Source organism: Phacochoerus africanus, chromosome 14 (assembly GCF_016906955.1).
Source record: "Phacochoerus africanus isolate WHEZ1 chromosome 14, ROS_Pafr_v1, whole genome shotgun sequence".
NCBI lineage: Eukaryota > Metazoa > Chordata > Mammalia > Artiodactyla > Suidae > Phacochoerus > Phacochoerus africanus.
In genome coordinates, this window is record NC_062557.1 from 59,235,568 (window position 1) to 59,461,677 (window position 226,110).

Below are 226,110 nucleotides of genomic sequence, written 5' to 3' on the forward strand. Positions count from 1 at the left end.
ACAGGCGGTGAGGGGGGGGCTGAGCAGGATGCAGTGGACGTTGGCTTGGCTCTCAGAGCCCTCGAGGCGACGGGAGTTTTGGGAGCACAGACCTTGGAGGGAGGCTTGGTGCCTTCGGCGGGCGCTTCCTCCTGGTTCTCACTTGTCCTCGGAGGGTTGCCTGCTGCTCAGAGAGCTTGACGCCGTCCCTGTCGTGGGCGTGGCACCTCTGCACGCCTGGACCCAGCCCACTTCGTGCCCCTGGTCCTCACCGCAAGCCCTTGCACCTGCCTGCGGCTCCTCCCGAGGGTCGAGGACACCTTCTTTGGGGGAGGGGTCAGGATGGAGATTGTCAGGAATCCAGGCGGGGGAGGTGGTCCTGCCTGAATCAAGGAAACCAGGGCGGAGGGGATCCTCCTGGAAAAGCCCCCCCCCCCCCCCGGCCAGGTCTCAGCTCGTGGAAGAGGCAGAGCCGCACAGGGGAAGGGTCCGGTGGCTCCGGGCCCAGCAGTAAAGGGTATTTTGTGGTTTTCCCTGCTTGTTTGCGTCTACAGGTGCTGGAGAAAGCAGCAGAGGCCGCCAGAGCCTGCTGACAGCTCGGCCCTGCGCTGGCAGGGCCCCAGCTCAGGCTCGCTTGGTTGTGCATCTGGGCAAGGCCGCGGCCTTTGGGGGCCCGCCGAGCGCACCCCCTGAGATCCCTGAAGGCGCCCCCTGCCTCCGAGGGCGCAGTTGTCTGGGTCTCAGCTCCAGGCCCCCTCGGCCGGCGGCCGGCGCAGAGCTGCTGGCGCTGGTGAGCGTGAGACAAGCTCGGAGGGCTGTCGAGCAGCCCCGGCCGTGTTGGGCTCAGTACGTCGCTGGGGGCAGCGGGCGGCCTGCAGCTCCTTGCTCTTCTGTTCATTGTGGGGCCAGGCCTGGGTCACAGGCTCTCCGCAGGACGCACTGCCCTCCCCGGCCAACCCCGGGGCACCTGCTTACAGATGTCGTGTTCCTTTAGGGTGACCTGACTCTTAACAAAAGCTTTGTGTCAATCTCCTATTTGTGACTGTTCCATCCTCCTACCAACCCCCGTTTGCCTCATCTCACAGGCGGAGGAAGCAGACTTGGAAAGTAATTTCCCAAGAGAAAGAACTGGGGTTTGGACAGCCAGCGCCCCGGCCAGGAGCCCTGCTCACCCCGCGACCTTGCAACCCCTCCTTTCTGCCTGGCTCAGGCCAGGGGGCGGGAAGGGCGCTTGTGGGGCACTCAGTGCCCAGGTGGCTCCCGCTGGGCCCGCCTGCTGAGCGGCAGGCAGCACGTCTGAGAAGCAGGTGAGGTTGGCAGTGTTTCCCCCCCGGGGGGGGCGGGGCGCTCCCAAGGGAAGGGCTTCGGGGACCCAGCAGTAAAGGGTATTTTGCGGTGTTCTCTGCTTGTTTGCGTCCACAGGTGCTGGTGAGAGCGCAGCAGGGACGCGCCAGGCCTGGGCGGGAGGGCCCTCAACCCCAGCCTTGCCATTTGCCAAGGGGCCCCCACCATCCCTGACGTCTCAGGACCAGCTCTTTCGCCCACGGCGGCAGATGCGGACCCTCCTCGGGGGTGGGAGTCGCGCCTTCCCCTCGGTGGCCCTCTGGTCCTGTGTCTGCAGGGGTGTCGGCCAGTATCTGGGCTCCCCCCCCCCCACCCCCCGCAGGGCTCGGGCCAGAGGCTGCGCAGGGTTCAGGCCTTTCCCAGCACCCCGGGCAGCAGGTGCCTTCCTGCCTGGCACACGGGACGGCTGCAGCTGAGCTGCCAGTGTGGCCCTGACGGCCAGGCCTCTGCTCCAGCCGCGGGGTCTCTGGGAATAGCCACGGGACAGGAGTGGGCGCGCAGGTGGGCCTGGTGCCAGTGCCTCCCCCTGGGGCCAGGTGTGGCGGGAGGACGCAACCGCGGTGGTCCAGTGGTGTGACGGGCCTACCGGCCCGCTTGGCAGCGCCTGGGAGCGAAGCTTTGTGGGGGCCGAGAGTTCTGACCTTTAACCTCGTGCTCGGCAATGCTGATTGCGTTTTCACCGTGAGCTCACTGTTTGCTGATTTGTACCGAGGTGTCTTAGGTACGGGAAAATCGAAAAGGTACCTCCTCGGCTAAGAGAGGTGTCTGCAGTAAACACGACAGATGCAGGGAGTTAAGGTGGGGGACGTGCTCAGGGTGGGAGAAAATAAGGGTCTCCCCCCCTCCCCCCTGTCTCCACTGAGCCCCCTGTGAGCAGGGAATAAATGCGCCCCCGGCGAGCAGGCCGAGGGCTGAGCCTCCGGGCCCAGCGTGGGGGGCAGGTCCCAGGCAGGCGGCCAGAGGGAGGCTGAGGGCCGTCCCCCGTCCCAGGCCGGCTCCTTGTCACATCTGGTTTTTGAACCCTCCTTTGCCCTGAGAATGAGCCAAGATAACATCCGTGGGTTGATCCTGGGCACAGATCCACGTTTAACTCGCCGGCGGGCCAGCCTGTGACAAAAGCACGTCAGCCCAGAGAGGGTATGAAACCTGGGGCCCCTCGGGCAGCTGCTGCCTGTCTGCCGTGTGGTCACGAGAACCTTCTCTGTCCTCGGCAGCACCCTGCCCTGGAGGACAGGACGCCCAAGGCCCCAGGTGTTGCCCACGTTTTGTGCCCAGGACCAGATGTCCCCGGCCCGTGGGCCGCTCCTCGGCTGCGCTGTGGTGCCGAGAAAAGCAGCTTGAGGCGGCGCCGCCAGGGCTCCAACCAACCAATGCACCGACCTTGCACTTTGAGCTTCGGGTCATTGTCATGTGTCACGAAACGTCCTTGTTTTCCTCTCCGTCCGGGGGCCACAGCCCGGACCGGCCTGCGGGTGTCCTCTGTGTACCTGGCGCGCAGGTGACCGGAGGAGCCACGTGGTGGCGGGGACTCGGGCCGCGGGACCCTCACCCCTTCCCTTCCATGCTGCCAGTTAGCACAGATTGCGGCGGCGTCACCCCTGGTGACTGTTCTGCTCTTCACGTTGCATCAGCCTGTCCGTGAGTACAGAGAAAGCAGAGGCGGCACAGTCCTTTGGTCAGGGGCATTTGGGGAGCCCTTGTTTCTCTGCGTCTCGGGCCAATAAGGGACATCTTGGTCTGGCTGTGTGGCCTTGGGCGGATCCCTCACCTGCCAGGGGCCTCAGCACCTTCTGATGGGCTTTTTGTGGGAACATCCCTGTCGCACAGTGACCGGCCGGGCAAGTGTTTGACAAGTGGGCAGCTCGAGTTACTGAGAACGTGAGACGCTCTGCTCTCGAGGGCTGGGCGCCCGCTGCCGGAAGCCACCACCCGCAGGGTTCAGCGGCCGGGCGGTCACCTGTCCCCGGGCCCCGCCCGTGCCCCCAGGCCTGCGTGGGCCTGTGGACTTTGCAAAACCAGGTCCCAGGGCCTTGCTGCGGGGTTGATCCTTCATGAGCACCTCGTTCTGTTTTGTAGATGAGTTTGAAGCAGGAACTGGGAATTTTAACCTTGTGCGTGAGAACTGAAGTGAATGGCTTCCTCTTAGGCCGTGCGGCTCTGGACCCCCTCGCCGTGTTGAGTCAACAGCAGGCCCCGCCCCAGAGCCCCTCTGGCCCCAGGATGAGCCAGGCCCCTGCACTGCACCCCCAGAGGCCAGCATCGAGGTAGGGGCACGGGGAGTGGATGGGAAGGCAGTGCCCTCCCAGGGGCCATGGGCAGGGCCCCCCGAGGGCCTGTGGAGAACCCCAGCAGGAGCACAAAGGGCCCCCTACGCACCCACCTGACCCTGCTTCCGGGCGTAGGGGGAGGGGAGTCTGGTGTCCTGTCCTCCTGGGGCTGCTGAGACAAGCCTTTCCTGGGAGGAGCCCCAAAGCAGACAGGGTCCCCCGGGGAGTAGCTGCGCGGCTTCCCTGTGGCCTCTGCCCCCAGGGTCACGTGCTCTGGTGTTGAGGACGGCCCTGGAGGGGCCTTCCTGGGCACCGCCGGGGTATAGACGGAAACCCTGGGTTGCTCTGGGTCATCGGAGACCCGGTCTGGGGAGGGCGTCTCTGTGAGGTGTCCCCAAGGCCAGAGGCTAGCGGGTCAGTAACAAGGAACTGAAGTGTTTGACCTCAAATTTGGCCTTTTCTCCTTGTTCATCATCCGGGCACCTGCCAACCGTGGGTGACAGTGGTGGTGACGTGATGATGGGGGTAGTGGAGCTGGTGGTGACAGTGACGGTGACTGGTGGTGGTGACGGTGGTGGCGGTGGTCTCCCGACTCCGGGCAGACGTCTGTCACGCGCCCTCCTGTGCCGTCACACTTCCCAGAACCTCCCCTGGGTGAGCCCGCGTAAGCCTGGCGGCCGCCTGCGCCCACACCACAGCATCTTGCTGCGTCCCCTGGGCGGTCAGGTCTGTGTCCGGATCCTCCACCCCAAGCCCAGGCCCTGCCGCGGCACCGCAGATGCAGGGGACGGCGCTGCTCGTGCCCAGAGAGCGTGCACGCGTGAGCGCGCCCACCCCGTGGCGGACGCAGCCCCCCGACCGCCCCGGTGACGGCGCGTCACGTGGACGCAGGTGCCCTCGCACCGTCGGAAGGATGGCGTTGGAAGCAGAGGGCGCGCCGGATGAAAGGGCACCTTGGAGAGAAGACGGTGAACGGGGGGAGGGAGGGCACCCCTGACCTGCATCCAGTGGGCCGCGCTAAACCCACCACGACCTGAGATGAACGGGACGCAGGTGACGGGTAAGGGTCCCTGCTGCTAGAAACCGTGCATGAATTTGTTTTTACTGTTGAGCAGATGACGCCAAAGGGTGTCTTGACACAGTAGACACGTGCTGTTTCTCGTGATCCTGTGGCCCGGGTGGTGGCTGTGGTCGGCTCAGCGTGGCTGGCGCTTGGTGGCCCAGGGCGGCCTCACCTGTGTTATGGGTTTGCCTGATGGTGTGCCGTCGGCCGGCCGTCTGGCCCAGCCCCTTCAGGTGCTGGGGCCCGGGTGTGAGTGGACCAGCCGCAGGCTTGCACGGCTCAGCCCCGCGGGGAGTCCACCCCACCTTTTGGAATACGAAGCCTGCACTCCGTTGTGCAGCCATGTTTTGCAGCCTCCACCAAACTGAAGGGGCTCTGGCCCATTCTGTCTCCGGGGAGAGCCGGGAGCAAAGTCAGAAATTGGGCACGGGTGCAGGATGGGTGTCATTGCGCTGCTGGGACCCCTGCTGCTCTGGGGGTTGGGTCCTGCGGCAACCCCTCCTGGTGGCAGAGAGGAGACCCCAGCCTCCTTGCTCTTGCTGGGTCGTGTGCATGACCCCGTTGGCAAGGCGGGCAGAGCCTCGAGCCTGTGCCTAGCCATCGCTTTGGTGTGGAGGGGAGAAGGCCCAGGAGAGAGTCCACGCAGGTGCACAGGCTGTGCCGAGGGCCCGGGGCCTAGAAGGGCAATCAGGACATTGGATGTGAGGAGGCCTGGGGAGGGGCATGCGGATGGCCTGGGCGGTGGGCTCACAGTGCTGCACTTTGTGCCAGTGGCCACCAGAGGGGGCACCGAGCAAACGAGGTGGACAGATGACCCGTCCTGGTCAACCTCTGGCCAGGCCCCCGGGGGTTTGCACCACTCTGGCCACGTTGGAGGACGTGATGGGCCCAGCAGGCCGACCTCAGTGCTGCCCAGTGCGCCGCAGCCCCACTGCTGCGCTCCGTCCAGCCTGGCCCTCGGATGGTCCCGCAGAAGCCGGCGTCAGAGGGAGCGAGGGGTCCTCCTGTAGGCTCTCCTTCCCCGGCTCCCCGGGCGCCCTGCCTGGACCCATGCTCGCCCTCTGGACCATTTTTAGGAATCAGTTCCGTGGCGTTAAGGACGTTTCCGTCATTCTCCCGCCACTGCTACCCTCTGTCTCCAGAGCTGGTGAATGTCGTGTGTTCTCCACACAGGCAGACGCAGGATGGGTCACATGGAACAGTAGGGTGCCTGTGGGTCCCTTAGGTCCAGCCGCCAGCTCTGGCCGCAGCCCCCCCACTGCGTCCCCTCCCCACCGGTCCTTCGTGGAGCCAAGGGCTCTGCCTCCCCCAGACGGGAATCAGTCACCCTGCACATGGCCTGGACTCCGGGCTGGACACCCAGGCCCTGCCCCTGCACTGGTCCCGTCCCCTGGCCCGGCCTGGGAGCCGAGGTGCCGGCTGCCCCACTGGGCACACAGCTCCTCCCCACGCCTGCGGCACCGACGGGACCGGAGCCGCGCTTCCCCGGGGAAGCTCCTCCTCCTTTTCCTATGTGTTCGTTGCAGAAACCTTCACAAACTCAGATACGCCAGGAGAGAAGCACCTCCTGTAAGCCAGAGACTAGGTCGGCGCCCAGACCGTTTCCCTGCAAACAAAACCTCTTGCAAAGTACAATTCGAGAAAGGGCTGTTTTAAACCCTGCCTTTGTCGCGTGGCGACATGAGAACATCTGCCCTTGTGACGGGGCCGCAGCCTTGGGTGGAATGACGCCGCCCCGTCCCGTCGGCTGCCCTGGTCACGATGCCCGGTGAGGCTGCGGCTCCCGGGGGCTCGCTCACTTCCCTGATTCCTCGGTAAACGGCTCTGCTGAAGCCGTCGCCCGCAGGCGCCGTGTGCCCCTCCAGCCCAGTCCAAGCCCGGGGCTCCCCAGTTTGATTCTCTTTCCCCTTCCGTGGCTCTCAGGCTGCCCTGTCTACACCTGGCTCTGACCCAGCAGACGCTCTCACAGCCACCGGACGCTTAGCCTAGATGTGCCACGGACCCCTCGACAGCCCCATTTTCCTTCTTTGGGGCAGAGAGAGTGCCGTGCGATGTGACCACGGTGGAGATACATCATCACACGTCACCCAAACCCGCAGAAGGTACAACCGCCATGTTCACGTCCATGAACCCACCCTGGACTCTGGGTGCGATGTCGTGGCCTCGTGGGCGACTCGGTTGTAACACGTGCACCATCACATTGGGGAGGCATGCGTAGCGGGGGCAGGGGGTGCCCAGGAAATCCGTCTACCTTCCCCCCAGTTCTGCTGTGCCTCAAACAGCTCGAAAACAGTCTTAATTTGGGGAGGTCATCGGAGGCTCGGCAGGAAAAGGATCTGGCCTTGTCACTGCTGTGGCTCGGGTTCGACCCCTGGCCGGAGAATGTCCATGTGCTGGGGGTGTGGCCAGAAAAATCTTCATTTTAAACAGTGAAATGCGTCAGGCATACAAACATGTATAAAAAGCCTTAAACATCAGAGTTCCCATCGTGGTGCAGTGGTTCACGAATCCGACTAGGAACCATGAGGTTGTGGGTTCGATCCCTGGCCTTGCTCAGTGGGTTAAGGACCCGGCGTTGCCGTGAGCTGTGGTGTAGGTGGCAGATGTGGCTTGGAACCGGAGTTGCTGTGGCTGTGGTGGAGGCCAGCAGCTACAGCTCCGATTCGATCCCTCGCCTGGGAACCTCCATGTGCCTCCACGTGTCGCGCCTTCTCCCGGCCCCGAGGTTACCGCTGTGTCGTCGGGCTCTGTCTGTCATTCTCCACATGCGTCGTTCAGAGGGTCCGGCCTTGCGTACTTAGAGCTGGAGCTGGTCCCTGTGGGTGGGATTTTAAAACGATTTAACCGAACGGCGTTCGCGGCTGTGACCATGTTTGAGTGTGTGGCTAAACTCCTGCATGTTGTTATGCAGCCGCCACACCCTCGCCTCCAGAAGGTATCCGTCTCCCCAGACTGAGCCCCCGACCCATTAAACGCGCCCTCCTCACCCCCGCCCCCCCCCCCCCCCCCGCGCCCCAGCCTGCTCTCTGTGGCCTCGACGACGCCCGCGGTGCACATGCGCCGGGTTCTGTGGTGTTTGTCTCTCCACGGCTGGCTCAGCCCCAGGCTCATCCACGCTGGAGCACGTGGCAGGTGCTCCCCCCTTTTAAGGCTGGTTGACGGCCCTTGTCGTTGGGGCTGCAGATGGCTTTGATCAGGCCCTGCTCGTCTGGCTGCTCCGTGGCGGGAGCAGCTGCTGGCCCCTCGCCCGCAGCCCCGGGGATGAAAACAGCACGGGCTCCAGCCCTGCCAGGGGCCCAGGGCCTGAAATGCCCGCTCCCCAGGGGCTCTGCCTGCCCTTCCTCTGGGCCTTCAGCCCGTGGAGACCTCGGGAGAGAGCAGAATCGCTCTAGAAGGTGTCGCGCACTCTTGTAAATCAATGAAATCCAGAGCCCGGGGCGGGGGGCACTGTGTTTACCCTCCCCTCCCCCCACCCCCTCCGCTCCTCGAGCATCAGCGGGAGAGACGGGTGCCTGCACGAAGGGCCGTGTCCCCACGCCAGGGTGCTGAGCCGCCCCCGTCACCCGAGCTGATGGAGCTGGACAAAGGGGAGCAGCAGCTGGGCAGACGGAGGCCTCCGAGGACCCTGGCCTGGGACTGTCTCGCTGACCCAGGGCAGCTGTTGGCTGGGTGAGGGGACCCCGCGGAGAGTGCTGTGCATGGTTGGGGAGCAGAGGGGAGCCGGAAAATCTCTTCCTTTTCTGGGAGCTGTGCGGTAGCCAAGAGCCGCGGGGCCCCGGGTGCCCACAGAGGTGGCAGGGCAGCCGGGCAAATAGGTGGGCTCTGCCCGGGTCCATCTTCTCCCTCCGGGCCCAGGGCAGGGGAGGGCACAGGGCCTCCGGGGACGTGGGTGGGGTGGGGGAGGGGGAGTGCCAGCCACCCCCTTCCCGGGGCCACAGGCAGAACTGAGCTGGCAGGAGAGCCTGCCCAGCATCCAAGGGCTACATCCGCCCAGCCTGGGCTCTGGGCACCGGAAATGGACGGGAAGTGATGGGAGCCGCTCGGAATGTTCGAGGGACAGGAAATAGGATTTGGGGAGTTGCGGTTGGAGGCAGGAACTGAAAACAAATTAAAAAGCCATCTCATATTCATCTCTCTCTTGGTCTAAATGCTTGTTCAGAATTAAAAACACAAAACTCTAAGGGGAGAGGAATGAGCGAGGGTCCAGTTGCTGGGGGAGCAGGAAGGGCTTCCCCCAAGTCAGGCTGGGGGCGAGGAGGGTCCCAGAGCCCTTCCTGGGGCTGCAGAGGGACAGAGCAGCTTAGGGAGGGAGACTTGGAATTTTGCTCTTGGTTAATTGCAGGGAAAAGTGCCTCTGATCACAGACCCAGGAGAGAAGCGGGCCCCGGACCGCGGAGGCAGAGGAGAGCTCACACAGCAACAGGGCAGAGGGAGGAACCGTACCCCCTGAAGCCTGAACCCCAAGGAAACTGAATGCGATGGAAAGTTCCAGTCCTTACAGTAAAAGAGAGAGGCCGTGCGCAGGGCGTCGAAGGCTCACCCTCGCCCTGTCCTTCGTAAGACTCCCACGTCGAGCCGCTGGATAGAGAGAGACGCCGGAGGCAACGGGGTGTGCACACTCATGCAGACAACGTAAGGGGGCTCCGGCCACAGTCACATCAGATAAGGGGGCCTCGAAGGGTGAGATAGGAGGTGAAGGAATAAACAATTATAGCGGGGCCCCATCCATCACGGGCCTGTGTGACCAACGCGGAATGTGACTGAACGCATGGAACGGACGGCTGCGTAAAAATGCCTCACGGTGCGGGGTTTGGCTACTGGTCCCCCAGAATCGGGCCAAGTGGACAGAGAGCAATGAGAGCCGGGAATAAGCCTTTGGCTGAGTAGCTGGAGTCTCGTGAGCAGGAGGCATGCATCTCATTTATGTACCTGCCCCCAGAACAGCTGCAAAAAATGATCTGACCACAAGGAAAGCCCGAACTGAGACAGAAACGCAGAGGAAAAGGCCTCGTTTTAACCATAAGCTGATGAAATTGGCCGTAAACAGTGGAGGTGTGATGAATATAACGTGAGCTGCTTTGAATTAGGAAACACACTTTGAGAAAACACAGGCCATCGAGAGGGACATTAAATTGGGACTTAGCGGGAAGCGGTGACAGTGAGAATGCTGCCTTCTCGAACCTCCAGGACCTGGCAAGACCACGTTCAGTGGAAGATGAAGACTTGGGAGTTCCCGTCGTGGCTCAGGGTTAACGAATCCGACTGGGAACCATGAGGTTACAGGTTCGATCCCTGGCCTTGCTCAGTGGGTTAAGGATCCAGCATTGCCGTGAGCTGTGGTGTAGGTTGCAGATGCGGCTTGGATCCCGCATTACTGTGGCTGTGGTGCAGGCCGGCAGCTACAGGTCCGATTCGACCCCTAGCCTGGGAACCTCCATATGCCGTGGGAGCGGCCCAAGAAATAGCAAAAAGACAAAAAAAAAAAAAGACTTAAAGGCCTTGAGTAGAATAGGGAAACACAGGAGTGTCCTGGTGGCTCAGCCGGTTAAGGATCCAGCGTTGTCACTGATGTGGCTCAGGTCGCTGCTGTGGTGTGGGTTCGATCCCTGGCCTGTGGGCATAGCCAAAAAGAGAGAAAAAAAAAAGGAAAATGCAAAAGGATCTACTGTCTCAAGTTAAGGACGAAAAGAGAGTAGGAAGAATTGATGAAGCTAAGACTGGAAATGAATCCGTCAGATACCCACACTCCCGCTTCTCCCGGAGGTTAGGAGGGTCCTGGCTTTTGCAGACATCAGCAGAGAAAGCTGAGCTCACCGACTTGCAGTTTCCTTGTAAAGGAAAAGGGAGACCCGGAAACCTGCAGGATTAGGATGCGGCAAGGAGTCAGAGCCAGGAGATGAAAGCACTTCGAGGAATCTAACACTGAGGCCGAAGGTCCGAAACCGAGGACACACTTGAGGCCAAGGGGGTGGAGGAGTCCGTGCCAGCTGGGCCCTGCTCTCTCACTTGCCGGCTGTGTGACCTTGGGCCAATTACTCAGCCTCTCTGTGCCTCCGTTTCCTCATCTCTAAGGTGGACGTCACAGTTCCTAACTCGTGGGCAGTTGCGAAGATTACATGACCTCATACGGGGAATGAGCACGCGCAACTGGCATCTCGATGGGCTCCGAGTAAGTGATAAAATAACACAAAGCTTCCAAGAACATCCGAGAATTTGATGGCCCTTGTGGGGCCGGGGGGGGACCCTCCTCCCTCGGACTGAGACGAGGAGCTCCCGTTGGCTCTAGAAAAGCTCGTGCGCAGTGGAAGATGCCTTCAATCTGGTCCCAGGACAAGTGTCCGCTGGAGGAAATGCCACGACTCCGTGGCTACAGCGGCAGGAACTCTGAAAAGGATGGGAGGAAAACACAAGGCAGAAGAGGCCAGGGAGGTGTGAGGCTCTCCCCCGACCCACCGGAACAGCCCAGAACAGGCGGGAACTTGGGGTGCCCACCGCCCGCTGCCCCCGAGAACCGCCTTGTGGAGAAAACATAGGGCAACACGTGCAAAATCAAAGATTCAAACATTTCTGGGAGCCTCGTACAGAGAAATAGGAGCAGAGTTCCCGCTGTGGCTCAGGGGTTAATGAACCTGACTAGGTTCCATGAGGATGCGGGTTCGATCCCTGGCCTCGCTCAGTGGGTGAAGGATCCTCGTTGCTGTGGCTGTGGTGTAGGCAGGCAGCTGTAGCTCCGATTGGACCCCTAGCCTGGGAACCTCCATAGGCCACGGGCTAAGAAGCAAAAAAAAAAAGCAAAGAAACAGGAGCACAGGTAAGTTTAAGGAGGCTTCCCGCGCTTGGGTCCAAAGCCGGAAGCAAGGCGGCTTCCCCTCTCCAGGCAGCGCTCTGGTTAACACTGATGATGCTGAGCAGCCCGGATGGGGCCGAGGGGAGCCTGCTGTGCCCCTGCCTGGGCCAGTGCCCACCACCAAGGCAGCGGGAGGTGAAGGACCTGCGTTTGAGGAGACACTGTTTTAATGACAACAGCCCCCATGTGTCGTGTCTGTTTAGCTTCAAGGGATATTAGCCAGACATGCGGAAAAGCACGGAACGGGTGTTGGGACTTTTCAGGACGCTGCCCGGGAGAGGCCGGCCGGGTGAGTGTGGAGGAAGATGCCCCTGTCCGCGCCCCTGGGCAGGAGTGCAGAGCTGCAGCTGTGCAATCATCCTGCAGAGATAAGACAGACTTCTCTAGCGTCGATGCCAGGCTTGGTGTGTGATGCGTGCGCTCTGTGTTTGTCGGGAATTGGGTGCAGCTTCCCGCACTCGGGGTGGGGCAGGCCTGGAGGGCCCGGGCCTGTGCCGGCCTGGCTGCCTCCCTCCGGCGGGCGGGGGCTGGGCTGGGTCCAGGCCCAGCTCACCATGACTTGCACTTCGCAGCCGGCCGGCCACCCTGCCCCTGCCCCTGCCCCCTCCAGCCCGGGGCTGCCCTTGGTCTTGAGCCAGCCCTGGCTTCCCAGGTGCCTCCGGGCAGCCTGCTGGGGTGGGGGTTGGGGGGCGCTGGCAGCAGGGCACCCTGAGGGGGTTTCCTTCTGGCTCCCACTGACTTCCTGGCTGCAGACCCGCAGCTTCTCCGATCCAAGTCCCTGCAGACCCGAGACTCAGGGCGGGTAGAGGGGAGGTGACCCTGGCGTCTCCCTGCGTTTTCCCAGATGTGAAGCCAGTTCCGTTCACTCTGCTGCTCTGAGAGAGGGTCTCTCTGAAAACCCAGGTCCTCCCATGGATCACCGCTGGGCACTTTGCTTTTTCTTTGTCGTTCCGCCTTTTCTAGGGCCGCTCCCGTGGCGCATGGAGATTCCCCAGCCAGGGCTCCAGTTGGGGCCGCAGCCACCGGCCTCCACCCCAGCTCCCGGCAACGCCGGACCCTCCACCCACCGGGCGAGGCCAGGGACCGACCGAGCCCGCAACCTCACGGCTCCCACTCGGATTCGCTGACCTCTGCGCCCCGACGGGAACGCTGCTGGGTCGTGGTCATTCTTTCTGTTGTCTCCCAGTCGGGGGGGTTCCCTTTCACACTCATGCTGGTGGAATTTGCAGCAGAAACGTTTTTACCTCTGACGTCGTCCAGCTCCCCACTTTTTTGGTCGTATCTGAGAAGTCGTTGGCGAAGGACACGAAGATGTACGCCTGCGTTTGGCGTAAGGTTTATAGCTTCGGCTCTTCCATTTAGGTCAGTGATCCGCTCTGAGTCAGTTTGTGCCCATGGTGTGAGGTAAACGTCCAAAGGCATCCTTGTGTGTGGATGTTGGCACACCGGCACCATCATTGGAAAGACTATTTTTTTTTTTTTCGTTTTTTGCACTTGATTTTCTTTACGTAAAAAAAATGTTTATTATAGTTGATTTACAGTGTTCCGTCAGTTTCTGCCGTACAGCAAAGTGACCTAGTCACTCATATATATAGACACACATACACGTATATGTTTTTCCTGTATCATCTTCTATCATGTTCTATCCCAAGTGATTGGGTGGAGCTCCCTGTGCTGCACAGCAGGACCTCACTGCTCATCCTCTCTAAATGTCATGGTTTGCATCTACGACTCCCAACTCCCCGTCCATCCCTCTCCCTCCCCCTTGGCAGCCACTCCCGCACGCCAGGTCTGAGTCTGTTTCTGTTTTGTAGACAGGTTCATCTGTGCCGTATTTTAGATTCCACATGTAAGTGCTATCATATGGTATTTGTCCTTCTCTTTCTGACTGACTTCACTTAGTATGAGACTCTCCAGTTGCATCCACGTTGCTGCCAATGGCATCATTTCATTCTTTTTTTACAGCTGAGTAGTATCCCATTGTGTGTATGTGCCGCGTCTTCCTTGTTTTGTTTTTTGTCTTTTTGCCATTTCTTGGGCCGCTCCCGCGGCATATGGAGGTTCCCAGGCTAGGGGTCCAGTCGGAGCTGTAGCCACTGGTCTACGCCAGAGCCACAGCAATGCGGGATCCGAGCCGCGTCTGCAATGTACACCACAGCTCCCGGCAACACTGGATCGTTTAACCCGCTGAGTGAGGCCGGGGATTGAACCTGCAACCTCATGGCTCCCAGTCAGATGCATTAACCACTGCGCCACCACGGGAACTCCTGCCACATCTTCCTGATCCTTTCATCTGTTGATGGACATTTAGGGTGTTTCCATAGACTGTTCTTTGCTCATTGAATTGTCTTGGCATCCTTGTCAAGCGTCAATTGGCCATATATGCGAGGGTTTATTTCTGGGCTCTCCGCTCTATTCCATTGGCCCATATGTCTATTTTATGCCAGCATCACAATCTCAATGACTGCAGCTTTGTTAGAGTTTTGAGATGAGTCTTCCAGCTTTGTTCTTCTTTCTTCAAGATAGTGCTGGCTAGTCTGGGTCCCTTGCATGTACATACGAATTTAAGATCGGCTTTCCTCTTCCTGCAAAGCCAGCTGGGATTTTAACAGGCATTGCCCTGAATCTGTACATTGACTTGGGGGTATCGTGCCCTTAACAATACTATGTCTTCCAGTCCGTGGGCGCTGGGTCACTTCCCTGTGGCTCAGGCTCTGGGCTTCACAGCCCAGAAAGCTGCCCGTGTCTGCGGGACGGGAGCAGGACCCGCTTTCAGGAGCAGGGAAGAGCCCAGAGACAAACCAGAGCAGGGGGCACCTGACTCCAGGGGCAGCAGCTGAATGGCTGGCTCTGCCCAGGTGGCCAGTCTGAGCGGTGGCCCCAGGACGACTGGGAAAGGTATGGATTTACAACGACAGGCATAAGTGCAGAGTCAGCAGTGCCAAAGCCTCTCTCTCTGTTTGCAGAGGCTGGGGAGGCCAGGGAGTCAGGAGGTAGCGGGGTGGGGTGGGGGTGCAAGGCCGGCCGCTAGTCGGCAGAAGTCCGGCCCCTGGGACTCTGAGGGGATCCTTGTCCTGGCCCTCTGTCCACAAATCCTCCTCCAAAGAAAGCCCAAGGCTCTGAGTATTAGACTCCGCACCTGGCCTGTGCTTGGACAGAGTTCAGTGTGGCTGAGTTTGGGGTGTTCCTGAATGTTCCGGCTTGCAGGAGGCACCATGAGGGGGTTTGTGTCCATTGCGGGGTTTCAAGTTGCTGGCGGGCACCCCAGCCTCTTGCGGCAGACTCTGATTCCAGGGGGCTTTCTGCCTCACCGAACGTTTGCCTCGGACCCTAGATGTGCAGCCTTGGCGCCGCCAGGCAGCAAAGCCCCTTCTGTTGGCTCTTCTCCTGCCGGTGGCTCCGGGCCGCCCGGCCTGCCCACTCAGCTCAGGGGCAAGGCCTGAGCCGACCCTCTAGTCCGGGGGTGCCCCCAAGCCACCCCGCGGGTCCAAGTCTAACGGAGGAGACAGAGCCGCCCAGCAAACTCACTGCCAGCACTTCCTGTCTGCTCTGACAGGGGAAGTCTCTTTCCCTGCCCGACAGCTAGTGGCTAACTTCAGGCCTCCTGGAAATTTAGACAAAGAAACTTTTGAGCCTATTTACTTGGTCATTCAAACCTTTATAAAAAGAGCAGTTGGTGTTCCCATCATGGCTCAGTGGTTAACGAATCCAACTAGGAACCATGAGGTTGCAGGTTCGATCCCTGGCCTCACACAGTGGGTTAAGGATCCAGCGTTGCTGTGAGCTGTGGTGTAGGCCGGTGGCTGCAGCTCTGATTCACCCCTAGCATGGGAACCTCCATATGCCATGGGTGTGGCCCTAGAAAAGACACAAAGACAAAAAAATAAAAAGAGCAGTTCCCCCCTGTGGCACGGTGGGTTAATGATCCTGTGTTGTCTCTGGCAGTGCAGCCTCCATCACTGGCCTGGCACAGTGGGTTAAAGTTCTGGCATTGCCACAGCTGTGGCATAGGCCAGCAGCTGCAGCTTCGATTTGATCCCTGGCCCAAGACTTTCCATATGCTGCAGGTGTAGACAAAAAGAAAAAAATTATATATATACATATATGTATTTACACATCATGGGCATGAATATAGACATTATATGAGATGAAGGAGGAAGTGGGATGGACGAGGGTGCCTCGGAGGCAGGGAGCACCGCGGAGGAGCCTCACGGAAGGGGGGTGGACCCTGGGACCAGGAGCCAGGGCCCCGGGGCCCTCTCTCCGCTTCTTTCCGCTGCCTCGTTTACACATGAAGAACAGGCCCGAGGACACGCAGCTGGTAGCGGTCAGCAGTCAGATGAGTTTATTTCCGCTGGATTGAAGAGGAGCTGAGCTTCAGACCTGGGCATGTGGAGGCCAGGGCGGTCCTGGAACCAGCAAGCGGATGGGCGGCCACCTCTCCAGGGAGCCGCTGTCAGGATGAGTCAGCGCCAGGGCCTTGCCCTCGACTCGATCAGGGGCTGGGGGTCCGGGCGGCCTCAGGGGCCGTGCTCACCTTGCCTGGGCTTCAGCAGAGCATTCTCCGGAGATAGCCAGGTGCCAGCCCCGGAGAAGGGGGAGGATTCCAGGTTGGCGTAGGGGGGCTGTCCCCCAACCTGGACCTCGCCGTCTCAGGGGTGTGCCCCCTGGCCCCCACCATCCAGCCCGGGCGCCCAGTCCAGACCCTGCCAACGTGCCCTTCTGCTGTTCTGAACGCCGCCCCTTCTGCAGGTCTCATTTGGGATCTTGTAACTTCTCGCCCGCCTCACTGGGAGCTGTCGCCTTCAGCCTGGACTTCAGTGAGACCGAGCCCTCTGCTGAGCGCGTCTCAGATGCAGGCCTCTGCGCTCAGCCCCTCGGGCTCTGCCACCTGCACAGCCTGGCCCAGCCCCGGGGCCTCAGCCACCCCCACCCCTCCTGCCGGCATCCGTCGTGTGGGGACACACGACTTTGTTCCCTGCCTCTGTGCCTTTGCTTTTGCTGTTCCATGCCCCTGCTGTTCCTTGCCCAAACACTGCCCACTCAGCTCAGACGCCCTTTCCCTCCCATGGGCCCCTCCTCTGAATCCCTGAAGCATCCTGTGCATATTCCGGTCACTCCAGCTTTTCTATTGTGGGGGGGAAACGTTTTGTTGATGCCATCATTCATTTATTGAGCACCTACTACGAGCCAGACACCGTTCTGGGTGCTGAGAATACGACAGTGAACACATCGGTTTCTGGCGGGAGGGTGACAGGTGGCGAACAACATAAGTAGACAAATGGCATGTCAGAGGGCAGTACAGGCTCTGGAGGAAAAGGAGCAGGAGGAAGAGGACGGAGAGTGATGGTGAGATTGGGGGGCAGAGCCACGTGGGTGGCTCCACGGGGCAGGGCATTCCAGGTGGGGGAGGAGGAGGGCAGGATCGCTTCCTGTAGGGAAGCAAGGGCCCTGAACCTGGCCGGTGGGCGAGGGTAGCAGGACGTGCCCAGTGGGAGGAGGCCCAGAGGCTGTGGCAGCAGGGAGGTGTGAGAAGTGGCCAGATGTGTTTTTCACACCCGCCTCCATCCCCGTGGAGCAGACGCCCCGCAAACACGGGTACTTAGCAGAGTCCTGCCCCAGCAGCTCTGGCTTCCCGGGCGCTTCCCCGCAGCTGGTCCTGATTCGTGGCCCCCATCGCTGCTGTTAGGGGGGGGGCGGGCAAACAGCCCCCAGCTTTGGAGACCTCGCCTTGATGGGGCCTCTGCCGGAGCCACGTGCACACTCAGCGTGACCAGCGCCTGACCCGTCCTTATGTAACCAGGGAGACTGGGGAGGAGGCAGCTGGCAGTTGCTCTTGGGGAATCTGGAGCCAGCCCACCGTCAGGCCGAATCAATCAGCACCCCCACGCCCAGGGCAAACACCCGGGCTCCTTTGGACCTGAGCCCCACCCAGGCCTCCACCTGCATTTCAGAAAAGAGCAAGAGCAGCCAGCCCAAGGCCTAATCCCCCAAACTGGGGGCAGAGACAGGATTAACTACCCCCAGGTTGGAAAGTTGTTTTGTTCTTGTTATGCAAACTTCCTGGGCAGGGCCTTCCAGGGCCCAGGGGGCGGGGAGCAGGGGCCTTAAATGTGTCCCCCCCTAGGCTGGTGCCCATCTCCGGAGCTCCAGCCACAGGAAAGTCTCTGTCCAAGGTAACCCTCTTGCCTGTTCCCTTCACCTCCCGGGACATCCAGCTGCAACCTCTGTGGCTGGTCCCCACCCAAGCAGCATCTTCTGAGAGTTCTCAGCAGGTGCCCAGGGGTCCGAAGCTCAATTCTGGCAGCTGTGCCAACCCCGACCCTCGGAGCAGGGGACTGGGGGACGGTGGGTGAGGAGCCTTGATTCACGCCCGAAGCCTGCAGAGCCCCGTGGTTAAAGGCGTGACACACGTGGGTTCAAATCCTGACTTTGCCACTTGCTAACTGGGGGATCCTAGGCAGCTCATCCCCTCGTCTGTAAAACGGACTCGTAAGGGTTCCTTCTTCATGGGCTGCTTCTCTGGGAGGTCTTGGTGAGGATCAGAGGGGCCGAGGGAGGGGGGGACACCTGGAGGCAAGGTGGCACAGGTGCAGCGGGCCGGGATATGGGAAGGTGGACCCGGCCCTGGGGAGGAATTGCAGCTGCGCTCTTGGGATGGGCGTTCAGGCGCAGCGCTATCCGCTTATCTCTGCCAGGACTGTGAGTGGCCGTTATAACGCTGCCCACAAAGGAGGCTCCCTCCCAGATACCACACGGCTCTGAGTACTGAGCAGGGGAGACGCCCTCCTTGTCTCACTCACACCAGGCTCTTGGCCCTGGGCCGCCTGGCCTTAGTGGCCAATGTCCAGAGGCTGCTGCTCTGCTTTGATCGCAGGGCTGGGGAGGGAAGCAGTACCTTCCTGCAGGGCAGGGTGGCTGGGGCCATGGTCGGCAAGGAAGCCTGGCCCACGGCAGGCAGGACCAAGAGGCCCCAGAGGGTTCCCTGAAGCTTCCCATCAGACCTAGGACGGGCTGTGGCACCCGAGTATGGGTGCCTGCATGCCAGCCTGGGCCCTCCTCTCTGTGCAGAGGCTGGGGGTGGTCAGCAGGTGGAAAAATACATATATATCTATAAAAGACTATTTCCATTTTGCATCAATTTATATATACCTTACATAGTAATCTACAAACACATATGCCTTGTATATAAAATATATATTTACACACATGTGGTATATGTGGTATGTATAATTTTTTTTTTTTTTGCAAGATAGGCTTATTGCGTTTTTTCTGTTGTCAGAGGTTACACTGTGTCTGAAAGCAGGTGGAAACTTCTGGGGGGACAGTAGGGGGAGGAGGGAGGGGGACACTTTTCTTGGTGTCCCTTTGGTATCTGCTACATTTTCTGCCGTTCCTTATTCAGAAAGTTAACAGACATCTTTTAAAAAAGGGCAAGCTCACTGCCAAAAAGTGACACCCTCTGGAAGACGGAAACGAGGGTCCCCCTAACTGCCCCACTCTCGGTCAGCACGCGGGGGCCGCCCTCTGCTTTCCCTGCACGAGCAGGTGCATCCGCCTGGGTGTCTGCTCCTCTGTCCTCTGTGCCTGGACGCGTGGACGTCCGTCTGCAGAGGCTGGAAAGTCCTGATTTCTGCACAACCCCCCTCCGGAGGGGGTGGCGGACGTTAGTGACAATGTCTCCCGCTGACGGACTTTGAGGGTGTTTCTGGTACTTCTGTTCCTTGGAAACCTGCTGACTGTTCTTGTTCCTGAGCGAGTAGGGAGGCTCTGATTGCTGTGACCTCCGGGATGTGTCATGGAGAAATACATTTGAAAGGCTCTGGCTAAAGGGAGCCAAATGCCCCCCAGCTGAGCTGTGCCAGTGGCCAGCCTGGTTGCCGTTGGGGCCCAGGCGCCCCTCCACCATCTAGGCGGAAACTGGAAGCTCTGTGAGTGGCCCTGTCCATAGGCGTTCCAGGAACAAACGGTTTAGAAACCAGGCTGGTTCTGGAGTTCCCGTCGTGGCGCAGCGGAAATGAATTCAACTAGGAACCATGAGGTTGTCGGTTCAATTCCTGGCCTCGCTCAGTGGGTTAAGGATCCGGCATTGCCGTGAGCTGTGGTGTAGGTCGCAGACGCGGCTCGGATCTGGCGTGGCTGTGGCTGTGGTGTACGCCGGCGGGTACGGCTCCAATTAGACCCCTAGCCTGGGAACCTCCATATGCCTTGGGTGCGGCCCTAAAAAGCAAACCAGGCCGGTTCAGCCTGGGAAGCCACCAGTGCTTCTGAGAACGGCTGCTGAGCCCGCGAGGCGGCGCAGGTGCTCTGATACTGGGCTTTCCTTCACTGTCCGAGGGAGGAGGCGCCACCTGCGCTGGCCAGTCTGATCTGAGAGCCCCCTGGCTGGGTGTGCAGGGTGCTGGGCTGTCTGCCAGGAGCATCACCAGCTCTGCATGCAGGTGGTGGTGCCGGGAGGGGCCTGCCCCCCCGCACACTGCCAGCACCCCGCCAGCAGCCCCTGTGTACACACTTAGGGCCGCAGGTCACTGCAGCCTGGTGGTGGTGGCAGGGTGTCCTGCGGCCAGAAGGGTCCAGGCCGTGGGGTTAGGGAGCTGAGAAAGCAGTGCTCCCGGGAGCTCGTCTCCCTCTAGCGAGGGCAGGTGCTGCCCTGGGGACCCAGGGCCCAGGGGCTGGGCGGTGAGGGCACATCTCCCTGCCGCTCACAGATGCTCTCTCTATCCCCAGGCACCATGAGCACGATTAGTGAGGTCGTGCAGCGGGCCAGAGCCGCCTTCCTCTCGGGCAGGACCCGCCCGCTCCAGTTCCGCATCCAGCAGCTGGAGGGGCTGCGGCGCCTGATCCGGGAGCGCGAGAAGGACCTCGTGGGTGCGCTGACCGCCGACCTCCACAAGGTGCGCCCCCGGCCCTTCATGGACAACCCGCGTTGCCCCTCAAACCCTCCGCGCGCCTTGGGACCCCTCCACGGAGGGGAACACAGCTGCTGAGACGGGCCCCCGCGGGTCCCCCGGCCCCAGCACAGGGCCCAGGGCTCTGTCTGATGTCCCCCCGACCCCGGGCGTCACTTTCTGCTCCAGCCTGAGCCTGAGGCCACCGCATCAGCCATCTCCTGCTGACATGACACCCTCTGGCTCCCTAGCTCCTCCAGCCCTCAGCCCCACGCGGGCCACCGGCTTCTCCACACTGGGAGCAGCGCAGCCTGGCCGGGCCCAAGGCCACTTGCTCCGCTGGGCACCCTCCAAATTCTCAGCCCCACTCCCTCGCTGCCACCCTTCCATCTGCCGGGGCGGGGGACAGGGAGTGGAGGAGGGGCGTGCAGCCTACCCCTGCTATTTCCCAGGTCTTTGCTGCTGTCCTTTTTTTTAAATTTTTAACTCTCAAGATTTCACATCTTGATTGATTGATTGATTATTTGCTTTTTTTTAGGGCCGCTCCCACGGCATATGGAGGTTCCCAGGCTAGGGGTCGAGTTAGAGCTGCAGCTGCCGGCCACAGCCACAGCCACAGCAACGCGGGATCCGAGCCGCGTCTGCGACCTACACCGCAGCTCACGGCAACGCCGGATCCTTAACCCACTGAGTGAGGCTGGGGATCGAACCCGCATCCTCATGGATGCTGGTCGGGTTCGTTAACTGCTGAGCCATGAAGGGAACGCCTCAAGATTTTACATCTTAAAACAAAAACTAAAGGCAAGAAAGCCCATTGTTGACCTCAGGACCTCTCTCTGGCTCTTCACAGCCCAAGTTCAGGGACGAGAGGTTCAGTCCATTTTGTGCCCATCTCTGGACCCGTGCAGGCTGGCACCTCCCCCGCCCCTCCCTCACCTGGAAGGGTCTCCTGGGTTTTCTCCTGACTCTCTTTGGCGGCCTCTTTCCTGTACCCGCTTCTTCAGCGTGATCTTAGGGCTCCAGTCTGGGTTTAAGTCTCATGCAGACACGGCTCAGCCCTCTCCCCCCACTCGCCGTGACCTCAGATCTCTGCTCAGGTCCAAGGTCCCTGCAGGCCCCTCGAACTCCACATGGCCCCCCTTCCTGGGTCCCCAGCACGGGCAGAGAGTGGCCCTCACCCCGGAGGCTAATCCTCAGCTCCGCCCGTGGCCCGGCCCCCCAGGCTGGGGCGCCCACAGTGAAGGGCCCCCATCCCTCCGGCCGCTGAACGAGCCAGGCTCTGCCCGCCTGCTCCCCCAGCAGCCCCCTTCTGCAGACCAGGAGGCTGAGGTGGGAAGGGGAGGGGGAGCTCCTCCAGGGTCACAAAGCAGGGCGCAACCAGCCAGGACCCCTGCCGGCCCTGGCGCCTCTGCTGGGGGCCCAGGCCCCGGGGGCCGCGCGTCCCACAGAGCCCTCCCCCCGTAGAACGAATGGAACGCTTACTACGAGGAGATCGTGTATGTCCTGGAGGAGGTCGAGCACGTGATCAAGAAGCTCCCCGAGTGGGCTGCGGACGAGCCCGTGGAGAAGACCCCCCAGACCCAGCAGGATGAGGCCTACATCCACTCGGAGCCCCTGGGCGTGGTCCTCATCATTGGCGCCTGGAACTACCCCTTCAACCTCACCATCCAGCCCATGGTGGGCGCCATCGCTGCAGGTGCCAGGGCCCCTCCCGGTGGGGGCCAGGAGGGGGCTCGGGCCTGTGAGAAGGTGGGGGCTGCGGCCAGGTAGCGTTGGATGGGTCAGGCTCTCGAGGAGGCTGCGGGCCAGAGAATTCAGCCCAGCGCCCCCTACCCCCCGGTGCCCGAGGTCCAGCCAGGCTCGGGCGTCCACGCAGCCTGCCCCTCCTGCTCTCAGCCAAGACGGACGCGCTCTCCTCGGGCGGGGGCTCTGAGCGCCACCAGCCCAAGCTCTTCTCCCACCTCCCGTCTCGGCACCTGTGGACGGCAGGGGTGCGGCTCCTGCCGCTTCTCCCCACGGCTCTTCTGGCCACTCCTCCGAGGACCCAGAGACACAGGGAGGCCTGGACCCTAGGAGGGCAGAGCATTGGGGGTGGCCCCCGGGCCCAGCCCTGACCCGCGTGCTCCCCAGGGAACGCCGTGGTCATCAAGCCCTCGGAGCTGAGTGAGAACACGGAGCGCCTGCTGGCCACCCTCATCCCTCAGTACCTGGACAAGGTGAGCCGCTTTCCAGGGCACGGGGACAGCCGGGCGGGGGGCCAGGCCCTCGGGGTGGAGAGGTAGTGAATTCTTGCAGCGGGGCCAAGACGCGGCCGGGGGAGGAGAGCTGGCCTCTCGCATCCAGCCCCCGAGCCGCGGCTGAGAGCAGGGCTGAGGCCCTGTCTGAGCCTCGTCTCCATCCTCGCACGGAAGGACCTGTACCACGTGGTCACCGGGGGCGTCCCTGAGACCACGGAGGTGCTCAAGGAGCGATTCGACCACATCCTGTACACGGGCAGCCCAGGCATCGGGAAGGTCATCATGGCGGCTGCGGCCAAGCACCTGACCCCCGTCACGCTGGAGCTGGGGGGCAAGAACCCCTGCTACGTGGACAAGGACTGCGACCTGGACGTGGCCTGCAGGTGAGGAGGCGGGGCCCGTTCACTGAGGGACGTGGACACTGCTCCCGCGCCCGGGTCACCTGCAGTCCCGGCAGGAGTGCAGGGGGTGGGGGCAGGGGCGGGAAAGGCTTCCTGCGGAGCTCTGCCCGCTTCATCTCCCACACACGTGGCCTTCTGGGGTGAGGGGACCCCAAGCACGGTGACATGTGCCCGTGCAGGGCTCAAGGGTATGAAAGGGTACAAAGGCCGCCCACCCCAGGTAACTCCTGACATCACCCCCCAGACATCCCCCAGATACCCCCTCATATCCCCCCAATGTCCCCCAACACCCCCCCACATCCCCCCAGATACCCCCACATCCCCCCAGCCCCCCAGACACCCCCAGACCTCCATGGCCAGTCAGGGATGGGGTCACCACAGGCCCCCCGAGCACATCCAGGGTCACAGGTCAGCTTAGCCGGCACCTAGAAGCCAGTGGATGCTGAGAGGCCCTCTCCCCAGGGGACAGCTCACAGCCCTGGCGTCTCCTCCAGGGCTCAGCCCTCAGGCCCTGACCCTGGTAACCGAGCGAGGAGCCTGCTCCTGGGGCGCCGCCCTTGGGAGCGGAAGGCAGTCTAATCTGGGGTTTTCACAGACGCATCGCCTGGGGAAAGTTCATGAACAGCGGCCAGACCTGCGTGGGCCCCGACTACATCCTCTGTGACCCCTCGATCCAGAATCAAATCGTGGAGAAGCTCAAAAAGTCCCTGAAAGTGAGTGCTGACCCTGGGCTGGGGGAGGGGCTGCGGGGCAGTGAAATGGGGGGTGGGGGGGGACTTGAAAAAAGACTGGGTCCCCTCCCCACCCCCAGCATAAAGGTAATCCTAGCTCCACCCAGAACCCTGCCACCTAAGGACAGGCGCTGCCAGCCTGGCATCTCCCTCCCGTCTCCTACCTGCTGGGCAGGCACTGTCCACACCGCCGGGCGTGTGCGCCTTTGATATAGTGAGGCTCCCAGCAGAAGCTGCGGGCCCCCTGGGGCTGTCACTGTGCCACGTCCCTGCCCACGTGTATTCCAGGGTGGGCTGGACCCCTTCTCCCCCGTTGTGGTCCTGATGCGGGGGTGGGGGTGGGGCCTCGTCCTGACACGTCTCCCCACAGGAGTTCTACGGGGAGGATGCCAGGAAGTCCCGTGACTACGGAAGAATCATTAACTCCCAGCACTTCCAGAGGGTGATGGGCCTGCTGGAGGGCCAGAAAGTGGCCTACGGAGGCACGGGCGACGCGGCCACCCGGTACATAGGTGTGTGCGCCAGCCCCTCGGAAGAGGGCCGCCCACCCCCGAGCTGCCCGGGTCCCCGCGAGCAGGCAGCCAGCGGGGACCCGGGGGCGTGTCCATCCCTCTCCCTCGTGCCCCGGGCTGGCTCTGGGGCTCCAGGCGGGCAGAGTCCGGGCACAGCCGCTGGGCTCGGCACCTGCTGACGCTGGCGTCTTTCCTGCCCAGCCCCCACCATCCTCACGGATGTGGACCCCCAGTCCCAGGTGATGCAGGAGGAGATCTTCGGGCCCCTTATGCCCATCGTGTGTGTGGGCAGCCTGGAGGAGGCCATTCGGTTCATCAACCAGCGCGAGAAGCCCCTGGCTCTCTACGTGTTCTCCCTCCATGACAAGGTGGGCCTGGGGCGCCCGGGGGATGGCACTCGTGCAAACAGGACCCGGGCTTCACAGACCCGGGTGCGAATCCCAGCTTCCCTGCTCACGGCGGTGTGACGCTGGGCAAGCCACGTAACCTTCCCGAGCCCCTTTCCTCTCAGCTCCGCAGTCAGGACAGTAACACCCACCTCGGAGCCCTGGATGCGGGCATCAGCCCTTCAGCGCGGTGCTTGGGGCCTGGGACTGGGGCTCCTACCACCTCCCCATAAACACTTGCTGCGTGGGGAGATGGGGGGGGCCCGACTGGGGCTCGAGGAGGGCAGCCCGAGGCCGGGCTCTGCCTCCACCAGCTCACATCTTCGGGGCTCCAGGACCCGCCCTGGCAGGGTGGGGAGGGGGCTGCGGCGTGGGGGGCGGAGACTGAGGCGGGGGCGGGGCTGCGGCGTGGGGGGCGGAGACTGAGGCGGGGGCGGGGCTGCGGCGTGGGGGGCGGAGACTGAGGCGGGGCTGTGGCAGGTGATTCAGAAGATGATCGCGGAGACCTCGAGCGGAGGCGTGACGGCCAATGACGTCATCGTCCACATCACCGTGCCCTCTCTGCCCTTCGGGGGCGTGGGTGAGTCTCCCCTCCTGCTGGCCCTTGCGTGTCCCCCACCCCTGGCTGGGACTTCAGGAAGGACCAGGGCCTCAGACGCCCCAGACTGGCCCTCGGCCGGCACATCCATCGGCCACATTTAAGCTCCAGACCCCTGAGGTCCCAAGGGTCACCAGGGGCCTGGGCCGGAGAGGCCTTGAGGGCCAGAGGCCACAGAGCCATCTGGTGGCGAAGCTGGGGTGAAACTTCCCAGCCGCTCTTCCTGCCCCCTGGACACCCTGGCAGACACCCCAGGGATCAGAGCTCCCCAGGTGGCTGGGAGAAGGGGCACAGGAGGGTCGGGGGGTCTCAGGCCCCCCCTGAGCCGGCTCCCCCGCAGGGAACAGCGGCATGGGGTCCTACCACGGCAAGAAGAGCTTCCAGACCTTCTCCCACCGCCGCTCCTGCCTGGTGAGGCCTCTGCTGAACGAAGAGACCCTCAGGGCCAGATATCCCCCCAGCCCCGCCAAGGTGAGAGGTGTCCGTGTGTCGGGGGCGGGGGGTGCAGGAGCCACGCGGCTCCTGACGAGAGCCTCACTGCCCTGCGTGTCCCCCCCCCCCACAGATGCCCCGTCACTGAAGGCTGCCTGGCGCCGCTGCGCCCTCACCCGCGCTCTCACCCGCGCTCCAGCCAGGGAAGGTTTCGCTGCGCCCCGCCTGCTGCCTGAGCACCCCGGGATCCCGCCCCCCACCTCCCGGTCCAGCCCCGTCGCTGTAGAGACTAGAGACAATCAAAGTGTCCAACCTGGAACAACAGAAGTTTCCAGCCCCCGCAGATGTAGAGACAATAAAAAGTTCCAACCTGGAAGGCAGGTGTGGTCTCTGCAGCCCCGGCCCCACCCTCTCCAGCCCACCCCCCCATTCTCTCCCCCAAGCCTGGGGACATCAGCTCCATTTGGAGAGGTGACCAAGGAGGCTGAGGCGGGAGTCCCTCAGTGCGTCCCCTGGGGGTGACTTCGGAGGGATGGTCCCGGGGAGGGAGGCGAGGAAGCCCAGGCAGCCCCAGGACCCACGGTGCCGGGCAGTTCCCCGGGCCCAAGGATCTGGCCAGAGGGGCCTGAGGAGCCGGGACAGGGCGGACAGTGAGGACATTCGGAAGCAGGGCGTTGGTCAGAGCAGGGGTCAAGCGTCGGGCGGGCAGGTGCACAGGCGGGTGGGGGAGACAGGCCGAGAGGGGCCTGCTAGCTGTCCCGCGAGCAGCGGGTGGTGACGACGGGCTGGCCCGCCTTGGGATGGAGCTCACAGAGTCACCATGAGCCGTCCCAGGTGCCCAGGCCCTGCCTGGGGGCTTTGCCCGCTGCCATCCCTCCCGGGACACATGTCCCCAAGTGTCCCTGCTCCCAATCAAGACCTGCCCTCCCCTTGGGCCAGGACACTGCCCTCCCGGCCCCGCCCTTGGCCTGTCCCTGACCTCTGTCCCTTCCCCCACCCACCAGCAACAGATGCGGACGCCAAGGCCAGGGTGGGGGTGGGGGGCAATGTCACCTGGTCCCCATGTGCCAATCACAGGGGCTGTGTCTCTGGAGCACCTGCTCCTTCCTGACCCCACAGAAGTGTGGCCTCGAAACCCTTGCTGGGGAGACCTCAGCTCGGAGAGGAGACGGCTCCGGGCTGCCAAAGCCCTGATCCCATCCCTCTGGAGGGCAGACCAGTGCCTTCAGGAGAAAGGCCTTCTTTCTCCGCCTCCTCCTCTTCTTCCCTCGCGCGAGCTTCCCGGCAGCACCGTTTTATTTGTGAGGCCCCAAACCCCACCCGTTCTGGACTAATCCTATTTCCAAACTAGATTTTAACCCAAAAGAAAACAATGGGGGAAAAACCCTTCTCTCACCCCAGCATCGTGGTTCCATCTATTGCTGTTTCTTTCTGCTGCTTTCTCTCTCTCTCACTTTTTTTTTTTTCCCGGACTAAGGAATGGGCTGAAAAATATTTGCACAGTCCAGTCAAGCTTTCCAAACAACTGCCATCCTTCAACACATAAGTGCCCGAGAACCAGCCCAAGTCAAGCGTCACCAGCGAGAGCAGGTGACCTTCCCGTTTTGCTCTCGCCACCCCCGCCAGGATGACAGAGTGCACCTGTGACTTCCGACGGGTGGCCCAGGAGCCACCCCGTAGCAAACTGTCCTTCGGTTCCCTCCTTTGGTGCTTCTGGGGTTTTGATTCTCAGACAAAAACCAATTAGCCGTGGTCACAGTTGTCACCACATGAGAAGATTTCCTTCCCTCATTTGTCCCTGCAGCAAAGACACGCTGAGTGGACTGTCCTGGCTGCGGGGGACAGGCAGTGGGGGGGACAGACAAGGCCTGTGCTCTGAGGAGCCGCGTGTGGTTGGGGCATCTGGGGAAAGGCTGGCCTCGGCACGGCCGTGGGTGAGGAGGCGCGAGCTTGGCGGGGCTCTGCTCCCCGAAGCCCCCGCTGGGAAAGGGCCCCGAGGGGGGAGGCCTTGGGGTTCCCTGAGCAGGGGAGGGAGATTCAGAGGGTTGCACACAGGTCGCCTCCGCTCACATCCCCATGGCCAGAACCCCTCGCACCCCCAGTGCTCGCAGCTGGGAAGATGTCCTGGGCTGCGAGCATCTCTGCCACCCGGCTGGCCTGATACGTGAATGAGCAGAACTTGCTGGCCTTGAGGGAGGAGCCTGCAAAGGAAGGGGGGCCACGCCCGGCCCTTCCTGTCCTACCCCCCCACCCAGCCCCCACCCCCACTCCCCGCCATCTGCCCCTCCCACCTCCAGAGCCCGACCCGGCCAAGGTCGAACGGCAGGGAAATGCACCATCTCCCGCCCCAGAGGAAGGGCAGGTGCCAGGGCTGGACCGGGGCCCAGCTCTGCTCCTGAGGTTCTGGTGGCCCTGCCTCTTCCCCGGCCAGCATCACGCTCTGTGGACCGCAGGACGGCCCCTTCTCTGACTCTCCTGCTCCCCCAGAACGTCTCTGGAGCTGCCTTGACCGACTCTGACGGTTGCCTGTGCAAAGTCCATCCCCCCACCAGCAGAATCCCATTGCCTTCAGCGTTGCCTCTGAGAAAGGTCACTCTGTCCCCAGCTCAGAGATAAATCTCAAATGGTCTAAGCCAAAAGTCCTCTGAGGATCTTGAGCTTTAAAAATAATTTTTAAGTAGACTTTTTTAAACAGCAGTTTTAGGTTCGCAAAATTGAGCACAGAGATCTCCCACATGCCTCCTGCGCCAAGCAGTGGGCTTGTCACCGTCCGTGAACCTGTGTTGACATACCAGTGTCGAGGACCCCTGGACATTTACCCATCTAGATATTTTTAATTTTAATACACTGTCTGGGGAGTTTCCCGTGCAGCTAAGTGGAAACAAACCCAAGTAGTATCCACAAGAATGTGGGTTCCATCCCTGGTCTTGCTCAGTGGGTTAAGGATCCAGCGTTGCCATGAGGTGTGGTGTCGATTGCAGACGCGGCTCGGATCGGGTGTGGCTGTGGCTGTGGTGGAGGCCGGCAGCTGTAGTTCCGATTCGACCCCTAGCCTGCATATGCCACGGGCGTGGCCCTAAAAACAAACAAACAAAAAAATTGCACTGCCTGGCGTAAGCCGGTAACAAAGAGTTTTCCCAGCCAGCGACTGGGTGAGGATATGGGCGTGTGCCCAGTTGTGGGCAATGGGCTGTACGAGAAGTCCACTGCAGGTGGATTCTGGAAAAGCTTCCTCCCTGATGGAAACAGAAGCACAAGAAGGGACAGGTCCCCTCCTTAGAGTCTGGTATGTCTGGCTGTGACTCGTGGACTAGTGCAGCCGTCCCGTGACCGTGAGCGACTCGGTCCCGGAAGATGTTACTGAGCTGCTGGCACTGCCTGTCCTTAGGGTCTTTGTCATATGTGGGGATTACACGCCCCCCTTTCTTTTAGCTGTGCCCGCAGCATGCAGAAGTCCTCGAGCCAGGGATCCATGCCACAGCCATAACAATGCCGGATCCTTAACCTGCTGAGCCGCAAGGGAGCTCCGCGTGTCCTTCTAAAAAAACCATCAGAAGTGTGTTTTCAGTTACTTGCATGTGCAGGCAGCTGGACGGACAGAAGGGCTCAACCGCTCTGCAGGGACAGACTCCCGCCTCCTCGTCCATCTCCCGTTCCCCTCAGTCCCTCCTTGTCTCAGCGTCTTCCCAGCAGGGCTGTTTTCCTACCGGAGACCCCTGCTGGTGCTCTCTGGCAGGTTCCCCCGCAGCAGCTGCCTGCCGGGCCTCCTGATTCTAAGCCCGCCCACACCCGACAGAGGGGGCATCTGGAGGCGAGACTGGCCTCTAATCTGCGCTGGGAGCCCATCAGCCAGGTCAGAACAGGACGCGGGATCCATGGTAGGTGTTTTTAATAGAAAGAAGTTCAGTAGAGGGAATTCGGTTTCTACCTAACACGGGAAGGGCTGCAGGAGCAGGCGCTGAGTGAGGCCTTGGGAACAGCTCCCAGGACACAGGAGAAGGGCCCATCTGGAGAGTGACCCTCCGCCTGGGGAATCTGAGCCACCTCTGGGCTCACTGCTGTGGGCAGTGGGCTGGGGAGGGGCACTGCCACCCGGACTGTTCTTGACCACAGCCCAAGCTGTTCCTGAGTCCCAGCTCCTGCTGTTCGCCACTCGGTAGGTCAATAAATCAAGAGATGGGTGCTGGGGCAGGAATACCGACTTTATTTGGGAAGCCGGCCGATGAAGAGCATGGACTCGCGTCCAAAGAACTGTCTAGTCTGGGTTAGAATCCAGGCTCCGTTTATACTCACGGGGGAGGGAGTAGAGGGAAGCAGTCCCTGCGCCCCTGGAGGGGACGTGTTCGTTTTCCGCCTGCCCGCAGTCCTTCACAGGTGGGCCAGGTCAGGATGCTTCCTGGGGCTAAACCAAGGCCTTTGAGGTTAATGCTCCTGCCCTGGGAGGCAGGGGGCCCAGAGATGGGCCCTTATGCATAATTAGAGCTGATAAGCAACATCCCTGTGTGATTAACCGTAATAGAATACAAATTTCTGCCTAATCACGGTGCCTGGGCACGTGATGGTTGGGCAGAAAACTTGACAACTCAAGCAGCCAATCCTGTGTCTAAGGACAGACCTAAATTCTCAGCTAGAGCCCGGGGCCGCAAGGGAGTCTGGGAAAGGCAGTTTTTAGCCACATGGAAAGCGGCTAGCCTGAAAGCAATAGATGCTAAAGGTCCGAGAGCCTGTGCAACGCTCCAGAGCTGCTGCTTCATCTCCAGGTGTTCTGACTTCAACCCTTCCCTCCTAGGGCTGGTGAGAGGATGGAGGGAGAATTGCCGAGCATGCACGTGGCACAGCGCCCGAGCAGGGGCTGCTGAGCTTTCCTCACTGTCGCTGAGATGCCGTCCTGCTGGCGGCCTGGTTCTCCAAGCCTCTCTCTGAATCGGGCCCCGGAGGTCCCCCCCTTGGTGGAGCGTTTGCTTTCGGAAGTTTAGCACCGATGGTCTTGACAGGGCAGCCCCGCCATGGCCACGGCCAACCAAGGCTGTCCTTCAGTTCCAGCCTCCCTGGACGCGCCAGCCACTCGGCCATGCCTGGAACTACTGGCTTTCCAGGGGTGTTATAGAAGCTGCGTATTGACTCTTTTATAAGACGTTTTGGAAATATCCACTGGGTATGGCCTAAGCTGCTCAATTCCTAAAGGCAACAGAGATGTTTCCTGCGGGCGAGGAGGCCATGTGCACAGCCCCTGCCCAGGCTGAGAGCCAGGCCCGGCAGGACAGGCAGGGCTGGCAGCCTCCCCATCAGTCCACTCCCTGCTGGGAATTCCTGTGTGCGCTTGAGGGCAGGTCCAGCCACCCTGGCTGAGGGCTGAGCGGCGCCCCAGTTCCCTGCTGGGCAGCAAGGTTCTCTGAGGTGAAGCCCCCCCCCCCCCACCAGACACTGAGTGTTCACTCCAGGCTGGCATCAGCTCTTCCAAGTGGCAACAGCCTTTCAGCAAAGCGGCAGGGGAGAGGGGGTCAGGGGTGTGTGAACACGTGTTCTCCCCTCTCTGGTTTGACTCGAGCTTCACACGCTTTGCTCCCTCACATGACAACGATGCCCTGCAGGTGCCAAGCTCCCCCAGGGACTGCCCTGCCAACCTGGGAGCGCTGCCCAGGCCTGGTCCCAGGGCGCCTCCTCCCTTTCAGCCAAGGCCGGACATGAGCTCACGAGTCCTCATGTGACCTTCTGGGAAATAAAGGTTCATGCTGCTTGTTGTTGTGCTGGAGAGACAACAGCTCTCTGTTCCCAAAGCCTGTCTGCCTGGCAGGAGTTTACAGGGCCGGGAACTGGTGGAAACTGGACTAACACGTCTTCTCGGGAAGGCAGAGGGTGGGAGCAGCGAAGACCTGGCCCAGTCGGTGGGTGTCCTGGCAGGAGGAACATTTCAACACTGAGCTCTTTTTCAGAGGACAGGCCAGCACTTGCTAGATGGGCAGATACCCATTGCTTCTCCTCGGCCCCGCGCCCCCAGCAGACATTGCCAGCTGATCCCAGACTCCACCGCTGCACTGGCTGAGGTTCCCAACAGCCGTGCCAGGCAACATCCATGGGGCAGAGCTGCCAGCTGGAGGAAAATGCTTTGCCATCCCAAGTGGAGCAGAAAGCACACGTAGTTTGGAGACAATACAGACCCAGCCTCATATTCTGCCTGCCCCCCGCCCCTTTATTTGGGCAAGTACTGTATTTCCCTGAGCTTTAGTTCCCTCATTTGTACAACAAAGATAAGCAAAGCCACCTGAAAAGACTGGTACAAGATCAAATGCCATCATGTGTCTAATATTGCCGGTCCACTTAGCATGTAATCAGGAAACACCTGCCCACACACACCATTTCACAAACACACACTCCTCTCAACACACATTTTGCAGGAAATCTGTGGACTCAGTTTCTCTAGATTCTTCTCCTTCCAAAAGATTTGTGGTGCAACATGTGTTATGTAGATTATTTAAACTGCTTAAGAAACCCAAGGACTTGTGCAGCGTTCACTCACTTAAAGGTAAAATCTGGGCTATTTTTAAGTTAGTCTCATCTAGTCGGTAACTTTAGAACATTGGGAGTCAAAAATCAGACTCTAAGGGAGTTCCCGTCATGGTGCAGTGGAAATGAACCAATTAGGAACCATGAGGTTTCAGGTTCGATCCCTGGCCTTGCTCAGGGGTTAAGGATCTGGCATTGCTGTGAGCTGTGGTGTAGGTCGCAGATGCGGCTCGGATCCTGTGTGGCTGTGGCTGTGGCTGTGGTGTAGGTCAGCAGCTCTAGCTCTGATTAGAACCCTAGCCTGGGAACCTCCATGTGCCGTGGGTGCAGCCCTAAAAGGACAAAAGACACACATACACACACACACACACACACAAAATCAGACTCTAAGGAAGAAAGGCAGAGAAAAGACTCTAACAGCTAATAAATGCCTGCAAGGGTCCTGGCACTTCTGCAAATGTTAACTCATTTACTTCTTGTGTCAATACTTTCCGTGAGCCTTGAAAAAACATTAAAAAAAATTTTTTTAATTGCGGTAAAATGCACATAACCTAAAATTAACCATCTTAAATGTTTTAAAGTGTACGTGGTCCAGGGGTGTTAAGCATATTCACCCCAGAACCCTTTTCATCTTGCAAAACTCATTAAATCTCCCCCCCCCCGGTGAATGTGGTGACTCCAGAGCCTCATATGGTACTTCATACTGTGTTGGTTTTTCGGCTCAGTTCACCCAAGATGTTGTCTTTAGTGTTCATACTGTGGATGTGGCATCTGTCAGGATTTCCTTCCTTTTTTTAAATTATTTTTTGCCGCACCCCCATGTGGAAATTCCTGGGCCAGGGATCGAACCCTCAAGCCATGTGCAGCCTGCCCTACTGTGGCAGCAACGCTGGATCCTTAACCTGCTGAGCCACAGGGGAGCCTCCCAGGATTCCCTTCCTTAGGAAGGGTGCACAGCGGTGCACTGTTTGGATAGGCATGTGGTTTATCCATTCATCATCGGTGGCCGCTTGGAATGCCTCCCCTTTCCCTGTGGCTTCTTGAGATTGGCTGTCCTTAGGCTTTGATTTCCTCACCTTGAGTCATTTCCAGGCATGGGTTTGGGTTTGCTTATGTAAGCCTTCTTGTTTAGCGAACATAACACTCCTTTGCCCAAACGGCGGGTTCAAAAAACCACCTCAGTAAAGGGCTGTAGGTGTGACGGAGTGGGGAGGGGAAGGGGTGTCCTCTTTCCTCCCAGGCTGGCTCTGATCAGATGGGCCCGGGAGCCTCCTTGGCCTTCATGCCGGGAGGTCTGCTTCCCTAGCAAGACTCACGTGGAGGACAGTAAGGCGGGGGGGTTGCTCAGTGGGGTCGCTGCGGAGACACGACGCTGGGGGTGGGGAGAGAGCCGCAGGTGCAGAACACCTGGCGGGCTCTTTGTAGTCAGGGGTCGTGGAGTGGCAAGGAACCGACCTCCCCTCGGGTCATCTCATGAGGACATAAGGACGAGACATCATCTTGTAGGGAAGAGTGACAGCCAGGCCACAGAGTGACCAGACATGGAAAAGATATTGGGGGGAAAAAAAAAAAAAAGACTGACTGACTGAATGAATGAATGCTGTTGTGGCCCCTCACGGGGACCACTCTTCTTTTTCTCCCCCACAGCGCTGCCTTCGCGGGCCCAAGCCTCCAGCCGCTGATTTTGCGCGGGATTCACTCGCCTTGGCGCAGAGCAGAGGTCTCCAGATCCGCCTTTCCTCTGACCCACCCCCTGTTCCAGGCCCACCCCCGAAGTCCCGGGAGAGAATCTGATTGGCCCAGCCTGGCCGAGGCGGCCAATAAGCTGCAGCGGCGGAGGCGTGTGGTCACGTGGCCGCGGGGCCTGCGGGCGCTCGAGCCGGGGGTGGGGCTGCGTGCTGGCCCTGCCCGACGCCGGCTCCGGAGGCTCGGCTTCGCGGCGGGGTTCCCCGGCCTCGGCTGCGCGCGACGCTGGTGTGAATTAAGGCTCGTTTGCAGAACAAGGAGATTTTTCCCACGTGGGCCTCCTACAGCTGGCGCTTGGCTTCCTGTTTGGCTTTCGGGTGGGTCACGCACCAGCCCTCAAGGCGGTGCGCTGGCTCGGCCTGCCTTGACCTTAGGAGCCCCTTGTTTGGGGCCAGCGGCTTACCGCCTGCCGACTACAGAGCCTCGGGATTCTCACTGGAGAGGGCACCCAAGTCCCCAGTCCCCTTCCTGGATGGCACCTGCTGGGGCTGCACGGACCTTATCTGGCAAGGCTGAGGGCTCCCCGAGGACTCCCCGCAGCAGGTAAGCAGCAGCCTCCTGACCATGCGTCCCCCCAGGATAAGCCTTCCTGGGAGCTGGGCTCTCCCAGTCCACGTGCCTTCCAAATCCACAGGTGTCGGAGGACCGGGGGGCCAAGGTCGGAGCGGGCGAGTAGCAGGTAACTGAGCCCGGAGGGCCCGGCAGTTTCTGGAAGAGACATGCATCTCTGGACAGCTGGGGTCTCTCTGGGAAGAACCATCAGTGGGCCAGGCTCAGGAGGCCCCTGCTACACCGGAGCCCTGGGAGAAGGTGAGTTGGGACCTGCCTCAGTTAACTGAAGTAACCATTAAGCTTGGTGCCGCTGGACCCCTTCATCCTGGCCAAGGGAAGGAAGTGGGGTGTGCCAGGGCAGTGCTGTGCTGGGAGCATGTGGAAAGGTGACCCCGCCAGGGCTTCTCAGCCTCAGCTGCACTCAGGACAATTACCTGGTGACTCTGAAAGAATGCCTGGAAGAGGAATTCCTTGGCGCTGAAAATCAAAAGAGTGATTCTCCTCGGTGGGGGCTCGTAAAGTCCCGTTTCTTGAGCTGGCAGCTGTCCCTCAGGTGCATTTTAATTTATGAAAACTCATAGAGCCGTATCCTTAATACACGTGTGCTCCTGTGTGAGAGGTATACTTTGAATGTTAAAGGAAACGAAATTGCTGCCTCAGTTAATTAAGTCGGAACATCTGAGGTGGGACCTGGGTAGTGGTATTTTTTTTTAAAGCATTAAACTTTCTTTTTTTTTTTTTTGATTTGAAGGGCCACACCCATGCCATATGGAAGGTCCCAGGCTCAGGGTCGAGTCGGAGCTGTAGCTACGGGCCTACACCACAACCACAGTAACTTGGGGTCCCAGCCACGTCTGCGATCTACACCACAGCTCATGGCGGTGCCGGATGCTTAACCCACTGAATGAAGCCAGGGATCGAACCCGCATCCTCATGGATCCTAGTCAGGTTCGTTACCACTGAGTCACTAAGGGAACTCCCAAATTTAATTATTTTTTTTTTTTTTTTGGCCTCACCCTCGGCATGTGAAAGTTCCCAGGGATTTAGCACAGGATCCTTTAACTCACTGCACTGGGCCACAATGACCACGAGCCACTGCAGCCAGATTCTCAGACCACTGCGCCACAACAGGAACTCCTAGGGGTATTTTTTAGAAAAAGCTTCCCAGGTGATTCTACAATGCAGTCAAGGGTTAGAGCGGCTGATTTCACCCTAAATTCAGTAACCCCCAGCCCCTGGCGATGCGCTTACGTTAAGCACGGGTGTGTGCAATACTAGAGGAAGTTGGAACTTCTGGGAAAGGTAGCTTTGCTCCTAAAAGGGGTCGGAGGCAGAGACGGGAGTATGGGTGTTGTCACCGGGGGAGAATAAGGTGCTTGGGGCTGCTGCAGCCGTCTTGTAGTCAGGAAGAAAAAGCCAGGGGAGCAGCAACGAGCTGATTCATCTGTAAACACTCCCTGCGTCTGATTTCCTGCGCCAGTGCAATACACAAAGCCTACATTTTCCAGTGTGTTCCACCACCTGGATCTTGAGTCTGTTCCCCACCCCACTGCATTTTTTGGGGGGAGGGGTACCTCCTATGGTGCACGACACACCACAGCCACCTTCCACCTCCTGCTGAGCGCCCTCTCTGGGAGGGTGTCCTGGAAGTGCTGGGCTGGGGACACAGTGTGCGTCATAGCAGCACCAACTGGGGCAGGATGGCTCCCTGGACCTCTGGGTGTCACAAGCTTCGGGTTCTCTAGGCACTGGGGGGCTTCTTCCTCCTTTTCTAGACTGTTTTATTTTTATTTTATTTTTTGCTTTTTAGGACTCCACCTCTGGCACATGGAGGTTCTCAGGCTAGGGGTTGAATCAGAGCTGTAGCTGCCGGCCTCCACCACAGCAACGGGGGAATCCCAGCTGCACCTATGACCCACACCACAGCTCACGGCAATGCCGGATCCTTAACCCACTGAGCGAGGCTAGGGATCGAACCCAGAACCTCATGGATGCTTGTCAGGTTCTTTACCACTGAGCCACAACAGGAACTCCTGTAGACGGTTTTATTTATTTATTTATTTTTTAATTTTTTTTGTCTTTTTGCCATTTCTTGGGCCACTCCCGCGGCATATGGAGGTTCCCAGGCTAGGGGTCGAATCGGAGCTGTAGCCACCGGCCTACACCAGAGCCACAGCAACATGGGATCCAAGCCGCATCTGCAACCTACACCACAGCTCACGGCAACGCCGGATCCTTAACCCACTGAGCGAGGGCAGGGACCGAACCCGCAACCTCATGGTTCCTAGTCGGATTCGTTAATCACTGCGCCACGACGGGAATTCCCGTAGACGGTTTTAAAATGTAGGTTTTATTATCGTTCAGGTGCAGCAAGGCCCATAGAGCAGGAGATGATGGCCTTTGAAAAGATAGTTCGTTGCAGTTCCCAAGCGGCGGGGGCAGGACCTGCCCCTGGGGACCACCGGGGGTGGCACCAGCGTCCGTGGTGCGGAGCAGAAGGCGCCTAAGAGCCTTTAACGTGCTTTCGGGGGACTGTGAGCGGCTGGGAGGGGCAGTCAGGCTTAAGATTGGTTCGTCTGAATAACTTCCGCTGGCTCCGAGGCCTAGGACTGTCCCCCCGTGTCGGGTAGCTGCCTGGGGTGATGAAGGCAGGCGGGTGGCAGCCTAGTCCATGGAGGACATGGTGCAGGTTCTGTCAACGGGGCAGAGCTGTCTGTATTTCTAGGAATTAGTTGGCCCTGGAGGGGCAGTCTGTGCAGGGTCAGCAAGGCCCCTAAGATGTCACTGAATGAAAAGACGGGGTCCACACGGGGGATCGCCGGATGTGCCAAGACCTGCCGTGAGGGGGCACCTCTCCCTTTTCCCTCGCTAGGCGCTGACTGAAAGTTCCAGACTGTGTTGAGCAGTCCTGCAGGTTGTTGCGGGCGAGGAATGGGTTGGAGGGACGCGAGGCCCCGGGGGAGGAGGCAGCGTTGGGAAGGAGGGTTGGGGGGACGGGCAGGAGCCCGTCCCCTGCATCCCCAGGAGTGGAGAACGCCTGGTCAGGGCTGCTCTGCCCGGAGGTAGGGACCGACCGAACGGAGAGTATCCGTGACAACTTGGCGGCCGTCAGCCCGTGCCAGTTCCCAGCAAGATGCATGTGGCATGTTGGGGACATTCATCTGGAAACTGGGGTGCAGAGAATGCGAAGGGCTTTGGGGTGGGCATCTCAAGGTCAGCCAGAGGTGGCCCCGGGGCTGCGGCGTGCCAACTGGGAGCTCACGGAGGGGTCCACGTGGGCGGGGCCCTTGCTGTGGCCGGGCCGCCAGGGAGGGAGTGGCCAGTGGCGAGGATGCCACATGCGCCCCGGGGGCCGTTCTGTTTCCAAGGCTGGAGTCTCTGTTTCCTAAGCTCACGGCCTCCCCTTTGCGTCTCTTGAGGTCCAGCAACCCCCAGGCCAGCTCTCCTGCTTCTCAGGTTGTGCTTTTTTTTTCCCTCTTTTCTTTTTGTGGCTGCCCAGGGGCACATGGATGGTCGGAGCCAGGGACCGAATCTGAGCCCCAGCTGCACGCGACGCCGGATCCGGGATCCCTTAGCCTTCTGCCCCGGGGCTGGGGATCAAACATGCGCCTCCACAGCAACCCGGACCCGCGCCGCTGCTGTCGGATTCTTAACCCACCGCACCCCAGCGAGAACTCCTCTTAAGCTGTGCTTTCTTGCACCCTGCAACCTTGGCCCCCGACTTGGAGCACAAGGCTGAGGGAGATTCTGCCCCACAGCTGAAGCATTTCTTCTGTCGCCTGTCTTGTGACTGAAGCTTCCTCCTTGGCTTTTCGTGCCTTGACGGTCCCTTTCTTTTTAGCACTGAATAGTATTCCGTTGCATTCCTGTAAACGGCTCCCTGGCGGGGCATGCCCCCCTCAGGCTTTGGGAGCCCTTGCGCTTGGCGGCTCCCCCGCGAGGGCCTCCAGAACTGCTCTGGCCCTCCCCGAAGTGTGGTCTGGCTGGAGGAGGGAGGGCGAAGGATGGAGGGAGAGGTGGGGGCCGGGGGGCCGCAGGCCTTTCGCGGCTCTCGGAGCTGTGTCCTCTGCCCTGGAGATGTACGTGGCGCTGAGGGGCCAGGCCAGAGTCCCTCACTGCCCAGGGAGAGCTGGGGGTTGGGCAGTCACGGGGCCGGGAGGAGGGGACAGAGAGCGCGATGTTGGCCCCCTGGCCAGGGTGCAGGGCTCAGGGCAGCCAAAGGGCAAGTGCAGAGGCATCAGCCCTGGTGAAGGGTAACCAAGTGAGGAAATGCTTATAGGGGCCTCCAGCTGTGCCTGGCAGTTACCTGAAGGCAGGGCCCAGGGCCAGGCCCGTCCCCAGGGGGACGCAACATCCTGGTGTTGCAGGACTTGCGGCTGAGACAGGCCCTCTTGGGGTGGCTCTGTGCTGGCATTCGGTCTGTGGCAATAGGGGCGCCCAAGCTCCTCTCCCCCTCCCCCTGAGGTTGCCAGGTCACCCACTTTGCCCAGGTCAGTGGCTTCGGGCCGGGTTCCACACGGGCTTCCTTCCCATACGTACCAGTGCCTCATAGCACAGTGAGGCTGCCAGGCACCAGAACAGCTCCAGGGGAGGGTCTCCCTCCCTGGTTAGAAGTCTCCCCAATCCAAGGGTCGGGGGGCTTGCAGCAAGTCCCCACCCCCCATCCCCAGGGCCTGGTGGCTTTGGGCCCTTCTCCCCTGTGACGGTCCTGGCAGCCCTGAGAACCTCACCTCTCTGCTCTGGCTCTGGGCCTGGGCGTGGGGAGGGGGATGGGAGGGGAGCAAATCCCAGGGGCAGCAGGAGGTGGCAACTGTTTCCTCTCCCAACAGGCACAGGCGACCTGTGTAGCTTCCCTGGCTTCCTCTTGCACTCCTGAAATGTTCCTTGTCGTGCCAGCCCCACGCCATGGGATGCCAAGCTGCCCAGAGAGGTCTGGGGAAGGAAGACAGGGCCCCAGCCGAGCATCCTTGTGGACCGTCCTGCCAGGGCGAGCCTCAGGGCAACAGACGCAGAGACGCAGGTGCAGTGAAAACACCAGCCAGCTGATCCCAGAATGCTGGCTGACTTAGGACCTGAACGGGGGTCCTTTTTATGCAGTGATCTAAGCGAGCAGGATGTACAGGTGGTCCCATTTTTATGTTCAGCATCTCATCCTTTGGGGGGACCAACCTGCCCCTCCAGGAGGTCCCCAGCGCCCCCCTCCCCACCCTTTCCCCTCTGTTCTTCTCATGGGTTGGCTCTGACCCAGCCTCCTTTCCGGGAGTCTACCTCTGGAGCTGAACGGGCTTGCCCTTAAAAACCCTGGTTTTCTCGTTCTCGGCTGCGTTCTAGATCACCTGCCACTGCTGATCCCCGCCCTCCACGTTGTCTCGAGTTAGCTTTGTGCTGTTTCCATCGAGGAACCACGACGGACATACATTTGGCAGAAGGGGGAAATGGCAGACTGCGGGGGACGGGGCCTCGGGGACAAGTTCTCACCCAAGAAGGGAGAGGTTCCCAAAGTCCTGGCATCCATCTCCGCCCGCGGGGTCGGGGGGTGGTCTCTGAGCCCCGTGGACGAAGGCCAGGGGCTGCAGGCCACTCTTGGCAGCTGTGGACAGTAGAGAGGGGCACACGGCCCTGCAGTCCTTACCCGGCCACAGTCCGCTGCTCTGCTCTGAGACTCCGCGCCCGCGGCCACGGGCAGAAATACTGGGAAACCAGACTGAGAGGCTGAGCCTGCAGGGCTGCTGAACTGAACTGGCGCTGGCTGGATTTGCAGTCGCCACAGCTAAAGGAAGGCATTCATTGGAAAAGCCTGGAAGCCGTGGCCTGAAGGTCAGTGTGTGGGCACCAGGAGGCCTGGGAAGCCCCCGCTGGAGGGAGCACGTCCCACGGCGCCGCCTCACAAACGTCCTGGGGGATGTTGGTGGGACTAGACTCCGAGGACCCTCAGCCAAGAAGTTGCCCTCCAGGCAATGAGCTGACCTTGACCGTCTCGGCACCCTTGGGGAGCACCACGTAGATCCAGACCTGCTTGGGGCCCTGGGTTGAAGCGGCCGCTGGCAGCTCCACTGAATGCCCTCCCCTGGGGGGCAGAGAGGGCTTTGCCCCTGCCCACTCCCACCTCACCCCGCTGGCTGCAACCCGGCTGGGTCCTGGAGCCGCCCTGTCTTCATCTGTGAAATGGGAGTTGTGGCCCCATCACACCGGGAGGTAAGACCCCTGAGCCCCAGACCCGCCCCATGCGTGTTCCTCCTGGGCCTTGGCTGCTGACTCCCGCAGGGTGACTGGGAGGCTGGGGGACTCCGGGTGCCCAGGGCTGTCCCGTCTGGGCAGCCGGGCTGCGGTACCTGGGGGGCAGGGCCGTCCACAGGTGGCCACCGCGGCCCCTCCTCCTCCTCCCCGTACTCATTAGCCAGGCTGCAAGGCCACCCGGGCCAGCGGAGCGCTCAGGCGCGCACAGTGGCAGGCGGGCTTGGAATGGACGGTCTCCAGGACACAGTCCCCCCGGGCCGAAGGAGCCGCTGCCCTGCCCTCCGCAGGCTGGTCCCCGTGGGCTTTGGGGCGGAGGCACGGATACTGTTTGTTCTTTCGGGACCCCTGGTAAGGAGGAGGGGTGGGGGGCCAGCTGCTGTCCAGGCATAGCCCAGGGGCACTCACCGCCTTGCCGGAGAGGACCAGTGCGGCCCTGACGCGGGAGCCTGGGGGTCCCCCATGGGGTCTTTGCCTGCTTTGTTTCCAAAGGGAGAACGGCCTTGGATGCTTTTAGGTAAAGACAGGTACATGGGTGCTCCCTGTAAGAGTTTCAGGCACAATGGAAAGTTAGAAGGAACTTCTTTCTTTCTTTTTTTTTAATTAATGAATTTATCATATCTGTAGCTGTACAATGATCATGACAATCCAATAGAAGGAATTTCTTTCTTTCTTTTTTTTTTTTTGTCTTTTTGCCATTTCTTGGGCCGCTCCCACAGCATATGGAGGTTCCCAGGCTAGGGATCTCATTGGAGCTGTAGCCGCCGGCCTACACCAGAGCCACAACAGCTTGGCATCTGAGCCACGTCTGCGACCTACACCACAGCTCACGGCAACGCCAGATCCTCAACCCACTGAGCCAGGCCAGGGATCGAACCCGCAACCTCATGGTTCCTAGTCGGATTCGTTAACCACTGAAGCACGATGGGAACTCCAGAAGGAACTTATTTCTACTTCCAGCACCTAGACAGAGCCGTCCCTGAGGCTCTGGTGCACCGATCCCGGGCTGACAGCTTGTGGCCTGAGGCGCTGTCACAGGCACACCTGCCTCTCCCACAGGGAGATGGGAGCTCAGAGCATAAGCCGGTGGATGGCCTCAGCCACACACTCGCTGCCCCCCCCCCCACGGGTGACGCGCCTGGGGGCCTCGAGGGGCTATTGAGGGCCCTTGGCTCCGCCCCGCAGGACCTGGCGAGCCGCTCCTGGGGGGCTGGGCTCTGAGGGCTCCGCGGGGCTGAGCGGGGCCCTTGACCCTGGCCGCCGTCCTCCAGTTCCTCTTCCAGATGCTGAACTTCCTGATCTATGTCGTCAGCTCCGTCTTCTGCGGACACCTGGGCAAGGTGGAGCTGGCAGCAGTGACCCTCTCGGTGGCCGTGAGTACAGCCAGGCCCGCAGGGGCCTTCTCCCCTGGGGAGGGGTGCCGGCCGCCGTCCCAGCTGGACCGCAGGGCCTCTGCAGGGGCACACAGTGCGGGCCGGGCCCGGCCAGGAGGGTCTCCAGCCCCGAGCAGTCCCCTTGGTGGGGCCCCCTCCTCAGGCCCCACCTGACAGCCTGTCCTCCCCCGTGTGCGCCTCCAGTTTGTCAATGTCTGCGGCGTGTCCATTGGATTCGGCCTGTCCTCGGCCTGTGACACCTTGATGTCCCAGGTAGGTGGGCTTTGGGGACCCGGGCACGGGTGAGGCCCCTCCTCAGCTGCTGCAGGAAGCATGGGGGTGGGGCCTCCCCAAAGGCCCCTCAGTGCCCCCTGGATCTGGGAGCCCGTCACACAGGCTGGGGGGCAGGGGGGGCAGAGGGGTGGGCAGCTGTCTGGTCCCACCCCTGAGGGCCACGTGCTTTCAGGGACCAGAGACTCCCCTTGAACAGACTCTGGGCAGCTGGGCAAGAGAGCGGTGGAGGGAAAGGCCGTTCCCTGCCCTCCGTGTCCCGTGCTGAGGGCGCACGGGGGGCCTCCTGCCCGTGGGGGCCCACAGCCCGGTGGGCTCAGCTCTGGGGACTCAGGGCTCTCAGTGGGCCTGGCTGCCGCTCGCCCCCATGGAAACTTGGCGGGTGCTCCGGAGCCCCTTTGCCTCCGCTGCGGCGGGGGCCGTGTCCTCCCGACCAGGTGCCATTGGGGACTGGGCAGCATGGTGGGGACAGAGACGGGAGTTCCGCCAAGAGTTGCTGCTGTAGCTCCGGCCCCTCTCCCGGGCTCGGGGCAGAGGGCAGGTGCGGGGGCCTGGGGCTGACCCGGCTATTCTGCAGAGCTTCGGCAGCCCCAACAAGAAGCACGTGGGGGTCATCCTGCAGCGGGGCGCCCTGGTCCTGCTGCTCTGCTGCCTCCCCTGCTGGGCGCTCTTCCTCAACACCCAGCACCTCCTGCTGCTCTTCAGGCAGGACCCGGCCGTGTCCAGGTACCTGCGGGGACCCTGGGGAGGGAGCCCCCAGGGAGCCCCCCCCCCTCGGGCTGGTAGTCTCCGGGTCCCAAGCACAGCCCCTCTGGGGGCCTCGGGGGGCCGGTTTGGGGTCTCCCACCCAGCCTGCTGCTCCAGCCGTGACCAGCAGGGGGCAGACAAGCAGCCCGTTTAAATGGAGGAGGCAGAAGGGAGTTGCCTGAGTTGGCAGCTGCGTCCCAGCGTGTGGTTGGAGCCTAGAGAAAGGAAGTATGTACTCCTGCCCATTCCCGTACCGGAGAAAGAGGACCGAGCCCAATTTCTGATGAATCACACAGTCTGCTTAATTTTCGATTCCCCGGCAGGGGAACGCCTTGCTCGTTTTCTGTCACGCGCACCTCATTGGGTTATGTCTTAATAAGCCATAACCGTTTTCCACCTTACAAACTGTGCCTCTCCCCAGGGTTCAGTTCCCTGGCCCTGGGGCCCCAGGGTTGGGTCCTTGGGCCCCACCTCCGGGTGCCTTCCAGCTGCTAGCACGTTGGCGGCGGCGGCACCCTGGTGGCTGAGGCTCCGTTGTCTTGGCTGAAGCCTGTCCTCAAACCCGAGGTGCCCGGGGGGGGGGGGTCCCTGGGGCGGCCGCCCAGGCCCCCGTGTCGGGGCGCAGGCTGCTCAGCTCAGGGCTCTGGTTCCTGCAGGCTGGCCCAGGACTACGTGCAGATTTTCATCCCTGCACTCCCGGTGAGGGCCCCTCTGAAGCTGCTCTCTCACAGCCACACTCCCCACCTGCCGGTCCCCCCCTCCTCCCCCCCTCCCTAGCGCGCTTCCCTGGGGCTGACCGGGAGACTCGGGGCCTCCCTCCCACCGTGGGAGCAGGGGGCAGGGTATACTTTAGTGAAGCCTCTGCCCCAAACTCGGCTCAGAAATACCTGTTCATGTCATCTGGTGGCGTTTGGGAATTTACTTGTATCTGTGTGTTTATTTGAGACAGGCGAATTTTCTTTACTGCCTGCTGGCAAAATATTTACAAAACCAGGTACGCGTGGCTGCCCCTCCCTCCCCCACCGCCCTGTTCCTCGAATAACAGCCTGCGAGGGCTGCATGTCGAGCCCACACCTCACCCCCACCCCAATGCACCTATTTCAGGGTGTCGTCTGGCCCCAAGTGCTCAGTGGCATCGTGGGCAACTGCGTGAACGGCCTGGCCAACTACATCCTGGTGTCCACGCTGGGCCAGGGGGTCAGGTGAGCTGCAGGGGCCTGGTCTCCAGCCCTGCCCGCCAAGCACCACCCCGACCAGGAGGGCCAGGCACCGTCCTGGCCTCTCCTACCGCAAGGACCCTGGGGGCTGCTTGTGCCGCCCAGAGGTGGGGGCCGTGGAGGACTGGAGGTGGGGCGAGGACACTGGTGGCTCCTGGGTGAGGCTGATCCCAGGAGGCGGTGAGGACCCAGCCTTGCCTGTGCCCCCCCCCTCCCCGCACCCCCTCCCCCAGGGGCCAGAGTCCACCCTCCGCCCAGCCGGCTCTCCCTCCTCTGCCTCTTCTTCCAGGGGCTCCGCCTACGCCAACACCATCTCCCAGTTGATGCAGACAGTTTTCCTCCTGTTGTACATTGTGCTGAGGAAGCTGCACGTGGACACGTGGGGAGGTACGGGGCTGCCCTGCGGCGGAGGGGGGACGGGGAGGGGGGAGCATTGGCTTGGAGGAGGGGGCAGCGATGGAGGAGCCCCGTCTGGGGCGGGCTCCGCTGCCCTCAGGGCTTGCCCTCTGCTCCACCCCTCGCACCCCCACCCCCAGAGGCCCGGGGTTTCCCGTCCAGGGTGCCACGGGGCCGAGCCCTGCGGGGACGGGCCTGGGAGCCCTCAGGATGGAGGTGGGAGTCTGAACACGGGTAAAAGCCCAGGTGGCAGCGGCGGGACGTCCCCGGCTCAGTGACGCCTGGCCTGGTTCTCCCCATTGACACGGAGGAAGTTGCTACGGAGTTGGAGTAATTTGCCCCCAAAGCCAGAGGTGGGACCCAAGGGGCCAGGACTCGCCCCAGCGCCCGGGCCTCGATTCCAAGCTTTCAGCCCCGGAAAGCCCACTCTGCGGACCGAGCGCTCCTCTCGCGGGGCTGCAGGAGCAGCTCTCTGCCGGGCGCCGGGGGCTGCGGGAGCCCCGCACTGCACAGCCCCATCTGCCTTGGCGCCCCCTGGACAGCCTCCCAGAGGCGGGCAGAACTAAGGACTACGTTTTCAGATGAGGAAACGGGGCTCAGAAAGGGCACGGCGGTTGTCCAAGACCCTGTGGCATCACAGGCTGCTGTCCCGCGCCCGCTGGTGCCCTGTCCCCGCATCCCCTCCCCTGATGCTGGAGCAGCTGGCCCGGCCCTGCAGGCTGGCACGTGCTGGGGCCTGGCGGGACTGCGGCTCAGCCGGTGGGCTTCTGCTCCTAGGCTGGTCCTGCCAGTGCCTGCAGGACTGGGGCCCCTTCTTCTCGCTGGCCGTCCCCAGCATGCTCATGACCTGCATCGAGTGGTGGGCCTACGAGATCGGGAGCTTCCTCATGGGTACGTGGAACCGTGTGGGTGGCCCCCCAGCTCAGAGGCCTCCATCCCCAGACGGGCAGTTCACCAGCCAGGCCCGCCTCCTCACCAGGCTGTGAGGCCCAGAAGCAGGCCTGGCATGGAGCAGGTGCCCAGGCAGGGTGGTCAGTCAGTGGGGACCTGAGATTTCATGAGCTGCTGCGTGAACAGGCCTGGCAGGTGTGGGGCGCTCCCTGGCACACCGTCTGCTCAGCAGTGGACTCGGAACAGAGTCCATACAGCCAGGGCTGCAGAGGCCCCGAGAGACCTGCCTGTCCATCCCGAGCCCGCTTACAGATGGGAGAATCCAGCCCCAAGAGCAAGAGTGTCCGGAATCACACCCCAGCAGGCCTGAGATCTGAACTCCTGACCCTCCCTCACCACGCCTCCTACTCAGAAGAGAGACCGTACCTTGACCCCCTGACCCTGACCCTGACCCTGGCCCTGACCCTGACCCTGGCCCTGGCCCTGACCCTGACCCATCAGGGAACAGCCTGTAGGAAATTCTGTAACATCCCAGCAGGGCTCTGGAAGGCTGAAGGTCGAGCAGGGATGCTTTTTGCTGGGTTCCTGCTTGGAAACCATCCGCCCCTAGAGCACGGGGCATCCTGCCAGCCCAGGGCCGGCAGGGGCCTGGCTGGACACTGACCGGGCGCTTCCCCGCAGGGCTGCTCAGCGTGCTGGACCTCTCTGCCCAGGCCGTCATCTACGAAGTGGCCACTGTCACCTACATGGTGAGGCTCCTTGAGAGCGCCCTGTCCTGCCCCCTGGTGGCCTGGGCTGTCAGAGGAGGAAGGGGTGGGTCTTCCCTCCCCCAAGGGCAACTCTGTCTCCTGAGGGACCCACCAGGCCCAGGCCCCACCAGACCTCGCCCGTGGCCCACAGCCCCGCCGCCAAGGGTAACAGGGAACCTCGCGGTGCTGGCATTTTTAAAAAATTAATTGGCACCCCTTAAAAGTGGGAGATTGAATATCACCATCTGGAGTTTTGCATTTTCTTGAAAGATGGGACATTCCATTTAGCAGTGAGCCCGCGTTCCTGTACAGCCCCGCCTCCGGGCCTGGGGGACAGCTCCCTTCTGGGGGCCCTTCCTTGCCTCCGCCTCGGTCCCTGCAGCTCCCTCCCCTCCCTGGAGACCTGGGTTGTCCCAGGTCCCTTGTGCTCACCCTGCCAGCCTCCTGGGGCACGCAGTCTGTGACCCCAGCTGCAAGCAAAGGGAGTCACAAAAACCTGCAGGTGCAAAACTAATTTGTAAGGCGATTCTTGCTGTTACAAATGGTTTCCACCAAGACTTATTTTTTCTTAAGAGCAATTTTTCTGCCACACTTATAACCACACTCACCTCTCTAAAAGGGGTTTGCTTGTGAGTTGTGGGCAGCGTGTTGTTGGGGCTGCTCAGGATGTCTGGGGCAGCGGCGGGTGGGCTTGGCTGGCGCACTGGGGGTGTCTCAGGCCTCGGCTTGTCACCAGCAGCAGCAATGCCCCAGCTCCTCAGGCCACCTGCCCCTCGGCCTGGGGGCGGGAGGGGGTCCCCCTGACCACACCTTCTTCTCTCTGAGCCCAGATTCCCATGGGACTCAGCATCGCGGTCTGTGTCCGCGTGGGGACGGCTCTGGGAGCTGCAGACACGGTGCAGGCCAAGCGATCGGCCGTCTCAGGCATGCTCTGCACGGGTGAGTGAGGTCAAGGCCTTGGCCAGTGGGGGGGCCTGTGAGCCCAGAGTTGGCCCTCCAAATCTGTCACCCTGCCACAGGCCCACTGTCCCCTCCCCACCTTCCCCTGCTGCTGCCTCTTCCTGCAGCCCCGAGGGGCCTGGGACCTGCCCTCCTGGCAGCTCAGGAGCTTGGGACCTGCCCATCCCAGCTCTGGGGAGGGACCCACCTGGGTCCATCCCGCCTCTGCTTTCTGTGGCTGGCCCCTCCTGGAGAACGTTGCTTCTCAGGCTTCAGCCCTGGGGAGGGGGCGCTGTGTCAAAATACAGACCCCACCCATGGAGTTTCTGGCCTGGGAGGTGGAAGAATCTGCGTGCCTCACCAGCCCCCAGGCGAAGCTGGTCCGGGAACCCCACCGTGAGACCCCGGGACCGCACCCGAGGGCCTTGGTCCAAAGGAACGCAGGCCTGGGCTGGCGCGGCCCCTGGCAGCCAGGCTCCTCCACGGGCGGGGGTGGCCCTGCTGGGCTTGGTCTCTTGCAGTTGGTGCCGCGATGGTCGTGGGCGCCCTGCTGAGCATCCTGAGGAATCAACTGGGCCACATCTTCACCCATGACGAGTAGGTAATCAGTTCTCTCTCCTGGCTGGTTCTCGGAGCCCTGTCGCCCGCCTGGCTCCCCAGCTCTGCTCTCTGCTGGTCCCCAGGCCACAGGCTCCCCCACTCGCCCGTCCACAGACGAGGCGCTAAGCGACACCCTGGAGTGGGGGGAGGCGGGTTAAGACGTGTCCCCCAACCTAGGGAAGCTCAGAGACAGAGCGTCCGTTAAGGTGGTGTGGGACAGCCACCTGTACGCTGAAAGCTAGGGGGAGGGGCGGGAGAGAAGGGACACGAATGCGACCCTGTGTCGCGTCTGCCTGCTGCACATGAGGCCTTTTGCGTTTCTTCTGCAGGGAAGTGGTCGCCCTGGTCAACAAGGCCCTGCCGCTTTATATCGTCTTCCACCTGTTTGAGGCCACCTGCGTGAGTCCCGCTGTCACACACACCCGCTCCCCGCCAGGACCCCTCCCTGAGGCAGCGCAGGGACACACGGGAAAGGGCCACCACGGGGAGTAAGGCTTACGGGGTCTATTGTTATTCAAACAACAAGCCCCATTTCTCTTCTGCAACTTCGCCTCACCAGTGATGCAGGCAGGTCAGCAAAACCCTGAGCCCCCGGCCCAGTGGAAGCTCACAGATCTTTTTCCTCGTTCCCCAGGAGCTGGGCCGTCCCCGCCCTGCCTGGTCAGGAGCACTGGGGCAAAGGGACATTTCTGAGGCTGAGTCAGTTCGGAGTGGGAGGTCCTGACTTTGCGCTCCTTTGATCACAGGGCAGGTCCCATGTAGTGCAGGTTTGATTTATGGCCGTTTTTAAAAGCACGGCATAGCAAAGGAGGCACACAGATCCCGTCGGAGAAGGAGATTGGAGGTCTCGTGACTTCTGCTTTGTACGCGGGTCGCGTGAGCTTCCCAGGAGCGCGGCTCTGTGTGTGAGGGGGGTTGTCACGAGCAGATGGAACAAAACAGCCTTGAGGGAAATGGTATTCGTGGAGGACTTTGCCCTCGCTCTCTGTCCGTGACCGAGGATGAATGTTCCGGGATTGGCTTTTGAATCCAGCCAGGCGCAGCCTTGGACCACGTTTCTGGCCGCAGCAGAACTGCTTGCTCTTGGCTGCGTTTCACCATGAAATCCTGCAGCTCTTCCTGCAGAGCGTTGAAAGGAATGACCTTATGGGTCCTGTTACTGCTGGTGTCGTGGGACAGTTTCAAGGACCTGTTACTACTTTTCTTCTAGCTCTGAGATGAGGTCACAGCTGAGAAAGTCCTCCCACAGTGTAAGGTCAGAGGGAGCTCTGCTTGACCAGATGCTTCTAGGGCAGCACCCCTCTTTTCCCTTGGCCCACCAGGGAGCCCAGGAGCAAGCTTACAGCCAGCAGTTGTGAGGGGCCTGGTGGCTTGTGTCCCCACTAGCTTTCCTCCCTGCTGTGTTGTTGTTAGTTTATGTTTTCCGTGGACCTGGTTTTTCTTTCCTGTTTTCACACCTTTCCTGGGTTGTAATTTACATGCCATAACACTCATGCAAGTTAAGTACATAATTCAGTCCTTGAAGATACAGTTGAGGTGCACAATCAGCGCTGCAATCCAGTTTGGGGCTGTTTCCATCAACCCCGCAGATGTCCTGGCGTCTGTCTTGCAGTCACTCCTGGCCCCCACAGCCAGGCCCAGGCAGTCCACGGACCTGCTTTCCGTCCGTATGAACCTGGCATTTCTGACCACCTTGTAGAAATGGAATCATACCGTTTGTAGCCTTTTGTGTCCGAGCTTTTATTTCTCTCCGCATGTTTCGGAGGTTCATCCTCGTTGGAGAGGTTTTCGGGACTTCGTTCCTGTCTGTGGCTGCATGACAGCCCCTTGTGTGGCTCTGACACATCTCAGACCACCAGGTGGGCATCTGTGCTGTTTCTTGTGTCGGCTGTGGCGACTAAGGCTGCTGGGCACGGGCGCGTACGAGGCATTGTGTGGACGTGGGTTTTCACTCCTCTCGGTGGAGTCAGTCCTAGGAGTTGAATTGTTTGGGTGAAGGACGGGTTTATGCTTAACTTGCTGAGGGGCCATGAAACTGTTTGCCGCAGTGGCTGTACCCGTTTCGCCCTCCCATCAGCGACACGCAGGGTTTCCAGTTCCTGCCCTTCCTGGTCAATTGTTGGTATTGTTTGTCTTAAAGGTTTTTAAAAACAGGTGGTTGTTTTTTTTGTCTTTTTTGTTTTTGTCTTTTTGCCTTTTCGAGGGCCGCTTCCCGCCGCATATGGAGGTTCCCAGGCTAGGGGCCCAATCGGAGCTGTGGCCAGCGGCCATTGCCACAGCCACAGCAACGCGGGATCCGAGCCTCGTCTGCGACCTACACCACAGCTCGTGGCAACGCCGGATCCTTAACCCACTGAGTGAGGCCAGGGATTGAACCCGCAACCTCATGGTTCCTAGTCGGATTTGTTAACCACTGCGCCACCACAGGAACTCCAAAAAAAGGTTTATTTTTAAGAGCAGTTTTAGGCTTACAGAAAAATTGAGAAAATGGAGTGTTCCCATAAATCCCTCCCTCCCATTTCCCTGTTTATTTATTTATTTGCCTATTTTGGGGTCTGTATCTGCAGCATAGGGAAGTTCCCAGGCTAGGGGTCCAATCGGAGCTGTAGCTGCCAGACTACACCACAGCCACAGCCGCAGGGGGTCTGAGGCATGCCTGTGATCCAGACCACAGCTCACAGCGACGCTGGGTCCTTGACCCACTAAGCGCGGCCAGGGATCCAACCCGCATCCTCATGGATACTAGTTGGATTCATTTCCACTGTGCCACAGTGGAAACTCCTCCTTGCGTCTTGATCTGGCTTGAGTATCAAGGTGTCAGTGGCCTCATAGAGTGACTCGCAAGTGTACGCTTCTCCTGTACATCTTGAGTTTGTGAAGCGTTGGCCTGCCTTCTTTAAACACATGATCGAATTTACCTGTGAAGCCATCTAGGCCCGGGCTTTCGTCAGAAGATTTTAAATTAATTCAGTTTATGTACTTGTAGAGATCTATTCACTTTCTGTGACTTGTTGCGTTAGTTTTAATAATTTGTGTCTTCCTAGGCATTTATTCACTTGAACTAAATTGTTTAAATCGCGGACATGAACTTGCTGATGTTATTCCCTTATAATCCTTTTTTTTCATGTTCAGAAGTAATGTCCCTTCTTTTATCCCGGATTGTGGTAATCTGTAACTTTACTTTCCTGTTTTCTTGGTCTTATTATTTTTTTTTTTCCCCTCTTGGTCTTATTTTAATGAGGTCAAATCTTTAGTACTTGCTTTTCAGTTTTGTGGATCAAAGAACTAGAATTTTTGGTTTCATTGATTTTGTTTTTTCCTGTTTATTCCAATGTTTCCCACTCTAATCATTGTTTTTCCTATTCTTCTGCTTAGGTATAGTTTGCTCTGATTTACTGGTTTCTTAGGGTAGAATATTAGGTTACTGGTTTGAGACCTTTCTTTTCTAATTTAAAGCTATGCATTTCCCTCTAAGTATTGCTTTAGCTGCATATGGTAAATTTTGATACATTGTTTTCTTATTGGAAATGCTTAAAAATTTTTCTTGTGATTTAGTCTCTGACATGTGGGTTTAGAAATGTGTTGCCTCGTTCCCAGATATTTGGGGGTATTCCCAGATTTCTTTGGTGGCACCTCTAGTTTAATTCTGTTACGGTCAGAGAACATACTCTGTATGAATTCAGTCGAAGTGTACTGAGACCTGTCTGGTGATCTAGCCTAGGTCCATGCAGAGCCCGTTCTTTCCCCAAGGACTGCTGCTTTGTTTAGCGATGTGCCTGGACTCGTTTTTTTCTGTGCATCCTGCCTCCTCCACAAACTGTAGCCGCTGTCTCTGCTCAGTTTGGTATTTTCTTTCTTGTGTTTAGTTTTACTTTTTTTTTCTTGTAGGGCCACACCTGCAGCATATGGAGGTTCCCAGGCTAGGAGTCCAGTCAGAGCTTAGCTGCTGGCCTACGCCACAGCCACAGCCACAGCCACACAGGGTCCAAGCTGCATCTGTGACCTATAGAACAGCTCTTGGCAACACCAGATCCTTAATTCACTGAGCGAGGCCAGGGATTAACCTGCGTCCTCATGGATGCCAGTTGGGTTCGTTAACCATGGAGCCATGACGGGAACTACCCTTGTTTTTAGCTTCCAGCTTAGCTTCCTAGGGGTCACCCCTGTGTCTACATAGCTCAGACTGAACAGCCCATCACTGTTTGGAGGTGGTGTTCAGGCACCTCTGACAGCTGGTAGGGCCTCCAGTCTCTGCGGAAGGGCCCAAGTGGGGGCGGGGGCTGTTTTCAAGTCCACCCCAGCTTTTACGTTCTTCTGGGTCCTCCTGCATCTTCTGTCCACGTGCCAGGCTCCACGTGCCACTGCCCTTTGCACTCTGAGATGTTTGGCAGCCTCCCGAAGCTTAGCTCATGAGCCCGCAGACCTTGGCACCCTGGCCCTGTAGATGTTACGTGGCAAGAGGGGTCTCTGCAGACATGACTGAGCTAAGGGTCCTGAGACAGGGAGGCTGTCCTGGGTTGTCCAGGTGGCCCAGTGTTGTCACGAAGGCCCTAGGAAGTGAGAGAGGGAGCAGAGTCAGGAGCTGTGATGACAGGAGCAGAGGTCAGAGTGAGGCCTTTGCTGCTCAGGGCCCATGGGCCAGGAATGTAGGTGCCTCTGTGATCTGGAAAGGAAAGAAGCAGGTGCCCCCAGGGGCCTCCACAAGGAACCGCCCTGCCTCTATCATGGACCGTTTCAGCCCTTTAATCTCAGGAGCTGAAGTGTGACATACATGTCTTTTTTTTCTTTTTCTTTTTAGGGCCATACCCGAGGCATATGGCGGTTTCCAGGCTAGGGGTCAATTCAGAGCTGCAGCTGCCGGCCTACAGCCCCAGCCACGCCAGCTCCAAGCTGCGTATGGGACCTACACCACAGCTTATGGCAATGCCGGATCCTTAACCCACTGAGTGAGGCCAGGGATCAAACCTGCGTCCTCATGGATACTAGGCAGATTCGTTACCACTGCGCCACAACAGGAACTCCCACGTGTCTCGTTTGAAACCACCTATATCATTGTTATTATTGTATTATCATAATATAAAAAATAATAGCATCCTTATTAGAAGCTGCTGGTAACCTGCTGCCGCAGCAACAGGCATCCAGCCCCCCACACTGTGTCCCGGACCAGCGTGGTGGGGAGAGGCACCCCCTTGCCCAGTCCTGGCAAGGCAGCCACAGTGGGGAGCCCGGGGCTGTTGCCTGGGGAGACGGTGCCAGCAACGCAGCTGCTTCTGGGTAGCCTGGGCAGGTGCCCATCCTGGGCCCGTGCCGTGGGCCTGGGCGGCGGCGGGGCTGGGCAGAGACGCAGGTGTAGATCCCGCGGGTCCTCCCGGCGTCAGCCTCGGCGCCACCGACCCTCCCCTGCCTCCGCAGTGTGTCTTCGGCGGGGTCCTCAGAGGAACGGGCAGGCAGGCCTTCGGGGCCATTGTCAACGCCATCATGTACTACGGCGTCGGCCTCCCGCTGGGCATCGTGCTGACCTTTGTGGTCAGGATGGGCATCTTGGGTACGTGGTGTGGGGGGAGCCCGGGGGAGGCCTGGGAGGCCGTCGTCGGAGGCGCCCATCGGTCCCCTGTGTCCCGCAGGCCTCTGGCTGGGCATGCTGGCCTGCGCCCTGCTGGCCACTGTCGCCTTTGTCACCTACACGGCGCGGATGGACTGGAAGCAGGCTGCAGAGGAGGTGAGTGGCGGGTCCCTGGGGTGGGTGAGCGTCAGAGGGCCCCCCGCGCCTCAGCATCGGCTCCCTTCGCCGCCTTCAGACCCCAGGTGGTGCAGTGTCCGCGGTGCCCCTCAAGCTGCAAAGCGAAACCCCGCCAGACACTGCCCCTTGCAGCCCTGCTGCCAAAGGCCGAGCTGAGCAAAGGGCTCCGGCCCGCTGCCCCCGGGGGAGCCCCGAGGGTGGCCGGGACTCAGGGAGAGGTAACGGCAGCAGCCTGTCCACATGCTCTTGGAAAAGCTCAAACAGGGCAGGCTGGCACTGGCCTTTCTGACACACTTAGGCCACAGCAGAGGCGGAAGGCCAGGTGTGGAGGGTGGCCTTGGGCTGTGGGTCAAGTTCTCCTGGTGTCTGAGACGGCAGATTAACACAGATTGCAAACAACACTGCTGGAAAGCCTCCCAGCTGTGAACACAGGCTGACCTCACTTTATTGCAATTCAGACACCGCAGTTTCTCCAAGTTCAAGGTGACCCTGCACTGAGCAGGTCCGTGGGCGCTGTGTTCCCAGCGGCAGTTGCTCCCTTTGTGACTCTGTATCACATGTGGCTAATCCTCAGCACATTTCAAACTTTCTTTTTATTCTGTCCTTAAATTGAGGTGTGATCTGTTACTATTGCAAAAAGGTGGTGACTCAGTGAAGGCTCTGAAGATGGTAGTAATTTTTAGCAACAAAGTACTTTTTCTTTTGGTTGTACCCATGGCATGTGGCTGTAAGTTACAGGCCAGGGACTGAGTCCTTAACCCGCTGAGCTACCAGGGAACTCCAGAGTGAAGTGTTTTTTAATTAAGGATTTTTTTTTAGGTATAACGCTATTGCACGCTTAACCGACTGCAGTATAGTGCAAATGCAACTTTTACATTCGCCAGGAAACCAGAAAACCCTGTGCCCATTGTGATGTGTGCTCTATTGCGGGGACCTGGGGCCTCCGAGGCATGGCCAGGTGTGGCTGGGTCCTGCTCAGCCCGCAGGGTGTTCAAGGTGGGGCACAGCTGAGGCAGGAGCATGGAGGCCGGCAGGCTGACCCGGGCGCCTCTCTCTCCAGGCTCAGAAAAACGTGGGGCTGCCGCCGAGGAGCACCGAGAGCACGGCCCCCAGGCCCGGGCCCGAGAAAGCGGTCACGTCTTCAGGTAACAGACCCTGGGTGTTGCTTTTCCCCCTCAGTGTGGTGGAACATGCGTCCTAAGTGCCAGGAGGGCCGGTGGACGTCTGTCGTCGAAGCAGGTCCCGGGAAGCAGGTCCCCTCCGTCCTGGCCTGGGGGGCAGTGGGCCTCGGTCCCATCTCAGGTGGGGAAGCGCTTAGGTCCCCTCCTCGTCCTGCAGCTGGAGAGGAGGGACGAGGTCAGGGCCTGGGCCGCCAGGGCCTAGAGCGTGCGGTCACCGGTGGCCGCATCCCAGCCTGCAGCTGGCTGTCCAGGCAGGTCAGCCTGGCTCCACTAACTAGCCTGGGGTGGGGGCACCTTCTGTCTGTCTCTCTGCACCTCATCAGACAGGCACTTCTTAAATATGTCGTCTGCGCGATCAGGTGACAGCCTGGCTCAGGTCCCAGGTGCTCTGCCGCCCCGAGGGATGCTGAGCGCCAGGTGGGCATGGCTGCAGCCCAGAGCCCTGGTCACCTAGGCGCCTCACCTCGGCCCGGGCTGGGCGTCGATGGGTGCAGCAGGGAGCCTGGGCCATGACCAGGACGTCGTGAGGCAGCACAAAACGTGCCGTCCGAAGTCGCTGGTGAAAGTTCCCGACCGTGTGTCAGATGTCACCACCCAGGCTCAGGCCCACATGGCATCTGATCCCAGCTTGGCCTCTGCGTCAGATTTGCAGTTTAAGATGCTCTCCCACGTGACTCCGCCCTCTGACCCTGCCATGCAGCCCAGGCCGGGCCTCCCCCGCCCTGCGGCTGAGCCTGCCCCCATTTGCCTCTGCAGTGGCCACAGGCAGCCCTCCTGGCGTGACCCTGACGATGTACTCCAGGCCCGAGTGCCACCTGGCCCTCTCGGGGACTCCAGAGGCAGCGCAGGCTCTGCCGGCTCCTTCCAGCAGACTGTCAGCCACGCAGCTGGCCATGCGCCGCGGGGCTGCCCTGGGGGTGGCGGTAGCCACGCTGCTGGCCGGGCTGCTCATCAGGGTCCTGACGGCCAGGCCCTAGCCCGACAGCCGGACACAGGAAGGAGGCGAGGGCAGGCGCCCACCCACCAGAGCACCCGGGACGCGGGAGCGGGGGGCGGGGGCGCACCTGGGGCCACCCCCAGAACCAGGCCTCCCTGCAGGGATGCCTCTGCGACGGGGACTCGGCTTCGCGGCAGATCGCCCGGGCCTCTGTCTCGGACTGCTCTTCGGACGACGCCAGCCAGCTGAGCGGTGGGCCTTGGGCGTCGCTGCTGTTACTCAGTAATGTAAACGGTTTCAGGTGGGAGATTTCGAATCAAAATTGCAAATGCGGCTGTAACATTAAAAAGTACGTGTTTCTAGGCAGTTGGCTGCAACCCCGTCCGCGTCCTGCCCACGCGCCCTGCAGGTGGGGGCGGGGCAGTCGCCTAAGCCCCGCCCCGCTTCCGCCAGCCCTTCCCTGGCGTCCACGTGGTCACTTGCCGCAGACCTTGAGAAACCGCCTCTTTCGGCAGCGCTGGGATACAAACAAGGCCCGTGAAACCCGGGCGGTTTGGACACGTGGCTTCAGGATGGACTGTGGCGCTGCCCCATGTTCTAGGATGCTTCTGAGGCTGGGGACCGGCTCCAGGCCGCGCCCCGCCGCCCGGGGCGGGGGCCGTGTGGCCTCTGTCATCACTGTCCCTGCGGCGTCGGTGGCAATGAACACGTTGGCCAAACGGCCAGTAGGGGAAAGGGTGTGTGAACCCCGGTGCCAAAGCATCCCCGTGCTGTGTTGTGGTTCCAGCCCCCGAAGCTGGCACCCTCGCCTGTGACACAAATAGCTTAGCTCGAGCCCCCAAACCAAGGGGCCAGGGGCAGCGCCATCGTGTGTCCTGAGGGCGAGGACTGAGGCAGGGGTCGGGGCTGCAGGAAGTCTGGGAAACCGCAGGCGCCACCACGGCGCGGGTTCTGAAGCCCCCAGACCGCAAGCACCCTGCTGGGTGCTCTGGCCACACAGGCGGCAGGGGATCGGGGCGGGGCCGGCGTCCTGGGAATGTGCCCGCGGTCAGGTCAGCACGTGGGAGAGGAGAACACAGTGGGGAAAAACCCACTCGCTGTGGAGACGACTTGAAAAAGCAAAGACCTACGAGTGACCAGGTAAAGCTTGAGAAGACCTTGGGTGAGAATTTAAAAGGAGAAAGCCGGACCTAAAGACAGCTGGCCACGGGCCATCGTTGGGGGATAAAGGCAAAACATGGATTCAGAGTTGGAGAAAGCGTAGACGTGCCTCCCACAGGAAAGCTCTGAATAACCAGCATTTTTATCATAATTCATGGCAATTTCATTAAATTTATTTCGAAGCAGAATCTACTAGTAGACAAGTCAGTATCGTTTAGCTAGAAAGTGATGGACAATCGAATGTATCAAATGAACATTCCGTGGTGGAATTTTGTCTGAGACGCCTTGTGCTTCTGACAGGTGGAGCCCGTCTCAGCAGCTTGTTCCTAAACCAGCCTCGTGACTAATTCTTGACACCTCGCCCTGTGAGGCAACATCCTCCAGACGCCTAATGAGACACAAAACACACTCATCCCCCAGAGAGGATTATACGTCCTGTAAAGTGAGTCACATTCACTGACTCACTGGTGGATTTTGCCAAGCACGTGCATGCGTGCGTGCGGGGGTTGGGGGTGGAGGAAGTGGGGCCTGTGGCCAGGACCCCCCCCCCGGCTCTTTTTGAGACTTTCCATTTGGCTAAAGAACCCCGGCGTTTCCTGTCTTCTGTCCCCTTCCGTGGGGCCCGTGCTGTCCTCGCAGAGTGTACAAGCACTTTTGTTACAGCATTAAAATGCACGTTAGGGTTTAAATTCTGCAGCAACTCCACCTGAGGATGGCAGATGAAAGCCGCGTACACGCGTTGGCCGCTGTCTTCCAGGAAGCCTTAGGACGCACTGGACGCTCCAGCGACATCGGAAACCGAGTGTGGACAGCCACAAGGGACCGTCGCACCCCAAGCACAGGACAGGACGGAGCAGAGATGAGAAAGGGAGATGCCCGCAGGTCTGGTCTTCAAGTCTCAATGGTGAGGGACGGGGACCCCAGCCCGACCCTAGCTCGAGGGCCTCGAACCTGGAATGGAGGCTGGGAAGGCCCGGAAACTAGGGCGGGGCTGACTCTGGAAGGTTTCCGGGTGATACTTCGGTGGAGGGGGGGAGTGGGTGCTGCTCCCCAGCCCAGGGCTCCAGGGCCTGGGCCCCAGCGGGATGGGGTCCTCCCAGGACCCTTAGCCCTGGGTGGGGGCGTGGGGCTCTGGCTGGAAAGACAGTGAGTGGCAGTGACTCTCAGGTTCCATTACGGTGCATTTGTGTATCTTCTTACTATTTTTGGTAGGATTTAAAAATTATTGGTTCATTCGCTATTTAATAGAAAAATAGAAGAGACAAGGCGTCGGCAGCACAGGCAGCTCCTTCAGCGGTATCCAGCCTGGGGAGAGAGAGACGTCCGGTTACCCTGCAGGCTCACACCCACCCGCCCTGCCCTGGATCGGGGCCCTGACAGGTACCTCCTGCGCCACTTCCTAGGAGCCTCTAAAGGGCCCGGGTACCCCGAGGAGTCTAGTGTGGGGGGCTAAGGATGAGCAGTGAGGCCTCCGCCGAGAACGGCAGCAACAGGACAGGAGGAGAGGAGACAGGGTGCTGGGCCGGGGCGAGACAGGAGTGGAAGGTACTCGTTCGCCGGCCGAGCGTGGGGAGCAGGGGGCTGCGTCTGCACGAGCTCTGACCGTGACGCACCGTTTGCTCCCCAGACTCCTGGGTGCGCGCGGGATTTCACCAGCGCCCCTGAGGTTTCAGAAGCTGCCCATCCTCAGAGTTCAGACGTCTCGTTTAATTTTCAAAGGCCTAACGACCCCGATTCATTTTAACTTTTTATAGTCCTCAACTTTCTAAAGCTCTTCCAGTGCCTTCTGTAGCTTATGTCGAGTTTTGCTGGGACTTGACTGTGTGTGTGTGTGTGTGTGTGTGTGTGCATTTTTGGCCAAGGCGTGATGTGGGGTGGGGTGTGTGTGTGTGTGTGTGTGTGTGTGTGTGTGTATTTTTGGCCAAGGCGTGATGTGGGATCTCAGCTCCCAGACCAGGGACTGAACCCTGGGCCACAGCGGTAACAGTGATAAGCCCTCACCACTAGACCACCAGGGAACTCCCCCCGCCCCGACCGCGCGCCTTCTCTTGAGATCTGAGCCCACGGATTATGGAAATGTGCTCTGTGTGGCCCACCCAGGGCCCAGGCTAGTAACCTTGGAGGAAAGCTGGTTTCTGGAAACTCGCATCGGGCAGCGAGTACTGTGAACTATAGCTCTTTTCAAATTGCTTGAGATGGGCTGAATTCAGGCGGCAGCCCCTGGTGTCACGGCGATGGGAGGCAGAGGAATGGGAGAGACGGTTGTTTGCCACTTGGGAGTGGGGCACAGTGGCTTCTGTGTACTTCTGTACATATTTTTAAGTGGACAGAGAAAATCCCCCTCAACTGAGATTCCAGGTGCTCCTGTTGGATTGATAATCGCTGCTTCCCATTTCCATTCTAACACCAGTCAAGTGATATTAAAATCATACCCAAGAAAGTTCGCAGCAGTAATGAGCCTGACTAGCATCCATGAGAACGCGGGTTCAATCCCTGGCCTTAGATCGTGGATGGAGGATCTGGCGTTGCCGTGAGCTGTGGTGTAGGTCACAGACGCGGCTCAGATCCCGCATTGCTACGGCTGTGGTGTAGGCCGGCGGCTACAGCTCTGATTCAGCCCCTAGCCTGGGAGCCTCCATATGCAGCAGGTTCGGCCCTGAAAAGCAAGGAAAAAAAAGAAGCCCCCCCCAAAATCATATCCAAGTATACAAACAAATAACTACGAAGTGCAAAAAAGCAATTTCAGGAAAATGTGTGGCAATTACAGCCAATAAAGCTTTCTCAAGTAAATGTACAGTTTAGATTCAGAATCTTTTTTTTTTTTAATTTTTTGGACCACACCCACAGACAGCAGGCAGGGATTGAGCCCAAGCCACGGTAGTGACAATGCCCAATCCTTAACCTGCTGAGCTACCAGGGAAACCCTCAAGAGTCATTTTTTAAAAGTAAGAAGTGATTTGAGAAAGATGATTAAAACCTCGAGAGCAGAGCAGAGAAGCAGCAAAGAGGAAAAACCTCAAAGCTTGACTCAGCTCCGGCTCCCAGGAAGGAGAGCAGGGAGGTGGGGCTGCCGGGGCCCCAGCCTCCCTCGCGCCCCCAGCCTCCTGCGGACGAGCAGAGGCTGAGGCCTAAGGACGGGCTCGGGAGACGCTGTCACCCTGCCCAAAGCCACAGTCAGGTCCCTCTCCGAACCTGAAATCAAAGCCGCACTTTCTGTTCCAAACTGAATGACACCCTGCTGCTTCTCTAGACCCGACCAGAGGAAGGCTGGTCTGCAAAGCCTTCCGGGGACTCTGGGCGGGCTACCTGGCCTGCCCAACCTGTCTGGGAGGGCCTCTGTGCCTAAAGGCCTCCCGGGAACCCCGTGCCTGGGCCTCTGGATTTTCCACGAGGCTAAGCAACTCCATCCGGACAGAGAAGATGTGTGTCAGGCTGGGGACCAAGGTCTTGGGAGAAGGTGGGCAGATACGGACCAGAGACCCAAGCACACCTCCGACCTCAGGAAGATGCGGAAGAAAGAAAGGACGGAAAGTTCTGGATCCCCGTGTTTTGATTCCCCAAGTTTGCTACATGAATTCTAAGTTGACCTTTTTAATTTTTTGCCTTTGTTTTTTTTTTTTCCTCCTTCAGGGCCTCATCCGCGGCACATGGAGGTTCCCAGGCTAGGGGTCCAATCGGAGCGACAGCTGCTGGTCTACGCCACAGCAACACCAGATCCGAGCCGCGTCTGCAACCTGCGCCACAGCTCACGGCAACGCCGGATCGTTAACCCACTGAGCGGGGCCAGGGACCAAACTCGTGTCGTCGTGAAGACTAGTCAGGTGCATTACCACTGACTCACTACAGGAACTCCAAGTCAAACTTATTTAAAAAAACAAAACAACTGAAAACAAAAAGCGACTCAGGGCTTTTTATAAGGTTCTTCTCAAATTGTGGAACAAGCAACAGTGACTAGGCCTAGCGGGCCAGCGGCAGGTCCCCGGGACGGTGAGACACACCTGCGACTGTCCTTCCTGGAAGGGAAGCAGGCTTCACCTGGACCCGGAGAGGCCAGTACCTCTCACCCTGAGAAACGCGGGCTAAGAGCCAGCACTCGGATCCTCGAGGCCAAGTCCGAAGGGACCGGAGACAGGCTTGCTTTGTGGATAACACGTAAGCCTCCACATGTAGAAAAACAAACAGCTACAAGAACACACACCCTGAGCTGGCCCAGGTTATGGGAAAAAGGAAACGGGAGCCCTGCCTCCTCTATGGGAACCGGTTCTGGGAGCTGGGCTCGGTCTGGGAGCCGCCAGCAGAACCAGCAGAGCCTTTGTCCTCGGCACAGCCTGGGATCTCTCAGAAAACCCAGCTGATTCCAAATGCAACCGGGAGCCCAGCTCCGGCAAGGCTGCGCCTCGGCGAGCCGGCTCCTCTCGCACTTTAAACAAAATAATGGTACAACCACAGCTGCTTCCAGGAAACGCCCGAATCCCGCGGCCCCGGGGCCAATTCTTCATGGGCATCAAGGCCTTTTCAACGCACCCCAGCAGCCGGGAGACCCGGCAACTCCGCCCGCTCTCACCGCCCCCTTTTTTCCATCACCCAAGCTTACAGACCGCCCTGGGTAGCCTACCTTGCGACCGCTGATCTCCAGAGGCAGACTCTCTGCGGCACTCAGCAGGAGGGGTCACGGTCAAGCCGCTTCCCCAGCACAGAAGCCCCTGCGTCGGGTCCCCGCCCAGCCCAGGCCACAGCTGCAGCCAGGCACCCAGAGCGGACGACTCTGGGCCCGCAGCTCAGGCTCCAATGCACTGGGTGGGCTCACGCCCCCCTGCACTGACCGAGGCTCAGAGGCTCGGGGGCCCGATGGTCCCTGCGGCCACGACTCAGCCCTGTGGCTGGGACCCCAAAGCAGTCGGAGATGCGCAGGGCGGGGCCTGAGGCCCAGAAGGGTCATAGGACACTGTTTGTTTCCAAGGTCGGGGGGCTCCCGGGATGGAAGGCGCCCCCCCGCACTCACCTTGAGGATCACGGCCAGCACGACGCCCAGCAGCGCGAGGAAGAGGAGGCCCAGTCTCCCTTTGCTGACCCGCTTCAAGAAGAAGAACTTGGCCCAGTCCACCTTGGACTGGCTGTTGGGGGGGTACCTGAGCTTGTTGGCACCTTCCCCCTTCAAGCTTTTTAACAGGCAGGGCCGGAGGTGGGAGAAGGTTTCGAAGCTGTACTTGCCGTGATAAGCTCCCATCCCACTGGAACCTGAAATGAAGGGAGACAGGACACCAGAGGTGACAGGCTCCTTCCGGCCTCACGGTGGCAGAACCGGGAGCCCCCGCTGCTCCACCAGGGCCCCTGCTCATTCCAGGGCCGTCTCCCCGAAGGTCGAGCCAGGACTGGCAGCTCCCGGGGGCCACGTGCCACTGGGGCCGGGGACGGTGCTCGTTGTCCCCAGCACCCCTGCTGCCAAGCAGGTAACCTGCCCAAGGAGAAAAGTGCAAAGCCCAAGCGTGACCCCAGACGGGCTGAGTCCGAGGGCTGCGGGTGCCCCTCCCCACTGTCACACTGTCCCTGCCCCCCTGGCCATGGCCTCAGGGCTCCTGGAAAGTAACCAAGGCCAGGACGGCAGGGCGACGCGGCCACCTCTACCCCCTCACACAGCTGCGCTCTCCACTCAGGCATGTGGCCCAGGTGACGGGGCCAGGACGTGGTTTACTGGGGCCAGGCTGCTGGGCAGCATTAAGGGGGCAGCTGAAGCTGCCGACAGGTGTCCCAAGGTGTGTGTTCTAGAGAAAAAGGGCAACTGTATTTCACGACATCGCCCGTGTTTGTGCCTGGAAGTCAGGACTTCTTCCTCCTAAGTGGCCCGGGTCCTGCCTCGCAGACACCCGCACGGAGTGGACTTTGGCACGTGCGCCGGACGTTAGCTTCCAACAGTCGGGTCTCGGGGAGCCTACACTTCCTCCCTGGGCTCTTCTTCCCCAGGTTTTCTTGGAAAGGCTGCCTGCCTTTTGCACTCAGGGGAACAAGGGTGCCGTCTGTCATGAAGAAGCACGTGTGGCCATGCCGCCACGTGCCGCTGCCTGTCGTGCAGGGGGCTGACCCCGCGCCACCAGACTCGCCCTTGGAGCACCACTGATGTCACAGGAGCCGCGAGGTGGGGTCAGAAGCGTGCGGGGCCTGAGGAACTAGAGGTGACACAGTCCGCCCTGGTCCTTTGGGCATCTGGGCAGTGCGAGCATCCTAACTCCAGCCCCGAACCACCAGCCCTTTCTTTCTTCCACCCCCTCTTTCCCCACGACGCGTTCAGCCCATCAGCAAATCCCAAGGCCTGACCCCCCGAAACACCTGCAGGCTCCCCCCACGGTCCTGGTCCCCGTCTGCCAGCTCCGACGGGTCCCCATCCCCTGACCTGGCACCTCCCCACCCCTCACACTCGCCAGCAGTGCCAGGCGCTGGCGATACAGCTACACCAGAACGGGGGGGACACGTGGCCACCAGGGGAACTGTGGGACAAGTGCCTCAACCAGGCGCAGGCCACCTGGCCCCTGCACCCCTGCGCCCTGAGCTATGGAGCTATTACAGGCGAGAGGGGAACGGGGAGCTTGAAGACCCAGGCTTCTGTTGTCTGCTCTTTGCTCTACAGGTTCGCCCTTTGGTAATAACGCCATCAGATGGGAGAGAAAGCAGCCATCGCCTGTGCCCCGAACGGAAATAACAGGCTGGGCCCGTCCTCTCGGTGTGACCAGGAAGGCAGAGCACAGCCCAGAGGGAGGAGCAGGGCCCCGCTGTGTCCACAGAGCTTCACCGAGAACAGGTTTCGCCCTGCCTGACCCCTTCTGGGACACGGGCGCTGGTTTGCTCTTCTAGAATCATGAAACACCTTGGGGGGCGCTGTGCGGGCACTGGGAGGGGCTCAGGTGGCAAAGGGACACTCCTGCCCCCAGCTGATTTCCCGCTCCTCATTGAAAATGCGACAGGTGCTTATAAAGCAAGAAAAGGGACACGGCCGCGCGGGGGCGGGGCGGTAGGACACAGCAACCTCAGCGGGGCCCCGCTGGGAGGGCAGGGGGCCCCTCGGACGGGCTGCGGGGGCACGGCGGGGGGGGCACTCACCCACGCCTCCGAAGGGCAGGGAGCTGAGCATGAAGTGCATGATGACGTCGTTGCCTGTGACACCCCCGCTCGACGTTGCCTCGATCATCCGCTTGATGAGCTGAGGAGCAGCACAGAGGCCCGCGTCACTGGCGCCCACGGCTGGGATGCACGCCCTGGCGCGGCCAGCAGCCCCTCCAGTCGGGGCAGCGTGCCAGCCTGAGCCCTAGGAGGGCGCGGCTCAGCCAGCGTGACGGCTGCCGAGTCCCTCCCACGGGGTCGCGCTGCACCCCAAACCCGCCCCAGCCTCCTGCCAGGGACTGTTCAGGACGTTTGCCAGGGTTTAAGAGTGGCTACTCTTTCTCTGCTCTAAGTCACAGCAAGTGATTAACAGATAGCGTCTGATTCTTAGGAAATGCAAAAAATATTTCAGATTTCAGACACAGCATCCTACTTGTGAAGAAAGCAGTTGATTGGCCCAGGTCGTGAACAGGCACAACCTGCCTGACTGGCAGATGTCGCTTTCACCTGGCTGCCCGCCAGCGAGGTCCTCTGGGCCAATGTCACCGCCACCCACAGCTCCTGGGCCCTCAGCACCTGCTCCGTCCACCGCTGCTTGAGGTCACCTCAACTGCCCGCTGCTGTGGCTACAGCCCGCCCTGTGCCCTGTGTCCGTCCCACTGGGCAGAGCTGCAGAGGTCACGACCCCGACAGCATCGCCAGCTCTAGGCATGGTCCCAGGACCGTGCTCGGCCCGTGGTGTGGGATCTGCTCGCCCTCGCCTGCCATACCTGCCCTTTCTCCAGGGGCGCCTGAACCTACTGCCCACCCGGAGGCCGCTGCCCCTCAGCAGCAGCCAGTCGCCGCCTGTGCGGATGGTCGAGCTGCAGGCAGAGTGGGGGTGGGGTGGCCAGGCCTGGGGGACGTGGTGTGATCTGCCGGCCAGGCTGGCACGGCAGCACCGCTCCAACCACAGAGTCACGCCACGGAGGGGCCCGTGTCCGAGACGTCTCGACCGGCTCCTCAGCCTTGCTGAGTGGCCGTGGGCACCAGGCGGGGATGAGGGAGGCTCCGTCTGGGACGCCCGAGGGACCAACAGCGAGAGCTTCTGAGGCTGGCGTGGGAAAGTCTCCCCAGGACGCGGGAGTTTGTGACACTCCCAGGACGTGCCTCTGACCCCAGGGCCTTATCACCCAAGACGGTGCCGGTGAGCACAGCCCCACCGGGGCGGGGGGGGGGGTCTGGCATCACAAATAACCACCCCCTGCTCTGCGGCAGAGAAGGAACGGGGGTCACGGCCACAGTCGTGGCGTTTGACCGGGGGCCGTCCACTGTAAGGTTTACCTTATTGTTACGAGAAAATATGTAGAAAGCCAGGGGCTTTTCGCGTTCGTTTATGAATTTTACGGCTTCGTCTGCGTTCTTCACAGGCACTATCGGAAGAACGGGTCCAAAAATCTCTTCTCGCATCACCTTGGCTTCAGGATCAACATCGGTAAGTACCGTCGGGGCTGGAAAAGAAAGCAGCAGAACGAAAACGCTGGAGGAGGAGGAGCCCAGGATGCTGGGCTCATGGGGTCCCCTCCCCGCCTCCCACCCACGTGTCATCTCCTGAGAAAGGTCCCGGGTGCGTGGGTGAGCTGTGCAGATGTTAAAATCTCCAAGCAGGTACAGTGGGACTCTCAGGCAGCCCAAGGGGAGAGACTTGGGTGAATCCTGTACACCTGTGACCCCGCTGGGTGCTGTGTTCCCACGTAACAGGAGGTGATGTTTACGGCTGTCTGCCAGTGCAGACAGTCCCTCCTCGGGTCAAACCAACATCGATTCCTTGTTGTTGTTTTTTTTTTTTGGTCTTTTTAGGGCTGAACCTGCAGCATATGGAGGTTCCCAGGCTAGGGGTCGAATTGGAGCTGTAGCCGCCGGCCTATACCACAGCCACAGCCACGCGGGATCCAAGCCACGTCTGCAACCTACTCCACAGCTCACGGCAACGCCAGATCCTTCACCCACTGAGCGAGGCCAGGGATCGAACCTGCAACCTCATGGTTCTTAGTTGCATTCAACTGCGCCACGACGGGAACTCCAATTTTAAATGAATGTGTTTAAAATGGCAGTACACTCTTGTGGCAAAAACCAAAACACACAAGAGAGCACCAGACGATGAGGGCCAGCACAGCAGGGCGCCCGTGGCAGCCGTGGAGTTAGAGCTCCTTCCCTCCCTGGGCTGCTCGTTCTCACAGCCACAGCTACCATCGTGGGGGTTTCCTCCTGCTTCTCAAGGATGCCAGGAGGAAGAAAATGCGATGAGATGTCTGCAAAAACATACGCAAGCAGCGCAAGCCAGGGGGCGCTGTGAAACACACGTACGTCGCATTCCACTTGTTTGTAACAAGGGGGTGGCCAGAGAGCAGTGTTGAGTAGCTCAGGACACACTGTGCATCCCTGAGGTGGTTCCGCGTCGGGAAGCAGGAGGAGCCGCCCCACTGCCTCTTCCCGCAGGGAAGCTCCCGTTACCTATGTAGCGAGTGGCCTCGTCCGTCTCCCCACCGAAGGCTATCTTCTGCCCCTCGAGCAGACTCTGTATCCTCTTGAAATGACGGAGATTGACGATCCTTTCGTAGTCCGGAGAGTCTTTTACGTTATCTCCATAAAATTCCTGTTTATAGCAGAATTTCCTCATCGCAGAAGGCCCGGGGTCTTCATTTCGTAGTCGTTACAAACTCACGCACGCCCCCAGACCAGGTCTCACCCCCCGCCACCCGGCTGCTTCAGCAGTGGCGAGACGAAGCGCTTTGGCACGCCGAGGACAAGCATTCACGCACCCCCACACCTCCCACTTTCCAGGGGCTCCTCTGCTCCCTCCTGGGGTGAGCTCCGGGGAGGCCCTGCCCCGCGTCAGGCTCTCTCCTCCGGCAGGGAGCTGGGTGGTGGCGGCAGAGACCCTGTGGTTGCAAAGCGAACTATTCACCGAGAATCGTGAAGCCCCTCAAGAGATCACAATGTAGTTTGGCTGAATGGTCCAAAGGAAACGGGGTTCCCGTCGTGGCTCAGCTGTAACGAACTGACTAGGGTCCGTGAGGATGCGGGTTTGATCGCGCCAGGGGGCTAAGGATCTGGCGTTGCCCTGAGCTGCGGTGTAGGTTGAAGGTGTGGCTCAGATCCCGCGTTGCTGTGGCTGTGGTGTAGACCGGCAGCTGTAGCTCCGACTCGACCCCTAACCTGGGTATTTCCACATGCTGAGGGTGCAGCCCTGAGAAGCATTTAAAAAAAAAAAAAAAATTATCCAAAGGAAAAGAACCTCAAAAACCAAGCAATCAGCAGGACATCAAGCCCGTGGAACTCTCAATTACGCTCCCACCACAGGCTGTGCGCTTGCCCTCCACTCACGGACTCCATCTGGACAGCGAGCGGACACGCACGTCCTTGGGCCCCCACTCCGGAGCCACAAGCTGCCAGCTCAGGACCCGGACACCTGGGCCCCGAGTCGGTCCCGGGGGCGTGAGGACTGGAAGCCCCGTCCACAGCTCCTGGTGAAGCTCGGCGCAGACCCGCGGGCTGAAGATTTGCAACGCCTCGGAGCACGGCTGCAGGTGCTCGGGGGTCACCACGCTTGCCCGACGTCCACACCCAGACCCCCCGCACCTCCGTAGTTCCTGTCTGCGCCGTGCTGTTCCAGCAACTTCTCCCCGCGGGGGCTCCATGACCCGCTGCCGCCACCACCACCACGGAGCTGTCACAGGGCCTCGCCCCATCCATTCTTCCAACCCAAACCCCCCGTTTCTTCAGGCTCAGCCCAGGACACTTCCGTGTGGCCTTCCTCAACCCCCTCGCTAGAGTATGTGGCTGTAAACACCCCACAGGACGGGTGGCCGCGTCCAGAGCTCACCAGACATGTCTGAGTGCCCCCCCACCGCCGCCCAGCTGGCGACCACAGCCAGCAGCGCCCCAGGCCAGAGGCTGCCTGCCTTGCAGGGGGGCTGGCAGCATCCTCCCAAACCACCCAACAGCTACTTTGTCTTAAAGCAAGAATTCCACTAAGGACTCTTGTCCCCGGCAGACCCCCTGGACAGCACAAGTGCGTGTGACATAGACCCAAGCCCGCGCCGTGGACCCCCCAGGAAGAGCGTGTGGGACAGTTGCTCCTCAGTTGGGAGGTGAGTTCAGCCACACGTGCTCCTGGAGTTTTCCTGGGGAGGGGGGGACAGCCCCTGCAAACAGCTGATTTCATTTCACTCCAGGTCCCCGTGAAACACACCTGCACGGCTTCCTTCATCTTCTGCACGACCTGGTCCTGGAGGGACGGCTCGCAGAGGACGTAGTCGGGGGCGATGCAGGTCTGCCCGCAGTTCATGTACTTCCCCCAGGCGATGCGTCTGAGAAAAGCCCCGAGAGCCACAGGGTTGAGCCCACCGGTCACCCGCTCGCACGCCTGCGCTGTCTGAATGGTCTTCAGCCAGCTCTCCTCGCCCACGGACTTGGTAATCTTTATCGAAAAATGTTTTAAAAACTCATCTCTCCATCAGTCCATTGGAACTGAGACTAGAACACGCTAAGGAGCAGGGAAAGCCCCGTGCCAGGGCACGCGGGTGAGCCGCTGCCCACCGCAGCAAAAGGGAGCGACAGCCTTGGGCACCTTCCCCTCCCACTCCAGCCAAGGGGACATCCAGCGGACAGGGCCCCACGCAGACGCCACTGCTCCTGCGGAGGCTCTGGGCCCCGCTGCAAAACGCCAGGTGCAGGCCAGACAGGCACCCGTAAAGCACCCGTGCCCCGCGCTGGAAAGCTGTGCCCCAGATGGGCTCCCTGAGGGGTTCCTGTTCCAGGAAGTCGACGTCTCCTTACAAAGCCACCCTGGACCCGGGCCCCACCCCCGCCCCCTTCTCTGAAGCGGGGGAGAGGCCCTGAGCAGTGGCGGCTGTGGGTTTCAGCACTTGCTGTCAGCTCCACTGACTGAGCAGCGAGAACTTGAAACCTTTCGTTTCCCAGCTCACGGGTGCGAGATGCTGCTCTACCCTGAGGGGTGAGTGAGACCGGCTTTTATCCACATGGGAACTCAGTTAAGAGCTGGGCTGAATGCCCTTCTCGCCGCTGCCTACTCCTGGGACCGTCGGGCAGCAGGGAACCTTCTGGCCACATCTACCACCGCGGGAACAGAAAGAACACTGCGTCATCCCTGCGGTCAGCCAGGGGCTGTCCGGACCCCGTGTCCCTCACTTCGGGCCATGGCGTCGGGAAGCGCTCTGCCAAAGAGCCCTGTTCCCCGTGAGGACACCACCCACCCCGCTTAACGTCTCTGGAGCAGGAGGCGCAGGGTCCAGGGCAAAGAGGCCCCGGCGGCCCCAGCGGAGGCGTCTCACCGGGCTGGGACACTCGGGAAGCCAGAGAGCCAGTCTCACCTGCAGGCGACGTCCAGGTCACAGTCTGGGTCAATGTAACACGGGCTCTTCCCCCCCAGTTCAAGGGTCACAGGGGTCAAATGCTTGGCAGCGGCTTCCATGACGATCTTCCCCACCGCGGTGCTTCCCGTGTAGAGAATGTGGTCAAATCGCTGCTCCAGCAGCTTCGTGGTTTCCTCGACGCCGCCGTTGATGACAGCGTACAGGTCCTTGAAGGAAGAAGCACAGACACCTGCATCTCCCGCTGATCCTGCCGTCGGACACGAGCGGTAGAACCTGGGAAGACGCGGCAAGGGTCCGATGGCAACGGGGAACCACAACCTGCAGTGGGACTGACCGCAGAGCCCAGTGGACGAGAGGGGCGGCTGGACCCGACCCGGGGAAGGCACTGCGCGAGTGAAACGAGGCTTCCCTGAGACCGCGGCTGCTGCCAGGGACCAGGGGACGGGCCCCCAGCCGGGGTCTTAAGCTGGATGTCCCTCTGCACGGGGCTCGGCCCGTGTGGGAGCCAGGTCAGTGCCTGCCGACCGAACAGGTGCCAGGCTCCCCGGTCAGGGCCCAAGTCCCCAAGTGGGACCCCAGCTGCACCTGCACCCTGAGCCTGCTGGCTCCCAGGCCCCCCGGCTCCCAGCCTCAGCCTCCTCTTGTTGGGGCGGGGGGAACGGCACAGAGGGGCACGCAGGGCCCTTCTCAGCACTGTGCCATCAGGAGCAGCTACATAAAGAGCGGGCATCTTAGATCACGACAGCAGGAGAAGCCAGGCGGCAAGGACTGCAGCAGCGGGCCAAGTTGGGGAGACTCTGAGGCCTGGGCCTGGCTCCTGCCGGCTCCCTGCTGACGCCTCATCTACCCGACCTTCACCGGCCCAAGCGACGGCCCAGTTCTGACCTGCCGACGGCTTCATCCGCAGAGCATGTGCGACTGCCCCCTCCCCGCCACAAGCACAGTGGGCCTCCCCCTGCTGCTTCCAAATCCTGCTCAGGCGGGCTTGCTGTCTCCCCACCCTTCTGAGCTGCCCTTGGGCTGTGAGCCCCGAGGACATCGGCAGCCCTGACGCTCGACCAGGACGCCTCCCGGCAGCAGCTCCGCCGGGGGGGGGGGGGGGGGGGCGGGGGCGCCGGGGCCACCACAGATCGTGTCCTGCCCCAGCTTCGGGTCACTGACTCCGGGGGAGGGTCCACGCTCAGTCCAGGGGGACATTTTCCTTCTGTAGTTTTCGGGCCACCAACACACCCGCTTAGACACGGACGTGCTGAGGACTGCGCCTCAGCACGTCCCTCGGTCGGTGAGGGCACCTGAAGCCCTGTTGGCCCAAAAAGGGTCGGCGGGGGCGGGGGGGGCTCTGCCCACGCCGTCATGGGCCTAAACAAACCTGCACCCACAGTAGCTGAGCCATCCTTCAGTTTGTCTTGGAACCAAACTCCTCCTGTTAAGCCAAGCGCGCGAGTCTTACCCCGGAGGCCTGGCGGGAAGGGCAAGGCAGGTTCAGCCTGCCAGGCGGACGCGCCCAAGAGACGTGAGCTGCTCTCACCTGGTCTAAATACTGGGGGAGGAGCTTCGCCACGATCTTGGCTGTATTTTCGCTGATTTCGGAAGGCTTGATAATCACCGCGTTTCCTAAAGAGCACAAAGCGGGCAGCACTGTCGCGGACTCGGGGAGCTGACCAGGCGCCCAGATGGTGCCCGCGGAGAGGGCACAGGCCAAGCCCTCCAGTGGCCCAGGCTCTGCACCCTGCCCCGCCTCCTCAGTTCCCACCATCAGGCCTGGCGGCAGGGAGGCCACATCAGCCTGTCCCCTCCCACCCTCTCCCACCCTTGGACTTTCCTGCCTGCCCTGTCATTGTTGTGCAAACAAGATGAGAACTTTATCTCCCAGCATGTGCTCCACGCCCAAGTTGTCAGGACTCCCGGAGCCCGGAGCCCGTATGTGACTAAAGAAACGGGTCAGACCCCAAAGCCAGAGGTGGCAGCTGAAACCGCAGGAGACCAGGGGTGCCTGACTCCAAAGCTGGGCCTGCCGGGTCACGCCTGCCTTTGCACCCTGGCAGGTCCACTCCCTGAGGCTTCACAAAACAGTCACCCTACACACGTTTGGAGCCCACTGCACAGGTAATGGACATAGTTACAAATTCTCAATGCACTGCCGCAGTAAACCAGGGCAAAGCCCCCAGGCGAAAGTACTCAACCAGACACACTCCTTAATTTACAACCAATCAGAGACTAAGCCCCTGGAGGAAGGCGTACAGCCGGGAGCAGCCGTCAGACCTGCAGCGATGGCTCCTATCAGAGGCTGGATGGAGAGAACCAAGGGGTAGTTCCACGCTCCAATGATCAGCACGACACCCAGGGGCTCTGGCTGGACATAGGCCTCGTCAAGCATGGTTAGCAGGTTCTTCTCTGCTGGCCTAGCTGCAGCCCATTCGGGAAGCTTCTCCAGCGCCAGATCAATTTCCCCAAGAATGGTAAGGACTTCTTGGCTGTAGGCATTGAGTTTGCTCTGTTAGGAGAGGATCACAGTTAACCCTCCTGAGCCCGCAGTGTCAGAAGCTCGGGGCTGGGCACGCCCACAGAGGCAGCTGGCACGTCGGACAAGCTGCTGCCAGCCACGCAGAGCCTTCTGCCCCTCCCAGCCCGCGAGGAGGACTTGCCAGCTCCCTTTCTAATATCTTCAATCCCTCTAAATCCTTCTTTACTGATCCAGACCATTGGAAGTCAGGTTTAAACATTAACACTCTCGGAGTTCCCGTCGTGGCGCAGTGGTTAACGAATCCGACTAGGAACCATGAGGTTGCGGGTTTGGTCCCTGGCCTTGCTCAGCGGGTTAAGGATCCGGCGTTGCCGGGAGCTGTGGTGTAGGTCGCAGACGTGGCTGTGGTGTAGGCCAGCAGCTACAGCTCTGATTCGACCCCTAGCCTGGGAACCTCCATAAGCCGCAGGAGAGGCCCTAGAAAAGGCAAAAAGACAAAAAAAAAAATCACTCTCGAGAAGACGTCCCTAATTAAGAGTGTGCCTTGATCACACTTTATAAATGACAGCGACGCCACGCTGATCTGTTTCTTAATATTTCACTGGCTTTACGACTGCATATCTGTGTACATTTTGTTTCCCAACCGAATTTAAAACGCTGAAGAGCAAAGAGTTTAGTATGTTCTTTTTTTTTTTTTTTAGGGCTGCACCCGCGGCATATGGAGGTTCCCAGGCTACAAGTCCAGTCGCAGCTGTAGCTGCAGGCCTGTGTCACAGCCACAGCCATGCCGGATCAGAGCTGCATTTGCAAGCTGCACCACAGGTCATGGCAACGCCGGATGCCTAACCCACTGAGGGAGGCCGGGGATGGAACCCGCAACCTCATGGTTCCTAGTCGGATTCGTTTCCACTGAGCCACAACGGGAACTCCCCATTATACTTCTTTAGCAATCCTGCATATTTACACACACACACACACACACACACACACACACTCACAAATGCTTTTAAAGTGAACGATTCAGACTTTGGAATCGTACTTAATCCACCTTGATTAACAGGCGTCCCAGGCCCTCTGCCCCAAAAGTACTCTAAAGGAAATTTTATAGTCGCTGTTGTCAGGACTGATGTTACTACCTGCCAGGTAATCTTTGGGAGTAAGTGAGAACCGTTTCTCACAAAGAACAGCGTGAGAACGGAGCTCACAAAGCCAGAGCAAGGCCCCGTTACCCCTAGAATGAAGAGAAAAAGTAAAAACAAAATGCTAACGAGATTATTATGAAACACAGGGAAAGGCCACCCAAAGCCGTGTTGCTCAAATCATGGTTTCCAAACAGGCAGCACGGTCTCATCTGGGACCTTGTCAGAATCTCAGACCCGCCTCCCAGACCAACCGAAGCATCATTTGCATTTTAACAAGGTCCCCAGGTGACTCGCCGGGGGGCGAGGGTCTGAAACACTAAGTCAGGGAGGAAAAATCTGAGTACGACAAGCAAAAACCCCGTGTCTACATAAAAACCACAAAGTTAAAAGACAAGAAAAGCCTCGGAATCAGAGGTCTGAAAGAAACGAAACTGACGCAGGATGTTCGGGGGGGAACGACCGCAAACGCGGCGGGGAAAGGGCAGGAACGTGTAGGGCAGCGCAGAAGGGGGGCCGCGGAAAGCCGCGGCCCGGCGGGGCGCACCTTGCTCAGATCCGCGGCGATGGCCGCCAGCAGGTCCTCCTCGCGCTCCTGCACCATCCTGCGCAGGGCCTGGAGCTGCTGCAGCCGGAAGGCCAGAGGGCGCGATCGGCCCGCCTGGAACGCGGCGCGCAATCGCTGGACTTCGCGCTCCATGGCCGGTCCTGCGGGGACAGGGCGATCGGGCGCCGTGGCGGGCCGCCTGGACACCGGGAGGCCGGCGGCGCCTCCCCCATCTCCCGGCTTTCCACCCTGCCTTCCGGACCCCCGCCATCCCGGCCCCTGCCACCCCGGCCGCACCTCGGTCCCGAGCGCTCTCGCTCCGCCGCCACCAACTGCTCGACCCGCGCCCCGCAGGCCGGGTTCGACACCGAGGCGTGCGCCTATTGGCTGGCGCGGCCCACGTGACCGCCGCAGGCCGGACGCCGCGCGCAGCTCCGCCCCCAGGACTCGGACGGCGGGGGCGGCGGGTGGGGTTGGGATGCGGGCTGCCGGGTAGCGTGGCCCCGGGGGCGAGAGGCATGGGCAGGCGCGGGGCCCACCGGCTTCGAAGCCTGCGGGGCTGCCCTTGGGCCGCCCGACAGCCCCTCCTCCGCCGGAGCCGCCTGGACCCCGCTGCGGACGTCTGCAGGATCCCGCCCAGGTGAGTGCTCGCCCCGGCCGCCCGAAGCCCACCTTAAAGGGTCCCGCAGGCCCCTCCCGTGGGCGCAGCTCCTCCAGGAAGGGGCTGCTTCTCGGACCCTGTCCTGCTGCCCCCCTGCCACATCCGCGCAGCTCCGGTCTCTCTCAGCGCTTCACCTGTGCAGGTTGGAGGACCCTTTCTGGCCTGTACCGGGGCTGCCGTGCACTTCGTCTGCCCGTGGTCTGTTTGTCGTGCCCTGCGCGTCTGCTTTACCCTCTTCGGGAAAGAATGCGGTGTCCAGACGGGTAGGATGGCCCCTGCCTGGGACGCCAGGGCTGGTGCTCCTTCAGAGCCGGGGCTCCCTTCCCAGACGCCGGCGTCTTGCTGACTCGCTGCGTGCTCGCTCCTGTGCTTCTCTTGAAACCTTCAAGGAATGTATCCCGTCGTGGTTGGGGCATATTCTTTGTCCGGAAGAGAGAAAACTGCTGGAAACCGTGCTTCTCCAGAGCGCTTCCCTCCGTGGGGGAGACGGGGCCCCTGGGTGTAGTCCTGGGTTTGGCCAGGAAAAAAACTCTTCTGGCCTTACTATGCGCTGTTCTTTGGTTCCTCTTCTCAGCGCAGTCGCCCAGCTGGTCATTTCCATTCGCTGGAGACACCGGCTGGAGCGCCATCACCTGTGCGCTTCGCGTTTCCATTTCTCTCCCTGGGTTTTTCTGTGCTCGACCCTCCTCTCACAGACGTTAAGTGTTCAGTGCCCTGCGGTCCAGTCCTTGGGCCTCTTCTCTTTCCACAGTCACAACGTCATCTATTCCCATGGGTGGCGGTCAGAGAGGGTTTCACACCCCATCTCCACTCCCGCCCCCGCCCCTTTTTTTTTTTTTTTGCTTTTTAGGGCCACACCTGCAGGATATGGAACAACCCCGGCCAGGGCTCGAATCGGAGCTACAGCTGTGGGCCTGCATCACAGCCACAACAACGCAGGATCCTTAACCCACGGGATCAAACCTGCAACCTCATGGTTCCTAGTTGGATTCGTTTCCGCTGTGCCAGGAAGGGAGCTCCCCAGTCCCACCCTTGGAACTCCAGCAGCTGTGCTCTGCTCAGCCACGTCCCACTCATCCTGAAAGTCATCACGGGCATCTTTGAACTTGGGGTGTATCCGTATCCACCAAACATATTCGCACACCTCCCCCCCAGTGTTGCCCAGCTCGGTAAACGGTGCCAAGCTTTATCCCGTTTACTCGGGCCGCCCTCCTTGGAATCATGCTGGATGCTTCTCTGTGGCCCTAGCTTTGAAAACGTATTGCACCGAAGCCCTTGTGCCCTAGTGGAAGCCATCATCCCTTGCACCTGCAGGTTGTATGGCACCCTGCAGGGTTCCTTGCTTCTCCTGCTGCGTCTTGTACAGGCCCGTCTTCTGCAGTCTGTCCTGCAGATCCCGGAGCGTGTGAACAGCTCTCCCCAGGGGGCAGGAGGAGCAGGAGTCAGAAGGCAGCGGAGGACAGCCGCTCTCTGCACGTGCACCCACGTGGCCTGTAGTGAAGTGAAGCTCAGTCGGTTCCTGACTCCAGCAGCTCTTTCCTCGGTCCAGGGCCCCTCTGTCCTGAGTACAGGATGCCAGCCACGGCATCTCCGGGGGGCACAGGCGCTGGCTTGTGCAGCCCCGTGGCTTCCAGCCAGGGGTGCTTTTCGCTGCCGTTGAGTCGTGGATGTCACCCGTTGTTGCTTTTGCCGTCTTGCTCTTCAGATGCTCTCTGGCTGCAGTAACGAATGTGGTTTCTCTTTCCAGGGCTGGAGCCTGACACGCTCTGCCGCGCCCTGGCCTCCCCTTGGCTGTGATCCTTTCTCAAGGCCCTTGACCTTGTCACGTCCCTGCTCAGGGCTTTCCAGTGGCTTCCTGTGACATTTAGAATAACTGGGTGCTTTTCTGACCGTCTCAGCTGTTGGGTTCAAGTCTCTGGCAGACGAGTGAGAGGCGCGAGCCGCTCAGGTGTGCTCTGGTCATTTTCCTTGTAAAGCTTAACCTTTTCTTGTTGAGTTTATCCTTCAAAATTTCTATCCCTTTTGTTTCCTTTGTGGGCGTGGCCCTCTCTCTCCTTCCTGATTCTGAAGGGCTGTTGTTTGTCTGTTGAGAGGTGTTAGAAGTCAGCGCCTGAGGGTTTTTTTTTTTTTTTTTTTTTACGTTGAGGCAATTCTGAATTCCTCTCTTTGCTTCTCCAGGTTTTGCATCGATGCTCCGTGCTCCCTGTGGTCTCGTGGTTGGGCAAGCTCATGGGTTTTTCCAAGGACACAGTCATAGCAGCTACAGATCCTTTTATATTCTCCTCTCCAGATGTCATGCCACTGATTGCTTTTTCCTGGGTGCCGCCTCCGCTGGTGTAATTGATGGGGGGTGTGGTATAATTAGTATTATGTTCGTCATGTAATTAATTGAGGTGGCAGTGCTTGTCGTCTTCAGGCGTCAGAGGTAGTGCTTCTCATGCTGCTCTGCTGCACAGCAGCCTGGGTTTGGGGCTGACATAAACCCTGTCGGCAGCAGTGATCAGTCAACAGTCTGTATCCGGGAACCGGAGAGGGTCTTATCTGAGCAGTCGCCTGCGAGACACAGACTCGGGAAGCCCCTGGATTGTTTTCTTCCAAGATTACGAAACGAGAGGCTTTCCAAAGGCATAAGCTGCATCAAGAATTGGGCTTGGCGCTGGCAAGAAGCAAGCCTGCTACTGAGCCCGGGATTGCTTGGGGTTGAAACGGGTGCGATTATGTAAGGGGGACTTTGAGACCATAAAGCTGCAGTTGGCAGCTGCTGGCAGACACTGTTCTGAAATCAGGTGTTGGTGTCCTGGAGTCTGACATGGTTGAGAAAATTCAGGTGCTCAGGGTGACACGAACGTGTCTGAAGCCACCTCCACAGCGGCCAGTCGGCTCCATTTGGGGTGCCTAACCCATGGTGGCTTCCTTTCTGATTTTTAAATGATCTTAAATATGTCCTTAGCACATAAACACACACACACATAAATTAATGTGTGCATCTTTTAAAAAACCGTGTCCAGGAAGTACCCATGGGGTCAGCTTCATTGGATGCTTTCAACAAGGAGGGTTGAGGATTTTGTTGTGACTCTTCCCCGCCCCCCTTTTTTGCTTTTTAGGGCTGCATGTGCAGCATATGGAGGTTCCCAGGCTAGGGGTCCAATCAGGCCTGCAGCTCCCAGCCTATACCACAGCCACAGCCACACCAGATCTGAGCCGCGTCCGCAACCTACACCACCTCTCACGGCAATGCCAGATCCTCGACCCACTGAGTGAGGCCAGGGATCAGACCCACATCCTCATGGATACTAGTCCGCTTCTTAACCCCCCGAGCCACATCGGGAACTCCTGCCTTGACTCCTTGGTGCCTCTGGCGGTGATCCTCTCTGTTCTTGAATGTTGCTTTTCTCGTGTTAAGGAATCCTGAATATAATGTGCTGTTCTTCTGAGCTGCTGGGTTATGTTAATATTTGACTTAAGAATCGTGCAATGGGGAGTTCCCGTCGTGGCGCAGTGGTTAACGAATCCGCCTAGGAACCATGATCCCTGCCCTTGCTCAGTGGGTTAGCGATCCGCGTTGCTGCGAGCTGTGGTGTAGGTTGCAGACGCGGCTTGGATCCAGCATTGCTGTGGCTCTGGTGTAGACTGGAGGCTACAGCTCCCATTCAACCCCTAGTCTGGGAACCTCCATATGCCGCGGGAGCGGCCCAAGAAATACCAAAAAAGACCAAAAAAAAAAAAAAGAAGTATGCAATGGTGGTTTCAGGTAACATTGCTCGTGGCTTCACTTTTTTGTGTAACATCTTCCTAAGGGTTGATGGTGACGGCATTCATGTTACACGCATACTGTACATAGAGAAAACGAAAGCTATGTCCTTCATGAAGGCTCTGAAACGTTTCCAAAACACAGGAAAGGTCTGTCTGATAAAACGCGGGTGGAATTCTGTGCAGTTGTCACGGCTGGTGTTTTTGAGGAGTTTGTCGTTGCAGCTTTCACAGTTTCTTCTCTGAAAATCAAGTTCGTTTAGACTTTATTATCTTCGGGGGGGGGGTCACCTCGGCAAATGATACAGAGTTGCAGAAATGTATCCATCTTGTCCAGATTCTACGCGTGCATGATTCTGCAGCGCAGCCTGTCACGTGCTTCTGGGGCAGGTGGCTGTGCGGTGACACCCACATCTGCATTCCCTGCAGTGACCAGGCTTTTACCTCCTTCGGAAAAGCCTGAGAGCAGGACGGACCAAATGCTGGCGAAGGTCCTTGAGGGACTGCTTTTGCTCTGGGTCCAGCCAGTAGCTTTCCACCATGCAGACGGGTCTGCATCTGCCCCCGCTGCTCTGTGGAATTTCAGTCCTACAGCCATCGAGAGCCTTCCGTGTCACACACACACACACACAGGTGCTCCGTGGCTTTACCACGACTTTCTGGAACTGCTGTCCTTTGATGGCTTAATGAGTAACTGACCTCGGCGTCATCTCTCTTGGGTGACCAGGGGGCACTGGGCGCCTGCGGGTATCAGATGCATGTCACGGTGGACTTTGTCATACTCTCTTTGGGACACAGACCTGTCACCTATTTATTACTGTCTCATTTCTACCCACCCCTGGACACAGGGGACATTCTGTTCAGCCAAGCAGCAGGAGCCTCTGCCCCGATGAGCTGCTGGGGTTGCACAAGCGGCTTCACTTGAAAAAAGCAAAACACCTCAAGAACCTCTTCTCAGACTCCAAGCTCCTTTAGCATAAGAACAGGTCAGCTTTCCCTCCCTGTCCGTGAAAGTGCTTCTTGCTGTTGTATTGAGCAGGTGCTCAGGTTTGTTAAACAACACCTGCTTTTAAATGTTTAAAGTCATGTAATAGGGAAATTTTGTGAAAAAACATAAAAACACGAAGAAAGTTAAAATTACCTCTCGTTCACACCTCACATGTAAAAGCTGAGGCCTTTCAAGGTGTCCTCTCTCAGCCGTTCAAAATGCTTTGTATTCCAGTACTTCTGTGATTGAGAAACGCGGGGCGATGCTGAGTCTGTCCTCTCCCCTGTGCCACGTTAAAGACGTGGTTTTCATTCCGTCTGTAGCGTTTCCTTTGTCTTTTGTTTAATGTTCCTCAATAGTGGCCATCAAGTGGCTCCTCTCTTAAATAAGCTGAGACGAGCCTGCCGGGCCCCTGGGCTCTTAAGGACACCCCAGCCTCTCCTCGGGATGGATTCCTGGCAGCGGGCTCCGTCCATCCCAGGGTGTAGACAGTCAGCCTGCCCGCTGCTCGGTGCCAGAGCCAATTCCAGTTAAATGCCAGGTCCGTGGGAGGACCTGCCTCCGTGCTCCTCTCCCAGAGTGGCCCAGATGCGGGTGGATGAGCTCAGGCTGACTCCCGGTTCATGCCCTGTCCCAGCTCAGGTCTAAACAGCCTGCCTGTGCCCCGCTGGTGATGTGAGCGGCTCTTTCCTCTTGGAGACATAAGGATCCCTCAGTGCTTCAGGAGACGGTGGGGGGCCCTTTGTTAAGGAGACAGGCATTGTTTGTATGTGGGGGGCCATTTGATTAGGAGACAGGCATTGTTTGTATTTGGGGGGGCCTTTGGTTCCCAGTAATCTCTCCCCCACAGCAGCTGGAGAGGCAGTTTCCAAGGGGGTTCTGAGCACGCTGGGGGCTCACACACTCTCCCCAGTCTGGAAGCTCCCGGTGGGGGTGGGCTCGCACCAGACTTGCCATCAAGCCTGGAGCCTTCAGGGCTGGAACGCTCTTCCCTGACCTCCGCCCCCGCTTCCTGCTCCCCCTGGGCCCGGCTCGTCCTCCCCTCTGCCCGCGGGCCCTGCCTGGAGCCCCACCACTGGCCCGTCTGCCCTCCGCCCGCACCCTCCTCCTGGCGGGGCTGCAGGTCACGGCTCGGCCCGCGTCCTGCTGGGCACTGGTCACTCTTAGCAGCGTCGTGTTTGCTTGGCCACCGGGTGTCTCCCCAGGAGCTCCTCAGCCTCGTGAGGGCGCTGACGCCCTCGGCCTGTTCCGTCCCGCGTTTCCAGCCCTTCCACCACCACCCAGCCCAGACAGAGCCCGGAAATACTCGTCGGGGCCGCATATAAAGCAGCCGCCAGTCCGGGGGGCGCTTTTTATTGTGACTGATGGACCGACTGCCCCGGAGAGGCCGGGGCACGCGGGCGGCTGGCCCTGGTCCCTGAGGACCGCGCGTCTCGGGGCGCTGCTCCAAGTGCCGCTTGCCGTGTGGACGCCGCGGGGCCGGGCCAGCGCTGCGCGGACGGTCGCAGGATGGAGAGGAGCGCGACAGGGTCCCTCGCTCTGCACCCGCAGGTCTCTGGTCCGGGCTGACGGTCTGCGTCTCCCTCCAGACCCTCTTCTACCTGGTGCACATCTGGAGGACGGACTGGACCAGCGCCGCCCAGCAGGTGAGGGGGCCCCTCGGGGTCCGCGGGCAGCCGCGCGCCGGCAGCCTGGCTCACCTGGGCTCGTGATGCGCGCCGCGTGTGGGTCGGGGCCGAAGAAGGTCTCACGCCAGCAGGTGTTCGTTCCTGTCAATGCAGAGCCCGTTGCGTCTGCTGGGGAGGCTCGGCCGGAACCAAACCAGCCGAGAAAATACTTTGCAGAGCTGCCGTCAGGGCTCAGCGGAAACCAGTCTGTCTAGCACCCGTGAGGACGCAGGTTCCATCCCTGGCCTCGCTCAGTGGGTTAAGGATCCGGCGTTGCTGTGAGCCACAGTGTAGGTCACAGACGGGGCTCGGATCCTGTGTCGCTGTGGCTGTGGTGCAGGCCGGCAGCTGTAGTTCCGATTCGACTCCTAGCCTGGGAACTTCCTTCTGCTGTGGGTGCCCCCCTAAAAAAAGAAGCCGCGGTGTCGTCGCCCTGGGAGAATAGCGGTGTGTCCTGCTTCTCCTGCTCTGTCGTCTGGATTAGGCCTACTGAGAAAAGCCCATGGTCGGTGGTTCCTTGTAAGCAGGGCGAGCGGCCCGTGCCCCGTGGGGGGGACGCGGGACCGTCCTGCGGGCAGAGGCCCCGGGCGGGACCCTCGGCGTCTGGGCCCCGTGCGCCCTGTTGGCTGGTCGGGGTCTGGGGTGAGCGGCTGGGGGCGGGATCCCCGAGGAGAGGGGCCTGGGGATGGACGGAGGGCGGGCGGGTCCTGTCCGCCTCCCCCGGACTGACCTGCGGACACGGCGAGTGCCCAGGACGCCAGGCTGGACCCTCGGCCCCGAGCGGCCGTCGGCGCTCATCTTTAGACTTTCTTCCGTGCGTCGGTGGCGGGAACAGGGCGCAGCGTGGAACCTCGGTTTCGCCTGCAACTGTCGCAAGGGGAAATTCTCTGTGGTGGAGTCGGTTTAGCCATCGCGCTCTCCCTTTTGCCTCCCTTTTAAGAAGTGTTTTCAAGGACCGGAACTAAGACGGGAGGCGCGCCCGCCGCCTCCGCACCGGCGATGATCCCGGGACCGCCATGGTCACAAAGCTACCGTGATCCTAGACGGGGCGCTCGCGACTCCGCCGCCTCGCCTGGTCCGCGGCTTCCACCCGCTGCGGAGCTTCCGATGCCAGTGTGTGCCCACCATTGGGAAGGTCCGCAGTGTCCTGTTGGAGACCTTGCAGCGCGCCCGCGTTTTAAGTAAAAGTTTCTCCTCCACGTGAATGCTCCTGTGGCTTTTAAATGTACAAATCCGATTGTCCCTTTTGAGTGTTCATACTCCTCCTCCTTTTTTTTTTTTTGTGGTTGTAATGTTTTTAATCTTTAGTAAAGCGCTGTATATTAAAAAAAAGTCCTTTGAAAACATACGCTAGCCTACTATACAGGAGTCTTTAAATAGTATGACTTTTAACGTGAGCAGTAACCTGTTAAGGTTTTCTTAATTCCTGAGATAATTATTGTGGTTTACTAGCATGTTATCCTGACAACATGCTTTTTTGGCCTTTTTTTTTTTTTTTTTTTTTTAAAGAGCCGCACCTGCAGCATCTGGAGGTTCCCAGGCTAGGGGTCGAATCAGAGCTGCAGCTGCCGGCCTCCACCACAGCCACTGCCAGATCCCGACCCACTGGGCGAGGCCAGGGATTGAATCCACATCCTCAGGATACTAGTCGGATTCGTTTCTGTGCACCGTGATGGGAACTCCATGACAACATACTTTTTTTAGCTGCACCCGCAGCACGTGGGAGTTCCTGGGCCAGGGATCAAATCAAGCCAGGGCTATGACCTGTGTCGCAGCTGCAGTAATGCCGGTCCTAAACCCACAGTGCCAGGTCAGGGATCGAACTCACACCGCTCGCTCGATTCTGCTCGTTTTGTTATGTATAAGTGCTTCCATAAATGTCTGTTTTGTACTTGAGTTTTGCATGTTTTTCCCACTTTTCTAAGTGGAGCCGTTCTTACATGCTTCTTTGTTCCCCATTTCTTGAACGTAGCTTTGCTCTTGTGAAATCCACCCACGTGAGAGCAGGCATCCGTAATTCAGCCACTTCTCCTTCTGCGTAAGACCCTGCTGACTGCAAACACCACACTTGTCATTGCTTTTTTTCTCTTTGTCTTGTCTTTTTAGGGCCGCACCCGAGGCATATGGAGGTTCCCAGGCAGGGATCCCATCCGAGCCTCATCTGCGACCTACACCACAGCTCACAGCAATGCCGGATCCTTAACCCTCGGAGCGAGGCCAGGGATTGAACCTGCGTCCTCATGCATGCTAGTGGGTTTGTTTCCACTGAGCCACAGTGGGAACTCCCTGCTTTCATTTTTGATTTTGGGGAATTTGGCAGGTGCCTACTTGTTTGCTTTCCTCACTGTACAAGTAATGCTGTAGCTCTGATTCAACCCCCAGCCCGGAAACTTACATATGCTGCAAGTGCGGCCCTAAAAGGCAAAAGAAACAAACAAAAAACCCCGCATACCTCTGAAGTATCCACTGTTAACATGCTGAAAACTTCCAGGCTTCTTTCTTTGTGTGCCTACTGAGTCTGGCTCCCAAACTCTGGGCCACGGTGCTCAGGGGACAGCAGTACATCCATAGGCATGATTCAGGGTACATGAGCATTTCAAGGGCAACAGAATGAGGCGTGACATCTGTCAGCCACCACGCAAGCTGTCAGCTAAAGGTACTCACAGTTCTAACATTACACGCATCGTGTCTTTCGTCACGATACCGTTATCTTTGCAAAACTGATGTCAGCAGTTGCTGTGATAAAAAGTTACTGTGTGAAGTCAGCGTGAAATAGGAAGTGAGGGTAGCAGGTCCACCCCGACCCCAGCGTCTGAGAAGTTAAGTGCCCGGCAGGTGCAGGCGTCCCACTAGGAAGTAATGGCGGTTATTAAAGAATGAGACCGAAAGACACTATAATCTTTTAAAATGTATGTGTATTGTTTTAAAGCAGCTGCTAAATTGTTAGCACATGGGTAATTATTAACTTGTTTAGACCTAAGTTATAAACAGGTATGTCTTTTGTCCTTGGGGTGCCCTGAAGAAAAATGCTGCAACACTAAGAGTGCCATTTAACCAAGAAAGCATGGGAATCTCTGTTATAGACACTTGTTAAAAAAGTGAATGTGGGGTCGCATTGTGCCACTCTGGCTTTCAAGGTGTCAAGGGACCTTCTCCAAGTTGTGAGTCCCTGATGGGGGGTCCGCAGGGATGGGCGCGTCGGGTGTGGTCTTCGCCCGACTCTCCGTTTCTGGGATAACCGCTGCCCTGGAGAGTTCTTGGCCGTGTCACGGCCTGTAGCACATTCTCTGGGGCGTGGACGGGCCAGTTTCTTTTTCACGTATGTATATAATCCCCTCCACCCCCGTCATCAGAATAGCTTTTAATTTGTTTTTAAATTTAAAAAAACTTTATTACAGCATCATCGATTTACAGTGTTGTGCGAATTTCTCCTGCACACTGAAGTGACTCGGTCGTACATGTACATTCTTCTTTTATCTTCTCTTCCATCCTGGTTTATCCCAGGAGACTGGATAGAGTTGCCTGTGCTGCACAGCAGGACCTCATTGCTCATCCACTCTGAATGTCATGGTTGGCATCTACGAACCCCAAACTCCCCGTCCATCCCACTCCCCGCCCAACCCTCGGCAACCGCAGGTCAAGGGTTCTCTATGTCTCTGAGTCTGTTTCTATTGTGTAGATAGGTTTATTTGTGTCATATTTTAGATTATACATATGAGTGACATCATACGGTGTTTGTCTTTCTCTTTCTGACTTACTTCAGTTAGTGTGAGAGTCTCTAGTTGCAACCATGTTTCTGCAAATGGCATTATTTCGTTCCTTTTTATGGGTGAGTAGTATTCCATTGTATGTATGTACCACATCTTCTTTATCCATTCATCTGTTGATGGACATTTGTGCTGTTTCCATGTTCTGGCTATTGAGAATAGTGCTGCTATGAACATAGGGGGTCATGGATCTTTTTGTATTAGAGTTTTGTCCAGATATATGCCCAGGAGTGGGATTGCTGGTTCACATGGTAATTCTCTTGTAGTTTTCTGAGGAAGCGCCATACTGTTTTCTGTAGCGGTTGCACCAATTTACCACCCCACCAACAGTGTGGGAGGGTTCCCTTTTCTCTTCACCCTTTTCATTATTTGCAGGCTTAGCAATGATGGCCATTCTGACCAGTATGAAGTGGTATCTCATCGTAGCTTTGATACGCATTTCTCCAATATTTAGCAATGTGGAGCATCTTTTCATGTGTGTTTTGGCCACCTGTGTATCTTCTTTGGAGAAATGTCTACTTAGATCTTCTGCCCATTTTTTGTTTGGGTTGTTTGTTTTTTAATATGGAGCTGCATGAGTTGTTTGTACATTTTGGAAATTAATCCCTTGCGGGTGCATCATTTGCAAATATGTTCTCCCATTCTGTGGGTTGTCTTTTTGTTTGTAGTTTCCTTTGCTGTGCAAAAAAGCTTTTGAGTTTAGTTAGGTCCCATTTGTTTATTTTTATTTTATGACTTTTTTTTTTCCGTCTTTTCTAGGCCTACATCCACAGCATGTGGAGGTTCCCAGGCTAGGGGTCTAATCAGAGCTGTAGGCGCCGGCCTATGCCACAGCCACAGCAACGCAGGATCTGAGCCGTGTCTGCAACCTGCACCACAGCTCACAGCAACGCCAGATCCTTAGCCCACTGAGCGATGCCAAGGATCGAACCCACAACCTCATGGTTCCTAGTCAGATTCATTAACCCCTGAGCCATGACGAGAACTCCCCGTTTATTTATTTTTGTTTTCATTTTTATTACTCTAGGAAGTGGGTCCAAAAAATATCACTGCAATTTATGTCAAAGAGTGTTCTTCCTATGTTTTCCTCTAAGAGTTTTATCATATTCAGCCTTACATGTAGGTCTTTAATCCATCTTGAGTTTATTTTTGTGAATGGTGTTAGAGAATGTTCTAATTTCATTCTATTACATGTAAGTGTCCAGTTTTTCCAGCACCACTTATTGAAGAGACTGTCTTTCCCCCCTTTTATGTTCTTGCCTCCTTTGTCATAGCTTAGTAAACCACAGGTGTGTGGGTTTAGTTCTGGGCTTTCTATCCTGTTCCACTGATCCGTATATCTGTTTTGTGCCAGTACCATATTGTTTTGAGGCCTGTAGCTTTGTAGTATATTCTGAACTCAGGGAGCCTGATTCCTCTAGCACCATATGTCTTTCTGAAGATTACCTTGTCTGTTCAGGGTCTTTTGTGTTTCTATGCAAATTAAAAATTATTTTTCCTTCAGTTCTTGGAAAAAAATGTCATTGGTGATTTGATAGGGATTGCACTGAATCTGTGGCTTGCCCTGGGTAATGTAGCCATTTTGACAGTATTGACTCTTCCAATCCCCAAACATGGTGTATCTTTCCAATTGTGTTGTCTTCTATTTGTTCCATCACCATCTTGTACTTTGCAGAGTACAGGTCTTTGCCTCCTCCTTAGGTAGGTTTATTCCTAGATATTTTACCCTTTTTGATGTGATGGCAAGTGGCATTGTTTCCTTATGTTCTCCTTCTGAACTCTCATTGTAGTGTATAGAAATGCAGGTGATTTCTGTGTATTTTATATGACGCAACTTTATTGAATTCATTGATGAGCTCTAGTAGGTTTCTAGTAGCATCTTTATGGTTTTCTATGTATAGTATCATATCATCTCCAGACAGCGAACGTTTTAGTTATGGTTTTCCAGCTTGGATTCCTTATATGTGGTTGTCTTCCCTAATTGCCAAGGCTAGGACTTCTAAAACTATGTTGAACAGCGGTGGTGAGAGTGGACATCCTTGTCTTGTGCTTGATCTTAGAAGAAATGCTTTGAGCTTTTCACCATTGAGAGTGATGTGAGCTTCGGGTCTGTCATATATGGCCTTTATGACGTTGAGGTGGGTTCCCTCTAGGCCCACTTTCTGGAAGGTTTTATCATGGGTGGGTGGTGGATCTTGTCAAAAGCTTTCTCTGCGTCTATTGAGATGACCACGTGGTTTTTACTCTTCAGTTGGTTAATGTGGTGTGTCACACTGATTGATCTGCAGGTGTCAGGAAGTCCTTACATTCCTGGGATGAATCCCACTTGATCATTGTGTGTGATCCTTTTAATGTACCGTTGGATTTGGTTTGCTAGTATTTGGTTGTTGAGGACGTTGGCATCTGTTTTCATTGGTGATATTCGCCTGTGATTTTCTTTTTTCATGGTATCTTTGTCTGGTTTTGTTATCAGGATGACAGAGGCTTCGTAGGATGAGTTTGGAAGCATTTCTTCCTCTACAGTTTTTGAAAATAGTTTCAGAAGTGTAGGCATTAACTCTCCTCTAAGTGTTTGATAGAATTTGCCTGTGAAGCCGTGTGGTCCTGGACTTTGGTAATCACAGTTTTAATTTCAGTATTTGTGCTTGGTCGGTCCTGGAAGATTGCACCTTTCTAAGAACTTGTCCGTTCCTTCTAGGTTGTCCATTTCCTTGGCATGTGGTTGGTGTACCAGCCTCTTCTGATCCGCTGTATTTCCATGATGTCAGTTTTAACTCCTCCTTTTTCATTTCTAATTTATTGATTTGCCTTCACTTTTTTTTTCCCCTGATGAGTCTGGCTAAAGGTTTATCGGTTTTATCTTTTCAAAGAACCATCTTTCATGTCATTCATCTTCTCTATTATTTTCTTTGTGTCTATTTCATTTATTTCTGCTTTGATCTTTCTGATTTCTTTCCCTCTACCAACTTTAGGTTTTGTCTGTTCTTTGTCTGGTTGCTTTAGGGGTAGAGTGAGGTCGTTTGGGATTTTTCTTGTTTCCAGGGGTAAGAGTGCATTGCTATAAACTTCCCTCTGAGACCTGCTTCTGCTGTGTCCCCTAAATTTTGCATTGTTGAGGTTCCCATTTTCATTCCCGTCTTGGTATTTTTTCATTTCCTCTTTGATTTCTTCAGTGATCCATTGGTTGTTTAGTAGCATATTCTGTAGTCTCCATGTGTTTGTGGGGTTTTGCTGTTTTTCTTTTCTAAGTTTTGTTGAAGTTTAGTTGACTGCCAGTGTTGTATTGGTTTCAGGTGTAGAGCCAAGTGAATCGCTTCGGGTGTGTGTGTGTGTGTGTGTGTGTGTACACACACCTCCATTCTTTTTTCCCGTGTAAGTTGTAACAGACTATTGAGTAGATCTCCCCGTGCTCCCCGGTAGGTTCTTGCCATCTCTCTTCTGTGTCGGTGTGTGTACAGGTTATTCCCATCCTCTTAAGCCCCCCGGTTTCCCCTATGGTAACGGTAAGATTGGTTTTGACATCTGTGAGTGTGTTTCTGTTTTATAATTTTTGTATCATTTCTTATTAGATGCTGCACGTAAGTGATATTATCTGATGTTTGTCTTTCTCTGACTAGAAATGATCAGAGGACAGGATCCTTGTCAGGCTACATGCACCTTTGCACTGCTTTTTGGGGTACAGACGTCATGCTGTTTTTCTTGCTTGACCTGTTTGCTTCCCTTTGTCCTGTTCCTTTTCCCCAGAACAGCAGCACATGCGCTGGCGTTCATTTTCCTGCCTTTCATCTTTTTCATTGTCTGACAATATGCACAGCATAAACTCTGTCACTTTCGTCATTTTGAAGGGTAGATGTCCCAGGCATTAACTACATTCAAGAGCTTGTTCCGTTGCCACTGCTCTCCACTTGCCAATCTTTTTATCACCCCAAACAGAAACACTGCACCCACTGAATAACAGCACCCCATTTCCTCCTCCCCCGATATTAAACCAAAGGTGGCTCTGCTCACGGCATGACAGGCCAGCAAATTCAGAGACCAGTCATTGGAGCAGGAATAACAACTTTAATCAGAAAGCTAGCAGACTTAAGAAGGTGGCAAATGGGTGTCTCAAAAAACCGTCTTGCCTCAGAGCGCATTCAGGCTCCTTTGCACTGAGAAGGGGGAGGGGAAGGGGCCAAAGGTCACTCACGAGCTGTCACTTGCGTGGGGGCAGGGCTCACGGCAGTGCTGACCAGTGGCTGAGCAGGGCCACTAAAGGTCGCTCACTGGCGGTCTCTCGCTTACAGCTCCCCCCCTGTCCGCGTCCATTCCACGGTCTCGTGGGAAGGGGGCCTTGACCTTCCTGGCGACTTCCTGCTGACCATGGGCGGTGGGGGGTGACGATGGATGGGATTGATCAGGCTTGCTCTGGGAATATTAAGCAATACAGTTCTCTTTACCTTCAACTATTTAAACCTAGTAAAATTCCTGCTACACTGAAGCTCTGATCTCAGCACCTGTCCTTTTTCCAGAGCAACCATATGTCTTTGAAGGGGGTCACAAACCCATGGCTCCCTGGGCCCCTCGGGAGTCAGGTCATTGCCTGGTGGCAGTGGGGCTCCTCTGACCCGAGCGTGACGAATCCGAGGCTTTACTCCGGCTATAACCTGATGGGTGAGTGTGTGTCGGTAACGCCACGTGGGGTCCTGCCCACCTGCAGTCAGCTGGCGCTCGGGCTTTTCTTCTCTCCAGGTTTAAGGAGGACTCCGTCTCCAGGTCAGAAAGGATGTAAGCTGCCTCAGGTGCATGGGCAGACCTGCTGGAAGCAAACTCCTGAACAGAGGTTGGCGGAGTGCCCAGAGTTCTGGCATGGTTGGCAACTGCTGGAACTTTCAGAGCACTTAGAGACAGACAGACAGACACACCCACACCCACACCCACCCCGCCCCCCGCCCCCACCACACACTGTTTGGAGCGGGCTTCAGCCAAGCCTGCTTCTGGGAGCCACTGTGACCCACAGCAGGGCAGCCGGCCCGGCCTCATCCCCAGGTTCATGGTCTCCTGACACTCTGAGCCATGCTCCTCTTCAGCGTCGGCTTGTTTTCTCGGCCTTTCCTGTGGCTCGTGGTCTCCAGGGTGAATGTAGCTCCCAGTTAACGGGCGGGGCTTTCGGCACTGGCTGGGCCGTGCTAGGGACAGAAGCAGGCCCACTGTCCCTTCGAAGGGAGCTAGGTGGTCCACCTCGGGGCCTGATTTCCTTCAGGAGGGCTTTAACCACCTTGGAGGCTTTTTCTGTGCTGACAGGATAGGCCTCCACCCATCCTGAAAAAGTGCCCACAAATACTAGCAGGTATCTGAAATGTCCTGCAGCTCGATTCTGTTTGCCAGTCTTCTGGGGGGCAGGTCCCTCGGTGTTGGGTCCCCATCTGGGAGGGCCTCACAGGAGCCTTTGGATTATTTGAGCACAAAGCATGCAGTTTTGAGCGACTCGCTGGATGGCGCTGTATAGGTCAGATCTCATCATCAATTTTTGAATCCGTGGCAAGCTGGCACCTCTCCCGTAGCGGGACGCTTAGGAATGCGCTGGAGCACTGGGTCCAAGAGGGTCTCGGGGGTTGAAACACCTCCTCGTGCCCTGCATTTCCAGCCAGGTGAGGCCTGGTCAAGACTGAACCCCACTCTCTGGCCCTCTCCTGGTCCTTTTCTGAATGTACCGGCTGCTATTCTGACAAGTCCGTCCGGGCGAAGTGACCCTGACAGCTGGAGAACCACCTTCCTTTGCGGCTCCTCTGCAGCTTGCTCAGCTGTCCGCTTGCATTTCATTCCATGAGCGTCGCCCTTTTGGTGGCCTGGGCGGGGCATCCTGGCCGCTTGTGAGGGCTTATGGACTGCTTCTGACAGGGACAGGTTTTGTGTCTTTATGGTTTGAAGTGGGGAGCCCCTGTCTCCAGACTGCCCCGAGGGCGTGCACCCCGGAGACGGCACGCCTAGGCTCTGCGCTCATGTGTCTGCATTTCCCCCCGGTGGCCGCAGGGCTCCTGTCAGAGCACTGGTCTCTGCCTTCTGAGCCGAGCTCCCGGGCGGCAGGGCTTTTGCTTCAACAGCATTTTCAAGGGTCACCAGCGCATCCTCATGGCGACGCCTCCCTCGGTCCATGAAGCCGTTTGCCTCGTGAACCGTCCCACGTGTGGCTCAGCCAGGGGCTGGTCCGTCGGGTCCCGTGTCCTGGAGCTTACCAGCCCAGCGACACGGAGGCAGCCGCGCTCTGGGGACGCTGCGGCATCGACAGGGAGCAGCGCGGCCGGACTCGGGGCCGAAGTGACTTGTAGTGAGAATTGCCTAAGAGGATGGCTTGGTGCGTTCCCGTCCTCCTGGGGGTCAGCCAGTAGCCTTGTTGTTCCGGTAAAGAGCGGACAAGGGACAAACCCAGAGGTGGGCGGCCCCGGGGTAAACGTCTCCGCTTCCTCGGGCGGGCACAGGTAGCTGCCAGAGCTCGGAGGCAGTCTGCTCCAGCTGTTTTGAGAAGCCCGCAGAGGTCGGGGGATACTCCCCAGGGGCTGAGTGAACACCCCGAGATGTATCCCCTTATCCCCCGTCTCATGGACGCCCCATTTGAAAGGTTTCTTAGGTCTGGCGGTCCCCAGGCCGGGGTTCCACTGACCTTGTCTTTCTCGTTGCCAAGGCTCTTTGGTGCTCCGTAGTCCACGTGAGGGGCTCAAGGTCATGTCCCTTTAAGGCCTCAGAGGGGCTTGACGATGAGCGCCTCCGATGAGGGGGTCCAGATCCTGCAGAATCCTGCTGTTCCCAGAAACCCTCGCGGTTGCCGGCGAGTCTCGGGTGCGCCCAAGCCTGCAGGTGCCTGTTTGCTGTCTCGGGCAGAAGACTCCGCTGTCCTCGGGAAAGGGCCAAACCCAGACGCGAGACTCGTTGCTTTCAGACTGGAGCCTCTGTCTGGGAGGAGCCAGCTTCTGCGGATCTTCTGTCGACACGCATGGTAGGGCGGGCTTGCTGTGAGCTGGCCGTCCGCATGTTGGGGTAAGAGTCCTTCGGCCTGTGTGAAGTTTCCAAGGTCCCTGGCCAGCATTTCCCCAAACGAGGTAGGGGGACTCTGAAATCCTTGGGCAGGACTGCCGGGCAGTGCTGTTTCTGGGCCCTGCCATTCCAGGCCCATCAGCTGCCGTGATTCTTTTGCAATAGGGATGCAGAAAAAAACATCTTTCGAGTCTAAAACCGTCACCCAGCTGCCTTCTCCCGGCATAGGTGTGAGTACGGGGGTGGGTCAGGCCCACAGGGTGCAAAATCGTGGACCGTCTCGGTAACAGCCCTCGCGTCTTGGGCAAAACGATACTCTTGCTGGGTTTGGATTTTTTTTTTTTTTACCAGGAGGATGGGGGTGTCACGTGGGGATCTGCAAGGTTTAATCAAACCTGTTTTCAAAAACTTTTTGAGGCATTCCCGTCGTGGCGCAGTGGAAACAAATCCGACCAGGAACCATGAGGTTGCAGGTTTGATCCCTGGCCTTGCTCCGTGGGTGAAGGATCTGGCGTTGCCGTGAGCTGTGGTGTAGGTCGCAGGCGCGGCTCAGATCCCGTGTTTGCTGTGGCTCTGGTGCAGGCTGGCAGCTGTAGCTCCAATTCAACCCCTGGCCTGCGAAGCTCCATATTCCTCAGGTGCAGCCCTAAAAAGACAAAACAAAACAAAACAAAAAAACTTTTCGAGAATTGGCCTCTTGCCTCAGAGGGCACTGTTTTAGATGAGGTGTCTCAGCATCCCTTTATGACGGCATTTGTATCAGCCAGGCGTTCTGGGCCGCCCTGGGTGCCTTCAGCCCATGCTTCCGGCCTCACCTCTTCGCAGGCCTCTGGGGGAAGGGGCGCTGCCTCCTTTGCTGGGGCATCCGCGAGTGCCATGTGTAGGCTCACGGCGCGCGCCGGTGGGACTCTGATGACAAGCCCTTCTGGCAAAATAGTGACTTGAGCATTTAATTGACAAAGAAGATCGCGGCCCAGACAATGGATCAGACGCGCTGGCGCCTGTACGCTGCTGGGTTTCAGGGCGAGGTCCCCTCATCGGCATTGTAGCCGTTGTAAGAAAGAGCAACTGGTCCTTCTCCAGGAACTCCCGAAGCTGGGATGGATGGGGTGTTTCCTGTGCCACCTGGGTGTTTACCACAGGGTGTGTCGCTCGCGTATCTCTCAGAAAGCCGGTCCACGCCGCCCCCCCCCCCCCCCCCCCCCGTCGGAGTCACCCGGGCTCCTGTGGGGATGTTGGAATTGGGCGCCTCAAGTCCAAGGGAGCCCCTGGGCCTCTCCGTTCCTCATCAGAGGCTTCTCTTGCTCTCCCAGCAGAGGCTCTGTCTTTGTTTTATCGGTTTTGTCCTACACTCCAGCCTCGGGCGCTCTGCTCCCCAGGCCCGGGTGGCTCCCTCTCTTACTAGGTTCCTTGGCTTCGGGGAAACCAGTGCTGCTGCCAGAAAGCAGCCTCGTCTCACACCCTCTGGCTTCCGCCGTTGTTGCCTGTGGCTGAACACTTGACAAGCACCCTCTCACTTTTGTAATTTCCCTCTTACATCTGGGGCGCCCTGTTTCCATTCTCGTATTTTCGGGGGCCTCAGGGTCTGCAGCAGTGTAGTGCCCATAAGCTTGATAGATTCTTTCTGCCAACTCGGATGGATCCTCATTGGGTTTCTGGTGCATCTCCTGGACTTTGTCTCAGCTCCTTGCCCAGGCAGCCCCCTTGGCAGACCCACCGAGACGCCCGGCCGTAGTGCCGGGGGGGGGCGGGGGGGGGCATATTCCCATCAGGGGACCCCAGTCCGGCTCTGCAGTGGCAGCCGCCACCCTTGCTTCCGGGCTCTTCCGCCGGGGCCTCCTTTCTGGCCTTGTCAGCACCATCCTCGGGTCGTCCCAGCCAGCGTCGTGTTCTACGAGTGTGAACGGCTGCCCGAGAGGGATGGCGGGTGGCAGGGCTGGACGTGAAAAGGTCCGCCAGGTGAAGGGGGGGGGGTCTCTTGGCAAGTAGGATGATTTAGCTTTTTCCAGTTAAACCAGTCAGAAGTCGAGAATGGCCTGTGCGCCATAGACACCCCGCAGCTGGCTGTTTGCATTAAGGCCTCCTGCGGGACGGTGGCACAGGGGGGACTGTCCTGCTGCAGACGTGGCTCCGGGTCCAGCGTGGGTGCCCTGTGGGGTCTTCGATGGTGACGCCAAACCAGGCTCCCTGAGCTCCGGGGGTTCAATAGAACCTTCTAGTTGATCCCCCATAAGGAGGGGAGACAGGAGAGGGTAGATACACTCCTGGCAGGCGAGCTCGCTCAGCGACAGGGCGCGTGGGGCTGGCTGGAGGGGTTTAAGGCTTGAGGCGGCAGGCCCTCACTGGCACTTACTCCCGCCCCCACTCGTGGAGCCGGTTCTCCCTCGGTTTTGCCCTCAGACAAGGCGGCAGCCGTCTGACTCCTTTTCCTCCTGATGCAATAACGTGGATGCTTGTACATCTGCAGTATCACCTTTTGCACCTGCTCTTTCTCAGAACCATGCTAACTGCGGGGTTGTGGAAGCGAGCCACTCAAGGGCCGTTGCTCTCCGGACCCTAATACCTGGGGGCCACACGCCGCGGCAGCAGCCTGCCGTCCCTTTCCCAGTCCCAGGCCCCGCTCTCTTTTGCCCAGGTGTTTAAGATACGCCCCTAAGGGCCTTCCTTAGGGACAGATGGAGTCGTTCCCATGTTTATAAATTCAAGAACCACCAAGCACAAAAAGCGCGAATTCCAATCCCAAAGGCGTGACCAGATTCCATCGGGGATGAAAGCAGAACAAAAGCAAATGGACCGGTCCACAGACCACATCGGGTAGAGTCCACCAGGAGTTCCCCTCTGTTACACGGTGCTGCAGTCAGATGCAAGACAAACGGGCTTTTCCCTAAAGAAAGAGCCCACATTGAGAGGGGTGTGTTCCCGGTGACACACACCAGGGCGGCCTCCCCACTGCGTGGAGCCCATTGGCTCCCAAATGTCAACTCCTTGCTCCAGCTGCCAAGCACGGGGGCGGCCAGTGCCACTTGAGGGAGTTTCGAGGGCAAGAACCTCGGGACAAGTGGTCCTGGCAGCTGCTAGGAACGTACCAGAAAATTGCCCCAGCCAGAGCTGAGCAGCCGGGCTCCTGACTGCTCTCCAAGAAGTGTTACGAAACCCAAGCTCGCTCTGCTCGCCACAAAACAGGCCGATGCGTTCAGAGAGCATCGTTCAGGCAGGAATAACGACTTTGATCGGAAAGCTAGCAGGCTGAGAAGCTAGCAGACCAGTGTCTCAAAAGCCATCCTGCCTCAGTCCGAATTCAGGCTCCTTTTGTACTGAGAAAGGCGAGGGGGGAGGGGCCAAAGGTCACTCTCTGTCGCTTGCAAGGGCAAGGCTGGCCCCAGTGCTGACCCGTGGCTGAGCAGGACCTCTAAAGGTCCCTCACTCACTCATGGTTCTCGCTTACAGTGTCTCTTTGAGTCCCTGCTTTTAGGTCTTTGGGGAATAGCCTAGAAGCAGAACTGCCGGCCGAGAGGCGGCTTCTCCGTTCAGCTTTGTTGGCAGCTGCCAACCGGGTTTTCACAGTGGCTGCACCGTTTACACGCTCGGCAGCAGTGCACGGCAGGCGCCCCTGGCTGCATCCCCTCCCCGACACTCACTTTTAAAATGGTTACTTTCCGGTTACAGCCGTCGTGATGGGTCGTCAGGTGACCTCTCCTTGTGGTTTTAATTTGTGTTTCTAAATGGCTGAGAATGTTGGGTACCTTTTCACGTGCTCATCGGCTGTCTGCGGCTGGCCACCGGCACTGCAGCCTTTCTGGAGACCCGGCTCCCTAGCTTGCGAGTCTGATGCTGTTTCCACTTAGCGAGTGTCAGCCTTGAAGGGCGTCGTCCACTCCCAGTTGGTGTCAGCACTGCCCTCCCGCCTTCCAGTTCTCGGCCTGCTCTCCTGCCTGGCCCAGCGGCCACAAACTCTCTGCAGGGGCCTTTTCATTTCTGCTGGCACACTACTTCAGCTCCAGGCTTTCTCTTTGGTTCCCGTGCTTTCTTCTTCTTTGATCCCATTGACTATTTGTTGCTGATGAAGTGACTCTCGGTGGCTCCCAGATAGAAACCAAGGAAGGGTCAGGGGCCAGTTCACAGCTGGCCCGCGGAAGGTACGGGAGGTCTGGGCCCACAGCTGCTCTGACGTCGGGGGCCGTGGCTGGATGCCTCCACCTCCGGGTAGTTCGTGGCAGGGCTGGATGGCATCAGGGTCATCCTCTGGTGCTGGAAGATTTGGGGACTCGGTGGTTGGCGTGCAAACCCCACAGTCCGGGGGCAGCGTGGGAATGACCCGTGGTGCCATGTGCCTTTTTCTGAGGACAGATGCTGACCTCCAGGCCCCTCGCCCGTCACACTACACAGGCTCTGGTCTGGTCTTAAATTTCTTCCGCGGTATTTTTCTTTTTCGAAAGTGCTTGGTTTCTTCCTGACAGTTTGGCAGTGGATCTCTGGCTATGTCAAAAGTGGATGCGACACAGGAAAAAGTAGATAAACTGGGCTTCCTCAAAATTGAAAACTTCAAGGAAAAAAAAGGAATTCCCATTGTAGCTCAGCGGGTTAGAAAGCCGACATAGGGTCCATGAGGCTGTGGGTTCCATCCCTGGCCTCGCTCAGTGGGTTAAGGATCTCGTGCAGCCTAGGCCTGCAGCTGCAGCTCCAATTCACCTCCTAGCCTGGAACTTCATACGCTGCAGGTGCAGCCCTAGAAAAAAACTGAAAACCTTCTGGGCATCCGAGGAGACACTATTAAGGAAGTGAAAAGACAGCCTCCAGAATGGGGGGAAATATTTGCAAACCGTCCATCTGACAAGGGCCTGGCATCCAGAGCATATTAAAACTCTCAGAGCTCACAGCAGAATGTCGCATGATTCAATTAAAAAATGGGTCATTGCTCCAAAAAAGATACACCGATGGCCAGGAAACCTGTGGAAGGTGATGATGCCGTTGGTGACGTGCATTAGAAATGCAGAGGCTGGAGTTCCCGTCGTGGCACAGTGGTTAACGAATCCGACTAGGAACCATGAGGTTGCAGGTTCGGTCCCTGCCCTTGCTCAGTGGGTTAACGATCCGGCGTTGCCGTGAGCTGTGGTGTGGGTCACAGATGCAGCTCGGATCCTGCGTGGCTGGGACGGTGGTGGAGGCCGGCAGCTGTAGTTCCGATTCGACCCGTGGCCTGGGAACGTCCATATGCCGCAGGTGCGGCCCTAGAAAGCAAAACAAACCAAAAAGCCAAAAAAACAATGCCACTGAATTGTGCCCGCGGAAGGTTAATTTGAGGCGAATGTTCCCTCGGTCCGTGTCTTGAGCGATTATCCCGCAGCATCGCGGTCCGCGTGGTGGGGACAGCGGTCGGCACTGTCCCGCGGGCGTTGTTTCTTCCAGCCGTGTTCTCGAATAACTGCCCTGCCCGCTCTCCCCCCAGGGCCTGCTGCTCACCAGGGGCTGGAAACAGCGCCATGCTCTGCTCACCCCCTGGGCTTCGTGCTGGGAAGCTCCGGTGGCCGTCCCTCTTCTCAGGACCGCCTGTGTGCGCCGGTCACATCCCTGTCCCAGGCTCTAAATCCCCCAGGGAGGTGGGGACGCACCTGCTGGCATTTGGGGCCTGGGCAGCGGGAGAGAACATAGGCTTATTTTTTAATTAACATGAAAGCCGAGCAAAAATTGGCTAAAAGGCAAAAAAAAATCCTAAAAGTTATCATTTAGGTAAAAATATTATGCACACACATTCAACATTTAAGGTGTTTATTTTATCAGAGCTTCCCCGAGACGGGACCTCCGAGCACCCCGTCCACCCGCCCAGCGGGACGGGTTCTGTGAGAGGAGCGCCGCAGACAGAGGCTGTCGCACTGGGTCTGGGAGGACGGGGACCCCGCTGTCCTGGGGGAGGACAGACCCTAAACACAAGACAAGACAGAAGGGAGCGCCCACGGAGGCCGAGTTGCGCTGGGGGAAGAAGGGCCTCTGGAACTGTAACCCTCGCTCTCCCGCCAGACAGCGCGGAGTCGCGGGACAACGAGGAAGCCGTCGCTGATGCCCCTTGGCACGCGGCTGAGGGCGAACTCGCTGCGGCTGCCGAGGCGCGGCCCCGCGGCGCGGGCTGGCGACGGCTCTGCGTCACCCGCGGCCCAGGAGCAGCCTGACTGCGATTCCCGCGACCAGAGTAGCGACCGCGAGGACACAAGCCAGCCCGCGGTAGAGGAGCAGCTGGCCCCCAGTCAGGACCTCCCCGACGGTGGGCACCGCATCCTGGCCGCTGCCTTCCGTCCCCATCAGCTGCGTGGCCTGGCTCTCTGGTCGGACGACGTCCGGCAGGATCACCCCGCGGGGCCCGTCTTTTTCCAGGATGGGCGGCTCTGTTCGCAGAGAACGAGAGACGGTTCCTGCTGTGCTGGTCCGAGCACAGGGACCTTCCCGGAGGTGACCCAGGCACACGCTGGAGCCGGGACAGCAGCACTGGCTGGTGCCGGAGGGATCTCGAGAACGGCAGTCCCCAGCAGACCCAGGCGGGGTCTCCAGGTAAAGGCAGAGACAGGGCAGCAGCTCCTGTCCCTTGTCAGCGTGCCCTGAGCACCTGGGCCGCACGAGGTCCCGGGTTAGTGAGGTGGCAGCAGAGGGCACGGGTTGTGGGGGGGCCTTACCTGTGCCAGTGGGCTCGGCCGCTCTGACCCCGCGCAGCCCGGCTCGAACCTGCGCCTGTCGCAGAGGAAAACGCAGGGTGGTCAGGTTAGCCCAGGGCCTGGCGGGAAGCTCCCTTCAAGCTCCCGCTAGGGTTTCAATCTAAGCACGTCCGGAAAACGCCGGAAAACGCCAGGGCCGCACCCAGCACTCGGCTCCCCACCGGCCGCTCCCAAAAATGACCCAAGAGGCGGCCCTGCTTTAGACTCGCAAGCGAAACCGAGGTTCCGCGCTGCGCCCTGTTCCCGCCACCGACGCACGGAAGAAAGTCTAAAGATGAGCGCCGACGGCCGCTCGGGGCCGAGGGTCCAGCCTGGCGTCCTGGGCACTCGCCGTGTCCGCAGGTCAGTCCGGGGGAGGCGGACAGGACCCGCCCGCCCTCCGTCCATCCCCAGGCCCCTCCTCGGGGATCCCGCCCCCAGCCGCTCACCCCAGATCCCGACCAGCCAACAGGGCGCACGGGGCCCAGACGCCGAGGGTCCCGCCCGGGCCTCTGCCCGCAGGACGGTCCCACGTCCCTCCCATGGGGCACGGGCCGCTCGCCCTGCTTACAGGGAACCACCGACCACGGGCTTTTCTCAGTAGGCCTAATCCGGACGACAGAGCAGGAGAAGCAGGACACACCGCTATTCTCCCAGGGCGACGACACCGCGGCTTCTTTTTTTAGGGGGGCACCCACAGCAGAAGGAAGTTCCCAGGCTAGGAGTCGAATCGGAACTACAGCTGCCGGCCTGCACCACAGCCACAGCGACACAGGATCCGAGCCCCGTCTGTGACCTACACTGTGGCTCACAGCAACGCCGGATCCTTAACCCACTGAGCGAGGCCAGGGATGGAACCTGCGTCCTCACGGGTGCTAGACAGACTGGTTTCCGCTGAGCCCTGACGGCAGCTCTGCAAAGTATTTTCTCGGCTGGTTTGGTTCCGGCCGAGCCTCCCCAGCAGACGCAACGGGCTCTGCATTGACAGGAACGAACACCTGCTGGCGTGAGACCTTCTTCGGCCCCGACCCACACGCGGCGCGCATCACGAGCCCAGGTGAGCCAGGCTGCCGGCGCGCGGCTGCCCGCGGACCCCGAGGGGCCCCCTCACCTGCTGGGCGGCGCTGGTCCAGTCCGTCCTCCAGATGTGCACCAGGTAGAAGAGGGTCTGGAGGGAGACGCAGACCGTCAGCCCGGACCAGAGACCTGCGGGTGCAGAGCGAGGGACCCCGTCGCGCTCTTCTCCATCCTGCGACCGTCCGCGCAGCGCTGGCCCGGCCCCGCGGCGTCCACACGGCAAGCGGCACTTGGAGCAGCGCCCCGAGACGCGCGGTCCTCAGGGACCAGGACCAGCCGCCTGCGTGCCCCGGCCTCTCCGGGGCAGTCGGTCCATCAGTCACAATAAAAAGCGCCCCCCGGACTGGCGGCTGCTTTATATGCGGCCCCGACGAGTATTTCCGGGCTCTGTCTGGGCTGGGTGGTGGTGGAAGGGCTGGAAACGCGGGACGGAACAGGCCGAGGGCGTCAGCGCCCTCACGAGGCTGAGGAGCTCCTGGGGAGACACCCGGTGGCCAAGCAAACACGACGCTGCCAAGAGTGACCAGCGCCCAGCAGGACGCGGGCCGAGCCGTGACCTGCAGCCCCGCCAGGAGGAGGGTGCGGGCGGAGGGCAGACGGGCCAGTGGTGGGGCTCCAGGCAGGGCCCGCGGGCAGAGGGGAGGGCGAGCCGGGCCCAGGGGGAGCAGGAAGCGGGGGCGGAGGTCAGGGAAGAGCGTTCCAGCCCTGAAGGCTCCAGGCTTGATGGCAAGTCTGGTGCGAGCCCACCCCCACCGGGAGCTTCCAGACTGGGGAGAGTGTGTGAGCCCCCAGCGTGCTCAGAACCCCCTTGGAAACCCGCCTCTCTCAACATCGTAAAACCAAAATCACAGCCCAATTAAAACATGGGCAGAACTGCTTGGGTATTTTGCCAAAGAGGACATAAAGATGGCCAACAGGCACATGAAGAGATGCTCAGCGTCGCTCGTCGCCAGGGAAACGCAGATCCAAACCGCAATGAGCGACCACCGCACACCTGTCAGAGTGGCCGCCCTCAAAGGGACCGTGAACAGCACGCGCCGGTGAGGATGTGGCGAAAAGCGCGCTCGCCTGCACTCCGGCGGGCATGGACTCGGGTGCAGCCACTGTGGAAAATAGCATGGAGGTGTCTCAAAAGACCACGACTAGAAGCACCGTATGATCCTGCAACTTCCGCTCCTGGGCACACATCCAACAAAGCCGAAACACTAACTCGAAGAGACACATGCATCCCAACGTCCTCAGCAGCAGTGCTTACAACATCCAAGACACGGAAGCAACCTCATCGTCCATCAACAGACGTGTGGAGAAAGAAGATGTGGCATCCATGCCTATGCACGTGTGCACACGCACGCACACACACACCGGTCCCACACACATCTGGGAGGTGAATGAAGCAATCGTCAACCTTGGAGTGAGACCGACACCACGCACTGCAGAAACGAGAGTGGCTCTAGGGGCAGCCCCCTGGGTCCAGACCTTGTCTCATCACCTACTGTCTGTGAGTCGAGTTATCTAAACTCTTGAGGCCTTGGCTCCTCCGTGTGTAAAGGAGCTGCCAGGAGAGCGTATCTGATGTCGTCCATACATTTAAATGACGTATGTACCCAAAAGGTTAGCGTACTTCTGCACAGACCCTCTGGGAATCTCTCCCACCCTATAGATTATAGCCTTACCTTACTTTTTTAAGTTAAAGGTACTGGTGGATGGTACAGACAAAAGGTTAAGATTTTATCGTAGAACAATAAGGCAAGAAATAGAAATAGGAGTTCCCATAGTGGCACAGTGGTTAACGAATCCGACTAGGAACCACGAGGTTGAGAGTTCGATCCCTGGCCTTGGTCGGGTTAAGGATCCGGCATTGCCGTGAGCTGGGGTGTAGGTCGCAGATGTGGCTCGGATCCTGCATGGCTGTGGCTCTGGTGTAGCCTGGCGGCTACGGCTCTGATTAGACCCCTAGCCTGGTAACTCCGTATGCCATAGGAAGCGGCCCTAGAAAGGGGGCGGGGGGGGGGGGAAGACCAAAAAAAAAAAGAAACAGAAATAAAAGGCATTAAAATTGGAAAGGAAGGAGTAAAATGATTTCTATTGACATATGACATGATCCCCTATAGAGAAAGTTCTAAAGAATTCACAAAAAATACTAGAGCAAATAAATGGATTCAGCTCACTGAAAAGCTCAGTGTACACAAATCGGTTGTGTATTTATATACCAGCAAAGAACAATCTGAAACGGAAATTAAGAAAACAATTCTGTTTACAATAGCATCCAAAAGAATCAACTCTCTAGGACTACATTTAACCAAGGACGCGGAAGACTAGGACAGCGACAACTGCAAAGCATTGGTGTAAGACCTGCAAGACCCCCGTGAATGCAAAGACGGTCCCCACTCATGGATTAGAAGACTTAGCCTCGTTGCGAAGGCAGTATTCCCCCCAGAGCAGTCTCCAGCTTTCGGGCAGTCCTGACTTAAAAAAAGAAAATTCCAGTGGTCTTTTTTGCAAAAATGGAAAAGCTGATCCTCACATTCAGTGGAAACGCAGGGGCCCTGAATGGTCAAGACAAAATGGAAAAAAGAAGAACCAAGCAGGATGAACACGTCCTGATTTCAAAGCTCTCGGCCCAGCTACCGTCACCCCAACAGTGTGGCACCTGCGTGAGCAGAACAGAGTGCACAAATAAACCCGTGCCGCTGTGGCTCGTTGACTTCTGACGAGGATGCCAGACCATGCCAGACCATGCAACAAAGAACGGTTTTTCAGCAAATGCCTTCACTTCCTCTAGGTAATTCGAGTGGCATCTCAGGTCTCAACCGATGCGTGACGACCCCAGGAAGCTGTTCTAAGCCAGCTTCCTCCAGCCCGTCACAGGTGCTCACAGCACCCGGTTCTTCTCTTTTGCAGTATTTCACCCAGATGGAATACAGGCGTGATTTCTCTCTTAATCTTGGTCTCATCCTGAGGACGGGACCGTGTTTATTTTCTCCAAGACCCAACATTTCCAGTGTGTTTGTGTACAGCATACACAAATTGCTTCTGTATACAGAATATACCAATTGTGTCTTCTAGATACAGAGTAACCATTTCGGGAGAAAATGATGTTTTCTATCCCCTGGGGCCCACTTTCCAGACAGCCGCTGTGTACCTCATCGGTTTGCCTGAACCCGACAGGTGAGACTTGAGCATCGCCAAGGAACCAGACACTCACCTATTATCCCATGATGAGCAGCAAACATCAGGGATACTCCGAGGGGGAAACCAAAGACATAGTAACCAATGGCATTCGAGAAGGCCCCCATCTTTTGTTTTCCAGTGCCTCTCAGGACTCCGCCAGAGGTGCCCTAAAGAGAGGAAAACCAAAGCCAGCGTGGCCGTCATGCAGCCGGGGCATCGGGTCAGAACAGCACCCTGACAGTTCACAGCTCTGACCGGGCTCAAAAGAGATAAAAGCATCTGCTTCTCCCAAGACATCGACAGCGGCTCCAGCATCTCTCACCAGAAGCCCACCCGCTTACGGCATTTAAATCTCTGTTCAAAAATGTTCATAAAAGCGTATGCTTTTTTTTTTTTTTTTAATGTAGGGGTTTCACGGATGGAGCGCTCATCAGAAACTAGTCTGATATCAGGGCTGAAGAATATTAATGCAATCACAGGCTTCAGAAATGCCCAGAGCCAGAGTGGTGATAACCATCTTGCTGTCTTTTGCACTTTCTTTTTTTTTTTAATGCCACAGCCAGCGTCCAATCATGACGTCACATCTTCTGAGTCACCGTGACTCAGCAGAAGAAAACCCTTGGGAAGAAAAGCAAGGTGGCACGTGGACCCAGAGGTCATGTCATCAGGGCTAATTGCTGAAACCAGGAATGAGCCTCAAGGAAGGATTCCAGGGTTTAGCAGAAGGGCCTTTAAATACCTGTAAGTCTACAGAGGAACAGCCAGGAGAAGAACTTTCTAGTCGTCAGAGTTGCCTCTGAGGGAGCATGGCCCTCCTCGGACGCCACGCAGAGCGAGGTCCCCTCACCATCTGGCTGGGAGGTACCCAGAGCATCTGAGCCCGGGTACAGCCAAGGAGGCGGGCTAACCAGGTCTCTCCCGCCTGAGATGCTGCCCTCTCGGGTCAGCTGCCTGCCCCTCACACAGCCCCACCCGTGGCCAGCAAGAATGAAGTCACAGACATTTAAATCAAAACCAGAAACGCAAAACAACTTTTTCTTCACAGAGGCAGTAAAATCCATGTACTCACTGCAAGTGCGTCAAATAGATGAAAGGGAGCAAAAATCGGCATCACGCGGCTCACAAGGGAGATGATCGCTCTGTGGGAGGAAGAGACAGCAGTCAGTGACGCAAAAGCCATAGTGGAGTGTGCAGCATTTATTAATCACCACCGACCCGCCCAACCGATCAGTCAGCACAGGCCAGAGGCTGCTTTCCTGTTTGATAAAATGAGGACATGAGAAAACCTCACTCACCCAAATTTTACTAGTCAGAGTGTAGGTGACAAGGGATATGGCTAGACTGCCACTGTAGCAGATTGATTACTGAAGTTTGGTCTGAGTATAAACCGTGGGTCGGGAAGAAACAGCTGCAGGTTTCCACCTGTGCGCGACCCCCCGCCTCGGCAAACCAGAGTCTTCCTCAGAAAGGCACTTGGAGGCCAGGGTTTTTTGTTTGTTTGTTTGTTTTTTGGCCACGCCCACAGCATGCAGAAGTTCCCGGGGCAGGGATCAAACCCACACCACAGCAGTGACCAGAGACCTAGCAGTGACGACATTGGACCCGTATCCCACTGAGCCACCAGGGAAGGCCAGTGTTTATGTAGAAAACACCTCAAGTTCCCGTGGGGCTCAGTGGGTTAAGAACCTGACATAGTGTTGGTGAGGATGCAGGTTTGATCCCTGGCCTCGCTCTGTGGATTAAGGATCCAGGGTTGCCGTGAGCAGTGGCCTAGGTTGTAGAGGTGGCTCGGATCCGGCGTGTTGTGGCTGTGGTGGAGGCCGGCAGCTGCAGCTCTGTCTCGACCCCTCGCCTGGGAACCTCCGTGTGCGGCGGGTGCTGCTATAAAAGGGAAAGAGAGAGGGGGAGATGAAGGAAGGTGAGAAAAGAAGGAGAGATGGAGGAATGGAGGAGGCCTGTGCCCCCCCGGCGGAGCGCGAGACTCTGCCCAAGCAGAAGGCGAAGGTCAAGGCTGAGCTGTGGGCTTCCTGGCTGAGCGCTGGAGGGGCCGTGACACCTGCAGAGAGCGCCCCGCCCCGCCAGCAAGGACTGGGAGGGGGCTGGGTGCAGACATTGAAGGAACTCTGCCCAGTCGTGGTGGACCTCTCAGGCCAGGCAGCAGAGCCCTCAGTGGCCACACTCAGCAGACAATGCAGACTCGCCCACGTTAGGTCACAGAAGTCACTGAGCCAACAATAAGCAGCAACAGCAAAACCCAGGGAAAGGGAAAATAAGATTTCCAGAATTGCCACATTATACTACTAAAAAATACCTAGTTTTCAACAAAAAAATGATGAGTCCTGTAAAGAAACAAGTACGCATGCGCCCTACACAGGGTACAAAAAGGAATGAAAAAAATCGTCTCTAAGGGAGCACAGACCTTGGACTCACTAAAAAATACTGACATCAGCTATTTTAAATATGTCCAAAGAGTTAAGGAAAACCATGTCTAAAGCTAAAGGAAGGAGTACCTGTTGTGGCTCAGTGGGTTAAAAACCCGACTAGTATCCATGAGGACACGGGTTCAATCCCTGGCCTCCATCAGTGGGTTAAGGATCCGGCATTGCTGTGAGCTGGGATGTAGGTCACAGATCCAGCGTTGCTGTGGCTGTGGTGTAGACCAGCAGCTGCAGCTCTGATTCCACTCCTAGCCTGGGAACCTCCATGTGCTGTGGGTGCAGTCCTAAAAAGACCAAAAAAAAAAAAAAAATCCCACAACTCAGTGAACTTGAGGGTAGGGTACTTGAGATTATTCATACTAAGGGACACAAAGAAAAACGAAAGAGGGAAAATGAAGAGAGACTGTTGACACACCCAGGAAACCAGCACACATACAGTGGGAGTGCCAGAGGTGAGGAGAGAAAGACAGGAAAAGTACTGGAAGAAGGAATGGCTGAAAACTTCCCAAATTGGGGAGGTCAGAGGTTACTGGGGCGAGGACAAGGGCACTAGAGAGAGGGGCTGGGGCAGTGGGTAGCTCATCTGTGTGGATACCAAGCTCAAGCAGGATGCTGGTAGAATTGACAGGAGGGGGCAGAAGAGCCTAATGAAGATGCCAGAGGTTTAGGCAAAAGAGGACATGGAGATATAAAAGCATGTATCGGGAGTTCCCCGTGTGGCTCAGCAGGCTAAGAACCTAGCTATTATCCATAAGGATGCAGGTTTGATCCCTGGCCTTGCTCAGTGGGTTAAAGATCCAGCATTGTTGTGAGCTGTGGTGTAGGTCACATATGTGGCTCAGATCCCGTATTGCTGTGGCTGTGGTATAGGCTGGCAGCTGCAGCTCCAATTTGACTCCTAGCCTGGGAACTTCCACATGCCATACAGATGCCAGAAGCAGGAAAGAATAGGAAATACTGTCACTAACAGAACTAGGAATGAAAAATGTCAGGATGAGTCCCAGAATAATAAAGGTTCTGGGTACAAATGAAATGTAAGCTCTGCATTTCGGCTCAAGCAAACAGCCACATGAAGGCAGGGTGTGGATGCTGGGCTGGTCACAGCACACTCACAGTCAGACTGAGTGACCTGATGTGGTGCAGCCACCAAAAATGTGGTATTTCACTAGAAACCCATCATGTAGAACGAGGCACAGTGGACATAGTTCTGCTCTAAATGGTGCTAAGAGCACAGCCTTCAGGTCTGCACAAATTCTAGATGGTGGAGACTCAAAATCACACTCCATGGGGCAGGTCAGAAGGAATTCCAGATGGTTACCATGCAGACAAGAGACATACAGAGCCTAATAGACACCTTCAAACATCCGCCAGCTGTAACTCAGAAATGGATTTAGACTCCTACAAGCACTGGAATAAGTGGGTGGAAACTATGGGTAGATTTCAGTTCAAAATAAGAAAGATGCCCTGAGAATCACCCTTCCTTGGAGGGGGGCAGCACAACCTCACCAGGGGGGTTATCAAAGTGGGGGTTGGACAGCCCAGCAAGAATGAATTGGAGGGATCCCAGTGTAAGTTGGGTAATTATATACCAAATAGACTCTTAGATCCCTTTAGTTCTAAGATTTTACCAAATGAAGAAAGATTTGCCAAGTTTTTTTTCCCTGTCCTCTCTCTGCTTAGAAAACTCTGATTACATTCTTTTTTAGGCAAATTACATCTCACGGATATTCCTTTGTCCCAGTCTTTTTCTCGCTGCATTTCCTTTAGAATATGGACTATTGCCATATCTTCAAGTTCACTCATCTTTTCTTCTGCAGTGTCTAACCAGCTGTTACTGTCATCCAAAATGTTTTCCTTTCAGACATTTTTTTCAGCTCTGTTAAGTTCAATCTGTTGTTGCTTTTTTAAAAAAAATCTTTGATGTTTTACTTGAGCATGCTCATGTTTTCCTCTGCCATCTTGAAAATACAAAACAGTTATTAAATCTTTTAATATCCCTGTGTACTAATTCTATCATATGTTTCATTTCTGGATCAGTTTCAGTTGATTGATGTTTCTATGGATTTTAGTTTCTTGCTTCTTTGTATGCTTGTGTTTTTTTTTTTTTTGGCTTTTTAGGGCCACACTCACGGCATATGTAGGTTCCAAGGCTAGAGACTGAATCAGGGCTGCAGCTGCTGGCCTATGCCACAACTACAGCAACGTGGGATCCAAGCCGTTTCTGCAACCTACACCCCAGCTCACGGCAACACGGGACCCCTGACCCACATCCTCATGGATACTAGCTGGATTCGTTTCCCCTGCACCACAACAGAAACTCCAACTTAGTCATTCTTAATTAGATGCAGGCATTGTGAACTTTACTCTGCCAGGTACTACATATTCTTGTATTATTTTAAATACTCTTGGACTGTGATACAGTTAACTCTCTTGGAAGCAGTTTGATCCTTTCCAAGCCTTCTTTTAAGTCTTGTTTGGCGGGACCAGAGCAGCCTTCATCCTAGGGCTAGTTTTCCTCCACTGTAGAGGCAAAGGTCCTTCAGGGAACTCCCTTAGCCATCCCACACACTGCAAGGCTTAGTTTGTTCTGCCTGCTCCTTTCTGGTGTCCCCCCCAAGACCCCCACCCTGCTCCCCCAGCCTCAAGTAGGAGCCTTGCAGGCATGATCAGCTCAGTAGTCAGCTAAAGACTCGAAGTCTGGCGCCCTCCAAAGCTCCTCCTCTGGGCGCCCTCCCTGCTCTGGGACTCTGCCCGGGAACCCGGCCGCATGGCCTCCCTGCCTCCCAGGAGATGGAGTGGCTTGGCAGTGCCCCGCCTGTGCTTTGTCCTGGGAATCCCCTTGTGATAGGCACACTGGGGCAGTCAGAGGGTTCTCCCCATTCATCTCCCTGCAGGGTTTCTCTGTGCTGCCTGTTGTCCAATGTCTGAAACCATTTTTTCTTTTTTTTTGTCTTTTTGTCTTTTTAGGGCTGCACCTGTGGCATATGGAGGTTCCCAGGCTAGGGGTCGAGTCGAATCAAAGCCGTAGCCGCTGGCCTATGCTAGAGCCACAGCAATGCAGGATCCGAGCTGCGTCTGCAACCTACACCCCAGCTCGCGGCAACACTGGATCCTTAACCCACTGAGCGGGGCCAGATATTGAACGCACATCCTTATGGATGCTAGTCGGCTTCCTTAACCACTGAGCCGTGACGAGAGTCCCCATTTCTTTAAATACAGATTTTGTCCCGAAGTTTAGTTGTTTCAGATATAAGGGTAAATCTAGTTCCTATTACTCCATCTGACTAGTTCCTCGGTCCTGAGATTTGATGAGAATATGTTTAAGCACTCGTCGAAAACCAATGGGGTTGGGTCAAACAAGGGGAGCACATTTGGAAGTAAAAAAAAACTGATTTTCTTTACATGCGGAATCTGAGGCAACTGGTTTAAATTCCTGAAGCTTTCTCATGAGGATTTGGCTAATTCAAGATAGTTTCTGGTATCTAAATAATTACACAAACTCATAATTACAGAGAATGCAGTGACACTCAACCTAAGACTGGGTCCACGGTTTATGCAGACATTGCCCAGACGACCCAGAGGTGCTTGGGGATGCTGTGCCCTGGACAGGGAGGTGCCTCTCCTGGGAAGAGGGTTTTCCGTTTGCTCTTCCTGTGTGTCTCTGAGCAAAACCACACTGAGCACAGGAGAAACCCCACTTGGGTTTGATGGATGAATGAACGGGTGCTGGAGCGGCTTCCATGGGCTTCCTGCCTCCCACCTTGTTCAGATTTAGGTACTGTGGTTCGCTCTCCCGGCCGCCTGCAGATTTTCCCAAGAAGTAAAAAGTGACCCACCTCTCAGAGCCAGAAAAGCACAGCAAAGCAAGCATCTTCGAGAAGATGGTACCTACTTGTCTCTGGTAAACGCATAGGCAACCACATCCTTTAAAGCAGCAAGGACGGTGCTTATCACAAGGGCACAAACACCTGGAAAATACGCACAAGACAACGGGAAATGGCAGCTCTGCAGGCAGGGATCAAGCCCTGGACTGACGGCTCACGAGGGATCTGGGGCAATAACTGAGGAAATGTAATCACGAAACTGTTTCTTCTCATCGCGGAGGAAAAGAGCCACTAAGTCGGGAGATTCTAGCTCCTTTTTTGAAGGGAGACTCAGAGAGATGCTCAGTAGACAACACCACACTCAGGAATGTCTCTGATGTGCAGATTCCAGGACGTTCCGACTGCCTGACAGGCAGTGGTCCAGGGACCAGGAGAGTTACACAGACTCTGGTCAGAAGTAAGCCTGCACTGACAACAACTGCCTTCGAAACAATCCCCTTGGAACCAAGTGGAACAGAATTTAGTTGGTACCTAGTAGCAGAAAATCACGCTTAGAAGCTTTACTTAACTGAGTGTCCTGGAAATGGCATAAAGAATAAAGATTTTGGTTGAGTTTATATGTGTAAGTCAATTACTACGACAAATTTGATAGACATATATATATATATATATATATTCTTTTTAAATCCTTTTACTGTCCTTTACTTGTTTATTTTTCTAGGGCCGCATCCGCAGCACATGGAGGGTCCCAGGCTAGGGGTCCAATCGGAGCTGTAGCCGCCAGCCTACGCCACGGCCACAGCAACATGGAATCCGAGCCGCATCTGCAGCCTATACCACAGTTCACAGCAACGCTGGATCCCCAACCCACTGGGCAAGGCCAGGGATCAAACCATCAATCCTCTGGTTCACAGTCGGATTCATTAACCACTGAACCAAGACGGGAACTCCTGACATATATATTTTTTTTTAGTTTAAAAATGTTTTATGGCCACACCTGCAACATATGGAAGTTCCCAGGCCAGGGGTCAAATTGGAGCTGCAGCTGAGGTCTACATCACAGCCACAGCACCTCGGAGTCCGAGCCACATCTGTGACCTGCACCACAGCCTGAGGCAACACTGGACGCTTAACCCAGTCTGGAGTGCAGCCAGAGATCGAATCCACATCCTCGCAGAGACCTCGGTGGGTTCCTAACCCACCGAGCCGCAGGGGGAGCTGTATGTCATCTGGACACACTTACAGCTGGGTGATACTCAGGACGGAAGCCAGCAGGCAGAACCGCCACACTCACCTGCACACAGCAGGACGGTGACACCAGCGTGCCTTGCCTGCTCAGGATTCCCTGCCCCGAGCGCGTTGCCCACCCGGACGCTGGCTGCCACGCCAAAGCCAAGGGGCACCTAGGAATGAGCGAGCACAAGTCACGAGGAGAAGTGAGAGGGTCCCAACATCCGAATATGTGGGTGCCCTGGAGTCTACTTGGAAGGCAGCCAGGGCCCGTCGGAGACCCGGGTTCTAGACCTGGTCCCAGCACGTCCTCTGCTGTGCGACTGGAAACAAACAGCTCGGCCCCACCCACCCAGGCTCTGCCCCGCACAGGCGGTGCCGACCGCCCTGGCTGCTGCCCACGTCCAAGGCATCAGAGGAGAGCCTCGTCAAGGTGCCAGACCTGAGGACAAGCACCTCTTTGCTTAGCGAAACACATTCTTTCGAAAGTCCACTCAGCCCCGTCTCACTCCACGAGACGGAATGGGCCACACACAAGTAAGCAAGCTGTAAAAATTAAGTGAACCGTGTGACAAAGCACTTGGAACAAAGCCTGGCACCCTGGGGGAACTCCAGGAAAAGTGATGAAATCTGACTCAGTCACACCTTGGGTGCCCAACTTTCCATGTGTCTCATTACCCGTTAAATTGAACCACGTGGGAGTTCCCGTCGTGGCTCAGCGGAAACGATTCCCAAGAGCACCCATGAGGTTGCGGGTTCCATCTCTGGCCTTGCTCGGTGGGGTAAGGACCCGGCATTGCCGTGAGCTGTGCTGTAGGTCGCAGACACAGCTTGGATCCCGCGTGGCTGTGGCTGTGGCGTAGGCCTGCACCTGCAGCTCCGATTCGACCCCTCGCCTGGGAGCCTCCATGTGCCGCAGGTGCAGCCCTAAAAAAATTAATTGAATCCTGTCCCTTCAGATGCCAAAACCTTATTAATTCATGATTATGAACATCTGAAGCTATAAGCGTGCTTGCTGCTTAAACGAACCGTTCTTCCGCCTGCAGGCTCACCTCCTGGACCCCCTCCTGTTACCCTGCAACACGGCGCTGCCCTTGGGGGCTGTTTGTGAAACACCGGCTGTGTGGTCATCTGGTTTTAGTGCCCGCGTCTGCCTTCAGTAACTTATACATCAGCTTTCACTTCGTGTTCCCACTAGAAGCAGCCTCTTCCTGAGAGCTAATTTGTTGGGGCGGTTTGAGAACTAGCCTAAGTTGATTTTTAAAAAAGTATTAAAAATGGTTAAGATTAAGAACTGGAAAAACAAGGCACCTGGCAATATAAAAGTGTGCAAGATTTGCAGACCCCAAGTACACATTGTGGCTTCAGTTCAAAACGAATGGCCCGTTCACACACGGAACCCTCTTCTGTCCCCAAATGCCACCAAGATGTCCGTGAGGCTGTTTACCAGAAGAGGAACTCATCAACAGCAGTGAGAATAGAAACAGACCAGCTTCCGGAAGAGAGAAGCCCACAGGAAGCGGAAGTCCAGAACAGAGTCAGGAAAGGCCTGGTCCCTGCATTCTTCGAGGGGGCGCCCAGGAGGCGGGAAGCTTCGACCCAGCACCGAGGCAGCCGTGAGCAGTGCTGGGGACAGACAGCTCGGCCAGCCCGCACTGCCCACTGCACCGCCCTCTCAGGCTCCCTGCACAGGGCCTGGGCGACCTGAAGGCAGTTACTCGCATTCTTTGTGAGTTCACTTAAGTGAGGTCCTAGCAGTCGGTCACAGGGTCAGAGGTGCTGGTGGCTGCCACCCTTCTCAAAAACAAAGACCAAAAGGGAGTTTCCATTTTGGCTCGGCGGGTGAAGAACCTGACCAGTATCCAGGAGGATGCAGGTTCGATGCCTGGCCTTGCTCAGTGGGTTAAGGATCCGGTGTTGCCATGAGCTGTGGTGTAGGTCGCAGACGTGGCTCAGATCCGGCGTTGCTGTGGCTGTGGTGGAGGCCGCACCTCTAGCTCCGATTTGACCCCTAGCCTGGGAATCTCCATATGCCGCAGGTGCAACCCTAAAAAGCAAAAAACAAACAAACAAACAAACAAACGAAAGAAAGAGACAGACAAAAGAAAAAGAAACTCAGTGTTTGCAAGGATGTGGAAATATCGGTACTGTACATACTGCTGGTTGGAGTGTAAATGGTACAGCTCCTCAGCCCCCTGACTTCTGCATGTTGGGGTTGCTCCAGACACTGTCCCTTTTCGTTCCTGGGTGACCACATCAATTCCCACTCACCCTTTCCTTCATTTTCAAGATGAAAATACACAAGTCAATGGAAACAAAAACAGCTTATCATCCCACTGCCCAGATGGCATCTGTGTTTAAAAAATAAGGAACAAACAAAGCCAAGGTCTTAGGTGTACGGGCTGGAATAGTCACAAAGCATCAAAAGGTACAAGGCGTGACCCCCACGCAGCTGTTCAAGCAGAAGCCCTGGGGTCCTTGGCAATCCTTTCCGTTGGCCGCCTTGCCTTCCGCGTCCAAACCCGGTCCTGCCCCTTCGGCTCTGCCCCACCACGTAACTAATGCCGCCGCTTCCCCCTCCGGCACCTGCAGCCTTCTACTTGCTCCCCTGGACGATTCCAACAGCCTCCTTCCTGCCCCCCACCCACCACCCCCGCACTTGTCCTCCAAGCCAGCTTCCGCACGGTGCCAAGAAGCTTCTTTCCTCACTAACCCCTCACCCAGGTCCCTGAACACGCAGGGCTCTTTTCCATCCTGGAGCCTTTGCTCAAGCCTGTGGTCTCCTCTGTCCATCAGCTTCCCAGGCTGGTCCCCTCTCACCATCCAAGTCTCAGATTAAATAGCCACCTAGAAGGACCATTCCCAACCCATCTGAAAAAGCGTGTCCCTCTGTTTTCAGGCAAGTTGGACTCTTTTTGCTTCTTTCGTGGTACACGTCATGGGTCTCCATCATGCTTTTATTCACCTGTTCACCTGTTTGTGACCAAAAGCCACAAGCTGCTGGCAGGGACTGCCTCCCTCCCATGTTTGCTGAATTAGCCTGCCAGGTGTTGTGCTGAAGATTTCATATGCTTTATCCTATTCAGTCTTCACCTGCCAAGTTGGGATTATTTTTCCCATTTTGCATATGAGGAAACTGAAGCTCAGAATGGTTAAGTAAGAAGCCCAGCAGCACACAGCTGGGAAGCCTCCTGGCCAGGACCCACACCCAGCAGTGAGTCTGGCTTCCCTGTCTCCGTGCTGTCTCACTCCTCTCCCAGCGGATGGCACAGCACCGCCTTACCGTGTAGGCTGCAGTAACCAGTTCATAAACCACGGCCTGGGCGCCAAGCTCTGTCACGCTTATCAGTCCTGAAATGTTCAAAAAATGGAGTAAAGTGAACGTTTTCCTTACAAAAACTAGAGAAGATGAGATCGCCCCTGGAAGCATAACCCAGTGACAGGAGTCACTGTCTGTGCCAAGGACAACCCCAGAGTCCACTCCCAGGAAGCTTCTGAGAACCTCAGCAGCTATGCTGTCATATAGGCTTGTTCCCAAAGTGCCTACTCCACCCGGGAACAGCGCCCAGGGCTTATGGTAGAAAACAACGAGGTGCCCAGAGGCACAGGTCATCCCTCAGGAAGACAGAGGGCCACAGCGTGCATGGGAGGACAGAGGGCCGAGGAACCCATGAGAAGTGATGGGGCCGTTCATGTGTCTACAGAAATATCCACTCAAGTAGTGTCCTCCATCTCTGTTTTCTCTATTCCTTCACTAGCGGTGGAGGCGAAGGTGAACGCCCATGACCAAAGGCATTACAAGTCTCAAAGAAACAGAGCAAGGCTACAACAGAGCCAAATCAGTCACTCTGCCAATGCCCTGGCCACTTGGCACGGTGCCTAGCACAAGTCAGCTGAGACAGAAGGTGGCCCAAGAGTCGAGAACTAGACTTGGGTTTTGTTCTCCTGCTCCATGACCTTGGCAGATCACTCCATGACCTTGGCAGATCACTCCATGACCTCAGCACTTCGCTCCATGACCATGGCAGGTTGCTCCATGACCTTGGCAAGCCTCCCTTGCGAAGCTACGAAATGAAAGGGAGTGGAGTAGCACAAAGCCTCACCAACTTGCAGATGCTTGTGGTCGGATGAAGATTTAAACCCAAACTGAAACCTTCCACAAGAGCCCAATGAAGCTGAGAGGAAGGAGAAGCCAGCTTGGGTTCCTGGAAAAGCTCTGGAGACATGGTTAGCCAGGCTATTGACAGGTTTCCTCTGAACTCTTGACAAACCTGCAAGGAAGGTTCCAACCTCAAAGGTCCACCACTCGATGCACACCATGAACATGCTGGGGATGGCCAGCTGGATGAAGGACCCCCACTCCTGGAAACAGTCCATGGTCCAGCCTAGAGGATGGGGACAACAGCACTTACCTTTCCATGGTTTGGTACCAGCAGTTCCATTCTACATGCCTGCCTCCCCCAAATGCCCAGAGACGGGGAGGGACCACTGTTCCCCAGAAAAGTCATACAGTTCAAAGATGTCAACAAGACCAGCGTTTGTGTGCTGACACACACAGCAGAGAAACTTTCATTGAGCCCCGTAAGAAACCTTGGAGGGTATTCACTGGGTTGGTGTGCTTGTATGGAGGTAGGGGGAGAGACAATCACTAGGGAACTAGAAAAATGTGGTGGATGCGTACTACAGGTAAAAGCACACCACTGGGCGTACACATGGCAGTACAGATAGGTCTGCAATATGCTATACTCACAGACAACTAAAGTAAAAATAAGATGGATTGGACTACATCCAAATGTAAAACTTCTCTGTGTTAAAGGACACGATCAACAGAATGAAAGGTAGCCCACAGAACAGGAGAAAATACTTGCAAATCATAAATCTGATAAGGCTATCTGGATCTCATAATATCCAGAAAGAACTCCTACACCTTGACAGGAACAATGATTGTAAAAATGGGCCAAGGGCTTGAATAGACCTTTCTCCAAAGAGGATACACAAATAGTCAACAAGAACTTTTTAAAAAAATGATCAATGCCACTGATCATTAGGAAAATGCAAATCAAAACCACAGGAAGATATCATCTCACACCCACCAGAATGGCTGCTTACAAACAACCTACAGAAAATAACAAGTGTTGGTGAGGATGTGGATAAATTGGAACCTTTGTAGACTGTTGGTGACAATGTAAAATGGTGTAGCCACTGTGGGAAAACAGTATGGTTGTTCCTCAAAAAATTAAAAAATAGAGCTACCATATGGTCCAGCAATATTACTTCCAGACACACACACACACATACACACACACACACAAACACACAATAATTGAAAGAAGGATCTCCAAGATTTTTACACCCATGTTCATAACAGCATTATCTGCAATAATCAAAAGGTAGAAGCAACTCAAATATCCATTCACAGATGAATAAATAAGGAAAATATGGCCTATACATGCCATGGAATATTATCCAAACTTTAAAAGGAAGGAAATTCTGACACATGTTACAAAATGGATGAATCTTGAGATTATTATGCTAAGTGAAATAAACCGGTCACAAAAAGATACATACTGTATACTTTTACTTATATGAGGTATCTAGAGCAAACACATCAAGTCAGAAAAGAAAATCGTCATTACCAGGGGCTGGAGGTAGGAAGCATGGAGAATTGTTAAATGTGTAGACATAAATGAAGAAACTGACAATAACGCAATAATAGTATTAATACCACACTTACATCAATGGACAGAAGAATCAATAAGGCCACAGTGGTTCTAAATGACAGAATAGGCCAGTTGGACTCAATAGATATCTACAAGACATCACATCCTCAAACAGCAGAATACGTATTCTTTTCAGGTGCAAGTGAGACATTCTGAGGATAGATCACATGCTAAACCACAAAACAAGTCTCAACAAATTTAAGGGGATAGAAATTACATCAAGCATTTTTTTTTTTTTTTGGTCTTTTTTAGGGCTGTACCCATGGCATATGGAAGTTCGCAGGCTAGGGATCAAATCGGAGCTGTAGCTGCCAGCTTATGCCACAGCCACAGCAACTTGGGATCTGAGTTGTGTCAGCAAACTACACCACAACTCACAACAATGCTGTATCCTTAACCCATTGAGCAAGGCTAAGGATCAAACCCACGTCCTCATGCATACCAGTCAGGTTCGTGACCACTACACCACTACGAGAACTCCTCAAGCATTTTTTCTAACCGCAGTAGTATGAAACTAGAAATCAACTACAGGAGGAAAATGGGAAAAGAAGAAACATGTGGAGACTAAACAACATGGTACTAAAAGACTAACTGGTCAATGGAGAAATCAAAGAGGAAATCAGAAAGTACCTCAAGCCAAATGAAAATGGAACACAACACTCCAAAAAGCTACGGGATGCAGCAAAAGCAGTTCAAAGAAGGAAGCTCATAGTCTTATAGGCTTTACACAAGAAACAATAAAAATCTCAAATAATCTACCTCCCAAAGGAATTAGAAAAAGAAGAAAAACCAAAGCCCAAAGTCAGCAGAAAAAAAAGAAATAATAGTGATCAGAGGGAAAATAAAATAGAGACTAAAAAATCTCAAAAAAGATCGATGAAACCAAGATCTGATTTTTCTAAAGAATAACAATTGATAAACCTTTAGCCAGGCTCACCAAGATAAAAAAGTGAGAGGGCCCAAATAAAACAAGAAAAAAACAAACAACTGATACCACAGAGATACAAAAAATCATAAGAGAATATTACTATCAGTTATATGCCAACAAACTGAACAACCTAGAAGAAATGGATGCATTTCTAGAAACATACAACCTGCCAAGACTAAATTAAGAAGAAACAAACTATTTGAACACGCCAATCACTAGCAGTGAAATTGAATTTTTAATTTAAAAACTCCCAGCAAACAAAAGTCCAGAACTGTACAGTGTAATGGGGAAATTCTAGCAAACATATGAAGAAGAACTAATACTGATCCTCAAACTATTCCAAAAAATTGAAGAGGATAAAACATTCCCAAATTCGCTCTATTAGGCCACCCTCATAATAATTTTGGTATTACCCTGATACCAAACCCAAAGATATGACAGAGAAAAGAAAATTTCAGGCCAATAACTTTGATGAATATAGATGTAAAAATATTCAATAAAATATTAGCAAACCAAATCCAACAATATATATCATGATCAAGTTGGATTTATTCCAGGGTCACAAGGATGATTCAAGAGTCACAAATCAATCATGTGATACACCACATTATCACAAGGAAGAATAAAAACCACATGATCATCTCAAAGAAAAAGCATTTGAAAAAATTCAATATCCATTCATGATAAAAACTCTCATCAAAGTGGGTATAGAGGGAACATACCTCAACATATTAAAAGCTACTTATGACAAACCCACAGCCAACATAATACTCAACAGTGAAAAGCTGAAAGCCTTCTCACTAAATTCAAGAACAAGACAAGGATGCCCAATATCACTGCTTCTATTTAGCATAGTATTGAAAGTCCTAGCCGTAGCAATCAGACAGTAAAAAGAAATCAAAGGTATCCAAATTGAAAAGGAAGAAGTAAAACTGACACTATTTGCAGATGACATGATACTCCATATAGAGAATCCTAAAGTCTCCACCCCGAAACAATTAGAACTAGTAAATAAATTCAGCAAGGTTACAGGATACAATATTAATACACAGAAATCTGTTGCATTTCTATACACTAATAATGAAGTATCAGATAAAGGAAGTTAAAAAAAATCCCATTTGAAATCAAATAAGAAAGAATACCTAGGAATAAATTTAAGCAAGGAGGTGAAAGACTTATACTTTAAAAACTATAAAGCACTGATGAAGGAATCTGAAGGTGATACAAAGAAATGGAAAGATATCCCATGCTCTTGGACTTGAAGAATTAATATTGTTAAAAGGGCCATACTACCAAAGCAATCTACAGATGTAACACAATCCCTATCAAAATACCTGTGACACTTTTCACAGAACTAGAACAAATAATCATAAAGTTCTTATGGAAAACACAAAGGCCCTGGCCAAAGCAATCTTGAGAAAAAGGAACGAATCTGAAGGTATCATCCTCCTAGACTTCAGACTATATTACAAAGCTATAGTAATCAAAACAGCATGGTACTGGCATAAAAACAGACACAGGTCAATGGAACACAATAGAGAGCCTAGAAATAAACACAAACCCACAGTCAATTGATCTGCAACAAAGGAAGCAAGAACATACAATGGAAAAAAGACAGTCTCTTCAACAAGTGGAGCTGGGAAACGACCACTGCAAGTAAATCAGTGAAGTTAGAACATGCTCTCATGCCATACAGAAAAATAAACTCAAAATGGATTAAAGTCCTCAAAGTAAGACCTGAAACCACGAAACTCCTAGAAGAGAGTATAGGCAGAAAATTTTTGACATAAATCAGAGCAACATATTTTTTGGATTTTTCTCCTAAGGCAAAGGAAATAAAGGCAAAAATAACCAAATAGGACCTAATTCGACCTAATAGCTTCTGCACAGCAAAGGAAACTATCAACAAAACAAAAAGACAACCTACCGAATGAGAGAATCTATCTGCAAGGGATATGGCCAATAAGGGGTTAACATCCAAAATATATTAATGGCTCATTCAATTCACTATTAAAAAAAAAAAAAAGATAGAAAACCTGAATAGATGTTTTTCCAAAGACATATAGTCAACAAACACATGTAAAGATACTCCGCATAGTTAATCATCAGAGAAATGCAAATTAAAACGATAGTGAGGTATCACCTCCCACTCAGAATGGCTATCATCAGTTCCCGTCATGATGCAGTGGAAACGAATCCAACTAGGAACCATGAGGTTGCGGGTTTGATCCTTGGCCTTGCTCAGTGGGTTAAGGATCCAGCGTGGCCAGGAGCTGTGGTGTAGGTCACAGATGCAGCTCAGATCTGGTGTTGCTGTGGCTCTGGCGTAGGCCGGCAGCAACAACTCCAACTAGACCCCTAGTCTGGGAACCTCCATATGCTGCGGGTGCAGCCCTAAAAAGACAAAAGGACACACCCACAAAAAGACCACAAATAAATGTTGATGGGAACATATGGGCAAATCAGAACCCTATGCACTGCTGGTGGAATGTCAACTGGTACAGCTATTAGAGAAAACAGTATGGAGGTTCCCCCCAAAACTAAAAATAGAACTACTGTATGATCCAGCAGTTCCGCTCTGGGTATCTATCCAAAGAAAATGAAAACACTAATTCCGAAAGATACATGCATGCCCCCATATTAAAGGCAGTATTATTTACAATAACCAAGATACGGAAGTCGCCTTCGTGTCCAGCGAGAGAGGACTGGATAAAGAGGACATGGTGTCTTCTGTACACACACGCACGCACACATCTGCACAATGGCATACCTCTCAGCCACAGAGAAGAATGAAATTTTTCCACTTGCAACAACTTGGACACCCAGAGGGTATTATGTTAAGAAAAATAATTCGGAGAGACAAAGAAAAATACTATATGGTATCACTTGTATGTGGAATCTAAAAAATAAAACAAAGGAATGACTATAGCCAAACAGAAACAGACTGGGAGCTGCCTTTGTGGCTCAGCAGTTAACGAACCCCATTAGCATCCATGAGGACGTGGGTTCAATCCCTGGCCTCCCTCAGTGGTTAAGGATCCGGCGCTGCCATGAGGTGTGGTGCAGGCTGTAAACGCAGCTCAGATCCCGCGTTGCTGTGGCTGTGGGGTAGGCCTGCGGCCACAGCTCTGATTCGACCCCTAGCCTGGGGACCTGCATATGTCGCGGTTGCAGCCCTAAAAACCAAAAAAAGAAAAAAGAAAGAAATGCAGAACATGGTAAGAGCACTGAAGTGTACACTTAAAATGGTTAAAATGGCAAATCTTACATTCTGTATACCTTAACCACGGTGCCAAAAAATAGGAGACAAAAATGAATCTATTTCACTCTATTCACCAATGGATGGTGAACTATTTAAGGGAATGTAGCTAAGCCGTAAGTGGTACTGGTTGGTTGAGTGAGTTCCATCTGTTCGCGTGATCTGATAAGACATTAATCAAACTTCACTTTGATAGAGCAGGATGATGGTTAGGAAACAGCTGGGATTTTTTTATTCCCAATTTTAATTCATGTAATACTCATTCTTACAGCCCCGTAGGCGCCTCTGAATAAAGGCTACCTCCAGAGATGAAAAAAACATCTCATACCGAACCTGTAACTTTTATATTTTCAGCAGCTTTTAATTTTTTTCTATAACTTTTAAATGTATCAAAATAGAAAAAAAAAATCCAGAAACCGGAGTTACGTACGTTTTTCTGAATAACGAATTACATGGAAGAAAAGCGACGTCCTTCTTACCGCCCCACGTGTCGACATGGATTTTCTTCCACCGCAGGTACAGGAAGAGCAGAGCGCACAGGAAGAACTGGGACGTGGTGTTGGCCCAGGCTGATCCTCTGAAGGAAAAAAGATCTTTGTCACCTGCCAGTGTCTTCCTCCCAAATAGGAGTAAACCGACCCCAACACGCTTCGGCTGTGTGCAAGGATCAGGGTTATCAGATGAGCCCGGGGCGCATCGAATCTACCGTCTTTTAATACTTTAAACACTGGACCCACTTATAATGGACGTGTTTTCTTTCCCCCAAGGTTGAATTCTGTGTTACTGCTCATCAATACAGAAGCAGAAGGACATAAAGACGCTCACCCTTCCTTGTCCTGACAGCTTTAAAGAACCCATCAAGTCAGTTCTTAAACACGCTCCATCAAAGAGCACACAGCAGGAGTTCCTGCTGTGGCTCAGTGGTAACCAAACTGACCAGTATCCCTGAGCACGCAGGTTCGATCCCTGGCCCTGCTCAGTGGGTTGGGGACCCGGTGTTGCCGTGAGCTGTGGTGTAGGTCACAGACGCGGCTCCGATCCTGCATGGCTGTGGCTGCGGTGTAGGCCGGCAGCTGGAGCTCCGATTCGACCCCTGGCCTGGGAACTTCCATATGCTGCAGGTGCAGCCCTAAAAAAAAGGAACATAGCAAACAGCTCCTGTGTCCAAAAACTGGTGTCGGGTCATCGTGGGTCTGTTTCCCCGGATTACAATAAATTTGTTTTCTCCTAGAGACTAACCTTCAAGCATCTTCAGTAGAGGCCTTCTTGTCACCACAAAGAGGTCGGCGCCCCTCTGGCACAGGAAGCCAAGAACTCTGCTTTTTCTGCTATTTTTCCTTTCACTCCTGACCAACCCTCAGGTTTTATCTTAATCTGCACCTTGTGGTTCTCTCCTCTTCCCCACCTGCCCCCACACGGCCCTTTGTGTCCCTGGTCAGGAAACGTCGCAAAGACGGGCCCCGAAGTACACCCTCAGGGAGGCCGGCTCAGGGGCCCGCGTGGGTCAGAGTCGCCAGCGACTCAAACTTGCCCCCTCCCCAACTTTAACTCCCCCTCGGCCAAGGCCTTGGCCGTTTTCTGGAAGGTGTTATAAATATTTTTCACTGCTTGTTCTTACATTCTGACTCTCCCTTTGTTTTATTTTATTTTATTTTACTTTTTGGCTTTTGAGGGCCACACTCGTGGCATGTGGAGGTTCCCAGGCTAGGGGTCGAATCGGAGCTGTAGCCACCGGCCTACGCCACAGCCATAGCCACGCGGGATCCGAGCCGCACCTGCCACCTACACCACAGCTCACAGTAACGCCGGATCCTTAACCCACTGAGTGAGGCCAGGGATCGAACCCACATCCTCATGGATTCTAGTTGGATGCGTTTCCGCTGTGCCACGACGGGACCTCCCCGACATTCCTGTAATTAATGGCCTCTGTATATATTTTTCCCTGTGACCAACAGGAAGAAATAAATTTCCTTCACTACCCAGTACCCCCACGCATGTGTGCACACAGGCCACAGAAACCTAAGGCTCACGAAAAATACCCCCATAATGCCACCTTTTCTCTTTCACCCACGACAGATTTCATTCTTTAAAGTGCTGCTCATGCCCCACTAAACTGGTTTCCACTTGTAAAGAAACACACTGCAAACTGCCAGGGCTGGTCTACGCGTGCCAGCGAGGCCCGCCTGCCACTCGGGAGCCAGCCCTGGGGTCCCCGGGTGAGAGAGGGGCTGGCACATGGGGCGCCGGCAGGAGGGCTGTCTCTGCGTGACCCACGCGGGCTCCAGCTCCGTCGAGGCGGGATCTGTCTCGGCTCCTCACAACCCAGAGACGACGGGACGGTGAGAAAGAGATTGCGAAGGCCTCTGGGCCCCGCGGACGCTCAGCTCCGGGCGGCCGACGGGGTCCCGACTTACTGCATCCCGAGGTCCAGGGCGGACAGCAGGAGGGCATTCATGCCCACGTTGAGGACGTTGGCCACGATGCCGGTGATCACCTGAGGCAGGATGATGCCCTGAGAGCCCAGACAGGAGAACGTCAGCAGGTTCAAAAGCGCGTCCGCTCGGTGGTGGAACAACAGGAAGCACGTCTAAGGGTCTCTGCCCCCGGGCCTTGGAATCGCCTCGGGGCGAGGCCACCGGAAGCATCTCGTCCCCGGCTCTTGGGTCTTTGATCCCAGTTCCTGACAGGGCTCTGAAGTCCCTTGGAATTTCCTGGGTGACAGGAGCATCTTTCGTCCCAATAAGGCGACCCCGGTGGGCTCCTGGAAGGGGGCTGGTCCCCCCGATCAAGCGGAAGCTCTGCATTTTCAGGCTCCGGCGAGGGGCGAGGGGCGAGGGGCAGGCAATGGGCTTAAAGGACCACGCCCTTGGTAGGCAGCCTCTGTAAGGTCCCAACGGCTCGGGGCTCCGGGCAGCTGCCCTGTGCACCTCCTCCACCCGGACGCTCACCCGTGCCCTTGGCCGTGTCCTGTCCTAATGAACTCGTGACAGTGGGACAGTGTCCCTGAGTTCTTTGACGAGCTCTGGCACATGACTCCACTCCAGACAGGACCACGGGAGCCTCTGGTTTATAGCCACGAGGTCAGCAGCACAGGTGACCTAACCTGGACTGGGGATTCGCGTCTGGGGTGTGGGGCGGTCACTGCGGGTCTGACGCCTGACGCGCCCCCAGGCACGCAATGTCGGCGCCGGGCTGAACGAGGGCACCAGCCGGTGCCTGGAGACCCACCTGCAGGCTGTGGGAAAACTACACGATCTGGGAGTTCCCATCGTGGCTCAGCGGTAATGAACCCCGCTAGTATCCATGACGACACGGGTTCGATCCCTGGCCTCGCTCAGTGGGTTAAGGATCTCAGCGCGGCTGTGAGCTGTGGTGTAGGTCGCCGACGCGGCCCAGATCCCACGTTGCTGTGGCTGTGGTGTAGGCCAGCGGCTACAGCTCCAATTCGACCCCTAGCCTGGGAGCCTCCATATGCCGCAGGTGTGGCCCTAGAAAGACAAAAAGGAAAAAACAACTATACAATCTGACGTCAGACGTTTTGAGTGTGGACATGTGAGCATAAAGGAGAAACAGAAGGAATTCTTCTCACACAGGTGACCGCTGAACACTCAAGAGTTAAACAGGTGACCATGTTACATGACAGCAAAGTGACACAAGACCCACAAGAGCCAGGAGCGGGAACCGTGGGGCTTCTCTGCTGGTGCCGCCTGAGCCAGACCGACCGGAAGCTGGGAGATGCTTCTGCACACCTGCCAGGTCCCAGCTTCCGTCACAGTGGCAGAGAGGACCACCCTAAAGGGCACACCCCAAAGGGCACACACCCCTGGGAGGCACCTGAGCCCAGTCCGTCCAGGTCCTGCAGGCCTGCGGTGAGGGGGCCCCAGGTCACCGCATCCAGAGCCCGCAGCAATGCTGGCGGCACAGCGGGGTGCAGTGAGCGGTCACCCCTTTATTTTGCTTGGCTCCCCTCGCTTGTCCCTGTTGCCCCTTTGACTGGTACTTTCTGGAAGTAAGACCTCTGCATTCAAACCGCCGACCACTGTCAAGGTGGAGTGGCCTGGGGGGCAAACGGTGAGGCGGGGACAGCAGGGGGCTCACGGTGGGGGGCGGTGAGGGGGCTGGGGGCAGGGCGGGCCCTCACCTCCGCCCCCCACGGGCCCTGTGCGTGGCTGGGAGGGTGGCCGAGGGATGCTGGGTCCTCCTCCCCTAAAACAGAGGCTCCGGGGCCAGGCTGAGGCCACAGCAAAGCCAGCAGGTGGCCCCCGGCGCCACTGGGGTGGCGCGCAGGCTACGGAGAGAAAGCAGGTGGCCTGGAGGATGGGACCGACTGGGTATCTCTTGGGCGAAAAACCCTTCTCCCAGAGCTGGGGGTGGAGCTTCAGGAAAAAGGTGTCCATTACTTTTGTGGACAATTCCCTAAGCTACTTGCTCCAAGGGGGGCCGGGAGGACACCTCGGTTTTCTCCGATGAGGTGCACCTCTGTCTAAGCACAGAGGGGGTCGGGCAGAGGATGCCGCCAGGATGGAGAGGTTGCAGTGGAGGGGCAGAGGCAGGGGGCAGGTCCCAGGGGCCCCCAACTACACGGAGCCAAAGGTGCGGTTCTGTCAGGCCCCCGCGTCTCACTTAGACCAGGGGAAGGGCAGGTGTGAGATGGGACTGCCCGTGTCAGTGGCCTCAGGTCCCCAGCCCACCCCGCCTTGCAGCCCCCTCCACTGTAGCCCTCAGGCCCAGCCCAGCGCTGGGCTGCTGTGTTGGAAAGAGAAATACTCCAAGAGGGTCCTTCAGGCAGAAGCGTTTTCTTCCTAGTGGTAGCAAAAAATCCGAATCCCGAGTCGATCCACCCTCTCCAGGCCTGACACTTCTCTTCCGTAAAGCTGGGTAAAAAATTACTCTCTTGCAAGATTCCAAGAGACAAATAGCGACCCTCACTTGGCATGGTGTTGGGTGTGTCTGCATGAAACCGGAGCCGGGGAAAGCCTGTCCCAGAAAGACGGACGTTTGAGTGTGGAAAACTCTGATGGTGGCTTGGTGACATGGTTCAGACTGTGGAACCAGGATGAGTGCACCTCCCTGCTCTGGCCGACGGTCCCCGGGACCTCGGGCACGTCACGCAAACTCCATACCCCAGTTTCCTTACCCAAGAATGGAAGCAATAGCACCTACTCATACTGCGTATGCATGAAGTTAATGTATTTATAAAGCATTTAAAACAGTGTCTGGCACAGAGCAAATGAAACGAACTATTGTTCATAAACAAATAAAATGCAGACATACCGGGTTGAGATGGGAAAAAAAAAAACAACAAAAAACATTTACTATACACTTTTGGTATTATGGAGGAAAAATAGAAAGAAAATCTGTACCTGATTTTGTAAATATTTTGCCTGCAGCTGGAACAGGAATGTTGCCTGCAAATAAAATAGGAAACAAATACATCTTATTGATAGAAAAACTATAATGCCAACCATTTCCATCAATTCTGGTTTTTAGTAGGATATTTACTCTTGTTTTTGGGCCATGCCCAGAGCATGCAAAAGTTCCCCAGCTAGGAATCAAACCCACACCACAGCAGTGACAATGCTGGATTCTTAACCCACTGTGCCATCCTGGAGCTCCACGATGAGAACTTTTAAGGTCTCCTCTCTTAAGAGTTCCCGTTGTGGCACAGTGGAAACAATCCGACTAGGAACCATGAGGTTATGGGTTCGATCCCTGGCCTCCCTTAGCAGGTTAAGGATCCCATGTTGCCGTGAGCTGTGGTGTAGGTCACAGATGCGGCTCGGATCTGGCGTTTCTGTGGCTGTGCTGCAGGCCGGTGGCTACAGCTCTGAATGGACACCTAGCCTGGGAACCTCCATGTGCCTCAGGTGCGGCCCTAAAAAGCAAACATAGAAATAAACTTTTAAAAAAGCTCAGCTTCTTCATGAACGGCTCTCTGATAAAATAAACAAAGGCGGGGAGGGGAGCACAGGACCTGTTCCACGGGCTGCTTCCTTATACAAGGATGCGCTTGACACTTACAGGAAGAGAAGGAATTAAAGTCATCACGTAAATCTGGGCCATCCTGAAAGGAGCAAGAAAACAGCCTCAGTCACCATCGGGACACCTGCTGCCCATGCTGTTTCCACATCGGGTCCACAGAGCACTTTGCGAAACTACCGTAAATAACTTATATGGGAGAAATGGAACAATTCTAAGTGGACTCCCATCAGACGTTGAAATGTCTGCTTATTAACGGGAGCTGGACTTGACATCGTTCAGCTCATTTCAGGCAGAAAAGGTGGAAGGAACACAGCAGAATGAACTAAAACTTGGGCAAAGGCCAGAAGCCTCTTGAAAGAGCCAGGGCTGAGCTCCCTCAGGGGAAGCAGGACCCACATTCTTCCAGGAAGAGAGCCCCCACCTCCCGCCTCCCCAGCAACACAGGGGAGCATCTGGAATTGTGGGTTGAGAATTCCAGCTCCGGAGTTCCCGTCCTGGTGCAGTGGAAATGAATCTGACTAGGAACCATGAGGTTGTGGGTTCGATCCCTGGCCTCGCTCAGTGGGTTAAGGAGCTGGTGTTGCCGTGAGCCGTGGGGTAGGTCACAGACGTGGCTCGGATCTGGCATTGTTGTGGCTGTGGCTGTGGCTGGCAGCTGTAGCTCTGATTCGACCCCTAGGCTGGGAACCTCCATATGCTGCGGGTGCAGCCCTAAAAAGCCACAAGAAAAAAAGAAGAATCCCAGCTCCAACAACAGGGAACTGCATTCAATAGCCTGTGATAAACCATCATGGAAAAGCCTAGACCACCTGCGGAATATTCTCTCTAAATAAACTTGCTTTCACTTAAACAAACAAAAAGAAAAAATGGCAAAGGTTATGTATGTGCAGAAATGAGTCACTGTTCCATACAGCAGAAATTAGCATTGTAAATCAACTGTACTTCAATTAAAAAAATTTGGGGGGGCTGCCCCACAGCTTACAGAGTTCCCGAGTCGGGGATCAAGATTCGAGCCACAGTTGCAACCTAAGCTGAAGCGGTGGCAACGCTGGCTCCTTAACCCACTGTGCTGGGCTGGGGATTGAACCCGTGTCGCAGCATTCCCAAGACACCACCCATCCCTTTGTGCCACAGCGGGAACTCCCGATAAATTTTTTTTAAATAAAAAAATGTAGCTGCTATTAAAAAAAAAAAAATCCCAAGTCCAAAAATAAACGTGGCGGCAACCACTTGTCTCTTCATCAGGAGAAGGATACGCTGCGTCCGCCAAACGGAGAGACTCCGGGCTGGGCAGCTTGGGCCACGTCCCGGCCAAGCCGGGGTCCCACAGGCCACAGGCACAGCTTCCACCTTCCAGAGGGTTCAAGGGCCGCCGACCGGCTGGGGACGTGAAGCCATGGAAGGAAAGCAGAGGGCCGCTTTCTCCGCCCGGGGGCCTCGGACGCTGGGCACGCTGCTCACCTGGAGACCTCGGGGTCTTGCTTGAGGAGTCGGAGGAGGCTCTCGGTGTTGATGAAGACGGCCCAGCACGGGAGGCAGCAGAGCAGCAGGATGAGGATGCCTCGCTGCAGGATGACCCCCACGCGCTTCAGGTTCCTGCCGCCAAAGGACTGGGGGAAAATCAACCCCGTGATGGAGAAGGCGCCGCCCACAGGCCCCCGCCCTGGCACCCGAGCTGGGCACCCTGGGAACCGGGCAGCAGAGCCCCCAGCTTGAAAGGGGTGAGAAGAAGGGGGCGCGTGTGAGAAGCTCCCAGACTCCTTCGGCCAGGGCGTCTGGAACCCCTGCTGCGTGCCCGTCATGCGTGCGGCTGCGAACTCAGCCGGCAGGGAACTGGGCAGGTGGGAGCCCGGGTCTCGTGCAGCTGACTTTCTAGCGGGAAAGGGAGACGGTGACCCCGGAGAGAAACCAACAAGATGAGCCGAGAGAATGAGCGGGGGACCCCTGGGGGGGCTGGGGACGTGGCTGGGCAGAGTCCGGGAGGCGTGGGCCACTGGAGAGTTCCCAGTACCGGGACCACCTAGAGGCGGAGAGGGAGGAGAGGAGCTGTGCACGAGCAGCTGGGAGGCCCAGCCTGGCAAGCGGGTGGTGGAGATGGAGGGGCACCGGCCCGGCAGCCCCTTCCAGGCTCCTGTCTCTGCAAGTAACTGAATGGTTGTCGCTTTCTGCAGCCAAAAAAGAATCTGCTTCCACACCCACTCAAAGAGACAATGGAGGAGGAGTTCCCGTCCTGGCACAGCAGAAATGAACCCCATTAGTATCCATGAGGATGTGGGGTTCCATCCCTGGCCTCGCTCAGGGGGTTAAGGATCCAGTGTTGCCATGAGCCGTGGTGTGGGTCTCGGACGCGGCTTGGATCCTGTGTTGCTGTGGCTGTGGTGGAGGCAGGCGGCGGTAGCCCTCATTCGAGGCCTAGCTTGGGAACTTCCATACGCTGCAGGTGCAGCCCTAAAAAAGACCAAAAAAAAAGTGAGAGACAGAGACATAGAGACAGTGGAGGAGCTCCCTGGTGGCTCAGCAGGTTCCAGCATTTTCACGGCTATGGCTCTGGCTACTGCTGTGGCGTGGGTTCGATGCCTGGCCCAGGAGCAGCTTCATGCTGTGGGCATAACCAAAAAAAGAGCTACAGTGGAAATAAATATTCCACCACAGACGAATGGACAGGGCGGTGACATCGTACAGAACATTATGCAAATATTAAAAGGGGAAATGTGCACCAACTTATGGAAACAAAACATTCTCCAAACACATGGTTTAACAGGAGGGAAAGATAAAACCGTATGTAAAGTTTAGAATTGTGTGGGTGTTTCAATGTTCACAGGCTGAACTATTTGTAGGAGACGCCAAAGCTAATAGAGGTAACTTGGGAGCAGGGATAAGGTTTAGAGATTTTTTTAAAAAACTTTTTAATATTTTCCTCGATGACCTAAAGTTTCTAAATGTGTTTGGCCTTTATAAGCTCTTTTAGAAGCTATTTAAACATCTGGGAAACAATGTGTGTTTGAAAATATATTCAATAATAGAGGAAGATGCCCAGTTTATATTGATAGATGGGGAAAGAAGTGAAAGGTAGTTTTTATTGTTTGTTTTTTTTTAAAAAAACCATATGAATAAAAAATGACTGAAATGGTACCAAAAAAGGGACAAAACTATTTTTTAAAGTAACATTTCCTATAGCATGCCAATGCAGGCTTTGGCCTAAATCACATTTAGTTCTCAGAGCCGTGCTCGGCTCGGCCCTTAAACACCCTCTCAGGATGCCTTCATGCGTTACTCAGCAGGGGCCCAGTGCAACAGCCTAGGACTGCTCAGGGCTGCTCCTTCCTTGGTAGGTAACTCTCACTCTCCCGGGCTTTGGGCTTAAAGAAGGGACTCATCCATCCACCCGCCCATCACCCCGTATACCCCCTGCCCACCCATCATCCATCATAACACACGCCTGCACTCATCTGCCCACCCATCCGCCATCCGCCCACCCACTCACCCACCCGTCCATCCTATACTATGAATCTGTCCATCCAGCATCCGTCTACCCATCCGTCCATCATCCATCCACCCGCCCAACTCACACAGCCACTCACCCACCCATCCATCCATCCCTGCCTCCTCTCCCTCCCTGTCACTCATTCAGCAGGTTTCCACGGTACCAGCTACCCAGCAAGCACAATGCTGAACCACAGGGATTGGATGACTGAAAAGGACACAGCCTTTCTCCTCAAGGAGCTCGGAGTCTAGAAGGAAAATCACTGTGGTTATACACCAGGCGGGCGAGAGGAGAGACAGAGCCAGGAGCGAAAGGCTTCGACCAGCGCTGGCCTCTTCTCCGGTGATGCTCGCACCCCAACCCAGAGCGCCCAAACCCACGACAGGCACAGAGGATGGAGAGAATTAGCAGAGTCGAGAGACACGGGCGTCAAAGTCAATACTAATCAATGGTTCTGCTAACGTGTGGACGTGCGGATGAAGCAGAGGGCTTCTGTCGAAGCAGAGGGTGGTGCGTTCCTGCAGGAGGAAGCTGCACCGGAGATGCGGCTCAGCGTGGGGAAGACGGTGGGCTTAGCCCTCGAGGAGCTGGGTCTGAGGGCACGACAGACATGGCATCCGGCCCACAGGGAAGAGGTGTGGGCAGCAGCGGGGAGGTCAGTGTTCAAGATTGGGTGGCGACGGGCTGGGGAGGGGGGCATGGATCATGGTGGGAGGTGAGGGCAGGGGGCTCTGAGGGGCAGGATGAAGCACGGCCACCACGGAAGGAGAGGGACCCGCCAGGGAGGGTCTGTAACCATGGCAACCAGGGGATGGAGGAGGGCAGCCCGCTAAGCGTTCACCTGCGGACCAGGCTCGGGGGGATGTGTGGGGACAGAGTCGAGGGTGGCGTCCAGAGACCACAAGAAACATCTTCAAGCAGTTTGGCGTGAAGGAGAGGAGAGTGTGACCGAGGGGCAGAGGAGGGTGGTTTAGGGAGAGATCGGACAGGACGGAAAAAAAGAAAAACAGCCCCTGAGCAGATGGACCCGGAGGCAGAATTAGTAAAGCCGGCTCTGCTTCATTTACAGCCGTTAGCAGCAGGTATCTGACAAATTCAAGGCAGCAAAACCTTAGCCTGTCCAGAGTCCCCTAGACCGGCTCGAAGTGACCAAAGAAAGAAAAAAAGAGTCTGGGGGTGGGGATGGGGGTGGGGTCCTCACCTGAGACATTAGCGTGTCGCAAGCTGAGGCCAAGCCAGTTCCGATGGAAATGCCGGAAATATTCACAACCTGCAAAGGAACAGCAGACTGGGGGTGGCAGGCAGCCGGGGACCAGGCCGGAGCAGCGGCGCTGACAGGCGGCTCCCCCGAGGGACCCGAGGAGCAGCCTGGGACTGTATGTGCTGGGGCTCCAGGGCTCCGCTCGTGAGGGGGTCCACACCCCGCCTTGTCCATCACACAAAACAGCCTCCAGCGAAAGGACTGCGGTCACTTGTGTTAAGCAGGGGCGCCGACAACCTAGGTGTTCTCAAGCAACACAGCGCAGTTGGTACCCGTGAAAGTAACGTGGTTAATGCCTGCAGGGATGTGGATTTAATAACAACGGCTGCCAGCGTGTCCGGAGCACGTGTCACGGGCAGGGGTGATGCCAAGCCCTTCACATACATGCTGCTAGGATCGCTGCTCCCATTTTATGGGTCACTTGAGTGAGTCACAGAAAGTTCAGTGACCGACCTGAGGCTGGGAGCCTGACATCAGGCTCTGGTCCTCCAGTGACGAAGAGGACAAGTTTTTGTTTAATTTTCTACGTTATGATGATGATGATATGATTATTTGTAATATAGTTGATTCTGGGAGGTCCCGTCGTGGCGCAGTGGAAACAAATCCGACTAGGAACCATGAGGTTGCAAGTTCGATCCCTGGCCTCGTGCAATGGGTTAAGGATCCGGCGTCGCCATGAGCTGTGGTGTAGGTTGCAGATGCAGCTCAGATCTGGTGTGGCTGTGGTGTAGACCAGCAGCCATAGCTCTGATTCGACCCCAAGCCTGGAAACTTCCATTTGCCGTGGGTGTGGCCTTAAAAAAGCAAAGGAAAAAAAAAAAAGAAAGAAAAGAAAGTTGATTCCCAAGGTTGTGTGATTTCAGGTGTACAGCACAGTGATCCAGTTAAACCTATTTTTTCCCTTGTAAGTCACCACCAAATACCAAGTAGAGTTCCCTGTGCTGCTCAGTAGGTCCTTGTTGGTCGTCCCTTTTACATGCAGTGCTGTGTATGTTAATCCCAGACTCCTAATTTACCCCTCCCCCCTTCCCCTTCAGTAACTATAAATTTGTGTGTTATGTCTGTGAGTCTCTGTTTTGTGCATAAGTTGATTGGTATCATTTTTATCAAATAAGTGACAACATATATTTGTCTTTCTCTGACCTACTTCATTTAGGATGATCATCTCTAGCTGCCTCCATGTTGCTGCAACCTACATTGTTTCATTTTTTATGGGTGAGTAATATTCCACTGTGTGTATGTACCGTCCCTCTCTTCATTCCTCTGCTGATGGACATTTAGGTTGCTTCTATGGCATGACTATTGTGAATAGTGCTGCTATGAACACTGGGGTGCATGTATCTTTTCAAATTATCATGTCTCTGGATATGTGCCCAGGAGTGGGATTGCTGGATCTTACGTCAACGCTATTTTTAGTTTTTTAAGAACCTCCACGGGTGGCTGCACCGATTTGCATCCCACCACAGTGCAGGAGGGGAGCAGGACTGGTTTTGTGTCACCCTCTGGCCTGGACCCCACCCAGCACCCCTGATACCCAGGGTAAAGCCATAACCTTGCGGGTAAGGGTCCGAGCCCAAAGTGCCGATCTGCAACAGAGCTGGGGGGGTGGGGAGGGGGGAAGACCCTGGTTCATCCTGGGCTCACAGGTGCTCTCCGCCCCGGGCTGACCTCCTTGGAGGACCAGGACCACAAACTCCAGTCCACGGGAGTCAGCAACGGGCCACCCCCAGAATAGGAGGCAGCATCCACCCCAAGACGCCTTCTGCTCTGAAACCGCTCAGGGTGGCATCAGGACGAAAGCGCCCATCACCCTGACCTTCCAGGGAGAGACGAAGATGGAGCAGGGCAATTTCTGAAGGGTGTTGCCCGGAGAAATGGGCTTCTGGTCGCCGGGGGCATTTGGGTGCCGTGCTCCCCTCAGGCTTAGAGTCTTCACGAGTCAGGTTCCTCGGCAGAGGCGGCTCTGGTCAAAGCCAACGAATGCCAACGTCACATCTCCCCGCCATGCAGCCCACAGACGGCTCCCGAGTGTCCCCCAGGACCTGTCCCGCAGCAGTGGCCGCTTTAGAAAACCCCACCAGACAAGCTCCCTATGACTCAGCACGGGCAAGGCCGTCCCCCGAGCGCGCTGGCTCAGGCACTCTGGACACCTGGCGGGGGAGCTGAGAGCTGACTGGCAGCCTCTCAGATGCCACACACTGCCCCCCTTGCATCTTCCGCTTCCGTGTTTCTTTGACCCGATTCTGCAACCAGCTTTTCATCCTTCTGCACCAAAAGTATTTTTATAAACCAACTCGAATTCTTTGTAGAACAGGTGGCCATAAATGAAGCTTCTTCAATTTTAAAACCAAACACTTTTATAAATCCTCACCTACTCTATACACAATTTTCCACAAAGTGAAAAAAAAAAATGCAACCGGTGTCTGGCTTGCATAAAAAATTCGCTCAAAATGAGCCTGCTGTCTCCCTAGCAATTGGTTACTATTTGACAGCTGATTAAAAACAAAGTATCATCACCCACAGCCCAAGGGAGGAGGCACCAGATCCCCCTTATCTAAGGCGCTGCCCACAGAAACCCTGGCTTTGGGACATACCACCTCCCACCTGTGCTTTTCAGCCCTGTCTTTCCAATTCTACGCTTGTATTCATTGTGTTCCTATTATTATTTTTTCTCACTAGTCACACACAATCTCTTTAGTTTTTATCAAAATATAGTTGATTTATAATGTGTTATTTCCACACATACAGCAAAGCAATTCAGTTATATATATGCACATGTAATGTGTGTGTACATACACACACACACAAAATTTATATAGTTTTATAGATTCTTTTCCATTACAGCTTATTACAAGATACTGCATATAGTTTCCTGTGCTATACAGTAGGTCTTTGTTGGGTGTATTCCTATTAGTTTTGCTTCAAAAAGTAGGAATGCTTTTTTTTTTAATAATTTTTTTTTTTTTTGCCATTTCTTGGGCCGTTCCTGTGGCATATGGTGGTTCCCAGGCTGGGGGTCAAATTGGAGCTGCAGCTGCCAGCCTACGCCACAGTCACAGCAACATGGGAATCCGAGCTGCGTCTGCAACCTACACCACAGCTCACAGCAACGCTGGATCCTTAACCTGCTGAGCAAGGCCAGGGATCGAACCTGCAACCTCATGGTTCCTAGTCAGATTCACTAACCACTGAGCCACGATGGGAACTCCTAGGAACGCTTTTTTTGCCCTCTTACCTTTGGGTGATGGGTGGGGGGAGGGGCAGAGAGAAAGAGGGGAGCATCACCCAAATCTTAATTCCGTTCCCTCCCCCAAGATAGGCTTCAAAATAGTTCTGATGAAATAAGCGAAAGAACAGGAGCTGAGGCATGTTATACTACACACGACCTGCCGACCTCAAACCCTCACCACGGCACAGATGGGAAAACAGATGTGCCTCAGGGCAGAAAAAGGTAAGCTCAAGAGACACACGGGCAAGAGCCGGCTCTCAGGGTCCCCCGAGCTTTGCATTTCTGAGATGTCTGTGCAGCCAGATGGGTGCCAACAAACAGGCCTCTCAAACCCTCCCAGGGACTGGCCCATCACCGGAGAGCAGGCTGGGGCTGGGACAAACCGTCGGCAAAGCACAAAGCAGCCAAGACAGGGGGGACACAGGACACTAGGCACTGTGGAGGGTCCTTGGGGGCAGCTTTCTGCAGGTGCCCCCAGCCCCATTGAGCCAGACATGCCCGGACCTCGCAGGCAGGTAACGGAAGTGGGTACTACCGCAGGGGCTGAGGCGGGCTGACGTCGCTGTCACCAAAGGGCACTAAGCTGCATTTGTGGGTTTAGACGCTGGCCGTGGATGGAGTTGGGGTGGGAGGAGGGAGGCCAATCAGGCTCGGGGGTGAGGCGGGGATGAGGGACTGGCTGGGAGAGTGTCGCAGAAAACAGGAAGAAAAAAAAGAGGTTATTTTAAGAAATGTGGGGAATTAAGGTAGCAGGGTTTGCTGATGGAGATGCAGGTGTAACGTGGGGGCGGGGGGTGCAGGATGCTTCCTGGGCGCTGGGGGGGGGGGACTCCCTGATGTGTTCCAGCAGATCCATCCTCAAGCAGCAAGACACCCATCAAGGACAGAGTCACAACCTGGGGGCCCCGACAAACAGCAGGGTTGGAGGGGCGGGGAGCCAGGCTCAGAGTTCCCGGATGGAGGCCAGGGAGGGCAGGTCCTAAGCCCTGGAGGTTGCTGACAGCTTTTGAGAGAGGGGGTTAAAAGAAAATGAAGCCATTCTGCAAAGAGCCCAAGTGAACAGAGGCTGGGATGCGGGGGCGGGGGAGGGGGGGGGGGGCTGGGCAGGGAGGAGATGGCAGATAAAAATGTTTTTACAGAGAAGGAGAGATGCGGGTATGTTTACCCTAATTCAGTAGAGCTGCTGCTTAAAGGGAAGGTGCTGGAGGAGAAAGGACAGTTCTGAGCCTGGGGGGGTGGTGGGGGGACCAGTCTTAGGAGAGTGATGGAGCCCAGGGGGCAGGGCTGGAGGCCAGGTCGGGGGCGGTTAGGGTCAGGCACGGACTGTTTGGCCCTGGATTCTGGGAGGGGACCGGGGGGGCTGCTGTGGAGGGATCAGAGCACCGGGAGATGCCCTGAGGTCAGAGGCCAGGCTGGAGAGGGGTGAGAGGTGAGTGGTAGCGTTAAGCTGAAAGCGTCTGCCCTGGGTGCGCGCTGAGCCACACACATGCAGGGGGTGGGGCCTGACTTGGATGCGGGGGTCCTGGAAGCCAGTACGATGGAGGGAGGGGACCCACACACCCAGGAAGACAAGCCCTCAGACCCTGCAGCCTTCAGGGAACACAGAAGCGGCCACGGAGATACCAGTGACCAGGAAAAGCACAGGACGGCCAACCAGGTGGATTGTCCAAAAAATGGGTGCAGGAAAGTTTAACAAATGGTGTTGGGAAAACCGGAAGCCACATGAAAAGAAGGAAACTGGCCGCTTTTCTCACTCCACACACAGAGCCAACTCAAAGTGGCTAAGAGACTTGAACCTCAGACGTGAAACCATAAAACTCCTAGAAGAAAACAAACAGGCAGTGGGCTCCTTTAATGGATTTTAGGGATGATTTTTTTTTTTAGGGGGGGGTCTGACACCAAAATCAAAAGCAACAAAGCAACAAATGCAAAAATGCACAGAACCACATAAAACTAAAGAGCTTCTGCACCGCAACGGAAACTATATATCTGATAAGGGGCTAATATCCAGAATATATAAAGAAATCATATAACTCAGGAGCTAGAAAAAAAAAAAAAACACAATCAATCTGATTTTAAGTAGACAGAAGCTCTGAATAACAATTTTTCCACAAAAGACATACATGAGTTCCCGCTGTGGCACAATGGGATCAGCTGTGTCTCTGCAGCACCAGGACACAGGTTAGAGCCCCAGCCTGGCCCAGTGGGTTAAAGGGTCTGGCACTGCCGCAGCTGCAATACAGGTTGCAACGGCGGCTCGGATCTGATCCCTGGCTTGGGAACGCCATATGCTTCGGGGAAGCCAAAGAAACAAAACAGAAAGCCCCGAGAAAGACATATAGATGGTCCACAGGACTCAGTATCAGTAACCATCAGGAGAATGCACATCAAAACCGCAATGAGATAACATCTCGCACCTGCCAGAATGGCTCTCGCCAAAAAGATCACGTGCCGTCGGGGATGCGGAGAAAAGCGTATCCTTGTGCACAGGTGGCAGGAGTATAAGCTGGCGCAGCAACCATGGAAAAGAATACAAAGGCGCCTCCAGAAAATCAAAAACAGGACCACCTATGATCGAGCAATCCCATTTGTGGTTATTTATCTGAAGAAAATGAAAACGCTAACTTGAAAAAACATCTGCACCCCATGTTCAGTGCAGCATTATTTTTTTTTATTTTTATTTTATAATGATTTTTCCCAGGTATAGCTAGTTAAGTGTTCTGTCAATTTTGCTTATCCATTCCAAAGGCAATAGTTTTCACCTATTAACCCCCAATTCCCAGTCCCTCCCACTCACTCCCCCTCCGCAACCACAAGCCTGTTCTCCACGTCCATGAGTTTCTTTTCTGTGGGAAGGTGCATTTGTGCCGTATATTAGATTCCAGATATACGTGATATCATATGGTATTTGTCTTTCTCTTTCTGACTTACTTCACTCAGTATGAGAGTCTCTAGTTCCATCCATGTTGCTGCAATGGCATGATTTTGTTCTTTTTCGTGGCTGAGTAGTAGTCCACTGTATACACGTAACACATCTTCTTAAGCCATTCATCTATCAATGGACATTTAGGTTGTTTCCATGTCTTGCCTATTATGAATAGAACTGCAGCATTATTTAAATAGCCAAGACACAGAAAGGACCTAAGTGTCCACAGATGGATACGTGGATAAAGAAAGGTGCTATATCCAGACAATGGAATACTCTTCAGCCACAAAAAAGGAAATCCTGTGTTTGGGAAAACGTGGACCTTGAGAGCATTATGGTAAGTGAAATAAAGACAAAAAAAGACAATTACTGTTTGACCTCACTTGTAGGTGCAATCTTTAAAAAATTACGACTCAAAAGAATGCCGAAGATACAGAGAACAGACTGGTGGTTTTGCCAGGCGTGGGAGGTGGACAAAAATGAATGAAGCAAGTCAAAAGGTACAGACGTTCAGGAAGAAAATAAGGAAAGCTGGGATGTAAGGTCCTGCATGGTGACTGCAGCTAAGAATACTGTGAATAGCGTGTTGCATGTTTGAAAGGTGCTCAGAGAGCAAACCCTCAAGGTTTCAGAAGGAAAAACATTCTCTGCGGAAGGTGACAGTCTTAGCGTGGTGATCACTTTGCAATAGGTACAGATACCGAATCATTACGCTGCCACCTAAAACTAATAGAATGTTATATGTCAATTATCGCCCAATTTTTTTTCCCTGCGTTTTAGGGCCGCACCCACGGCCTATGGAAATTCCCAGGTGAGGGGTCGAATCGGAGCTGCAGCTGCCTGCCTACACCACAGCCACACCGGATCCTTAACCCACCCAGCAGGGCCAGGGATCAACCCACATCCTCACGGATCCTAGTTGGGTTCGTCCACTGAGCCCCAATGGGAACTCCTATCTCAATGTTTTAAATTAATTAATTTTTTAAAAATGCTAACGGCCCTGAAGAATAACCGTTTGGAAGCAGTGATAGGAAAAGGTGGACCCCACCCCCGGTCCCTGCGGAGAAACTGGTGAACGTGTCCCTTCAAGAGTCAGATAATGACCCACTGCGCATGTCTGTTCCCAGGCCGCAGGGCGACCAGACAGTAGTCTGTGCCAAGGCCGCGCTGCCCCGCGCGGTAGCGGCATCAAGCTGGTCCTTCCTGGACGGGTAACAGGAACCTTCTCTTCTTTCCGGACTTTCTAGCGGCCCAGTCAAAACGTCCAAAGGAAGCTGCAATCTCCCTTAACCCGAATGAATTCACCCAGTAAGAAACCTGCAGATAATCTCACTCCACATCCCCAGGGGGCTCAATCCTAAGAAGTGTGGGCCCGCCACGATCTCAAGGCCACAGCCACCGAGGTGGGGACAGCCACCATCACCAGCAGAAGGAGCATCTCTCACCTTCTTTGAAATCCCCAAGGAAAGCAGGAGAGAGGCGACTTTCCACTGCATCACCAAGAAAAATGCAGGGACACAGGACTTTAAAGGAGGTGTCATTTCAAGCCACGGCCGAAAAAAGACAGTTTAGTACAAGGATGAAATAGCACGGCCCTCAGCGAACTGTATGCTTCAAACGAAAGGCAGCCAACTTGATACTGTAAGTTCTCTGGTTTAACTGCATACACCACACACACACACACACACACACACACACATGCACGCGCGCACGCTGCAGTTCTTTTATTTTTGCCAGTAGAATTTTTCTCACTGCTACACAACTCCTTGCAACACCTTGTTTCGCCCCCCCCCCCTCCCCGGGAATTAGCGCTCAGCCACCACCGGGTGGTTTGAGAGGAGGGGGCCCGCGTTTTCGAAGGAGCTGGCACTTTGCAAGTCTAAGCTAGGGCAATGCAGCCTCCTGGGTCAAGCGGGAACCCCGCAAAGGAGCACGTGTCAGACATCACACAATTCAAACTCCAGTCTTTTCCGTGTCCTCAGCCCAAGTAAGAAGAAAGTCAAAACCTACCGAGACCGCAAGCATAACGGCGTCCAGTTCGGCCCGACCCAGGTGTCCGCAGAAGATGGAGCTGACGATGCTGATGAGAAAGATCATCAGCTGCGCGAGGAACTGCCGAGGAAGCGGAGGACAGCGCGTTACCCCGACCCTCCGGCCCGAGGGACCGCACCGGTGCTCCGGCCGGACCTCGGGGGACGGGGGGGGGGGGTGTCCGCGGAGAGACGGACCACTGGGGAGGAGGGGTGGCTGCGGGGAGACGCGGGGCGGGGGAGCCGGGCCGCGCACGCACCACGGGGCCCGCGAGCATCACCAGCTCGACCACCTCGCGCCCCACGTCGGGCGGCAGCGCGCCCCGCAGTCCCCGCAGGCATCTGCGCCAGCCGGGGGCCCTGGGACACTGAGCGCCGTCGGGGGCGGCCACGGGGGTCTCCGGGGCGGGGGCGGCGGGGGTCTCCATGCGGCGCGGGAGGGCCTGGACGGCGGTGCAGCAGCTCCGGGAGAGCGCGGCAGGCGGAGGGCGCGGCCGGGGCGGCGGGCGGGGTTGGGGATGGATGGCCCCTCCCAGCGTGGCCCGCGGGCCTGGGAGAGGCCGGTGAGAAAAGTACTTCTAAGGGGCCGGGAGAGGGGCGGGCTTAGCATCCGCGGGCTTTGCAGGTGGCCTCGCTCCTCCCCCCCGCCCCCTCCCCCGCCAGGTCAAATAATGAGCTCCCTGCTGCTGCCTTTGCGGCTCCCTGGGAAGGGAGGCCTTGAGAAACTTCAGCTGGGCTCGGGGTGCCCGGTGCGAGGGCGTGGAAAACTGGGACCCGGCGTGGCCACGGCCCAACTGGGGGGCCACGTTCGTTGCAGCCCTTATCTTGGTTCCTAGAACATGGCCCTCCACTTACGGACCAAGAGGAATGAAGCGCTCCGCGTGGGGAGCCCCCCCCCCAGAAACGTACCCTAGGGTGTTTTTCACTCGCCTGAGCTAAACGTTCTCGGTTTTGTCCACGGTCTGTTCCTTCAGGGCAAAAGCCATGGCCGGCTGTTTGCAGCCACCCCAGCGAGCAGGTACCTAGCCCGCCCTGAGGCTTGCTAACAGCGTGGAGCCTGGCAACCTGCATTGCAGCATCACCACTGAATCCAAGGCTGCTGTGGAAAGGTTGCCCTCCCACCTGCTGAGAGGGGTGAGCAATGGTTTGGATTCTCAGAGCTCCACTTACCTAAGGACTTCCAAGGCCAAGAAGGGCGCATTCATTAAAACCTCATCTGTTTTTGCTTTTTCTTTTTACAGCCGCACCTGCAGCCTATGGAAGTTGCTGGGCTGGGGTTCAGGAAACACTGATCTGAGCTGCATCTGTGATCCACGCCACATCTCACAGGCAACGCGGATCCTTAACCCACGAAACGAAGCCAGGGATCAAACCCGCATCCTCACGGACACCATGTCGGGTTCTTAACCCACTGAGCCACAGTGGGAACTCCAAAACCTCATCTTTTTGAAATGGGACCACACACAACCTTCTGGATATACCTGTGCCTTTTTTAAGATGAGGACACACCCAGGAGTTCCCGTCGTGGCTCAGGGGTTTCAAACCTGACTAGTACCCAAGAGGATGAGGGCTCAATCCCTGGCCTTGCTCAGTGGGTTAAGGATCCGGGATTGCCGTGAGCTGTGGTGTAGGTCGAAGACGCGACTCGGACCTGGCGTGGCTGCGGCTGTGGTGGACGCCGGCAGCTGTAGCTCTGATTCGACCCCTAGCCTGGGAACCTCCATATGCTGCAGGTGCGGCCCTAAAAAAGCAAAAACCAAACCCAACCCGGGCCCGTAACAGGAAGCATGGATGGTAACCGATGCCCCCCGGCTCCTTCCTTCGTGGCCCTCTGTCTTCTCCCCTCTCAGATTCTCAAGCGTGTCCACCCCCCTCAGCCCCTGAGATCTGCACCCCAAAGGAGTATTAACGAATGACGTCACCGGCTGAATAATACTCAAGGCAGCAGGAAAGATACATTGTAAAATATATTTTAAATAATTCAGAGAGTAAGAATCCTTAAGTATCCTCGGTATGTGGGATTGTGTCTAAAGAACAAGAAGCCAGTAAGCAGAAGAAACATCGAAGCCCTCCATCCAGGCAGCCAGCGCTCGGGGTCCTCGGTTAAAACAGGCGCTGTCTTGGGCTAACATGTATTTTTTTACATTAGTTCCTTTTCTTCATCAGAAAATACCTTGGAACCCTCCCTTCGGGACATCCATAAAGTCCCCTGAAAACGAACTGCTGCCTCAGGGCCGGTGAATTCTTTGTTCGGCAGCACAAGCATCACGTGACCTGCCGGGCTCCCTCTCATCACGTGACCTGACCCTCTCCTGCCCCGTCACTGAATCCTGACATACACTCTCAGTAAAATCCCCACCAGCAAGAGGGACACGGCCCCCAGGAGCAGCAGCCCTCGACGCAGCAGCAACTGTCTCCCCGACAACGTCGGCTCGGCTCTGGGATGAACCTCCACGTGCTCTTCCTGGGGCGGCTGCTGACCCAACGGGGTCGCCTCTTTTTTGGCAACATCTCTCAGCAAAACTCCTCCGAGGTTTTCAGGGCCCCCTGGAGGGGAAAGGAACTTAGCGAGCATCTTAATATGTATTTTTCATCTGTATAAAAGCAGAGGCAAATGTGAGCTAGGAGCTGGGAGGCTGTTAATTTGGGAAGCAGGTGCTGCCGTGGGTAATAAGAGATCCTAACTCAGGTGCTGTCTGCTCACTCAGACACAGATCAGCTTGGCTCCTCGGGGGCTCTGCCCCAGCAAATAAGGTAGCTCTTTAGGTTAAGAGGCTCAGGGGAAATTTTCAAGGGGCCAGCCCCCTTGAACTGGCATCTCGGAAAGAGAATAAGGCCAGCGGAGGAGAGAGATCTAAGGGATTTTTGAAGGCCGATAACCACCCGGGGGAGAGAGGGCCTGCTTAGCACCAGACAGGCTAGAGACCCAGACCTAGACTGAGTCTCCCGACCCTGCAGGAGCAACAGTGAGGAAAACAGCCTAAATGCTGACCTAAGTACCGAACCGGCCACCTGCCGCCTTTCATCACCAACAGCGGTACCTCTGTGTCTGCAATTAAAGCCAACAAGCTTCAGATCTGTGGACCTGAAATTGCGTGTCATCACTTGTTTGTGAAACATCATGGCCCTATTTACACCGGCACCCAGGAGCTCCCCTCATGGCTCAGCGGAAACGAACCTGACGAGCATCCATGAGGAGGCAGGTTCGATCCCCGGCCTCGCTCAGTGGGTTAAGGATCCGGCACTGCCGTGAGCTGTGGCGTAGGTTGCAGATGCAGCTCGGATCTGGCCTGGCTGTGGCTGTGGTGTAGGCAGGCAGCTATAGCTATGATTTGACCCTTAGCCTGGGAACCTCCATATGCCGTGAGTGCGGCTCTAAAAAGACAAATAAAACAAATAAACCGGTGCCCAGAGCAGCCAACGGAGCCGTGTCCCCCAGACGACCCCTCTGAGACCACCTGGGCAGGCCGGCTCCAGGAGCGGAGGCAGGTGTGACATACCTGGGTAGGGCGGCTCCCCCGAGAGAACTGCGGTCCCGTCCTGGGCCACGTTTAGTTTCAAATTGGCGTGGACCTGAGCCTAGGAGACAAAATGAAGTCAATGCATAGGCTTCACCACAGAGCTGCCCCGACACTTGGCTTGACTGCCCCGTTTAGGAAAAACAAGCCATTTTCTTTCATCGGCACGTAACATTGGTGCTTCTCTAGTTACCGGTGTTTCATGACGACCCATGTGGGGTCAGTGGGCTGGGAAGGTGGGGTGGGGACCGAAGCCCGAGGAACCCCCCCTTCCTCATTCTCAGCTATTTCCCACCCTACGTCAACCGTAGGAAGTGGACAGAGAGAGAGGCCCCGGGAATCTTAAGGGAATACTGTGGGTCATAGAAACAGTACCAGGATGGACCGGTGGCCCCCCACCTTTCCCTCCAGTTCCAAACCTCGTGCTGAAATTGGCGTCTCAGGCACGAGGGCGGAACCCTGGCATAGGATGCAAGGAAGAAAGCAGCCCCCCATTTTTCTATTCAATGAAATAAACAAGGGGAACGTATAGAGCCAGGGTCCCTGGCTCTTCACATCTGCATAGAGCCCAGGAGATCCCGCTGTGGCGCAACGGGGCCAGCAGCATCTATGCAGCGCCAGGACTCAGGTGCGATCCCCGGACCAGCACAGCGGGTCAAGGATCTGGCATTGCCGTGAGCTGTGGTATGAGTCGAAGACGCGGCTCAGATCCCGTGTTGCTGTGGCTGTGGTGGAGGCTGGCAGCTGTAGCTCCGATTAGACCCCTAGCCTGGGCACCTCCATATGCTGCGGGTACAGCCCTAAAAAGCAAAACAAACAAAAAAGAATGAAGTCGGGTTAAAACAATAGTGACGGAGTTTCCTGGTGGCTCAGTGAATTAAGGACCTGGCATTGTCACCACCGTGGCTCAGGTTCCAGCCCTAGCCTGGGAACTTCCATGGGCTGCTGGCATGGCCAAAAAGAAAGGCCAAAAAAAAAAAAAAGTAGCATTTATAATAAAAGAGAAAAGGACCTTCCAAAACCAGGGAGAGAGAGGCAAGGCTGCTTCTGTGTTTTCAGGGAGAGCAGAGCAAGGAGCAGAGTACCTGCTGGCAGGCTGTTTTCCAGTTTAGCCGAGCAACGAAGCCCAGAAAACACACGGCCTGGGAGATGGTGCAGATGATGATTCCGAGCCAGAGACCTGGAAGACGAGCATTCAACAGCCGCTGATTCCGGGAGAGCCACAAACCTGCCCCTTCCCTCTCCTTTGGTTTCCAGAAGGTTCCAGGAAGCCCAGAAGCCCCGAGGCCACCTCCCCGGCCTCTGGACGTCAGAACAAACATTCAGAGGCTCTTTTGGTGGCCTTTTCCACCATCCTGCTTGGCTGGCACGAAAAGTGCCAATTATAGGAAATACTCCAGGACAAGCGATATTCTATTCTTAACAGGACTATACCCTGTTTCCCTCAAGAAAGGGAACAAATGGGAGTTCCCGTTGTGGCTCAGCGGGTCAAGAACCCAACTAGTATCCCTGAGGATGTGGGCTGGGTCCCTGGCCTCATTCACTGGGTTAAGGATCTGGCAGTGCAGCCTAGGTCCCAGATGTGGCTTGGCTCCTACGTTGCTGTGCCTGTGGTGGAGGCCGGCAGGTGCAGCTCCGATTCGACCCCTGGCCTGGGAACCTCCATGTGCCGCCCTAAAAAGAAAAAAAAAAGGGGGACTACCCTTTAAAACTGCAGCTGTCCCCAGCCTCTGTCCCTCCCTCCTGCTTCGTGCTGGACCTGACCTGCTCGGTGACCTTAGGACCTCATGGGACAGTTATGCACAAAGATGATGACACAGACATTGAGTGGGGGCAGAGGATGGGAGCAGCTTTGCCGATCTCAAAGTACCCAACAAACGCTGTCCCATAAACCCACACAGGACTCAGGCGGAGACCCCCAAGTGACGGGGTTTTTTGGTCCAGATGGAACCAAGGGCAGAATCAGAAAGTCCAAGGACAGCTGTGAGAGACGGCACGCGCAAGCGAACACACACCGAACTCTGGCCCACAATGAAAGGCAACCCCTTTTTCTGTAATTAACCACCAGAAATAGCCTGTCCTATGTCAGACTTACGAGAGGCCAGATCGCTATCTTTAGGGACAGGCCGTGACCCGAAACTGACAACTTCCCTAAGTTTTGTCCCTGCTTCCAACTGAGGACCACAGAGAAAGGCACACATGCCCCCTGACCCATCACACAGGACGACCCCTTCCGGTCGGCCGGCCTCCAGGCGCCCCAGGCCAGCAGCCTCCACCAGGCGGCCCTGAGGCCCCCACTGTGACTCCTTCCCCTCCTCCGCCTGCCGCTGACTCTCTGCCAAGTGCAGGGGCCGGAGGCTGAGTCCCTGCTGCAGCTCAGCAGACATGGCCTTGGCATTCCTCGGTCTGCATTACTTCCTGTTAATCCCAGAGGCCCCGCAAGACTGATGTGCACCACCTGTCACCGTGGACCCCAGGGGTGGCAGCCTCAGAGGCCCCCGGTGTCTTTTGGCCTGTGGCTCCTCCCGCGCCTGAGGCCGGGACGAGTAAGGGCCAGGTCTGGGCCCCCGTGGCTTTGCACCGAGCTTCTCGCTGTTTCTTCCTGGGTTTTGGTGACTGGGTTTGGTCGGTTCCCATTCGCGTGGCATTCCTGGTGGGGTCGGCCTCATCCTTTTCACCCTTTCTGCTGCCTTTTGTGCCCCTGCGCTGTGCCGTGTAAAAGCGCTGTCCTAAGAAGGGGATTCGAGAGCAAAACGCAGGCAGAGGCCCGCTAATCCCACGTGGAAGTGGGTCTCACAGGCCCATGAGCTTGTGAGTCCCCACCTGACGAGCAGCCCCTGGGCCCCTTGGCTGGGAGTCACTGCTAAACCCTACGAGGCCCTCCCTGTCTCAATTCTGTGTCCTGAGAGCCTGGCTTTGATCCCGGGGCCATTCTCTCTGTGTTCCACCCGCTGGGGGACACAGCATATCCGTGTGCAGTTTGGGGGCAGCCAACCATCAGGCTGGGGGCCTGAGACAGGAGACACACAAATTTCCTGCCACCTGGGGTCACCTCTCGTGGCCACCGGCAGCTGCAGCCTCTCCTCTGCCTGCAGAAACGCCTGCTTCATCCGTGCATTCTCGCCCGCATCCAAATTCTCACGCCGCTCCTGGGCCTCGTGGCTCCTGGGCCACCTCCAGTGGCCTCTCTGGGAAACACTACCTTGGACAAAGGTGTCCGTTGAGAAACACCTCTGAAAAGAAAGGCATGCGGGTTCGAAAGCCCAGTGACCAGCATCACAGGAACTCGGGAGCAAATTCTGAAGCAGAGGTGGCTTCACTCAAAGAGCCGCTGGCTACAGTTAATGAGCAACTGGGCAGATTAAGCAAGAACAAATTTGACCTGCTGCCCGAGGAAAGCCGCTCCCTCCCCGTCCTGCAGCTGCCTCCGAAGAACCAGCTCCCCGCTTCTGTCCTCTGCCCTCTCCCCTCCAGCACCTCCATCCTCTTGTCCTCGTCTAGACCCTTGACCGGCACCCTGACTCTCCTAAGACCCCCAAAGGCCAGCTGCCCCTAAGTACCCTTCTTCCCATGAACCAGGGATGCGGGCAACTGTGGCAGGTTCAGAGACCCTGGATCTGGGCTGAGTGAAGAATTCTGAAGAGCTCCCTAAACCCAAACAAAACCAGCACATGTTCTTAGACGTGAGAATTCTCCTGGGTACCCAGGGTCACCCAGCCTGTACCATCTTGACCATGTGCTCAGATCTTTTTAGCAGCAAAAGCTGACAGGCCTGGCTGGAAAGGGACCTCCAGGATGAGAAAAGGCCAGAAAAACCAACCAAAGTCCCTATGTGGAGCCCGCTGTCGAGCACAGAGAACTCTACCCAGTATTCTGCGATTATCTACGTAGGAGAAGGACCTGAGAGAGAATGGATATAAACTCAAGCACAGGAGTTCCCGTCGTGGCTCAGTGGTTGACGAATCCGACTAGGAACCATGAGGTGGCAAGTTCGATCCCTGGCCTTGCTCAGTGGGTGAAGGAGCCGGCGTGGCCGTGAGCGGTGGTGTGGGTCGCAGACGTGGCTCGGATCCCGCGTTGCTGTGGTTGTGGTGTAGGCCGGTGGCTACAGCTCTGATTCGACCCCTAGCCTGGGAACCTCCATATGCCTCAGGTGCGGCCCTAAAAAAGGCAAAAAGACCAACAACAACAAAAACCACATGTGTAACTGAATCACTTTGTGGTACAGCACAAGTGATCGCAATTTTGTAAGTCAACTATACTTCGATAAAACTTTTAAAAAAAGAAGACGAAAGTAAAAAAAAAAAAAAAATCCACACCTGAAAGGTTTCCAGTAAAAACTCACAGGCCCATAATTCAATCATGCAAACAAAACCAGGACGCAACCATCAGAGCTTTCCAAGATGAACTAGAAGATAATCTTAACAACGTTAAGAAGGCGCCTTTCATCTTATTCTGTCCGTGAGACAATTAAACCTGAAACTGGAACCTAGTTGAGAACAGAAATTGGAACGGGAAATAGTTCCTTTTGGCTGAGTGACAACACCTGGCAGAACATTTTGCAAAGGCTTCAGCACAAAAACGCCAGGAAAACCAAAGGCGACATGAGCGGCCCCCTGCCCCAGTGCCCCCCATCCGCTGCCCAGCTGCCTGCTGACAAGGACTTGCAGATGCTGAGACGGAGGGGACAGCTGGGAGGACAAACCACTAAGGAGGGGGCCCAGGGTCACGCCATCCTCTCCGATGCTCAGGGTGAACCAGCCGCAAACGCAGAGCTTCCATCTTCCCCAGTTCCTGGTGGGGACGCGCTGCTCTTTCCACGGCACAGCGGCTCAACCTCTGCCTCGTGGCAAAGGCACCCCACAGGTGGCAGGTGTTGCCAAAAACCAGGTTTCCCCAGTCCTGCATCCTTCGCTCTCTCCCTCGGGCCCTTGACTAAAAAACCACACCCGCGGCTCAGTGGCAGCTGCCTTGTAGGCTTCACAGGCGGAGGCTTCCTGTGCAAAAGGAAAGGTGATATTAAATATTAAATGCACACAGGGCCATTATTGATTGAGGTCCCGGAGGACACGGTTCTTCATAATCCAGGTGTCCATTCTGGATGTAACCTGCCTCTCATTTATTTGCTGCAGATCCCGAGGCTCTTAACCCTGTACCTTACACCCCAGGGTAGGTGGAGCCGCCTGCTTGGAGCAGGGTCCTACTTGCGGCAGGACCCGTAAGAGGCCAGACAGCTATCAAATGCCACCCACACTTCCTAGCATCCCACGCAGGCAGAAGCAGGGGAAGAGACCAAGCCTAGAAGGAAAGGCTTTTCTCCAGAGGGCCTCTCCTGATCCTGCCTGCCTCCCAGGGAAGGGGGCCGGTGCGGTCTGCCCTCAGCCAGGGGGGTCTGGGCCCTCACGCAGATTTACGAGAGCCCCTGCTGACAGCGCCGGCCCAGCGTCTCCTGTTGCTAGGTTGCAGCACAACGCTGGTTGTCCAGCAGAAGTGCTGTCACCATGGAAGGTCTCCTTTCGCCCTCGGCCTGTGGCGACACCCGCCCCAGAGTTACTGTGCTCCCTTGAGCGGGCCCGCCAGCCGAGGCCCAGAGAGCAGACTTCCGCACGGATGGCAGGCCAGCCAGAGGCCGGGGGGTAAGGACATGGCTTTGCGATGCCTCTGGCCTCCGTGAGCCCCAAACAAGCTCAGGAAACTTGAGACGTGCTTGTGCTCCTCCCCCCAGAGAGGCCGGGACCTGTCCGGCAGGTCGCTACCCCAAACAAGCCTCTCCGTCGGGCTGTAATCCCATCTAAACCCTCAAAGGATAAATCTCTAGAGCATTCAAAGAGGTTGTTATAAAACTTCAAGGTCTAGCCCCGTTTTGAGAAGGAAGAACAGGATTGGTTTGTACCCCTCGGGGCAGGGGGTGCACCTTGGGCCGGTCAGGATGGCCGTGGGCCTCGGGATGATTTCGAATAGACACGAGCCAGGGAGTTCCCTTTGTGGCTCAGCGGAAATGAGTCCAACTAGTATCCAGTGAGGACATGGGTTTGATCCCTGGCCCCGCTCAGTGGGTTAAGGATCTGGCATTGCCATGGACTGCGGTGTCGGTTGCAGAGGCAGCTCGGATCTGGCGTGGCTGTGGCTGTGGCTGTGCTGTGGTGGAGGCTGGCAGCTGCAGCTCTGACTCGACCCCTAGCCTGGGAGCCTCCATATGCCACAGGTGTGGCCCTAGAAAGCAAGACAAAACGAAACAAAAATACAAGCTAAGTTGCTGCATGAAAATACTCAGCTAGTTGTCAGGGTGCTGAAATCCACCTTGGATTATATAAAGGTAGAAATTGACCTGTTAGCTGCTATATTTTGGGCATGAACCATAATGGGGGGTGACTTGTACGGATTATGAAATACTCACTTATCCAGTTAATATTCCTCATCACATAAGTGCAGACTTTTTCCTTGGATGGGAGCTTTTTCTGTGACTGCTCTCACGGCATGCAGAAGTTCTGGGGCCCAGGATGGAACCAATGCCACAGCAGTAACCCGAGCCACTGCAGGGACACCGCCAGATCCTCAACCTGCCGTGCCACCAGGGAACTCTGGGATGAGAATTTTTAAGATCTACTCTCTTAGCAACTTTCAAATATACACTACGGTATATTAACTATAATCACTGCAAGTTCGTACCCTAGTATTTCTTTCTTTTCCTTTCTTTTTTTTTTTTAGGGCTGCACCCACAGTCTCGACTGCCACCTACACCACAGCTCACAGCAACGCCCATTCCCCAATCCACAGAGCGAGGCCAGGGATCGAATCTGCATCCTCATGGACACAAGTCAGATTCATTTCTGCTGCACCACACGGGGGACTCCCTGTCCCCTAGTATTTCTCTTGGCTCCCTCTGCTTTGCACACTGGGTTTTGTTAAATGGCAGAGTGGGCGGCGTACAGCTCTGGAGACACTTCCTCCAACTCTTCCCTTAGCTGCTGGTAAATCCCAAAAAACATGAGTGATGCCAGAAACGCAGCCTCCATCATTGTCTGCACCGTGAACCTTGCATTGGCAACGCCATTCTTTGAACATCGCCCGTGTTTTTCATTAAAATATTATTGAACCTCAGAAACATGTGTAACAGAATGAAGTCCGCTGAACCGAAAGCTGAGTCTCGGTATCAGATGGCGTCTCATGGCCTCCAAGCCAAGTCCTGAGGGATACAAACGAGCACGGTCACGCCCGCGCCCCACGATAACATGTTCAGGTTTCAACATAACCGTGGATTAACTCCCGGTGTGTTTCAAATGATTATTTTAGAAATCAAACCCGAGCAATCATGTGTTTCCCTAGTTTTTTTTTTTTTTTTTTTGCCCCACCCGATCCATGCCGATATTCCCGGGCCACGGATGGAACTCATGCCATAGCAGTGACCCAAGCCACTGCAGTGACAACGTCCGGTCCTTAACCCCCTGAGCCACCAGGGAACTCCTGTTTCCCCACTCTTTTAATGATTGGCTCTGGTACCTTCAGATGCTATAGATGAAGTTCTTTCCTCCAAGTGTAGGAAGGGGCTCGAGTTCCCCCACCTGCCTTTGTCCTGTGCTGCTCACCCACGCCCCACCTGCCAGAGGACGGGGTGGGAGAAGTGACGGGGGTCACGGCGGCCTGGGCTAAGACCCGGGGCGGGGGTCACTCTAGGGCAGGTACAGCCACCATGGAGGCCACCACCTTGCCGCTCCCCCACCGGCTCTGTCTTCCCCGGGGCCCAGAAGGAACGCGGAAGCTCCAGCGCTCCAGAGCCACGTCTCGTGCACAGCCGCCTGCTGCACCCGTGGAACTCCCACCCGCGAAGCTTACCGATCACTCCAAGTCCAGTGGCAAACATCAGCGAAATCCCGATGGGAAGACCGACCACATAATACCCGATGGCGTTGACAATGGCCCCGACCCGCTGGTTTCCGCTCCCCCGCAGCACGCCGCCACAGGTGCACTGCGGGCAGAGGGCACTCGTCAGTGTGGACACCGCTGGTGCCGCCAAGACTCCGGCCCCGGCAGCCCCCACTCGGTGGGACCCTGCCTCAAATCCAGGATCTGGGCAGGCGAAGGCCCCAGCCCTGTGCCGCGTTTGCATATCCACCCTCATGCGAGGGAGCAGCACGATCGCAAAAGATGTTTTAGGAAACGCCGCAGGATACTCACCGCCAGACCCTCAAAGAGATGGGAAACAGCGTAAATCGGAACCACCTGGGCCACCAGGGCAATGATTTCCCTGCGAGGAAGACAAGGCAGAAGCTCATCAGGAGAGCGGAGAGCCGGGGGCTCCCAGTGACGGTGACAGTGACAGCCCCGCGGGGCTCCGTGTGCAACCCAGGCTCAGGCACTCTGCCCGCGTCCTACTCAGGGGCAGTCCCACTGTTTCTGGGCCTGCAGAGGAAACCACTGCGTGCTGCATGGCATGCCGTCTAGAAAATATGCAGCCCGGGGGCTTGGCACAGTCAGTCCCATCAGTGGTTTCGAGCTGAGGTGTGGCGCCATCCTTCTTCTCGCAGGGTCCCAGCCGTGTCCCTCCGTGGGTCTGAAGGACACACGGCAGAATAAGGCTCAGGCTCCCTCCAGGGAACCCAAGTTGGCCAGTCCTAAAGGCCACAGATGGAGCGGACAGACCTGTCCTTGGCTCTGACCTCTAAAGCCAGACACTGGGGCTTTAACCACACACGTGGGGCGCCAAGTGCCCTCATGCAATTAACGAGTCAACCTAGGATGTGGTCCGGAAAGAAATATTTGCGGCATGAATGAATAAACAAGAAATCTGGCACGGACCAGGATGCCTCTGCCTCCTGCCAAGAAAGGACAGAAGGACAGTTCTGATCAGTTCTCGTATTCAAACGGTATTCTATGTTTTTGAATACGAGACAGAGGCAAACGGTTAAGAGGAACCAGACGAGATGAGAAGGATTTGGAGAAACAGTTTATATCCACTCCCTTCCCAGGCCCCCCACTGCCTGCCCCTGAACGGTGTAATAATTCTTCCTGTATTTGTCCAGCGCCGATGACAATAAAAGCAAATGCAAACACACGCATCCTACGTCCCTTCCAAACTCGTGTGATTTCAGATTACAACTTTTTTTTTTTTGTCTTTTTGCCATTTCTTGGGCCGCTCCCGCGGCATATGGAGGTTCCCAGGCTAGGGGTCAAACTGGAGCTGTAGCTGCTGGCCTACGCCACAGTCACAGCAAGGCGGGATCCGAGCCGTGTCTGCAACCTGCACCGCAGCTCATGGCAACCTGGATCCTTCACCCACTGATCGAGGCCAGGGATCGAACCTGTGTCCTCATGGATGCGAGTCAGATTCAGTTCCACTGAGCCCTGATGGGAACTCCTTATTTTGGATTTTAAAATCACTATTAAGTAAGATCAGTCTGCAGCTTGCTTTTTTTTTTTTTTTTCTTTTTTTTTTTTGGCCATGCCCACAGCATGCAGAAGTTCAGGGCCAAGGACTGAACCGGAGCCACAGCAACGACAGTGACGAGGCTGGACCCTTCACCTGCTGTGTTATCAGGGAACCCCCTTTCTGTTTTTTCTTTCTTTTTTTAATGTGCAAACTCTGTCAGATTTTGGTACCAACATTACACTTCGTAAACAGAATGAGTGTCCCTTGTTCTGGGCTCTGAAACTGCTAAAGCAGCACTGGGGTTACGTACCTTTTAAAAGTTTTATAAAACTCTCCTTTGGAAGCCTCTGGGGTTAGCGCTTTCTGGTATGTTGAAATAACTTTTTCTTATTTCTTCGAAGGAAATCGGTCTACTTAGATCTAGCATAAGTTCAGGTAAATTATATTCCTAGAAAATTATGTATTCCTTCTAGATGTTTAAGCTTACTTGCAAAAGCTGTGAAAACTCGTCTCTGATGCTTTAGGAAAATTATGGGTTTTTTAAGGAACTTCCCCCGTTTCTGACTCTGCATGGGGGAGGCATACGGCCTTTCCCCCTTTGATTGGGTCAAGCATCTGTGTCCTCATCAAAATCTGTCATTGGTTCTGACAGTTTCAGCTGGGTCTGGTCAGCTCACAAGTAGTTTGATTTTGTGAATTTTCTCTTTTTTTCAAATTAAATTTTTGTTTTAGATTGGAGTAGATTTGATTTACTCTGCTACGTTCGTTTCAGGTGCACACCAAAGTGATTCGGTTACACACACATATATCCACTCTTTTTCAAATTCTTATCAGGTCATTACAGGATACTGAGCCGACTTCACTGTGCTCTGCAGTAGGCCGTTGTTGGCTGGCTGTTCTATATATCGCAGCGTGCAGATGCTAATTCCAAACTCCGAATCTCCCCCCATCACACTTCCCTCTGATATCCGCAAGTTTGTTTTCAAAGTCTATGAGTCTTTTTCTGTTTTACAAATAAGTTCATGCATATCTTTGGGTTTTTTTGCTTTTTAGGGCCACACTTGCACCATATGGAAGCTCCCAGGCTAGGGGGTGAAACGGAGCTACAGCTGCCAGCCTACACCGCAGCCACAGCCACAGCCACAGCCACATGGGATCCAAGCCACGTCTGCGACCTACACCACACCTCACAGCAACTTTGGATCCCTGACCCAGGAAGCAAGGCCAGGGATCAAACCTGCATCCTCATGGATACTAGTTGGCTTCGTTTCCACTGAGCCACAACAGGAACTCCTGGTTTGTTCTTTTTTATGGCTGAGTAATATTCCATTTTGTATGGACCACATCTTAATCTAGTCCTCTGTCAACAGACATTTAGGTTGCTTCCACGTCCTGGCTATTGTGAATAGTGCTGCTATGAACACTGGGGTACATGCATCTTTTCAAATTATGGTTTTCTCTGGATACATGTCCAGGAGTGGGATTGCTGGATCTCATGGCGTTTCCATTTGAGTTTTTAAAGGACTCTCCATACTGTTTTCCGTGGTTGTTGTACCAGCTTACATTCCCACCAACAGTGCAGGAGGGTTCCCTTTTCTCCACACCCCCTCCAGCACTTGTTACCTGTAGACTTTTTGAGGACGGCCTGATTTTGTGAGTGTTCTATGTCTCTCAATCTCATCAAAAATATAGACTGTGGGCCTTTGGCTTTTCATTTTTTCCCTGCTCTGCATGGTGTCAGGCAGTGGACAGATTCAGAATCAAACATCTGGCACATTTCCCAGAAGCCATCAGTGCAGGATCCCCTTCTGATCAAGTGAATTCTGACCCCCTTTGAAGGCCGTGAGGACGGCTGCTGGTTTTGCCTTCCCGTTCACTCTGAAGTGAGGGATATCTGAACATCTTTCTTCCACACAGCCACATGGCAGAGACGACATCCACCCTCAGAAGTCAAAGGACAGAGGCCTGGGGAATACACCATGCGAGTCGGATCTGTCCACACCACCTGCTTTGTGAATCCGCAGAGACAGTCAGCTCTGCATGTCTAACTTCTGATAAATGATCACGAATGGGGGGCAGCCCCTCAATACAGCTTCCCAGGCAGAAAGCACCAGCTGGCCTCACTGATCAGCAGGCAAACCCACCGAACCGAACCCGAAAACCCAACCAAACCGAACCAACCGAACAGAAACAACCCCCCCCAAACTCCAACCAAACAGACCCTGCAAAGCCACCCAAGCAGAACTAAACAACCGGAAACAAACCCCCAAAACCAGCCAAACAGAAACAAAGCCATAAAACCCAATCAAACAGAACCCACCAAACAGAACCCGCAGAGCCAACCAAACAGAACCAACCAAAAGGAGACAAACAAACAGAACCAACCAAACAGAACCTGCAAAATGAAACAAACAGAACCAAACTGCAAAAACCCAACCAAAAAACAAATCAAAATCAACAGAACCCACCAACCAGAGCCCACAGAGCACAGGGGAGCTGCCCAGGGCCAGGTCCCCTCAGTAGCCAGCTGTGACGTGTGGGGACGATGGCTCAGGGGTGAGATTTGCACCTCAGTCCAGACTGACAAATGGATCTGGTAAGCTGCACTCCAGGCACGTGTGGGCTGGGCTACCAAGGTGAAATAATTAACTGAAGAGGTAGCCAGGCCCCCAAAAGGAGCTTCCTCCTTTAAAATACATGAGCGACCCAACAACCAGAAGCACGGACCACCAGCAAGCTGGCCCCAGATCCCAAATCTCTCCCTGGATGTAATCGGCTCTTGCCAGGTAACAACCTAGGTACCCAACCTCGCAAGGGACTTGGGCATCCTCAAGAGTGTAACCGCCCACGAAGCCCGGGGTGGAGGGTGGGGAGGGAGCAGCTGCCACCCAACCGTTTCTCTGCCACGGGGTCACATCGTCCCAGCGCTCACCGGTCCTTGGTGAAAACGTAGCCCACAAGGTCCTTGCAGCTCAGGAGCAGGACACAGAAGGTTACTGCGAAAAGCTCTGCAGGGGGAACAGCAGAGGGAACCGCACGGTGAGAAGGGAGGCCGGCAGGGAGGGCGGGGGTCTCGCGGTCCAGGGGGCACGGGCTGCAGCACGTGACCGAGAGTCTAGGCACCTGTGACCACCAGGGCGACAACCGAGGACCTTCTGGCCTGCTCGATGTTTCCGGCCCCCAGTGCGTTCCCCACCTGGACGCTGGCGGCCACGCTGAAGCCTGTGGGTACCTGAAATGAAAAGGGAACCGGGCAGGGATGCTGGGGGGGGTCAGAGCCTGGCCTTCCCTGCATCCTCCTGGGAACAGGGACCCGGGGGCGGTGCCTCACTCCTCAGGGGTCACACCTGGTCTTCGAACTTCTGAGGGGACTTTGCACCATCCCCTCTGTCCAGCTCCCGTGGGGCGTGCAGGCCGGGCTGGGACCCACCTCACACACTGAGCTTCCAGCCCATGCGGGGAGCCCCCACACCTCCAGCCCTGGAGACCCAGGAGCCCCAGGTCTGTTCTCAAAGACCTTCGGGGCTCGAGGTGAGAAGACAGAGCCCTGAAATGGTGACGTTTCTCTTCTTCCCCCAAATACAGGATCAACGGAACTTAGGAGAACAGAAAGACACCGTGCCGGTGGCAGAGAGATGCTTTTAGTGAGAAGCGGGTGGTGCGAGAGGGGACACAGAGGCGGTGCTGCAGGGACGAACGGAGGACCCTGGGCCCAAGCCCCATGACCCTCGGCTCGTTGACGCCTCCAGATCTCGGCTGTTCCTTCTGCAAAAGGGACCCTCTCCCTTCCAGGGACCAATTAGTGTAACACCTCACACACTATTACCTATTCCATAAAGATCAGCCTATTCCACTGCGGTCTATACACAGTGGAATACCACTCAGCCATAAAAAGAACCAAATAATGCCATTTGCAGCAACATGGATGCAGCTAGACTTTCTCTTGCTGAGTGAAATAAGCCAGACAGACAAAGACATATATCACACGATATGACTTATATGTGGAATCTAAAAAAGTCCTACAAATGAACTTATTTACAAAACAGAAACAGACCCACAGACACAGAAAACAAACTTACCAAAGGGAAAAGTGGGCAGAAGGCTAGATTAGGAGCTTGGGAGGAAGAGATGCCAGGTGCATGCGTGCGCCTGGATCACCTGGCTGCACACCTGAAACTAACACGACACTGTAAGTCACCTCTACCTCCGTAAGCAGGTGGGTTTTTGGGAATCAACTGAGAAACGAGCACTAGTAGAGAAAAAAAGAGTCATCACTCGTTTGCACACGAAGGATGCCTTCGCGTCAAGACGGCTCGACGACAGCGTCCCCGAAAGTCTGGGGCACACGTCGAGGGGGACGGAAGACCTGAGCCCCCGCCTAGAAACTCGCTGGTGGGAACAAACCCGTGGGTCTCACAACCAATTATTTATTCCTTCCAGCGGGAAAGAGAGTAACCTGACGATGGAGAGACCCAGCGGACCCCACCGTCACCGAGTCACTATCCCCAGCAACGGGATATTGACTGGATGTGAGGCACAGAAAGCAGGTCCCGGCTGTGCTATTCCTGCCAAAAACGGAGCGTCGGGGTCTGTCCGTGAGGACACGTCAGTGACAACACGTCTCCAGAGAGCCGCCTCCGCTCTTCGCAAGGTCAGGGTTGAGAAAGACAAAGAAAGGCAGAGGAGCTGTTCTAGATTAAAGCACACGAGGGAGGCCAGACACCTGCCTCCCAGGAGGTAAATAAGGATAAAGGTGATCAGAACACTGGGTGGGGCTCAAACACGGACCGTGGAGAGAGAGGAAGACAGAGTGAAGAAACAGGGCAAAATGTAAAACCCACTGGTGACTGTGCGTGAAGGGTATCAATCCCTGCTTCGATGAGGGAGAAATAAAATGTAAATTCTTTTTTTTTTTGTCTTTTGTAGGGCCGATCCCGAGGCCATATGGAGGTTCCCAGGCTAGGGGTCCAATCGGAGCTACAGTTGTCAGCCTACACCACAGCCACAGCAACACGGGATCCGAGCCATGTCTGCGACCTACACCACAGCTCACGGCAACGCCGGATCCTTAACCCACCGAGCAAGGCCAGGGATCGAACCCGCCACCTCATGGTTCCTAGTCGGTTTCCTTAACCACCACACCATGACAGGAACTCCCAAGGAGAAATAAAATGTAAATTCTTAAAAAGCTGTCAGAAAGCATACAGCAAGATTTGCAAAAGACCTAAAGCTGTGATTAAATTTCACCTTCAGGAATGTATCTTAAAGAAATAAAGCTCACGAAGATACTTGTCCTAAGATGTTCACCCAAGTGTTATTAGTAACATAAAAACATTGGAAATAAACTAAATATCCAACAAAAGGAGATGGGTTTAAAAAGTTATATGACGTACAGTAGGATACCAGGTACCATGAAGCTTTTCCATGTTTTCTTTTTGGCTGCTCCACGGCATATGGCGTTCCCAGGCCAGGGATCAGATCTGAGCTGTAGTTGCAAACTAAGCCACAACACCAGATCCTTAACCCCCTGTGCTGGGCCGGGGATCAAACCTGCATCCTCCCAAGAGGCCGCCAATCCCACTGGGCAATAGCCGGACCTCCACCACGAAGCATTTCGATTTGCATGTACTTACAAAACTTACGGAAATATGAACTATACGTAAAACATAACAAGTGTTGGCGTTTCCGATGTAGTGAAGTGGATCAAGGATCCCGTGTTGCCGCGGCTGTGGCGCAGGTTACGGCTGTGGCTCGGATCCAATCCCTGGTCCAGGAAATTCCATATGCAGTGCAGCCCAAAAAGAAAAAAAAATTAAATAAACGAATAGTGTTGCAGTGATAAATATGAGTTTAAGAATTTCTGCGGAAAAGAGAAAAAAACGAAAAGCATAGGTGCTTAGGGGAGCGATTTTCAAGGAAACAGGAAATGCATTATTCTATGTACTTTTCAGATATAACCAGCCTGGGGCGGGGAGGAAATCCTACCAACAAACAAATGTGGGCCTCGGTCCTTGCCACCCTCTCTGTCCCCTCTCTGTCCCCACCTCCCTGCTATGCTGCTAAAGTGGCACTGGTGGAGCAGAACACCCTTCTGAAGGTCAGCAGGTGTTTTCAATAAAACAAAGACAGAGGAAAGCGTCCAGAGGCCAGAGTCCTTCTCCAGGGCATCATGGCACCCACCGGGTGCAGAGCCCGCACTGGCACCCCTGTGGGTACCTGGGCACTTCTGCATTCCTGTGGCTGTGAACAGCGCCCCTAGGAAGTTTCGTACAAACACCGGCTCGAGCCTCCACTCTCATTTCTTTGGGTCTAACCTAGGAGTGGTCCCCCCACTTTTCAGCTGCATCTTAGGAGAATGGACTATCCTGGGAGTGGACTCAGGGAGACACGGGCGCTTGGCCCTGCCAGCCCGCACCCAGTGCCACCACCTGTCCCCACGGCATCTGTGCTGTGACAACTGCACGTCCGGCAGTCAAATCAAACCCTTCAGACCTGATCCGTGTTAGGAGTCAGAGGACCAGCCGTGACCGAGCCACCTGGAGCCTCACCCAGACCCCGCCAGGCCCACGCCAGAGGGAACCCCCGCGCCACGCGCCCCCCGCTCCATGGTTTCACCAGCGACCACCGCTCTGAACACCCTTGCTCGGGACTCCCCAAGGGAAGATCCACCCCCGGGAGCGGCCCAGACGCTCACCATGTACACGATGACAGCCAGCTCATACACAATGGACTGGGCTCCCAGCTCCACCATGCCCAGGGTACCTGCGGGACAGGGACCGCTGACGCCGTGCTCCCGGTCAGGCCCCGCCCCGCCGGCCCCCCACGGCCGTGGCCACACTGACCGCTCAGGAAGCTCCCGATCTCGTAGGCCCACCACTCGATGCACAGCATGAGCATGCTGGGGACGGCCAGCGAGAAGAAGGAGGCCCAGTCCTGCAGGCACTCCCAGGACCACCCTGCGGGCAGACACAGACACGGGCGCTCCAGCCGAGACTAAAGCCCCCGTCCAGCCCCGGGGGCGGGGGGCGCGGCGGGGATGCAGCCTTTACCTCCCCAGGTGTCGCGGTGCAGCTTCTTCACCACGATATAGAGAAAGAGGAGCAGAGCCAGGGCGAACTGGGAAACCGTATTTGCCAGCGCCGAGCCCCTGGGGAGGAGAGGGCGGTCCTGCTGAGAGGGGCCCGGCCCCAGCCTGTCCCAGCCCTGCCAGCGACGCGGCGGGCCCCGCGGGTGACCTCCACCCAGAGAGCATCCCCGCTGCAGCAGCCAGAGAGGCCCAGAGGGGGCACCCCGCGTGGACACCCTGCCTCCCGCCCCCCGAAAAGCCACGTGAGGCCACCCTGCCCCCTGTCCCCAGACTCACGTCACCCCAAGGCGCAGCGGATAGAGAAACAGGTAGTTGGCGAGTGCGTTGACCAGGTTGGCTACGGCTCCAGTCACGATCTGGGGCAGGACAATGCCCTGAAGGGAGAGGCCGCGTTGGGGACCCGCGGGCAGGGCCGCCGACCTCCACCCCAACCTGCCCCACAGGCTCCTACCGCCCTGCCCGTCCCTCCTGTCTCGCCCGTGACGTGGGGGTTCTGGGGGAGGAAGAGAGATGCTTGGGCACAGGGGCTTGCTGCCCGCCGGGACCACGCAGCGGGATGGGTTCCCTCCCGCCTCCAGCAGCACCAACGCCGAAGGTCGGGACCCTATGGCCTGGGGTGTGGGTGGACCCCGTCTTGGCCTCCCTCATCTCGGACGGAGACTTAAAAGCTGAGAGTGAAATGACATCGGACCAGGGGCTAAAAATCTGTCCCTCGGTCGTCCAGATAGAAAAACAAACTCCGGGGAGTTCCCGTCGTGGCGCAGTGGTTAATGAATCCGACTAGGAACCATGAGGTTGCAGGTTCAGTCCCTACCCTTGCTCAGTGGGTTAACGATCCGGCGTTGCCGTGAGCTGTGGTGTAGGTCGCAGACGCGGCTCGGATCCCGCGTTGCTGTGGCTCTGGCGTAGGCTGGTGGCTACAGCTCCGATTCAACCCCTAGCCTGGGAACCTCCATATGCCGCGAGAGCGGCCCAAGAAAAATGGCAAAAAGACAAAAAAAAAAAAGAAAAAGAAAAACAAACTCCGATGAAGCCAGCGCTGATGCTGAGTGAAGAAGCACCACTTCTCCCGGGTGAGGGCACGTCCCTGCAAGGCGTCACCTTAACAGGTGAGTGGACACAGAAGGTGTGGTGCCTGACAAGGGAATACGACTCAGTCGTCAGAGAACAGTGAAATCTTGCCATTTGCAGCAACATGGATAGACTTGGAGGGCTGAGCATACTCAGCCCTTAAGTGTAAGTGACTCAATTATACTAAGTGAATTAAGTCAGACAGAGAAAGACAAACATACTACGGTATCTCTTATACGTGGAATCTAAAAACAGGACAAATGAACTGATTTCCAAAACCCAAACAGATACACGGACATAGAGACCAAACTAGTGGTTACCAGTGGGGAAGGGGGGGTTGGGGGGGGGCAACTGAGGGGTACAAACTCCTATGCAGGAAATAAATAAGCTACAAGGATATTCCGAATAGCACAGGGAATGCAGCCAGTATTTTATAGTAACTATACCTGGAGTACAACTTTAAATATTGTCACTATGTTGCATGCCTGGAACTCATGGAATATTGTTACACCCACTGTACCCCAATTTTTTTTTCTTTTTACCACTGCACCTGTGACATATGGAAGTCTCCAGCCTAGGGGTCGAATCGGAACCCATATCACAGCCACAGCAACACTGGATCCAAGCTGCATCTGTGACCTACACCACAGCTCATGGCGACACCGGCTCCTTAATCCACTAAGCGAGGCCCACGTGCTCGTGGAGACTACGCTGGGTTCTTAACCCACTGAGCCTCAATGGGAACTCCAACTATGTCTCTTTTTTTTTTTTTTTGGCTACCAATGATTACTCTGAGAAGCTGGTTTTCCAAACTCATGGACTGCTTGAAACTTTGCTATTTGAAATCACATCCGGCCAAATAAAACATCCACTCTTGCCCAGGGGGTGAGGCCACTTTCACACAAAAAAGCAGCCTGGATTTCCCAGGCAGGGGCCGAGCCTTGCAGTGTTGCCAGCTCTGCCATCAGCGGGGAGGGTGGGCTCGGGTCCATCTGCAGGGCAGGCAGGTGATGGCCCCCGAGTCTCACCCGCTCTGCTCTGACCTGAACCCTACACTTCAGAGCTCAGGAGACCCATGCTCCCCTGAGCCCCTGCCCTGTCCTGCAGCCCTGTCTGCCCGGGGCCTGTGGTCTTGGGCTCAGGCGCGGGCGGAGGGCGTGACCACAAGGGACTGCAGTGCATTTCCTGATGTGCCTTTAGGGATGGCCCTTGAGGGCCTGGCTGCGGGACCAGGGAAGATCCCGCCCGAGGTAAAGCAGAGGAGGAACAGGAGCGGAGAATGAGGAGGGGGTGCAGCTGGGACCCCTAGGCCGGGTGTGCACGTCCCCCTTGGCCTCATGGGCCTGCACCTCACTGCCCTGCATTCTCTGTCCCCAGGGCCCCTGTAGCCTGTCCCTCACACCCCACCGTCTGTGGCTCCATCTTTTCCTCCTTTCCTGCATCTGCTTGGCCCCCCTCCCCCTCCAGGAGCCCCCTCCGTGTCCCCCACAGCCCAGGTCACACCCCCTGACCCTCGGCTCATGGCCCCTCCTTCTCGGGGTCTTGAAGGCGCGGTTCTCCAGCCACCCCCTCACTAGATTGCTCAGGAGCCCGCGGGGAGGGGTGCTCGTGTTTGCTGGGGGCTGAGAGTCAGAGCAAAGGACCTCAAATGAATCACGGACTCTCAGGAGACAGCCCAGGGCACCCACAAACAGATCGCCACCTCTTTGTTTTACTTTTTTGTCTCTCTCTCTCTCTTTTTCTTTTTTTTTTTTTTTTTTTTTGGCCACGCCTGCAGCATGCAGAAGTTCCTGGGTCAGGGATTGAACCCTCGCCACTGCACTGACCCAAGCCACAGCAGTGACAATGCCAGACCTGAACCCACTGAGCCACCAGGGAACTCCCTGCTTTCCAGCTCTTCATGGGCATTTCAAGCATATAGTTCTGAACACTAATAAAGATTTGAAACGTTTTTCTGTGACTAGGGCAGTATCTTAATTTTAAGACCGTCCAACAGGTAGGAAGCTTCCCTTTCTCTCCTGGCCCCGTCCCCACCACAGGCGCCCTGGAGAGCCTGCCCCTGTGGCCGGGAGCCCCCGCCTGGCACCCTATTTCCCTGGGCTCCACCTGCAAGCAAGCGTACAGCCCCACACACGCTGTCCTCGTGAATCCCTTCCTCCCGAGCCGGGCAGCCGCCCCCCAGCCTCTGGTCACAGCTGTTAGTCACCTATGTAGGGTCCTGACAACCTGAGGTCCCGTCATCCCAGGGGGGCTTGCACGTCCCCACTGAGGAAAGAGGACCTGAGCTGAGAGGTTGGCCGGCTGGACGGCAGAACAGGGCCAAGAGCAACGGCCCCCTCCCGCCAATGAGAATATTTCCAAGCGGGAATCGGATATGAATTTTCCGGAGCCAACGATAACGCGTCCTTTCCTCGACACCAGTCCGGCATGCACCACTCCGGGCCATGCATCTCTGTGGCTCCCCCGCCGCCCACGGTCTGCCGGAGCCCCCAAAGGTGGAGACGCCGTTACCCCTTAAAGAAAAGGGGGTCTGCATTACCTGGTTGAGCAGGTACTTCACTTGTAAAGTGTACAGGAAGGTCGCCTGCAAGAGAGAGAGACAGAGGGCAGCTCGGGCCGTGCAGCCGAGGGCTGGGGGCCCGGGCCTGGCCGCCTCTGCTTCCCCCTGCACCCCCAGAGCGCCAGAGGGGGGCCGTCTCCCAACACCCCTCTTGCAGACCCACAGGGTCCTAGCATCCCTGGGGTCCGGAGAAGGGCAGCTTCCTTGCGCATCTGGCCCGGACTCTTGGGGTAGGGGGCAGGGAGGAGGGCTGCAAAGGGGGCCCCTGCACAAACTCTTGGGGGCACCCCATTTTATCACCTGGGCTATAGTCTTATTCGGTGGACTGATTCAAGAACACTACCTCTTAAAGGATATTTTAGAGACCACAAAGCCAATTTTGTGGCATTTTGTTACAGACGGCCACTTTTAAGAGCTAAGCTGTAACCCCTGCCGAGGCACGTGCTGAAGCCCGAACGCCCAGTGTGGCTGTATTTGGAGACACACTTTAAAGAGGTGACGACATTGAACAGGGGCCACCAGGCTGAGCCCTCATCCACTAGGGCTGGTGTCCTAGGAGGAGAAGCAAGGGCGCAGGTCCACGGGGAGGGCGGGGACCACGGGAAGAGTCAGCAGGACAGCAGCGTCTGCAGGCCAAGCAGAACGGCCTCGGAGGAAGCCAACACCCCTTTGTTTTTTTCTCTTTTCACCTCCAGCATGTGGAAGTTTCCAGGCTAAGGGCTGAATAGGAGCTGCAGCTGCTGGCCTACACCATAGCCACAGCAACGCACGAGCCAGGCTGCATCTGTAACCTAACGGTGCAGTTTGTGGCAACACCAGATCCTTAATCCACTGAGTGGGGGCCAGGGATGGAACCCACATCCTCATGGGTACTAGTCAGGTTCTTAACCTGCTGAGCCATGATGGGAACTCCTAGAAACCCACACCTTGATCTGGGACCCATCAGTTCCCAAAACCGCGAGGAACCAGGTTACCGATGTTTAAGCACCTGGCCCGTGGCATTTCGTTACAGCAGCCCAGACTCACCCGGCTACACTGCTTATCTGAATAAAGGTAGCTCTGATTGGCCACTGCCCAGGTGGGCACATGCACGGGGTACCAGTGTCACATTCAGCAAGCAGGAGTCTCGGGGCTCAGAGGGGCCCTCGGGGTTCCGGGCTGGGAGGAACTGACGCCTCTGCAGAAAAGGTCTGACTCTGCGCCGTGCGTGAGCCTGGAGCTCCCGGCCCAGGAGCTGGGGACAGCGGCCTCTGGGGCCGCCCTGCCCCTGGTGCTTCTCTAGGGATGAATGTTTGTGTTCTTCTGGGCAGAATTCCCACTTCCATCCCTGGGAGGAGCTGGCACCACGTGGGGCTCCCAGGGCTGATCCCAGTGGCTCAGCTGCCTGTTACCTGGGACCTCGAGGGGGGGACCCCCTTCCCCCAGAAACTTACAGGAAGAGCCGGGATGAAGACGGTCACGTAGCTCTGGGTGAGCCTGGGCGACGGAGGGAGAAACCGCGTCAGAGGCCTCCCTCAAGGGCGGCGAGGGCAGCGGGCACCCATACCGCCTCCTCATTCTTGGCTCGCCCTCAATTCCTGGGCGTCACGTGCTGGAGCCACAGGAACACTGACACAGAGCCGGGCCCCCCACAACCCTGGGGACCCTGCTGGGTTCCTCCGAGTCTTTAGATCCAGGACAGTGGGTTCAACCTCGGCACTCTGCGGGGTAATTCTCGCCGAGGGAGCCAGCCTGTGCGTCCAGAGACGTCTCGAAGCAGCCTGGGTGTCTACCAGCAGCAACGCCCAACACCAGTTCTGACATCCAGAAAAGGTCTCCTGCCTTTCAACTCTCCCCCCCCCCCGCCCCGCCACCTGCCGCCTCCCACCGCTGGATTCAGAGCCACGGGTCCAGCCCCAGGACCTAAAGGTCTTTAGCAACTAAACCATCAGGTCGCAAACCTGGCAGCACCTGCAGACTCACCCAAGGGAGGTGTGACAACACAGATGCCCAGGCCGCACCCCAGGCCAACTAAACCAGAAGGCTGGGTGGGGTGGGGGTGGGGGTGGGGGAACCACGCCGGGGGTGGGCTTTAAAAGCACCCAGGTGCTGTTTATACCCGCTAGGGACAAGAACCACAAAACCAGGAACACACACCACAAACTACTGTCGCACACGGAGGGGTGTGCAACTCTTATTTCACCCAAAGCTGTTTAGGCTGGATGTCACCCAGATGGGGGCAGGTCGAGATGCCAGGGGCCAAGTGCGGAAAGTCAGCTGAGGAGAACTGATCCCCCCCACCACCACATGTACAGCCTTGTCCCTGGCCTGAAGAGCAGCAGGCTGGGTGGGAGACCCCAAACCAACCCCCCGAGGCCCCCAGAGGGGCTGCGCTTGGGACCCAGAGACTACCCTCCCTGGGGTCCCCGCAGGTACCTGGACACGGCCGGGTCCTGCCTGAAGAGCAGCAGGAGGTGCTGGGTGTTGAGGAAGAGCGCCCAGCAGGGGAGGCAGCAGAGCAGCAGGACCAGGGCGCCCCGCTGCAGGATGACCCCCACGTGCTTCTTGTTGGGGCTGCCGTATGTCTGCGGGCACAGCCAAAACACCCCTGTTAGCACAGGAGGGCAGCCGCCCCGCCTTCAACCGCGCCTCATAACGAGGCGGATAACCTCATTCTTCAGATTCCAGCGGTTCTCGAACTTGGCTGCACATTAAAATCACCGAGGGAACTTTTATTTTATTTTAGGGCCGCACCTTGGAGGAAACCAACACCTTTTTTTTGGTCTCTTTTTACCACCAGCATATGGAGGTTCCCAGGCTAGAGGGTGAATCAGAGCTGCCGCTGCTGGCCTACGCCACAGCCGCAGCCACACCACATCCCAGCTGCGTCTGCAACCGACGCCACAGCTCTCGGCAACGCCGGATCCTTAACCCACTGAGTGAGGCCAGGGATCAAACCCGTGTCTTCATGGATACCAGTTGGGCTCATTACTGCTGAGCCACAAGGGGAACTCCCTAGGGAACATTTAATTTCTCTTTCTGATGTGTCATCCTCAGTGTACAGAATGCAACCCGCTTCTATGTATTAATTTTGTATCCAACAGCTTTACCAGACGAGTTCTAGCAGTTTCCTGGTGGCACCTTCAGGATTTTCTTTCTTCTTTTTCTTTTTTCTTTTTTTGTCTTTCTGTCTTTTCTAGGGCCACACTTGCAGCGTATGGAGGTTCCCAAGCTAGGGGTCAAAAGGGAGCTGTAGCCACCGGCCCACACCAGAACCACAGCAATGCGGGATCCAGATCTGAGCCATGTCTGCGACCTACACCACAGCTCACGGCAACGCTGGACCTTTAACCCACTGAGCAACGCCGGGGATCAAACCCGAAACTTCATGGTTCCTAGTCGGATTCGTTAACCACTGAGCCATGATGGGAACTCCAGGATTTTCTATGTATAGTTCATGTTGTTTGCAAAGTGTAACAATTTCACTTCTTCCTTCCCAACTCGGATTCCTTTTATTTCTTTTTCTTGTCTGATTGCTGTGGCTAAAACTCAAGACAATGTTGAAGAAGACTGGCGAGAGTAGAGATCCCTGCCTGATTCCTGATCGTAGAGGAAATGCTTTCTGGTTTTCACCACCGAGTGTGATGTTAGCCGTGGGTGTGTCATACATGGCTTTTATTGTGTCGAGGTAGGTTCCTCCTGTGTCCGTCTTCTGGAGCGTTATCATCATAAATGGTTGTTGCATGTGGGGAACATTTTAAAATCACTGATGCCGGGAGCTCAGTAAAAGTAAGTCTGGATTCCAGATACCAAGAATTGGTAAGAGCTTCCAGTGTCCATGTGATCCTAACGTGCAGACGGGTTGCAGCCCCTGGACCCCTATTAGAAAAGCCGCGTCTTGGGCCCCACCCCAGACCTACTATGCAGAGCCGTGGGGAACAGCCCATGGGGGGCCGGGGCCAGCGCCCACTGCTTGTGAGCCCACTGTGCCCATCTCTCCCCAGCTCCCTGCTCAGTGACATCTTCGGGAGCTTGAAAGGAGCTGTAGCGGGAGACGGCAAACACCACCCGTCAGGACCTCGCCCTCCCCCGCCCAGACCCGGTGATTCGACGTTCCCCCGCTTCACGACTGAGGACCCCTGGAGGGTACCAAGCTCAACGATGTGGAAAGCGATAAAAGCGACTTTTACAAAACGTCCCCTTGTGAGAATGTGGCGTAAGGCAGCAGTGCAGATAAAGCCTCTGCAGCCACACTTCAAAGGGACAGCGGAGAGCTGGAATGCGGCAGGGTTTGCCTGGGGGGCCCCTCCCTCTACCCCCCCGGGGGTTCCTCCAGCTCCAGAGGTCACAGCAAGGGGACCCGGGGCTTCCATTTACCTGGGAGATGAGGGTGTCACAAGCAGAGGACAAGCCAAACCCCACGGAGACACCCGTAACGTTGATCACCTGGAAACAAGCACAGGGAGGGGCCAGACAGTCAGCGGAGGCGGGAGGCAGCTCTCGGTCCGCCCGATCAGAGCCCGGTGCGGCCAGCGCGTCCGCCCTGCCATCTGCCTGGGGCCCCTGTGCAGACAGACCCCCTCGGACCCCAAATTTGAGGGCAGGCAGGTGCCCAGAGGAATGGACATGCCAAGCCAGGGGTTATCAACCGCCTTCTTCTCTCTTAAGCCTTTGGGCTTGTGCTCCTGGTTTCAGAGGAACGTGAGTCCTTCTCAAGGGGACTGCGGATGGCACAGAGGAGTCCGGGTAGGTCCACCTGCCGGAGACCGAGCACCACCCAGATCATGTCCTGAGGACTCTGGGAGCACAGAGGCAAGTCTCAGGGTCAAGGCTACTGCCCGAGGCCTTTCAGGGTCAACAGCAAAGCCCCGGGGCCCCCCGGCAGCACCCCCAAAGCAGGAAGTGGCAAGTCAGGACAGCTGGCGCTCCGCCTGCCCCCACCTGCCGCCTCCCCCAGGGACCACGGCCAAGGCCGGCCCAGCCCACGCGCACCAGCTTCCCTGCACCTCCTTAGCCAAGAGGATCTGCGGGAGGCTTGCCGAGTCCCCTCCAAATTCCCAAACATCAGAACCAAATGGGGTAGTGACACCCAGCTTGTCCATGCTGCCCTGAAAGCGACACCATCTGTGGATACCTGGGGACTGCTTCGGCGCGGTCTTGCCTGGCTCACAGGTGGTAAACCTAAAGGCCCGAGGGACCGGGCGGGTGAGGCAGACGTGCGCCTCCCGGGGGTCTCAGGGAGGCCCAGGATGGGACCCCCACCCGCAGAAAGCCATCGAACCCCCTCCCCTAGAAACACCCAGCTGGCTGAACCAAACGAGCTGGCAGGGCCCTCTGGCCGGCCAACCCCAGCCAAGGTCAGAGACCGCTCTCTCGGGTGGTGGGGCCACATCTGGAGAGCAGAGGGGACGTGGGGGTCCCTCCTGACTTTGGGTTTGGACGCCAGGACCAGGGTTTCCTCTTCCAGTTGCATCTCAGGGCAGCAGACACACTGGTGTGTGGGGGGGGGCTCCTCCTGGTGAGATCAGACCTCAGCCCCCTCGCGATGCCTGCCTCCCAGAAGTGGGGCCGAGGGCGGGAGCCAGAGCTCCATGAGTGACAAATCAGCTGGTGTTGCGGGCAGAACCCCGGCCCTCCAGATGTCCCCCAACTCCGGACCCTGGCACCTGGGCACAGCCAGGTCACCTGGCCAGGGAAACTTAGGCTACAGATGACATAAGGTGGCAGCTCTGCCCACACCTGGATCTCAGCCCAGCGAAGCCCCACCCCACTCAGCACTGCTAAGATGTTTGTCTTGTGTGAAGCCCCTAAGTGGGGGCGGTGGGGTGACAGCAAAAGAGCAAACGGACAGGCAGGCAGGCCTCCCACCTTGGAGCCAGAAAGCCCCACACGTACCGCAATCGCCAGCGTGACCGCGTCCAATTCCAGCTTCCCCAGGTGCCCACAGAACACGGAGCTCACGAAACTGATGAGAAAAACCATCAGCTGGGCCAGGAACTGGGAAGAGACAGGAAACCAGAAGCTGCAGGCGAGGGCCAACACTATGGGGGTGGGGGGTGGGGATCCCGGGCACCCCCCACCCTCCCCGAGTCAGCCCCCCAGAGAGGAGAGAGAGGAACCCGCCCCCTCCTGAGCCTCTCCCCACTCCTGTAGGCAAGGAGCTGTTTCTGGGGGCGCTTCTTGAAAACGACTTGAGTTCCTTGGCTGCCGCCACCAGAATCACGTCTCTAAGACCCTGTGCTGGCCTTGGAAATTTCTTTTCCACTCTAGAGTCTCAGCCACAGACTTCGTGTGTATTTCCTCTGAAACTGCCGCCTCCTGGGAAGGGCCCCGAGCTCGGAGATCCCGGCTGAAGGCGGCGGAACACAGCCTCGACAGCCAGCAAGACCGTCCAGAGCGAGGGGGAACGGAGGCGGAACGGAGGGCACATGATCATGAGGCCGGGGGCCGGGGGGCTTGCAGACTCCGGGTGAGGCCGAGCAGCCTGGATGCTTGGATTCGGTGAGGCCTCAGACATGCGGGCAAATGCAGCTTCTGGAACCCTGAGCCAATCTCGCTCACTTTCCAGGACCTTGGAGCTTCACCTTTAGGCCCGTATCTTGCTGCCTTAGGTTCATTTAAAACGACCTCCCACAGTCTGTGGGCTAGGGGCTTTCCTGCGAAAGCCCCTCTCTCCTGGGAGCCTCTGTGGCCCAAGAGGGGCCTCCTCTGACTCTGACCACCCACGCTGCCCGGGAGACAGAATCGAGGCCCAAGGATGCCTGTCCGGCCCGCGAGCCCCGTTCAAAGCTGACCGCTAGGCTCCAGCGGGCACTGCTGCCTCTCAGTCCCCCAGGGCAGGCGCCTCTGCTCTGAGCCCAGAGAGGTTCCCAGGGGTCCTCATCCCACCGCCACCGGCCACCCCGCACCTGCCCACGCAGCAGTCACCCCAAGTCGCCACATGGGGACCAGATCTGGCCCTGCCCAGGGCAGTTCAGGTGACTGCCCGCTTCCTCCCACTGCATCTGGGAAGAGGCGGCTGCTGCTGGGCCCAGATCTTCAAACCCTGGAAGGCCCGCTCCTACCCGTGGGGCTGGGGGAGGGGGGGGGTGCATACCTCTCCTTATCAACCTCCCGCTGTGCCCCGGGGGCCTTCTGCCCTCCCCACTCGCTTCCCAGAGAAAAAACTACCCAGAACAAAAGGCAGAAGATGGGGGACAAAGACAAGCTGGGGGTCAGGGTGTAAAGAAAAAGCTTTTGGTGTGAGCCACCCAGTTCTGTAGAACCCAAAGCCAGAGCGGTGCCCCCCCACCCGGCGCTCCCCGTAGGCCTGAACCCAGGACCGGCCACAATTTAGGTACTGTTACCACCTGGCAGATATTCTGTGGTTTCATTGAGTGGAATCGGCGTCTCTTTGTGAAATATATCACTTTAAAGGTCGCGGGGCCCTTAGTGGGTAAACTTAGCATCATTTTCAAATCGTTCCAGGTTGTTGTTTGGTTTTTGGTTTTGGGGGGGGGGGTTGTTTGTTTGTTTTCTTTTTTAGGGCCACACCAAGGTATATGGAAGTTCCCAAGCTCAGGATCGAATCAGAGCTGCAGCTGCTGGCCTACACCACAGCCGCAGCAACACTGGATCCTTAACCCACTGAGCGGGGCCGGGGATCGAACCCTCAACCTCATGGTTCCTAGTCGGATTCGTTTCCGCTGCGCCACAAATGGGAACTCCCGCCCCGGGTTGTTTTTAAGCCTCTACATGCAAAGACAACTGCAAACTGCTGTTGTAGATCTGTTCTCCCCACCTCCGTGCAACCCTTACGTCCAGAACTCAGCCCCTGTCCCCCAGGGGGCCACCTGACGGTGGCTTTTGTTCCCGTCTGGCACAGCCAGGCCTCTGGGCCATTTCCCAGGTCTTGCTTTTACACACCTGCTGTGGGGAACATCCTCTGACTTGGGTGGAGACAGGCATTTTCTCAGGGCGAGTGCCCTGTGCAAGGGTGCAAAGAGCAAGCTCCCTCAGACCAGAAGCCAGGAAGTCTGGCTGAGTTGGGTTTTTCTTCTCCGTCGCTGCTGGACACAGCCCTCCCTGAGCCCCGTCTCGGGGAACCCGGCCCAGGGCTCATGTTTGTTCACCACACACTTGTTCTCAGGTCCTGGTTTCAGGCCTCCGGGGGTTGGCGGGGGGAGGCACCTGAGGGTCACCTGCCCACCCCCATCTCAAGAGATGGATGGGGGATGCAGTGGGGCTGAAGATCTGCCTTTCAACATATTCCCCCCCCCAAAACACACACCCAATCAAGAGGCAGCGTCACAGACCAGACCATTCAGCACCACCCCATCCACACCTGCCACTGTGCCCGGAGAATTAACCCATCGGCACGCAGGTCTGCTCCCCTCGCATCTCAAGGGCCGCTGTTGGGGGCTCAGAGGGAGTGAAGGGGGCCAGAGGGGCAGCCAGGCGGACTGCGCGCCCGTCTCTTCCTCTGGTCACAGACGCCCTGCTCACGTTTGGCCATGCAGCCATGAACAAAAGTCTTACCCCGGGGCAGCTTTGGAAGGGTGCTATCCGGGGCCAGATGCCAGAGGGGCAAGGGGTGCCCCCCCACCCCGCTGTGCTATACAGACTCAGTTCCCGAGGGGCCCACCCACCCGCGGTCCCAGGGATGCGGGAAGGCCAGCACTGGCAGGGCTGCCAGGTCATCAGAGGCACAAGCCCAGGACAAGGACCGGCGGGCAGGCTGAACAGCCGGCCCTGAGGCACGCAGCTAGTTCGTGGGTGCAGCTAGGACCCACCACCTGACTCTCCGCCCAGAACCACCAGCGTCTGTGGGCACAGAGTCCACGCCAGGCACGGGGGTACGGACATGGCAAGACGAACACACGTGGTCATCCCCGCCCCAGGAAGCGCACAGCGCCGCAGGAGAGGTGGTCGCATGGGATGGGCCTTACAAAGGACACAGGGGCTGTGACAGCAAGCTGAGGTGTCACAGTAGGTTCTGGAGGAAATGCAGGTCCGCTGGAACCTGACGGCGAACAGGGGGGTGAAGACAAAGCGGCCTGGCCATCTGGGAGAACGTTCCGGGCAGAAGGAACAGAGAACAAGGCGGGGGGCGGGGGGCAGGGACCACACTCTAGGGCCTCACAGGACCGGGAAAGGCAGTGACAGCTCATTTGATAGGGGCGTCTGGTGGCTCCACGTGGGGCGTTTTGGCAGCCGGACTGGAGAGAAGAGAAGCCAGCTGGGGGCTGGGAGCAGGCAGTGGGCTGCGGGGAGGAGGCCACAGAGGCGGTCGGGGGAGGAGGCAGGGGGGGCCGGGACCACACCCACGCCCACCCAGGTCTCCCCTGCCCACTGGCCCCATCCCTGAATACCCCTCGGCCTCACATCCGTCGCCCTGCGACTCGCCTCCCAGATGGACCGTCTCCTCCTTTCAGGCCCTGTCACTTTCTGCCCAGACTCTCTCTGCCTCGAGCAACCAAATCCTATATAATGTCACTAAGCGCTGCCTGATAATTATCTCCTGCTGCCTACAGGATAAAAGTCAGACCATCAGCCGGCAGGAAGTGCATCCCGAATGCAGCGGACCAGTCTCGCCAGAAACCCTGCACCCGGCTGGTCTCTCCCTGCAGTCCTGGAGCCCCCAAGCTCTCTCCGGGTTCCAGGCACTCCTTTCTCCAAGATGGAAATAAGGGCCCCTGTCCTCGCCCAGGCTACGCCACCTCCCCCGTATCCCCACCTCTCCCGTATCCTCCCCAAGGCTGTGCTCAGCCCAGGCCCCCTGGGGAGTGAATCAATCCCTCTTGGGGACTATTTTCACGACTGACAGTTCAGTCTGGCCGAGAGAGGCTAACGACAAAGAGGACGCAAGATGCAAATGCCTGGGGCTAGATGACTGCAGCGAAGGCACAGTGGCCGCTAAGCTTTCTGCTGGTCCAGGGAGGATGTGCCCCAGCCTCTGAGCAGAAGCGCTTGGCTCATTTCATTCCTTCCTCCCTGTCGGGCATTAATCTCGCTTTCCAGCCCTCACGGCGAGCTCCCGGGGAGAGAGAAAGTCCAAAGGCCTCAGCCTGAATCCTCCCTCGGATCCCCAGGGGGTCAGGGTCAATATGAGAGGCTTGGAAGGGAGCGTGGGAAGGGGAAGCCCCAGAGAGGAGACCCCAGAGCATCACGCCCCTAACTGACAGTGGAGCCTTGGCGAGCAGAGCAGGGGCCACAGCACCGGCAATGTAGGGTACCTCTCCCCGCCCTCGTGCCCCCAGAAACGGAAAACCCACAGCAGAGGGTTACAGAGATGGAGACAGAGCAGGAGGCGGCCCCGGCACAACCCACAAGAGACTCAGCAGGTGCCACAGCTGTCCGGTCTCACTGGGTAAAGCGGTCCCTCGGAAACGAGCCCTTAGAGGGCCGGAAAGAACATGGCCCAGTTCTCTCTCAGACCATCTCAAACTATCTCAGACACTCTTCCTTTGGTTTGTCTTGGTTTTCTGCTTTTCCTGGAGGAATCTATGCTGCACGTGTAATTAACACATGGACACACATATACACACATAAAGGGGGGGGGGGCGGCACTGTCAGCCTCGTGTGGTCCCCCTGGAGACCACAAGGTCCCCTCCATCAAGGGGACCAGGTGATGGCGGGGGGGACAGTAGGGACAAGAGGCCTGCCCTGGGAGGGGCTGGGTCTCAAAACACTGCCTGGCTTACTCATTCATTCTTCGGTTCCAGCAGAGCGGCGCAGTCTGGGCAGAGGTCTCTCTCACAGCAGCTCTGCAGGAGCGCGTTGGGCAAAGCACGTCTTATTACCCTGGTTTTGTGGATGCCGAGCGGAGGCTGGACAAGGTTCACACAGCTGTTTCCGAACCGCCCCCCGGGAGCTCAAAGCAGGGAGCTGGGCCCCACGCGGTGACATTCGTAACCAGGTGTTCCTTTGTTGGTAGGAGCACTGCCCCGACGGCTCCGGCGACACGGGTCTTCATGCCACTGCTTTGTCCCTGGCCCTGTCCTTGCGCCCGTGCACAGCACAGAGGGCCTCTCAGGGTCCCACGGCAGCAGGGTCCCCATGCCTGGTCATGCCCACCAGCCTCAGCCTCTGCAGGTGCAAAATGCCCTCCCGTGCCCAAAGGCTCATTCTTGCCTTCAAACCACACCGGATTCCTCACGTTCAGCTAAAGGGCTCCTTCTATCCCCTGGACACGAAAAGCACCCCAACTGGCAGAACAGGGAAGGGATTATATGTTTTGTGGTTCTTGTGGTTTTGAAAACCCACATTACTTGTGAACAGATAACACAGAAAGAGCCCTAAACTAGTGATAAGACAAAAACCTCCACCCCAAAGAGAACCACATCAAAACTCTTTTGAACACAATAATGGGGTCGGGGGAGGGGAGTCGTTCCCTTCGTGGCTCAGCTGTTAACGAACCTGACTAGGATCCATGAGGATCCGGGTTCGATCCCTGGCCTCGCTCAGTGGGTTAAGGATCCGGCATTGCCGTGAGCTGTGGTGTGGGTCGCAGGCGCGGCTTGGATCTGGTGTTGCTGTGGCTGCAGTGTAGGCCGGCAGCTACAGCTCCAATTTGACCCCTAGCCTGGGAACCTCCATAGGCCGCGCTGGAGTGCAGCCCTAAAATAGCGGGGAAAAAAAAAAAAAAAGAAAAGAAAGAAAAAGAAAAAAAGGGGGGGGGGGGGAGCGTGGGACGGAATGCCTCGTGCTCAGGCTGGCTCTAGAAAACTCCGAAGAAACCGTTCTGGGGACGTGAATCTGAGACAGGCCATCCACCGCCCTCCTCCTGCCCCCAGCGACTCCGCAGACCTGAGCTCCGGGACTCGACTGCTAGTTTTTCCGTGTTTTCAAGTTTTCCAGGGTTTTGCGTTTCCGGTGGCTTCTGTCCGCTTCGCGGGAACCGTCACCCGGAGAAGGTGCCGGGGCGGGAGCCTGGAGGTGGCCGGTCCCTGCGCTCCAGCTGTGCACGCGGAGGCTCAGGGACCGCCCGCCTCTGGGCTCCGGGGACCGTGGCCCGCGCCCGCCCGCCCGCCCGCCGGCCCGCTCTGCGCCCCCCGATCCCCGGCCCCCGGCCGAGGTCCCCTACTCACCGCGGGGCCCGCCAGGAACAGGAGCGCCCGCAGCTCCCGGCGGAGGGCGGCCGACGGCAGGCTGCAAAGCGCACGGCGCTCGGGGCCGGGCGCCGGGCCTCCCCGCCCGGGCGCGGACGTCTCCTCGGCCGCCTCCATGTGCGCAGGCGGCCGCGTGGAAGGCAGGGCCTCCGCGCTCCAGTCCCCGCCCCGGGTCGCCCGCCGCCCGCGACCTTGGGCCCCCGCGGCACCGCCGCAACGCCCGGGCCGCCCGCGCCGCTCGCCGAGGCCCGCCGACCTCCGGCCTCGGAGGCAAAGTCCCGAAGCTCTGGAAAGAGGCGGAAAGCGTCGCGCGGGGGCTGGGTCCTCGGAGCCTTAGGCGCCGGGCTCGTCGGCTCTGCGCCTCCCCCCGGGGCTCAGGGGCTGCAAGTGCGCGGGGGAAGCCCTGCGGCCAAGGGCGCTGGCTGGGCGCACGGCCGGCCGGCGCCGACACACCCCTTGGCTCCGAGGGCGCGCGCCCCGCACGCAGCCTTGGAGACGGCCTCGGAATGTGTGTACCCCTCTTCTCCCACGAAGGAACGTCGACTCTCCCGGGAGGGAGCAGCAAGGCCGCATTTCCAAGGGCGGCGGTTCACGGTTGCTCATCTTGGGTTGTTTATCCATCAGCCCGATGGGGAGCACAGGAGGCTGTGCGCGGTCAGCAAACGTGCGAGACACCTGCCGCGTCCCACCCCCACCCCCACCCCCACCCCGAGAGTGCGGGCAACGTGCTGGCCCCTTAGAGTCTCAGCTTTCCCACCTGTACACTCGAAATCGTATCTACACCCGCCCGCTGTGGTGAGGATTCAGTGAGACGGTACAGGTGGACCACGTGCTCTCAGCCTGGTGCCCAATATCTGTCTAACAAATGGTGGGTTACCGGCGCAAGGAATATTTCAGTAACCCTCAAAGTTCCTTCTCTTGTAAGGGACCCAACATTAGCAAAGAAACAGGAAGGCATAAATCTGGGGAGCCTCACATAACCCACAAGCTTGGCTTCGGGGACTTTAAACCAGGTCCTGAGTGTCCAGCTCCCTCCCCTGCCCTCCTCTCCCGTATCCTCTGTTTTCTCCTCACCCGTTCTTTCTCTGTAGGCAGCTTCTCTTTGCTTGTTCAGGAGGGCCTCCCCCAACCCTCACCCCATCTTTCCCACCCTGTAATACAGATAATAAGATTCTCCCCGCTTCTCCTTAGTTCCAAACAAAAAACAGGGAGAAAAATTGGCTGGCTCTGGAGTTCCCGTCGTGGCGCAGTGGTTAACGAATCCGACTAGGAACCATGAGGTTGCAGGTTCGGTCCCTGCCCTTGCTCAGTGGATTAACGATCTGGCGTTGCCGTGAGCTGTGGTGTAGGTTGCAGACGCAGCTCGGATCCCAAGTTGCTGTGGCTCTGGCGTAGGCCGGTGGCTACAGCTCCGATTGGACCCCTAGCCTGGGAACCTCCATATGCCACGGGAGCAGCCCAAGAAATAGCAAAAAAAAAAAAAAATTGGCTGGCTCTGTGTAGGTTTCCTGCCCACCTTCGGAACAGTCAGGGAAATAGCCCCAGACCTTGTGTTCAGCTCTGTACCAGAAGGGCTGGGTGTCTGTCACCGGGAATCATGCCACCAGAACTACACATAGGATCCCGACAGACAGAAATCCTGGGATGTACCCTAGATCTCCAATCGCTGCTCCTCGCTAATCCTCTCCTGGAGTGCCAGCCAACGCAATAAGACATGAAAGCGAAATGTCACGCGTACACAGTGAGAAAGAAGAGACCAAAGCCGTGCTCACAGTTGTAATTCCAGACAATCTCCAAAGAAATTACACGGGGAAAAGAGCTCACAGGATTACCTAAAGGGGTTTCATCACGTTGCTACACCTAAGTCCTCCAATCGATACTATCAGCCCTCTGGACTGGTGATACCATATACAAGAATAGTGGAAGGAGAAACCGCTTTCACAACAGCCGCAGATAAACACCCCTGCCGTCACATGGCCTCCTTGTGTGTCTGCTTTGGTGTCCCTGTTTTCTCTTCCTATAAGGACACCAAGCATTGGATCTGACCCACCAACCCATGCGACCTCACCTTAACCTCATCACATCTGCAAAGACCCTGCTTCCAAATAAGGTCACATGCTGAGGCTCCAGGTGGACGTGGATTTGGGGAAGGGGACCCTATTCAACTGAGGACCTTTGACATGATGTAATAAAGACGGTACTTTGACCCGCCGAGGTCCTTCCTTCCCCAAAACCTCCCCGCCCCCTGTCTAATCATAGGGAAAATATCAGAATCAGGCAGGAGTTCCTGCCATGGCTCAGCAGTAACGAACCCGACTAGTATCCATTCGGAAGCGGGTTCAATCCTTGGCCTCACTTAGTGGGTTAAGGATCCAGCATTGCTGCGAGCTGTGGTGTGGGTCACAGATGCGGCTTGGATCCCGTGTTGCTGTGGCCGTGGTGAAGGGAACTTCCCTATGCCAAAGGTGCTGCCCTAAAAAGACAAAAAAAAAAAAAAAGAAGAAGATAAAGAAGAAAAAGAAAAACATGAGGCAAATCCCAATTGAAGCACATTCTGTACAAACACCTGACCGGTACCCCTCAAAACTGCCAAGGTCAGCAAAACCAAGGACACGGTGAGAAACTGTCACAGCCAAGAGCAGCCTAAGGAGACAGGAGGACAAAAGGAAACGTGGAGCCTGAGTCGATCTGGGGACAGAAAAGGGACCTTAGGCAAGAACTAAGGAAATGCGATCGAAGCAGGGACCTCAGTCGGTAATGGTACATTAGTGGCAGTTCAGCGCCTGGAAGTTACTGTTTAGCAAGAACCGGAGCACCCCCTCCAAGTGCAGGCAAATGGCTAGAAAAGGCCCTCCAGGGAGTCACATGTGATGGCAGCAAAGCCAGCGGAACAGGCTGGGGGCGTGAGGAACGCTTTTCCACCTGCAAAGCAACTCCTGGGGCTTGTACGTGTCTTCTGGGGCTTACTCTGCATAGGGAACAGCATGCATACGAAACTGTTCGCCGGTCTGTGTGCTGGGATGTTCTTCAGTTTTCAGCCACTGGATTAAAAGAATCAAAGCAAAACGCACTCCAGCCAGAGCACAGGCATTTCTGTGCTGGGGCGGATCCTCAAAACTGCTGGAGAAGAATCTTAATGTGAAATATATGTGATATCCATTTATGAATTTGAGAAAATATTTTAATTAGAAACACATACATGATTTTTTTTTTTTTTGGCCGCACCTGCAGCATGCAGAAGGTCCCAGGCCAGGGATCAAACCTGAGCCCCAGCCGTGAGCTGAGCCCCAGCCGTGACAAGGTCAAATCCTTAACCACTAGGCCACCAGGGAACTCCTAGAAGTACATGATCTTGAAGAGACCAGTCTTTTGCAATGAATAGATTGGGGTTTAGTCCCCTCCAAAACAATTCACACTTTAAAAATTCTTAATAGTGATTATAAGTGCCTGTGAGAGTGTAAACAGGCAGAGATGCAGAAAAAAACTTTTTCAGAGAAGGTAGTGGGGAGAGAGTTCTGTTGGCTGATAATTAGTTTTGTTTTGTTTTTCACTTTGGCCACCCCGTGGCATACAGAGCTCCCAGGCCAGGGATCAGATCCCAGCCGCAGTCTCAGCATAGGCCGCAGCTTCAGCAACACTGGATCCTTACCCCAACTGCACCAGGCCGGGGATCGAATCCGGGTCCCTGCACTCCCAAGGTTGCCCCCAGTCCCGTTGCACCACAGCGAGAGCTCCCCAATAATTAGTTTTAAACCAATATACAGTTAGCCTAAGACCAGACATTTAGACCAAGGGAAGAGCAGGCAGCCAAGAAGGCGGTCTTGCCCAGGGACCCTGTCCCACGTGAGACTGTCGTGGATGTGACAGGCACTGGACTCCACGGAGAAGGGAAGGGTGACCTCATCTGGGGCTGGGGAACAGCCTGCTCAGCTTGCAGCTGTTGGGGTTTGACTGACCTTGCATTTTATCTGCAGATTTATTCGGAAAGAATGCGCCTCATTAAAACACTGACTCTTGGGAGTTCCTGCTGTTAAGAACCTGCCTGGTATCTATGAGGAGGGGGGTTTGTTCCCTGGCCGGGCTTGGTGGGTTAAAGGCTCCGGCATGGCCAAGAGCTGCACTGTAGGTCGCAGACGTGGCTCAGATCCCGCATTGCTGTGGCTGCGGTGGAGGCGGGCAGCTGGCAGCTCTGATGCGACCCCTCATCTGGGAACTTCCATACGCTATGGGTTCAGCCCTAAAGAAGCAAAAACCAAAACAAGACAAAACCGGCAACAACCAAAAGAACCACTCACTCTTCAAGTCCAATCAGCTCGATTCGCCTCCTCTGCAATTTGCTGATTTTACTAAGGAGTTTTGATAAGCAGTCATTATCACATTCATATGTGGCTCTTAACTTGCTACGAGATTTTTAAAAACTTATTTATTAATTTGGCCTCCCTGAAGCATAGGGAGTTCCCGGGCCAGGGATCAGATCCAAGCCACAACTGTTATCTAAGTAAGCGCCAGCTGTAGAGATGGCACCAATTCTGCTGTGCCACAGGGGAAACTCCGCATTTTTTAAAAAATTTTTTGGGCTAAGAGATTTTTTTTTTAAATTATGTATTGAAGTTGACTTTTATCATACTTTTTTTTTTTTTTTGCAGCATCCTTTCTTTTAGGGCAGGAAGTGCACGGTCACTTTCCTAACCTGTAACCGCCACTGATTCCTGGAATAAACCCCCCTGAGTCGGGGAGAAAGACATTGTGCTGGACCCTTGGAGGTTCTCTGGCTGATCTAAGAGTTAAACTGACATGAGACAGATGACCAGGAGTTTAAGAGCCTGTACACATGGGAGAGACCCAGGAAAACTGAGCAAGTCACCCAAGGACCAAAGCCCTTACCTGAAATTCCATCCTCCACTAAAGACACAAGAGGGTGTGAAGGGTGGGAAGTTAGTTATGGGGGGGGGGGACCCAGAAAAGCCATCTCCCCTTCAGTAAGGCTTGGGCAAGAGTGGCAGCCTGTAAGCATTTTTTACCAATCCTTCTGAATTATTAAAAAAAAGTCAGAGTTCCCTGGTGGCTCAGTGGCTTAAGGACCTGGCTTTGTCGCTGCTGTGGCTTGGGTCACTGCTGTGATGCAGGTTCGATCCCTGGCCCAGGAACTTGTACGTGCCATGGCTGTGGCCAAAAAAAGAAAAAAAAAATCATTGTAGCTCAACATACATGAATCAAAGTGTGGAGAGCATGGGCCCGGAGTTTGATGAATTTCTACAGCGCGGACGCACCTGTGCAACGGTACCCAGACCATTCCCTCCGCCAAAGCCCCTGTGGCCTGTCAGTAATCTCCCCAATAAGAGCCTGGTCTCGGCTTTCAGCTGCACAGTGGTGGGCTGAACGGTGGCCTTCCACCAGACAGAGCCAGGCCCCGGTCTCCAGAACAGGGGACGGTCAGCTTATTTGGAAACGAAGGCTTTGTAGATGTAATTAAGAATCTGGAGGGGAGACCGTTCTGGGTCCGCTGGGTGAGGCCCAAGTCCAGTGACAAGTCTGTGCAGGGACAGAGGAGGGGAAGGCACGGATGCAGAGCAGAAGGCCCTGTGCAGTGGAGGCCGAGACTGGAGGGAGGTGGCCATGAGCTACGGGCAGCCCAAGGCCATGGGGAGCCCCTGGCCATGGGCAGCCCAGAGCCCCAGCAGCGGGAAAAGGCAGTGATGGTCTCAGAGAGGGCAGCCATAAGTTCACTCTGACTTCGGACTCCTGGTTTCCAGACTATAAGAGAATGGACTTGTTTGTTTGTTTGTTTGTTTGTCTTTTGTCTTTTTAGGGCCACACCCGCGGCATATGGAGGTTCCCAGGCCAGAGGTCGAATCAGAGCCATAGCTGCCGGCCTCCACCAGATCTGAGCCGCATCTGCGACCTACACCCCAGCTCATGGCGACGCTGATCCTTAATCCACTGAGCGAGGCCAGGGATGGAACCTGCATCTTCATGGATAATAGCGGGATTCGTTAACCACTGTGAACTTCTTTTATTCAAAGACGTCAAGGAGCTCCCGTAGTGACCCAGTGGTTAACAAATCGGACTAGGAACCATGAGGTTGTGGGTTCGATCCCTGGCCTCACTCAGTGCGTTAAGGATCCGGCGTGGCCGTGAGCTGGAGTGTAGGTCGCAGACGTGGCTCGGATCCCACGTTGCTGTGGCTCTGGCGTAGGCTGGTGGCTACAGCTCCAATTCGACCCCTAGCCTGGGAATCTCCATATGCCGCAGGAGCAGCCCTAGAAAAGGCAGAAAGACCAAAAAAAAAAAAAAAAACCACCACCAACAACAAAGTCATCAAGGTTGTGGCAATTTGCTACAACAGCCCTAGGAAACCAAGATAAGCATAGATTTGGTTTCCCGTTTTCTACTTATGCCAACAGGATTTACAGAGCACACGTGTTTGGGGTCTGACTTCTTTCTCCCCTTGTTATCTCAATGCAGGGGTTCGTCTGCCTCGATCGACACGTGGTTGCAGGTTGTTCATCGATCACGACTGTTCTACCTAATTGTGATGATACCACATAACCCGCCGCACAGACACACCCACTGGCAGTGCAGCAAATGTCCATTTGCTAATAAGGTTGGTCGTCGTTTCAGATATTTTTCGGCTGTTCGAGTGTATTCTTTTTAAAGTGCATTCACATCTTTTGCATCTTTCTCTATTAGATGAGCTACATGTTGCCTGTTTTTCTTATGGATTATAGGATGTCTTTATATATGCTGAGTACAAATCCTTTGCAGAATGTGTGTCTTACAAGAATGTACTACTAGTCTCTGAGTTGCAACCTACTCTCTTAATTTCTTTCAACGAACTTGTGATTTTAACGGCCAAGAATCCATGCCGAAGCAATCCTGAGGAAAAACCATCAGAGCTGGAGGCATAACCTTCTCAGACTTCGGATGATACTACAAAGCTACAGTCATCAAAACAGTGTGGTGTTGGCACGAAAAATGGTCACATGGGTCAATGGAACAGAATTCAGAGCCCAGATATAAACCTACACACCTACAGTCGATTAATTCACAACAAAGGAGGCGAGAACATACGACAGAGAAAAGACAGTCTCTTCAGCAAATGGGGCTGGGAAGGCTGGACGGCAGCATGTCAACCAATGACATTAGAACACACCCTCACACCACGCACAAAAATAAACTCCAAATGGCTTAAAGACCCAAATACAAAACATGACACCATAAAACTCCTAGAAGAGAACACAGGCAAAACACTCTCTGACGTCAACCGCATGAAGGTTTGCTTAGGTCAGTCTCCCTAGGCCATAGAAATAAAAGCAAAAATAAATAAATAAATGGGGAGTTCCCACAGTGGCTCAGTGGTAACCAATCTGACTAGTATCCATGAGGATGCAGGTTCGATCCCTGGCCTTGCTCAGTGGGTTGAAGAGCCTGCATTGCCATGAGCAGTGGTGTAGCATGCAGATGTGGCTTGGATCCTGCATGGCTGTGGCTGTGGTGTAGGCTGGCAGCTGCCGCTCCCATTCAACCCCTAGCCTGGGAACTTCCATATGCCACAGGTGTGGCCCTAAAAAGACTAAAATAAAAAAGTGAAAAATAAATGAGACCTAATCACACTTACACGCTTTTGCACAGCAAAGGGAAACCATAAACAGAATGAAAAGACAGCCTACAGAATGGGAAAAAATGTCTGCACATGATGCAACCGACAAGGGCTAATTTCCAAAATAGCCAAACAGCTCGTACATCTCACTAACAAAATCACGCAGCCCAATCCAAAAATGGGCAGAAGGCCTAAATAGGTGTTTCTTCAAAGATACACAGACGGCCAATAGGTCCATGCAAATATGCTCATCATTGCTAATTATTAGAGAAATACAAATCAAAACTACAATAAAGTATGACCTCACACCAGTTAGAACGGCTGCCATCAAAAGGTCTGCAGATAACAGGAAGTTCCCGCTGTGGCTCAGTGGTAACGAGCCCCACTAGTATCCATGAGGATGCAGGTTCCACCCCTGGCCTCGCTCAGTGGGCTAAAGGATCTGGCATGGCCGTGAGCTGTGGTGTAGGTCAGGGATGGACTCGGATCCCATGCTGCAGTGGCTGTGGGGTAGGCCAGCAGCTGCAGGTTGGATTCAACCCCTAGCCTGGGAACTTCCATACGCCACAGGTGCAGCCCTAAAAAGACCCAAAAAAGTCTACAAATAACAAATGCTGGGGAGGGGACAGAGAAAACCGAAGCCTCCTACACTGTTGGTGGGAATGTAAATTGGTGCAGCCACTATGGAACACAGTACGGAGGTTCCTTAAAAAGCTAAAAACAGAACTACCATATGATCCAGCAATCCCACTCCTGGGCCTATATCCAGAAAAGATCAAAAAGCTACATGCACCCTGATGTTCACAGCAGCCCTACTCACAATAGCCAAGACATGGAAGCAAAGGTCCATCCACGGATGAATGGATAAACAAGACGTGGTACAATTATACCATGGAATACTACTCAGCCGTAAAAAATGAAATAATACCATTTGTAGCAACATGGATGGACCTAGAGATGACCAGACAAAGTCAAGTAAGCCAAAGACAAATATCATACCATAGTATTTATATGTGCAATCTAAAAAATAGTACAAATGAACATATTTACAAAAAGAGACCCAGAAAACAAATTTACGGATACTGAAGGGGAAGGGTCGGAGGGATAAATGGGGCTGTGGGAATTAGCAGACGCACGGCACCATTTATAAAATTGATGGGTACCAAGGATTTCCCTACAGCACAGGGAACTAGATTCAAGATCTTATAATAAGCTACAATGGAATGGAATTAAAAATACAGGAGTTCCCGTTGTGGCGCAGTGGTTAACGAATCCAACTAGGAACCATGAGGTTGCAGGTTCGGTCCCTGCCCTTGCTCAGTGGGTTAACGATCCGGCGTTGCCGTGAGCTGTGGTGTAGGTTGCAGACGCGGCTCGGATCCCGCATTGCTGTGGCTCTGGCGTAGGCCGGTGGCTACAGCTCCGATTCGACCCCTAGCCTGGGAACCTCCATATGCCGCAGGAGCGGCCCAAGAAATAGCCACAACAACAACAACAACAAAAAAATATATATATATACATGCACATATATGTATAACTGAATCACTTTGCTGTACACCTGAAACTAACACAATATTGAATTTTTTTTTTAATAAAGGCCAAGAAGTTGCCTCCTTAGCGCAGTAGGCAGTGTGTCAGTCTTATTTCTAAAGAGTCCAAGGATCTATAGATTAAGGAAATTAAAGTCTACAACAGACGAAGGATTCGTTCTCATGAAACATAAATTCCACGCCCACTGCATCTTTAGCACGTGGTTAAAGAGAGCTGAGGGGGGCGGGCTTTTGCACCAGCCTGGGGGAAGACAGAAGAGGCTTAAGACACAGCATCCCCCAGCGGAGACAGAGTATCCCGTCCTCCATTCTGGAAAGTTCTGTGCAGCTAAGAATGGCAACTTGGAGTCCTCCGAGGGACTGTTTTTTGTAAGAATCACAAAGACTCAAATCTCAAGCGTCTCTGAGCCACGTGTGTGAGGTGTTGCCGAGGGCTCAGGGCTCCATCGGCCCCGAAAGGAAATCTAAGACATGGGGGCAGGGACCTTTCAGGACGTGGGGATTATCCGGGGGCAGTGCTGGAAGCATTTTCGATCCCTTAGCCCATCCGACTCTCTCCCCAGGAACATTAATCACACGACAAGGGCTTCTGGACTCTGGTGGCGGCGGGGGTGGGGGAGGGCTCCCTGCCACCAAACAACCCTTTGGCACCAGCTGGGGGACCTTCCACTCCACGGACACCGTCCACCCGGAGATGGTGTCCGAGCCCACAGGTTAGGGGTTCAGGCCCACGAGGCTGCCCCTCCTCCCTCGGACACCCATGGCCCGTCAGGCGGTCACCTGCGCTTCTGACCCACAGGCTACAGATTGGAATCTATGGATTGTAAATTCCAATAACCCCTTCTGGGGTCCAACCGGTTTGCTAGAGTGGCTCAGAGAACTCAGACAGTTTACACACTGCGCACCAGTTTATCATAAAAGTGAAACAGACCAGGACCCCGTGGTGCCCTCCTGGGAGCAAGTCCCCTCTGCGTCCCCTGTTCCTCGTTTGCAGGAAAGAGGCTTCACTCGCCTTCACTCAATCTGTTCAAGAGAGCAGATTCCAAGGGTTGCTGATCGGGGACAGGGACAGGGACAGGGTCCCGGTTCCTCCTCAAGGAATCTACGTCCTATTATCTTTGAGTTCTTCTGCCCCCAAGGCTGGTGGGCACTGCTTGGGAGCCCCGTGACCTCCCCACCAGCCAATCAGAAGAAAGCCACACACCTGCGCCCCTTGGCCCCGACTTTGCCTATAAAACCATCTACGAAAACCGTCGGGGACGTTGGGGTTTTGAGCGGGAGCCGCCCGCCTGCCCTGGCCCTCGCCCCGCGCGCCCCTCGCCCAGACCTGCAGCCACCCTTTCTCTGCGGCACAATTCCGACATCCCCGCTCGGCTGGCCTCCCTGTGTGTCGGCCACACAACCCTGTGTGTGGTGACAAAAGGAAAGAACTCAGGAACAGCCAGCGGGGAGGGCGGCACAGGGCGAGGGGCGGGAGAGGACACGGAGGGTCCGCGCCTCCTCCCACATCGCCACGTGGTCTGAGGACCACACTGCCAGCAGCAGGGCTGGAGGGAAGATTCCAGGGTTCACACTGGATATGGGCCATACAGTATCCAGGGTGTCCTCAGGGCATGGCCCTGAGACCAAGCGAAGTAGAAAAACAACACTGTCCACTGGCCAGCATCCCCACGAGACTCACGCCCATCAGAGACGCCCATCAGCTCCTACAACAAATTATCCCATTTGGTTCCAGGAAAGAAAGGAAGAAAAGAAGAAGGAAGGAAAGAAAAAAGGGAAAGAAAGAGGGAGGAACACAGGCAGGCAGGCAGGCAGGAACTGTTATTCCCTCTAATTATCATTCACAGATAAGAAAACTGAAGCCTGTACAGAAGCAACAAAATCCAACCAGGATTTGAACGGAAATATACCTAATGTCAGGACACACAGGTTTCATGCCACTTCAAAGCGTCTAAGACCACGCATCCCATAGCACCTTCAAAAAGCAGGGATCCAACCTGCATTCAATTCCCAACCATCACTATTTTTCAAAATTAAAAAACAATTAGGGGAGTTCCCACTGTGGCACAGCAGAAACGACTCCGACTAGAAACCATGAGGTTGCGGGTTCGATCCCTGGCCTCCCTCAGTGGGTTAAGGATCCGGCGTTGCCCTGAACTGTGGGGGTAGGTCGCAGACCCGGCTCGGATCCTGCTTGGCTGTGGCTGTGGTGGAGGCCGGCAGCTGCGGCTCCAATTCGACCCCTAGCCTGGGAACCTCCAGATGCCTCCGGTGCAGCCCTAAAAAGCAAACAAAAACAAAAACAATTAGGAATAATAAGGTCCTAATGTGAAGCCGTATAGCACAGGGGACTATACTCAGTATCCTGGGATAAACCATAATGAAAAAAAAAAATACTAAAAAGAATATATTTGTGCCAGAATGGCTTTGCTGTATAGCAGACATTAACGCAACATTGTAAATCCACTAAACTTTAATAAAAACAATTAGGTGGTTTTCAAATGTTTAATTAATTAATTAATTTATTTATTTATTGGTTTTCAAATATTTTAATTTCCCCACATTCAAACTGTGTTTACATGGCTTACTAAAAATGTAAATTGTTTCTGTGAAGATTTCTGAAGTGCCAAGAGGACATTTCAAATTACTGGATCAAAACTCAGTATATTTGTCTAGTTCGTATCAGCGCTGTGCTAATATTAATGATATTAATTCATCGGTTATTCATAATTACACTAATTAATTAGTAACATCAATCGCACAGAAAAATCAACACTTCAGGCCTCTGAGATCTCAGGAAATGAGACATTTGTACTAATGTCTTACAACCTGTATTTGTGTCTTTGTGGCCAGACCTATGGCAGAGTGTACGTAAATAAAGATTTTCAGCCTAAAAATATGTTACCATAAATGCATGGGGGGAGGGAATGGAACTACAAAGAGAAAAAGGAGACATGCAAAACATCTATTAAAGAGAAGCTCGTCCTTGTATTTTTAAATCCCTCCTAAGATCAACTCACGGTGGCGCTTATACCTTGCAGTTTATATTTAAAACAATGATGTAACGTTTTATTTTAACATGTTACTATTTCCGTCATGCCAGCCCTCGCAACGCTTACATAAGGGGTTAGGTGACCACTGGACAACATGCGAGGGTTACGCCGTTTTCCGGACATCCTTTGAAAGGCGCTCAGACAAAAAGGCTCAGCACGCACGTCTCACCTTAGAGGGAAAAGAGGTTCCGAATTCACGGTCCCGCTTTTGTTGGCTTTGCCTCTGGCGCCCTCTGCTGGCGAGCTGCGTTTCTGCGGCCTCTTGGTTCTGGTCCCCAGGGCGGTCAGGATCCCCGCCTGCGCGCCTCGCCGGAGCCAGGATGCCCGCGGCTGCCCAGGAGGAGGAACAGGTCAGGGATTTGAAGGACCCGTCCCCAGGGCCCAGAGTCACTGGGTCAGAGAGGCGGCAGAAGACGCCTAGGGCTGGACCTAGGCCATCTGCTCTTACTCATTCACCTAACAGGGGGTTCTAGCCTTGGAAATAGTACCGACGTTAAGAAGGTATGCGAACCACAGAGCCAGGCCCCGTTTGAAGCACTCTCGGCAAACTCACTCACTCAGTTCTTTTATTCGGAGGTACGTGAAGATCCAGGCCCTCCCACTCCAGGTGGTGACACTGACCTTTTCCTTTCTTTTTTTTTCTTTTGGTCTTTTTAGGGCCGCGCCCATGGCACAGGGAGGTTCCCAGACTAGGGGTCGAATTGGAGCCACAGCCGACACCGCAGCTACAGCCATGCAGGATCTGAGCCTGGTCTACGACGTACACCACGCCACAGCTCGCAGCAATGCCGGGTCCTTGGCCCACTGATCGAGGCCAGGGATTGAACCCGCAACCTCATGGTTCCTTAACCACTGAGCCACGATGGGAACGCCTGGCCGTTATTCTTCACAGAAGGAGGAGTGGTGCAAGGGGATCCGTGGTGCCTCTGAGCACTGGGATGCAGGTTTGATCCCCGGCCCAACACAGTGGGTTAAACAGCTGTGGCTCAGATCTGATCCCTGGCCCAGGGACTCCACAAGCCAAGAAGACAAAAAAAGAAAAGAGAGAGAGAGAAAAAACACACAGGCTGCTGAACTCTCTCAGCTTGGTGACTTGAACTCAGCCTACTGGGAGGCAGGTTCTGATGCCCAAGCTCTCACGGCACCTCCCTGCGGCCAAGGAGCAGGATGCAGCCTGCGTCCTCTTGAGAGTCCTGGCCCTGCAGCAGCATCAGCCTCAGCACACAGATCCTGCCCCGGGTCCTGGAAGGTGCAGTGCCCTGGGCTTTGCCACCCTGGAGCCTGCAGACCTGGGGGAGGCATGGCCCCAGCACTTGGGGACAGAAGGCCCAGGGATGGAGTCACTTGTCAGGAACTGTGAACCCTTGTCCGGGCTGCAGTTTCACTGATGTAGGGAGGCAGCTGGGGAATTCACACCCTTTGAGAGACTGAATATACATATGAATGACAGTCAGACCAATGTAAATAGACCTAGGAGTTCTCGGCATGGCTCAGAGGCAATGAACCCGACTGGTATCCATGAAGATGCGAGTTCTATCCCCGGCCTCACTCGGTGGGTTAAGGATCCAACTTTGCCTGCAGTTGTGTAGGTCACAGATGTGGCTGGGATCTGGTGTTGCTGTGGCTGTGGGACAGGCCAGCAACTACAGCTCCAATTCAACCCCTAGCCTGGGAACCTCCATCTGCTGCAGGTGTGGCCCTAAAAAGCAAAAATAAAAATAAATCAAATAAAATAGAACCCAACCCACACTCTGCAGTAACCAGCCCAGGAAACCAACCTGTCGTCTGCAACCACCAGTCCAGGAAGCAGGCTGCCGCCTCCAGCAACAATCCGGGAAGCTGAACAATAACGCCAATTACAATGACCCCCCATGTGTCCAAGCCATTTTTTTTTTCTTTGTCTCTTTGCCTTTTCAAGGGCATATGGAGGGTCCCAGGTTAGGGGTCCAATCGGAGCTGTAGCCACTGGCCTACACGACAGCCACAGCAACGCCAGATCCTTAACCCACTGAGCAAGGCCAGGCTTCAAACCTTCAACCTCACGGTTCCTAGTCGGATTCGCTAACCACTGAGCCATGACGGGAACTCCTCCAAGCCTTGATCAGTAACGGACAGCTTCCCTAATTTTTGTCCCTGCTTCCACCTCAGGACCTCAGAGAAAGGCAAACACGCCCCCTGACCCATCCCATGCACGCCCCATTTCCGATCAGCCTCCAGATTTCCAGGATAATGGCCTTCACCAGGGCCTCCCCAAGCCTCCACTCCGGCCCACAGACGCCTCCCCGCCTCCACCTGCCTCTGAGTGGCTGCCAAGTGCACATGCCGGAGGCCGAGCCCCCGCCCCAGGTCAATGTGAAGAGCCTTTGCTGGTCTCATGTCCACACCTTCTGCTTCCTTCCTGCCCTGTACCAGCCAGCTGGTTGGAAGCCAGACGGCAAGGGTCACGTGACCAGTGCACAGCGGTGTCACATGGGGGGGGGGTCATACACTGGGTCAGACACAGGGGCTATAAATGCAGACACACACGGGAGACCCAGGAGAGAAGCCGCATTGGAACAGGGTCAGGGACGATGGGTCACATCCACGACATACAGAAGTCACCCACGGGGTCCCACGGGGGCCTCCACCCATCCTCACACAAGCCACCACCAGGGCATCCCATCCCAGAGCCCTTAGACACCTCTGTCAGAGATTTTGTTCCAGAACCTTCTCTGCCTGACCCTTCAGGTGTCCTGGGTCCTTCAGCCCCTGACACTATTTATTGTCTGCCCTTCCCGCCAGCCCAACACCCTGCCCTCACAAACCATCCACAACCAAGTGTCCCTGCGAAGGTACGACATTCAGTGGCGTTAGGGACTGTTTGGGATTAGGTAACATACTCATATTGCGGCAAAAAATCAAAACATTATAAAAAAAATGCATGTGCAACGTTTGGTCCCATCTCTGCCCTCTTGCAAACGTATTCCTTCTAACTCGTCATTGGTGGATTTTATTAAAACAGTTTCTGTACCATTACTTTTGTATCTCGCTACCTTTCTGACTTCCTTTCTTTTTAATAAATTTCAGCTCTTTTAGGTTTTCTATGCAATCATATCTTCTGCAACTAATGAGAGTTTTATTTCCTCCTTTGCAATGTCTACACCTTGTTTTTTTTTTTCTTTTAGGGCCGCACTTGCAGCACCTGGAGGTTCCCAAGCTAGGGGTCGAGTTGGAGAGACAGCCGCCGGCCTGCACCACAGCCACAGCCACATGAGGTCAGAGCCACCACTGCGACCTACCCCACAGCTCACGGCAACGCCGGATCCTTCACCCACTGAGCGAGGCCAGGGATCGAACCTGCATCGTCACAGATCCTAGCCGGGATTGTTAACCGCTGAGCCTATACCTACACCTCCTTTTTAAAAACTGTCTAAGTGTCTTTGACCTATGGACTAACTTGGAATAGTTCTCAAATATCCTCATTTGAATAAGCTTATTATGTAACCGGAATGTGCTCAGCGAAAATGGCCTGAATAATACATACGCTTTGAAATTCGCTCTTTCCTTTATAGCCTAGAAGGCGATTGTGTTTTCCCACTGTTCCATGGGACGCGAGAGCATCACTCTCTAATTATCCTACGCAAAGTTCTGCGTCCGTCTGATCAACGTGGTTAATTAGTCAAATCTTCATATCATTACCTGTTCTGTTTGCATCATCAACCAATTAGCTCTGCTGCTTTGGAGATTACCCTACATTTTAACCCACTTCGTGGCCTCTGGTGAGTAAATATCTTCCCTTTAGGGTCAAACAACCAGAGAACACAGCACAGGGGAATTATATCCAGGACCCTGAGACAGACCGTGATGGAAAGTGCCATGAAAAAAAGAGTGTGCATATATATAGATCTACACACACACACACACACACACACACACGTGTGACGGAACCACTTTGCGGTACAGCAGAGGTCCGCACAACTCTGCACACCAACTATAATTTTTAAAAGGTCAGAAAAATAAATAAATATCCTTCCTTTCACGCAGCAGCACCCCCTGAAAAGGCTTGACTCCCAAATTATGTTCGCTCTGGCTCGGTGCGGTTCTCGTCCAGGACTGTGGTTCTACTGGCCACTCCTGGGCCTGCTCTCCCCGCTCCCCCCCACCCCACCCCACCCCGGATGCAGAGGCTCGCCCCCGCCTCAAATCTCCCCGGACGCCGGTGCCCCCTGCCACCCCTTCGTGCTTCCCTTCGGGACTTCTCCGAGGGCACAGAGGTGCTTGCTAGGCCCGTGCCCTTCCGCCCCGCCGGGCTCAGCCGACCGGCTCCTAGTCTGCAGCCGCGGATGCTAACCGCGCAGCATTGAAGACTGCAAAGTTCTTTTTGGCCGGCTCTCCTGCCCACCTGGGCACAGGGCCGGTCCTCGTGCCCGGCGACCGTGGGCTCAGGACCTGTACGATCGGGCAGAAGCGGGCTTTGCCGGCTGCTCCACATCGCGGGGAAGCCCTATCCCACCTCCCGGGACGATCTCGGGGCCTCGGGGCTGCGCAGAGCTGCTGCCGGTCCCCAAGTGCCCCGGGGCATTGGTCACCTCGGGGGGCGCAGCTCTGAGGGCCGCAGGGAAGTAGGAGCTGCACGGCGCGTCATCCACGCGCCCGGTGCGGGTTCGACCTGCGGACCAACTTGCGGACGCGGACTTCCAGCCTCACGAGCGGCGGGACCCGCGACGCGTGGGGAGGGGGCATGGCTCGCGGGGACACATGTGGAAGGCGCCCCGCTTCCCGGACCCGGGTCCACCTTCTGGCGGGAGAACGTCCCCCGACGGGCGGGGCTCGCGGGGCGGGGAGACGGGAGAGACGGGCGGGGGGCGAGGGGCGGGGCAGCCCCGAGGCACCGCCCCCTGCCTGTCCCCGGTCGAGTCGCGAGTTCAGAAGGAAAATGAGCGCGTTTTCAGTTCTGTCGGAGGATAACAACCTTGCGCGAGGCCAAATCCCGGCTTTAGGGCCATCGTTCGGCCCCCTGCACTTGGGAGGAAAAAAAGCCAACTTGACCCCGACGTGACTTGAACACGCAACCTTCTGATCTGGAGTCAGACGCGCTACCATTGCGCCACGAGGTCACACCAAGTGAGTGCGTCCGCTTAGCTAAAGGCTTCGTTGAGGCGGCGCCGGCGCGCGGCCTGGGAGACAGAGGAACTTCGTCCGCGTCGCCCGCCCTTCCCCGAGGGAGGCGCCCGGCCCGCTCGGCGCCTGCGCGACCCCGGGACGGGGGCGGGGCGGAGCTTGGGGGACCCGGCTCCCTCCAGTGACCCCAAACCCGCAAAGGGGTGGGGTCGCCCATCGCGGAGAAACTTAGGGCTTAATAAGCGAGCTTGCGAAAGGCAACAACTTTGTCCTTTCACTCAGCAAATCAGCTCATTGTATTCGTATTTTTAACTGAAGCTTAGGAAATTGATTTAGAAATGATTTCTAAACTGTAAGAGTAAGCATTGTCTTTGAGCAAAGTCAGAGCGGGGTCTGGAAGAAAATTAGAATCTTTGACCATCCACCATCCAGACAAAACCACGGCTACTGCTGCGATGTACTGTATTGCCTCCTGCAGCTCTTTCCCGGCCGCATCTACATCCCAAAGGCCATTGAACTTTCAGTGAACTCACAGCACACATCCAGAAAAGCAGCCGTGCGTCTTCACAAAGTGCGAACGCCTGTGTGTATCCAGCGTCCAGATCCAGAAAGACAACGTGAGCTGAGCGCCGCCCTCCCAGTCACTTCGAATGCGTTGCTGAGAGGCTATTGCCCAAACATCTTGTTAATGTTCTCACTTGTCACTCGAGAGTCCGCATATTTCAGTTAAGATATTTTACAGCATCATTTTAAAGGGCTCATTGCCCACCTCTTGGGAGTCCTAAGTCCCTGCTTTTGGACAGGGACGATTTTATTAAATGAGAACGATACAGCTATTCAATACACGAGTAAATACGGTCTTAAAAAGCTACTGAGCAAGAAAGCCCTCCCCCGGTCTAAGGACAGGAAGCATCAGTCAGCTCAATAAACACAGCAGGCACAAGCTTGGTGTTCTTTGGAGAAGAAGGCAAGGCCCAGCCTTTGCCGAGGAAGAGGAGCTGTGTCTGTGCTCCCGGGAAGCTGGGGCTGGGGTGGGGGGCGCTCACCACCCCTTTTGGGGGGAGCTGAGAGCCCTCCTTGTCTCCCGAGGAAGGACTCTGGCAGCTTGTGTTTGTGGCCAAGTGTGACACCTGCAGGCATTTGGGATTCACCCCAGGGCCGTCAGGCCAAGGCTCCACGGGCCCCGGTGGGGACAGCCAGCCAGCCAGCCCAGTTTATGATTTCTGATTCCATGTCCAGATTCCTAGGTGCCAGAGACCAGTCACCTCCTTTCGGCTTTTGGTAGCCCAAGGGGTGAAGTGGACCCTGATGGGGGCGGGGGTGGGGAGTGGGGGGGAGAGCGGTGGGAACCAACTGAGGCTTGGTTCGGGCTGACCACACATTCCCCCCTTCTCCCGGCTGAAACCCTCTGGCACTCGCTGCACAGCCAAGCGCTGAGAGCCTCTCCACGGAGGTCCGGGGTAGAGTCCACAGCAAGGAATGCCTCGCCCCCAAGAAAAGACCAGAGATGCTCCTGAAACCCTGCTCAGAGCTTTGGATACACACACGTCCCAGCAGTGGAAGCAAAACCCGGCTTTTAATCCTGGCACCGCCGTGCCCCCACACAAGGTGTGAGGTGCATCAGGACTGGGACCAAGGGATTAAAGAGGTCGGTGCAGACAGGGTGGAGGCGCCCACTGCGCACAAGGCTGCAGGGGTGAGGCAGCCATGCAGCTGTGCAGGTCAAGTCCTCTTACTCAAAATTTTGATACCTTGTTCATCATGGTTTTTTTTTTTTGCATCAATTTCTTAAAAAATTAATTTCTTGGGAGTTCCCGTCATGGCTCAGCGGTGAGCAAACCTGACGAGCACCCACGAGGATGGGGGTTCGATCCCTGGCCTCACTCAGTGGGTTAAGGATCCAGCGTTGCCGTGAGCTGTGGGGTAGGTCACAGATGTGGCTCAGATCCTGTGTGGCTGTGGTGTAGGCTGGTGGCTGCAGCTCTGATTGGACCCCTAGCCTGGGAACCTCTATATGCAATGGGTGAGGCCCTTAGAAGACAAAAAGACCAAAAACATAATAATAGCAGCTTTTGGCTGCGCCTGTGGCATATGGAAGTTCCAGGGCCAGGGATCAAACCCGAACTGCAGTTGGAAATACTGAGAGCCATGCTGGGTAATCCAGAGCCCCAGGCTGAGGACAGGTCTCCTCCGAGCTGTGGCCTCCTGGTTGATTGACAAGAAAGGGCAGTCACAGCCTGTGAAGGAAGATCAGGACGCCTCTGGCCTCAGCAGATCTGAGGATAACAGAAAGTCTTCCTATACCGAGGAGTGGGGAAGCCACTCTGGCTTAGACGCAATTTAACCGAAGTGTATGGTAACTAAGACCGCCTGCGTGAGGCCTACGGCTCACCCTGCCCATCTGCCTTCACCAGGAAAGAACAGGCTGCAGTGACCAGAAATCAAGAATGTCTCCGTGAAAAATAAAGACGGGAGTTCCCGCCAGGGCGCAGTGGGCTGAGACTCCAGCTGCAGCCTGCTGCTAATTAATGTTCACGGAGGCCAGATGGCACAGCTCCTGTCTCCACTCGACGTTGCTTCTCTCTCTCCTCTGCTTTTTAAACTTTAGTTGCTGCACCCACAGCATGTGGACGTTCCCAGGCCAGGGATCGAACCCTCGCCGCAGCAGGTTCAGACAATATTGGGTCCTCAACCCTCAGAGCCACCAGGGAACTCCTCTCCTCTCTAATATGTATTGCTCTCCTCTGATTCGGCTGTGATGAGATCCAACCAAATCACCCCAACTGCGGGCCCGGACTGGCCAGTGTGACCTTGTGTTATCCGATGGCTGAGGACATGGGGGGTCATGACCCCAAAGTATCTCATCCACCCGAGCTGAGTGGTCTGGAAACTCAGATCTTTGCAATATTGCCGATGACTTTTTACAAAGCCCTACTGTGTCCCTGGCACCATGGGAGGCAACTTATATGGTCCTTCATCCCCTGCCTCACCCTCACCTTATGGGCATGACTGCCTCTCTTCTGAATCTGAAAGTTCAAGCAGCCAGCGCCTCGCGAGCAGCCCGGCCCCCAGCCGACCGTCCCAGCCCTCGGAAGGGACGGCTCCAGCATGTTCTCTAATCAGCAGGAAGCACTGGCTCTTAGGCCAGCTGCGTTCCTTCCAGCAGCCCCCTGTCCCCCACACCCCCCCTTGGTAATGTCACGCCCCCTGCCAGGGACAGCCTCCTCCCCCTGTCCTCTCTGCCCTACGGGGGGCCGGGGGGTCCTCCAGGGCCTTCGCCTTTCCCTTGAAAGAGGTCCCGTCCAACAAATCCTCGGGTCTCCGTCCGGAGTCCAGGCTCGATCTCCCGCCCACAGCTGGGCGAGGACGCCGCCCGTGGGAGCCAGCGATGGGCCGGTGAGGACGCGGACTGCAGCCCAACAGCAGTCCCTGTGCACTGTTCTCCATTCTTCCTCATTCTCGAAATAACTCCCTTTGAGGAGCCTTTGCTGGTGGGTTTTTTTTTTTTTTTTAAATTTCCGGAGGGATTTTTCAGCTTTGGGCTTCCACTCGCATCTTGGCAGCATAAGGACGCCTGCATTTTCGCAGAGAGACTGTGAACGCTTGATCTGTTGTCCTGTCTGCTGAGAGCCCCTCTTTCTGAGGGGGCGTGTTCCTAAGAATAAAACAGGAATAATTACGGGCGCCCAAGAGGCTTCAAGAAGTTCCGGCCGGGGCCTTGGGCTCCCATCTCCCTCAGGACAACCACTGGCCAGCCAACCCAGGGGTCCCTCCAGAGGGAGAACTGCACCCCCGCACCTCTGCGACCCGGGGTTCGAAGCCCAATTCTGAGGTTCCGACGTTCCTGCAATGTTAGGCTGCCTGCACCTGTCAAAACTTCTCGCCACTCCTGAGACCCGGTTCCTCTTGCTCCATTTTGGTTTCCTCTACAGGCCATGACCCTACCGTAGTTCCCATACGCTCGTTTTTTTAATTTTTATGTTTTTTAGGGCCACATCTGCAGCATATGGAAGTTCCCAGGCGAGGGGTCAAATCAGGGCTGCAGCTACCAGCCTACACCACAGCCAGGGCAACACCGGATCCGAGCTCCATCTATGACCTACACCACAGCTTGTGGCAACACAGGATCCATAACCCACTGGGCAAGGCTGGCAAGGCAGCCTGCGTCCTTGTGGATACCAGTCGGGTTTGTACCTTGCTGAGCCACAACGGGAACTCCTGATTTCCTATAGTCTCAATGCAGTTTCTTGGATGGATGTTTCCAGAGGGGCTGTGGGTTCCTGAGGCCATGGAGCTCTCCCGCGGGCCATTTCTGCTGATGCCAAAGGCAGCCCGGGGACCGGACGCTCTCCCGGGGCAGGGATGGTGGGCTCAGACTGGGGACGTGAGTGAGAACGGATCTGGGAACTTGAAGACGAAGGGTGAAAACTCACACGTCGAGCAGAGGTTCCCAGGAGCGTGGGGGCCCATAGCCCAGGGTGGGTGGGTCAGAACCGCCGCTGCAGGTCCCTGTGCACCCAGGCCTGGCTTTGGACCATGGCCTCCGAGGCACCAAGGACATCTGTGTGCCTCTCCTCTTTGATCTGGCCTCTCTGAACGGAGATAGTGCAAAATGCCTCCTGCTGAGTCTGAGATTTTCAAAAGGTTTCCGTTTAGGGGTCTTTCACGGGTTTGGGAAAGTGAGGGCCTGGACTGATCAATCTCAGGCTGCCACCATTTCTCAGGTCCCCCGTCTTTAAAATCTGCTGCCCGGAGGTGGAGGAGGGGAAGAGAACCCTTTAAAGGAGAGACCGGAGGCTGTCACCTACCACAGGCGCCAACGTCAGGGGCTGGGGCTGCCAGCTCCAGAATCCCTGCATTTGAATGAGTTGAATGACAGATCGGCTCAGCTGGTCCTTTTTCACTCACTCAGTGAATCTGACTCCATTTATAGGTGTACAATGGTCATCACAGCCCGATTGTATCGCACGGCCATCCCAAACCCACAGAGCATCCCCCCACTCCCCCAACCTGTCTCCTTTGGCAACCAGAAGTGTTGCCAAGTCTGTGAGTCTGGATCTGTTCTGCAAAGAAGTCCACTGTCATCTCTTTTCAGATCCCGCACGCTGCGGTTGGCATCTCACTGTCTGACTCACTTCTCGTAGCGTGACCATTTCTAGGTGGTTCTGGAGACTGAGACGCCCCAAGGCTGCAGCCGGCAGGATGGAGCCCAGGACGGCCAGTGGCACAGGTCCCATCTGTGTCCGGAGGCCTGAAGCCCACGAGAGCTATGGTGTCACTCGGTCCGAGCCCCTCTCTGAACGCTGGAGACCAGGGGCCCAGCCGAAAGCCCCTCAGGGAGAGCAAGTGTCCTGCTCGGGCCCCTATAGATTAGACGGGGGCCACCCACAGGTGGAACGCCTTCCTCAGTTAACCATTCCTTTCTTTTTTCTTTGGCTACAATCTGCAGCGGTTTGAAGTGGGACCTCAGTTCCCAGACCAGGGACTGAACCGGGGCCAGAGTGCCGAGTCCTTAACACTAGGCCACCAGGGAGCTCTCCCAATTCAAATTTTCATGTCATCCCAAAACACCCGCACAGACACACCCCACACAGTATCTGACTAAATATCTGGGCATCCCGTGGCCCAGTCAAGCTGATACAGGAAACTAAGCACAAACTAGAGAAGGACGTTTCCCAGGTCAATCTGACTGTATCTATCAACGTAAATTTTTTTTTTTGTCATTAGAACCAATAGTTTTATTATATATTTAGGTAACTCTCCTGGAGAAATATTACTGCATAACCACAAGAGGCATGTAAAGCTTATTCCCATTAAATGGTTTGTATCAGCAACAGTGGAAAAATGTCTATGTGCCAGCAAGTGGGAACATAAAAACGTATTGCCATTCACTGAATGTGAATGTGGCGATTATGTGGCAATTAAAAATACTGAGATAGGAGGTCCCATTGTCGCTTAGTGGTAACAAACCCAACTAGGATCCAGGAGGACGCAGGTTCGATCCCTGGCCTCGCTCCATGGGTTAAGGATCCAGCGTTGCCACAAGCTGTGGCACGGGTTGCAGACTCAGCTTGGATCCTGCATGGCTGTGGCTGTGGTGTAGGCCGGCAGCTACAGATCTGATTTCACCCCTAGCCTGGGGACTTCCATATGCCACAGGTGCGGCTCTAAAAAGACCAAAAAAAAATTTAATTAATTAATTAATTTAATTAAATAAAAAATTGAGGTAGACGTATATTTAGCTACTTGAAAATATCTAATATGCTTTTTTAAAAAAAGTTGAAGAACTATGCATATAATACAATCTGATATTTTTTTCTGGCCACACTCGCATGCAGACACTCCCAGACCAGGCATGAAACCCACACCACTGCAGGGACAATGCTGGATCTTTAACACACTGAGCCATTAGGCAACTGCAATCTGCTTCTAAAGTGTATATTTTAAGTATATTAAAGTATTACTGTAAGTAATACATAATACATAAGTACAAGAGCTCTAGAGAGAGTTATATAATTCTGGGATGGGAAATTTTCAGTCTATGCATTTCTGTTTGCTTAATTGTTGTTTTTGCTTTTTGGGTTTTTTTTTTTTTTTTGGTATTTTTGCCATTTCTTGGGCCGCTCCCGCGGCATATGGAGGTTCCCAGCCTACGGGTCGAATCGGAGCTATAGCCACCAGCCTACACCACAGCCACAGCAACGTGGGATCTGAGCCGCGTCTGCAACTTAAACCACCGCTCACAGCAACGCCGGATCCTTAACCCACTGAGCAAGGCCAGGGATTGAACCCGCCACCTCATGGTTCCTGGTTGGATTCATTAACCACTGAGCCATGAAGGGAACTCCAGTTTTGTTTGTTTGTTTGTTTGTTTGTTTTGTCTTTTTAGGGCTGCACCCTCAGCATATGGAGGTTCCCAGGCTAGGGATCGAATCAGAGCTGTAGCCACCGGCCTACACCACAGCCACAGCAACACAGGATCCGAGCCGCATCTGCAACCTACCCCACAGCGCATGGCAACGCCAGACCCTTAGCCCACTGAGCGAGACCAGGGATTGAACCTGCGTCTTCATGGATACTAGTTGGTTTCGTTACCACTGAGCCACAACAGGAACTCCTCGCTTAATTGTTAATAGGAAAACAATTCCTTGCATCCCTTGTGTTAGAGGAGGTTTCCCTGGTGAGTTTCCAGGGTACCAGTACCTAGAAGACCAGACTTCCTGTCCTGTCTCTTGTCTACTGATGGAAAACCCACTAGCCACGGGCAAGTCCTTAGATTTCAGAGGGATTTATGGCTACATGTAACCATGGAATGGATTTTTCTGACACCAATTTCTCTGTGATTTCCCTCCCAGTTGTTGGATTTTCTTCTTTTTTTTTTTTTTTTTTAGCCATACCTGCAGTTTATGGAAGTTGCAAGACCAGGGATTGAGTCTAAGCCACAGCTAGAACCTACACTGTAGCTGTGGCAACAGGGGATCCTTAACCCACTGAGCGAGGCCAGGGATTGAACCTGTGTCCTCATGGATACTAGTTGGTTTCGTTACCACTGAGCCACAACAGGAACTCCCATTACCAGGGATCCTTAATCCACAGCGCCAGGCCGGGGATCAAACCTGCATCTCAGCAGAGACCCAAGCTGCTGCAGAGACAGCGCTGGATCCTTAACCTGCTGCACCACAGTGGGAACGCCTGGATTTTCTTTTTTGTAGTTTTAGTTCCTTCCTCTTGCAACGAACAGTGTGGGTAATGGCTCAGAATAGAACCTCAGCGGTTATTGTTGCTGTTTCCTCTTGCGTCTGAAAAAAGATGGGGTCTGAGAATGTCCATCAACAGCAAGCCTGGGTCCCCAGGGCAGGATGACCTCGGGCTTAGAGGGAGTTTCCTCGGGGATTCCTGCAGACTCTGGTCCTTCACGGCTTCGTTAGACTGAAATGTCTACAAAGGCTGCTCCTACGAAATAGTTAAGTCTGCTACACAAAATAAAATTTACAACGGAGGCGGACAGTCAGACGGCCCAACCAAATGTCTTTACAAGTTTGCTCTCCAACCAGTGACAAGCCTGGGACTTGTTGAAAAACAAAATTCAACCGAGTAAACTTGAAATTGACTGTGCTCAATGATTCCTGAATCAGGCACCATCTCATCTAGCAAGGAGAAAGGCAGCCCGAGGAGCTGAACAGGAGGCAGGCTTTTATAGGCAAAAGGAATGGAAAAAGAAGTTTCTAACAAAGAGTGGACCGTCCCAGGTCCCCTTCCTTTGAGGGGGGCGTGGGGGTCCATCATGCAGATGAGCTCCTAGTGCTGGTCTGGCAATTCCAGGTTGACTGGTTAAAGGTCTTATTCCTGGGAGAGGCTGATGGCACTTAGTTTAGATATTAAGTTATGCTTTGTGAGTGATATTAAGATATTATGTTTAGATATTAGTTTAGATATTAAGTTATTCTTTGCAATTTGGGGCCTATTGTTCCTTTTTTTGACAGACCCTACTCCCTTCTCAAGGCCTGTGGTGGGATTATGAGTAGAAGTCATGGCTCTGAGAGGTAAGATGCTGTATTAGAGCCCGCAGGCTGCTGCAACAAGGAACCACAAACTGGGTGGCTTAAAACAACAGAGATGTGGAGCTCCCATCGTGGCTCAGTGGTTAACGAACCCAACTAGGAACCATGAGGTGGTGGGTTCGATCCCTGGCCTTGCTCAGTAGGTTAAGGATCCGGCATTGCCGTGAGCAGTGGTGTAGGTCGCAGACGCGGCTCAGATCCCGGGTTGCTGTGGCTGTGGTGTAGGCCGGTGGCTGCGGCCCCAACTGGACCCCTAGCCTTGGAACCTCCATATGCCATGGGAGTGACCCTAGAAAAGGCCAAAACAAAAGAACCCAACAGAGATGGGTTCTCTCACAGTCCCAGAGGCGGGAGGTCCAAAGTCAAGGTGGTTGCAGGGTGGTTCTCTGGAGGTTCTGAGGGCGCACCTGTTCCCTGCCTCCCTCCTGGCTTCTGGGGTTGCTGGAAGCCCTTGGCCTGAAGCCACACCCCTCCCATCTCAGCCTCATCTTCACATGATGTCCTCAGTTCTGTGTCTGTCTTGGATGTCCCTCTCCTTTCTCGTACAAGGACATGGGTCACTGGATTTATGACCGACCTCAAATCCAGGATGACCTCATCTCGAGATCCTTAGCTGAACTGTGTCTGCAAAGATCCTGTTTCCAAATAAGGCCACAGCTGAGGTTCCTGGTGGGTATATGCCTTTTTGGGTGACACTATTCAACCCACTGCAGATCCGTCTCTTGCTTGCAAAGGGCCTGGGTCTCTGGTTGCTCCAGACTAAGACTTTGACCTTGGGCATCTGCCATAGCCTTCGTGATGTTTCGTTTCCTCACGACCTAAAGGAGGTTTGGTCTTCCCTTGCTCTGCATCACTCACTCAGCCTTGCATTCAGCAGATATGGCATCGTGGGCTCTGTCCGTCTTTGCCGCCTCACAGGCGCTTTCACAGTAAAGAACAGGAGCCGGGGGGATGCCAGCAAGATGGCGGAAGAGGAGGTCTCATCCCTTACTCCCAACAGAGACACCCAATTAACATCAGAAACACCAAAATACCTTCAGGTGAACTCCAGAAACTGGCTAAGAAGTTGCAGAATCCCCAGGCAAAGGCAGAGCCAGGAACAGCCACACTGAAACGTCTAAGAAGAGCCTTGGCTTTGTTTGTGCTTGCCCCTCCCCCAGCTAGCACAGCCTGTCCCTGGGGGTGGGGGTGGGGAAGAGAATGTGGGATGCGTGTCACCATTCTCCGGGGAATGGCTTCTGTCTCTCTGGACTCAGAGGGCAAAGAGGCCAATGCAGTTTGGATGTCCAGAGGGTGCCGAAAGCAAGGATGAATGAGGGCAGCTGTCAGCAGCACACGGGACCCGTGGTGCTGCAGAGGGAGGCCAGGGCAGCTCAGTGTGATCAGAAGATGCTCAACTTAGCAGCTTCTTCCCCAGGAGGGAGGGAGACACAAAGAGCATGAGTCCAGCAACCTGGCTTTTGGAAGATCTGCCTGAGAGCTGGTGTCTATCCCCTTCGCTTTGGGGAGCTGACAGGCAGGGGGCCAACTCTGATGCCTGGGGGCTGCAGAGAACCAACAGAGAACCAGGGAAAGGCAGTACCACACACAGACACCAGAGGGAGCAAGGGATTATGTATTCAAAACAAAACAAAACAACCACCCAGAGAATTTGCACCTGCTCCCCAAGATTTCAGAGGCCAAAGAATCTCTGGGTGGGCTAATTAGTGAGGATCTTTCTCTGTTTGAAGCCAGTCCCTAAAGACTGGAAGAAATTACTTTTTCAAAGCATAAAACTCAGCAAGTAATCACAAGTCACGTGAACAAAAAGAAAGATGTTTCAGTCAAAGGAACAAAATTAATCTCCAAAAACCAACCAAAAGAAACAGATATCCATGAATTACCCGATGAATGATTCAAAAGTAACTGTTAAAGAAGCTCAGTTTTCCACCAGACAACATAGACAGACACCTAAATAGAATCAGAAAAATGATGCATGAACGAAATGAGAAAATCAACAGAGAGAAACTATTTAAAAGGAACCATACAAAGTATAAACTGCAGAACACAGTAAATGAATTTCAAAGTTCACTTGAGGGGTTCCATAGCCAACTTGATCAAGCAAAAGAATCAGCAAACTCAAAAACAAATCATGTGAAAGTAGAGTCAGAGAAGCAAAAAGAGGAAAAGAGTGAAAAGTGAAGAAAGCCCAAGTAACTTACAGGACGTCTTCAAGTTAACCAATACAGACATTACGGGAGACCTGGAAGGAGGAGGGAGAGAGAGAGAGAGAGAGAGAGCGTGCACGCAAGGAACGAAACATTCGTTTGAAGTTATCATGGTCAAACTCTGAGGAAGGAAATGAACATCCAGTTTAAGAAGCCAGAAAAACTCCAACTAAGATAAACCCAAAGAGGCCTACACTGAGACACATTTTTTAATTAAACTGTCAAAGGTAAAAGAGACGAAGTTCCCACTGTGGCTCAGGGGGTTAAGGACCTGATGTCTCTGTGAGGATGTGGGTTCAATCCTTGGCATTACTCAGTGGGTTAAGGATCCAACATTGCGTCAAGCTGCGGTGTAGTTCACAAATGTAGCTCAGATCTGGTGTTGCTGTGGCTGTGGTGTAGGCTGCAGCTGAAGCTCCAATTTGACTCCTGGCCTGGGAACTTCCACATCCCACAGGTGCAGCCTTAAAAAAATAAAAGTAAAAGAAAAATTTTTTCTCTTTTTAGGGCTGCACCCATGGCATATGGAAGTTCCCAGGCTAGGGGTTGAATCGGAGCTGTGGCTGCTGGCCTATACCCACACAGCCACAACAATGCCAGATCCGAAGCCACAACTGCAACTTACACCACCGTTCACGGTAATGCTGGATCCTCAACCCACTGAGCAAGGCCAAGGATTGAACCTGTGTCCTCACCAGTGCTAGTCAGATTCATTTCCACTGAGCCATGACAGAAACTCCAAAAAATCTTGGAAACAGTTAGACAAAAGTGACTTGTCATGTTTAAGGGAGCTCCCATTATATTATCAGATTTCTCAGCAGGAACATTACAGGCTGGAAGGGAGGGGGTTGGTACATTCATAGTAGTAAAAGAAAAAAGTCTTGCCAACCAAGAATACTATAGCCGAAACAACTATCTCTCAAGAATGAAGGAGAAATAAGGGACGTCCTAGATAATCAAAGGCTGAGACTGTTCGTCACCACAAGACTTAGTGTACAAGAGTTGCTGGAGGGCATCCCCTCAAGTTAAAACGAAGGATGCTAGAGAGGAATGTGAAAGCATACGGAAATATAAAGTTCTCTGGCAAACAAACAGGGATTCTGCAATCATGTAACACTGGAGGCCAACAGCTCCTAGTCAGATTTGTTTCTGCCGCGCCATGAAGGGAACTCCAAGAGACGTTTTTAGATGTAGGAACACACAGGCTGAAAATGAAGGGATGGAAGAAAGTGTTATGCAAATGGTAACCAAAAGAGCAGGGGTGGCCATGCTTACAACACACAAAACAGACATTCGGTCAAAAAATGTCAGTGAGGGAGTTCCCGATGTGGCTCAGTGGAAACAAATCCGACTAGGAACCACCAAGTTGTGGGTTTGATCCTTGGCCTCGCTCAGTGGTTAAGGCTCTGGCATCGTCCGTCGTGAGCTGGGGTGTAGGTCGCAGATGCGGCTCGGCTCCTGCGTTGCTGTGGAGCTGTAGCTCCAGTTTGACCCCTGGCCTGGGAACCTCCATATGTCACCAGTGCGGCCCTAAAAATCAAAAATAAAATGTCAATGAGACCAAGATGGACATTATATAACGATGAGAGTAATTCCCTAGGAAGATATAACGATTATACATTGGTAGTCTGCAGGTCTTACAATTGAAGAGCAAGACAGATGCTCTTGCTGTGTAGTTTCTGTAATACTGCCCAGAACATCAAGTCCACGAAGCCAAATCCAATGAGGACGCTAGACAAAGGGATGCAGATGTTTCTGGACACTTTTAGAAGGATGGCAGCATTAAGACATAACCTCCTTCCCTTAATCGTATATACATGACTCATGTAACAGAGGGGAATTTTTTGAAGGCTTATCTTGAAGACATTTTTCTTGACTAGCATCCAAGTTAACCAGGTGTGTCCTTTGCAAATTACCACTGGCGAGGTTATCAACTGCTTAAAAAGACAGAACATCAAAATATGTCTTTTCTAGAACAAGAAAGAGAGTTGGGGCTCAGGAATGTGGTGATTGCATCCTTGACAACAACCCAGTGTCCCTAGATTTTCCATTGATTTGGGTTCTGGTGAGAACTAGAATTTTTCCCAGGCAGGACAGTCCTACTTTGTTTCAATCGAATTATAGCTGATTTTCAATGCTGTGTTAGTTTCTAGTGTACAGCAAAGAGATTCAGTTATATATAGGAGCCTGAGATGTGAGAGAAGCCCAGGAAAAAGTCAGGTCCCAAAGGAGGTCATGGAGTAGATTTTATATATATAAATATATAATTTTCCATCAGAGTTTATTATAAGATACTGAATGCAGTTCCCTGTGTATACAGTAAATCCTTATTGTTTATGTATTTTATATACAGTAGTGTATAAGGGCAGACCTACTGTATTTCATAAATTTTATTTTACTTTTGCTCTTAAGGGCTGCACCTGTGGCATATGGAAGTTCCCAGGCTAGAGGTCAAATCAGAGCCACAGCCACGCAGGATCCAAGCTGTGTCTGCCACCTACACTGCAGCTCACAGCAACGCCGGATCCCTGACCCACTGAATGAGGCCAGGGATTGAACCCACATCCTCATGGATACTAGCCGGATTCATTTCCACTGCATCACAAATGGGAACTCCTGTTTCATCAATTTTAAGTCTGAAAATAACTGTCTCATCTGCCTACGACAGGCAATTTTTAGGGAAAGGACATTGAAGTCCAAGGCAGATTTGTGGGCAAGGAATTCCTCTGGATTCATAATTCAGAGGGAAATCTGCTTTACTTTAGTATTCTGGGGTTGATTTTTCTGCAGTTGCTCCAGTAGGAGAATAAGGAAAGAAAGAAAGAATTGTATAGTGATAAAAGAGATGTCTGACTTGAAGGTAGCGTTTTATTCAAGAAAACAGATGAAAAGAAGGGAGAGCAATGGAATTTAGGGTGGAGTTCAGAAAAGAGGTTTCTGAGAAATTAACACCAGCCGAGACTGAAAGAACATGAGAATGGGATAAGACTGTGTGTTGGACATATGGCTCAATGTGGAGGTCACAGCAATGCTTAATTGTGTAGTTCTGAGAAGAGCTTCAGAGCTTAATCTCCGGATGCCTGGGGACATAGTAACTGATTTGTGACTAAAGGAGGAATAAGCTCTGCTGGTTTGGGGGTAGGGGAAGGTCCGGCTTCCCTAGGAGATGTTACTTCATTTTAGGTTCCGACAGGGAAATTCATACAAAGGTCATGGACACTGCTGTGCCCATTAGATAGTGATGGGCTAAGAAGCAGCAACAGGAGAAACAGGTAAGGGAATGGGACAGTGTGTACAGTGAGAGGAGAGGGGGGCTAGGATTACATCTTGAGATGTTCCAGAGGAACTTAGTGAGGCGTTCTTGCCAGAGGAAGTGGCACGAGCAGTCTGGAGATAGACAGGAGCCTGAGATGGGAGAGAAGCCCAGGAAAAAGGCCGCCAAAGGAGGTCATGGAGCCAGGTTTGAGCTACACTCATTGAACTTATTTATGGGGATTTTCTAGGGATGTTGTCAATATCTATTTCCAGAGACATCACGGGTGATGCTAGGAGGGAAAAAGGTAAGGAGGATGTAAGGCTAGGTGCCTTCTTTTTCGGTTTGTTATTTAACTTCGATTTTATTCTTGCCATCGTAGATCTGTTTTATGGCCAAGCGTGTGATCTACCCTGGGGAATGTTCCATGGGCACTCAAGGAGATGCATATTCTGCTGTTGTCTGGTGGCGTGTCACAAAGCTGTCTGTTGGTCTAATTGGCTCATGGTGGCGTTCAAATCTCACTTACTTATTGACCTTCTTCTCATCCATTGTTTTATCCCTTATTGAAGGGGGGGTGGGGTATTGAAGTCTCCAATGATTAATATGAAATTGTCTGTTTTTCCCTTCATTCCTGCCCATTTTTGCTATGTATTTTGATGCTGTTATTAAGTACAAGAATGTTTAAAATTGTTGTAGCTTCTGATGGATTGACCCTTTTATTATAAACTATCCCTTTATATGTCAAGATTTTTTTGTCTTCTGTCTTTTTAGGGCCACACCCGCAGCATATGGAGGTTCCCAGGCTAGGGGTCGAATCAGAGCTGCAGCTGCCGGCCTCCACCACAGCCACAGCCACGCCAGATCTGAGCCGTGTCTGCGACCTGCACCACAGCTCATAGCAACGCTGGATCCTTAACCCACTGAGCGAGGCCAGGGATTGTACCCCCAACCTCATGGTTCCTGGTCAGATTCGTTTCCGCTGCACCACGATGGGAACTCCCTCAGGAATTGTTTTAAGTTTATCTGGTCTGATGTTAGCACAGCCATTCACGCCTATTTGTGGTTCCTGTTTACACGATACCTGTTTTCTACATTTTAACTGTCCATCTATTTGTCTCTTTAAAGTGTATCTCCCATGGACAGCATATAGTTGGATTTTCTTTTTTTGGCCATAGCCATGGCATATGGAAGTTCCTGGGCCAGGGATCAAACCAGCAATGCCACAGGGAAAAGCCAGGATCTTCTTTTTTTTTTTTAATCCAGTACAACAAACTTTGCCTATTGTTTGGATTGTTTTATTCATTTACATTTAATATTACTAATTTGGGGGGAGCTTTTTTTAGGGCCATACCTGCAGCGTATGGAAGTTCCCAGACTAGGGGTCCAATCAGAGCTACAGCTGCTGGTCCATACCACAGCCCCAGCAACGCAGGATCCGAGCCGTGTCTGTGACCTGCACCACAGCTCACGCCAATGCCGGATCCTTAACCCACTGAGTGAGGCCAGGGGTTGAACCTGCGTCCTCATGGATCCGAGTCAGGTTCGTTAACCACTGAGCCACAAAGAGAACTCCTAATATTGCTATTAGCATACTCAGATTTACCTGATGTTTGCCTCTTACGTGTCTCGTGTGTTTTTGTTCCTGTTTCTCCTTAATTGCCTTACACATTATGTGGATATTTTCGTAATACAGCATTTTAATCTCTAATGATTTTTCCCACTATATATTTTTTAGTTATTTCCTTAGTGGTCACTCTAGGGCTTGCCATATCCATCTTAATTCATCAGAACTGGCTTCAGATATTGCACTAACTTAATTCCAGTGAAGTATAGAAACTTTACGCCTATATGGCTCCCCTCCCAGTTTCCCATTTTCGTGGTGTTGTTCTTATACACATAGCATCTATAAATTTTACTACCCCAACAATGTGTTGTTATAATTACTACTTTATATAACTTTGTCTTCTAAGGCTGAGAGAGGAAAATAAAAGCATATCTTTATTGCTTTGGCTGTTTTAACCTTATATCTACCTATCTGCTTATTTTCGTTTGTTCTTATTAATTCTGGAATCATTTCCTTTTGCACCCACTCACCCCCTTGTGCTGGTGTTGGCAAAAACATCCCATTTTAATATGTTATCGGCCCAAGCATACATTATATACATATTTTGTCACACGACTGCTCCTTAAGAGAGAAAAGGAGGAAATGTGCATTTACCACAATACTTAAGTAATTAGCTTTACTTTTTCTCTTTGTTTTTTTCATGTGGATTTGAACTACCATCTGGAATCACTTGTTTTCAGCTTGAGACTTTCCTTTAGAATTTCACGTAAGGTTAGTCTGCCAGCAACAAACTCTCCCAGCTTTTGTTTCTATGGGAATGTCTTGTTTGGCCTTCCTTTTTTGAAAGATGGCTTTGATGGACACATGGTTTTGTGTCTCACACTTGTTTCCTTGGAACGCTTTGCATCATCCCACCATTTTCTGGTTTCCACTGTTTCTGGGGAAGGAGTTAGCTGTCAGTCTCATTTGAGTCTCCTGATAGAAGATGTGTCTGTTTTTCTCTTGCTGTTTTCAAAACTTTTTCGGTCTTTGGCTTTCAACATTTTTACTATTGTGTTTCTGTTTGTAGATATCTTCCCATTCACCCTACTTAGAGTTCAGTGAGTCCAACTGCACGTGTTTTTCTACCAAGAAATCGGCGGGGGGGACTTTCAGCCTTTATGTGTCCAATACTTTTTTCAGTTCTTTCCCCTGTCTCTATTATGTGTATGCTAATGCACTTAAAAGCATCACACATTTTTCAAAGGATCTGTTCATTTCTTGTTCACCCCTTTTCCCCTCTCTCTGTTCGTTGGATTGCAAAATCTCTATGGACCTGTCCTCAAGTTCACAAATTCTTTCTTCTTCCAGTCCAAATCTCCTGTCAGACTCCCCTAGTGATTTTATTTTTCAGCTATTGGCCTTTCAATTCTGGAATATCCATTTGATTCTTTTTTTTTTTTTTTGGTCTTTTTGCCATTTCTTGGGCCACTCCCACAGCATATGGAAGTTCCCAGGCTAGGGGTCTAATCGGAGCTGTAGCTGCCAGCCTACATCAGAGCCACAGCAAAGCAGGATCCGAGCCGCGTCTGCAACCTACACCATAGCTCACGGCAACGCCAGATCCTTAACCCACTGAGCAAGGCCAGGGTTTGAACCTGCAACCTCATGGTTCCTAGTCGGATTTGTTAACCACTGCACCACGACAGGAACTCCTGATTCATTTTTTAAAACAATTTCTATCTTTGTTTTTATTTTCTATGTGATGCAGCACTGTCATCATGCCTTCCTTTATTCTCTGAACTTATGTATAATGGTTATTTTGAAGGCTTTGTCTGCTAAAACCAACATCTGGTCTCATTCACTGTCAGTTTCTGTGTCTGCTTTTTCTTCCTTCTTCTGGTGAGTGGGTCATACTTTCCAGTTTATTTGCATGTCTCATCTTTCTTCTGTTGGACATTGAACATTTTGGAGGATATGTGATAGCAGCTCTGGGTCCTGGTCCTCCTTCTGGACTTTTAAATTTGTTTAGTGATTAGATGGATTATTTTAGTCTATTTCCAAGCCTGCAGCATTAAGCTTATAAGGTTCTTGGGGGCACAGCCTCAGATGTGCATGCTGTCATCTTGGAATGACACTGGTTCGGGCAGGACTCTCTTTGACTCTCTCTTTCCCTGACTGCATCCAGCTGTTACACACCACTAATTATGTGCTGATTCTTCTATTGCTTCAACAATACCCTGGGGTCACAAATTGCCCCACAGCCTAAACTCATAAAGTTCCCACTCCTTTGAAGGGATATTTGCAGAGTGTTTGAGATCAGCTATCTCCCTTCCTGATTTTTGGGCAAACCACGCAGCCTGCAGTTAGCTAATGTGTCCAGTGATCCCACCAATCTCCTTCTAACTGCCTTTCACCACATCCTCCAGTGCTGAGAGCTCCCTTAGGCTTGAACTTCTCCATGCTCTACTGAAAATGAGGTCAGTTCCTCTGGGAAGAGCTGAGACTATATCTGCTTTGTGGCCTGCATCTGCCCTGGGCAAAAATCTCTTGAGCCAGAGTCTGGGCCTGAGGATGACTGAAATGGCTCCCTTCTGAGTGCTATCAGCCCAAGAGAAGCTGGGCACCCAGTGGGAGGGGTGGGCAGTTGACACAGCTCTTCTTGGCTTGTCTCTCCGGGTGTGGAAGCACCAGCCTACAAACTCAGACGATGGCAGTCAGGACCTCGGTGTTCCTGATGGCGGTGAACCCAGGGTAGAGACCCTGTCCCACCAGTAGGGCCTGTGGAGGAAGGGACCCCCACCTCGTGGCCGCACTTGCACAGAACATAGCGTCCACGGCAGGTAGCTGAGGGCAGGTAGCTGAGAAACGCTGGAGCCCTGCCCTTCCTGGGATGATAGACCTTCTTGTGGAAACGGGAGTGAAAGGGAGCCCTGTGCTGCCCCCAGCCTCACGGAGCTGAGTGGGGAGGATGGGTGGGTTTTGATTCAAAGACTACCAACTCTTGGCATGCTTACTGACCTCTAGTCGATCTTCTTGAATAACTATTTCTTCATTTTGTCTATGCCCCCAGACGGCTCTAGAGACTTTAAATGGTTGTGCTTTTATAATTTTCACCAGCTCCCCTGGCGAGCAGGTCCACGTCGTCCCTCACACTGACGTGTTCATCACCTCACTCTTCACGCATATTTTCTCCTTTTTCTTTTTTGAGTGATGTTTTATTCTGCTTGTACCAGGAGCCAAACTGTATACCCCCCTGCTCTCATTATCCTCCACAATCATCACGCACCAGCTATTTGACAGTTGTTCAAACATTAGCAGTAAGGACAACCTGAGCCCTATGAGGCCAGAAAACAGGGATCTATGCAAATTTTAGGGTCAGACTTTCCATTTTTTGCAAAACAAAGCTGATGGGGTTTTGAGAGAGGTTGCCTTGAATAAATAATTCACTAGGGAATAATATCACCCTAACAATATTCAGTCCATTAACACAGGATGTCTTTCCAATTATTTAGACCTTTCAGCAATCCCGGTGTTTTTAGGAGTATGAGTATTAAACTGCCTTGGTTCAATTTACTCCTAAGCATTTCATTCTTTTAGGATGCTATTTTAAGTGCAATTGTTCTCTTAATTTCCTTTTTGGTTTTACTCATTGTTATCATGTATAAATAGAACTCGTTTTTGTGTGTTGATCTTATACTGTTCTGCACGGACACTGCCCAGTAATGACTCTGGAAGGAAGTGTATTTAGCTCACTGTGGTCATGGATTTTGGAGGGATTTTTCTCTCTCTGTGAGACCCTACTTTCAGGACATGTCATGCATGTTCTTGCGAGTGAGATATGTGGAAACACTGTGCCCTAGGGAACCAGGTGAGTGGCTGCTTCAGTGCTGAGATGTCTCTGTGTGGAGGGTGGCTTCCATTCCTTAGGGACACAGAGATGGGGCATCACTGATCCAGAAGAGTGATGTCCCGTCAAGCCCTGTGTTTGTCCCTGTGCATACACACTAAAACACTGTGTTTTAAAGTATATGTGCATCAACCCTGACACCTATGGTCAATTAATCTTTGACAAGGGAGGCAAGAACATAAAATGGGAACAAGAAAGTCTATTCAGCAAGCATTGCTGGGAAACCTGGACAGCTGCATGCAAAGCAATGAGACTAGAACACACCCTCACACCATGCACAAAAATAAACTCCAAATGGCTGAAAGACTTAAATGTAAGACAAGACACCATCAAACTCCTAGAAGAAAACATAGGCAAAACACTCTCTGACATCAACATCATGAATATTTTCTCAGGTCAGTCTCCCAAAGCAATAGAAATTAGAGCAAAAATAAACCCATGGGACCTCATCAAACTGAAAAGCTTTTGCACAGCAAAGGAAACCAAAAAGAAAACAAAAAGACAACTTACAGAATGGGAGAAAATAGTTTCAAATGATGCAACCGACAAGGGCTTCATCTCTAGAATATATAAACAACTTATACAACCCAGCAGCAAAAAAGCCAATCAATCAATGGAAAAATGGGCAAAAGACCTGAATATACATTTCTCCAAAGAAGATATACAGTTGGCCAGCAAACGCATGAAAAAATGCTCAACATCACTGATTATAAGAGAAATGCAAATCAAAACTACCATGAGATACCACCTCACACCAGTCAGAATGGCCATCATTAATAAATCCACAAATAACAAGCGCTGGAGGGGCTGTAGAGAAAAGGGAACCCTCCTGCACTGTTTGTGGGAATGTAAACTGGTACAGCCACTATGGAGAACAGTTTGGAGATACCTTAGAAATCTATACATAGAACTTCCATATGACCCCTCAATCCCACTCTTGGGCATCTATCCGGACAAAACTCTACTTAAAAGAGACACATGCACCCACATGTTCATTGCAGCACTATTCACAATAGCCAGGACATGGAAACAACCCAAATGTCCATCAACAGATGATTGGATTCGGAAGATGTGGTATATATACACAATGGAATACTACTCAGCCATAAAAAAGAATGGCATAATGCCATTTGCAGCAACATGGATGGAACTAGAGAATCTCATACTGAGTGAAATGAGCCAGAAAGACAAAGACAAATACCATACGATATCACTTATAACTGGAATCTAATATCCAGCACAAATGAACATCTCCTCAGAAGACAAAATCATGGACTTGGAGAAGAGACTTGTGGCTGCCTGATGGGAGGGGGAGGGAGTGGGAGGGATCGGGAGCTTGGGGTTATCAGACACAACTTAGAATAGATTTACAAGGAGATCCTGCTGAATAGCATTGAGAACTTTGTCTAGATACTCATGTTGCAACAGAACAAAGGGTGGGGAAAAAAATGTAATTGTAATGTATACATGTAATGATAACTTGATCCCCTTGCTGTACAGTGGGGGGAAAAAAAGTCTATGTGCATCAGCAAAATGGCAAATTAGGAACCCTCAGGCCCTAGCAATCCTCAGCATGACTATCAGTCATTTCTCAGCAGCAATCCTGGAGGCCAGAAGGCAGTGAGATGACAAATTTAAAGTACGGGGGGGAAAAACTGTCATCTGAGAATTCTACACCCAACCAAATTGTCCTTGAAAAAGGACAGAAAACTGCCCAAATTTCCTGAAAAACATTAAGCTACATATCCGATAAGATGAAGGAACTCCAAAAAGAATAAATACAATGAGATCCACACCCAGACACATCATAGTAAAAATACCAAAAGACCAAGAGAAAATCTTGAAAACAGCCAGAGAAAAATGACTTGGCACATACGAGGGAACCCTGATATGACATTTCATTAGAAACAATTTTTCATCAGAATAATGCTCAAAGGAAAAATAACTGTCAACCAAGAATCTTTCTATCTAGTAAAAGCATCTTTTAAGAAGAAAAAACATCCTTGGAAAAATTAAAAATGAATCATTGCTAGTAGATCCACCTTTAAAATATACTAAAGAATGTTTTTCAGGCTGAAAGCAACTGAACCCAGATGGAAATTCATACATACACACACACAAGCACACACACACACACACACACAAACACACACACACAAAGACACACACAAAAACAGAAAAAAAAAAAAAAGAAGAGAGGGAATGTGGAGAGATGATTTGTGATTATAAAAATTGATGTAGGAGTTCCCGTCGTGGCGCAGAGGTTAACGAATCCGACTAGGAACCATGAGGTTGCGGGTTCGGTCCCTGCCCTTGCCCAGTGGGTTAATGATCCGGCGTTGCTGTGAGCTGTGGTGTAGGTTGCAGACGCGGCTCGGATCCCGCGTTGCTGTGGCTCTGGCGTAGGCTGGTGGCTACAGCTCCAATTCAATCCCTAGCCTGGGAACCTCCATATGCCGCGGGAGCGGCCCAAGAAATAGCAACAACAACAACAACAACAAAAGACAAAAAAAAATTGATGTAAATGCCTATTTCATCTCCTTTCTTAACTGAATTCCAAAAAAAATTTGTTGCTTTTTAAGGCCATACCTGCAGCATGTGGAAATTCCCAAGCCAGCAGTCGAATTGGAGCTACAGCTGCCAGCCTGTGCCACAGCCACACCAGATCAGAGCGGCATCTGCAAATGACACCACAGCTCACAGCAGTCCCGGATCCTTAACCCACTGAGCAAGGCCAGGGACTGAACCCATGTCCTCATGGATCCTACTTGGGTTCTTAGCCTGCTGAGCCACAACCGGAACTCCTACAAACTAATTTTTGAATCAATGACCTAAATATAAAGAGCTGAAACCATAAAGTTCTTAGAAGAAAACTTGGGGATAAATCATCATGACTTTGGATTTGGCAATGGGTTTTTATATATAACACCAAAAGCATAAGCAGCAAAAGAAAAATAGACAAATTGGATGCCATAAAAATTAAAAACTTCTGTGCCAAGGACACCATTAAGAAAATAAAAGGACAACCTACAGATGAGGAAAAAAAATTGCAAATTATATTTGATAAAAGTCTAGTATCCAGAGTATATTAAGAACTCTTACAACTCAACAAGATAAATACAAACAATCCAATTTTAAGAAGGGAGGGGGGTAGATAGACATTTCTCTGGAGAAGATACACAAATAGCCAATAAGCCATGAATGATGCTCAGTATGCTCAGTCGCTGGGACAACGCAAATCAAAACCACAATGAAATACGACCTCACACCCATTAGGATGGCTATTTTTTTTTTTTTTTTTTGGCCACAGCCATGCCACAGCAGCAACCCAGGCTGCGGCAGTCACAACACCAAATCCTTAATCCACTTCACCACAAGGGAACTCCAGGACAGCTATTATTCCCCGGTGGCCTAGCAGTTAAGGAGCTGGTATTGTCACTGCCATGGCTTGGGTTCAGTCCCTGGCCTGGGAACTTTGGTATGCCATAGGTGTAGCCAACAATTTTGTATTAATTTTGTGGAGTTCCTGTCGTGGCTCAACAGAAATGAATCCGACTGGCAACCGTGAGGATGCAGGTTTGATCCCTGGCCTTGCTCAGTGAGCCGATGATGCCGTGAGCTGTGGTGTAGACCACAGACACAACTCGGATCTGGCGGGGCTGTGGTGCAGCCCGGCAGCTACAGCTCCGATTTGACCCCTAGCCTGGGAACCTCCCAATGCTGTGGGTGCAGCCCTAAAAACAAATTTGTTTTAATTTTAAAAATTAAACAAAAATAGAAAACAACAAGTGTTGGTAAGGAGGTGGAAAAAATCAAAGCCCTTACGCACGGAGAGTGAGAATGCGGAATACTGCAGCCACTATGGAAGACAGCCTGGGGGTTCTTCAAAACACTAAATGTGAAATTAACACACGACGCAGAAATTCCATTTTTGAGTATGTATACCCAGAAGAATTGAAAGCAGGCACTCCAACAACGTATCTGTTTATCTATGTTCACAGCAGCATTATTCGCAATAACCAAAAGGTGGAAATAACCCACAGGTCATCAAAAGATGAATGAATAAATAAAACATCGTGTAAACACCAAATAGAATACTATTTGGCCATAAAAAAGGAATTAAATGCTGACACATGTTACAACATGGGTGAACCTTGAAAACATTATGCTAAGTGATGCAAATCAGTCACAAAAAGATAAACGCTGTGATTCCACTTAAGTGACAGATCTCAATAGTCAGACTTATAGGAAGCAGAATAGAGGTACAACCACTACGGAAACAGTGCGGAGGGTCCTCAGGAAATTAAACATAGAACCACCACGTGATCTGACAATCCCACTCCTGGACATGTATCCAGACAGAACTACAGTTCAAAACGACACAGGCACCCATATGTTCACAGAAGCACTATTCACAACAGCCAAGACATGGAAGCAATCTACATGTCCATTGACAGATGAGTGGATAAAGAAGATGTGGTCCATACACACAATGGAATACTACTCAGCCATCAAAAGGAACAAAATAATGCCATCTGTGGCAACATGGATGCGCCTAAAGATTCTCACACGAAATGAAGTCAGAAAGAGAAAGACAAATACCATACGTTGTGCTTATATGCAGAATCTAAAATATGGCACAAATGAACCTACAAAACAGAAACAGACTCACAGACATGGAGAGCAGACTTGACTTGTGGTGGCCAAGGAGGAGGGGGGAGAGAACAGGATGGACGGGGAGTTTGGGGTTAGGAGAGGCACACGATGACATTTAGAATGGATAAGCAATGAGGTCCTGCTGTGTGGCACAGGGAACTCGATCCAGTCTCTTGGGATAGAACAGGATGGAAGATAATATGAGAAAGGGAGTGTGTGTGTGTGTGTGTGTGTTCACGCGCGCGTGCGTATGGCTGGGTCGCTTTGCTGTACAGCAGAAATTGGCACATTATTTTTTTTAATTAGAGTATAGTTGATTTATAAAGTAGAACAGAGGTGCCAGGCTAGGGGAGTCGGATGGGAGGGAATGTCTAATGGGACAGAGTTCTAGTTCAGGAGAAGGAGAAAGTTCTGAGATGGGTGGTGGCGATGGTTGCACAGCGGCACAAACTGTACTCAATGCCACAGAGCTGTGCGCTGAAAAATAGTCCGAAGGGTACATTGCGTGTTATGTATCCTTATCACGGTAACAACCAATAGATTAATCTTTTCACTGAAACCAATGTACACGTGTGGGTGAATTAAAATGTGCAGCTCCCCCCCTCCCCCCGCCCCGGATCTGGGTGGAGGACGTGGGGTTGGGAGGGAGGAGACCTGTTGCAACCCCCCTCCCTTCTGCCACGGGGAGGATGGGCCAGAGACGGGGTTCAGCCCCAAGCGCAAGGTGGGGTCTGACCACCTGTTCCTTTAGAAAACACTCTACCCTTTGGTGGAGCTGGGAAATCACTGGTAGACCCCAGGTGGGGAGGCTGTGTTGGGTGCCTGCCTGCGGGCGCCGTGCACACCTAGAGGATGGGTCTTCCCTGAGCCAACGTGGCCCACCTGGGGGGGCCTGGGGAGCCACGGTGCTGGCTCTGGACCTCGGGGCCCTGCCCTTTGAGGAGCTTTGCCTGAGCTGCCCGGGCCCATGGCCAGCACAGCCTGCCTTTCCCCTCTGCCTGGACCACACTGCCCGCCACCCCGAGGAGACTGTGGGCACCTCGGCCGGGGTCCTGGCCGGCCACAGGCCTCTTACTGCGCCTGGACTTGTTTGGTCCCCTGGGAAGACAGGTGACCTTGACTGAGCTGTGGTTGGAATCATGCAGGACAGCGACAGGCGAGAGCAGTGACACGTGGGAGCAGTGACAGGCGAAAGCTGTAATGTCACTGTTACCTTTTGTTACTTCTGGGGCCACTTTTCTTCACTAAAAAAAAAAATGGTTTTTTAAATTATAGTTGATCTACAATGCTGTGCCAACCTCTGCCGCACAGCAAAGTGACCCAGGCATATATACACCTGTACATATACACGCATCTTTTTCGCATGTTCGCTTCCATCGTGCTCCAGTCGAGGGCCTCTTCTCACTCCGCCACAAGCCCCCTTTGAGATAGAATGTTCCTGTGATCTGCACGGGGGGGCCGGGGGCCCGGGGAGTGGCCGTGGCGGGACGAGGGAGCACAGCAGCAAAGTGGCAGAGCCCGGCACACCTGCCCCATGGACGGGCACTCGTGGGCGCGTCCACTCGCCCTGCAGTCGGCGCACCAGGAACGTGTGTGAATGACCGTGTCGGCCTCTCACGGGCGAGAGGGAAGGTGGACATGGACCGTGGGCAGCAAGGCGGCCTCAGTGGAGGGGAGAATCCGGCACAGGCTTTGAGCACTGGGCAGGGGCTTTGGTGGAGCATCTAGAGAGGCCGGGATTTGCTCTGGAGGGACCAGCACCAGGAAGCTGGGGACAGTTCCATGCCTGGGTGCTTTGAGGGTCCCCTTCTTTGTGGCTGCTCTTAGACAAGATTACGCAGTGGCCTCATCTCGTTTCATTTCACCCTGGTCTCTGAGTAGCCTCGGCAACCTCGGAGGTGGACAGCCTGCGAGGGTTTGGGGGCCAACGGCACACAACGGCCTGGCCGTGAGCCTCAGACAGCTCGTGACGGTGCCGAGATCCAGCTGCGAGGATCAGATCAGTTCCAGATGTCCGGGCCTGCTTTTCCCCCCCTCTCAGTGCCTCTTCTGGCTAAAGATGGATGTCATCAGGCCACAGACCATTCATCCACGATGTCGTGATTTTCACCCTGGTGAAGACAGTGGACTTAGAACAGAGATGCATGTACTACACGTGCTCTTTCGTTGCTTCCAGGTTAATCCCTTTCCTTTCTGGGCAGGATGCACTGTTGAAACGTGCCATGTGACAATGGCTTGCAGTAGCTTTTAAAACTCTGCACCGAACACGTATGCACAGCAAAGGAAACCATGGACAAAACCTACCGAATGGGTGGAGATATTTGCACAGGATGCGCCTGGCAAGGGGTTAACATCTAATACCTATCAACAGCTCACACAGCTCAACATCAAAAAAGAGTCCAATAAAAAAAAAGAAAGAGGCGTTTCTCCAAAGAAGGCACACAGATGGCCAGCAGGCACATGCCAAGATCTTCAACACTGCTCGTTATTACAGACATAGAAATTGAAACCGCACACCAGAACGGCCATCATCAAAAAGTTTACAAATAATAAATGCCAGGGAAGGTGGAGAGAAAAGACAACCGTCCTACACTGTTGGTATGAAAGTAAACTGGTGCAACTACTGTGGAGAGTGGTGTAGCAGTGGTTCCTTAAAAAAAATACAATAAAAGTCGAGTTGCCATATGATCCGACAATCCCACCCTGGTTACATACGCAGAAAAAAAGAAAAAAAGTTTGAAAGGATATATGCACCCCGATGTTCAGAGCAGCACTAGACACAGAAATAACACATCAACAGGTGAATGGAATACTACTCAGCCATAAAAAAGAATGAAATACTGCCATCTGCAGCAACATGGATGGGTGGACCTAGAGAGGATCATAGGAAGTGAAATAAGCCAAGGACAAAGACAAACATCCTGTCATTTATATGTGGAGTTTTTAAAATGACACACATGAACTTACCTACGAAACAGAAATAGACTCACAGACATAGAGAACAAAGTTATGGTCACCAAAGGGGGAAGGTGGGAGAAGGATAAACTAGGAGTTTGGGATTCACAGATGCACACTGCGATATATAAAATAAACAACAGGAGTTCCCGTCGTGGCGCAGTGGTGAACGAATCCGACTAGGAACCATGAGGTTGCGGGTTCGATCCCTGGCCTTGCTCAGTGGGTGAAGGATCCGGCGTGGCCGTGAGCTGTGGTGTAGGTCGCAGACACGGCTCAGATCCCGCGTTGCTGTGGCTCTGGCGTAGGCTGGTGGCTATAGCTCCGATTTGACCCCTAGCCTGGGTACCTCCATATGCCACGAGAGCGGCCCTAGAAAAGGCAAAAAGACAGATAAAAATAAAAATAAAATAAACAACAGAGACCTACCAGATAGCACAAGGAACTCTATTCAACATCTTGTAATAACTTATAATGGAAAAAAATCTGAAAAAAAAAATTCTGGATAAGCTAAGGGCAACTCAAGGGCTACCTGATCCTCGGCGTCTGCTTTAGCAAATGCATTTCGATTAGCCTGCGGGGCCTTCAGAACACAGGCGGCTCATTGATGCCTTGTGTGAAGGCTAGACACAAGGCTGAACCACTTTTCCTGGTGGTTTTAGTTCCCTTGTGGGAATTGTTTCTTGTGGCGTTTGCATGAAAAACGGAATCAATGCTCCCTTCTAAAAGTTATTTTTTAATGACTTGTGTTCATTTTGTTTTAGAAGCTTCTGGATATTCTTTTTTTTTTTTTTTCCTTTTTTCCTTTCTGGCCACCCCATGGCCGATGGAGTTCCCAGGCCAGGAATCAGCAACACTGGATCCTTTAACCCCCTGGGCCAGGCCAGGCATCGGGGGCTGCAGAGATGCTGCTGACCCAATGTGGGACCTTCTGAATAGTCTTTTTCAGACTTACGATTGACTGGAGCGGTGGTGGTTTTAAGCATCTGGATGGCTCTAACGAGCACTCAGAATACACTCGGTACGTTAAAACATGAGAGGCAAGTGTAAGTGTGAAGTGAACATGAGAAGTACCATCCTAGAGGAGCCTGCGTTGTACTGGGAGTACAAGCATCCTTTATTCTAAGAGGGATCGGTCGACCGGACCTGTGTTTTTCATTTATGGTGTCTTGAGGCATCACCAACACCAAAATGGGTATTTCAAACGGACCTTGCTCCGTGCCCCTGAGGTTGTGTCCCCCCCCCCACCCCAGCAATCTGATCTGGAACTTGTAGAGGCCCCGTTGCTGGGACGCGCTCCAGCACAGCAAAGACCCCATAATTCATGAGGCTGGATACTGCCTTCCTTGACAGACTGTTGCATTTTTTTCGGGAACACAGTAAAGCTACCAGGGATCGGTGTGACCCTTTCAAGCTACTTATTCACAGAAAATCCCACACCTTTTTACTGGGATTGATACCTTGAACCCCAAAATGTCACTCTCATCATGTCAAAAGCATCCACCTGAAAATCAACAGGCATGGCCCAGAAAGGAAGGGAACTGCGAACGTGCTACAACCTGGATGAAGCCTGGGTTGTTAAGCCCCAGGAAGCCAGCCCGTCACAAAAGGACAAGTACAGTGTGACTCTACTCGTATGAGGGTCCGAGAACTGGCAGACTCACAGCGTAGAAGGGTGGCTTCCAGGGGCTTCAGAGATGGGGAGAGGGCAGTTAGGGTTTAACGGGGACAGAGTTTCAGTCGTGCAAGAGGGCTGCTAACTATAGTTAAGGCCATCGAACTGTACACTGGAGTTCCCGTCGTGGCGCAGTGGTTAATGACTCCGACTAGGAACCACGAGGTTGCGGGTTGGATCCCTGGCCTCGTTCAGCAGGTGGAGGATCCGGCATTGCCGTGAGCTGCAGTGTGGGTCACAGATGCAGCTTGGATCCCACGTTGCTAAGGCTGGGGTGTAGGCTGACAGCTACAGCTCTGATTAGACCCCTAGCCTGGGAACCTCCATATGCCACTCGTGCAGCCCCAGAAAAGGCAAAAAGAAAAAAAATGATGAAGGTGGTCAATTTTATGGTATACATTTTACAAACATTTAAATTGTAATAAACCAATAGGCGGGAAAAGAAGCAGGAAGATGTGACAAGGAGGAGAAAATTGTATCAGTAGAATCACATCCGGAAACAACAGAGAGGATGCCATTACAAGACAAAGACATTGTATCAGTAGAATCAGATCCAGAAACAACAGAGAGGCAATTACAAGACAAAGACAAAGACATTGTATCAGTAGAATCAGATCCGGAAACAACAGAGACTACGCAATTACAAGACAAATACATAGAGACAGCTCTCACAAGGATGCCATGGATGCTCAAGAAGGCAGACGACCAGGACAGAAAGAAGACATTACAAGACAGACTAGTTGAGACTAATAACAGCAGAGCAGACATTGCCGAGAAGAGAGAAGACAAGACAGGCAAAGGACGAACAAAGTGGGAAAAAGAACACCCAGGACCTGTGAGACAGTGTCAATGAGTCCCTCAAGTCTTTCAAGTCCAAGGACAAGAGGGAGCAGCACAAACCTTTTTTTTTTTTTTTTTTTTTAAGGGCTGCACACTCAGCATGTGGAAGTTCCCAGGGCAGGAACTGACTCGGAGCCAGAGCTGTGACCCACATCTCAGCTGCAGCCATGCCAGACCTTTAGCCCACTGCTCTAGGCCAGGGATCAATCATCAAACTCATGCCTATGCAGAGAACTGAGTCACTGCAGTCAAATCCTTAACCCACTGCACCCCAGCAGGAACTCCTGGAGCAGAAAACTTTGAAGAGTAATGTCCTGAAATTTTTCAAACTGATGGGAACGAACAGATGCAAGACGCTCACCACACCCTAACCACAGGAACCGTAAAGAAAAATCACACGAAGACACATCCTATTACAATTATTTTAAACGTAAATGACCTAAATGCTGCAAACACAAGGCAGATACTATGAGAACGTGTGAAAAAAGCAAAACATATGCTGCCCCTAAGAAATCACTTTCAGTATAAAGACAGAGATACTTAAAAGTCCAGGAATGATGAAAGATATTCCACGCAACCACTGAATCAAACACAGCTGGAGTAGCTTTTTTTATTTTTATTTTTTGGCTATGCCCATGGCATGTGGAAGTCCCGGGGCCAGGGATCGAACCTGTGCCACAGCAGTGACCTGATCCACAGCACCAACAACACTGGATCCTTATCAACTAGGCCACCAGGGAACTCCTAGAGGAGCTATTAATGTCAGACAAAGGGGATTCAAAAGGACGATAACCAGAGTTACAGATAAAAACGCTATCACGCTGCATTCAGAAGACGACCGAACATTTCTATAATGGACGCACCTAGAGAGCAGAACTTCAAAATTCAGGAAGCAGGGAGGCAGAGACAGGTCCACCCGAGAGCTAGCGGTTCAGCCTTCCCCTCTCGGTATCCGATAACCCAGTAGGTTCAAAATCAGTTGAGATACACACTTGGCAACACTATCAACATTGACCTAATTAACATGTTAAAACAACTCCATCCAACAACAATAGAATTCTTTCAACAGTCTGTCTTTCTCAGGGTTCCCCACGCAGTCAGGTCCTCTGACAGAGGAAAGACAGTCTTGCTTTCTTTACAGGTTTCTTGTACAAATCCATGGGGAGAGCCCCCCCTGCTGCCCTAGTCTGGATGGGTGAGAATGTCACAGAGCCTGACCTGGTCACCCAGTGCCTGGGACAGAAAAGAGCAGTGGGTGGGGTGGTGGCACCCATGCTGGAAAAGCGTCCTGGCCGAGGCAGGCCCATGCACCTCTTGGGCCCCCAGGAATAATGATGCTGGTTTAACCGAAGATAAAGGACCAATAAAAACTGCTCCCCAGGGAGTCGGGGGTGGGACCCCAAGGCCATGTGTAAACCCTATGCTTTGCCAAGGGCCCAATTCGAGGAAATCAAACCGGTTATTTAAAAAATTCAGAGAAACAGGGATAATTTTTAATAAGACACTCGTGCTGTCATACTCCCAACGCCCTGTCAGCAGGGGAGGTACATTTTGGAGAGAAGTTTGGCCACTGTGCAGATCCGTAGCAGGTCTCAGAGAGGTCACGGGGTTCACTGTTGTGCTCTCTGCTGCCTCATCCCTTTAATTCTGCAGCTCTTTCTGATGTCAATTCTGTCACCTGCAAACTTGTTCTCTGCAGTCAACCTGCGTTCTGCTTTTTCCTTTTTTTTTTTTTTTTTCTGTCCCTCTAACTCATGGGTCCACATTTTCATTGGCTTTCTACCTATGAAGGAGTTCAGCATTTATAGCGAACAGTTCCCAACATTTTTCGGAACTCCCAGTATTTTGTCTAGACTCTGACAGCACAGCTTAGGAAAATCTGCCCTGTGGGAGAATCCGAAATTATTCAATATGTAGATGATTTACTGGCAGCCTTGGAAACTAAACAGTCACACGAAATTGATGCTCCAGTTTATTACATTTCCTCCCCCGCCCGGCAGAGACCCAGACCTCACTAGACACACTGCAGGATCGCCAGTCTGAGGTCAAATACTCAGGGCAGCTGCCAGGGAAGACCACAGAGTGCTGGCCTCTAGGAGTTGGCCACCTTTGCAGATGAAACGCCCTCCGGCAGAGGAGGAACTTAGACAAGTGGGGGAATTTGTAGATTTTCCATAGTGGATTCCAGCTTTTGCAGGCAAAGGCGAAAAACCTCAAAAGGACCAATTGATTGATAAGAGTCTAAACCCTCAGATTCGATCCGTAGAACCTGAAGAAGCTTCTGAATGGTTGCGTTTGCCTGGAATCTCTCCCCAAGCTCTGAGGAGTCCACATATTGAAGCAAAAAAAAATTCCACATGATTTGCTAGGAAAACAAAGGCAGCCTCAGACTCTAGGCCCCAGCCTGCTTCCCAGGGCTTCTGGATTTATCCTCAGAGCTGCAGCAGCAGACGCACGTGTTGAAAGGGCTCAAGACCTCTTTGGGTCATGGGACTTATCTGCATGCCCCACGTGTCATGAAAACCCTCTCTCAAGTGCGTGGGACCCCGCTCTGTGCGGCTCACTGTGGGACCAGCGTCATCAGGGTGATGACCCAGGTCAGCAGCCAGACGGGCGACACAACAGCAGCTGAGGAAGACACCAGACACAGCCTGACTCACCTGATGTTGCGGCCCCGTGTTCAGATTCGATTACGGTCCCTGCTGGGTCACGTGCGGGATGAGAATGGCTGAGACTTCCCGTGCCACGATGGGTGCCCCTGGAATCCTGGAAGCTTAGGTCCTGCCTGGAATGAAATAAGCACAAACCCAGTTAACTGCCAGCATTTCTGGGACCACCACTCTCAGTCCAGGACTTAAATCTCCAGACATACAAACATCTGTTCAGGGCTGTTAGGCAGCAGGGCAAATGTGGAAAACCAGGGGATTCTTGGCAGCGGCGGGAAATGAACTATCTTGCAGTTCTTCATTAGTGGAGAGCTGAGCTGTCAGGGGCTTTACAGCCAGTGCATTGGGACATGGGGGCATCCACGTGGGTTTCTAAGGGGGGCGGATTTGCTGACACAGCCACAGAAGCCCTGCCGAAATGTTGCGGTTCCCCTTGTGATACAGTAACTGCTGTTCATTTGCAAAAAAACAAAAAACAAAAAAAACCTCATGAAAGGAAATGGAAAAAGAGGTTGAGAAAGAGGCTGAAATAAATTCAACCAGACACTGGCCATCAGCTAACAAAACAGCTCCCGCGCCACCTCCTGCCTGCCTGGTTGCAGGTGTCATTGCAGAACCATGTGGGTTGACTGTCCAAGATGGACCCTAGAGTCACCACACAGGTGGCAGCGTCCACCGTGTACCAGAGCCGTGCTGCTTGTCGGTGGAATCTTTGCAGCCTGCTGCCAGGCAAGGCCAGGACATTTCCTGGGCCCGCTTTGCCAGGGAGCTGGTGGTCATGGATTCCATGGAACTGAGGCCTGCGAAGGTGGGAGGTTTCGTGCCGAGGTTTTGCCATATGTCCAGCTGGCCTGATGTCCACTGTCATTCAGGAATTGAGCTGCGCACACCCCGGCCCCCGAGCCTTCCAGACAGTGGGGTGGATGTGTCCAATTCTGGAAGCTTCACACGCCATCTAGCATGTGGGAAGCCTGGAGCAGCCCTTCCAGCAGTACCACCATCCCCTCTGAACCTACAGACTCCTGTTTGGCGAGTCCATGACCTTGGGTCTGAGTCCACATCCTGCGGGCACAGGACTCCCGTGCTGGCTTCTCTCATAATCAGGTTCAAGACCAAAAAGGGCTGCTCTCCCTGGAAGCCCCAAGACCTCAAGTCAAAGAACAAGAATGCCCGCGCTCACCTCTTCTATTCAGCATAGGATTGGACGTGCTAGCCACAGCACTCAGACAAGAAAAAGAAATAAAAGGTATCCAAATTGGAAGGGAAGAGGTAAAACTGTCACTATATGCAGATGACATGATATTATACCTAGAAAACGCTAAGGACTGCACACAAAATCTACTTGAACTAATAAATGAGTTCAGCAAGGTAGCAGGATATAAGATTGACATTCAAAAATCTAATTGCATTTCTGTATACTTACATGAAAAAGGAATATGGGAGTTCTTGCTGTGGCTTAGCCATAACAAACCCGCTCATGGATGTGGGCTGAACCCCTGGCTCTGCTCAGTGGGTTAAAGATCCAGTGTTGCTGTGAGCTGTAGTGTAGGTTGCAGACATGGCTTGGATCTGGCATTGCTGTGGCTGTGGCATAGGCTGGCAGCTGCAGCTCTGATTCAACCCTTAGCCCAGGAAATTCCATATGCTGCAGGTGTGGCCCTAAAAAAATAATTAAAACATTTAAAAATAGAAATGGGGAATATGAAAAAGCAGTACCTTTTAAAATTGCATCCCCCCCAAAATTAAATACCTAGGAATAAATCTGAACAAGGAGGTGAAAAACTTGGCAATTAAATAAAGGCAATTAAAAAGAATTCAAAGAAACAGAAAGGTATCCCATGCTCTTGTACTGAAAACGGACATACTACTCAAAGCAATGTACAGATTTAATGCAATCCCTATCAAATGACCCATGACATTCTTCACAAAATTAGAATGATCCTTCAAAGCACATGGAAGCACAAAAGACCAAGAATTGCCACAGCAATCCTGAAGAAAAAGAACAACGCAGGAGGCATATCCCTCCCAGAATTCAGACAGTACTACAAAGCTACCGTTATCAAAACAGCATGGTATTGGCACAAAAACAGACATGCGGATCAATGAAAGAGTAAAGAGTCCAGAAATAAACCCACACATCTATGGTCAATTAATCTACAACCAAGAGGGCAAAAACATACAAAGAGAAAAAGACAGTCTCTGGCAAATGATGTTGGGAAAG

At 54.8% G+C, this 226,110-nt stretch overlaps 5 protein-coding genes, 1 long non-coding RNA gene and 1 other non-coding gene across 21 annotated transcripts; 3 read left to right on the forward strand and 4 right to left on the reverse strand.

Annotated features, from left to right (window-relative positions):
- Nucleotides 1-17,359: 17,359 nt before the first annotated feature.
- Nucleotides 17,360-26,061, forward strand: ALDH3A1 (aldehyde dehydrogenase 3 family member A1). Of its 2 annotated transcripts, none has more exons than XM_047758271.1 (11): nt 17,360-17,527; nt 20,228-20,394; nt 21,853-22,084; nt 22,519-22,604; nt 22,800-23,008; nt 23,622-23,739; nt 24,128-24,269; nt 24,471-24,637; nt 25,136-25,235; nt 25,594-25,724; nt 25,819-26,061. In XM_047758271.1, exons 2-11 carry the CDS (start codon nt 20,233-20,235, stop codon nt 25,831-25,833), a joined length of 1,362 nt encoding a protein of 453 aa, XP_047614227.1. In that variant the 5' UTR covers nt 17,360-17,527; nt 20,228-20,232; the 3' UTR covers nt 25,834-26,061. The 2 variants fall into 2 exon arrangements, with proteins under 2 accessions (XP_047614227.1, XP_047614226.1); XM_047758270.1 differs by lacking the exon at nt 17,360-17,527 and adding an exon at nt 17,601-17,676.
- Nucleotides 26,062-34,090: 8,029 nt separating this feature from the next.
- On the forward strand, nt 34,091-56,148 carry SLC47A2 (solute carrier family 47 member 2). Of its 3 annotated transcripts, none has more exons than XM_047756701.1 (20): nt 34,091-34,478; nt 34,570-34,745; nt 37,987-40,304; nt 40,406-40,682; nt 41,993-42,094; nt 42,299-42,367; nt 42,963-43,111; nt 43,789-43,831; nt 44,082-44,126; nt 44,237-44,334; nt 44,639-44,736; nt 45,523-45,636; nt 46,318-46,385; nt 47,216-47,324; nt 47,846-47,921; nt 48,254-48,323; nt 53,337-53,469; nt 53,549-53,643; nt 54,725-54,809; nt 55,602-56,148. In XM_047756701.1, the coding sequence occupies exons 4-20, from the start codon at nt 40,545-40,547 to the stop codon at nt 55,820-55,822; spliced, it is 1,713 nt and encodes a 570-aa protein (XP_047612657.1). In that variant the 5' UTR covers nt 34,091-34,478; nt 34,570-34,745; nt 37,987-40,304; nt 40,406-40,544; the 3' UTR covers nt 55,823-56,148. The 3 variants fall into 3 exon arrangements, with proteins under 3 accessions (XP_047612657.1, XP_047612656.1, XP_047612658.1); XM_047756700.1 differs by having other exon boundaries at nt 37,987-39,507; nt 39,819-40,682; XM_047756702.1 differs by lacking the exons at nt 34,091-34,478; nt 34,570-34,745; nt 37,987-40,304; nt 40,406-40,682 and adding an exon at nt 40,689-41,072.
- A 946-nt stretch (nt 56,149-57,094) lies between these two features.
- ALDH3A2 (aldehyde dehydrogenase 3 family member A2) lies at nt 57,095-73,966 on the reverse strand. 2 transcript variants are annotated; one of them, XM_047756703.1, is made up of 11 exons: nt 73,861-73,966; nt 73,564-73,724; nt 71,676-71,907; nt 70,942-71,027; nt 69,411-69,619; nt 68,270-68,387; nt 66,529-66,670; nt 65,359-65,525; nt 64,036-64,135; nt 61,946-62,181; nt 57,095-58,248 (listed from the first exon to the last, which is right to left on the reverse strand). In XM_047756703.1, exons 2-11 carry the CDS (start codon nt 73,714-73,716, stop codon nt 58,234-58,236), a joined length of 1,458 nt encoding a protein of 485 aa, XP_047612659.1. In that variant the 5' UTR covers nt 73,717-73,724; nt 73,861-73,966; the 3' UTR covers nt 57,095-58,233. The 2 variants fall into 2 exon arrangements, with proteins under 2 accessions (XP_047612659.1, XP_047612660.1); XM_047756704.1 differs by lacking the exon at nt 73,861-73,966 and having other exon boundaries at nt 71,676-71,887; nt 73,564-73,680.
- A 23,145-nt stretch (nt 73,967-97,111) lies between these two features.
- On the reverse strand, nt 97,112-139,189 carry LOC125113772 (multidrug and toxin extrusion protein 2-like). 5 transcript variants are annotated; one of them, XM_047756695.1, is made up of 17 exons: nt 138,907-139,189; nt 138,627-138,728; nt 130,402-130,470; nt 127,178-127,326; nt 125,756-125,798; nt 125,098-125,142; nt 122,149-122,246; nt 120,214-120,311; nt 114,099-114,212; nt 113,111-113,178; nt 109,892-110,000; nt 108,666-108,741; nt 103,405-103,474; nt 102,370-102,502; nt 99,199-99,293; nt 98,070-98,124; nt 97,157-97,784 (listed from the first exon to the last, which is right to left on the reverse strand). In XM_047756695.1, exons 1-17 carry the CDS (start codon nt 139,072-139,074, stop codon nt 97,546-97,548), a joined length of 1,731 nt encoding a protein of 576 aa, XP_047612651.1. In that variant the 5' UTR covers nt 139,075-139,189; the 3' UTR covers nt 97,157-97,545. The 5 variants fall into 5 exon arrangements, with proteins under 5 accessions (XP_047612647.1, XP_047612651.1, XP_047612648.1 ...); XM_047756691.1 differs by lacking the exons at nt 130,402-130,470; nt 138,627-138,728; nt 138,907-139,189 and having other exon boundaries at nt 97,112-97,784; nt 99,199-99,255; nt 127,178-127,977; XM_047756692.1 differs by lacking the exons at nt 130,402-130,470; nt 138,627-138,728; nt 138,907-139,189 and having other exon boundaries at nt 127,178-127,977.
- On the forward strand, nt 97,686-148,897 carry LOC125113777 (uncharacterized). Of its 4 annotated transcripts, none has more exons than XR_007131595.1 (4): nt 97,686-97,947; nt 131,618-131,676; nt 133,781-133,912; nt 148,873-148,897. It is a non-coding gene; the product is annotated as an uncharacterized LOC125113777 (long non-coding RNA). The 4 variants fall into 4 exon arrangements; XR_007131593.1 differs by lacking the exon at nt 148,873-148,897 and adding an exon at nt 140,813-140,907; XR_007131592.1 differs by lacking the exon at nt 148,873-148,897 and adding an exon at nt 138,599-138,845.
- On the reverse strand, nt 140,601-224,197 carry LOC125113773 (multidrug and toxin extrusion protein 1-like). Of its 4 annotated transcripts, XM_047756697.1 has the most exons (18): nt 224,096-224,197; nt 223,884-224,008; nt 168,124-168,225; nt 166,606-166,674; nt 164,665-164,813; nt 163,683-163,725; nt 162,229-162,273; nt 158,895-158,992; nt 158,581-158,678; nt 158,374-158,487; nt 158,226-158,293; nt 154,655-154,763; nt 154,464-154,539; nt 150,340-150,409; nt 149,998-150,130; nt 143,250-143,344; nt 142,147-142,225; nt 140,601-141,193 (listed from the first exon to the last, which is right to left on the reverse strand). In XM_047756697.1, exons 3-18 carry the CDS (start codon nt 168,208-168,210, stop codon nt 140,967-140,969), a joined length of 1,560 nt encoding a protein of 519 aa, XP_047612653.1. In that variant the 5' UTR covers nt 168,211-168,225; nt 223,884-224,008; nt 224,096-224,197; the 3' UTR covers nt 140,601-140,966. The 4 variants fall into 4 exon arrangements, with proteins under 4 accessions (XP_047612653.1, XP_047612652.1, XP_047612654.1 ...); XM_047756696.1 differs by lacking the exons at nt 223,884-224,008; nt 224,096-224,197 and adding an exon at nt 174,297-174,469; XM_047756698.1 differs by lacking the exons at nt 223,884-224,008; nt 224,096-224,197 and adding an exon at nt 172,911-173,603.
- On the reverse strand, nt 191,545-191,616 carry TRNAW-CCA (transfer RNA tryptophan (anticodon CCA)). Its single transcript has one exon. It is a non-coding gene; the product is annotated as a tRNA-Trp (tRNA).
- Nucleotides 224,198-226,110: the final 1,913 nt, after the last annotated feature.

Bases quoted from the DNA above. Each gene is read 5' to 3' on its own strand.
- LOC125113772 (XM_047756691.1), bottom strand. From the start codon at position 127,971: ATGGGGTTCATTTCTGCTGTGCCAGGACGGGAACTCCTCCTCCATTGT. The intron at 113,179-114,098 runs GTTTGTCAAGAG...TGAACATTTCAG, and splicing joins GGTTGGAACCTTCCTTGCAG to GACTGATAAGCGTGACAGAG. The intron at 103,475-108,665 runs GTAGGTACCATC...TTCCTCCCACAG, and splicing joins TATGCGTTTACCAGAGACAA to AGCGATCATCTCCCTTGTGA.
- ALDH3A1 (XM_047758271.1), top strand. From the start codon at position 20,233: ATGAGCACGATTAGTGAGGTCGTGCAGCGGGCCAGAGCCGCCTTCCTC. The intron at 22,085-22,518 runs GTGCCAGGGCCC...CGTGCTCCCCAG, and splicing joins GGTGGGCGCCATCGCTGCAG to GGAACGCCGTGGTCATCAAG. The intron at 22,605-22,799 runs GTGAGCCGCTTT...CTCGCACGGAAG, and splicing joins TCCCTCAGTACCTGGACAAG to GACCTGTACCACGTGGTCAC.
- LOC125113773 (XM_047756696.1), bottom strand. From the start codon at position 174,434: ATGGAGGCGGCCGAGGAGACGTCCGCGCCCGGGCGGGGAGGCCCGGCG. The intron at 142,226-143,249 runs GTACTCTGCTCC...TTTGTCTCCTAG, and splicing joins GGAAAACAGCCTGCCAGCAG to GCTCAGGTCCACGCCAATTT. The intron at 141,194-142,146 runs GTATGTCACACC...TTTCCCCTCCAG, and splicing joins GGGGGAGCCGCCCTACCCAG to GGGGCCCTGAAAACCTCGGA.
- SLC47A2 (XM_047756701.1), top strand. From the start codon at position 40,545: ATGCCCTCCCCTGGGGGGCAGAGAGGGCTTTGCCCCTGCCCACTCCCA. The intron at 44,737-45,522 runs GTACGGGGCTGC...TTCTGCTCCTAG, and splicing joins GCACGTGGACACGTGGGGAG to GCTGGTCCTGCCAGTGCCTG. The intron at 46,386-47,215 runs GTGAGGCTCCTT...CTCTGAGCCCAG, and splicing joins TGGCCACTGTCACCTACATG to ATTCCCATGGGACTCAGCAT.
- ALDH3A2 (XM_047756703.1), bottom strand. From the start codon at position 73,716: ATGGAGCGCGAAGTCCAGCGATTGCGCGCCGCGTTCCAGGCGGGCCGA. The intron at 65,526-66,528 runs GTAACGGGAGCT...TTTCTTTTCCAG, and splicing joins CGAGGCCACTCGCTACATAG to CCCCGACGGTACTTACCGAT. The intron at 64,136-65,358 runs GTAAACCTTACA...GCTGCTCCTCAG, and splicing joins TATTTTCTCGTAACAATAAG to CTCATCAAGCGGATGATCGA.